The sequence below is a fragment of the Antedon bifida genome, chromosome 7 (genome assembly GCF_963402885.1).
Source record: "Antedon bifida chromosome 7, ecAntBifi1.1, whole genome shotgun sequence".
Taxonomy (NCBI): Eukaryota; Metazoa; Echinodermata; class Crinoidea; order Comatulida; family Antedonidae; genus Antedon; species Antedon bifida.
The window spans coordinates 10,716,390-10,924,710 of record NC_136232.1 but is presented as its reverse complement, the minus strand read 5'-3'; the positions used below and the strand labels follow the sequence as shown (position 1 = coordinate 10,924,710).

Here is a 208,321-nt window from a genome sequence, read left to right as displayed (position 1 = left end):
GACTTCTTTCGTTTTAAACATTTTTGTTGTGGCATTAATACTTAGAAACAAGAAACTTCGCAAGAAACAAAACGTGTTTATAACTTTGTTGGCTTTTTGTGACGCTTGTAGTTCTCTGTTTTATATACTGTTGTTCTTGTTTATTACAATACAAATTCAGAATACGTACTATTGCTTAATTAACGTTCTCGCGCATGCGTTCTTCTTAACATCCCTGTGTTGTATCGCATGTATTGCCATCGATCGTTATATCGCACTCGTTTGGGCGCCGATGAAATACCATCTTATTGTCACCAAGAAAACTTGCACAATTGCTGTTATAGTAACAATAGTTAGTCAGTTTGGACTTTCTATACTTCATGCTAAATACCAACAATGTGTGTTTTGTTTTACGGCAACAGTGATAACATATATAACACTGAATACAGCTGTATATATAGCGATTTACAGAAGTGTTGTCAGGCACAGGAGAAACATTCCCTTGACAAAAATGGAAGAGTCTAAAAGAATGCTTAAAACTTTTTCAATAATTACCGGAGTGTTCATTTTTACATGGGGGTGTGTTTGTTTAAGTATTACTTTGAGTAATTATATATACGATGATATATTACAGGGAGCTGTAATGACAATGTTTATTTCATTTTCTTTTATGGCAATAAACTCATTGGCCAACCCTATCATCTATTGGTTTAGACTGACTGAATTCAGAATAGCGGCTAAGCAAATGTTACCTAGGTTCACTGCGGATACCAGTTACACGTAGGGACTGCGCACGCACCGATTGTGTGAGAATTGTGAAACGATGATTTCAGATTTCTACATTGCGTAATAAAATACGTAGAACTTTAGACAAGACTATGTTGTGAAGGAAGGAAAAAAAGAGGGCTAGATTTCTATTATATTTCCAATTTGTGTCAAGAATTTACGGCAAATTAAGACACACCAGTAGTCACGTGGTCAGACAAGAGTTATGACAGTTTAGTTAAACAGTAATAGATGCGTTTCTTAATTAAGGAATTGTCTACTTATGAAACTGTCGATCATTTTAGTAAAAATAATTCAAAATTATGAATTTGTGTACATTATTTCAAGACAAACAATATATTATGAAGGTTTAATTACATTGGTATCAATAATGTTGTGCAATAAGGGGTCTTCAAACACATTACTGGTATTAGTTTTTGATGTACGATATGGAAGGTTACAGAATGTGTCAATATAACTTAATACTTATAGTAAGGAATTTCGTAGGATATTGCACACTGTCACTGAAGAATCGATCAGTGAAGGATATCAGTAGTTGATCACCAAAGCAGACTCCTCCTCACAATGAATTAGGATATCAGTAGTTGATCACCAAAGCTGCCTCCTCCTCCTCACAATGAATGCCACCGATTTTAACTGGTGCCAAGAGATTGATTTATGGATATATTTAGCTCGTAATTACGTCATAAACGTGGAAGCATTCTATGACTATGCGATCCCAGCCTTCTACGTGTTATGTGTACTATCACTCGTTTTAAACAGTTTTGTTGTGGCATTAATATTCACAAACAAGAAACTTCGCAAGAAACAAAACGTGTTTATAACTGTATTGGCTTTTTGTGACGCTTGTAGTTCTCTGCTTTATATACTGTTGTTCTTGTTTATTACAATACAAATTCAGAATACGTACTATTGCTTAATTAACGTTCTCGCGCATGCGTTCTTCTTGACTTCTGTTTGCAGTATAGCCTGTATCGCTATTGACCGTTATATCGCACTCGTTTGGGCGCCGATGAAATATCATCTTATTGTCACCAAGAAAACTTGCACAATTGCTGTTATAGTAACAATAGTTAGTCAGTTTGGACTTTCGCTACTTATTACTCAAAATCCTCAATGTGTTTTCTGCTTTCCGACAATAGTGTTAACATATATAACACTGAATACAGTTATTTATATAGCGATTTACAGAAGTGTTGTCAGGCACAGGAGAAACATCCCCTTGACAAAAATGGAAGAGTCTAAAAGAATGCTTAAAACTTTTTCAATAATAGTGGGAGTGCTTATTTTTACATGGGGGTGTGTTTGTGTACATATTACGACGAATAGTTATTACTATGGTGATAGTAATTTACAGGGAGCTGTAATGACAATGTATATTACATTTTCTTTGATGGCAATAAACTCATTGGCCAACCCTATCATCTATTGGTTTAGACTATTATTATACCCCTTTTACACCGCCGAGCTTATAACAAACCCGGGTCGTGTCCGGATAAATTTCCATTTCACACCTGATTCATTAACCCGGCGGGAATGACACGGGTTTCGTGTATTTACACTGCAAAATACCAACCCGTGTAAATGTTCTAGATCATTCGAAATATCGCCCTCTCACGCACGAAGAGAGACCCTAGTAACGGTCTGCTCATTATACCTCCTACAATGTTGTTTTATGGCAATACACACAAAAATTGAATCTACTCGTGAAGAATAATATCTTGAAATAAAAATGAATAACAAATAACCATAAGTTTAATTTATTGAATGAGCGAATAAACAAAATCAATGTTATCCTAATTTTATGTAAATTAAATACTATAGTGAGCGAGGATAGTAAACAAACGAGTAAAGATACGCTGAGCGTTTTACACCGCAAACACGGGTTCATCCCGGGTGCGTCCCGGGTTGACTTGACGCTGAATACATTCCGCATCACTTACCCGGGTGATTCAGCGACCCGGGTAACTTTTTACGTCGTTTACACCGGCCTACATTTCCGCATTTTTGCGTCCCGGGTACGACTCGGGTTATACAATTCCGGATCAACTCCGCATTTTTACTGGCGGTGTAAAAGGGGTATTACTGAATTCAGAATAGCGGCTAAGCAAATGTTTGGTCTGTAGGCTTACTAAATCCACACTGCGCACGCGCCGATGTTAACTACAACATTGTAGCTATATAGGCTGCCCACGCACCATCGGTAGCAAATGTGATCTGGAATGATTTTAGAATGTGTACTTAAATAATAATGTAATAAAATATGTTTATTTGTATTTTGTGTTTAATTTGTGTTTTGCCTGTTTAGTTAAAATGAATGTTAAATGTAGGGGCCTACGGTTGCCCTTATGGCAAATAAGGGCAATACATATTGTATAACTTGATTCTATTGACTTATGATCTGACAGATTACTTGGTGTGTTTGTTGTGTAATCGTTAGGTTAATAAATGACCGTCATGTCAGTTCATGATTGGCAAACAGTCAATTAAAAATAATTCACTTTTCATGTGATAAGAGCAATCACGGTAACAACGTCGTAAATCAAAGGTCTATTAATTACATCGTCATAAATAAAAGTCAATATTGTGCATTTTACGTCTCGTTAATTGATATCAGTACTCTAGTTTTAATAAAAATGTAAAATCAAACTTGGGTCATATCTATTGCCTGTTTATTATATGTTAGTGATTGGCGGAGCGGAAACCGCGAGCTGTATCTGACAGTTTATGCCCTTTTGACGTTTCACATGTACCATATGATTACGTCACAAATCCTCTCAAAATAATAAAAACAACATGTGCGTCGTCGTGATGGGGATGGAGTGAGAGTTTTGGAACAATTAACTGGATATGGTAAATATTTACAAACTATTATCTGCTGTATTATATTTTAACGTTATTTTTAATTTATTGGGTTTCTAATTATAAGTTAGTAGGCCTAGCTAGGTATACTAGGCTAGGCCCGCGCTACTGCTGCACTAAGACTTCACGGACGGTAGCGGGACGATTCTGCCCTGAGACGATTCGGCCCGGGTCTATTCATATTCGGTTCGGGACTGTTCTATATTATTAAATGAATACTATATCATTTTTGAATAAAAAATATCTCCATACAGTCTGATTTAATTTAATGTAGGCCTACAACACTACAAACTTTACTTTGCAATATTTATTAGTATAAATAATTTAGTTGATTATTATTTTCCTTTTTTTTCAGAAACATTTTTTTCGATCAACAATGACTGATGAATCATTTTGAAATATTACTATCTACGAATAGAATGGCGTGAGTGTGAGTATGCAACGATTGGCAAGAAAGCATTTCCAACTGACATGGTGTTCTACTGATGTGCAGGCTAACACTAACAGTGCAAAGGCATACATTGTAAAAAAACAATCTTTAAAATATGTTACTTGTAATAAAAAAACTGATAATGCATCTAGAAATTTTCATACAAGTATTAAGTTGATGAAACGCTTTCTCAAGATCCAATCCGTTCAAGATGTGCACGTTCCGACGCCGTCGGAGATGAGAGAACGGTTACACGCACATGGTTGGGATGTTACCAACGGATTCACATGCTTTAAAACGAAATGCCCTTTCTGTGAAGAACCAGAAAAAAGCCTGTTTGTGAATAAGACCTCAGGTATGTATACAAAACATTACTCTTTACTGATCTACTGTTGATTTGAGGTCATAGTTCAAGTTGTTCAAATCATTTCATTAAGAAATCAATACAGCCTTTATCAGCAATGGCTTATTTCTATTCCAGGTTACCATAGCTGCCAATGTCAGAAGTTGTGCGGTTCTTGGAGTCGGTTACAAGATCGGATCAGCCTCCAGAAACGAAGAGAGCGGTTGTTGGATGCGGAAGAAGATGAGGATGCGGAGAAACGTAAAGAAGAATTGGATGAAGGAATCATTAAGTTTACGGAATCCAACAAATTTAGTGATTGTACTGGTAGAAAAAAAGTGACATTAATGAAACTATTTCAGATTGAGGTACATTAATGTGTTTGAACAATGTTCCTTTTAGAAAGGTGAAACTAAAGTTAAAGCTCTGTTCACACCATCAAACTTTATGTGACAAAAAAATGACATGACATGATGATGTCATATCACTACCATATTTGGGAACATCACACTTTTTTTGTCAATGTTTGATAGTGTAGACAGAGCTTTAGAACTGTTTGATGTTTTTTTCAGGGACTGACTGATGCTGCTCTTGATAAATTAAATGTATGTGTTTGTAAAGATGATAAAACTCTTATTTTACCTCTTCACAATCATAATATGGACATCAGTGCTGTAAAACATCTGGCGATGGCCAAAGTTCATCGAAACAAGCACCTTCAGTTAGACACCTTTACCTATCCAAGGCAAGTTTGTACAAGATGATGAAGAATCTTAAGACTTTCTCAATGTCATTGTATATTGGCGTCAACGCATACCAACTTATCACTCCCCAAAATTAGCTAATTTTAATTCTGTTCCCTAAGGTTGAATCCAGAGGGTCTCTTTGGCTACCAACTATTAGCATCAGATTCAGAAGAGGTTATACTGACATTGAACGAGTTTGATGCAGTGGCAGTTCACCAGGAGCTTCAGACACCAGTTCTGTCTCTTCCAAGAGGTCTCATGACTCTGCCACAAGAGGTAAAGTAGCATGCCAGAATATTTAAAAATAGCAAGAGGTATACTTCTATACAATTAACTGCAATAAAGCCACAAAGGCACTGAATGAAGTTGAAAGAAAATTCTTTTTTGTAGATTTTACCAATGCTTGAACATTTTAAAAAGATCACACTTTGGTTTGGAAATGATGTGCGATCTTGGGAAACAGCTAGAAAATTTTCTAAAAAATTGAACTCAAAAAGATGTCATCTCCTCAGGTATGTGATGTTATGATTTAGTCCAAATCCATTGTTCAACTGCCAACAGTGTAAGTGATTGGAATTACCTAGAGGGATATGTACAGTAGTCTTTAATTAGAAGGTCATCATCACTTGATGACCTTCCAGCACCAGTCTGAACACAGGCCCTGAACATGAATATTCTTTTATTATTTAGATCACTTTCAGCACATGTGTAGGCCCTGAACATGAATATTATTTTCTCGATGACCTCCCAGCACCCCTTCAGGCCCTGAACATGAATATTCTTTTATTATTAGACCACTTGATGACCTCCCGGCACCTCTTCAGGCCCTGAACATGAATATGGATTTGATGAAAATTCTCAAGAGGGCTCAACCTGTTGCCCATAGGTCAATTTTATCATTTCAAAACCTACGACAAGAAGTGTTCAGAGAACTCACAGATACTGACCAAGTTGCTGGTGTAAAGGTTAGTAGGCTGTGAACATGGATTTTGATGAACAGCATCTCAATTATTTTCATCTTTGTCATGAGTATCATAACTTACGGCTATGTTCACACTAAACCTGGATTCTGTTTTTGTAGCTGCAGAAAACTCCAAACTGTGCTCTGTTTTTCAGTCACACACACACACACATGTTATACAGAATCTGCAATGCATTGGTGTAAATAAAAGGTTCTATTCTTAAACACTACACCCATTTCTAACGATATTTTATCCGGCCACAGAAGTGGAATCCGTACTGTGTGTGAACAAAGCTTTAATAAGAACACTTACACTTCACAGTGGCAGCGGTTTCCACAGCTGTGTAACATGCTTTAATAAGAACACTTACACTTTACAGTGGCAGCGGTTTCCACAGCTGTGTAACATGCTTTAATAAGAACACTTACACTTCACAGTGGCAGCGGTTTCCACAGCTGTGTAACATGCTTTAATAAGAACACTTACACTTTACAGTGGCAGCGGTTTCCACAGCTGTGTAACATGCTTTAATAAGAACACTTACACTTCACAGTGGCAGCGGTTTCCACAGCTGTGTAACATGCTAAAAGGTCACAGGAAAGGAGAGTTGACCGTGTTCACAGGTCCAACAGGAAGTGGAAAGACAACATTCATCAGTGAGTACTCCCTGGATTTGTGTATGCAGGGGGTAAGTTATCTTGTTCTTCTTTTCTCTCTTCTTTTCTCTCTTTTTCTTTTACTTTCTTCTTCTCTTTTCTCCTCTCTTTTTTAGGCAAGCCAAGATTTGAGCACTGTAATTTCCATTATATTGGATAATAAAAGGAATCTGTATCTGCATACTCTTTTCAAACATTTTGTATAGTCAGCTTTTCCAATAAATAATAATAATAATGGTAGTCTTATATAGCACCTAATGCAATGTTTCTAAGTGCTTTGATCCATAAAATATCTTAAGATAACCAAAAAAAAAAAAAAAGAAAAGCAGAGGAACCATGTACACTGCTGGGCTGCTGTTATATCATGGTATTCTGAATGCAAAACTAATTTGGGATTTTTGGGCCTCAAGAAAAGTCTGCTTTTGGGAGAGTTTCCGGTTGTCGGGTATTTCATGTTTTCAGGTTTTGGGATATAGTGGGTAACCTAATGTTCCAAATATCAATTCCGTGAGATTTTAATGCTCAAGTTGAGTTCTTAGCAGTTTTGGAATCCTTAGGACTAGTAGAATTCATTGCAACTGGGGGCCAATTTTTCCCGACCCTATTTTGGCCGCCATCTTGGATTTTAAAATGGCCCCCATTTTTTACTCAAAACTGATAGTAGCTCCTATTTTAAACCACGTACGAACGTAATTTGTGTGACAAATCTTGCAGTATTATGATAAATCAGTCCAATGGTACAATTTATAATAATAGCATATAGCAGCCATAATTTGATGATTAAATACATAAATGCATACATTATATACGTTTTTAATGGTGGCCATCTTGGAATCCAATATGGTTGCCATATGCTATTATTATAAATTGTACCATTGGACTGATTTATCATAATATTGTAAGATTTGTCACACAAATTACGTTCGCACATGGTTTAAAATTGGAGCTACTGTCAGTTTGAGTAAAAAATGGGGGCCATTTTGAAATCCAAGATGGCGGCCAAAAAGGGTTGGGAAAAATTGGCCCCCAGTTGCAATGAATTCTACTAGTCCTAAGGATTCCAAAACTGCCAATAACTCAACTTGAGCATTAAAATCTCACGGAATTACATTAGGTGCCCCATTAATAGTCAATTGTATTATATTTATTTCATTTTCATCCAACAGTGTAAACACCAATTACATGATATAATACACACCAATATAGTAGTCAAATTCTGTATTTTACAGTAATAAATTGTTCCTTCTTCTTGGCTTACAGAGTACAGTAATACACAATGACATTCAAAAGTATATCATTTCATTTATCTAGGTAAACACACTGTGGGGCAGTTTTGAAATTAAGAATGTACGACTTGCTAAGACTATGATACGCCAGTTTTCCCAGTAAGTAACCGTATCATATATTTCAAGCAAGAATAGTTAATATGATGGATGCTAATACTTTGAACCACCACTATTAGATATTGATATCAGATTTTGTGAATAAAAATACTCTTAAGCTCCGTCTACACTATCAAAATAGTTTGACAAAAAAGTGTGATGTGCTCAAATATGGTAGTGATATGCTTAAATATGGTAGTGATATGACATCATTGTGCCAAAATATTGGCACATCACATTTTTTGTCACATAAAGTTTGATAGTGTAGACAGAGCTTTAAATATTTGTATTAATAATTGATTGTAATTATGATTTAAGGTTAAATATGGAACAGAACATTGGTGTGTTTGATGAATGGGCTGATAAGATGGAACTGTTACCGCTTTACTTTTTAGATTTCCATGGACAACAAAACATGAAAGCTGTCATTGAGGTAAACAGATTGAAGGGGAGAGAGGAGTATGCATAAATGGTGTAACAGCACTGGTGTTACTCCCCTAAAAGCATTCCATCTTAAAGCTCTGTCTACACTATCAAACTAGTTTTTCAAAAAAATGTGATGTGCCCGTATATGGACACGATGTCTATCAGGTCCCTTAGGGTCTGTCTACACTATCAAACTAGTTTGACAAAAAAAAGTGTGATGTGCCTAAATATGGTAGTTATATGCCCAAATATGGTAGTGATATGACATCATCATCTCCATATATGGGTACATCACTTTTTTTTTCACATAAAGTTTGATAGTGTAGACAGAATTTTATACCTTTTAAATACAGATAAACTACTTTACAGATGGTATAGGCAACTGTAGCCTCCCATAGATATCATACAGCAGTGTTTTACATGTCATTACACAATGATTACATATAAAATATTCTAATGTTCTTTTCAATAGGCGATGACACACGCTGTGTACGTACACGATATTGAACACGTCATAATCGACAATTTGCAGTTTATGGTTGGTTCTTCTGACAAGACTGTCAGTGACAGATTTGCTATGTACGATGCGATCATTGCAACATTCCGCACTTTCGCAACACAGAATAATTGTCATGTGACTTTGGTTATTCACCCACGCAAGGTAAAAACTTGAATGATGTTTTATCAACTGAAGATTTTCATCACAAATTATGATACATTCACATTCAGTGCTAATGTTCCCTCACAACATTCCACCTTGATATTGTACTTATGTAAATTATAATATAACCCCAGTGTCTACAAAATACTCATATGATATTGTAACAATCATGAAAAAGTTTCAATTCAATTTTGATAGCGAATGTACATGTAGTGTACCTCGATGTCTCAGATAACCATGCTCAAACTATTTATATTCTGGCCTCATGAGGGCACTCTGTATGATATACAATATCTCAACAGGGACTTTTAGATGAGTGAACATGCACACGACAGTCACGTCCACATGGGTCATAGTCGATTTTTACTCATCGACAGTATGTGAACATTTAGTTTAAGTGGACATTTACATTGACGTGCCAGTGAACGTATGACGTAATGACCTTGGAATCTGACCTTGTAATCTCTAGTAGCGCTCGTCCGTGGTGCTGTTCCTACCATTTCTAGTTAGGCAATACTTAAATTGAAAGACTATATATCACTCCTAAATATCACCTTGGTAGGAGTCATGGAAATTTCTTTTTTATCAATTGCAGGAAAAAGACTCGGATGAGCTGCAAACTGCATCCATATTTGGTAGTGCCAAGGCCAGTCAGGAAGCAGACAATGTTCTAATCCTTCAAGATAGAAGGTTGACGTCTGTGAGAGGCAAGAAGTACATTCAGGTATTACAAGGCATATTCAGTCATTCATTCATCAGTGGAAAATCACTTCCATTTATTGTCATTTGCATATAAAATATACATAGAAATTATGTTTGCTCTGAGATATACAAAAGCAGATAAATAAAAAACTAACAAAAAACAATTACAAAGTGTCACATCACTCTCGTACGGTATACTTTGCATGTTTATAGCTTTCATTTGTGGTCAAGATTTATTACCAAATATTATAGGCCTAGTAGTATCTTTACAAGATTTTAGTTATTATTATTATTAAGCTTTGATATGGTGCCCTACTAAGGACAGAGCCTGTAACAATACTTTTATGTACTGCTGGATAAAAAGAAAAGTTTAAATAGAGGTGCCAATTTGTTTATAAAATTATAAATTTATTTTAGTTAAGATCATGGAACTGCTGACTCTTGTAGTTATTTATTTACTTCCCTGACCAATTTATCTCTGTATATTTTATCTTATGGTTTGTTGGTCAAATAAATAAATGAAATGAAAATGAAAGTTTCTTCAATTAGAATCATAACTGCAAAATATACTCTTGGAAGTGTGTTTTTCATACACATTTACTAACATTCTTTTTTTATTTAGGTTGCAAAAAACAGATTTGACGGAGATCTTGGTGTTGTTCCTCTATACTTTGACAAAGATTCTCTCTGCATGTCAGCCCCGGCTAAAATTAGGAATAAAAAACCACCAAAACTAAAGAAAGATGGAGAGGAGACCGATATTATTGGTGCTAAATCAATTTCGCTTAAAGATATATTTATTGAAAATGAGGAAACAGCTGAGTGAACACTGCCCTCTACCTACTACATGATGGTATACAACAGCTTGCTAATTCACTGATTCTGTATTTTTTTATACAAATTTTAATTTAATAAAAAATGTCTGGAAATTATGGTTATAAAAATAGATAATCTCTACCAGTTTGAAGGTATAAGTGATATTGTGATTTCATTATATTTTTGACTAGATCTCGAGAATGCATTAAAAGTGGTTGACATTAAATGTCGGAGATGTGATCAAAACTGAATTTGAATAGAAGCCATGTACTGTATACAGTACAACATATATTTTCATATATTCATTTTTTTACTGTGTTGAAATAAATGCAGGAAAGAGCTGTCCTCACTTTTCCTAATAAAAATATTATCTTTTGTGTTTCTCTTCATTTTCCTGTTTAATATAAAGTAACTATTACGGTATTAGTTAGAGGTTAGAATGGAAGCCACAAATTATTGTGACACACAAAAGGCGACGAAGGCGTTCCATACTGTAATTTATTACGGTACTTAAAAAAGAAAATAATCTTTTATCTTGTGGGCTTAGAGTTCGTGTGACATTGTTGAATTGCGATGGAAACAGTTGATAAACACGATAAAGAAGTATCAGATATTGTTGTGAGTTTATTCTATCTTATTATCTAAATAAATATTTAATTTATTTTGTATGATTAAGTCTATAAATATCCGGTATATTCTAGGCCTATTGTAGATAGGCTAGAGGTAGCCAAACTAAATTAAGTTGGCGGCGGCAGGCAGGGCAAGATATGTGCGCAGCAGCTAGCTTAGCTGCTAATCATAAAGAAGATGCAGTTAAGATTTATGATGGCTAGCATAGTAGTACCTATCAAATTTTTTTTAATAATTTACAGTATAAAAAGTGTATGAAACAAATAATTTTGGAAAATAAAAATGATTAGTGGTGTACAAATAACAAGACAACATGATATCAGGTCAGGGAGTTATTTTACAACTTCCTGATGATATTGATAGAGTTTTGTCACTTGTGTCAAATTTATTATTTTTATAATAAGTTTAAATATTTATTAAATATTAAATAGCCTAAATAATAATATTGGATAATCATAGGGGCCTAAGCTCTGGCCTGTTTATATTTGAATTTGCAATCATATTCATTAAACTTGTGGATTGACAATATTTTTTGTACCAAACCCAAATATAAGATTGGAAATTTATTCTTTGAATTTTAAGATGCAATTTATTTTGAATCATGTAATACTTTTGAAAAAATATATGAAAGCTCAATATTTATGCTAAAATTGCAATTAATTACCTTTATAAGAAAGTAGGCCTATTAAAAAATTGAATATTAATAATATTTATTGCTTACATTACAGTTAATATTTACGTAAGTACCAAAAAAAAAAAAATCATTATAGGCCTATAGGTTAAAATGTCATCTTATTCTGCGTAGTTTAATTCATATCAAATACTAGAAATAAATTGATTAATTCAAATATCATTATAGCCCCCTCTATATTGACCTTGCCACACACACACACACACAGTATTGCATAATATGTAAATTTCAAGCCATAATTCACAATAGAGTTTCACAATGAACAGACTATAATAATTGGGATGATGTATAAATACTGATCTTCAACCCTGATATTTCGCTAAATTAAAGTGTCCCCTAATATCCGTACAAGTTTCTCCCTTACATTTAAAATTGAAATTAAATGCAGAACCCTGTTATTTATTTTGTGTGTTGCTTAAAATTGGTTCAATTAAAGCTTTATGTGACAAATAAATGTGATGTGCCCATATATGGACATGATGATGTCATATCACTACCATATTCGGGCATGTCACTGCCATATTTGGCACATCACACTTTTTTGTAAAACTAGTTTGATAGTGTAGACAGAGCTTAATAACTGTCTAATATATACCTACCATACACATAGGTATAATAACATGATGATAGCTCATTTAGTAATAACAGTAATTTAGTCAATCCTTGAGTACAGTGCTTTGTTTTTGTTTTAAAGTAGCGGTATGTAAAACATTCATAAGCTTTTAATGATCTGCGTGAAATGGGCAGATTACAGTACATGTCACATATTGTGAATATTAACTAGTTTTACAGCTGGACGCTTAGTTAACATCATTCTCTTGGTTGGAGAAACAATATGCTATTGTACACGCTCTTCAATAAATTGATTGAATTTGGCTCCGTCCATGTCAGTCCGACAATACCTTCATAACAAGGTAGATGGACCTACAAAATAGGACATTATTATTTGGCTATATAATCGTTATTTTACAAAATGAATCAGCTGCCATCATTTCGCTTTCGTAAAGCTCAGACTAAGCTTAAAAAAAGCAAATCATGTTCTCAGTTTTTTAGCAGAAGTAAGTATGTTTGATTAGAATATTATTTAAACATTCATAGCATGCTTATTAGCACTTTTTAAAAATATTATCTGTTTAGAAAATTTCAAAAGCTATTTTTTTGTATTGGTCACTCTCCAATTAAAGACATCTTAACTTCACAAATTAAATTCCTGATAAATTTTTTTCTTTAAAAATTGTTCTGGTGAATATTAGTTTCCATCTTGGAAATTAACATTCGACCAATTGTTGACATTTAAATTAATCTTTAATCCCAACATCTTTAATTTCTGAGTGACTTCTTCTGACCATGAAGGTAACAAAATAATCTATTTTTTAAACATTTTTTTTACCTCCATGTTCTGACATGCTTACTGTACTGTTTTTTCTCAATTTAAAAATTGTTCTAACTTTGTACACTTTTTTCTTTGTTTTGAATTATAAAACATTGTACTGTATTGTACCGTACTTTGTCTGCTTTACATATATTGCTTGACTACTTTTATTGATGGGATCTCTGCTGGTCTGCCTGACTCACAACATTTTTATTTCATCTGCTGCCTGGCCTGCTTCTCCATTGATGGTCCTTACACTTTGCTTTCCTTCCGTTCATTGATGTCTAGAGTGGCCAATATACTTATAAAGTCACCCAAGCACCTAGTGGTAAGTACTGGTAGTAACAAAATATTTTCACACACTGAATTTGTTATATATATATATTATATGTAAGCAATATAATTGTCACCAGCTTATTTGAATATCATATTTTTTTTTTTTGCACTGTTTAATATTTTGTTGCATTTTTGATAGTCTTTGTTGATTCTCATTAAAAAAAATGTATTGTTCAATGTTATGTATGTTAAATGTTGAATGAATTTTGTTTCCAAATAAAATGCTATTACTAATATGCATATTTTTTTGGAATAATTGTTGCAAAACTCCTGCATTGTCAGGAAGGTTGATTAAAAAAGAAAAATGAATGCTTTTGTATCAAAAATATGGCCAGCAGGCAAATTTGTAATTATTGGTTACTACTTTTTAATAATAATTCCTAAATTTTCCTATAAAAATTAACGTACTGAGTAATATTAGAATAGTCTGATTAATGTTTGTATTTTCAAGAAATTCATTCATACTATAGTTTTTTTTATGACTGTATTTTTTAGCTATACCTTTTTCCTTTTGTAAAAAATTGTGAAATGTTCATATAGGGCACTTCCACTGGCGCCCTAGATACTGTACTAGTAACATGCGAGTGTAACACTGTATGTTCATATACCTTCTCCCTCCTCCATAGACAGTATCATGTTACACTTGTATGTTCATAGCCACAAACACTAATTTAATGGACCACTGGTAAACCCTTTTTCCCAATTTATTTTTGCACAAAAACAGAAATCAGTGAACTAAAAAAAAATTGATGAATTGAATGTTGGTTCATTAAAAAACAGAAATTGTATAGAAAGTTTGAGAGCGTCCCTTAACACACAAAAAGGTTGTTTACAATACAGTTAAGAGGTTAAAGTTCTTTTGTATTTAAAAACAAGTGTGGTAGATTTTATTGCTATTCATGCAGGGCAGGGTAGTAGTAATCATTTGGTAGATAGTTACAGCAGGGTGAAGGTCCTGTAGTTGTAACAGCACAAACAGGCTAACTTAAGCCTAGGTTTTGTTGCGTAACTTAATGCCGCAATTGTCACGAGATGATAAGAAGAAGGGTACGACGGAGGTCAGAGGCGCGCAAAGGTGTGCCCATTAATCATGTCAAGGAATGGCAGGAGCGATTGGCACTAATGATAGAGGAGGTTGAGGGTCCCCACGATGACGAGTCAGATTATGAAGGTATGGCAGGGTGTATTTATAGTAATAGTAGGACTACCTCATTTAAGGTACGATAGGGTGTAATTAGTAATAATGGACCTACATCATACCTGTTATTTTGCTTACTTTTTGAGTCATGTAAGATTTAGGAGATAGTTTTCAACCAGTCAGTACTCTGTACTGTGGCTACAGAATAATAATAGTCTGTTCGGGAGTCTGTTAAAAAGAAAATTATTCTGATTTATTCAGTTGTGCTTTTGCTGTATAATTAATTTGGTTGCATAATTGAATTTTAGTTACATAATTGAGCTTTGTGTTTGAATCGGAATAAACAATATTGAATTGAAATAATATTTTGAAAAGGATTCTACCAATTCAATTTATGTTATTTTTATACAGTCATTGTCATGACTGATGTCATCATCACCATCATCATGATTGAATGGACTGAGTCATCAGTCACCAAGGACCAGTTGGTTGACCATTCATCATTGTTTTCTCCATAAAACAATAAATCACCTCACCAACTGTAATTTCCTTCTCCTCGTGGACTTCACATGTTTTGTGCAGTATTCTTGGTTGCCATGGTTGCATAAGTTGATTTCATCTGCACTGTGTTCTTCCTTACTAAACTGATTACACAATTGCTGACAACAGAATTGTATTGTGCTCATTCATGCATAAAATTCAGCCTAAAAAATCAATATAATTTTATTTCATCAATGCTGTGTCATCACTTTCACTACTACTCTAGTTGCTACTAATTTTGCAGGTACCAAATTAGCCTCCGTCTGAAGGTACAAAAGCAGAATTTGTTTATATGCTAAGGAGTCTTAAATCCTGTAGTCGGTTCATCCTGGTATTTTTAAGGGATATCACCACCTTTTTTACTCTAGTTACTACTAATTTAGCAGGTACCAAGTTAGCCTCCGTCTGAAGGTATAAAAGCAGAATTTTAGTATGCTAAGGAGTCTTATGAAATCCTGTAGTCAGCTCTGATACTGTAATTGTAAGAGATCTCATCTGATATTTTGCATTGAGTCGATAGTGAAGAATATCTTTTTTATAAGATGGATAATGTTGTGGAGATCTGACATCATGATCACTGTATTGACAAGGAAATCTCATTCAATTTTGATGATATTTGGAAGACATCCGTTTTAATTTTTATTTAATTTATTGAGTTATTGAGAGTGAGAATAGTTCCTATTGTTGCAAAAAAAGAACTGAAAGTAAAAACAACAAATTGAACTGATTATTAGATTAATATGATTAGATTAATAACATTTTGAGTTTGTTTTTCCTTTCTTATACGTGGATGGTGTACATACAGACTGGTGTAATAATCAAACCAAGGTAACAAGAGGTACAACTGTTGTGCTCCATTGGGTAGCATTGAATCAATGCATTGTACTACAGACTTATATTTGATCTATTATTTTGAGAAAATAGATTTAGGATTAAGGTAGTGAAATATTTAAGTAAGATCCTGTTCATTTGGATTAAAGAGATTTAAAGATTATCCTATAAAGCATTAACATTAACAAACTATTTTAATTTTATTTACAGCAGAACCCCTTCTTTGGACCCCCATTCAGAGGACACTTGTGGATTCCGAAGATATCCCCTGAGACTCATATAAAACACAAACCAAGATAATTAGTTCAGTTTATTGTATTCCAAAAAAGTTCTCTTATTGTATTTTTCAGGTATAAGTGACAGTGGCGGAACACCAAGTCGATCACCACGACTGGCAGCCATGAGACGAGACCACCACGACAGTCTGACAAGCCACCATCACAGTCCAGGAAATGGTAAGGACATTTTACAATATTTTATATTTTTGTGTGTTCAGTACAGTATATTTAAGTGCAATTTAACCAGATGGAGAGATGCGATTATAGCATTTGCTTGGCATATACTGGATGATAACACAACATCCTTCCTCGGATGGGATGTAAAGCTGTTGGTCCTGTGTACAGTGCACATTAAATAACTTGGTACACTATTTGAAAAGAGTAGGGGATTGTTTCCCGGTGTGATCTGGTAGGCGCTGCACTGCTGGCTGCTGTGGGTCTATGGAGTGACTAATCCAAATTTCCTCAGTTTCCAGTTAAGTTTGAGGACTAGAATAAATACATTTAAGAGGATATGTTCAGCTTGTGGAGGCCACGCCCTGCTGTGGGATGATAATGGCTGAAATGATGAATTTAAGTTTAAATGTCCAATTTCTATACAGAATTGGGTAAATCATTGCAGTAGAACAGTTTGTGTATTTTTATGATTTATGCGAGTGATTGTATAGTTTAATTAATTTATATGCACTTGAAAAATTGTTAGATAAAAGGACATAATCAGATCATCTTCTCATAAAGAGAGGCAGTCAAGTGTGACGGTAAATAAAACCAGTTGACATTATCAAGGTTGCGGTTTTTATATTCTATAAATCCAAAGGTTGACAAAATGAAAAGGTTATTTTCAATTTGATTATATTCTACTTTGTAAATTCCTGTCCTTCGTATCAAATTGGAATAAATTATCACAAAATACATTTAGGCCTATGCACAATAATCGCTATCGGAAAGGTAGCTAATGCAAGTAAACTGAAATTCATAATAATAGTTTTCGTAAAACCGAAGGCTATTGGTTTTTATTTTCTGAGTGTGCTGTGGTTGTCTAGGTTTATTTGCTCTGGTTTTAATGTAGTCCATAATAGTTACCTTCTATTTTCATGACATGCCACTGTACTGTACAACTGTTTAGTCGTAAACCCCGGTATGTGTAAACACACAGTTTTGCTAGGTGATGTGAAAGGGTACCATTTTGGTAGATGAGTTCCCCTCTCTTTTACAAATCCTGTGTATATAAAGACACTGAGGAACATAGTAACTGTAAAGCTCTGTGTACACTATCAAACTTTATGTGACAAAAAAATGTGATGTGCCATTATATGGATATGATGATGTCATATCACTACCATATTTGGGAATATCACTACAGTACCATATTTGGGCTCATCACACTTTTTTTGTCAAACTAGTTTGTTTCTAGTTTTAGACAGAGCTTTAGATTGCTTTATGCATCGTTGATTCAAATACAGCTACTGTTATCGATGTATGTATTGATTACCTTACCTTAACTCAGACACCTAAGGAATGTAAGTAGTACAGTAGTACCTCTGGCAATAAGCAAGCATAAAATGTTACGATCGATTAGGATTATGACTAGTATCAGAAGACTAAATCAGATGTAGCTAGGGCAAGGAATTTTGGGAAGAATTACGCCGTTATTTGACAGAACATCTGGGTGTCATTATTTTGAAAAAATGGGTATAGGTAAGAAATATACTGGATATATATATTAGTGCAGTACACATTAGTAGTATACAGTATTATGTGTGGTATGATTCCCTTTAGAATTTTTATTGGCTGATGTTTGGCTCTGTATTTATAATTTGTACAGTATCATAGCCGCATTCTATGATACACTGTAATGTATTGCATGTGAAGTCTGTATCATAGGCCATAAGTTTAACCAGGGAAGAGTACTGTAGTCCACGGTTTAACCTAACACATGTTAAATATAACATACATGTCCTATGTTATAAATAAGTGACACTGTATTATCATAATTTGCCTACAGTATGATACTGCACATACAGTAATGTTTTTTGTGGAGATAGAGTACACAGAATCAGGTAGAAATTTCTGAACTGTTAATCATTCACACAGTGTTTATATATATTATGCATAAACGTGCGTGATACAGGTAAGTTTTATCTGGAGAACAGATCAGTGTTCCGCGGATGGTTTGTTTGATTGCTGAAGATTGTTTGACAGTTTTAAAAATCATGTTTTTTTGTAAGAATACAACTCACTTTGATGTAGCAATAACAAGAGCAATAAGCCGTATTGTAAATGCACAGATAGGATATTAATACCAGGGAAGAATTTTACCTAATTCCCTGATTAAAAATGATACCATAAAAATACTGAATTACCTGTTAAGTTTTATTTATAAACTACTAAATGTCAAATGTAAATGTTTTCATAGCTTTTGTACAGACAGACTTATTAACCGATTGTACTGAAAATGCATATATTCCTAATTCATTATTAAAATTTAGCATATAGTACATCTTTAGCGTTCAAAGTTTATTTTTATCGTAGTCCAATCAATTTCAGGATTTTGGCTTTGTTGAGAATATCCCTTTTTCTATATTTGAACATGGTGAGTCACATACTGTGGTGGTATCTTTAAATAGATTGTACAATTGTCATTTTCATTTGTTGCATATCTTTTGTAGTTCCAAGTCTATTCTTGCAGTCAAATATAAACTATTCCTCCAATAATAGTGATTAAATCTTTATAACATTTTGTAATGAAAGTGTAAAATAAGAGAAAAGTTCCGTTTGTTGACATTAAAAAGAAAAGATAAAGTCCAAGTACTGTTACTCTTTGGTTGTAATGTTTAGAATGTCAATGTTCTTTTGAATGAAAGGAAAAAAAACAGTGAATACTGTATACAATATTCAGACAGTTTTGTCTGTGTCCAAAGGAGAAAAAGCAACTTTTATGAGTTTTTATCGCAAAGGAAATAAATAATGGCAACAGTAATTTCTGGACACCCAGACAAGCAGCAGACAACTCTCATCTTAAGCTCTGTCTACACTATCAAACTAGTTTGACAAAAACGTGTAATGTGCCCAAATATGGTAGTGATAATATTCCCAAATATGGTAGTGATATTACATCATCATATCCATATATTGGCACATCACATTTTGTTGTCACATAAAGTTTTTGAGTGTAGACAGAGCTTTAGAGTCACAATAAATTATAATTATGACATGCACTGTTTACACAACTAATGAGTGATTAAGATTAATGGTGATGATGAATCGTTGCTGCATGTTGGCGGCAATTAGCAGACCCTTACATAACGAAGTAATGTTTATATTAGTAATGATTGAACAGGTTAAAAGGGGATGTTTTTATTCTAGGGCTTCAGATTTTATGTGAGGGCGTGTGGCGCAGTGTGTTGAACGTTGGATTACTGATCGTGCGATCGTGGTTCAAATCCAACTCTCGCCGCATTGCTTGTATCCTTAAGCAAGACACTTTACTTACATTTGCCTCTCTCCACCCAGGTGTATAAAATGGGTGCCAGTTAGATCTTTTATATAGTATTAATTTTATTAATAAAATATACATTTTAGAATTTAATGTTGAAAATATACTCATATTATTTCCATTTTAAATTGGCAAATAAAATTGAATCTTGAATCTTGAATCAAGACACAACTTTGTGCTGATTACTACATTACTCTGCATTATTATGGGAGTATGTTTCCATACAAGTTTGATCCAAAAAATGACCGGGGTAATAATGTGCAGCACATTGAGAGCTTGCTTATATGGGCTATATAAAAAAAATGAACTATTATTATTATAATTTATATTAGTGTCTGGGGATTCTCATATCTAGTTATGTCAGTTACATAGGTTAAGTGTCGTACTTAAATGCTTAGTCATGTGTTTATCATATTTTCCCAATATATTTGGAATGCATAAATTTAATATGTTTTAGCCTAGATGCAGTTTAACTTTAAGCAAGGCAATTTAAACATATTGTTTTCGTCTTTTTTATATGATTTTTTAAAGTTTCTAATCAAAATCTCAGAAAATCTGAAAGGAAAATGGTTCTTCAGAACAAAAAAAAGGTTATTGCGCCCTCTATTAGATGCTTAGATGTTTTATTTAAAGAAGCGTCGAACTTGTCATATTCACAATATGTCCTACTTGCTGCCTCCACCACATTAAAACACAGTGCTTCTTCTAACAACACATTATATCATAATATTAGAATTGTTTTTGTATAATTAATAATGTAATATCTTCAAAAATATATGTAAAAAATTAATATATGATGTATATTTTCTATATTGCAATAATGTTTTATTTATTATTAATGGTTTTAATTTGTATGCATACAAACTAATCATATCAGCGATTTATTTTTATAGACTTTACCTTTAGATCATAGACTCTATTAAAGGTATATTATTACTGTTTTACATAAAATAATATTCATATATTCTTCAACCAATCAAGTTATATGAGGTCAATTTTGATGATTGGTTTTATGACCTCTTCAATCTTCACATTGTTTATTGTACAGCATGTATTAATAATACAATTAAAAGCATAGGTTTGTATCATGATAGTGTCTTGAAATAGAACGACTCAAGTGGCTTTAGCAAGAGGAACCGATACAGTATCTCTAGTGATATCTGCTTTAGTTCATCCATTTGTTTATAACAAGATTTTAGTATTGTATTGATCAGCATATGTGCAGTGATTTACTCTATCAAGTGAGGATTAAGTATCAAAGGATTTGGTTGTTGTACCAGGATATTAGTGAAAATAGTTAATGATTGAAACCAATAGGAATATTAATAAGGAAAAAGATCATCTATTTGGTGTACACTTTGTTTTCAAGGTTTTCGTTAATTCTGTCTTGAGTTAGATTAAACACTGTATTTAAATTGTTTAATATAGTTTATGTAAATTGTTGGCTTGCAGGCAATGCTTTAGCTTTATATCATGCTTTTTTTCATGGTGTATTAACTGGGTACCAGGGAATATTAGTGTTGTATTATTTTGTTCATTGTTTAATTTTAGCCTGCATTTAGGATGCTTAGTTTCTTTTCAGTTGGATTCAGGATATTGGCGATACATGCTGCACCGTTTGAGGGGTGTGTCATGCATTTTATTTAAAACATATTTACATCTTAGATTTCCTTTAATCAAACAATCAATTTTTAAATTCTACATTTTATTTTTGTTTTATTTATGATGTAGTGCCACTTGGCATCTGAAGTTATTTTATTTTTTGTGTTTAATTTTGAAATAATGTGTTTAATTTTTTGTTTCGTTTTCAAGGTACTGTTTGCAGCATTCTCAATGATTAAGATAAAAGACTCTCAAAATAACTTAGTTTTGATTAAAATATATTAAAAAATAATATTTATCTGATAATGTGAACAATTTATGTATAGAATTTGAAATTATCTGTAAAGTTTCCCATTTAGTAATTGGAAACGCCATAATCTATGAGTTTAATTTGATTGGACAGAACAGAATGTTGTTTATAGTTTCAATGCATTTATATCTTCTTCATGTACAGTACAGTACATTGTGTAAAGAATCTCAGTATCTTTGTCCAGTTGTTTAAACCTTTTTGAACCTTTAGAATCTTTTATTTGTTAGCTGTGTTTACTTTTCCAAATGTGTTTGTATATTAGTTTCATCATAAACCAGTACTAGTCACTATATTTTTTGATGCATTATTAATATGATGTACATTATTTGCTAAGAACGTGATATATTTTGATACAAAGGGTGGCTTGTGATTTTGCAATATGTATTTGGCTGTTTGCTTTAGGTAAAGATTGGATCTGCTTATTTCAACTTTTATTATGGAAATTGAACTATATTTCAGAATTTCTTGAATTCATATTTGAGCTACGTTTGAGTGCAGTACTGTGAGTGGCTTCACATTTTAGGCTGTCAAGGAATGGACTATTATTTCTATGTTAGTATACAGTTTTGGGTGGTATTCATGAGTTTTTGCTAGCTGTGATTTAAATTGATGTATACTAAATGAAATGACTACTGTACATTTGAGAGAGAGAGTCTTCACACGGAAAATTATTGCCTAATGTAAACTGCCATATAAGGAATTAATACATACATCATGTAACACTGGATGTGGAAAGCAAATATATGTACAGATTGTGTGTGTAATCCATAAGGATTCATTTGGGGAAAGCCTCAATGTATTATTGTAATTGATACAACTATGTCATCGCTACATGAAATTTTATAAATGAGAAGAGAATAATCGAACTGAATCGGCCTTCATATCTTCATGATTGATTGGTCCAAATCGTCCAATCATATCAGACCTATTAATAATTGGGACGTATAAATTGGTTAGATAATATATCTTTGCTTTTATTTCATTATCGTAAAACTGGATTTGCCATTCTTTATAAACCTTCTGTTTACAGTTAGTGACCGTTTGGACATTTATCGTATACATTGGTCAAATTATCTAGTTGGATGCTGCCGGTGCCCATTAGTCATCATTACACGTTGTACTTAGACCGTACGTCTGCATCTTTTCTTTTCGATCTCGGTAATCATCAGGTTCTATGTGTTTTTAATTCAGTTTCAATGGCTCAACCTTTGCTGATTGATACTTTCTTTTTATTTTAATATGTACTTTTAATTTCAACCAAGACGTCGTATTAATATTCTAATTTGATGACAAGTTGTAGTGCTGTTTTAACAGTTTTTCCAGACTCAGATGTGTGTTCATTTTTGTTTTGGTCTTTGCATTTTTTTGGATGAAACACTATTTTTCTGGTATTGATAATAAATATTTGGAAAACATATAATTATTTTGTTTTACTTTACATTTTTTTAGCCCGGAGTTTTCTTCAGATTCAAATTTGTTTATATTTTTGGTTGCAGGGAAACAAATCGCTGTCAAACTTTAAATTGTTTTCAAAACCGCTTTGTATTTTACTAATAATAATCTGTAATTTGTAATAGAATGTGTGCATCACTGCTGATTCCATAAAATGTTGCTTAAGAAATCACTTTATCCATCTTTATCTTGGTCAATTAATTTATCTTCTGTGTTGTGTGATTTACGGTGAAAGAACATTATAAGTAGCAGACTAAGTTCCTTGCTTATTGTAAAGCACTGATATTAGAGTCACATGTATGATTTAAAACTATGTTTAAGTCAACGCAACTGAAGTTGGAAGGTCGGCCTAGAGGTCGCTCAAAAAGCGTCGCACCGACTCTTTCTACAGGTAAGATGTCTTATTTTTTCAAGTCAACTTATTCTCTTCCGCATAATTTTTTTCTTTTTTACCTGATTCACATACAAAAATCTACAATTTTAGATATTGGGATAAATTGTTTTTTGTTCATGTGTTGATGTAAAATCTTGGAACTTTACACTGTCCTGGATGAAACAACTTTATGTACATTTAGTTAAAAATTTATAATATTTTCCCCCATGAGCGATCCCACATTGATTTCATTAACTTTGAATATATCATTTGTACACTAGTAACAGTAATGTATATATCTTTGCAGCTGTTGTATAGGATTACTAAAATTACTGATTATATAATTAGGAGATATATGTTTATATGTTGGCCCACTGAGTGTTGCGCACCATGCCACTCAATGCTGCCACTTGGTGCATTTATTTTTAGTTTAAAGGTTGAAAGGTGTAGCGGTATAACTCTTTATTTGTTTATCATTTTATGTTGCATGATAAACTGAAAATTGAATTAAGATTTTAGCTTAAGTAATACTGCAAATGTATTTATAGTATTTTATTTTGTTGACACTGTAAATTGATAGTGTTCATTTAAGTTGAAGCAAAATGCTAAAAACTGTCTTGTCTGAGCCAGAAGGTTTATTTCAAACAAGGATGACTGCTTGTCGTCGTCGTTCAATTTCTTTTAATATCATTTATATTCGTTATTTTTATCGCTCTACTTTAATCAGCCTAGGTTTCAAGAGGTAACGTATTGACGTTAAGTTTATGGTCAATATAAAAAATATCTAGTATGAATAAATAGGCTACTAGTACTGTATTTCATTTCAAGTTAGTTTGATGATTAAAGGCGACTGTGTTAGATTTTAATATTTTATTATAATGTTATTAGAAAAGCAGGACTTGACTTGAGCTCTAGTTTGACAAAAAATGTGTGATGTGCTCAAATACTGTATGGTAGTGATATGCCCAAATATGGTAGTGATATTCCCAAATATGGTAGTGATATTCCCAAATATGGTAGTGATATGTCATCATGTCCATATATGGGCACATCACATTTTTTTGTCACATAAAGTTTGATAGTGTAGACACAGCTTTACACTTGTCTGTAAAGTACTAATTAATAATAAGAATGGTTTCACTTGTAATTCTCTTATAAATCCAACTATAAATTCCAAAATCTCTTTAATTATCAAAAATCTTTGGATAGAAGATTTAAAACTACAATTTATGTTCAGTTTTAACTAGTAGTAGTTCACTTAAAAATGTGTATTTATATAAGCAATTTAAATGCAAAATACTGATTTATTTGTGTGTTTATGTTGTATGAATGTTGTGTAAATGGGTTAATCTGTTGATTTATAATATGCTTAGTGATGTTATTGTATAAGCTGTATACAATTACTACTAAGTGTCCTGCTTTGAATTTGAATATTTCTATCAGGATTTCTATTCACTATGTAGCTGATTCTTGATCCTGTGATACAGTGAGTGACGCATGAATTAGGTATGACATCTGTATCATAGGCAAATTCTGTGATACAGTGAGACATGCATGAGACACCTGTATCATAGGCCATAAACCTAACTAACATTAGAGAGGTATCTGCTAACAATGTGATAAATACTGTATATAACCTGCACATTACCTACAGTATAATCATGGATATAATACCATTATATAGAGATACTGTATAAGTTTAAGCAAAATGCCATCATTTGTTTCAACAATGTCAATTCATTGATACAGTACATTAATATGTTTTGTTTGTTTTGTGTTTTATTTTAGTACTTGGTTCAGAAGAACAAAATGAGTTTTTTCAACGTGAAGCTCTTCGTGGTTCAACCAAGTTTAATGGACAACGAAGTAGGGTAAGCAACTTTTTATTTTGTTGTGAGGTGTTTTGCGAATGATCACAAAACTATTTATTAATTTTAGTAAACATTCAACAACAATAAATAAATCTAATGTGCCAATGGGTTCCAAAAGAAGCGGCCAAATGCTTATAATTTAAAAATGGATAGAAGAAAACTTTGATCATTTGATTACGAGTATTTAGTTAGTAACAATACTTTTAAATTCGCTGGACTTGCATTGGTGGTAAACATAGCACACCTAACTGGGATTGGCAGCTACATGTATGTCAGGTTAAACATACAGTAGCACACCTAAATTGAATGGTGAGAGACCGGACAATCAATACTAGTAGAATAGAACTATTCCTGTTCTAACGATTCATTTAAATGTAATTTATCTTTGTTCCTTTTGTTTGTTGAATAAAGCAATACAAACTATATTACTTAATAATAAGTTCTAAGTATTCATGTAATAACAAGTTCTAAGTATTCATGTAATAGTAAGTTCTAAGTATTCATGTAATAATAAGCCGTACCGCTCCCAGATTTAAGACGTGGCTGCAATTAGAGTCTGTCCTTGCATGCATTGTCTCTCTCTTGTTAATGATACTCAATTTTCCATATTGCACTTACATTATTAGTAGATCTGTTTTCACAATTCTGTCCATCCAGTATACTTTCAATAACAAAATGTTTAGTAATTGTAAGCAGTTAGAAATTTGACCTAGAATATATTAAAGTCTGCCATGGTTGTATTAATAGCAAGATTGAACCAAAATAACAAATGATATTGAACAACTATTTATGCAGAAATTGAATTAAAAGCCTCCTGGTATTATCCATTCATAATTTCTTGAAATAACAAAATTAGTTTGATAGTGCTTTTTAATTATAATGTTTATTAAATTAATGTGAATTATGAAAATAGCTGGAAAGAAAAGAGTTTTTAAGTAATTTTGAGAACATCAAACACGATGAAGACATCTCAGTGTCAATACTGTAGAACTTTAACCACATTTTATCTATCAGAGAACCAGTCGTAGTGGTTCCTTCATAGAACCATATTCTATAGAGAACAGGACAGTTTTGTGAGTGCATTGATTGTGGTCCTTTTAACCAAAGTCTATTAGAAGACCTTGTAGTAGCTTAATCATTGTATTGATGATAACAATAGCTACTGTATGCAGAGCTCAATTATGATATTAAGAGAGAAAAACTGACTTTAAAAAATGTAGAATGTAATGTTTTTTCTGACTGTTTTCATGATGGGATTACCATGTTTTGTGTTGTGGGAGGGACATTTTGCATGTTCAACTAGAGTATGTCTTGAAGCGCTTTTGAATTTATAGACGTTATTAGTTATCCGCTTGGTATACCAAGCGGATAACTCCTTGTAATTGTATGAGATCAATATTTTTTTTCTGTATTATTCTTCTTTCCTTCCTTCCTTTTTGTGAGTCGTGTTCCTCTAAAATGTGTAAACATAACATTTCATAACTTTGACAACATATGGGCATTTACGTGAAGTTGTGCACCTCCTATTTTTGAATGACGTCATAGTTGCGCAACGTGACTTATGCGCAATTTTATGAATTTCAATGATTGATCATAGATTAAAAACCAAAAGTCATTTAGTATTGACACTTTGACAAAATTTAAGTCATATCAGGGGCAAACTTTCTACGGATTAAAAATGGCATGTTTGACAAGAAGTTACGCGCGCACGCGCATTTAAAATTTCAAAATGCGCAAAATTAATTTCTAATCAACTTTTTACGCGTTTCTTGTCATTTTGAGCATGTCAAAAATTCCCACGGGCGCGCAATTTTTTATGCGCGCGGTGCGCACATAGCGTTAAAAACATATTTTTTTCTCTTGAATTATATTTTTCAAGCCTTTCCCAGTGATTTTGAAAACAATTTAGACCTTTTCCAGTTTAAATAACGCCATACGAACACGTTGAATTAGACAATTCGTGCGCGTTTTTTATGAAAAAGCTTAAAAAATCGTCAAAATTATGTCTTTTTTTAAACAGTCATAGTTTCTAAAGTAAACCGTTAACCGTTTATTTTTATTACAAAATCTAGAAGTTGATGAGTTGTAGATATCGGATCATGCATCAATAAGGCTAAAAAAACATTGTGACGTCATCGTATGGCCACACGAATGTAAAATATAGGATTTTTGTCTCTTTCGTTATTGCTCATCACATTCAATGGAGCGCATCGCGCTTATCTGTATTCCTTTTTCTCCTACATTTATATATTGTGTAGGTCAATCAACTTTCTTTAGCATGAGATAAAAATATTTTAATTTTTATGACGTCATCATGCCTAAAAATTTTAATTACGTGGGTCATTAATTTCATCTTTACAGTAAATTTTAATCTGTAATAGCTCGTAAGAATAAAATGTGATAATCACGATTAAAACGTTTTCTGGAAGCTATTGGATTGTAGATACGAATTCATGTAAACATTTTGCCAATCGGATGTTGTGACGTCATCATATGGCCAGTTGAATAAAAAAAGTCGTATTTTCATATTTTGCGTAATAGTTCATCACATTTAAAAGGGTGCGCATCTATATTTTACGTATTCAAATTTCTTCTACACGTTAATATGTTGTTCCTGAGATAATTTCCTTCTGAAATTGCTATCTAAGTGTTTCATTTTGATACCGTCGCCATGTTAAAAATTGGAATAAATGGCGGGTCCCGTAATTTCACCTATTCTACACTGTATGTAATATGTATACAGCTTATACTGTTTGCATGTATATACTATATGACACAAAATTCAGCACTAACAGCATGTCATATTCTTCAGTTCTTGTCATAATGCCATAATCTTTATCTGTGTGCAATATTCCAACGTATGACGTGCACGTGGCGTTTGTCGTGGTGCGGATAACTAACTCGTCAAAGTGACGAGTTTCATGTCTAGTTAATTAATAATATCTTCAAGCTGACACAGACTTGTCTGTCTTTGCAGTAATTTGTAATTAAGCATTAAGACTGTCACGTCTTGCGTCGTCCTCATCATTAATAAAGAGTGACTTGCGAAAAGATTCCGTAATTAAAGCAGTCTCAAATTATGTAGTCGTTCCTGTAATTGCATTTTATTTTTGAAAATGAGCTCACAAATCGATAAAGCATGCTATATTTGAATAAGTGTTCTGTTTTTGTCTCAATAATAGGTTGTAACTTTTTTTTTTCATTTATTAATTTGACAACAAGCAGTCAAGAGGTTAGGTCAGCAACAGAACGTCAAATTAGTGTCCCTATAACATACAAAATAATAGTATAATAGAAAATGCCTATAAAATTTAACAAATAAAACAAAAATTGTTTATACAGTACTGTATAAAAATAAATTTAAAAAACATAAATTTCATTGCAATTATTTTGCTTTAACAATTATTCTTTTAGTCTGAAGGAAAGTTGGCGCTTGCCGTTGATGGTCATGCGTCAACTAGCACCCCTACGTCGACGAAAATATCAAAGCGTGAGTCGCTTAAGGTGCAAAAGAAAAACTATAAACGTGAAAAGAAACGCGTCACTAAGGAGTTATTGAGTGCGCTGTCAGATCCGGCCATAGTTGTCATGGCAGATTTTTTGAAGGTATGTATTTTATTTAATAAAAAAAAAACATTTTAAAACTGAAAAGAAAGTAAAAAGACCACCAGGAAGAAAATTGGAAAAACCAAATAAAGAAAGATTTAAAGGAAAAAATGACTTTAGCACAACAACAAACCATCCTGCCCAAAACATAAAAATATGGAAACAAATTGTGGAAAGCGTAATGTTGAAATGACGGAAAACGTTTCAAAACGTTTGAATTTGATTTGATGTAGTTTACTCTCTGTACACTTCTCTCTTGCCTATCATTGACGTCCGCTTCGCGCGACTGGCGACATGTCTATTAATATTAAAAGGACAAAAAGTATATTATTAATTCAGACATTTGTGTCACAGATTCACACAAAATTCATTAATTTAAATTATTCACATTATTACATTAAACACATTAACATATTTTGAAATGTTACGACAAATATTACATTTGAAATGTGTCATATATTGTACAAATGTTTGAGAGTGAATACTGAGAGTTTAATGTTCCAAGACAAAATGTAAATATGCAATAAAAACGTAACATATATTTTACATCTCCACTTATAAAACATATGTTTGTTTATGAAATATGATAACTGTGCAATTTTGTAAAACGGATACAGTAATTTATAATGGGATTTGATGAATACTTGCATATGCAGATCTTGATTTTTCTTCTTCTTCATAATTTTTCAAAAAACCTGGAAATTGGATATTTTTGTTGAATTCTCTTGAGATACATTAGCAGTCTAGCAGTATTTGTTGCCACTCATGTTAGGAATCAATTGGCGGTGTACACAAAAAGAACACATTCAGCTATGAAATCCTATAAAATAAAATACTTTGCAATTTTGAAAGGATATGCATTCATTTTAAAAATAAATGTATGGCTTCAAATTTGTGTCCCAAAAGAAATTCAAAACTAGAAAATGTAATGACATGTTCCCATATAGCCATAAAACTATCCTTTGAAATCTTATAAAAATCGGGCAATAACTTGTAGTAATCCTGCTAACTAACAAAATATAGAAAAAACACATAACCTCTCACCATTCCGGCAGAAGTAAAAATGATTGAATTGCAAGGAGAGTATTTAATATAGGAAGTTTATTTGTAATTCTTTGAGAGTACACAGTATTTAATATTAACATCATTCTGTATCCCTTGAGGTTGAAAAGAACACCCTGTATTTACTCTGGCTTCGTGGAATATTATAGTAAATTAAAAATTGATTTTAAATCGGGGAGTATATCAGTCAGATTAAATTACTAGAGTAAGCATTACCTGAATCACATCACTTGAAACAGTTCCAGTTTACAACATTCTGAGACTATTACCAGTTGCATGAAATTCATTAGCGTTTTCTTCAAATTGTTGTTTGAAACGTGATACGTAAATTGATTTTTTTTGTGTGTTATTAAAAAATTCATTATTTGAAATTGAATGTATGCTTTCACATGAACACTCTTCGTGACTTTAAATCATTACAACAATTTATAAAAGGAGTATACAATAGGAAATGAAATATTAAACGATGGCAAAACTGGGACGCATTCATTGCAGTAGGATTTATTATGTTTGATATAAGTTTGCTGTCAGTGTGAACAGTGAAATCATGTTTGTTCACATAATTGATATTGTCATTACTTTGAAGAAATATTTAATTTTCACATTCACTAATGGTAGAAGTTATATCCAGGATATCCAGTATAAATCAGTTGAGTCAGTCAGTTGACAAACGTTGAAGTTTTATTCAGACAAAGGTACAAGCCCACCTTCGGCTTATTATCAGTGGGATTACCACATATCTGATAGGACAGTGATTAATTTACTATTGGTAATCCTTGGCCACATGTGCCTAAAGACATAAAATAAATAAAATTATTAATTATTATCATTGCACGGCCAACCCTGCCTTCGTGGATAAATAAAGTTGAACTTGAACGTAAAGTAGTGTATAAGATGGCCAAACTATTATATTTGATCCACAAAATTGTATATACAGTGTATTAATAACAATTTTAATAAATTGAATAAAGCCCACTTGATTTCTTCTGAATGACCCATGATACTATTTACATATGGTCTACCTGCAACATTGTGTTAATGAGGTATATATACTCACACTCCCATCCCAAGTATATGATGAGTCATTATCATTTTGAATCCTTGATTTGTTTTCTAGGTTCGAGGTACATTAAAAGGCTGGACCAAGCTGTGGTGTGTGTTGAAGCCAGGATTGTTTATACTATATAAAGGACCAAAGGTAAAATTAAAAGACAAGCTTATAGTAGTTTGTTTATAATATTTATTTCTATCCATAATATCCACAATACAATACATTATAATTTGAAATTAACAAAATCATACAAAAAACTAAATAATTAAACTGTTATGGTATAGCAGAGAATAACCCTTTAAGCTGGGGAGCTTGTAGGATGACCGTTAAATGAAGGATGACTGTTAAACCAGCTAAATACAGTCCCGGCACCAATCAGAATGGGTGTGGACTGGGAATGCACAGATTGAAGATGTATTGAAAACATGAAAAATTAAGATTAATAATCCATTTTTTGGTCAAAGTGAATAACTATTATGTGACATTAAAATGGCATATTCAACAAAAACATTTTTATTTATTTTTTCAGGGGGACAATATATCTTTAAAAATTAATCTTTTGTAAAAATTACTGTCTTTTCCCATCTACTGTCCTGAAATGAAAGCTTACTATAGTATTGAATTAAACTCCTGTAATTTTTGCTAAACTAAACTGTGATGGTTTTATACTACGGCTATTGTTATTGTGATTTAACCTTTAACATTTTTGTATAAAACTCCTGTTTACATTGCTAATAAAACTGTGATGGTTTACACAGGACTAAAGATATAATGATGCTGTTTGTTTTTATTGGACTAAATGTCAGGCCAGGCCAACTGCAACTGAAACGAGACCCATCAACAAATTTTAAAAGCGTTATTTTTTAAAGCTTTATGAATAAAATCAACATAAATGACGTCCGCAGAAATATATGATTGGTTTTATGGTTTTGACGATAACGTGGCTCAAAATAGCAATTACGTTAATGATGATATTTTAGATTCTAGCTGTGCACTAGGCTTACTATTTATGTAATATGATCAATACTATTAGAAGCATTCTACAGTTTACGTGCTAGCTATGAGTGATGCATGGTTGAGAGACTGTGTTGAAACATTGCAAATTTTACCCAAATAACATATCCGAGATAGAGGCCCTGTAAGGAAGTCTCAACAGCCTGCATTTACTTAAAAACTTAATATTTAGTGGCTGATCCGGGAATTTAAATAGCGTGGGGGTGGGGCCTAAAAGTAGTGCAATGAAGTGCTTGACTTGATGTCCTATCTTTTGCATTACAATTTGTGAAATTGGATCCTTGGATCTGCCCCTGATATTGAACTTTGTATACAGTCAAAATGAAATTCAGTTTACACTAGCAAATGGCATAATTAGTATTGGAGAAGATTTAATTGCTTTATTGTACAGTTATTACTATTGTAATTTAATACATGCATACAAATAGTCAAATTAACCTTTATATAAATATTAACTACAGACAGATTTTTAAACTTTTTTTTTAGCATGGTCAGTGGGTAGGAACTATATTATTAAATACATGTGAATTGATAGAGCGTCCGTCGAAAAAAGATGGCTTCTGTTTTAAACTTTATCATCCATTGGACCAATCTGTTTGGGCCACTAAGGTAAGTTTGAAATGCTTTTTATGATTTAGGCCAACTTAAAATTGTTTAAAATGAGCTACCACATGGTTGTCTAGAAAACTCAGATCTAGATAACTCAAATATATTTGAGATCTGAGTTTTCTAGACATCCCTAATGCATTAACTTCAACTTTGCATCTACAGTACCAACATATGAAGCCATGCTCCTATAGTGTGACCTTTAGGAGGTCAACAGTCATGACCCCTAGGAGGTCAGCAGTCTTGACACTGAAGAGTTCACCCAATATAAATAAGAAATAGATAAATAAAAACTAAACTAGACAAGAAGAAAATAGACCACAGATACTCTTATTAACAGACAGCACTGTTTCAAAACTCTGCAATGTCCCAGCTATTTGAATGCAGCAATGTGTTATGTCTGCTTGATGTACTACAGTATTGATCCAACACTATTACGAATGAGAAAACTCCTTGCAATTAAAGATCCACTGTTAAGGCCATCTATATTTATAGATTCCTTGCAATTAAAGATCCACTGTTACGGCCATCTATATTTATAGATTCCTTGCAATTAAAGATCCACTGTTACGGCCATCTATATTTATAGATTCCTTGCAATTAAAGATCCACTGTTACGGCCATCTATATTTATAGATTCCTTGCAATTAAAGATCCACTGTTACGGCCATCTATATTTATAGATTCCTTGCAATTAAAGATCCACTGTTACGGCCATCTATATTTATAGATTCCTTGCAATTAAAGATCCACTGTTACGGCCATCTATATTTATAGATTCCTTGCAATTAAAGATCCACTGTTACGGCCATCTATATTTATAGATTCCTTGCAATTAAAGATCCACTGTTACGGCCATCTATATTTATAGATTCCTTGCAATTAAAGATCCACTGTTACGGCCATCTATATTTATAGATTCCTTGCAATTAAAGATCCACTGTTACGGCCATCTATATTTATAGATTCCTTGCAATTAAAGATCCACTGTTAAGGCCATCTATATTTATAGATTCCTTGCAATTAAAGATCCACTGTTAAAGCCATCTATATTTATAGATTCCTTGCAATTAAAGATCCACTGTTAAGGCCATCTATATTTATAGATTCCTTGCAATTAAAGATCCACTGTTACGGCCATCTATATTTATAGATTCCTTGCAATTAAAGATTCACTGTTAAGGCCATCTATATTTATAGATTCCTTGCAATTAAAGATCCACTGTTAAGGCCATCTATATTTATAGATTCCTTGCAATTAAAGATCCACTGTTAAGGCCATCTATATTTATAGATTCCTTGCAATTAAAGATCCACTGTTAAAGCCATCTATATTTATAGATTCCTTGCAATTAAAGATTCACTGTTAAGGCCATCTATATTTATAGATTCCTTGCAATTAAAGATCCACTGTTACGGCCATCTATATTTATAGATTCCTTGCAATTAAAGATCCACTGTTAAGGCCATCTATATTTATAGATTCCTTGCAATTAAAGATCCACTGTTAAGGCCATCTATATTTATAGATTCCTTGCAATTAAAGATCCACTGTTACGGCCATCTATATTTATAGATTCCTTGCAATTAAAGATCCACTGTTACGGCCATCTATATTTATAGATTCCTTGCAATTAAAGATCCACTGTTACGGCCATCTATATTTATAGATTCCTTGCAATTAAAGATCCACTGTTAAGGCCATCTATATTTATAGATTCCTTGCAATTAAAGATCCACTGTTACGGCCATCTATATTTATAGATTCCTTGCAATTAAAGATCCACTGTTACGGCCATCTATATTTATAGATTCCTTGCAATTAAAGATCCACTGTTACGGCCATCTATATTTATAGATTCCTTGCAATTAAAGATCCACTGTTACGGCCATCTATATTTATAGATTCCTTGCAATTAAAGATCCACTGTTACGGCCATCTATATTTATAGAATCCTTGCAATTAAAGATCCACTGTTACGGCCATCTATATTTATAGATTCCTTGCAATTAAAGATCCACTGTTACGGCCATCTATATTTATAGATTCCTTGCAATTAAAGATCCACTGTTACGGCCATCTATATTTATAGATTCCTTGCAATTAAAGATCCACTGTTACGGCCATCTATATTTATAGATTCCTTGCAATTAAAGATCCACTGTTAAGGCCATCTATATTTATAGATTCCTTGCAATTAAAGATCCACTGTTAAAGCCATCTATATTTATAGATTCCTTGCAATTAAAGATCCACTGTTAAGGCCATCTATATTTATAGATTCCTTGCAATTAAAGATCCACTGTTACGGCCATCTATATTTATAGATTCCTTGCAATTAAAGATTCACTGTTAAGGCCATCTATATTTATAGATTCCTTGCAATTAAAGATCCACTGTTAAGGCCATCTATATTTATAGATTCCTTGCAATTAAAGATCCACTGTTAAGGCCATCTATATTTATAGATTCCTTGCAATTAAAGATCCACTGTTAAAGCCATCTATATTTATAGATTCCTTGCAATTAAAGATTCACTGTTAAGGCCATCTATATTTATAGATTCCTTGCAATTAAAGATCCACTGTTACGGCCATCTATATTTATAGATTCCTTGCAATTAAAGATCCACTGTTAAGGCCATCTATATTTATAGATTCCTTGCAATTAAAGATCCACTGTTAAGGCCATCTATATTTATAGATTCCTTGCAATTAAAGATCCACTGTTAAGGCCATCTATATTTATAGATTCCTTGCAATTAAAGATCCACTGTTACGGCCATCTATATTTATAGATTCCTTGCAATTAAAGATCCACTGTTACGGCCATCTATATTTATAGATTCCTTGCAATTAAAGATTCACTGTTAAGGCCATCTATATTTATAGATTCCTTGCAATTAAAGATCCACTGTTAAGGCCATCTATATTTATAGATTCCTTGCAATTAAAGATCCACTGTTACGGCCATCTATATTTATAGATTCCTTGCAATTAAAGATCCACTGTTACGGCCATCTATATTTATAGATTCCTTGCAATTAAAGATTCACTGTTAAGGCCATCTATATTTATAGATTCCTTGCAATTAAAGATCCACTGTTACGGCCATCTATATTTATAGATTCCTTGCAATTAAAGATCCACTGTTAAGGCCATCTATATTTATAGATTCCTTGCAATTAAAGATCCACTGTTAAAGCCATCTATATTTATAGATTCCTTGCAATTAAAGATCCACTGTTAAAGCCATCTATATTTATAGATTCCTTGCAATTAAAGATCCACTGTTACGGCCATCTATATTTATAGATTCCTTGCAATTAAAGATCCACTGTTAAGGCCATCTATATTTATAGATTCCTTGCAATTAAAGATCCACTGTTAAGGCCATCTATATTTATAGATTCCTTGCAATTAAAGATCCACTGTTAAGGCCATCTATATTTATAGATTCCTTGCAATTAAAGATCCACTGTTAAAGCCATCTATATTTATAGATTCCTTGCAATTAAAGATCCACTGTTACGGCCATCTATATTTATAGATTCCTTGCAATTAAAGATCCACTGTTAAGGCCATCTATATTTATAGATTCCTTGCAATTAAAGATCCACTGTTAAAGCCATCTATATTTATAGATTCCTTGCAATTAAAGATCCACTGTTAAGGCCATCTATATTTATAGATTCCTTGCAATTAAAGATCCACTGTTAAGGCCATCTATATTTATAGATTCCTTGCAATTAAAGATCCACTGTTAAGGCCATCTATATTTATAGATTCCTTGCAATTAAAGATCCACTGTTAAGGCCATCTATATTTATAGATTCCTTGCAATTAAAGATCCACTGTTACGGCCATCTATATTTATAGATTCTTCTCATATCTTATTGTATCATTCATTTTTCTATTTATTGTTTGAGTTGTAATATCAATTTAGAAACAATAAATTAATAATAAGTATTGATTTTTAAGTAATTGCTATTTCCTATTACTTTAATTGTAAATATATTTAAATAATTTTTGTAATCATTTTTTCAAGAATATACTATTTTTCTTGGTACTGTACCAAATATAACAATTCTGAAACAATGATTAATTAAATATGCAATTTTCAAATTCATGATCGTTTTTTTTATTATGAATAATAATGTTTATAGTGTTAAAGCAGCAATTTATATTTGTCTTGTGAACAGAATTGCCACCTTTAAGAAAGATAGTGAATGATTTCGCTTATGGTTATCCTTGGCAATTTTTCTAAATATATAAACAAAACAAGACAATTTTAAAAAACAATTTTTTTTTATTATTCATGTTAGGGGCCTAAAGGTGAATCCATGGGAGCGCTTACAATCCCACTTCCTAATAACTACTTAATATTCCGGGCGCCATCGGAAGCTGACGGCAAATGTTGGATGGATGCTTTGGAGCTGGCGTTACGATGCTCCAGTCTTTTAATGAAGTCGATGAGAGATAGCGGACAGATCGACACTAATCTACTCACACAGTCTTTCCAGCTTGAAACTAATACACTCGATGAATCAGAAATTGAGAAACACTTTGCCAACCAAGGTACAATATCATTTTTAGAAAAATTTAAAATAAAACGAACAGACACTGTTGAGTTTAGTATTAGACTAAGATTGGGCTAAAATGTTTGGTTTTTAGAAGAAGAACTAAGATAAAATTCAACAACAACTACAAAACAACATATCTGGTATCCCAAATGGGTTTTAATAGTAATTTAGGACCTTTTATGACCTTTTCTTTCTCTCAGGCTTGGATGAATCTGATATTGAGAAAGATGAGGAGAAGGATCAAGAAAGTAAGTCTGACTCAGAAATTTCAGAGGAGGAAGACAGTGTAGAACCTTTACCAGTTCCACTAAGAGAAACGACCTATGTATTGAACGAAGCAGAGGAACTTGGTTTGGTATGTTTAGTATAATTATTATTAAGTATTATAAACCGATTAATGATTAAATATCTAGAATTAAAGAAATGCTTGTTGTAGGCCATATGTTATTTTTTAAAAAGAGAAAATCATTCTCTTGAAACACTTAACCATCTTCTAAGGTTTGGTATGTTAGACAATATACTTAATAGAAACATATGTGTTCTAAGCAATTTAACACTAAAATGAACTCTGTACCCCTACCGGTTACTAAGATATGGACCATCATTTTGTTTTGGCAGCCATTTTGAAAATACTCCAAATATGGTCACAAAATACATTTTTTTCTTGGCTACAGTGATTTTTTTAATCTGTATGTCCAAGTGAACATATGTGCAAAAAATGAAAACTTTGTCATCCGTGTAACGTTTTTGATCATTTTTTCCCTTAAGGCACCCCACTAATATATGACTTACAAAGAGATAATATGACAATAAATGACCTATGTTTCAAATACAGCGTAGATGAAAAATGCTGAGCAGGGGCAGCTTACTCTAGCAATGTGTATTCCCACAATTCAAACCATATTACAACGTACTGTATTTAATTACAATTTCAAGGATATTTAAATAAATATTCCATTCATTTATTTAATTCCACAGGAGAATACACAATCAGAAACTCTAGGTGAAGAAAACAAAGGTCTTATATGGGGATTAATAAAACAAGTACGACCTGGAATGGACCTGTCAAAGGTCGTACTACCGACCTTTATACTTGAACCTAGGTCACTTCTAGACAAGCTTACGGATTTCTACTATCATGCTGATATGTTGTCTGAGTATGTTTATTTTTATTTTTAAAGTTCTGTCTGCAATATTAAATAGTATGTAACAAAAAAATGTGATGTGCCCATATATGGACAAAATGATGTCATATTATTACCATATTTGGACACATCACACTTAGTTTGATAGTGTAGACAGTGGTGCTATTTTTAAATTATCCTGTAATTGGCAAGTTATTTTTGGATGAGTATGAAATATTACAAAAATATACCATTTTTTTTGTAGAGCTGCTATTGAAGAGAATCCGTATACAAGAATGAAATCAGTGGTTAAGTGGTATCTATCTGGGTTTTACAAAAAACCAAAAGTAAGTTGAAAACATTTTAGAATCATACCCATTTAGAAATAACAAGAACTACTAATTACTACTACTAATTGAAGTTTAATTAAATGGTAAAACAATGAATGGTAAACTGGACATATATCAAAGAATAAATGCTATGCTTGATTTGTTTCAGGGTTTAAAGAAACCTTACAACCCCATCATAGGAGAGACGTACCGTTGTTTGTGGACGCACACTAAGACGAACAGTAGGACGTTCTACATTGCAGAGCAGGTAAGACTCAATATGTCGTCTCTCAGCCACTTTTAATTATTTGTAGCTTATCCAACAGTTATAGTTCATTACAGGTTACTCTTAGTGCCGTACCCATTTATACACCTTGTTGAATGAATAATGTGTTTTCTAGGTTTCACATCACCCGCCAATCTCAGTCTTTCACATATCAAACCGCAAGGATGGTTTCTGTATAAGTGGTGGTATTCTAGCCAAGTCAAAGTTCTATGGTAATTCTGTATCAGCTCTCATGGATGGCGTTGGCAAGCTCACATTCCTGACCCGTGGAGAAGACTACCTTATAACTATGCCATATGCTAATTGTAAAGGTTAGTTACTTAAGTATTTACTTAAGCCTTTTCGTATATTTTACATTGAAAATCAATCATGGTTTAGTAAGTATGCACCTAGCCATTGGTGTTGGTTCGATGCTATCTCAAATTATTTATGTAAATAAAGAATTATTTTGTAATATCACGAACTTGTATAAAAACAATCAATGAACGAGTTGTACTGCACATCAGTCTCGTTAATACATAATATATTTGTGGTTTTTTGTATAATAATTGTGTATATTTGCTTTTTATCAGGTATTTTGTATGGCACATTGACAATGGAATATGGGGGGAAAGTGTCTATAGAATGTGAGAAGACTGGCTATAGAGCAGAACTTGACTTTAAACTTAAGGTAAGAGAATTTAGAGGAAATACAAAGATTGTATTCAATGTAGTCACATTTAAATATCTATTGTCTCGAAAAGTTATTATTTATTGCATGTACATTTAATATCTATCCAATCATTGTAATGTTTTTTCTATTTTGTAAATGGTGGTCTCTGCTTAAAGTCTATTTCTAAGACTTATTTTGACCACCATCCACATTTATATATACTTAATGATTTATAAATAAATATATGTAGTATTTGTGGAAAATCAACAACAACCATCTTAATTTTTTGCAGCCTTTCCTTGGTGGATCATGGAATCAAATCACTGGCAAACTAAAGTTTGGGAAAGACACCCTGGCAACATTAGAAGGACAATGGGTAAGTCATAATGTGCTTTATTGTTGGCACGACCTAAAGCTCTGTCTACACTATCAAACTTTATGTGACAACAAAATGTGATGTGCCCATATATGGACATGATGATGTCATATCACTATCATATTTAGGAATATCACTACCCTATTTGGGCACATCCCACCTTTTGATAGTGTAGACAGAGGTTTATACAAACATTTTTCAGTTCTTTAAATGTTTTCTGTTGATTGTTCAGCGCCTAATAAAGGTGCCCTGCATTTTGCGCTATACTAATTATATCCTAAATTGGTAACTGTTACATTTGTGTTATTTCAGGATGAAGAAATTTATATGAAAAATAAGAGAACAGGGGTAAATATTTTTGTTTTTACTACAAAGTAAAATTACAACCATGTGATCATTTTTTTGGAAATTATAAGAACGTATTTGTATATTTATATTTCTCATTTCATAATAATTGCTAGTAGTTTTTTCTTTATTTATTTTTCTTCTAATTTTGTAGGAATCTGAACTGTTTTGGGCTGTGACCCCAGAGGTCAGATCTAAGAGGTTACCTAGGTCGACAGTGTCTTTTGATGAACAGGGTAATTTTGAATCGGAAAAGTGAGTTTTATATTTGATTTTTATTCAATTATGTGATGTTTTATGGTTTAGTCTAAGCTGATTTGGTTTGGTGTTAAAAGATAGATTTGTTCTCCATCCTTCTAAAGCTCTGTCTACACTATCAATCTAGTTTGACAAAAAAAAGTATAGTAGTAATATGCCTTGCACTTTTTGAGTTTGATAGTGTAGGCAGAGCATAAGATGATTTGACATGTGCTACAACAAACTTATTCTCCATTTTGTTTTCTGCAGGTTATGGGTTCATGTAGCTGAAGCCATCAAGAAAGGAGACCAGACAGCAGCTACGCATGAGAAGTATCTGCTTGAGGAAGAGCAGAGGAAAGGTCACAAGGAACGCAAAATTAAAAATCAGGAATGGGTGCCGAAGTTGTTTGAATTGGATGAAATCACTGGTGATTGGGTTTATAAACATATGGAGTAAGTTAATGACACATTGCTACTGTAGTAAATCTCACTTCTATCTATCAGATTTTAGTGCTTAATGTATCAATATCTATTGTTTATGGTAAATGCAATAGACTGACTGCAGCCATGTAATGTACTTTCTTATCTCTTTTAGTAACAGACCATGGGATCCGCAGAATGACATTGAAGAATTTGAGTACAATGGTGTCATACAAACGAGAACGCGACACAAAACTGCAATTGTCCGCGCCACTAGTATTGTCAGCTTACCGAAAGGATTACAACAAGGAAATGTTGACAAGAGATTAAAGAAACAAGAATCAATTCTACGGGCGCGAGATAAAGTTAACGAAGGCAGAACTTCGTTGAGTTTACGACCTCTTCATGATGTAGATCGTGAGAGTGAGTGCTCAACACCGGAACCTGATAGACACTCTGTATCAGAGAATGAAAGTAAGTTATTGGTAGTTTCATCTCTTACTACTTATTACAGCCGCCAAGGAGGTTCTATTTTTGTCCTGAGATATTTGTGTGTGTGTTTGTCTTGGGATAACGTAAAAACTACAAGAAGGATCCAGTGATGTAGCCACAAGAAATAGAGTGTCCGGTTTTCGTAAGAAAATAGAACAATCTCTGTTCAAGCCACTGGGTTGTCAAAGGCCTCTGTGAAAAAGTGGTCAGGTTGAAACCTTATCAACTGTATTGGTGGCTACGGCCCTGATATCTTTACCAAATTTAAACCACAGATAGATATGTGGTCACGGATGAGGGTACAAGGGTGGGGATAAATGTAACTACAAAATAGGGAAATACTGTATCATTATGACATTTAGATCAAACCATAACTGTTACTTTGATGCTTAAATCAATACTTATTCTATATGAACTCCAACAATTTAAATGTAGCAAAATTGTACATTTTTTATAGAATCACCATCTTACCAATCCAAGCAAGCTGGCGCTCGTATCCAAGGATCAACGTCCAATCAGCTTATAGCGTCAATCCAGGAAGGCAACAAACGGCAACAAGCTCAGTTAGAACTTGTTAACAGTCGTCTTGAGGCAATTGCACGCCACATGCACGACCAGCGACGTAGAGGTGATATCGGCGGCGGCATCTCAACCAAAGACCTACTTATAATCGCAGTGCTTCTCATTAGTCAAGTTATACTTGGGTATTTGTTGCGATAATTTATAGATTTATTTATTAAATTTTAGGAATATTCCAACCTTGTATAAAAAATAAATAGATAATGTTTGAGATAAATTATAATTGGTATAAATTTGAAGGCTGTGAAAGCGAAGACCACAGCTAGTAGCTTGTTGGTTAACATGCGTACAGGGGCATAATGAGATGAAAGGCTAGGCCTCATGAAGGCTAAATGGAGATGAAATTGTATGACTGCTAAAGCTGTTTGTAAGCTCAGGTAATTCCAGATGGAGTGCTGCATCGGTGTAGGCTAGGAAAGTATTGGTTTGCTGTATGTTCAAAAGATAATTTGACCTGTTTGACCTCCCATAATTATTCTTGAATTGTGTGCTATTTATAGCAGTCAGAAACTAAATGTAAGTTACCATTAGCATTGTATAGGGATCATGTCATTTTACTGCAGTTACTGCAGTAACGAAATGTTTGTACTGCAATAATGTATGGTTGTACCATGTAATTTCACTCTTTCCTTAATGCTACCATGTTTCAAGAATATAAAATACTGTACAATAAACAATGTGTATGATTAAACAAAGGCTTGACATATTGTACAGGTTAAAGAATAAACAAAATGGAGTTACTGCAGTAACTGCAGTAGAATAATGTTAACATGATCGCTAAAGGTTGTAAATTACCTAACCTTAATTACCATACCATTTTGGTAGATACTTTAGAGCATTCATTTCTTGTGGCCTAACCAGTATATGCATTAATAATGTAGACATGATCTGTAAAGGTTGTAAATTACCTAACCTTAATTACCATACCATTTTGGTTGATACTTTAGAGTATTCTTTTTGTGTGGCCTAACCAGTATATGCATTAATTTGAAATTGATATGAAGTATATTAATTTAGTTTTAGTCGAATTAATAACTTTTGTCTATTGTGATCACTCCATAATGTCACTTACCTTTTGTATGAAATTGAATCTGCCCCATAGGGAGCTACAGTAAATCATAAATAGAAGTATAAATAAAAATATAGAACACATTATTGTAATAAATTTGACGTACAGAAACTCCAAAACACTTAGTGAATTAATTAATGTACAATAAACTATCTGTTGTACAGAATATAATGACACTCCTTTGAGACACCATTATTAGTGGGACAGGTGTGAAATGAGTGAGGAGAAATAGATGTGTTCATTAACACTACAGGCAACCCATATTCTATTAAGGGGACATAGTTGGGTTCCAAAAGTGTCCCCTTAATAGGCTCTACTGCAACATGAAAGAAAAGTCTTAAAACCTTAAGAAATCTATAGTTTACAGTATTCATCACCACGATTTAGTTTATCAGAAATCAATAAATTAGGTTTACCTTTTGCCTCTATGCATTGAACAAACTACATTTTAATAATTTATACATATTATATATAAACATATTATTATCTATTAGAGTATATTCTTTTAATTTAAAATGTAGTGTTTTTAAATGGTCCAATTTAGGTAAAAAATATACACTGCACTAAACCAGTGCTAATTAGGGACCAAAATGTAATACTAATAATTGATAAATATGTATGAAATTCAAATTTTAATGTCGGGGTACAACTTGACCTTTGACATTGTGTTTTATCCTAACATTAAAACCTTATTGATGTACAATTTTATATTTTATGTTTGATATATATGAAAGATTTAACAGTAACAATACATAATTGTGCAATTGAACATTTGCAATTTTGACTTGTGTGTTTTATTTTTGTCAACATTTTCTTACAAATCTTTCTTTTGATTTCTTGTGTTCAAATGTTTTCCATTTTATTTCTCACTAATGCATATTCTGCAGTTTTCATTCTGTATACAGTTAGGGACTTTAATATTTATTCAAATGTGGCTATTTGCATATTATGTAAATGCAGTTGGTGGTTAGAACACCTTACATTTAGTTTCTTTTGTTCTGTTCAGTAGTAACTTAGCAATCGGTGAAGACAGGCCATTTGTGCTGTACTTTACTTTATGGATTTATATTCTTTTTTTTGTGCTATTGTATGTCTATGTTGCATCACAAGCATTTGGATTACTTTGTAAGTATTACAGGTTATTTTCCTCCATTTTACATATAGTATATCAATTGTATAAGCTGCCCAAACACTGCAGTAATTTGAATACTTCTACTGCAGTAATACTGATATAAAGTTTGCGGTACACCACATTCCAAAGTATCTTTAAATTGAATTCCAAAATGATAGTATATACAGTAAAACATCTCCCTTAGGACACTTCTGTATTCAAGGGATACTCCTTGACTCCCTAAGGTGCATCCTTTATAGGCTCAAATTTAATATTAAATATAAAAGGAAACATAAGAAATAAACTACAATCATCTGTTAAAAGAAACATTTATTCGTTTACAAAAATATGTTGCAATTTACTTTCATAAACTACTTTTTGTACACCAGTATGATTGACAGTCAAGACAAGCTGATTTTAAAACAAAGGCCTATACCATCACACTTTGGCAAGAAAGCTTATACATTTACTCTTTTGAAACATTAAAATGTATATTTATATGAGTAAAATTTTTTTATAAAACAACTAATATTTGGTATGTAGCAAAGGCTTATTACTTATTTTGGTACAATGATAGTACCTGTACTGTATGAATAATTTAGTATTGTACATTAGGATATCAGATACAAGTACTATATTCATTTCACTTCTTATTGTACATTAGGATATCAGATACCAGTACTAAATTCATTTCACTTCTTAACAAATTATTTACAGTATTTTTCATTCTTTAACAAGCTAAATCTCACTACACTCGGGCTGTATAACAAATCAAAACTTTAACATCATCTAGAACTGGACGGAATTATGGACAACAAGGCTTGAGCTTTGTCTTATATGAACTTAATAAATACATTGACATAAACTAGCGTATAAAACAGTTAAACATCTTCAATCTGGTGTATATTATCCGGCTTATTACTCCTCAAGTTTACTTCAAATAATCTGAAAGCTTTCACTAACATTATCAATGGTGTGAAGATGATCTTTAAAGTATCCCCAACTGGTACCATTACTGTCCGAGTTGCCACGGCAACATTGTAAACAAACGTTGAAATAGGTTGTAGAATGCTGTTGAATAGACCGGTTAATATAGGTTTTAATAGATAATCGCCTAATACAGTAAAGATGCCAACAATTAGCGTTTGTAGGATATTGTAAGCTAAAAACCGAATTGTTTCAAGTACGAGGATTATTATGAAATCAACTAGAATTCTGAAAGCTGCAAAAACCTCTTGAATGCCACGTCTAACTAGTTTTTCTGATCTGAAAAAAAGGAGAGAAAATAGACTTATATTTATGTTTATAATTTGACTATATTGAATTTATACAGGGCGACCTCTTCAGTCAAAGACTGTTCTCCCAGAGGGCCCAGTTATGATCAGTGGCTAGGCTGTGTGTGTACTAGTACACCGGGGTAACTCCCTACTCAAATGATGTACTAGGTTCTTTAAAGTGCATGTGAGCTAGATGTGTACACTGGACCTACGGTTTATAGATAGTTAAATGTGGTTCTGTAAATTCCTCGGTCTTGGCATCATTTGATGTACAATACATTTAATCAAAACAACTTACTTATCAGCGATATTTGCCATGTAGATCTCCTCTCTTCCATTCCTTGTGTCGTAATACTCAAGGCTACCATGCTCATAATGATAAACATATCTATAAAAAGAATGAATACAATTTGTACTAATAATAATACAGATTTCTAGAGTGCACTTTGCCACCAAATGTGCTCAAGGCGCTTTTGAATGTTTATAGTATGCAATCACCTCAGATTAAATACACAATGACATTGCAAATTTAAAATGGAAAGAATTATGACTATGTATTTGCCTAGACAAAGTTTTTAATAATTTTTTAAATGAATCTAAGTTAGTACATTGACGAATTGAGATTGTAATATATTTCTATATTTTTAAATTTAAAGAGTACCCTTCAGTTTACCTTGTTCCAATGTTGCCTGATGGCTGAGTGGGATAACCTTTCTCTGACACTGTCACACTTTGCAACTCCAGCTGTCCAGTATTCTCTAACGATTCTTGTCCTTTATCAGATGCAGGCACTCCTACAGTAAAAAGATCACTTTTCTTGTCTTCCTTCACCTTGGATACCTTTGGCGTACTTTTTGAGGCGGTTGGTTGGCTGTCCGAAACCCTTTGTCTAACATCTCTCCCTAAAATATGACAAAATTTAACTTCATAAGAAAAAACAAATAATAATTTCCTTACAGGTTGTACCAAGGTGGTAGAGGGAAAGGGAGAGAACAAAAATATTCCAAAAAATTCCAATAATTTATGTTTTACCCTTTGGAACATCAAGGTGGCTTTTATTAACTTTCTTCATCTCTGTTCGAATTTCTGCCAACATTTCCCTTTCTTCATCAGAGTCGAAAGCTGAACCATTCTGACTTTTACCTGTTAAAATGGAAATTATAATAAAATGAATAATTACTAAGTTTAGAAACTAAATAATACAAAGTTAACATATTATTGATAGGAATACTTACTCTCTTGTTTAGTAGACACATCATATAATTGTCCTTTTCGATGCTTGCCTGTTGGCTGAGTTGTTTGTTTGCTTGGATCTCGTCCTTCTATAAAAAAATAAATATAACAATTTAGTATTGATTAGTATGAAAATAATGAATGTTTACGAGTGAAATGGTATAAATAAATGCCATGAGGTTAATGAGATTTTTTCATACACGATAAAAAAGTACTATTTAACAATCATTACATAGTGCGTACTATTGCACGACAATCGTCCAATAAAATGACAAAAATTTATTTAGGTGTTATATAATACTGTAGATTTAAATAAACTAAATTTGTAAATATCACAATTGTAGCAGAAATAACACTACCTTTTATTACACCTTTAAAATCATATGGTGGTACTTCCTCTTTTGGCTTTCTTTTAATTGTTGAAGAAACTGGTTCATTCTCGTCAGAATCAAAACCGTTATCAACAAAAACATTCACAGCTTTTTGGTTTCTTTTACTGGCACTGCAAACATAAAATAAAATGCTAGTTGGTATAAGGGCAGCTTTGGACATAAATACATTTATTCATATCAAAAAGGAAAACAACCTTATGCAGTTAAAAAAACAAAAACAAACTCTGCTGGTGGTCATGATCAGTGCTAATGGTTCTGCCAAGATGTACCATACAAAGGTTATTATTTCAAAATGACAGGAAATGTGTTTTAACCTTTTTGTGCTGAGAGCAGGTGAGTTCCTATTTGACTGTCGTTCTTGCTTTACATATGCAGCAGCAACAGGTGGGGTAGAATTCTGAGTTGTACTGTTGTTATAGCCTTAAACATGTAAATAAAAAGTACAAGGACATTAACTGAATGTGATGGAATAACTTAGCATAATACAGTAGATGTTTATATTTTATCATTTTAAAGAGGGCCCCTGGATATTAGCAGGCCTGCTAGTTCAGCTGGAAGTGAATACCCACGACTATAAATACAGTAGAAATAAAAGTAAATAAATGATAATGCTGGCAAAATATAACATCATCAATAGTAAGAATGATGGGATTAAGATACATGTATGAATGACATGATGTAATTAATGTGAGGATGACTCAACGATTTATTTTACATCGATAGTTCAACAAAATAATTTCAAATTTATTTACTTTTATTATTATTTTGCCGTTGTGCTTGTTTTTTTGGGGTGTACTTAAAACTCTCTTCCTCATCTGAGCTTATCTGAGGAACATTATCTTCTGGTTCTGAGCTATCCCAGTTGCTTTCTGTCTCTGGTGACTGGGCTCTGTTCTTGCGCTGCTGTGCAGCTATCTGATGGTCAAAATAAAACAGAAATTGATTTACAGAAATCTATCTTTTGATACAAAGGCATCATAATAATCTAGAAAGAAAAATCATTTTTATAAATTATTTAAAAAAATTTTCAGTTCTAGGGTAGGCCTTAGTTGATGTGTGAATAAATAAATATTGATTATTATTTCATAAATAATATATTTATTTATTATATTTATTAATTAATAGGCCTAATAATATTTAACATTAAATTAATAATATTTTATTAATAATAATATTTAACAAATGTACTGTATATTAGGGCCTAATACAGTAATTTCCAATGAATAATAATATGTATGGTTGGTTACTAAGGACGCCAACACCTAGGCCTATCATTTAGATGAATGTATGTGTGTATGAGGTCTTCTTTCTGGCGTACTCTCGCTTCCTCCTCTCTACCTGTACTCTCTAGCTAGCTAGGCCTAGCTAGCCTATCTAATCTACGTTTGGCGCCTTTGCAAACAAAATTTACCAAAGCAATATCTTAAACCGATAAGAAAATTAATTAATATTATTACCATTTTTGCAGCGTTCATTTTGAAATCGTCCATTATATAAAATATAAAAAAACAAGACGACCAACCGAAAAAGTGATCGAAATAAACATCGAAAAAAAAGCACTGACAATATTGCAAGTGCGCCCTCATTATCGATCGCGTATCGATCATTTATTTTCATTTTCAAGGTCGGTCATTGAATAGTCGTATGTCAGACCGCAAAACGAAGCTAGAAATTTACTATAATTTTGCTTTGTTTACTTCACCAGATCAGTGTATATCAAACCTATTTATCAAGTAGTATTTATTTGCATATTTTTACATCGAATGCGCTATATTGTAAGTAAAATATTGGATGTAAAACACTGGAGTATGGCTGAGTGAAACATCTTTTTATTTTGACGTGCTGCTGGTGGTAGCCTGTGTGAGTAGAAAGGGGCGGGGAGGTTGTCTGCTGCCTGCTGACACTGATGGGTTTTAAATGAAAGAATTGCTGGTAGCTAGCTTAGATAGTGTTGTCTTTATCGTAATATACCAAACATCTTTTGTTTAGTTTAACCCAGATGGTAGTTAGATACTGTGTGTGTGTTAGTGATTTGATACAAAGCAGACATAAAATTAACGAGAAACTCTCTCGGAGTCGGTGTATTTAATAAAATAAGACCATATAAGACGTAGTTGTACTGTTGAACAGTATGTCAATTAGTGAATATCTATTTGTGTGATGATTCTGTATTGCTATTATATAACCAACTAGCACTTGTTTTTATATTATTATAGAGCAGGAGAAAGTACCGAAACGGAACTGTTAAGGACTATACTATAATAACATTTTTTTTAAATTCTCAGAGAGGATGTGTAGTTTGAAGACATCTTAATAATTATAAGCAATAAACAAATCTGTAGTAACTCAAAATTTGAAGTATGATGCTGTTCACCAGTTTATGACAATAAGAGCAATATGTCTAACTGGAAAGGTAGCTACCTTTGTCCAAGACTTTTAGATTACCTTGTAATCGTTGGCGCTAAACATCCAAATCGGAACAACGAAGTTGCGCAGACACCAGAACTCTTGCGACGGTACCCCGCCGAAGATCATCGTGACTTCCGGTTACCACCAGATGTTATATTCTTCTGCCAGCCCGAAGGTTGCTTGACGGTTGGCCAAAAACGAAACAGTTTGCGAGATAATACGTCCTTTGTTTTCACGTTAACTGATAAAGATAGTGGTCGTATGCGTTATGGAATTTGTCTTAATTTCTACCGACCATTCAGGACATCAGATCGTAAATCTGCCGGCGGGAAACGCGAGAAAATGCTTGTAAATAACAGACAGAATTCATCTAGTAGTAATGACACGTTGAGTTTACCTCTTTCCGACGATCAGGAACTGAAAAGGTCTCCTCGCACTAAACGACGCATAAAACAATCAAAGAAAGTGCGGAATAATTCTCTAACATCATTGTGCATCTTGAGTCATCACCCGTTCGTGTCCACGTTCAGAGAATGTCTTTTTATTTTGAAGAGGTTAATTGATGCATGTCACGACAGAAGTACTAGTAGAAAACATGCAGGAAAAAATAATTTAAGGTGGGTGTTTTAAAAAATTTAAAGTTGTGTTCGAATTTTATTTAAATATTAATTTCATTCAATCAAAATCAATCAAAATAACATTTATTTCCTTCATTCGTTCAAACATAAATATAATTTCATTTTGCTTTCTTCTTAAAAAATTAAAGAATAAACAATAATTCTGAAAATGTGATTTGATGTGATGTGAATGATTAATACCCCTCATTTCTCTCATGTGAAAAACGTATTTACAGTACAATAAGCCTGTAAATGTTAAAGCGGATGCATGCATAGCTAATGTACTGTATTGTAATTATGTTAATTTCAAAATTACATTAATGCGACAATGTGTTATTATTACACAAACCCAAGAGATCGTTGTTATCACTTATTATATTAAATCTTTAAACTATCTAAACAACACTGCCTTGCTTGACATGAGTTTATGTATGCATCATCATGCACATGGGGCCCAGCATACTAAACTTTAATTAGCTTTATGCACATTGTAATAAGTCAACAATCAGTGCATACTGCAATTTAGAGAATTGTTCTCATATTAAAGCCCCCTTCCCTGCAATTTTGGACGTTTTTTGGAAAATAATACATATAATATCACTTTAAAAACATTAAACCATGTCATTCCTTGTCTTAAATGTACGTTTTATGGTAAATTATGATAAAAAGTGAGAAACAATGCACTACCTAAGTAGCTCGCGGCGATTGACCTCTCGTGGACGGTCTTAGGCCTAGCCTAGCTAGGCTTAGTTTTGTAGGCCTAGCTGGTAAACATCGGTAACGTACGAACATCGTACGCTAGCTATATACCTAGCCTGACGTTGTATAGTTGTTGCATTAATTGTCTTTCTATTTTTGCCAGACTCCGTTGATACAAATTGGGGAAAACCCGGTATTTTCGCTGAAAAGTTAGGAGTCTTCCATTTGTTTTGGCCTCACGATCGATCGAAAAGTGGGCGAATTACAGGTGAAAAACAAAAATATCAATCCGTGCGCAATGCATTTTGGGATTTATAGCGGGCCGCTATAATTATTAGAATCGACTTATTTTTCACATTTTTAACCGTTTAAAGACGAAAAAAGTTATCGCAATAGGACCATATAGTATTATTTTTACATTAAATATAGTTTGTGATCTTAAATTAGATCTAAAAAACGTAGGGAAGGGGGCTTTAATACTATAGTAATTCTCCAGATTTATTCAGATCCAGGTGGGGATAATTTTTTATAAAATATTTCAAAAGATGGTTGACAACAATTACAGTTGTACTGATTTTAGGCACAATTGTGTACTGTAGTACTGTACCACAATTACTGTACTGTAAATTATTTTTATTTAAATATACACAGATGAAATATAATATATTATTGATATTATTAATTTGCTATAGTATGTGAAATTACAATTACAATACTATTAACAACAACAACAACAATTCTTTGATGAGTTATTATTAATTATTATAATAATTGAGTAAATTAAAGTACATGCTCAATTTTAACATTGAACATTAACATAGATCCTCTGTCATCATGTTTGACCTTTTGACCCTTATTATTGATCGGTAACACAATATTGAACGTTTTGTAACATCACGTAACAGCTGATTCTCATTTTTACAAGTCTGAGATAACTGGAAAAATTCATATTTTATGATTATTAAATTTCATTAGAGAAGATATGGATAATGTATTACTTGAATAAAGTCATGAAATTACCTTATAAATCATATTTATTATTAATATAATTTATGATAGAAATTAAATATTGTACAATTTCTGTCAACTTTAAACAGACTTAATTAATAATGATTGATTCATAATATAGCAATGTTTAAACTTTGACCTTATTGAAATAGAGCAAGTCCTTGGTACAACGACGACGACGTAATTCATCTCTGACATCTACTTTTCATAATTGATGTCTTCGCTATTTACCACGCAAGCACACGGTATTATGCACGTGTATAACTCTAAGAATTATCTCGGGCTTACCTTTTGCTAAAATCAATTATAGTATGACGTAATCAGCGTCATTGTTATATTTTAATTGTTTTGTGCTGTATATGGTCATCGGTCTGTAGAATTGGTTTGACTAGAGGCTGGTAAATAAGATTATTACAGTCTAAATGCATTTGACAGCTCAATTATTGAATTTTATTTGTGTACTATACTGTAGTATTGGTTGCAATATTTGATTAAATAATTTTAATTAAAAGCAAAATAATGTTAGCTTTCAAATTAACATGTAAAGTAAGCAGCAAATGTTTGTACTGTAAGCCAAATTGTTTAAAATAACATTTTTTGGTTAAAATGTACAAATTAATTTTCTTAACATTCTCGGTATCATACTCAATATATAATGAATGATCATTCGTTAAATAATTGGTATATAAAGATCCTTTATATTATGATGGGTGAATGTACTGTAGACTGTTAATACACATTCATTACATTACAATACATACACCCGCACAACAATTTACCTTCAAATATCCAATATTTCGGCATTAAACTAAAAAAGTTATTAAAGCTATTAAAATGCCTGAATATAATTCACTTCAGAAGTCGACTACAATACGAACAATTAATACAATGGCAACCATTGTTCGTTATTTTTTACCACAAAAATATAAAAATAATCTTTTTAGTTATTTTCTAACAATGGCCCTATAGACTCTGTATAGCAGCATCAGCTGAATAAATGCAATACAAAGCGTTGTCTTGTATTTTCTATGGATTTCTCTTCCCTGAATTGTCCGATAAAATCAATGAAATTTACACATGAAGCATCAGGTTCATCACGTTGTCAGTAGTTCACTATTTTCCTCCCACTTACTCATTGCTAAGTAAATAGTACTGACTGACTATCTGCAATTAATAGTCAATAGGAACTTAGCTGCAACTATGTGTAAATATTCTTTTTATCAAACCAATGGTACTAAACTACGAAAATACTGTAGATGGTAAATCTATTTTCAGCTAATTTTACAGTCTATTGCTTTAAAACTAGCTACACTATTAAAAAAAAGCCATTTTCCCAGTAAAATACTATAAGAATTTGGAACATCCTTCCAATAGTACTATACCTACCAATAAATAATGACAATTTACTAAACATGATGGTTTATATGGTTACCCATGGAGATTCTTTACTCCATGGGTTACCTAACTACAGTATCTCTAAATAGTTATTTCAGCATAGATATTAAGCTAAAATAACTATTTTAATGACATACAGTATAGTTTTATAGTTTAACATGTGTCCCTGAATCATACTGTATATTATACTGTATATTGGGGTTCAGAAAGGGATGCGCCGTCAAAAACTATATTTTCACTGTGTAGTAGTAATTTTCTCGGTCATGCTTTCATAAAAAAAATTCATTTTTTAATGACATAGCCTGCAATATTTTGTTGTTTTGTTATGAAATTTTATTAATTGCTAAAAAAAATTCTACTAACCCTGGCACGTTATTTTTTCTTTAAGGGATTCAATTTGGGGCGTTTTAACCGGTATATGCAATGAGATACCAACGATGGTTCGACACGACATCCGTGAAATAGAAACGTGGATTTTGCGCTTATTAAGTGCGCCAGTGCCCGTACCAGGAAAGACAAGAGTTGAGCTAGATGTGTTGCCAAACAATTTGCATTCTCCGTTGACGTTTGCGCTACCCGATCATACTAGATTCTCATTGGTCGACTATCCTTTACATCTGCCGCTAGAGTTACTTGGTGTGGAGACCTGTCTCAAAGTCTTGACGCTTATTATCTTAGAAAATAAGGTTAGTATTCCATTCCATTTTTAAATTTTTAAATAAGCAAAAGAATTAAACCAGTTGTAAAGTTACACTGTTAGTTCTTGTTAATTTTATTGTTGTACTATATAGTCGTCCAAATACCGGATACACTTTGACTGTTTTAGCTTGTGATACCATAGTTTTATCCTGAAAAAAATAAGAGAGAATATAAGATAGAGAATGCTTTCATGTCACTTGCAATGCTTGTTAATATTTGACATTTTGATCTTTTTGTTTTTAAACTTTGTTCTACTTTTCACATCAATTTTCATTCTGTAGATTGTGTTTTTTTCCTATGAAATATAATGCATTGACGTCAACGTCTATTGTCAGCATTTGATATTTCATATTTCATGTTTAATAATTTATAACCAATGTTCACAGTGTGAATTTGAGAAGTGACAGTTTTTCTTCTTGCCCGGTTATACTGTTATTGAATTTAGTTATGAAGTTTCCCATCAAATTAAGTGTATTCAGTAAAAGACTACTTATTTCTGTTATTTATTTTAGTTAATTATATTGGTATATCTTAGTTTTAATGTTGAACTTTAATGAATAAATTTTTAATTTAATTTGGCTTTTCTGGAATAAAGAAAAACAATTATTAAACCTGGATATTCGATAATAGAACTAATTTTGATATAGTTTATTGTACATTACTGTATGTGTTAGCTCAAATGGCCTGCTATAAATAACATGATCTTGTTTAATTTACAATAATAAAATTAGTATTGGTTGGATAGTTTATGCATCTACTGTAAGTGTAATTGTTCATAATATATTATTATGATCTGGTGTTAAAACGATAAAATTCATAGATTGAAACTTAGCACGCAGTATGCAATGATAACGTCACGCTTCACCGAATACACTTCCAATCATCAATGACGCAAGCTACGATTCACACTGTACACCTTTTGCTACAAGAAAACCATTAATGTAACCGACGCAATTGTATGATGACGTACGCTGCAGATGTCAAAAGTCGATCTCATAATAGCATCTTATTGGCATTTTTTTCTCTCGCATCCTGATTCTTGTTCAATATTGCATTCATTCATAAAATTGTTTCTATTTCGATCTTGTGTGATAACACTTAAAATAGTTAATCATCTAGCGTACAAATCAATTGAAATTTACCTTTGAATAGCATTTGTCAAATGTATATTTATACAGTGTAATACAAATTACATTAACTTGAAAATGGTTTTCATTTTTGATTAAATGTGGAATTATGAAACAAGTGAATTTAATCTAATTAATATTATTTCTCCATTCATAAGTATTATTCATCAATTTTTTTTTTACATAAACACATGGTAATTTTCAGTAAGTTAGACTCAAATATCTTAAATTTTACTAAAGACAGTTGATATTGTAAGTAAATTTTACCAAAGATTTTTATGATGATTGCACTTTAGAGTTACAACACGCTTTCTGTTCTTTGTTGATTGCATCTATGGATATACGTCGTTCCTTCATATCGTCACTGTGCTAGTTTTTAAGTGAACAGTCCATAATATTTTTAGACGCAGAGACAGCAAACTACTCTGTTTCCGAATATGATTATTACGATTGTCAAAAGCTGAAACAAACAGTCTAGATATTGCTGTATTTACCAATTCATAGAATAATTTACTCAACTATTTGCACAGAATATATGATTGTTTTTATGACCGTAATCAAGCATAATAAAAACACAATAAATAGACCTTGGCAACAATATTAGCTCAAATAAATTCATAAATTCATGAAACAAATAAGCAAATGAAAAGAATATTATTAATAAACACAATACAACATGTTTATTTGTTAGGCAGCAAATATATTTTGTTTAATTTACAGAATAATACAGTATTATTATATACCATATTCATTGTTAAACTGTCAGATCAGGTGTTTTTTCCAATATTTTTAAAATGAGATTCTATAGTAAAGGTGTAAATTAAATGTTTTTATTTAGAAATACATTCTGAACTACCCAGTGATATCTGTACTACTGTACTACAAAAAGCAAAATATATGATTATATAAAATAATTTATAATAAGCTCAATAAAATCTATCTATCCTTTGGCTGCGGAGCAGGCGATTACAAGATTTTTCCAAGCACTTCTTTCTTGGGCAAGTGAGGCTATTTATTCAGCTTGTATCATGCCTTTATCATACCCTAGAACATGTTGAACATACTGTAGGCTGAATAAGATGTTCGAGGACGTGCAGGCCTCCTTTTGCCATGAGTTGGTATATAGAGAGCGTATGTTCTTGCAGGCTCTTTCTCTTGATACTGTGTTAATAATAATAAGTGTAATGTTTTTTTTGTAGGTTGTTTTACAGTCAAGAGATTATAATGCACTATCAATGAGTGTACTAGCATTTGTTAATATGATATACCCAATGGAGTATATGTTTCCAGTTATACCATTACTACCAACATGTATGGGATCAGCAGAACAGGTACGTACAGTATGGTGTAATATCAAGTCTACAGCGTAATGGGTCTTTCACACCTGATCAGACATTGTCCGGTCCGGCGAATTGAATGTAATGTTTCGTTTTCATGACGCTTCATGCCGGACATTTTATTTGCCGGTGCCGGATAGGAACCATGCCGGAACAGGTGTGAAAGACCCTTAAGGGAGTACAGTGGTTGGGAGAGGTTGATTTTAAGGTGGGTATTGAATGGTGGAGATGACGTAAGTGAGTGTCTTCGAAACAGCATACACCATAGTAACTGAAGTCAGATATATTGCCACTTTGTCCATTTTTTAAAAAATTTCAAACTCAACCTCTGTACTTTTTACGTCCGATTTAATATCAACAAAAGGCTAGGAAACTTTTAACAAGTTTGATTGAAATTGTACCTGTTTCAAAATGCGATATCATTTTGTATAATCCATTATAAAAAAGATAATATAAAAGATGCTTTGAATTCAAATGGCATTACTGTAGGTAAAACAAAATCAATTCAATAACACCGTAAAATAAGTTATGTCTTTAACATTATAAATTTCCAATGTTTTGTCAACTGTAAACGTAACACAATTAGAACAGATTGAGCAAAGATATACGATACGATGCCCACACAACGATTAGAAAACGAAGAAGCTATTTCTAACCAGTCATTACCATCCATTAAACATAAATTATGTAATATAGGTGTTTCATTACAGTTTAATATGCTATTTATTATTACTAATTGCCTCCTGTATCAAACTACATTGCAGTATGTAAAATATGCATTCAATGTGTATGTTAGCGTTCAAATTCTACAATTTTTCTTCTTGGTTTTGAGTACAGTGAGATACTCTTAATATGGCAGAGATATGCTTAAATATAGTAGTGATATGACTAAAGCTTTGTCAACACTATCAACATTTATGTGACAAATACAAATGTGATGTGCCCATTCAGTATATGGACATGATAACATTATCACTGCCATATTTGAGCATATCACTACCATATTGGGCACATCATATTTTTGTGTCAAACTAGTTTGATAGTGTAGACAGAGCTTTTGTGTGTAAGTTCATTCTTCAGTCAAAATGATATCAGTACAAGGAGGTTAGTAGTTTCTCATAGACCAGTGGGATCATAGAGATATTAGTGAACTATAATACTGTATCTGTATGATGGGATGAAGATTCAAGATAACTTTATTAAAATATAATTTAAAATCTTCCTCAAGGCAACAATAGCAGAATTGTGCCAACAGTGATTTTGTTCATTACTGCAAACCTGACATACAGATACAGTTACTACTGTTGAACATGACCTTCTTCTTTGCATACAGTATTCCTGATGATTATTTTGTGTGCCATCCTATAATCCTTAGGTGTGTCAACAGCTTTCAACTCAAGTACTACTGTAGTTCAGAATAGAACAGATTGTGGTGGCAAATTTTAAATTGTTTATTCCAAATTATAAACGTTTTTGTTATAAATTTATTTAAAAATTGAAGGATAATCAAGTTTGCGTCTATATTGTAAATCAATCTGGTTGATATTCATTGGATTAATAATGGATTATTTACACCATTATTGGCTTAATCTCTTAGGACATCCTTAAGATAATCCATTTGTATGCAAATTTAACAGGATTATTTCTAATATCCATACGTAGGTTTCAGTATCTATAGTAGGTACTTGGTCTGCCATCTAAAAGCCAAGATAATTGATTATGAACAAGTTCCTATATTATCTAACCTGCCATCCTTTTGAAATGGTCCAGTACCAAAGGTCTGGTATTAATTAATTAAATGTATCTTAAGATTAATTAATCAGTTGTCCAGACCTAATAGTTGTTTAGTGATTGCCGTCTTCTAGTCTGTACTTAGTACATTGTATCCATGGTATCTCCATAGTTAATCTCAGTGCACTTGCAAAGATTACTGTAGCCTTACATTGAACATGTGACAATAAATTCATGTTTATTTATTAAAAGTACACTACTGTACATTGCTTATTTTCAAATGTGTATTCATTGATAAGGTTTAATGGTAACAATACAGTATATCAAAATGTAATTTTGTCTTTTTAATGTTTAATTGTATTTAATTGATATTAATATTTTGTTTTAGTTGTTACTAGCGCCAACACCATTTGTTATTGGGATTCCTGCAAGTTTTCTTCTTTACAAGAATAACTTTGGTCTGCCTGACGATGTATGGCTGGTGGATCTGGATTCTAATAGAGTAAGTATCATTACAATACATTAATTTCCAACATTATTGATCACAGATTTGTCATCATCTATTCTGTCTTCATCAACGTTACTCAAACTCTCAAAAATAATCAATTACAAAAACTGGAAAGAACAAAATATAGTACTGTACGTTAAGCATAGATTTGAATGTACAGTATTGTAGTTTTCCGGTATTCTATTCTATGGTGATTAAACAGACTAATTTGCATAATAATTTTAGTCTCCTTCTTAAATACTAATAAGTCATTATTCAGTCAGCGACCTTGTATTAAAATGTAATTATTGTTTTATTGATGAAAGCCTGTAGTCAATGGAAATTGATCAGATAAAGGTAAATTAGGATGAGAAATATATTTAAACGACGAATGAGTAATAATAATAATAATTTTTTTGGAAGCTACATTTTCAAACATTGGCACACTTGTTCAGCTCTATGTGTCCAGAGTAATTGAAATAAGTATAACTATAAGTATAGTCTATAGTCATATTTATTGCCAAGGATAACCATAAGCGATTTCATTCACTATCCTTCTAAATCCTGTTCACAAGACAAACATTACACAAGATTCTCTACATAATAAGTCTTTGGGAGTTGTAATTTGTCATTTTTCATTAGAAGCTAAGCATTATAACCACCAAGCCACAACTCCACTGCATATAAAATTTATTGAATTAGATTAGATTTGGATTCAACCAAAGTGTTGTGCCTGCCTTTATGCATTTAGGGAGGTAAAAAATACTAAAGCGTAGGATATACCACAATCATCATAGCAGTTAGGCATAAATACTCTGATAGAAAATAATAGCCTATAGAACATGCACTTGAGATAACTAAAGCAAATATAATTTTAGTTAAATTATAAAACGTAAACATCCTGAAATTCTGTGGGTGGTGGTTAGATAAACATTTCTGTGCCGTACACAAAAGGGTCGGTTAAAGGTTGTTAGTAAATTTGAACATGGAGTACTAATGCTTAACATTCTAAACAACCAATTTAAATTAAATATTTGTTTAGTTTTGATCAAGTTATGTATGCCATGGGTTTAAAAAAGCAAGATTAACAAATATTGTGATAGTAAAGCAGTGACCTACAGCTGTACTACAGTACATGTGATTTGTTTAAAGTACATCGAGTATAGTTCACTCATTTGGAATATTCTTACAGTACAGTATACATACAATGGCATGTTTATACTGTACTGTACAGGTAGTACTGTTATGTTAGTGGTAGTATGGGCCTAATATCTAGATTAGAGAATATAGAATATCATCTTCATTGCAAAACAAGTATTTACTAGATTAATAGCTCTGAACTTTTAAAAGATGAACTGACCAAAAAAAAAAAAAAAAAACATAAATAAATTCTCATCTCCTGGAAATACATTAGTGTCGAACTTCTTTATGCTCTGTGTGTCTTCAGGCATTCTCTAGGTGGCGCTCTGTATTCATAATCTTTCCGACATGCTGTGGGTGGTTCATTGAAAATCAATAATTGCTATAGAAACATTAAGCCCACTCATAGACATTAAATATGGACCATGTACAGTAATATGGATTTATCACAATTTGTAAGAAATGATAGGCAATGATATTCAAATCGCTATTAAACTAACCTATATCAATAAATATAACTTATACTCATGAATTTTAAGAAATAAAATCATTCATTCATAAGAATTATATATTTTGTACATTTTGTTTAGACAATAAACTGTTTTTACAATTTGAATTCAATCAACAGGTCTGTGTAAATTAAAAAGTAAATTGTATATTAAATTACTGTATTTCAATGGTTATAAAAAAGAGACTTCAACTTCTAGTGTGTATGTGATTACACAATACAAATACTGTGTACTGTATGTGATTACACAATACAAATACTGTGTACTGTATGTGATTACACAATACAAATATTGTATACTGTATGTCATTACACAATACAAATACTGTGTACTGTATGTGATTACACAATGCAAATACCGTGTACTGTATGTGATTACACAATACAAATATTGTATACTCTATGTGATTACACAATACAAATACTGTGTACTGTATGTGATTACACAATGCAAATACCGTGTACTGTATGTGATTACACAATGCAAATACTGTGTACTGTATGTGAGTACACCATATAAATACTGTGTACTGTATGTGATTACACAATACAAATGCTGTGTACTGTACATGATTACACAATGCGAATACTGTGTACTGTATGTGATTACACAATACAAATACTGTGTACTGTATGTGATTACACAATACAAATACTGTGTACTGTATGTGATTACACAATACAAATACTGTGTACTGTATGTGATTACACAATACAAATACTCTGTACCGTATGTGATTACACAATACAAATACTGTGTACTGTATGTGATTACACAATACAAATATTGTATACTGTATGTGATTACACAATACAAATATTGTATACTGTATGTTATTACACAATACAAATACTGTGTACTGTATGTGATTACACCATATAAATACTGTGTACTGTATGTGATTACACAATACAAATACTGTGTACTGTACATGATTACACAATGCAAATACTGTGTACTGTATGTGATTACAACATACGAATACTGTGTACTGTATGTGATTACACAATACAAATACTGTGTACTGTATGTGATTACACAATACAAATACTGTGTACTGTATGTGATTACACAATACAAATACTGTGTACTGTACGTAATTACACCATACAAAATACTGTGTACTGTAAATGAGTACACCATACAAAATACTATATTAATGTATTACAACCATGTTAATTTACCTTAGTAGACATAGACATCACTTTATTCATCCATAAATTTGGAAATTACAGTGTTCTTAGATTTCTCTCTCAATAAATATAAAAACATAATTAAATAAAGACAAAAGAATATAACTAACAAACATATCTTCTATTGAAAAGGCCAATACCTCTTGGAATGAAAGAGTTGGGATATCGGTTCGTGTTAGCCGCCGGTACCCTCAGTCTACCGCTGCGTTGTTCTACCGTTCTACTACCCATTTAAAATGTTAAAGTTTTTAAGAAATTACAGTTTGTGACATTATTGAAAGCTTTGTATCACTTTATCAATTGAATGATTTAGACGTTGGAAATGATAGAAAGCAAATTTAAGACGTTTGATATCGTAGAATATTATCGTTTGAAACACAAGCTGAATTTAGGATTATTCATGTCATGTGTGGAGGCGATGATTTACAGTAGACATTTAAAATAATTTAGCTTTATTCGAGGCCTAGTTTAGTAGGAGTATTGAAAGCAAAATGGAGGCGTAAACACTAAAGAAAACCTCAAAATAATAACCTACAAAACATTCAGAAATCTATCGATACTTTTTATTTGTTTGTATTAACCATGTTAAATGGCCAACTGAGACAAGTTTACTTCTAGGTTTGTCCTCATGTTATACTCTGTATTATTTGTATGGAATTTAATGAAATAAATAAATGTTGAATTGAAATTTATAATTTGTTTAATACAATCTAGTTCTGTTTCAAATTCTTTCTGGAATATTCAACATTTAAGTTTTATTAACCAGCAAAATTCTAAACATTCATTTACTGGATCACAAGTTACTTTTATTGTGGGGTTGTAAATCATCTCTGTCATGTCAATGTCATCAAACATTATATAAGTACTGTGTATGTATGTATGTATTATGTTTTTTAGATAGTTTTTCAAAAAAATTGTGGATTTTGCTAATTTTTCTTTTTTTTTATTCATAGATTGTATCACCCACTGATAGTAATTTTCTACCCGAGCTACCTGAACCAGAAGGATCGACTTTGAGGGCGCATTTGAAGCAGGTAAGATTACGAAAAAAGGATTAATGGAACGTCATTCTATCGTCAAGTTTATATTAAAATATCTTTTGGTGAAATTGGAAAGATTATCAACGCTTCATGCAATTATTTTGTTTTGTTTTGTAAAATGTTTTGAAAATACTGTAATCCGAAGGATTAGTCCAAAGTATTAATCCAAATAATCTGGATATAGTAAGATTGCATGCTGTGAATATTGATTAATCCCATTGATTAGCAAGCATGAGTCTTTCTCATTATCTACCATTCTCACCACTTTGTGGCATGGTGTATAGTACATCACCAAACCTGTAGCCAGGGAGATTCGAACCAAACCCCCCTCTTTTCTTGTCCTTTTCAAACTGAGTACAGGTACTAGTAGAAGTCATGGTAAATATTCCTAACTAGCCTACTGTACCTCATGATAGCTTTTTTTCCTTTTGTGGATAAAAGAACATCCTTATTCAAATCCTGGCTATGGGCGTGATAAATAGAAAATGCTATAGGTTAAAAAGCAGTTCAAAATGCTTTGGTTTATCACTAATATAGAAACAAAAAACTTGAACTGTTCCTATGAAGTTTTCTAAGGACATCATTACATCCTATCATTCATCCTATATATCAAATCAGTATTGTGTTTGTTTTACTCCCTCCCTGACTTATGTTCATATTTTGTTTTTGCCCCCACCCGATCAGATCGTTTCTACGGTTCAGACTGAGAATGGGGTAAGCTTTGTAATCATAATCAGGCATTTGCATATTTAACATTTTCATCTTTGACAAACCAATCTTAAATAATCCATCCACAATTATTCTTTGTGGGGAATTTTTCTAAAAGATTGCATGAGGATAATTTACATAGATTTAAAAAAGAGGTGACATAGGAGCTTTTAAACATTCCTCACGCTTAATTGAAATATGTCAGACACGTACATCACAAAACAGATTGTTCATAGCATACTGCATGCTCACTACTGCTGTTGTCATAGCTTGAACTATCTACCAACATTCAGAAATTGGCGGTGTTGCAAAAGCTACCACAACAAACAGTGACATGCATATAATGCAAATGAAAGCTTTTCATATGTTCTCAAAAAAATTTTCATCTGTGGTTTCAAATATATATTAAATAAATCAATGTTAACTTTTTGGTTAAACCAGTTGACAAGTACTTACTTGCTACGTTTCATATGATTAATTGTCACTAATATTGCATTGTACACTGTGCGTCTGTTCAGGCTTCAATTTACCCGGGTATTAAGCCTTGTCTACACTACCAAAAAAATGTGATGTGCCCATGTATATGGATATGATGATGTCATATCACTACCATATTTGGGCATATCATTACTATATTTGAGCACATCACACTAGTTTGATAGTGTAGACAGAGCTTTAAAGTTGACTTCCAGGACCAGGTAATGCTAACTTTGGTGGAAAGAGCACCAACTTACTCGGGTAAATTACTAAGCATGAACTTGCCCTATAGCTTCTTTTCCCCATCATTTTGTGAGAAATGCATAAAATTGTAAAATTAGCGTGTGCTGACATTTTCTTGGTACATCTTATTACAGCATAGCTTTGGTTTAACCATATTTATTTGGTATAACCATATTGTTTCTCCTCAATTAATAGTTTTTGACATGCTTCAGTTTTCTTAGAATGGCATATGTTCTAAATATTTTTATTCAAATTTTATGATTTTTTAGAACGGTGCATGGTATATGTCTATATATATTTTTTTATCATCATATTTTTATTGGGTTTCAAATTTATTTTCTTCTTTTTTTACAATTGTTTTCACATAACAATCAATAAATTAATTATCAGTCTAATAATGTTCACACTTTAATATTAATCAAGTTTAATCACTAATTACAATAATTATAAGTAATCCATGGAGAAATAAACACTTTATTTCTTGATGATAATTCTTGATAATTAGCTTTATTAACAACTGACCTTAGAAAGATTTCACCTTTTCATATCAACTTCATTTTCAATATTAAATTCATAATGAAGACTATCTAAATACTACTCTATAAATTACTTCATACAATTTTTTTGTGAGAGCATTTGATTTGATTTTCTATATAATGATATTAAACATGAATTAAATTCTAAATTGTCGTAACCCCATTCAAATCGCCTAGAGTTTACAGTACACATGGTGTGCACTAGGTGATATGAAATGTGTATTGGTAGGTAGGTGGTAAGTGGTCTATGTTGGGCCTGGGCGCAATATTTCTTTTCGTACATACTGTAAGTTGGGGACCCCTTGTGAAACGTCACAAAATGAACATGAATATTCATTAGTCATATCCATAAGGTCTGACGTAAGAATTGAGCTAACTTCAACTCGCTAATGCAAACGATTTCTGTCGAGCCGTCTGTGTAGTCGAGTGGATACGACTATGGACTTTACATGTTGATGTATGGGGTTCGACTCCCATGAGCTACTTCTTTTACTTTATAGTGAGAGAGAGAGATTATTTAGAGGGTTAGGTTTAGTTATATTTTTGAAGTAGTTCGGCTATCTTTCACATAGTGTCCCCAACTTATGTACGAAAAAAAAATTTGCGCCCTGGGCTCCAATTTCACAAATTGTAATGCAAAAGATAAGTTCAGCACTTCATTTCACTACCTTTAGGCCCTCTTATTTCTAAATCCTGGATCCACCACTGAACAGTTCAATGTAACTGTAGTGTACTAGATGGAAACAATGTGCAATGGTTTAATGCCAAAGGAATGTTTGTTCTTGGTCCACTGATTCCATCTGTCATTACAAGCCCGAACTAAGATTACAGATCTAAAGTGGTATCTAGTATATTACATTAACCAACCAAAAAAAAAAGAGTTTTTAGTTCTGGGCTAGGAACATACATCAAGTAGTAAAATGTGGTTCCTTTTTGGTATCTAAATAGGTGGTGATGGTTTACTATTATTGGTGGAGGATTTTTATATAACCATAATGCTTTTAAAGTTAATTTACCTCATAAGCTTTAAAACATAATGAGCTAAAAGCATTGTTTGTATACATAATAATTGCTATTGCTATTAAGCAACAATAACATGTCAGTTTCCAGACTATATGCAAATTTATATTCACCATCATATGATACAGCTGTTACTGATATTCATTATGTTATTGAACCGTGGTTCGCACTTTGACGTAACTATGGGCTTGTATGTAACTATGGGCTTGTAAATGGGTTGCGTCAAAGTGGGAACCATGCTTTACAACCCTGGAACATTACCAAGCAGAAGAAATTGTGATTTTATGGACGTGACATGATTTTACTCATCATTCACTTTTTAAGGGGTTTCCCCTGAGTAGATATTGGTTGTAGTGTTAAAACATACATTGCCCAAGCTTGCTCATTTCACAAGAAAATGTACCCTTAATAGTAGTGTCGCAAAAGAAGAATTTACTACTGTTATCTTTTCATCATCATCATCATCATCATCATCATCATCATCATCATCATCATCATCATCATCATCATCATCATCATCATCATCATAATAACAATTTTTTATGTCTTTTTTTCTTGCAGGCTTTACAGAGTATGAACATGTCTCCCTCCCCGACAGAAGAACGTACGGAAGAATTCTTTGACAACATCAATAGCAGCGCCCTCATATTCGGTAATGACGTTGCCTCGGTAGATGTTGCAACAAGAGTAGCGATCGTCAAGTTTTTCATGTCGCCAAATGTGATAGCCAATCACAACGAGCATACGCGGACGTTGCGACTTCATCCCAGACCTGTGGTTGCTTTTCAAGTTAAAAACTTTTTGGAATCTAGGCCGAAGAAAACTGAGTATATAAATAGCTTAGCAAAGACACAGGTTAGTGACTACGATTTAAGTGAAATGCTTATGTTTTGAGTTTCAAGTAAGCAAGATAATAGAGAGGTTTCGCAATCTTACGAATACGATAACGAAAACGGATACGTCACGCACACGTATTCGTTTTCGTAAGCCATCAAAAAATCTGTTTCGCATGGCAACGAAATATCGAGGCGCGTCCAAAATATGACTGCGGTAAATTTGAGCGAAGCGCAGGTACGTGTTGCTTGATGCTTGGCTGCCTAGGCCTAGCGTAACTGGGGAGCGAGTGAGGACTTTAAAAACTGCTATTTATCTAAATTGACCTGGCATTTTAGTAAATTACTTTAGTAAATTACTTTCAATAAATCTATAATTATATTATAATCATGAATCATTCCTAATTCAAATGCAAAATGTGCAAAATAGATCAAAAACTATACTCGTTTTGTAGTTACGAATATGACTGGTAATATTCGTCAACACGAATACGCTTTACGAATATGAAATGGGGATCAGCTCAAAAGTTTCACAAATGTATGACGTATCCGTTTTCGTTATCGTATTCGTAAGGTTGCGAAACCTCCCTATTGCTTGTCTTTTGTTATGATTGTCTATGGCATAGTACTTATAGTCCATTATGATACAGTGATGTTCTAGGATCATTTTACTTTCATATCTAGTCTTCCCTCTAGAGAGCACGGGCTATTGTCGGTTTATCCAGGTAAGCTAGCACTCATAGACTACTAACACCACTATTGGTTTGTGTAATCTGGCCTTTATATATATAAAAAAATATGTTTCTAATAGATTTTCTTTTGTTTTGTTTCAGGCGATAGAATATTTTGGGGAGTCGTGTTTAAAACCACTCAACGTCACTTTTCTTAGAATACAGACTGGTGTTTATGACCCGGCTATCATCGGCGATAAAGCAAAATGGTTTGGCCACCAATTAGTAGCAAATACATTTCGTGTTTACTCCGAGAACTCGTCGTTGGCAACGGCGATTCAAGGCATGATGTCTGCTGATTCTGATTCGTCAAACCCGACAGATGAGAGTGGAGAAGACAGCGATGGGGGCAGTACAAGTTCATCATATTCATCGTTGAATGATTTTGTGACAGATATGAAGAATAGTGACATTCGGGGAGATGCACCCGGTATGCTGTGATTTCACCTTTTACTCAATATCTCTATTGATTCATTGATCACTTTATTTCAGAATAAAAATTCCATATATACAACAAACAATACACAATGGAAAATCACACTAAAATAGGATTTGAAGATCGTAACAGTATCTCCATAATTATTTTTCTAATATTCCAAGTGGCTGGGGTTGGGCACAGCAAGGGAAATGTACTAGTATTCGGAATACAAACTCTGTTCGAAGTCTGTTTGAAGCAAAATTCTCTTAAATCTATAATCTACTAAAATCCATGCAAGTTGTAATTGATTTTTCATTCTTCAGAGCACCAAGATATCCTTCACAGTGATGTAAACCAGCTAGAGATCTACCATGCACCAGACACACTTCAAATGCCGTCAGAGAGCCAGGCCAGTGACTCTGCATACTCTGTGCCAGACAGTGACTCATCTAGTAGTCAGGATGTTCCACCATATGATGTAAGTTCAACACAGATCCTAAATCTAACTTTTCTCAACTTGTTGTTATTAAGTAATGGTTTTAAATCTGAAAATGAATCTAGAGAGACAGATTTCACCATTAATTGCAGCTTTATATTCATATAGCTCTTGGATTAAAATAAAGCTCTGTCTACATTCAAATTTTATGTGACAAAAAAATGTGATGTGGCTATATATGGACATGATGATGTCATATCACTACCATATTTGGGCACATCATACTTTTTTTGTCAAACTAGTTTGATAGTGTGGACAGAGCTTTAGAGATATTATGCATTGCTTTTGAATAATGCTAAATTGTTTAATTATGCACTATTGTTATTTATGCTTTTGATATAATATTTGCATTTTGATATTTTTCAATTCACACTATGTATTGCCTTTGTGGAAACCTATTTGTTTTTTTGCATATTATTATCAATTATTTAGATGTGTATAAAATGTTGACATGGAAATAAGAACATTATTAAGTATTTTGATATATAACTTTTTTGGATTGCCAGGGCAGAAGATTAAGTTTGTGTGTGCATAGAGAAATGATAGTTTACTGTAATATCTCTATGGTGTGTGTGGACAAGTGATGACTTTATAAATTCATATGAAATAAATTATATATATTTTCTGTAACTTTAATACCACATCAGTATATAAAGCTCTGTCTACACTATCAAAGTGTGATGTGCCCAAATATGGTAGTGATATGCTTAAATATGATAGTGATATGACACCATCATGTCCATATATGGGCACATCCCAAAGTTTGATAGTGTAGACAGAGCTTTTGTGATAATGCATCATGATTCTATTCTTGTTTACATCTGACCTTTGAACTCTTGCCCATTCTTTCTATCATCTACTTTCTCATTGGCTCAGTCTTCTGACGACGAGGCAGACGGAGAAGATGAGGAGGAGATAAATTGGCGGGTATGCTGTCAAAGTATTAGTAATCCTTGTCGTAGAGTAAGTCTCCCCCTTTATGTTTAATGGAATATTCCAGGTGGTTTGGTGGTGAAGGATGGAACAACGCGTTTATACAGTTGGTTTGTTTATAGTTTTTAATTGTTTGGAAATTATGATAAATAAAACCATAATATTTAGGAATTGAATTAATAATTAATATTTCAATGACATTTAAGCCTATAAATATTAATATAATAATTTATTATTGAATAATATTTTCAAAGTTTAGATACAAATTTTCCATTCTATATGTTATACGTTATAAATAGGAAAATATATGAATATGATAAACTCTATACCAATATTATTCAATCCATGTTGGATCATAAGGAATTTGACTTTGAACTCTGAAATGTTAAATGTTTTTTGAATTTTGTTGAATTTGATGAATATTATTATGTTGAAATAAATTAATGTTGTTTCCTAAAAATAAATATCACATGATGAATATAATCATTTTCTCATTAAAATAAGTGCCTACTTAAAAGATTAAAAGCGATACTTTCATGTTTAAAACAACACCATCATTGCCAATCAATTAAAAGATGATATTGTTCAGAAACGGTAAAAGTACACTCCTTAATATTGATAAAATCTAGTCTAGTCTGATTAGTCTTTTATTAACAATATTAGATATTCATATTCTTGTAAACTATATGATTCTACACATTTCTATTGATGTTGGTTAAAATGATTTAAATGATAATAATGATAAATCCTAAAAAAATGATAAAATTGATAATTAACAATTCAATCATGATAAAATAGTGAAACATAAAAGAAGTTTAAACTACTGAAACATCGGAGTCCGGAATACAACAACGTTTTCTCCTTCATTCTTTCATTTTTCAGTTCTTTTTCTTTCATTTTCTTGCATGTTTCATTTTTCCCAGAGTGCTTTAGATGTAGCATAGTCATGAATATTTATGATTTGATTATGAATATGTATAATGTGTTGGTTGATTGTTTTGCATAGCTTTAGTTATTACAGTATTAATACAGTAGGTCTAGTTGTATTTTATTTCTTTTGTGTTATGTTATATTCAAAGGGAACAGTTTGAGGATGTCAATTCAGATGCATCAAATACATAAATGAAAACTTGTGGAATATTTTCATTTAAAAAAAATAATTAGCAATAACTACTGATCTAAATTTGCAGATTGCAGGAAACATAGTTTTGTAATGAAAATGTTCCAAGCTATCAAAATGTGATAGTTAACAGCCAGAGAAAAATGCCAATATATATACTGGCTTGAAGCATAGAGATATTATTAGTTACACCCTGCTTGTTCACGGAATACTGGAAATATCTACGAATGGAATATGGAACCAAAACATAGATATTTCCCGTATTTCGTAAGAACAAGCAGGGCGCAACAATTTTATCTCTTAGTCCATATTTGATGGTTGAAATCACAACTATGCATGTGCTCAACGATAAAAATACAATACATAACCAACATGCGCGTAGAAACATCAAACAGGTAATATATATACGGGGTATATTACCCTTCTGATCCGCTTTACTGAGTAAATGGCCGTAATTATTATACGGAATTATATCTCATACATATTGACCAATCGGATTACAGAATTCACGTACACTAAGAGTTATATTTCACTGTATCTGGTATGGCATGAGCCAATGAAATTGAATTATTTACTTAATACTTAATTAATAATCTGAGGCAGGGCCATAGCCACCAGCACGGTTGGTAAGGTTTCAACCTGACCCCAGAGGCCTTTGACAACCCAGTGACATGAACAGAGATTGTTGCCTTTTCTTGCAAAAACCGCACAACTTTATTTCTTTTGACTATATCACTGTAAGATCAAAGGTTAAAGCTGTTTCACAATTATATCGAATCTGTAGAATATTGCAGTGCATATTAATGACTACACATCTGTCAAATTAACGTAATCCATATAAATAATGTAATCTCAACTACACTGACACAAACTTGACCTTTTAAATTGTTAATTCAATAAACAATGCAATTGCTAATGCAATAACTGTTTACATAATTACTTACTAATGAGCGGTGTTGTAGTCACGAGAAATAAAATGGTGTTGTAGTCGCAAAATGAGGGCACTTGCAACCTCTGTGCAGGAAACAGGGTTGTCCAAGCCCATGTGAAAAAGTGGCCGGCCTTGATGAGTATGGTTTTACAGAGTATTACATTCCGAATGCTATATTAATCATAAAAGACAACCATAGATTCAGATCTAGTAAAATAGGATATGAAATGTCCATATGAATACAAAATATGAACACACTACTTTTCCTATGATAATATCCATCAGACCAAGGAGGCTGCCCCTGAAAATAACTTATGATGTAGTCTTGTTTTCTTCATTGCATTTTAGTACTAACTAGCAAGGCTTTTTATATTATTATTTGTATACTGTAGTTATATAATGCATGTTGACCATTATTGTAGAATAATATAGACGATAACATTAATAATAGTTATAGTATGGGATAAACAATGTATTTTTTTCTATCGAACATTGAAACATATTTTATTTATTTCAACAGCCAAAAAAACCAGTTGAAATTATCGAACCATCGGGCAATGACACTGATGCAGAGATTGACAGCTTAAAGTATGATTCTGACAACAACACAACAAGCACCATCAAGTCTACCACATCATCTGAGGTCATCAAAGAGCAACCAGGTCAAGTTGACGAAGATAATAACCAGATAAAAGTACCGACAGACGGAAATGTTAAAAAGATAACGCTACGGCAAGAAGGAAAATCTCAGTCAGTGGACGTTGGACGCCATGACCCGGCATCTCCATCAGTTTTAGAAAAAATGACGGCGCTGTTTAGATCTGAATCGAGCGATTCGTCAAATCCGCCGTCACCTGTGAAATCGAAGAAGTCATCTCTGTTACAAGGGATCATGGACTTTGCGATGGATTCGAATGAGCGCCCTAAATCACCAGCATCTTCTAATGGTGCGGAAGTGAACTATAGCCCCAGCGTGACCTCGGATCCGGGGCCTTATCGTAGCAGTAGTGGCGTGTCTAGTATGAGCACAGGCATGGGAATTCCCACTCGCAAGAAAAAAACATCTCCATTTCCTACTAGTAAGAATACTTAACTAATGGCAAATATCATATTTTGAAATGACATGAACTCATTCAAATTAAAAATGTTTCTTGCATTTTTACCATGCATGCTAGGAGTTTTAGGGCCTTCATCAACAAACAATAAAAAACAACTACCTGTATAATTGAAATTTATATTTTGTTCCTTATCAGATACACGGAAATCATTAGTTGAAAGGTCTCCACTAATTAAGCATTCATCGACCAAAAAACCAAATGAAAAAGAAAAGAAGAAGTTAAGTACTAATGATGAAAGACCAAACAGGTAAAGTATTGTACCAAGTAATATCTGGTATTATCCTAGTCAGGACATTGCAGAACGGTATGTGATAGAGTATTAGCTTTAGTTTCAGTGAAAATAAATGTTGGCTGACTCTAGTTGTGGATACTGATGACGGCATGTGGCAGAGAACAGGAAACTTGCAAACTAACTAAAGCTCTGTCTACTAGTTTGACAAGAAAAGTGTGATGTGCCCAAATATGGTAGTGATACACCCAAATATGTTAGTGATATGGCATCATCTTGTCCATATATGGGCACATTTTTCTGTCACACAAAATTTGATAGTGTAGACGGAGCTTTAAAACTTAATTTTGTCTTTTTGCAGTGACAGTCAAATGTTCCTAAAGGATATAACAAGAGGCGTTTTAGAAGGAAACAACGTCGGTTGGTTTAATTTCTCACGTCTTAAGAAATTGATGCAGAACGAAAATCTTCGAGCACAAGTCATCAGTCAGCTTTATCCACAGGAGAACACAGTTACAGAGGACTACATTGAGGATATGGTAAGTACTTTCAGTCTCAGCCTCCTGTATGGGCAATTGTTTGTTCTAAGACTAATGTTTCCTAAACAAAAGAAGAAATATAACTAATATAGATTTGGTCCTGTGTCCAGTTAATGGTTCATTTATTCTATGCTATTATTCACAAACTGTTTCTAAAACGTTAATAGATATAACTCAGCTTTGTTTGTTTCCAATCCATAGAAAGAAGTCAATATATGTCTTTAGGCACATGTGGCCAAGGATTACCAATAGTAAATTAATCAGTGTCCTATTGGTAGGTGGTAATCCTCCTCAGATACAGGGGCTGTTTTGTAATGGGTTTGGAAACTTAGTAGTATTTAAACTTGTTGTTACAGAAAGTGACCAAACCAGTGTATAAAGGAGTGGTTTCAGTCCTTAAGGCCATCATAGCAGGCCTGGAGCATTCGTACGAGGTACATGCAGCCGGTGGAGTGGCGAGTGCTTTCGCTCTCCTAGAGATTGCCCACACTCACTACTTCGGTAAGGAGCCTGTTAAACCCGCCAAGGTGAAGGACACAAAGCATGCTGGGATTGTTGATGGGAGAGACAAGTCATTGTATGGGTACAGTGGTAGTGGTTATCGTAAACGTCTTGGTGGTGGGGCTATAAATACTCATAGTCTAAATGAGGACAACTTTATAGCGGCCATAGGTGAGAGGCTTAATGCTGTTGCTTTTGCTAGCTTCCCTCCCCCTGTTTTTTGTTTACCCTTCTCCCATATGTAAATCATTGGCAATTTTTTTCCACATTTTTCATAACCAATAACCATTTGCACCCATTGTGTGAAACAGGGGATTCACTTTCATTTGTCTGGTTCTATAGATAGTACTTAGTGGTTCACTGTAAATATGTTTGTGGAAGGCAATATTTAGTTATTAAAGTATATCAATCAATGTTTTACTGGTACATCTTACATTATTGCAATGTTAAACCCTTTTTAGGACGAGAATCCATTAAGACCCTCTTTGGTAAGACAAATATAGTACATAGTTTTACCAAAGGGGTTTGTTAAAAGTCCATCAACTATTGCAATACCAGTTAAACAAATAACACAATTTCTATCAGCGTTGATTGATAAAAACTATATGTTGTTTTGCCACAACACTTAAACACTCATGACAATGAGGAATCACTTAATCAACATTTTCTTTACTACAGGGTGAGTGATGTATGTTTAAGGTTTGTATTGCGAATGGCTTGAGAAACCGATAATATTAACAATTAACATGCTTTTGAATAAAGTCATGACACGTCACTTATAAATGTGAAGCATTATTTTTACTTTTAAAATAAAGTTATATAGTCAATATATGATAAGGCCTACACTTATAGCTTGAGCTCTGTCTACACTATCAAACTAGTTTGACAAAAATAGTGTGATGTGCCCAAATATGGTAGTGATATGCTTAAATATGGTAGTTATATGACATCACCATGTCCATATATGTAGTGTAGACAGAGCTTTAGACAGATCAACAGCTAGTTATCATCAAGTTTATGATTAGAAACCAGTCTTGGATTCGAGGCTGGCTGTTTGTGTATAATAATCGTGAAAGAGTGAAATTACACTCTTTTCTGGTATAATTGAGTTGTTCAGTGATATCACTTGAAACTGTCCAGTAAAATTCACTGATCTCTAAAATAGCATTTAATTACTACAGTACAGTATACCAATCATATTTGTCTCATATGTCATGTTGTATTTTCTCTCTGCACGCCCGCTATTTTGGAACAGAGAGTAAGCAAATCATTCATCCAAAATCATATTTCTCGATCCTTTCATTTCTTAGTTTGTCTTTCTACTGTCATACCTCTTGTTGTATATCTGCTGCTATGAAGTATTCTTTATTTAAATAAAAGCATTTTTAGTTTAAAGTATTTTTTTTTTATTTTAGTCCTGACCATGTGACTTGTATATCTTGGTCATGTGATTAAATCTTGCACTTTTGTACACAGAAGCCTAGTGCATGTCGTAAAAGAAGATTTAATTTAATTTTTAGTTTTTAATCTACTAATATAACACTTTTTTCCCCGCACCTCATAAAATTAAATAGTTCACCAAAAGGTCTTATTTGTAACTTGTTTATTTAAAACAGTTTTTTTCCTATTTCTATATGAGAAAATAAATTTTAAGATTTTTTTCATTGACCCCAAATGTAAAAATTTATAAGAAATATATTTTATATAATTTTTAAATATATATTATAATATAAAAGAAACTATTAACCGCCCAGTGATGTCTGGAAATTATTTAATTACATAATATATAATTATATTTAGATAAAATCATAGTTTTAAATTATTTTTTAATGAAAGTATTCTACTAACCAGCATTTGTTGTGTTATGTCTACTCCACCAATATTATCTAACAGAGTGTATAACTATATTATTTTAACATAGTATCTTCTTTAAGTACTTATTTTGTAGTATGAATCACTGTAGTATAGAGTATTTTCAAACTATCTGCAACATTAGCAGCATAATGTAGAAGAACTTAGAAGAACTTATATTAATGTGTCACATTAATATCACACATCTCCATTCAATTTTTGAAGAAACATTGCAACTTTGAATTGTGTCTATATATATAACATTTTGATTATGCAGTATCTGAGATTGTTTTACAATACACTACCCGTTTAAACACAAGAAGGGGATGACTGGAGATTATCCATTCTGACAATAGCGACCTTTAAACTAGGCAGCTTTAAAATTCATTCTGCACACGCTCAAAAACATATCAACATGCTCAGAATGACTTTTAGACTCAATAGTTGTATTGTCTTGTAAAACTATAACTAAAGCTATCATAGTTTTTCAGAGTTCTTTTATATTACTGCTAGTCGTTATAAGGTTATTATAGATTTAGTCATTTTCACTTTTTTTTAGTTTAATATTCTTTGTATGAATTTTTTTGTGCTCATCTTTGATGGTTTGTTGTGTGTACAACATTTTTTAAAAATTTTATTTTCTTGCATGACTCCTTAAAATGACCGTGGTCAGTTAAATGACCATGGTCAGTTTGTTGTGTTTGGCTTGTGGTTCATAACTGCTAAAATATGCTTTCATACAATTGTGGTGGTTGAATGGGGATGAAAGGTGATAGAGATAGAGGGTTTAGAATTTCATATTGATGGGTTATAGATGCTGTAGTAAAAGATTTGAAAGGTTGTAAATGTGTGAAATGTTGTTTCAAAGTGATAAACGAAATGAATGGATTTGGGGCAGAGAGTTGATTAAAAAAATAGTAAAATAGTGGGTTGAAATGTTGTAGTAGATAACTTGACAGTTTATATGGAAAGTAGATGAGGAAAGTATATTAATTATATAACAGGAGATGAGGTGGGGACAGTTGCGAGTAAGTGAGTATGGTCACGTGAATATGATGATATTATTGAGTGTGAATAGATATTTTGAGATGTTTTATAGTGATATTTTCTTATTGTTATATCTACACTTTATATTCTTTTTGAGATATCTTCCTTTGTACATGCAATCTTACATTAATGAATAATGTTCTATATATAGCAAATTCAATCAATTATCAAGTTTAATAACATAGCCGTTGGCATAAAATAGCATTAAATATTAAAATTCAAATTTACCGTAATGTATGTCAACTCTGTAACACATTATCAAAGATAAATTTTTATTTTAACAAACTTTGTTCAATGTTGCAACACTTAATGTATATTATTTTCAACTTTTCCAGTTTTTGTAGCATATGTTTTTATTTACTTTGTTTATTAAACAGGTTGGCAACGTGGGAGAGCTCGCAACCAAAATGAAAGCCCAGTACCTGAAGAAAACGGTAAGAGTCATTGGCATTTTTTTATAAATTTTGCATAATAAATTTGCATAATAAATTTCTAATTTTTTAATTTTAAAAAATCTTTGATTAACATTACATATTTGAAATATTTCATTAATACAGTACATGTAGTTTCATTACATGCATGATTAGGTACCCATTATTATTAATTTATTCATTTACTAATTTGCATATCACATTACTAATTTACATAAAACTTGCGATTAGAAGGTAGCAAAGATGACGGTGGCAATAACAGTTCGTATGAGATGATTGAAGAGAATGAGGCGCCGATTGGTAGTTCAACTGGAGCTGGTGTGTTTGGTGCTGTTGGAATTGCGGCGGGCGTGGCTGTCACCGGTATGTCTTTTGCTCATTTTTTCAACATCCATCACTCACTTTTGCAACATTTATCCAATCATTATTATTATTAATTATCTTTCACCATTTGGTTCCAACTGGTAGCATCATATACTTTATTATTACATTATGCAGCGCTTAAAACAACAATCAAATGATTGGTACAAGAATACTACTCTACTAAAAGTACTAAATAAACACTAATTTTGAATTATATTATAAAATAATTGAATTGAACTTTCATTACATTATGTACCTGGCATTTTTTTTCTGTTCTTCTATAAATATTACTTGCCAACACAGTGAAATTATAACACTAATAACTAACTACTAAATACATACAAAATCAAAAGAAAAAAATCATTTAAACTATGTGCATTCATGATTTATTTTCTTGTATTTTAAAAATCCTCAATACGAACAATAAATATTATATAAAATCATTTTCATGTCACCATTTTTTATTATGTTCATTTTCTAATGACATCTTTTGCGTTCCATAGCCAAATCATATAGCATAATGTATTTGAATATCCTTGTTAAACAACTTTCTCCATGCCCTCTCCCCCAGCTTTTGAAAGTTTAATGAGACTTGGTAAGACAAACTCACATTATACGCTGCTACCACTCAAGTCATGTAATATTGTGGCCATGCTGGTGCTCTAACTCTGTCTATGATTTTTAAATGTAATAATCAAAAAAACATAGTTGACGTTAATAAAAACTTGTTTTTTAATTACTCTTAGAGTTTGATAATATTTTAGAAATGTGAAAACAAATGTAAAACAAAACACTAGAACCTGTAGGAAAATCTTAATGTTTAGATAATGTGCTTTCACTGGAACATTAATTTGGCTCTCATCACAATCGGTCAACACATTAATGTTCGTTTATAACCTATGAAACGATAATTAAAGTAGACTTTTGTCAATATTTTGGTACACATATCACATGTGGAAATATTGAGTAGATTGACTATTTTATGCTTGCTTTATTTTACTAATACTTTGTTTTAATTCAAAAGTGGTGTTCAATTTTTTGTTTAAATTATAGGACCTTAAAAACTAGTCTTTTGTTTTTACATTGACTATGGTAGTTCAGTAACAATTTAAAATTTACCATTTCTCATCATCTTAGTGAAGATTTGTTCTGTATTACCTCTGCCAAGGAGGTTATATTTTTGATACTAATTTTATGTGTCATCATTCTTCATTTCCAACCTCAATTCACCATTTGTCATCAGCATCATTACAACAATACATTTTGATCTTAAATTTTCTATTTGAATACAGTACGTCCAAAATACTTTTATTCTATTTTAAAGAGACAAATCACAATTTTCATTTTCTAACCATATTGTATTTTTTCTTTATATGAAATATGGTTGAAAACTGTGTGATTTCCTAATTCTACTTCTTTCTAAATCATTTACAATTCTCTTTTTTCCCCAGTTGTTTACTAATAATTGTTACTGCTTACTTTGCTGTGAAACATTGTATTCATCTAGCATGTATATGTTATATACTATTTCTTCAGACCTTACATTTCAAATTTGTTAGGGATCATGTCAAACATTATTAAAATCTGTTACTTCTATTGTACCATTTAGCATGTGTGTTTCTTATAAAAAACAAACACAAATATTTTGTATCGATTGATTATTTATTTATTTCCACTGAATATGGTAACAAGTTGTCGTAGAACAATTTCAGTCCAATTTACTTGTGGGCCCAGGTGCCAGAAATGTTCTCGCGGCTATACTAAATTTGCTAACTAAATACAAGCAGGAAAGAGTGAAAGTCCACTCTACCTTCCCTGCTACAGGAGAACATTTTATACAAATGAATAGATGACCTCATTTGCATAATTACTCCATCCTGACCTTAATCAAACCTTTACCATATTCAGTGGAACAGTAAGCTCTATCTATCTCTGTATCTAGCATGCTCTATTTCTAACCATTTGTGTATTTTTTTCTTTGTGCTGCTGTAAAATTGCTGGTGCTACGATGCTGCACGCTTTTTCATCAAAATTTAAAGGAGGTTTGTTCATACTCATGTTTATTATTTTTTACCCAGCTTTATGCAAATGAGCTTTACCCACATGATTGCTTTAATATGCAAATGAGCTTTTCCCATATTTTTGCTTTAATATGCAAATGAGCTTTACCCACATGTTTCCTTTATGCAAATGAGCTTTACCCACATGTTTGAATATGCAAATGAGCTTTACCCACATGCTTGCTTTATTTTTACACCATGTACTGTGTTTACCATAAACACTGCTTAGTGATAATATTCCTAGGATGTGTTTTGGGAGTATAATAATCAGGAAACATTACTTGGTTTATTACATTAATATGAGATTACTATAGCACATTACAGTAATCCCAGCATTAACATTATCACATTCGTGTATTTATATGCACTATGATGTTATTTTAGTAGAATTACTTTTGTTAAAATAAATGCTTTTTAACTGATGAATATTTCTGTTGTAAAATGTGATGAAACTACTGAAATCATCTATTCAGAATTAAAAGCGTATTAAGGCAAAGACTTAATATAGTGTTGTTAATTAACAACTCTCCAGTCTTAGTACTATATATTAGAGTATGTGTGTAGCTTAATGTTTGTCAGAATGTACTGTAATGCTCACAGATATCTATTTTAACATTTCAGTTTTATTTAAACTATTGTCAATACTGTGTTTGTTTTCAATTTGTATTATAATGTATGGGAAATGTATTTCTTTTGGCAAAGTTTTCTGTATGAAGTCATGCTGTTTCGTTTTAAGGGTTACCTTGCAGTTCTTAAATATATTGCTGGGGTGTGAAGCAAGTAGGATTATTATCAAAATGGTTGTAGATGCTTATATTTATATCATCTGACGTTCTTCAACTCCTTTTGGATCTTCTATTGTGTTAAATATTTGAGAGTTTTACATAAAATTGTTCAACATTTATAGGTGCAATGGGAAGTAAAATAGACACTACCCCATTGACAGGAAACTCACCAGTTAAATCAAAAAGTTCCGCAACCGAAGACACAGCTCCGGAACAGCCTGTCAAGAGTCGTAGAAAACGTTCATTAAGCATGGACTCGGAGGGCTCCGAGGGCAGCACGCTCGTTAGCAATACAAGTTCGGAAACAATGGGTAATGATGACAGTGATCTAAGTTATAACGACGGAGATGGAAGGTCACACAACAGGTCAAGGATTAACCATCAGTCTATCAGACCGGTGTCTGACAGTGAGATTGAGTTGAATCGGGATGTAAGCATTTAATTATTTTTTTTGTTTGTTTGTATTTTAACTCAAATTTTGCCCATTCAAAGTTGGTAAATAAGAAATTTCTTCTTGTTAGTGGTTTACTGTATAGTAGATAGGTAGATATAGTAACTTTTTTCTCAAATTGGATTCAAAATTTCTATCAATCTAAAAAAAAGACCTATTTTGTAGGTTATTCCTCATGGTGACCCACTAATGTCTTTCTATTGTTTATTTTTAGGTAAGTTTGACTGTAAGTCCGCCTCACCCCATCAGTACATTAACAGCAAAGAGCTGCTTCAGTGCAGGGTTCAGATATCACAAAAACAAGATGATTTCAACAGACTCTGACAATGCTGATGGTATACTGAGGCACTATGTCTTTGAGGCGTTAATAGGTAAAAATAACGTATTAAAAACAACTGAATAATTTATTATGTAGTACGGTTTTATTGCCAAACTTCAATTTTTAATTTACTGTACTGAAGCGAGTGAGTGGCCGAGTAGTACCGTAACAAATAACCATACTATCAGCAAAGGGCTGAGACGCACTCGCCTCATAGTTCTGGCTGTAAAATGATACAAATCTTCTCAGATAAGGAATATAAACCATAGGTCCATTGTGCACAAAATGCTATTGTGTCCAGAACCCAGTTCTTCTTTTGGAAGAGTAGAGTTCTACTGGTCCATCTCAGCTCCTGTAATCCGAATTTCCTAAAATATATTTCCTGAATATTACATTATACCCACAGCAGTTTTGCAGTAATTTGCCTTTGATTACTTTGATTACAAATACAAATTGTAATAACAATGAATGTTTTTGTATCAGGTAAGGACAGATCTACTTTATGGGACCAGCTGCAGTTCTGGGAGGATGCGTACCTGGATGCGGTTGCCGCGGAGAGAGACGCAGTCGGAATGGATCAAGGACCATCAGAGATGATCCATCGATATGAATCACTTGGACAAACTGATAAGAAACGGCTTGAGGAAGATGAAGACAAGTTGTTATCTGGTGGGTAATATTGGTATTCTGCTATAAATATCATTCATGACTTTTATTTTAAGTTTCCCACTAAGACTCATCGCAAGGACATAAAGCGCAATGTAAATAATTTGAAGAATCACAAACATTTTGTCAATTCGCTTGTGCTGCTCTTAATATGGTAGTGATATATATCATCATGTCCATATATGGGCACATCACATCAAGTTTGATAGTGTAGACAAATATTTCACACGACAAAAAACTAATCCTAGAAAAATATTTAGATTATAACGAATCTATTAATTTGATTTTCCTTTTACAGATACCTTGTATAACATGATAGCCTTTATGGTAATGTTAAAGGTACCAAAACCAGACATTAAGAAGAAGGTTCGCCGTCTCCTTGGTAAATCCCACATAGGATTAAAGCACAGTGCTGCTGTTAATAATCTACTGGATCAGATTAATAATCTTGTAAGTTAATCCTAGTGTTGGTGAGGGTGTTTGTGAGTGAAAGTCTTTGGTGGTATAGTTTAAGGTTGTGATGGCATTGACATTTACCAGTGGAACTGTTAGATATGTTACAGTTCAGAGTTTACATATGTTGTTAGTACAGTAGCTGTGTTGCATAGTGTTGTAATTGTTTGTGTAGTACTGTAATACCAGTCATAATTAATTAAAAATAGTCTCAGATTATATCATATATTTTTTTTAGCATGGCAATGACATTGACCTTCGACCTTCAGGAAGTCGTCAGATGCGCAAACATTCATTTGTTGTTCACGCAGGCAGTGACAACAAAGGAGACGTTCTTTTTATGGAGGTATTGTACTCATTTTTTCTAAAAAGTTGTTTCTTACATCATTGTTTCCTGTTGACCCTTTGACCTCAAATGTCTCATGTATTTTCAGGTTTGCGATGATTGTGTAATTATCCGTAGTGGCAATGGCGCCATCTGTGATCGTTGTTGGTACGAGCAACTGATCAACATGACATTCTGTCCGAAAACTAAAGTGCTGTGTCTTGGAAGACAAGTTCATGGAGAAACTCGTCTTGATAAATTCTACACAAAAAAGGTTTGTTTTATTTGCACAAATACAGGTATATGATGCTATACAGTCAACTCTGCCAATACCCGTCTCTCTGAAAACCAGAAACTCTCCCAATACCAGACTTTTCTTGGGGACCAAGGTGTCCGGTATTGGGAGAGTTGACTGTATTTAAATGATCAGGTAAAATACTGTTTTCTGATTGGCTACTGTGTTTTTCTTCTGCTTCTCTTCAATCAATTTTAGTAAAATGGTTGTTTTTTTTAGTGCAAAGAACTATACAACTGTATAAAGGAAAGTATGGAGAAAGCAGCCAGTAAGCTCAAGAACGGAATGTCTGGAGGTAAAACAAAGCAACCACCAAGTTAGCTCATGTTTCTATATTTTCAACATATAATAATCTAGCATATCTAATATGTATGATGATGTTTAAAGAAAAATAACTGAATGCTATGTTAAAAAACAGCGAGTCCATTTAGGCTGGGTTATTTACCTGGGTGGGTTGACATACTCACCAATGTTAGAAATAATTGGCACAGAAAAGTAACTTACCTACAGTAGTAAATATCTAAACATGAACAGCCCTGACTCAATTATATAGTTTCATGCATATGTACAGCTTTAATGTTTTTTACATACATTTTTTTTTTTTATTTCAAGAACCTGAACTTGGAGGAGAATTTCCAATTCAAGATATGAAAACTGGCGAGGGCGGTCTTCTACATGTAACTATGGAAGGCATTGGACTGAAATTCTCACGTTCAAAGGTCAGTTTAAACAAGCGCAATGAACAAAGAATTAAAATGTCTTATTCTTGTAGTTGAATACTATTCAAATCCCTGTGGCATGAAATAAGTGCATGTTGATACCAAATGCTACATTTATGTGTTGTTCCAGACTCTCTTATCATTCTAAATAAAAGATTTAATTTTTGTAACAAGACTCAAAGTAGAGAAAGGCCACTCATGACCACATCATAGCTATTCCCTACCCTTGCTTGAATCTATACCATTCCTGATGCTACTTGATGAAGCTAAATTATTTTATGAAATTTATGTGCTTTTTTTTATCAGTCACCATATCAGCGGATTTGTAGAATGCAAACGGATGTCTAAACGACATCTTCCATAAGCTGCAGCATGAATGTTAGGATGTCTGTGAAATATGCTTTTGTTTTGTGAAATACATTAGAAATGATCAACAATCTTCAGAATATTTTTGTTCAGTTTCACATGAAGCTGTAGTTTGTAATTACAATTATGGTTTAATCATAATTTCCATAGTGATATAAAAAAAGGGGTATTGACAACTATTTAGTATGTTTTATGCATTTAAATAATGAATAATTATGCTAATTAAGTAAATATGCATGTTAATACAGGTGGATAATGAAATGTGTTCCCATATAAGTTTGAAAAGGAGATGAGTGGCGATAGAGTTGTGTCAACTTTTAAACTTTTTTCACATTTTGTTTTCTTTTTTTTCTCACATTACAATATGCATGGCAGGACAAAGAGGTATATTCTATGTTGAAAACCATTTGTTTTTAAGCTAAGCTTCTGTTACCATAGCGACACTACTCTATTTAACTCAACTTGTGTAAAATATAAAAAAACGTAAAATATAAACAAATTGGACAAAAACTTATTAATTATTATTAACCAACACATTTAAAATAACCAAAGCTTTAATTAATTTCATGAGATAGTACCACCACATCATTCAAAATATGTTATCCTTCACTTTCGGTACCACAATTTGATGCCTAACACTACAAATTGAGAATTTTCTAAATGAAATTGTTAGTAGTATTGCCTACTACAAATTGAAAGGTTTTCTATAAACAAAATTGTTGTTAGTATAGTACACTAGTTGATTTCTGATGGTAGTGTGGTTCTGCAACCCTTTGTTATCCTTGCCTCTCCATATTGTTCTGCCTTATTGTGTTCAAACCTAATAAATCCACCTTGTATGCTGCTTACATATGTAATTATTTTGTGATATTATTTTCTATTTTTTTTTTCTTAAGTTTATTTTTACATGAGTACTTACTGTTTCTTTGGGTCATTTGTTGTGTTTTGTATCAGTGTAACAGGTTTTAGTTAGAATGGTAAGAATCAGGGAAGAGTTGTAATTTAACTCTTCCCTGGTAAGAATTATGTCTTCAAACCATGCATGTAGAGAACAAGATAACTCAGGCTGGGATATTTTAAATTAACCCCGAGTCCATCATCAAAGCAGTTTGTATATTATCCTCTAGTCCACACTTCTTTACTGGACAAACTTGATGCAAACTCTTCTATTTGTGTCAGACTGTACCCATTTTTGGTGATTTAATCTCCGGCCACATGATCTGGTGTTGGTGTAAATGTGTGTTGGCCGAAGTGAGTCGCTTTGTTGGGGTGGGCGTGCTGACTTGGAAAATACATTGGTGTTTAGAAGTAGAATTGGGTATTAGAACGATGTTTAGTGTTAAAATGTGTAGAAGAAGTTAAAAGAATTATTTTAATTTAATTACAGTGCTGTCAATATCTTTTATGAATATAAAATCATTGGATTTAAAATTTGGTTTTATTTTTTTATTTTTACATCAAATTACTCGATCAAAAATGTATATTTTGTCAATTGTCAAAAATATACTCTGGTATAGCTACTAAAGTCAATGGGTGGAGCCATCATTTTTAATTTGTGGTTACCATTATTAATGGTCTTTCACACTTGTTCCGGCACGGTTTTGGTTTTCACAGCGCGGTCACGCGCATATAGGTTGGCGCATAGCCGAGTGAAAACGAAAAACATTGACTTTCGATTTGATTTGCCGGCGTCGGACCGGTGTCGGAAAAGATGTGAAAGACCCTTTATATTAGTGATTACTATAACATGTTTTCTCACTTACTCGATCAAAAATGTATATTTCGTCAATTCCTCCTACACTTGGGAGGTACCTTAGCTTGGGGTTGGTAGTATTTTTAGGATGTATATGTTGGGATATTATGTTAGTAGTGGCATAGGGATATTAGTATCTTTATGTTAGTGGTAATGTAGAACCTGTGTTGGAATAAAGTTAATTGTTGGTAAATGTTTGTGTTCAGGATTCAAATGTAGTGAAATATTATGTGACCAGATTCTTCTGAGTTCATGTCGAAAAGTGTATTACACGAGACATTAAATGTTTATATTGATTTTAATCATAAAATAATATTCCTATTCCATTCAATAATAATTTAATATTCCTGGCATCATTAAAACTATATCATTGAATACTATATTATACACTTTTTAAATAACTATTCACTCTGATATAAATTGAGGGTTTCTTACTTTATATTACAGGGGCGGATCCAGATCGACAAATTGATAAAAATACACACTTTTTCCATCAATAGGGAGGGAGAAATTACCCCATCTTGTTTCACCTTGGATCCTCCCCTGTATTGAATGTGTTTATTACTTCATTTCAGTATTTAAACATTTGTACCATAGAGATATTATTATGTTTTTACTGAATGGCATTTTGGGCATATAGTACATAGATCTTTTATATTTCATACACTAAAATATATGACATGATAATTGTTTTGAATTTATGATTTTTATATATCATTATTTATTTGTTATGGGTATGACATTTCTGTAGTCTGTAGTAATGTTTAAATGCTTGGTATCTGCTCCCTACTTTTATAGAAAAAACTTTTCTTTAAAAAAAAACATTTCATACAATTTGTTGTGATGTCATTGTCATATTCTGATTATGTTATTTAATAAATATTTTATTAATTTTTCAGGCTTTTATTGAGTTGAAAGACATTAAGGAGTACAAGACAAAGAATGACATTTTTATTTTACATGAATACGGTAAGTTGACACAGCTTAAAATGAAAAAAAAACAAAAACAAAACCAACAATGATAGTAACCACTAAACATGTTTAGATAAAAATACAATAATTCATTCAATTCATTTTTAATTTGTAGTTACCATTATTAAGGGTCTTTCACACTTGTTCCGGCACATCGCATATCGGTTGGCACATAGCCGAGTGAAAACGAAACATTGACTTTTGATTTGATTTGCGGGCGTCAGACCGGTGTCGGAAAAGATGTGAAAGACCCTTTATAATAGTGAATACTATAACATGTTTTCTCACAATGCCAGGGCCTTAGTTCATATCCTTGTAAAATCCACTACAAATGATATTTCTAATACTCCATTTATTAACTATTATCATTCATTTGTTTTTGATAGATTCATCCAATAAGAATTTGATAAAGCGTAGATTCCGATCATCGATGGCGAGCGACATTGGTTACGCCATGCTTTGTGTGTTTTCATACGTTGCAGCAGCCAAAAGTGGAGATGCTACCAACCGCAAAGAACATGAGGCTAAAATGGCAAGCACAAGACTGGAGTACATGAAAGCAACCTAGTGGGATTGTCACTAATGGATAGAGCAACCTAATGGGATTGTCACCACTGGAAAAAGCACCCCTATGGGATTGTCACCAATGGAAGGGGAAACCTAATGGGATTGTCAACAATAAAAAAAAGCAACCTAATGGGATTGTCACCAATGAAAAAAAAAGCAACCTATGGGATTGTCACCAATGGAGAAAGCAACCTATAGGATTGTCACCAATGGAGAAAGCAACCTAATGGGATTGTCACCAATGGAGAAAGCAACCTATGGGATTGTCACCAATGGAGAAAGCAACCTATGGGATTGTCACCAATGGAAAAAGCAACCTATGGGATTGTCACTAATGAAAAAAAGCAACATCACCAATAAAAAAAAGCAATGGAGAATGGAGAAAGTAACCTAATTGGATTGTCACCAATAAAAAAAAAAAGCAACCTATGGGATTGTCACTAATGAAAAAAAGCAACGTCACCAATAAAAAAAAAGCAATGGAGAATGGAGAAAGTAACCTAATTGGATTGTCACCAATAAAAAAAAGAGCAACCTATGGGATTGTCACCAATGGAGAAAGCAACCTAATGGGATTGTCACTAATGAAAAAAAGCAACGTCACCAATAAAAAAAAAGCAACCTATGGGATTGTCACCAATGGAGAAAGCAACCTATGGGATTGTCACCAATGGAGAAAGCAACCTAATGGGATTGTCACCAATAAAAAAAAAAGCAACCTATGGAAATTGTCACTATGGAAGAACCTTTCAAAATCTAGTTGTCCTGTTTGGTTTATGCTTTGTATTTACTAGTTGGTCCTTTAAAGACATTACATTGCTACCTACCAACTCTATGCTGTAAAAATAACAACTCAACGAAAAATAAACATATACTAGAAAATATGATCTTATTTATTTAAAATTATTTAAATGTGTTCCTAACTACGATGGATTTAAAATGCATTCTTTATTTATCAACCCTTTTTTCTCTGGATAATGTAATTACTAAATATATTTGAAATATTTATGAGGTGAGGGGGCTGTATGTATTGAGTGTATCTGTAATATTGTGCAATATTTATATTCCCCTTCAAAAGTGATTCTAAATAATGAAAATAAAATTTAAATAGCAATAGTATAATTATGTCTATTGTATAAATTGCATAAATATCTAATTTATATAATAATGCTATAAATAATATTGCTCAAATATTTTGAAAAATAAAATATGTATTATGAATGAAAATAGTAAAACTAAGGCAGTTACATCTCCTTGGTGCGTCGTATATGGGATGGTATGGTAAAAATATATTTGTATTTAAATAATGTATTTCATTTTTTACTTTCTTATTTAGTAGTTGTAAAAGATATTATATCATTTTGTTAGAATAAAGTATACGAATTATAATAGATGTTATATAAATTTTATTTAAATTTAATTATTTTTAGTTATGGCAATTTTTGTTTGCTCTGTGAATTCCGCCAGTATTCGTTTGTAATAAATTTATCCTATGTGTAGAAATTATGAAGGTGTTTGCTTTTTGTTGTTTTATGCCGAATGGTTTTTAATTTAATCTGAAATCACAAATCAAAAGAGCAAAAAAAGAGACACATTAAGATATCTGAAGTATTGTATGAATGGATGAAACAATAAATAAATGAATGGATGAAATAATATTAGTTGTGTTTAGGATACATAGGAACTTATAAACATTATGGAATGGTTGGTATAGCCAAAATAAAAAAGAAATAGTGTCCAAGATAAATATAAAGAAAGAAAATGACCATTGTTGATGAATTCAGACCTCGCCGTTTACATGTCACACTCTTTGTCATAAAAATAAAAATGTGACAGAAGACAGAATTAATCGCAAATAAATGTTTGTTATCTCAAGTACTTTTGTTGAATGGCAGGGTGAGGACAGAGAAAGGAATTTGAGTTGTAATGCTCACGCAAAGGATGAGAAATACGTTTGGCTGATTATCCTGTAAAAAAAAATATGTATCTTTATTTCTATTATTTATGTAATTGTGTATATATTTGTTTTGTTTTTTTTAAGCAAAAAGTATAGTATTGTACGCATGAGTGCGTTTAGCATAAACTACGCCGGTTCCGTTAAATCACATGACACGTGGAGAGCCTCGATTTGACCTTACACATGGCGGCCATAATTGGGCGGTAGCGCGATAGTAAAAATTGTGTAGGGATTCGGTGCCTGACAAGGTGATTTTAGGAAAAGTATTGCATTCAGAGGACATATTTTATCATTTTGTAAGTAAATTAGCTACATTTGTGATATGTGTTGTTGCTACTGTATATTTTAAAGCTCAGATTTTAATGGTTAGTCGTTAGTCAATACAGAAAAAACACCGGAACTACTCGACTTTACTACTTCTGCAGCAGCATCGGATTGTGTCGTGGGAGGAGGCGGCTGTAGATTGTCCGGCGACCATCACGTATTGATTGAACTCTAGGCCTAGCTACAGGACTAGCCTAGGAAGACATTGGTTTGAACCTTCTCCGCCTCATTTGATAGACCTAGTATTTTATAACACTTATACTCTTCTTGTATTGTAGTACAGGAGTAGAAGTAGCATGTTACTTTGAATGCGAATAAATAATTTTAATTTTTTTAATTTTTATGATGATCGGGACCTTTTTTTTTTAATGTTTAAGATTAGAACACACCTACAGAACCCAGTTTTTAGGATTGAGGTCATTTTTTCACGTAGACAAATTTGCTTCACTTTAAAGATGTATTGTCCCTTTGACTAATTCCAAAAAAATAAAAAATAACAGATTTCGAAAAAAGGTGGGTCATTTTGAAGTATCATAATAGTTATTAACTATCACCAAAAATTTTTCGAAAAAAAAATCATTTAACTGAAATACAGACGTTTTTTTGTTAAAAAAATAACTTTGACTTCCAGTCAAAGTTTTCGATCAAAACATATCCCATAATGAAACGCGCTTGTTTGGCTACTCTGTATGCATAATCATAAAACTTCCTCGCGATCTGTGTGAAAACACCTTCTCAATCGTGACGAGTTGTAAACAATCCTAATTAGCATCATGCATAATGCGTACTCGTGGTTTGAAATGTTTGTTTACTTTCGCTCGCGACGATTTTCCAGACAAATGTAATCAAACTAATTTACCTGTTAATTACGTAAACTTGTTGCTTTTGGCTTGAATTTTTGACTTAAAGTGAATAACTTTAATATTACTTTGATATGGCCAATTTAAATTTAGAATATTTTGACCTTCATTTTTTTGTGTTTCAAGGGACAATACATCTTTAATAACAAAATTAGGCCTAGGTTAAAATATGCATGCACAAAACCAACACTTTATTTAAATGCACAAATAAATTATTAATTAAACTTGATAGGCCTGCCGTCTACTTGGAGTCTGTGTGTGAGGCTGGGCACCAACCTAGTAGTAATAGTAAAAGAATATTATGTTACAATCATTCCTGCTGTATAAATACACTCCCATACTCTATGTCTTTATATATTTCGATAAAAATGGTTCTAATACAGTAAATCTACTCCATTGCTCAGTCTACTGTAGGCCTTGTAATTTTTCAAAATTTTCGTCATCATGTTATCTTTGTTTACATCTTTATGAAGTGTCAAAGTGACCTACAGTAATAAAACGAGTAAACAAATCCCATCCCAAACTTACAGTATATATACATACATCATATATCACATACAAAATACAGGTCAATCTCTTACAGTATGTTAAAATACATGAGTCATACTTTTTACAAATTGTGAAACTAGAATAAGCCATTTAACATTTGAATCATTCAATTTAATTTGCAATTTTAAACTTAAATTAACATTTTAGCATTTTTCAACATGTATCATTATTTTCTGTAATTATAAATACTGTATCAAATAAATATAAGTTATTTACTGTTGTAAAATTAATATAATAAATGGGTAGGATCAGTTTTGTTGCAATGCACCAAGGGTTTTCCCCAGGAATATTCTATACCCTACAATAAAGCATACTATTGTTCTCTCAAAGTTTTTCCCAGGATTTCTCGTATACTGTACCCTGCAGCAAACCATTGTCCTACCAATGGGTTTCCCTGGGAATTTGCCTTACCCTGTATCAACCATTATCCCATCAGCCATTGGCTGCCAATTAATGTAATTTAGCGATCCAAGGTTAAGACTGATCAGATAAGTACCTGTACTTAGAACCTTTGATTGCCTTTTCACAGTACAAAACTATGAAAATATTTGAATAACTTTTAGACACTATACAGTAACTTCTTTCCAACCATAAATAAACATTAACTGGTAAAAGCATGATTGTCAAAATGTAATTTTAATCCATTATGAATAACATTTAAATAATTACCTTGGCTTAATTGTAATTGGAGTTTAAAACGTGATGTTAGTATTAAAGTAGGTTATTACATTAAGAAGAACTTTTCACCTTTTACAGTTTATGTGTCAATCCATGTCACTCTTTTATTTTATTAACTGTATTGTATAATAGACTTTCGTATACTGTAACATTTAATATTTGGCCATGTAAAGTGTTATTGTTTTATTATTCACTAATTATCCTTGGTGAATACTACAGTATACTACTGTATTTTACATTTTATACCGAATTAAAACAAGCAAGTATTCGGTAGCCTGGGATTAAACAATTGACCTTACAGTATAACTCTGATGGACAGCCAACTTTAGTAAGAGTACTTTTTAAAAAATAGCAAAAACTTAACAATTAAAAACCATGCGTTCAGCCTTGTTAATGCATGATATTGCTATTAATTACTTTATCTCAAACACTACTGTATTTTTGCATTTTTAAAAATGTGTGTCCTCAAATCTGTCCAGGCCATAACATCTTCTTTATGAACTTCCTGGATTTTTCCCAGAACTTGCTGTGAACTTTGACACAATTGCTAATGTTGCTTTTTACCTGCAGAGACATACTAAGTACACCTCATTAAGTATCATTGTAATATTTATAAGGCTACACATTTCTAAGTATGTTTTTTTTGTCATTCTAATTCCTAGGTTTCATCAATCATAAACCATGCCTGCCGTGAAGGGAGATGGAATGAGGGGTTTGGCTGTCTTTATATCAGACATTAGAAATTGTAAGTTAATAATGGATCTCTTGAGACGCCAAGGCTAATGCTTGACTAACTGTAGTAGAGGTACAGGCCAGCCATTGCATTCTTGTCCACTATAAAGCTCTGTCTACAGTACACTATCAAACTTTATCTGACAAAGAAATGTGATGTGCCCAAATATGGACATGATGATGGGCATCAAACCATATTTGGGTACATCACACTTTTTTTTGTCGAACTACTTTGATAGTGTAGACAGAGCTTAACAATCCACTGACTCAAGGGTTGTAGGATTCAAGAAGGCGTAATCAACACAACATTAGATTACGATAGTATTGTATTAATGGGTGTGTCAGTGCAACTACCGTACATACAGGAGAATCTAGAGGTAGAGGTGGTGATGAATTCCAATAATTTATCTGTACTGTGTTTTAATAATATATCCTTTGTTTTATATAATGTATCAAATACAAAAAAAATTCAATCTTGTATTTTGTTTTCATTTTGTAGGCAAAAGTAAGGAAGCAGAGATCAAAAGGATAAACAAAGAATTAGCAAATATCAGGTCAAAGTTTAAAGGTCAGTATACATTGTGATAACATACAGTAATATCAATAGAAAATCTGTCTGCAAAAAGGTGGTGGGTTGTTGCTATATAATGCTTGTGTAAAATTTGCATTTTTAATAACAATTACGTATTGAATATAAAATATTTAGCATCAATGTTTATATTTGGTTTTTTAAATTAAATACTAAAGTACAGTTCTTTTTAAAAATAAAAACTGTCAAATAAAATTGACATTAATTTAAATTTTTAAAATACCTGGATTAATCCCCCATTTTTTGATTGAAAGATGATTCTGAAATGTGAGTGTATTTAATTTTCCTTTAAATACTATAAATAGAAATAAGCACATTTAAAATAAAAATTCTGATTTTCAATGTGGGCGTATTCTGAAAGTCAATGTCATTTCAAAATAAGTTTGCTTTTGATTTTAATTTGCAAGATACATTTATGAGGTAGTTTTCTGCATTTTATGTTATTTTTATGACAACTCTACAATTTATAGTAGATGCTTTTTTCAATGGTAAATTTCAAATCAATTCCCCAATGGCATTGAGAAAATGAATCCAGCAGCAGATGACCTCTGACCTTACTTGAGCTTCGCCACTTATCTTGGATTAGTAAGCAGGTCTTGTAAAACGGTCTCAGCCAAATGTTAGCTGGCTAGATAAATACACATAGTCTAAATGTTCGTTCGTAATTTAAATGTACTTGCTCTGTAATGTAATGTGAATTCACACGTGACAGTTAAATTAGCTTTCAGATTGAGAATGTTGAATTAATAATTATTTTTGTCAGTTTGCAATCATGATGATATATACAGTGATGTACAGTAGTATGTTCAAAGTGTTGTGAGAAAATCTTTGCATCCAAATCAGGATTTGAACTTAGAACTGTGGTATCTACAGACCAGCACAACTACTAAATTGTTATCAAAAACAGATTAAAAGGTCTTTGAATGAATGACAATTAGATGTTTATATTACTGAGTGTAGTTAAATGATTAAACCTTAATAATTTTATCATTAGTTTAATTCTTTGTAATGCCATCATTTTAAACGATCAAATTAACCTATTAGTGAGATTAATTTTATAAAAAGCAATTGATATGCAACTCATCCTTACGCAGTATTCATGGTACTTGGCATATTATTAAACTTGTTTTCATTTCATATACTTTAAATAGTGTTTGATTGATTTTTTGTTGAATGCTTGCTTTACTAGGCAGATTTTAACCTTTGACCTACAGGATCTACTGCAAGACCTACTGTACAGTACCTACAGTACATTACAATCCAAAACTGTGAGAAATTAAATTAGGAAGCACATCCCATCCCACCTAGGTCCCTAGTTACCGCAAATCATGATCCTATTTATTACTGTAATGCCCCAGCTTTCTATGTGAACAGTATGTACTATATATGTTCCTTTAAAGTTTTATCGTATTTATATCCAGAGCTCATTTATAGTGATACTGTATAGTGTGTACAGTAATTATCTAAGATAAACTGAGATGAGAGAGAAGAAAGATTTTTATGTGTACATAAAAATCAATCTACTGTACAATATGTTCCTTTATATCCAGAGCTCATTGATTGTACTTACGCTCTATCTACACTATAAAACTATGTGAATGTGATGTGCCCTTATATTGACATGATGATATCATATCACTACCATATTTAAGCATATCACTACCATATTTGGGCACACCGCACTTTTTTTGTCAAACTATTGTATTTTGATAGTGTACTTTAGACAGTTGTATGGAGCCAATGTCCAATAAGATAGGCAGAGAAGAGAGAGAGAAAATAAGAATCTACAAAATGTCCTTTGAACAGGTGGATAACATAATTTAAAATGTATTAATTTTTTAAGTATAGCTGAATTTATTTCCGTAGTATTTGAGAATATGTTATAGTTGTCTATACAAATGATGAACGACGTTCTTCTTAAGTGTCGAGCACAATGCTCCCTACTTCCTCCCAGTCCATTTTTACTGTTAACAACTTCCTTTACTTGTTATATATGATCACTGTGATACTTAGTTCTAAGGTCAGCTACTGTACTGTTTGATGCATTTAGTTTAATTGGGTAGTTGGTTTTTATATAGGTTGGTGTACAGTAGTAGATCTGGTTGACACAGCTTAGGCAGTCCCAATGGTCATAGCAGTCTAATCAAGACAATGTATTAGGATTACATGATAATGTTGTACAACATGACAATGTTGTGATGTGCAAAACCTATGTTGCATTAGTATTCACAAGGCGGATTTTTAGCAAGCCTGTCAAAAATTATGAATTCAAATTATGGCTCTATCAAAATCAAATTATGACTATCATCCCAAATTAAAGTTATTTTCTGATGAAAGAACAATTTAACCATTTTTTGTTTTGATTTAATTATTCTATAATAACCCATACAGTAGTATTAATGTAGATAGTTGATATTCAGATATCATGCAATCATGGGATTTGACAAGTACAAATATATTGATTTCATTACAAGATGCTCTAACTTTGACCTTTACGTTGGTAAAATAATTAAAATTTCATGTGGACATCTTATTGCTAAACTTGTATAAAAATATTGCCTGTTTGTGGCTGAATTTAATCCTAGCCTACCCCAACTATAAATCTGATTTTTTACTGTAACATGTCAAAATAAGTTGATCCCCAAATAATGACATGAATAATACCCAAGTTTATGGTACATTAAACCCTCAGAGGCTGAATGTTTAAATTTGTATAAATTTATTGAAATATCTGACATTTTGTAGCTAAATCACAGATGGTATTATTAATGGTACTGTATGGCTCTGTTTGCAAAATGTATTCCTGATTGTATTAACATTTTTATCATATTAAATACAAAGATATTCCTGAATATGAACCAAGCATTTACCTTATCATCAGTAAAGCCTCATAAGTAATGTTCAAATCAAATTTTGTTTTTATGACCAAAATCTTTAATTTCAGTATGCATAGTAATTAGCAATTTGTTCACATTATTTATTGAAATACCTCTACATCAGTATAGTGACATTTTGAATTTACTGACGTATAAAGCCATATCAAAAACGGTTTGAAAAACATAATCTATTTTTTGATAAGCATAATTATCCAAGTGTGACGTATGCCACATAGTTATTCATCAACAGCCAGGCTATTATTATTACTGTCATAGAATATTAATGATTCTAAGTGTTAAATAAATTAAATGTCATTGTCAGTCGTACTTTTACTTTACTTTTTTTTATTTAATGTTTAGTGCAATACAGTATATTTAAAAGCCTTTGGTGGTTGTACTGTAACACTTAGTGTTTTAGTATGAACTATCATTGAGTAAAGTAGCCCTTAATTAAAGCCAACAAAATGCTACAGTAAATAGATATTATATTTTAATGTCTACAGTACTGTACGTCTCCCTCTTTTAATTTTAATCGCTTTCCATCATTCATACATTAAGCTTTCCACGATTTACAGTATTTCCATTTTTTTCTGTTTATAGTATAATTTTGTATGTAGCCATTGAATAGTAGTGTTTTGTTGTATAAAAAAAGATTAAGGATGTTGGTAGCACTTTTTTTAGTGATTAACAATAAAATAAGCAATTATCTTTATAAATTGTAAAGCCAATAAAATATTTTTAAACTCAAGTCATTGTCTAGTCACCACAGTAGAATTGTTAGATTAAGCCATTATTGAATCATCAACATAAACATAATAATATTTATTGTTAACAATTTGTGAATATTATTAACAGACTGCGTCAGCTTTTGACAGTGCTTTTATTGTGCACTGACCTTGCTCCGCTAAATTATTTTATAATTTAGATTTTAGTAGTAAAGTGGCAATTTATTGATTTTTTTTTTTTAACATCATAATAGATTTGTTATTATATTAATAATACATTAATAATCATAATAATATGATCATTACAGTTAGTCTTGTTTAACTGTATACGGTTTTTTATTAGGCCGGTTTTTAATTTTGATTTAATATTTTTAAGAAATATTAGTCAAATCATAATTGCTTGTCCAGATTGCCAAGTGCAGCTATTTATTATATTAATAGTATACATTAATAATAATCATATTATGATCATTACATTACAATAACATAGTCTTGTTTAATTATGGTACTGTACAGTTTTTAATTAGACTGGTTTTAAATTTTTTTAAATAAATATTAGTCAAATCGTCAATTGCTTGTCCAGATTGCTGACTCCAGATTTCATCTTATTAAAATTCACTCAGAGTCAGACCAGCACTTAATGAAATGTAAGACAATATGAATGAAATTAATATCTAGAGATTGATTCTTGCCGGGCATTAAACATTTCAAACTCTTACTTCTTAAGATGCTATCATAAATTTTGAGGGGGCGATAAATGTTCATTTTGGCGTAGAATGTCTTATAATAATTTAATGTGTTTATGGAGTGAATCTTATTCCACATTATCATATTCTATTTCTAATAAAGCAATTTCGGTTTCAATTCTCCGGTTTTGTCTTGCTTCAGTGATTTTATTTATGCTTCAGTGGTTTTATCCATGCTTCAGTGGTTTTATCCACGCTTCAGTGATTTCAGTCATGCTTCAGAACAATCAATTTTGCTTCATTAGTTTAAGAATCGGAATTTCAAATATTTAACTTTTAATTATTTAAATGCTTTTTAATTATTCAAATCTCTACGGAAATATTTTAATTGAGTTGTGATAATTACTAAAACGATCCTGATATGTTTGTGTTTTTCATAATTTTTTTTTCTAGGGGATAAGACGCTAGATGGATATCAAAAAAAGAAATATGTCTGCAAACTACTTTTCATCTTTCTTCTTGGTCATGACATTGACTTTGGACACATGGAAGCTGTTAATCTGCTAAGCTCCAATAAATACACAGAAAAACAAATCGTAAGTTGTGATTGGCTGTTTTCCTCCTTTGTGAGATCATCCAGGCTACTACTTATTTCATTAATGCGTATATAGACATAATTTTTACTTTAGTGGTAAAGCTCTGTCTACACTATCAAGCTTTATATGACAAAAAAAACTAGTTTGATAGTGTAGACAGAGCTGAGGAGATCCACATACCCGAAGCAATAGACACACATAGCAAAGAGTCACAACTACGTACTGTATGTGTTGCAGACTCATCTTAATTTGCCAGAAGGTGGTATAACAACCAAAATATTGAGAAATTCTCAACCTTACATTCTTTTGGAAACAAATTGTGTATGCAAACCTCTCTTTACTAGTGTTTATTCACCAGACAAACCTTTAAATGATATTTATTTATTCTTTTGACTGGATTGCATTTTCAGTAATGTACGTGTAGTACTGCTTTTCGAAATGGTCCAGTTACAAGGTTTAAAAGCAAAGAGAAGTTAATACATACATAAATTATATAATTGTAGCTTAAGCAAAACGAATTTCCATTTTAAAGTGGACCAATAAAATGTCTTGAATCTTAATGTATTGTATGTTTGCATCCATTGTAGGGATACCTATTCATATCAGTTCTTGTGAGTGAGAGTAGTGACCTGATGCGACTGGTGATCCAGAACATTAAGAATGATCTTAACAGTCGTACACCTGCTCACATCAACCTTGCTCTTCACTGCATCGCAAACATTGGCAGCAAAGAAATGGCCGAGGAATTGGGCAAAGAGGTGCCGAAGCTGCTCGTCTCTTCGTAAGTTTTCTATTGTTATTCCTGTTTTTTTCTCCTCAATAGAAATGAAATGAATCGGATGTCTAAAGCTCTGTCTACACTATCATAAAATGTGTGATGTGCCCAAATATGGTAGTGGTATGATCAAATATGGTAGTGATATGACATCATCATTTCCATATATGGGCACATTTATTCTACTTTAGAGTAGCAGTTGTAGCAGTCAATGCCTGCGTCTAAAAAAACATATAATGTTCTTTTTCAGCGATACAATTGATGAAGTTAAACAAAGTGCATCGTTGTGTTTGTTACGGTTGTACCGTACGTCGCCATCATCTGTGCCGGTAGGAGAATGGGCATCGAGGGTCATTCACCTTCTCAACGATCAACACATGGTAAGAGTCGAAACAGTCCATTACAAATAAAGTGAGACTGACGTTAAGGAGAAATCATTATGCTACTGCTATTCTTGTGTATCATTTGAAATGGGACCTTCTTTTCTATTGAATATTGAACAGTTAAGAGAAACCACTTTGTGGGGCTTTATAGTTGGTATTACTATCTACACTATCAAACTTTATGTGACAAAAAAATGTGATGTGCTTAAAAATGAATATCATAGAACATATTTAAGCATATCACTACCATTATTTGGGCACATCACACTTTTCTTGTCAAACTAGTTTGATAGTGTAGACAGAAATGGGGCTTTATAATTGGTATTACTGCTGTTTAAGTTATGTATTAAATACTAATTTTTTGTTCTGTTTTCTTTAGGGTGTTGTTACGGCAGCCACAAGTTTGATCCATGATTTAGTGCAGGCTAACCCAGAGGATTTCAAAGGCTGTATTTCATTGGCCGTATCAAGGCTCAGCAGAGTAAGGCCCATTAACTAGTTTGTTGTGCCCAAATATGGTAGTGATTTGCCCAAATATGGTATGGTAAGAACTTTGTTTTACAAATAAACCTTGTTTTATTTTTAGATTGTTACATCATCATACACAGACTTCCAGGATTACACATATTATTTTGTACCAGCGCCTTGGCTGTCTGTCAAACTTCTACGTCTACTCCAATGTTTTGGTCCGCCGGATGACCCAGCTGTCAGAGGTCGTCTCAACGAGTGTATGGAAACTATTCTCAATAAAGCACAGGTATTGTATATTTATTGATCATTTTTGTTATCATTATCAAAATTCTTAACATTTGTTATTTCCAATCATCATGTATGTGAATTCTTTTTGTTGTATGTATTTTTTCAGGAACCGCCCAAGTCTAAGAAGGTCCAACATTCCAACTCTAAGAACGCAGTTCTCTTTGAAGCTATTAGTTTGATAATTCACCACGATAGGTAAGTATTCTTTTTCCTGGAAACTAGATTTTTAGTCTTGTCTCTTCAGCTCCACTCCCTAAGCCTTAAATGATCAATTATAAAATAGTTTATCCATCCTGTAATTGGTAAGTTACTCGCTATTGGATGTGTATGAAATAAACAGAAAATCAATCTTAAAAATGCATGCGATAGCTATGCATATTTTGATCCTTATTTACTAAAAATATCTATCTATTTTTTATTTCCAGTGAACCTAATTTGTTAGTGAGGGCGTGTAATCAACTTGGGCAGTTCCTACAACATAGAGAGACAAACTTAAGGTACTTCATTGTTTTTATTCTATGTCTAACATGGCATAAGATGTACGTACTAACATCCTACTAGTCTCAAATCAGTTTTATGAAAATATACAAAATGATTTCTTTTTGATAAATAATAAACATTTTGTGACATTTTTGTTTATAGGTACCTTGCACTTGAGAGCATGTGTTTATTAGCGTCATCCGAATTCTCACGAGAGGCTGTTAAAAAACATCAAGAAACAGTTGTAACTGCATTGAAGGTATTCCCTTTCAGTATTATTTTACTATATTTCTCATTAGCTAGGTTAACAAAATCTTCTCTTTTATGTAAGCATACATTTGAAAGTGTCTTCTTTCTTAATTTCCATTTGAAATCTTGTGGAATCAATGTTTTATTTATATTTACATTTTTTCTAAAATAAATAACCCCTTCTCTCTGTATAATTGTTATGTTACATAAAGGTCTCTTAGAATTCAGTGTCTTGTTTATTGTTTTATTTAGACTGGCACAAATATATAACCCCTTTTTTCTTTTGCCTAATAGACTGAACGTGATGTGAGTGTACGACAACGAGCCGTTGACTTACTGTATGCTATGTGCGACAAAACAAATGCTGAAGAAATTGTAGCCGAAATGTTGAATTACTTAGAAAGTGCTGACTATTCCATTCGGGAAGAAATGGTGTGTATACTTTGGAATAAAGTTTTAAACACTTTAAAAAATACTTACATAATCATCAAGCGAACATATCCGAGATGGAGTTCACAATTCACCGCCACAATCCTTTCTTCATCATTTGATTCCATAAGTCATGAATAAATACTGTACAAGTACTATAAGAACTTTCTTCTTTCTTTGTAGGTGTTGAAAGTGGCCATCTTAGCAGAAAAGTTTGCTGTAGACTATACTTGGTACGTAGACACAATACTAAATCTAATTCGAATAGCAGGAGACTATGTCAGCGAGGAGGTGTGGTACCGAGTCATTCAGATAGTCATAAACAGGGATGACGTCCAGGGCTACGCAGCTAAAACTTGTTTTGAGGTACCGTACATTTTTTGTGCACAATTTAAATATAATAATTCAACGTAATTGAAAGCTTTAGGTTGTCTAGGTTCTACGATAAAAAAATAATAATAACTAGAGACTAGAGGTCAGTTTTAGGCAGCTAACCCTAACACCAAACATTCAAATTATTCAACGTAATTGAAAGCTTTAGGTAGTCTAGGTTTTTAGATAAAAATGAATTATAACTAGAGTTTCATGGCCAGTTTTAGGAAATAGCTAACTCTAAAACCACACATTTTTTTGGACTCCCTAAGTTTCTGATTTTTGTTTCTGAAGTCTGGTTTATGAATGATACTGATTGTTGTTGTTGTTTCAGGCTCTTCAGGCACCAGCTTGCCACGAAAACATGGTAAAAGTAGGAGGGTACATCCTTGGTGAATTCGGTAACCTAATTGCAGGTGATCCCAGATCCAGGTTAGTTTATAAAAGTGATAAAAAGTTGATTAAATAAAAACTACTTCAATGAACTAAAATGTTATAGTAGTTTATATTGGCAAGAGATGTATTGTTTGTGTGCGAGATCCTAATTTTAATTTCATAGTGCTTATTCAATAAAGTTCTGTCTACACTATCAAACTTTATGCGACAACAAAATGTGATGTGCTCATATGAACATGATGATGTCATATCACTACCATATTTGGGCAAATCACTACCATGTTTGGAAATATCACTACCATATTTGGGCATATCACTACATATTTGGGCATATCACTACATATTTGGGCATATCACTACCATATTTGACTCTTGCTTTTTATCTTTCAGTCCTTCAGTGCAGTTTGAGCTCCTTCATTCCAAGTTTCATTTATGTAGTGCTCCTACAAGAGGCCTCCTGCTCTCTACATATATCAAGTTTATCAACCTCTTTCCAGAGATAAAGCACATTATTCAAGATGTAAGTTTATATAAGTACAAAATTAATTATTGTGTGTTATGAGTGGTTACCGTAATCCGTAGCCATAACATGGGCAAGGGTTTGAGACTCGCTCGCTCCATGGTTCTGGTGGTAGAACGGGTCTTCATAGATAAGGACTATAAACCATAGATCCAGTGTACACATCTAACTCAGAGAGGTGGCTGCATGTGTATTACTATTATTAGTATTATTTATTTATCATCAGTCATAGAGAATGGCACATTTAGGCTAAATTCGGTCAAGTAACATAAATAATAAATCAAAATTCTTTATTTTTCTTGCAGGTTTTGCAAACTGATAACCAACTAAGAAATGCAGATGCTGAACTACAACAGCGTGCTGTAGAGTATCTACACCTTTCTAACAGAACAAGCACAGAAGTTCTGGTAAAATATTGATTTTCATTTCCAAATAGATTAAAATACATAGCAAATACAAAGTACAACCAATTATAGCATAAAAATAAACACATTGCCCAATATATGACAATTAATATATAAAACTAACATGCAGTAGGAGAGCAGACATACTGACCTGAGGAACAAGTTTCTATTACCAAAAAGGTTTTGACTGCCCTTTGATATGACATATAAATTATAACTTATACCCCTTTCACACCAAACACCCCGGGGTTTATGACCATTCAAAACGTCGAGAAACTCCGGAGATACCCCTTTCACACCAACCTAGCAACACCGGGGTTTATAAAATAAATTGTAAATGTCGCCCTCTATTTTGTTTGTTTACATAGCGACGATCATTAGAATCATTTTAATTGATAATATTTTTAATTTAATAATTATTTTCAAAAGTCTCAGAAGTCATATAATGTTTTATTGATACTTCTTATTATTTTCTAGACCTGCTATGTATTTTTTACAAATATTTTAGTATTTTGAAATAATACTAAAGCAATGAGTGATTGTGTGAGGATGACCTTTTGACTTAAAAACTCCAGAGTTTGATGTTGGTACCTTTCACACCAAAACACCGGGGTGTCCCCGCAGTTCGCTCTCCGGAGAATGTTGAGCTGTTCAACCCTGCAGTTTTAAACTCCGGAGTTGCTTGATTTTACCTTTCACACCAAAACACCGGGGTGTCAACTCCGGAGTGTCTTCGGTGTTTTGCTTTTGGTGTGAAAGGGGTATACAGAAAGAAAATAGAATAGAATATTAATGCAATTTTTTTTCTTAAAAAATCGGCTTGGCATGAATTCTTGTACTTGAGTAAACTCAACATTTCATTTCTTTTCATTCCACACTTCATATCCATAGAAAACAGTACATAACAGTAATCTTAACTCCATATTCTCCATTTAGGCAACCGTTTTGGAGGAAATGCCCCCATTTCCTGAAAGAGAATCATCACTGCTTGCTAAACTAAAGAAGAAGAAACCATTGGGATTTCAAGAAGAAGAGAAAACAAAATCAAAAGCCATGCCAGGTGTGTCAATTAACAACGTCGGAGAGAGCAGCACGGATGACCCCACACCACAGGTATTTTTAGAATTTTTAATACACATTTTAAAAGTTAAGATTGTAGATATAGTGGGAATAAAGAAAAATAATATTTTTACTCTCAGAAGAATTTATGTGTTACCTGTATGTGTACTGTTTCGTGAAAAAGGTCTATACTACCTACCAACTACATTGAGGCAACATTCTGGTATAAATTAATTTATAATATTAAACACATTTACACCATAATAAGATGCATTTGTCTAGGCCTAGGCACTTTGGATTATTAATAATAAGATTGATTGATTATTTATTTTAATTTAGATGCAGCAACCACCATTGCCGACTGCACCCCCAGCGTCAATAGACCTTCTCGGTCTTGATTCCCAGCCAGCGTCACTGAATGCCGCCCCCACCACTAATAACTCATCATTACTCGTTGACATGTTCGGCAGTCCCCCGACCGCGCCTGCTTCAGTTTCAATGGGCGATCCAAATACTTTGTCACCTGGTGCTGAAGAGAATTTTAACAAGTAAGTAAAATATAATTTAAAAAATGTTTTTTTTTATTTCACAGCGGGCACAAACTTGCCAATTACAAGATGGATAAAATATTTCATAATTTATCGTGCTTATAAACTAAATCTAAATTGAGGCTTAGAGAGTGGAGTAGAAAGAGTTGTGAGTTACAACCCTGGCACTATGTCAGGATTGTTGACATCCATTATTATTATGTAATTGCTGATGTTAGTTTAGTGCCACTTGCTTGCTTGTTCTCCTTCAATTCATCATAACCAATTATTTTTCAATTTGATTATTTTTTTTTTAAAGATTTATCTGCAAGAACAATGGGGTACTGTTTGAGAACGAGCTACTTCAGATTGGTGTAAAATCTGAGTACCGAATGAACCTCGGACGAATAGGTTTGTTCTTTGGTAACAAGACTAGCTATCAATTCACGGACTTCTCAACTGTAGTTAGCTGTCCGAACGATTTAATGTCTAAAATCGCTGTTCAGTCTGACGATGTCGGCGGTACCATCGACTGTGGGGCACAAGTGCAACAGATGATAAATGTAGAATGTATTGAGGACTTCTCAGATGCACCTAGAATTAGCATTTCATTCATGTGAGTGATTATCACTTTAAGCTCTGTTCACACTAACTAGTTTGATGTGCCCGAATATGGTAGTAATATGACATCATCATGTCCATGTATGGGCACATCACATTTTAAGATCTGTCTACACTATCAAACTAGTTTGATGTGCCCAAATATGGTAGTAATATGCCATCATCATGTTCATATATGGGCACATCACATTATTTTGTCACATAAAGTTTCATAGTGTAGACAGAGCTTTAAGTTGCAAAATATTGTTTGTAAGTTCAAGAAATATTTGGTAATTTCTTATTCTGTTTTTTGTGTTTGTTTTAGGTATGGTGGTTCAAAGCAATTTGTAAATCTTAAAGCTCCCGTCATGGTATCTAAATTCTTTCAGCCTGCAGAGATGAACTCCGCTGATTTCTTTTCCAGATGGAAGCAGCTTAATAGGTAAGATACAACAAGTACATTTGGGAAGTACTCACTCTTAAGCTTGACTGTGATTCCTTAAAGATGTATTGTCCCCCAAAAACATGAACAAATAAAGATTAATAAAATCAGATTTTGAATAGGCAATTTCACGGTTTTAATAAAGTTATTCACTTCTGTAGAAAAAAAATCATCCAAAATAATTATTTCACTTATGAAAAGACAAAAGAAATGGTTAATTTCAGCCAAAAACCATTGTCTTCCAGACAATTTAGGTATATTTTGCTTTAAATTACATTTTTTTGGTGGAAAATGTTTTTTTTTTGGTTCAAGTTTTTGGTCATAGTGAATAACTATTATGTGATATAAAAATGGCATATTAAAAAAAAAATGAAAAAAATTATTTTTTAGGGGGACAATATATCTTTAATCTAACAGTTTATTTTTATATCTAGATTGTTCTTTTTTTTAATAAGGTTTAGCCATAATAATGAGCCTTATCCTTTTGGTTTTTTCTCACCGTTTTTACTTTAAATAAATTGTATTCTCTTATGACATCGCATGCAAATTGGAAAAGTTGTTTGTTGCCATTCATTTTACAATTGTAATGCTTTTATTTTTAAGCCCATCTCAAGAAGCACAGAATATTTTTAAAGCAGCCCTTCCAATGGACCGACAGGCTAATAATGCTAAGGTAAGTATTGTAGGTAGTTATTAAGTTAGCTTGAGTCCTTACCAAGATATTTTATCTAGGTTTATGTCTCTATCATTGTCCGGACAGTAGTATTTTATTTTGTCTTATTCATGGACAGGATTCCTATTGACAAAGATATACTTATTTTGCAGCTAATCGGCTTTGGTATGGGTTTGTTGGAAAATGTAGATCCGAATCCAGATAACTTTGTATGTTCTGGTATCCTAAAAACAAGAGAGCTGCAGATTGGTTGCCTAATGAGGCTGGAACCTAATGCACAAGCTCAGGTGAGTGGTACTTTTGAAAATAATGCGCCCCCTGAGGGCATACTGCATCGCAGTAGGTGTTTCATGATATTATCTTTCATACACATCACCATTTCTGTTGATAAACCAAAATATTTTGTTATTCACAGAAGCGTTCTAAACCTTTGAGATTTCCATGTAGTTGCGTTTTCAGCTCTAGAAACTCCCAATAAACACTCCTTTTTATATCGAGCTCCTAAATTCCTTTCTTTGCGGCAGTGTCCCCCTCGCCTGTGTTTTTTATGTATGCTATCACTTTGTGAAGCATGTGCAATATTGCCATTAGGCCACAAAGTGACATGTGACTGTTTTTATGAAATAAAAGATTAATATTAAACACTTATTCTTCCCTGAAACAATTCTGAACAATACATCCAGTTATATTCAGTTCTAGGATGAATGTGTACCTCAGTTTGACTTGATGAAGCCCACATTTTCATTTCAGATGTACCGTCTCACATTAAGAACAAGTCGTGAATCTGTATCGAAAGAATTGTGTAGATTGTTAACAACGCAGTTTTGATCAAATAGCGCCCCCTATCCCTTTGTGAAACCAGTGAACAGAATCCGGCACAGCCATTTGCACGTTTGTAGTGATAAGCTTCGTTTCCAATACACAACTCGAAATGATGTATTCAATTTCATTACTTTGGTAAAATTTATCCTGAACTAAACGTTACTGAATTGTATGACGGGGATTGCGACGTAAGAATTGCAAATTAAATGAAATGATAAAAATAGTGATTGAATGAGCGTACATTTTATGTGTATTAATTGTGTAGTATATTTTAAAATCTCAATTGATGTTGTATTTGAGTGTTACAGATAGTATGTAGTGTGTTATGTTGTCGTAAACATGTATTTCTTATAAAAAAATAAAAGAAAGTATATTTTCTCTCTCCAGATTCAGGATTATTCATGAATACAAATCCTTGTTAATCCTCATCATATCACTTTATCTTTTTTGATACAAATCCTTGTTAATCCTCATCATATTGCTTTATCCCTCTTGATACAAATCCTTGTTAATCCTCATCATATCTCTTCATCCCTCTTGATACAAATCCTTGTTAATCCTCATCATATCGCTTTATCCTCTTGATACAAATCCTTGTTAATCCTTGTATTGCTTTATCCCTCTTGATACAAATCCTTGTTAATCCTCATATTTTTATCACTCTTGATAGCCAGAGTATTGTGGTCTTAATCCATATTATGTCTGATTTCAATCTTTTTTTAAATGTAATGTAGTGTATGTCCTCTGACGGTTTTCTTATGTATCGACTTGCGCTAACCGCAGCACTTCCTCTGTTGTGTAATCAAACAAAGGCCCTCGTCGTATTATTATCTAAATAATTAGAATTATCTTAAGGAAAACAACATTCAACAACAAAACAGGCAGCCAACAATTATAAAAGTTCATTAACAGATTTTGAAGGATTCGTTAAAGAAATAACATTGACAAAATCCAACTAAAATGTTAATATAAAATTATTCATAATAAGAACATAGATTAAAATACAATCAATTTAAAAGAGTTTCTTTATGAATGGTATGATTTGTAAAATAAATGATCAATTTTGTAAAAATATAAATATCCGTTTAAAAAGCGTAAAAAAATATAACAACAAAGTTGTGATTGAAATGTGGATTTTCTTTTTTACTTGTTTTAACAACTTCAAAGCAAAACCAAAATACAAAAAAAGAATCTTTCCCAAAAGTGTTTGAGAAACTTATTTTTATATAGTTAATGAATTTGAGTTTTATTAGTGTCATATATTATTTCTATATAATTTCATGTTTGTAAAATCTATAAAAAAAAATATGAATTGAATATACAGGACAAATCCATGTAAAACTAAATAAAAACAAAAATAGTTTGCGGCCATTCCATGACGACATTACAGGTATATACATTTATTTTTGGTCAAAATTATTGATATAAAAAAATTAATATAGATTATTGATATACTGTACTATTATTGCGCTATTCAAATTATTGATATCATTGTGATATTGATATTACAATTATTTATATCATTAAATTTTTGATATTATGCCATTGATATCAATATTGATATCATTTTGGTATTCATATCACTATATTATTGATATCATTATGGTATTGATATGATATCATTATGGTATTGATATTATATCATTATGTTATTGATATTATATTGATATCAATATATTATTGATATAATTATGGCATTGATATGATATTATGTTTTTGATATCAATATATTATTGATATCATTATGGTATTGATATCAATATATTATTGATATCATTATGGTATTGATATGATATTATGGTATTGATATCAACATATTGATATGGTATTGATATCAATATATTATTGATATGGTATTGATATCAATATATTATTGATATCATTATGGTATTTATATATCATTATAGTATTGATATCAGTTTGGTATTGATATCAATATATTATTGATGATATGTTATTTCACATACAACATTAGCACATTTGTTTTTATGTATTAGTAGTAGTAGGAAGACGTGGCTAGAGATATTGTATATAACATTGTACTAAGAAATTTTAAATAAAACTGTATTCGCTGTCATATATTGAATGCTCTATCATATTTTTTTTTATAATATTGGTATAATTACTATATTATCCCAGTTCTTTGTATACTGTACTATTGAAATTATTATTCTTATTATTATTATTATCATTATTAAGATTGTTATAGATATTATCATTCTAGTCGTCTGACATATCCTGGACATTCAATCTTTGCTAATTATAAACAAGGTTAATTAACATAATGATAAATCATTTTTGTTTAGGTAAATTACTGATAAAGACAATATCATTATATTTAACACGGCAGTACTGTACCCAGATAATGTGACAAGAAGCTAGTTTTTTTTGGGTGAATTTCAAATGATATCCTGGCAACGAAATATTAATATGTTGCCAGGATATTGATATAATTTACAAACAAACGAATTGTAAACAAATGCAAAAACATTGTTTGTATGAGAGCGCATGCGTTCGAAAAAGTGTCAATTAAAATATTTTGTGCATATTTCTGAATACGATAAGATAGTGTATTAATTGGATGGGCCAAATAGTTACCTTGCCTCATGATTGGTGATATCAGAATTCATATGTAAAATAAAAATAATACAAGAATATCCCAAAAACTTTGCCGTGTTTCTTTTTTCAAACTGTATACGTTGAAGTCGGCTGGTGCAGCTCTTACTTAAGGGGTTGGTACTTAAATAATGCATGGAGGAAATATACTTTCTCCATGATTAATGGAATAATTATTAATAGCATCTCAATGATGAGAAAATACGTCGTATACGATGTTCCTTTCATACTCAACTTACCCTATATGAATAATGAACTAGTCCAAAAGTAAACATATGTCTTGCGTTTTACAACTTTATATCAGATAAGAGCAACGCGTTTGCGTCAGCATCAGAAAGTTCAGACAATAGTTAGTTTTACGCGCCATGATAAGAAGACGACTAAAACGTCAAATAAAAAAAACTTCATAAAGGTTGGGCGCGCGCATTGACAGCTAAATCAGCAGCCGGTCGGTTTTTGACAGAATCAGACGATAATGTTAATGTAGATTGATGGCGGTGGAGAGAAGAAAGTCATTCGTCTTAAAGCACTCTATTGAATCAATCTTACAAACGGTAGATGCAGACCGTCCAATATGTGCCCCATCTGGTGGCGGTGGTCACTACTACACGCCTACTTATGATGTATCTGGTTCTAGTCGATTGCGATCACAACCAGTTGGAAATTACGTTAAGAATGCCGACACTAAATATCAGCCTACTACGAATGTGATGAGTAGAAAAGAAGCGCCAAACGCTATCGTAGATTATGTGACGCATACCACCACAGGACCAGTAAAGACAGTAGTCCTAGAGGATGTAAATTCGAGGGCGGCTATCAAAGATGACGCACAATCTGAAGAACTCCACTTCGTCTTAAAGGATTCCAATGTTCCCATAGGACCAGTGAGGTGTACCGAAGAGCAAGAAGCGGTCCCCACAAAATCGACCACAAGCCAGGGTGACCAATCCACGTCTTGCAAATTACCCAAAGGGCAAAAGATGGAAGTTGAAACGAATAAGATTGTATTTAAATATTTCTCGCAAACGTCATCAATATCATCGAGAGTAGAGCTACCGTTCGGCGGCACCAAACAAGCTTCAAGTAAAGGTAGGACAGATTGTTTCTTGTATTGATTTCAAATGCGTGACATCATTAGAGACACGCGCGTATAAAGACTGATGACAATTGTAGGCTTTTGTACGCGCGCGTTGAAATGTCGCTCAATAGTTCCCGTATTGCTGTTCATATTTTGTATTCTTCGGAATGAAGTTTTATCATAAACCGAAGTAAAACCTTTTTTTTATGTTCGTTTATTCATTTATCAGTCTTTGCCAAATGAATAGGCAAACATGTAATCATAAATTAATTATATCAGTTTATGGTGGTTAGGCGTCAGTCTTAGCTAGTGCACTAGACTTAATCATAAAATAATGATGGTATTATTAGGTCTACATTATAAATTATCTATTTACTACAATTGTATAATGACAGGTTTTATCAGTTCAAATATTGATGCTATAAAACGTCATAAAATACAAGCAAAAGCAAACTGCGTGAGAAATAAGAATATAGTGTGTAGGTGATGAGAGCTTTGAGTTCATAAAATAAAACGTAATACTGTACATACATAAGCACATTTCCCCGTCGCACTAAAAGAGATGTACAAACGGTGACGCGTGCGTACAAACGACGTTGATATGGTACGGTATTTGTACCCGCTTCTCTGTACGAGCAAAACACTATGCTACTAATTTAATTTAAGGCCTCCCAATTTGATTTCCTTCGTCGTAAACACCTCCATTATCTATAATTGTGATAATATTTTTTACAACTACCAATTCAAGTGTCCTCTCCAGGCAACCAATTGCTCATATAATTCAGTGTAGTTTACTTTAAAATTCCCAGCATTTAAACATTCTATTTTACTATGTGTATTGGCCTGAAATTAGTTTATGATTTGGAAAGGGTCAAATTCTGTTTAGGTTTACAATATAATAAAGTTTGTGAGCTTTAATATTATGTATCATGGTTGTGGTATTAGTAACCAACATTTCTTTGGCAAAGAGAGAAATCAATATTAACGATCCACGGTGAAACACATAATTTGACGCGCGCGTTCAAACATGGATAATTATACGCGCGCGTAATCTCTGTGATCAATCGTGATTTCCATGTGATACCGGTACCTGTCCTTAATTGCGCATTAAGTGTTTTAATTTTGTTTCTCTATTGTAGTTACCCCAGATTACAATTTGCATAACAAACGGGAAGCGACAGAGCACGACTGCAAGAGACAGAGACGCATGCGCACAACATTCACACCTCAACAATTGACAGGCCTGGAAAAAATCTTCGCAGTAACACATTATCCAAACTATGACTTAAGAAAACAATTATCAGAAACAACCGATCTTGATGAAGAACGAATTCAGGTAGCAATGTTTCTTTTGTTTAACTTCTATGGTTTTCCATAAATAAATTTAAATCGTGGAGTAAGATAAAGAAAAATAAGTATGTATTTCTTTTTATTTTTTATTTTTTATGAAATATTGTAATTAATTTTTTTATATGAAACGTTTTTATATATTTTTGTACAATTTTGTGAAAAGCACTCAAAATATTTTCCCATGTGGACGAAATAAAGTTAAAGTTAAAGTTAAAGTTAAAGTTAAAGTTAAAGTTAAAGTTAATATTTGTTATAGAAGTTATAATAACATATCCTTTTTTCAAGATTTGGTTCCAGAACAGACGTGCAAAATGGCGGAAGTATGAGAGACTAGGAAACTTTGGTGGACTTGAGCACATGAAAGAAACAGAAGTAGTGCCTGCCCCAAGGGCTGCAACAGAGCAGTACTCGACAAAGGAGGTGAGATCGGTCTCTAACATTTCGTGATTTATCAAAAGTCCTTAATGCTAGCTCATATTATTTGTATATATTTTAATACAAATTTATTTCCTTTTTTCAGAGCTGTTATCGTTGGTAGGTCTGGTATATCTGGAACCTGGATGTGTAGTTTACCTTTTCCTTACTCTGTCGCGCTGTAATGCAAAGTTAAAGGTGATCCAATCTCGTGAAAAAATTATCTAAAAACGAAAAGCCTTCGGGCAATCTTGCCGAATAAAATGTAGCCACAATAACAGTTATTTGTGATATTAAGGTATTACACAATGTCACGTGATGACAATTCGATAAGTTAAGTTTTGTCACAAATGTGGAACTTAAGTTAAATGTACAAGTGTATCAACGAATTAGAGGTTGAGTGTCACCGTACTTTTCTGGGTTGTTCAATCCGGTTCAGTAGAGAGCCTAGCACAGAAAGCCCCTTCTATAGTTCTCTGTCGTCCTTAACATGAGACCTAGATTGTTCTCCTTCAACTCATTACAATACGAAGTTGAAGATTTCCAATCAATAGACCACTACTTGTACAAACACATGAATATTCTACCAAAGGTCAAATTGTGTCGAGACAAAACAAGTCTGAACATCTTGCTTTGTTGGATACATACTTAAGTAGGTTATTATTATAATAACGTCATTGTCTAAAAGCGTTTAATATAATTATGGTATTATTAACAAAAACTGAAGGCGAGGCTGTTTAATGGTGACTCGTCATTTTAATTAATAATTTGAAATGTTATGTTTAAAATGAAGCAATACTATTAATCAATCAATCAATTTTTCCATTCCCTAAAATAATTACTATCAGTCGCGTACCGCAATCCTGATTCGCGTCTGTACGCGCACGCACGTGAACAATGTGCTTCTTCTTGTTGATGGCATTGGTGTGCGACAAAGTTGAGGATTTTTTATTAGAGGGGTATCTACAAATTAAAGGGACAATGTTTTTTTTTTATAAAACAATCCAAACTGTATGCGATCGTATACACTCATACGAAAGATTATTGATCTTCCGCTTTAACACATGTTCGTTGTATTAACTTGAAATGTATTTAATTTTAATATTCGGAAGATTCCATTATGTGTATATCAACTATACTCAATAAATATGTCTTGTAATACCGTAAATCATCTCATATTTATTTTTTATATCTATCGATAACTCTCTATTAAAACAATACAATTATTATTTCTATAATTAATATTTTTGATTATAATATATTTTTGATTTGGTTTTTCTTGCTTTGTCATTACGCAACCTCTACATAAATGGTACATTCTAAAAACTTTTAGCACTTATATCACGCATGATGCTGTAGTGTTTTAGTCCATAATTGTTCTTGTTTTGCGCGTGTATTAGTCGTGGTAAAAGAGTTGAATATTACAGCAGCATATTTTATCACCTTATCTTTATCAACCAAGAAGGACGAGTCGTATTTTTCTCAAGATGATTCTTAACGAATCTGGTTCGATACAAACACTACAGGATGAGTTATTGGTTCTTCAATCGAATTCCGATTTATTTTTTAAAATCATTATGGCTTGCCTAATATTTTGTAAGTATTTATTTATTGTATTTCTCAATTAATTAAGTAGGATAGAAAACAGTAAACCGACAGAGAATGTTGTAGAGGATGCCAACATTCGTATGTATTTTTGTTTTAATTGTTTGTTGAATATGCCATTGTATTGGGTTTTTTTTTTACAGAAGTGAATAACTTAATTAAAATTGCAAAATGGCCTATTTAAAGTTTGATTTTATTAATCTTTTTTCATGTTTTTGGGTGACAATACATTTTTATATATACAGTATATAACAACTTCTCTACTGATTTTGAGTGAGGTTTGAGTGAAGAGTTTGAGAACAAATCTTTGGATTAAAACGTCTTTCCGAGGAAGGCCAGAGACTAATTAATGTATTTTAATCATTACTAAGTTATATTTTTAAAATAAATTATTACTAATAATTAAATATTAATTCACCATATTATTAAGTATCTTAATTTTCAGTTATGCAATGTGGTTTTGCGTTTTTGGAAGCGGGATCGGTGAGGAGTAAAAACACAACAAACATACTGATCAAGAATTTTTTGGATATCTGTAAGTCATTGTGTTTAAAAAAAACATATATATTATAATACTAGAGAGTAATTTATTTTTATTTTATTAAATACAGAACCAACAGAGATAAAAAAAAAAACCTCCTGTAACAGACCGAGATAGAATAAAACAATAAATAGACCTACAATAAACATTAAACAACTTTAACAATTTTAAATCTAAAACGGATAAACTATTAAGACATACAGTATATCAATCACTAACATTCAAAGTATTATAATTAAGAGCTAAACTTTGAAACACATAGTTCTTTTTAATTTATCTTCTTCATTTATTTAATCATGCAAAATATATATAAAGAATACTTATTGATATTCTCTCTATATAGGTATTGGCAGTGTATTTTACTGGGGCGTTGGTTATGCGTTCGCGTTTGGTCCTGGTGGAAATGCGTTTATTGGATCAGATTGGTACTTCATGTATAACATGCCAAGTGACCAAGTTGACGATTGGTTCTTTCAATTTGTTTTTGCCGCTACGGCCGCTACGATCGTATCAGGTTCGATGGCAGAGAGAACTGAGTTCGTAGCCTACCTGGTGTATAGCGTCATCTTGACAGGTAAAACGCGTTTATTTGTAATCAACATTAGTATTCAACGAGTTGATAATTAGCCCTAATATCAGTAACGCGTTTTTCATCTTAAAATCGTCTCTTTCAGGCTTTATATATCCAGTTGTGACGCATTGGGCGTGGTCTGATGACGGTTGGCTGACAGAAATGCCAAATAATCCACAAATTGCCTTCGACGTAAGTATGCCTATTATTTAATTGTAATAATGATATTGTTATTTTATTATACAATTAATTATTAGATTTAATAAACTTGAGAAGAAAAGTGTTTCGGATGATCCAGTGTTTCTGTGTCTGATACGATAGAACGTCGATTTCAAAATTCGCGCTAAAAGAAACAAGTTTAGCTAATCCAGCCATTGTTGAATTTTTTCAGGATTTTGCTGGCAGTGCGGTAGTTCACATCTTGGGCGGTTCAGTAGCGTTGATTGGTGCTGTTATGCTAGGCCCACGAATCGGTCGATTTGACGCCAATGGTAAACCAATCACTATCCACGGACACACCGTACCAGTACGTTAACTACATTTTACAACTATACTGTACTTACAAAATGCAAAGTAACTTATTTTTGTTTTAATAATAACGTCCACATTTTCCACAAGTTACCTTTCTGAATTTTTTTTATAAATTTGCCTACATACCATACCCAATTTCAAGAAAAATCGATATATAGATGACGAAACAAAAGCCTATTAAAATCTCGAGTTATTTGTATCTTCAACATAGGTTGAAATGTTAAATAGTGCGATTTGTTTTATTTCTAGTTTGCTGCATTGGGCGGATTCATCCTCTTCTTGGGTTTCCTCGGTTTCAATGGCGGTTCGCAGGGCAGTATTTCGAACGATGGTGATGGTGTCGTCATCGCTGAGTCAATCGTCAACACAGTACTGTCTGGAGGTGTTGCCGCTCTTTGTGCGCTCATCATTAAACAGACGTTTTACAAAGGAAATCAATGGAGTTTGTTGACAACCATCAATGGAGGTCTTACTGGAATGGTATAGGTTCTTTTCTCAATTTTGTTGTTCACATTGGTTTAAAGTTGTTACCAGTTTGTACTCTGGTGATAAAATTGTGTACAATAATGTAATGCAATAATTAAATCAAGCAAAAATAATTAAGGACCACCAACCGCAACGAAGGTAACATTGTTCGTTATCCTCCTTTGTGTCGTAATATTTGGTCGGTGTACAATCGACAAACGCACAAGATTACATTTTGTTGTATGATTACAGGTTTCAATTTGTGCTGGATGCGACTCCGTTAGTCGTTGGGGTGCAGCTGTTATCGGCTTTGTAGCCGGATGCTTGTTCATTCTTGTTAGCAAACTGGTCTTGAAGGCACATATTGATGATCCACTGGACGCAGTTGCAGGTAAAGTAAAAATTAGGTAATATACTACATAACTATTGAGTCTAACATTCATTCTGCCCATGCTTATAGTGCATGCCGAGATTGTCCATACTAGATAAAGTGTAGGCATATAAAGTAAAAATCTTATCGGGAGTGGAATTTACTTCTTGACGATTCTAATGAGCATTCACACATTATTTCTAGTTCACTTGAGTGGAGGATTCTGGGGCATCATCGCAGTCACAATTTTCGCAAGAAATACTGGGATTGTTTTTACATGGGATTCTGACTCTTTTCTCGTAAGTATTAAAACTTATAGAATAATATGGAACGCCGTTTTCGCAATAATTCAAGAACAGTCGTATTTTGCATTATCAATTGTTGAATGTTTCTTTGACGTAAATGTGTCTGTAGAAATAGAAATAGAAAGCAAAGTTATACCATGTAACATTACCTTTGTTTATTTTTAAGAGCCTTTTATGGAACTTTACTGGAGCAATCTCAATCTTCACCTGGTCAGTCGCTACGTCTTTGATAATGTTTGGGACGATGAAAGCGTTCAATATTCTGCGAGTTCATCCAACTATTGAAGAAAAAGGTTAGCTTTTGTTTTTCTAAAAATAATGTACTGTAAAAACGAGTAAAACAACCCCAAACATTTGCATTTTATAAAGTTACAGGCTTTTCATTTACATTCGCATTGTAAAAAGTAAATAGTCGTGGTAACTTTTTTATCTATTTTGTTTTGTATAGGTTTGGATATAGCAAAACACGGAGAACCAGCCTATCCATTAACAGCTTATGGACACGGTTGGAACATGGATAACTACGTTGATAAGGACATCGAAACTGGTACGTACACGTATGGCTACGTACACGCATGGCTACGTAACTCAAGAGAACCGTACAGTAGGCTCCTTGGTGATAATGCAACATTTCTTGTTGCGCATCAAAGAGGAGGAAATCTAAAAACTATAAAACACTTCTCAGTAATAATATAAGACGCAGTTAAATTGGCAAAACACCCGTAGATGAATGATTATATTAGACGTTTATGTCGAGTGAAACCTTTATTCATATAACAAACTTTTTTTCTGTTCAGGTATACAATTCTCTTTCAAAAGTATACTTACATTGTGCTCATCACCAGCAAAAGACAATCCAAAAGATGACACGTCGCTGACGCCCTCCGTGCCGACAATTCATTCAGTGGAGGAAGGAGCCACGAACATTAATAACTCCGCTTCCAATTTAAACACAACTTATAAAATGAGCGCATCTACTACATCTATAGATACAATTCCAGAGCATATACGATTGGAGGGATCACAGCAGTTTGCTGAACGTCTACAACTAGGTGTGGTAAATAACGGAATGGTTTCCGATAACGAATCAGATTCGACTCAGGAGGCAGTGGCATATTAGCTTGTTAATTGAAGTATGCCTGTGGCCGTATTCACCAATCGCCCTTAAGTGAGATATTCTCTTAAATATTAAGTATTTCACTTAACTCAATAAATATTTAAGTATTTCCCTAGTATTCATTTAGATCATGGAGGTATCTCCATGCTTAGATAGGAGATTGTTTTTAATTTCGCTTAGCCTAAGTGTGAATGGTGAATCCGGCCACTGGACCTAAATTATCATATGGACCTTATTGGCCTATCCTATCTTTTTCATCGTTTTTTCGAAATGTAATCGATTGGTAGCTGGTTGGCGTCAACACAAGTTGACCGATTACTCTAATCGATTAAGTAGTAACTCGAGTACTTCGCCCTCAATGCTGATATATATGCCGATGGTGTTGATGACGATGATGTTGATGATGATGACGATGATGTTGATGATGATGATGATGATGTTGATTATGTTGATGATGAAGATGACGATGATGACGATGGCAATGATAATGATGAGGATGATGATGATGATGTTGATGATGACGATGATGTTGATGATAATTATGATGATAATGATTATGTTGATGATGATGACGAAGATATTGATGATGATTATGTTGATGATGATGATGATGACGATGATGATGACGATGATGATGATGTTGATGATGATGTTCACTTCACTATCACTTCACTTTAGTTTGTCCCGTTTATTTAGATATTAAAACTACATTGGCCTAATATTTGTTTTACTTTTATACAATATAACCCATATATTTATCTTATGTCTACTAAATACTGATCTCATTACTGAGCTTGGAAAATATTTATTTTTTCATTTAAACGTAGAACAGATTTTTTAGACGCACACTAATGTTTTTTATTTAATTGTTATATTGTATATTATTTGGGCCAAAGGCCATAATAAATGTTTCTTGGATCTTCCAAGGAAAGAAAGATGCAAGTTTTTAAAGTAGGCCTACTACCTTGGCTGACGTTTAATGAGTTGTAAATATAAAAAAGCTATTCTAATGATTTGTGGCGATACACTTCTCATTAACGTGCAACCTAGCTTTCCGACTAACACAGACAGACCGTTCTAAATGTGAACTGTTGAATATGCAAATATGTATTATACAGATGTGTGGGTTTTTATAGTCTATTGCATTTAGTGTACGTAAACATACGTGATTTGCTGCTCTGTCCGTTTAACAGGATATGTATTAGCAGCCAGCCGCTTCCATTGCACAAGTGATTGCCAATTAATCTATAATATATTAATACAGTAGTGCATTGGCCTTACGTTGATTGAATAGCGTTACACCGAGGAGCTAATCTAGTACTGTACGTGACACAATTATTGTTGAGGTAAGTTTAATATAAGCATGGATAAGTAGGCCTACAGACTGGGTTCTCCGTTGTTTTACCATGTTAATCACATACTACGTGTTCTACGTTATGTTATGTATCATGGGTAATGAATCAGATGATCTAGATATTAAGATACAGTTGGCGCGGAAATGTCGACCACGCCCATGCATAGGCTGTGTAGGCCTCAGTGCGTAGGCATACACGTACATGACCACAGAGATAACATTCTGCTGCTGGTATAAACTAAACTTAAAATTACCAATTTTATTTAAAAATGCGATGAAATGTTTAAGGGACTTTTTAGAGAATTATTGCATAGTATCAGTGTGAATTTCAATTAGATTTTGCGTTGAAAATCATTGATTCTGTTCGACCATGTGGAATTAATTCCAGGCTGCACTGTAGGCCTAGTATGGTTCGACTGACCTGAATCAGTGTGACTATGGTGCGCCGAAATGTAATATCTTGGGAATAACGCGAGGGAGGAAACTTTCCTATTATACTTATTTTCTTTGAGATAAGTATGTTATTTATACGCGTCATGTTTTTTGGGCAGTATATTTATTCATCGGTCTGAACATAACAATTGCTTATTTGTAAGACTACTATAACAGTAAAAGCATTGTGTAGGCCGGCTTACTGGGATGTGTGCGGATAATAACAAGTTTTGTCTTGATGCTAATAATAAGCAATATGTCAAGGTCTTGGTACTTACGACACCCACTCCATCCGTCAAAAATTGGGTAAACACTACATCCCATATACAGTCTCATTTCTAGTACATTCCAGTACAGCCTCATTTCAATCAGAAAGGCGTTTTAACGAAAAACATTGAACTCGTGACAACGATTATTTTAGTTTTTAAGTAAGTCATCGATAAACCAATTGTTTACAAAATGAAAGGTTAGTACAGTGGTTTTTGTTTTAATTTTGACGATTTGCTTGCGATGTTAACCTAATGCCAAATAGTTTTTTTATATTTTTTATTTATTTAAGAACATCTTTATACAGGATAACACAATCAGGTAAAAGAAAAATCCGTGACTTTTTACACACTTATTGCTATTACTTCCTCCTGGAGATAATCATCACTGAATTTTAGATTTCAGACAGCTGGATTAAACAATGGAGTTTAAATTTGTGGTAACGCCAAATGGAATACTCAAGATTATCGAAGCCGTGAGTATCATATTGCAACATTAATGTTTGATTTGTGGATCACGTGTCCTCGAATGTTACTTAAAAGACTTTTAACACACAAAATAAAATCTTCTAAAAGGCCTATTTATGTAATCGTAACACTATTTTAAATAGGCAATATGCCCATTCACGCATAAAAATAATGATCCCAATATGTCCTACTATATTAAAGCACTCTATTTTGTACTTGTTTGTATAGCGCCCTCCGTTGTCATTAACTTTAGACTGGTTCGATTGTTTGAAATTCCTAACTATTAAAAAGACCGTGATATTGGATATTGCAGCAGTCGGCTCCGCGGAGACTTTCTCGAGGTCTTAGGTCTAGATTAAAGCCAGGCTTAAGTCTAAGACTAATTTCTTATATTGCAATTCGCCCAAGTAATTTTTACGAACATTAATCGTAATAAATTTATATTAGGCCTATAAAAAAAACCAGGAAATTCAGAATTATTCAAAATATTGATGTGCTTGAATAAGACACTCAACGTTTCATTTCCTTTATATTACAGATTTTATTGATCGTCGGGTTCGCTCTTATTCTTGATCGAATTATCGAATTCGAAAAGTGCGTAGACTTAAAGATATTAAAGGTTTGCGGTGATGCACCATGGGAGTATTACGTATACGCAGTGATTGCAATCCTTGTAGGAGTGTTGATAGTGGTTGCTGTGATTGGTCACCTCATCATGCCTGCCTGGATGAAGCTGATCAGGGCTAAAGTTGCTAAAGCGGTATGGTCACTTTGTGAATTATTTTGTATACTTTCTGGATAGACATCATCATGTCTAGCCTGTTGTCCACTTACAGAATATCGTCAAATCAACGTTATGTTAGAAGATAAGAATTGTATCATTGGATAGTCACAATTTTAAGTATTGTTTTCATTACAGGAGATTGGTTTTTGTGTTGTAGCTGCTATCCTTGTTTTGGTTGGTTCAGCTTGCCTTGCGTCCGACGTAAAAGACAAAAATGACAAAGGATTTCCAGAACTAGACAAACAAATCACCGCCGTTGTGAGTATAATGTTGACTTTTGAGCTTGGTTTCCACTAGAACCATTTAACGCAAGAAGTTAGTAGTTTAAAAAAAAAACTTACTAAGGCTGCTGCTTGGTTAGTCTGCTAGTAATTATACATGATCATCCTGGCTCCACCTTTGGGTACAGGACTACCTATTATTTAAAGATGTATTGTCCCTTGAAACACAAAAAATGAAGGTCAAAGTATTCTAAATTTAAATTGGCCATATCAAAGTAATATTAATGTTATTCACTTTAAGTCGAAAATTCGAGCTAAAAACAACAAGTTTACGTAATTAACAGGTAAATTAATTTGATTACATTTCGTCTGGAAAATCGTCGCTAGCGAAAGTAAACAAAGATTTCAAACCACGAGATGCATTATGCATGATGCTAATTAGGATTGTTTACAACTCGTCACGGTTGAGAAGGTGTTTTCACACAGATCGCGAGGAAGTTTTATGATTATGCATACAGAGTAGCCAAACAAGCGCGTTGCATTATGAGATATGTTTTGAACAAAAAAACGTCTGTATTTCAGTTAAATGATTTTTTTTTCGACTAATTTTTGGTGAAAGTTATTAACTATTATGATACTTCAAAATGACCCACTTTTTTCCGAAATCTTTTTTTTTTATTTATTTGGAATTAATCAAAGGGACAATACATCTTTAATATTAATTAATTTTTCAAAAATAAAAATGAATAAATATATATATTATGCAGTTACTGTCTCTCTCACACTGATTTCAACTTCAATGACGGTACGGCCTGATGTTCTCAATCGAGAACAGCTAACCAACAACAACAACAACAAAAGTTTACCGGTTGAAAAACTTCAACAACTTTTTGAATTGTCGAAGTTTACATTACTAATCTTATTTTATATTTCCATCAGATACTCGGTTTTGTTGCAGTAGTTCTTCTGGTAGTTGAGTGTATTTTTCTGCGTAGAATTGCAAACTCACCTTCTCTGTAGGCCGTACACGGGAGGACATTTTATTACATCAAATATTTAGTCTGTATGAAATTTCGATACTACGGTCTTACTGAAAAAAAAAATCAAAATGCTACACTGTAGTCCGTTGGACACATGGCTTTGAGGATGATGTCTGTGATTTGCTGCTGCAGTAACGTACTTTACTGCAGTCCGTAAAGTTGGACAAATGATTAAGAAACGTATTCATCGCTCTGCTGCAGTAACGTATATTACTGCAGTCGGTAAAGTTGGGAAACCACTCTTACTTATACCGTCATTAAACCAACTTCATTGCTGCTGTAGTCGCGTATGTAGGCCTACGTTATAATATACAGTATAGACAGGGAAGAGTTAAATTGTAATTTAACTCTTCCCTGGTATAGATAATAGATAATTTAGTTTAGTTAAATAATGGAAACTCGCACTGGCATTTTGCTACCACAATATTGATTTTCTATATCATTTGAATTACATTTTTACTTCATGTTTGATTACTTTATATGTAAATACACTTGCTTACCATGTCATTTTAATATGTATAATAACCTTGATATACAGTATTCATCAGTGAATCATGTTGCCATTATAAGTTACTTTTAATTTTGTATCAATTATTAATCATCAAGCCAGTTTTCCGTTAACGAATATATTGGCGCGAATTGAAAATTCTTGAGTTGTGATTGGTTGCGCATTTTGTTTACGTCACAAAAAGTGAATGAACATATTAATACGCATGCGCATTAGCGAACAGTTTCGATTCGCGCGCGACTAGTGGTGGAAAACCGGCTTGCCGTAACTTTGCCGCTGAATACAATGGTTATGGGTGATAAGAGTTCTTATATATAAATACCAAATAGCAATCCAGTGGAAGGTTAGTCTTATTTTGTTTGTGGTATTAAACTACGTACTTTTAAAATAAAGTATAAACGAAGTTTTTTAAATATCAAGGTTTTAACAAACAGTTCCAATTCACAAATGGAGACTCGCGATGTTCCTTTAATTTAGTCTAATAGGGAAGAGTAAAATTGCCCTTCTCTGATTTATTACTTAAAAGTAAGAAATACCAAAGAAGTAAAATTACTCTTTCTGGAAATTATAGTGTATGCGTACTGTACGCATAATATAACATTCAGAAACAGGGTCTATTGCATTTGTATTGAGGTCCGCTCAACTTGCGTTATTGCATGAACCATATAATCTCATTGGCCAATTTGCTCTAAAGCTCAACGGAAGGACGTAGTTGACGCAACTATAAGTGAGTTGACCAATAACAAGCGACAATTCGAATATTCTATCGCTTGTGATTGGTCAAATTAACACTACATCGTAAGGTACGTATACACTTTAAAATGTATCATTTAGTTTTGTTTAACTGTAATAACTTGCCCCGAATAGCTTGTGAAATTAGGCCTATATTCAATATATAATAATACTATTATGTAGGCCTAATATTTGAATCATCAACTTTATGCGGAAGAAACTAAAAAATAATAACGGAAGATACTAAAAACATTTATACGTGAGAGTAGTTTTCCATAATTTGCCTACAAAAAGTATATTTAACAAAATGCGTCAAAATGAGACCAAAAACAATTGTGAAGGTTTCGGTACCGTTTACTTGCAGCTTATATAAGCAACCGTTTTGTTTTATTTTTCAGTTTCCGTTTATTTTCCATTTTGCAACGACTGTCCATCAGTCATTGGTGTTTAAGTTCTTTCTTAAGCTATCTTTAGATTTCAACCGGTTAAGTCATGAAGCTTAAGTACGGATGGTACTGGTACATGATAACGCTAAATGGAATAGCTAAGACTTTTGAAGTGGTAAGTATACTGATTCACTTGGACCACGAAAACCGACTGACGAAATCGAATAACAACCAATTGTCAGTCGGATGAAAAAATCCAGTTTATATTAGTGGGAAGCATTTTTTATTGGTTGTACGTATCGTGGATTTAATTTAAAACTGTTTATTTTTACTATAAATCATGAATAAATACATTTAAACTTGTAGTTAACATTTCCTTGTATTGAAATAATATGGAAATGAAACAAGCTATGAGTTATGAATCTCTCAGAGTGACATACGGGCTTACCATCATCCCACTAGTACGCAACTAACGCAAGGACGTACGCAACTAACGCAAGGACGTACGCAACTAACGCAAGGACGTACGCAATTAAGGCAACCAACGCAAAGACGTACGCAACCAACGCAACTAACGCAAGGACGTACGCAACCAACGCAAGGACGTACGCAACCAACGCAAGGACGTACGCAACCAACGCAAGGACGTACGCAACCAACGCAAGGACGTACGCGGAATTACGCAAGTTATTTGACCAATGACAAACAACAGTTCGCATAGTCGGTTATTGTTTGTTAAATTACCTGCGTTGCGCTAGAGACTAGCCACAAGTCTGTAGTTATTGTCTTTCTTTATTGTTAGTCCACCAGTCGGCTTTTCGATTTTTGTTTGAAAAAAAATACGTATGAAACGCTATATGTGCTAAAATATTTATCTTTTTACTAATATTAAAACTCCGTCTAGAACGTATAGACTAGCGTTGCACTTACGTCCTTGCGTTCCGTACTAGAGTGTATCAAGCTTAAAGTTTCCCAAAACAATATCACAATTGTCTCTTTACAGATTTTCCTGATGAATGGATTCTGTCTTAGTTTCTATAAAATAATCGAGTGCAACGTGAACGCGCCTCCCCAGCTTTGTATCAGTATGTTGTGGGGATATTACTTATTTGCAGTATATGCAATGCTATTGGCAGTCTCGATAATGGTCATTGTGCTTGGTCACCTTATCATGCCAGACGACCTTACTGATGGGTTGCAATCGATGGTATAGTATATACTCTCAGTATTACAACTGTTGGATAAACTTATCCTTTTGAGGCATTTAAAAAACTTCTACACTCTTATGTGTGTCATTTGGGCACACGGAACATGTACATGGAATATGCACACGAAATTAAACAATTAGTTATAGGCCTATAATATTGATTTTGTCTTAAAGCTTGGTTCCTCTAATATCACTCCGCGATGGCTCATCAGAACTGTCGCTTGTAATTGGTCACTAACTTGCGATGTGCCTAGGTTGTTGCGTTGATGTGACGCAACCTTGACGTTAGAAGACACAACGCAAGCGAGTTGACCAATGACAAGCGACTGTTCGAATTATCCATCGCTTGTGATTGGTTGAGTCACTTGCGTTGTGTCCTTCTGTTGCGTCTCTAGTGAGAACCAACCAATAAGAATAGTAGAGCACACTCATATAACTCATGTTATTTCTTTTGTTACAGGAGCTCCGTTTTTGTATTGCGGTTGCTTTTCCTCTTTTAGTCGCTTCAATAGCCTGTGTAGCGTCCAATCGAAAAGAAGTAAATTACTTGTTCAAGCCATACGGCTTTCAAGTCAACGAGAACATTCAAACTGTCACAGGTGTAAGTTTGTGGCTTTAGTGGAGTTGTGGCTATAGTGGAGTTGTGGCTTTAGTGGAGTTGTGGCTTTAGTGGAGTTGTAACTTTAGTGGAGTTGTGGCTTGGTAGTCATAATGCTTGGCTAGGGTCCTGGGTTCAAGTCCTGTCATATGTCAGGATTTTTTCTCATGACAATTTGCAACTTCACTCCCAAAGACTTGTAATAAGACTTTGTTTATGTAGAGCATCTTGTGTATATTTTTGTCTTGTGAACGGGATTGCCACCTTTGAGATCCTTGGCAATTTGCCTAAAATGGGAATTAAAAAAAAATTATAAAAAAGTAGCAGTTTATTAATGACATCACCTCATGATGCATGAATTATGATGTAATGGTGGATCACGTGAACTGTCGCTTGTGATTGGTCAACTCACTTGCGTTGCGCATGTCTTTGTGATCCTCGTCCAAGTGGGAACCAAGTTTCGATTTTATTGGGTAAGAAACCCCCCTTGTTAATTATGGGAGAGCCTGTCCAAATGTAAGCACTTGGTTGGTTGTTGAGTAGTCAAGACAGGATGGAAATTACAGTGGAAATTCCCGCTGTATGGATTCTTCTAGCTAGATTCATCTTCTGGATTCATTAGTTCTGCCAGCTCCTAAAACACCGGACACAGAAATCTTACTGCGCTATCTGTTGAAAAACAGCAACTCAGGTTGGTTAGAACAATTATTTTTGTTGTAATTAATAGTTATTGTACTAACTTAGATCCTGAATGTAGATTGCCTTTCATTTATCATACTATTGTAAACGTCGGCGGACAGGTCTAACTAACGTCGATGACGCCGAATACAGTCTTTCTATCCAAATATTTGATTGAAATTGTCAAAATTGTAGGCCTAAGCATGGATTTATTAAATAACAAATTTGTCAATATCTAAAATCCAAAAAATTATCAATTAATGCATTTCATTTAAAAAACATTTATTTTCACTTTTCTTTTGTACGTACAAAGTTTGTGATAAAATAATTATAAATAAGAGCGGCGAAACCCAAAAAAAGCGAAAATTTGTAAAAGGCTGCCAAAATAAAAAATAAGGTACAATTTTGTTAATTTTTTATCAACAGATTGAAAATATCAATGAAATTTGAATTATTGTTATTTAGGATTCAGTGATTGTATGTGGATAATAGATGCCTGAGAAATGTTTTATTGTTGGCGATTCGGCTATGTACCTAGACGGACGGACGAGTACTGCCGGCCCAGTTACGTTGTCCTCAGTTGTATAATTTAGGCAAATGTATTTATTTCTTTAAAAAGAAGATAAAGTGTGTTATGATTTAAGTCAATTTTCAATTTTTTAAATTAAAATAAGTGAACTATCCTACGAGGGAAAGGAAACAAAAACGATTTATCTTCAACTATGTTTCAGACGACGATCACATAATGGAGTGTAAATGCATCGCAACGCCGAATGGTATACTCAGGATCATTGAAGCCGTAAGTAGCTCACATACATCAGTTGGGTTGGATCCATCATTGGCTCATCAAGCCTAATCTATTTGGAAAAAAATAGAATTCTTAAAGAAAATTCCACTTTTCTATGTATATTCAGTCCTATCATTGGCCGAGTGGATTGGATTATTGTCACTCTACTTCACTATAAAGACAAAATAGTCTTTAGTTTTTTGTTAGAAAAAATACCTTCAAAAATAGTTATTTTCTTTCGTTTTTGCTAAGCTTTACGTTGGTTACGTTGGTTAAGTAGGTAGATTATTATCAATTCAATTAGCATTCGCCAGAAAACAGTTTTAGTATAACCATGGAGAAATACAGTAAGTTATCTAACTTATTTTCCATAGATAACCAAGGCAATTGACATTGAGCTCACTGTTTTCTTTTTGTGGCATGCACCACCTTAATTCAATTTGTTTTGTCTTGTGTGGGGTCGTCCCACTTTTATTATAATTCTCTGTTTTATATGTATATATATTATAAATAAAATTAAAGGTACATTTGTAACAATTAAATATTTGTATGAATATTTCTCTTTCTATTGTATATTGCTACGATTCTTATAGTGTTAAAAGTAGTTTAAATACAGGCATATTTACATAAAAAGATGATTGATTTCAATCTAAAACCATATACTTTCATTTAAAATTTTAAAGAAGATTATAAACTGTCATTAAAATCGTACTTATAAAATCTTGTCCGTGTTCGGGTAGAGAGGCTATTAACTCAGAAGAGGAATATAAAATATCCTCCCGTTTCAAAAGGACAAAAATGGATGAGATGAAAAAAGAGGAATGCAAAAGTTATAAATTTCTCAGGTACATGTATTAACGACAATGTGAAATGTAACTGCGATGCAAATGAATCTAAGCAGAAATTGAGTGATAGTGGTTATCTAGACGATATCGATACTCTACCGATCAAATCAGTTCATCTCGGCGACGTCGCTGGTAAAAAAGAGGTCGGAGGGCTAACACTTGGTAGCTTAGAATGTAAAGTGTAATGGGCCTTGTCAGGTGTGTAACTTGACAAACTGTTTCTAAAAATGTAGTTGAAAGATTACTGTAGTGACATTCATTGGTGCAAAATATCAACACGTTGAGTAATATTGTTAGTGTTATCGTTTGTTAGTTATCTTCATTATTAACGTTTTCCAATTTACTTAATTATGTAGGCCTACTTAAGTTTTGGTTATCATTATCTCGATAACAAAGTATTACTAGTGTATTGTATTTCTTGCTACCGTGCTTGTAAATCGATACTGTATTAAGTCTTACATTAATCATTTATATTTTAAATGTATGGGTTGAAAAATTTGATTGTTTTTCTGAAAATCATTGTATAGTAAACACATTTTTCTTTCTGTCGGTAGGCCTATTTTCATGGTGCTCAATAAACTTTTGGTAGAAAACACAATTTTATCTGACTTCCACTCAAACCGAGTGATCAGTCAGCATTGGATTCTGCTTATTTTTGTTTTCTGCTTCAAGCGCAAGTTAATGAAAGTGACCTTTATAGCAGAACAATTAAATTCCTAGATTTCTAGTATTGTGGTCCCATAAGACCTTTCGTGTACGCAATTTCCGCAGAACGTGCGTAAATAACCCAAGCAAACATATAGTTGAGATATCACCAACCACGCATTTTCCTGGTGATGTTGTCGCAGTGTTCCTACGTTCAATTCACATGGGCTAAAATATATTTCTAAAGGAATTCGATCCACGTAAATTACTGAAAATTGTAGTATATCAAGGCTATATCGTGGTAGAAAAGGAAGACAAATTGTACGCCATCTGCATAAGAACTTGATGACCGTCGAAGACTACTTGACATTTCCGTTTGGGAAGCTATCAGGTTATTAATAGTAGCCTTTTTATAATCTTTTTCATTGTATTATACTGTAATATCATATACTGCAAGTAAACAACTCAATATTTAAAATTTCGCGATTTCGCCCTTTATTTCGCGATCGATAGTCGCGAAAATTAAGGGCGCACGAAATTTGGGTTTTACAATATACCAAATCATCTAGAAATGGCGAAGTGCAAGTAAGTGCTGCGCTCAAATACAAATGTCTTCAAACAATGATCCAGTCTTCTTAGTGATAGCAGGGAGAGGTTGCAATCTCCGCGACAATTATGATGGTGAAAGTCGTTCTTTACCCTTTATTTTATGTTTTCAATCTATTCATGCTTGGTAATACTAATCCAAAGGCAAATTACTGAAAAATAGCAATGCTACAAGTCACCGTGGCTGGGTGTCATTTGATAATTGAAGCAAAAATTAAATCAAAAACTGTTTTTTTTAAAGAATTGCCCAACTTTCGGCGAAACACTATTTCTTCTTCAGGGCTTTCTTCTATGAAAGATTTATTCTTTCCAATCTTTCCAGGTATATCAACGTATAACAACTTTATTAAAAGTTCCCAATATTACGGATACGGATACAAAGTTCAGGCGTATAAATACAATTTAATGTTATTACGAGGCCCTACGTGTAGTTAATTCGGTTGTAACTGGAGAAAATAGTTTGTTCGTTACAATTGACCTCACAAGCTCGACAACATGAACAATCAAACAACCAAATAAAATAAATAATGACAACTAAAATAATTTAATTATTTAATATGAAATATATACTGAATACATATCATCACTTTTAAACTTGTTATTCATTTCGGAAAGACACGGTTTACTATTTTAGTGCAGGAATTACGCAGGTTGGAACGATTTTAAGTAATTCGCCAAAGCTGAACCGATAAAACTGATTATTATTTTTGTTTTCACAAACTCTTGGCCTTACGACTGTTGTTGTTGACGGCCTAGCCCGAGCTCCAGCAACATGTATCTGACGATTTGGATTTATGTGGGGGTGATGGTAGCTTTTGTAGCCGGGGACCTGTCTGCCCTACAAGACAAACTTAGTAGTGTGTTAAACATACAGAACAGAATGCTGACGGAAATGGAAAATGAACTTAAAACTAAAATTGATAGATCGATAGATGGCGGACGAAGTACATCAAGGCAGACGTTAGATAATAGGCAGCAGGCTAGCTACAGATCAATGCAGCCTATACAAGTACAAATCGATGGTAAGATTTTAAAACAAGGCTCTCGTATTTGATTTAAAGAGAGGGGAGTATTTTAAGGAGTCTCACTTAAAAGCTCACATAGGCCTAAGTACAATTATAGACTATAAACTTACTGGAGACCTTTATACCATAAGGATTGCGTTAGACTCGGGCCTCCTTCTTATTGTTCTTACTATCTTTTTCAGAACTATATGAAGCACTTGAACGTATACCAGAGACACCAGCACCCCCTGTTCCTATACCTGATACCCCAGTTTCATAATATTTATGTTCTGATTCCCTGTGTTTAGATAAGGATGCTTTAGACTAGGTCTGCTTAATTTTATTAGCCAATCAAAATCGTATAATTTTGGAGGGAAACTTTGGAGGGAAAATGTTATCCTCCTCTGAAGCCCCTAATTTGCATGTCCAGTATAAGAGTAGAATGTAATAGATATTAGAAGAGAAGAGAGAATAAGATCAAAGTAGATAGACATATAGAATATAGAGAAGAAAGGTCTAGACTGGTAGAAAGATGTATTAATCGAGTACAAGAAATAAAAGTTTTAGTTGAATACAGTTTACTTTTTGCATGAGAAATTATTCAGTGTCAGTGTACGTCGCGTGAATATATATACGCCTGAGAACGCTCGGAACCAACTCCATATATTCACTACATGGTGGCAGCGGTGAAAATTTTTGTTTAAGATACATGATTTAAGTATCAAGAAGAAGAAGAAGAAGTGACAGTGCCTACTCTACGGGCCTGTTAAATCGGTAACCAAAAAGTTAAATGGTTACGAAGATCTGGATTCCTGACAGTTTTTATACCGTTGTTTGGATATTACAACGAAGAAGAAGTACTGTTGAGCTCAAGACTGCTGGATATTCATCGGAGATATATATTCACCGAGATCCGAAAGAAGAAGACTGAAGTAACAGAAGGAAGCCCAGTAAAATTTGAGAAGATTTGCAAAGTTGACTTTGTAAACTATTTTTATTTCGAAAGTAAATTTTTGTACGGAGCGAACTTCTCCTAAGTGAAAAACCGTATGGTTAGAGTCCATACACTGTGAGTCCAAGATGTGAGACGCTTCATACCCGATGTCATCTTATTATAATACTACTTCTGTATACAATTTGTAATTGAGAAATAAACAAAAAATATTGCATTTTAGAAAATATGAAAAAACACTTCATACAAATTATATTTATGCTATCAATTGTAGCAGAGTTTCCTTTTTTGCACCCCATTTACGTTGTGCCTTAATTAATTTTCTTCCAGCATTGGATATTATGTGCACCTTGTATATACAGAATAAAAACAGAGAAATCAATTCATTTACAATATTGTTTTTTGTTCCTGTAACAATTTTAAACCAAGTAATATTATCTTCAGCTGAAAAGCAATTAGCCAGCACATCTTTAAATTTGATCTCCAAAGCTCGACAGCATCCTGTTCCTGTTTGAACTCGGACCGACCGCCCCTGCAACTGTGTTTATTGAAACCTTTACAGTCGAATGAATCTTACACACAAAAATAATGAATTGAAAGCTGAAATACACGGATACAAAATGCATCCTATTTAATTTCTATTTATTCGGTCATTGTAATATTTCGGTTGAATAATGATGAAAAATGTGTATTATTATGACATAATTCATATAGCCAGATAATTCGTGTCAGTTTGATAATGACCTCATGGTTGGATAATTACATATGTTTGTGAAGATTTGATTCATGCTTCCTCAGAATGAAATAGGCCTATAGAGTATCACGGTGCTGACGTCACGACGGTAGGTGGCGCTGCGCTAGCGCAACCAAAAATGCGTTCAGTCTGCCTAGCCTCTGAGTGACTCCAAGATCACCAATGGTTTGGAATAGGCTTATTGAAGTAGTCATTTTAAAACTTAATAATTTTCAATAAAAACAAACTAAAATTTCATAAGATCACTAAATATTTGTTTTTAATAATCTATTTATTCTTCAACTACAGTTTAAGTTAAAAAAAATCAAGCTAAGATACATAATTTGATAGAAATACAGATATTTACTGTTTATCAACATAGTAGCACTGAACGCATTTTTTGGTTGGCTAGCAACCATGTAGCGCCCTCTATCGTTGTGACGTCACAATGTGATACTCTATAGCTTAATCCTACGGAATAAAAACGAAACTGATTGATATTGCTTTTAATTAAAAGGGTTCATTTTTTAAAAATGTTTTAATGTATTTTATATTGTATGATTGCCAAAGAAAAGTAACATTTCCATAGAACAATAGATAATCTTGTATCTTGGAACACTGGACAACAAAAACAAAACTATACCTTAAAGATGTATTGTCCCCCTGAAAATTATTTTTTTTTGCTGAATATTCCATTTTAATGTCACCAAATAGTTATCGACTTTGACCAAAAATTTGATCGAAAAAAAAAGTATTTACCTAAAAAAATGTAATTTAGAGCAAACAAGGCCAACAGCCATTAAGTCGCGTGCTACAATGCATAGTGATACCGGACCGACAGACAGACCGACAGACAGACAGACAGACCGACCAACCGACCGACATAGTGAACTATAGAGTCGCGTCCACGCGACTAAAAATTGTCAAATTAGCTGCCAGCCAATAGGTTTTTGGTTGAATTAAACCATTTATTTTGTAGTTTTATAAGTGAGAACATTAATTTTTTTCTACAAAAATGATTAACTTTATTAAAGCTACAAAATAATCTATTCAAAGTCTGATTTCATTAATCTTTATTTTTCATGTTTTTGGGGGACAATACATCTTTAAATGAAGTTAAATAAATAAATTTTCGACAAACCGACGTGTTGTAGGCCTACAGTCGTTTGGAATGGAGAAAAGTGAAGAAGCGAACCATCTTTTTGCTGAATAATGAACATTGCATTGAAATGCCTTTTCTTTACAGATTTTACTGATCATTGGATTCGGTCTTATGCTTGATACAATTGTTGACTGTGTTGATGCTGCAAACGCCGAGGCTTGCCGAGATAAGTTTTGGGCGTATTATGTATATATGGCGATTGCAATCATAGTAGCGTCACTCATAGCGGTCACTTTGATTGGTCATCTTTTCAAGCCAGAATGGATCAATCCCATCAGAGTGAGCATACTTGACTCATTTCGAAATTAAAGCTTTATTATTATTTTGATTAACTATAGGCCTATTAAGGAGGAACGTCCGAACCAAAAGAATATTAACAACATTAAAAATGCTATAATTAATGAAATAATAATAATTGTTTGTCGTTACAGGAGATTGGTTTTTGTGTCGTGTTTGCTATCCTTGTTTTGATCGGTTCAGCTTGCCTAGCGTACCAAATCAAGGAGATAAATGATTTTTTTAAACCATACAAAGTAGAGCAAAAAGAGCAGGTGACCGCCTGTGTGAGTAGTGTAATTATTTACAAAGCTTTGTGTCGTACTGTTTGTACTTTATCCATTTTATCATATTTTATTAATGTTATACGTGACAAGCAAGACAATTGAAACCTGTTAAAGCGTGGTTTCCACTAGAACGCAATGCAGTATTGCGTAATTACAAGTGGGAACCGACGACGCAACAGTGCTGCAAACATCGTTTGATTTCACGCGCGCGGGGACAAACACAATTATTAGAAGGGCATTTGCTTACGTTGCGTAGATTGCGCTACGTTGCGTCGCTAGTGGGAACCAAGCTTCAGTATAAATCGCCCAAATCCCTTTGGATCACATATTGCAATTGTGCCTGTTTTCTAACTTTTTATAATATTGTTTTTTTTTTCATTAGATTTTCGGTTTTGGTTCAGTCGTTCTTCTAATAGTCGAGTGTATTTTGCTGGGTATGAAAGCCTCTTCCGTTCAGCCTAACTGGTTATTCACTAATTTGGTGGAAGAAAATTAAAACATGAATGATTTTCTTTCGTATTTTACAGCTTAATTTGCCTTTAGTATGACTACGTCATTATCGTCAATGTCGCATCATCGTCGTCGTCATTATTAATTCTGTGTACACGAATTTAATGTTTTATAATTTACCTCCACCAAGGAGTGTAGTCGATCGCGTGTGTCTGTTTGTCTATCTGTTTGTTAGCAGGATTACTCAAAGAAGTTATTCCAAGATCTTGAACAAAATGAAAATACAGATAGATATGGTCAAGGAGCACTCTATTTTGGAGGCAATCCGGACCACGGTCCCAATTCTGGACTACTTTTTAGTATTATTTTCAGAACAATAAGCATGTTACATCTTTTTTATACAATTAAGTATTAAGTATCAAATACAGAAGCGTAAAACATCATCTTACGTTTTTCTATCTTCAGAGAAGATTTTATAATAAATAAATGATGTGTAATATTGAAATATTATTTTGGTCATCTTAGTTCCCACTAGAACGCACGATAATTGATCAATCACTTGTCATTCGCTTGCGTTGCGTCTACGTCCTTGTATTGCGCATGGTGGGAAACAAGCTTTATACTTGTGCACTGTTGGAACACGGTCCGAAACACTTTTAATATGAGTGTGGTAGAAACACAGTCATAAGAAACCCCCCTTGTTAATTATGGGAGAGCCTGTCCAAATGTAAGCACTTGGTTGGTTGTTGACTCAAGACAGGATGCAAACTTAGAGTGGAAATTCCCGCTTTATTAGACTCTTCTAGTCGATTGGATTCATTAGTTCTGCCAGCTCCTAAAATACCAGAAGCAAAATCTTACTGCAGTATCTGTTGAAAAACACCAAACTCAGGTTGGTTTGAACAAATATTTTTGTTGTAATTAATAGTTATTGTACTAATGACTTAGATCCAGTCTGCTTAGATCCTGAATATAGATTGCCTTTATTATCATACTATTGTAGACGTCGGCGGACAATAGGTCTAACGCCGATGACGCCGAATACAGTCTTTACTCTTTCTATCAAATATTTGATTGAAATTTTCAAAATTGTATGCATGGATTTATTAAATAAAAAATATGTCAATATCTAAAATCCAAAAAAGTATCAATGAATTCAAATCAAGCTAGACCGGCGGACGAGTACAGGCGAGGGCCCAGTTACGTTGTCCTCAGTTGTATAATTTAGGCAAATGTATTTATTTCTTTAAAAAGAAGATAAAGTGTGTTATGTTTTAACAGTGTATAATAATATTTTCAATTACAAGATAAATAACTTGTATATCGATGTATATCTTTAACTATGTTTCAGACGACGATCACATAATGGAGTGTAAATACTTTGCAACGCCGAATGATATACTCAGGATCATTGAAGCTCACATACATCAGTTGGGTTGCATCCATCATTGGCTCATCAAGCCCACTCTATTTGGAAATTACAATTTTTGAAGAAAATTCTAATGGAAAAGTTTGTCCAAAAATGGCCGGAAGTATGATTTTTGACCTTTGACCTACATATGATATAACTCCGTAACTAACAGTTGGACAAACTTTAAATAGGGCTCAAATTAATATGGATGTATAAGTTTCTATTCAGTCTAATGAGAACTTTTTCAAGAAAATTACTTAAAATCTTTTTATTGACCTTTGACCTGTATTGGTAGTACACATTCCTATAATCTCAAAAACTATTGGCCGTAAAAGGTTTTTTTTGTGAAATTTTTAGAAAAATTTACATTTATATGTTGTATAATAACAACATTTTATAAAAATGTAAAAAAATTCTATTTATGAAAACTAACTTTGTAATTTATTAACATCACTAGTGTTTGTTATAGTATTAGTAATGTGTTATATTTGCTGATTTTGAGCACTTCAAATGAATTTATCAGAATTATGTGTATTTAATATTAATGTTTTTTTTTATATACATTTTGTTTTCAGTGGGTCAAAATATTCAAATTGAGGTCAGAGGTCAAAGTTGAATTTTAGAAATTTGACAACATGGATTTTTATAACCAGCATGATTCAAACATTCATAAAACACAATGTTTACACTTTCCCCATGATCTGCACACGAAGGCACATTTTTTTACATAGGGAAGACTACATTCTGTTTTGACAACGCGAGAGCGCTAGGCCGGAACATTGAACATCCGGAAAGGCTACGCTAATAAATAAATGTTGATTTGATTTAACAAATGATTTTCGTATGTATTTCCGACTGTTGTGCTCTTTCTCTATTTCAAGTAATAAAAACAATAGTAGTTGGGAGTGAAAATACGGAGATAGGGAGCGCCATCGCTAAGAGAAAAAAGCTAATGCGCACGCGTAAAGCAAGGATTTTTCGTATTAAGACATAATTTGCGGCCCTCTAGAGTTTAATTTTGCGCATGTGCAAAGAAAAATAAACAATTTTTCTGCTGTAATTAATGGTTTAGTATACTAATTTAGATTCTAAATGTAGATTTACTTTCATTTATCATACTATTGTAGACGTCGGACAGTAGGCCTAACACCGATGATGCCTAATAAAGTATTTCATTTTTATATCAAATATTTGATTGAAAACAGTAGTGACGATGTATTTATTTAAAAATCAAGACAAAATATTATTATGATTTAAGACTGTATAATTATATTTTTCAATTCGGAAAGGAAATAGATATCGTGGGCTGCGAAGGAAAAAAGAATAATTGATAATAATATCTTTAAATATCTTATTTCAGACGATCACATAATGGAGTGTAAATATTTTGCAACGCCGAATGGTATATAATACTCAAGATCATTGAAGCCGTGAGTAAATATAATAGCGTAATACATTTGGGTTGCATCCAAGCCTCTATTGTCTGCATATTCTTATTTTCCTATTTACTTGATCCGATTTGATTATTGTTACTCTACTTATATAAAAACTAAACCGGGTTTTTTTTGTTGGGAAAATAGTATAGCTCATTTTTATACCTCCATGCTCAGACCTTGGTTATTTCCATTTCATTTCCAGTCCTGTTTTACGTTGATCAAAAACTTGAATGATTGGTTAAGTAGTCGATTTGTCGATTGATTATTAGTAGCCCATCATCAATTTGTATTCCCCCAAAAAATATTCAACCTTATTTACTGTTTGAAAACTTGGTTACTGCGTTTATTTATGCAAATCATCAGCCAATATGGTTCTTATACAAATAACAATAAATGGAGTGCTGACATTACAGATGCATTATGCATACTTAATTTCTTTTTATTATTTGCATTAATATTTTAGTCGACTGAATATCAAACACATTTTTATAATAACAAATGTATTAAGTAATACGGTATTCAGTATAATCAGCGGGCGTAATTCCTATATAGGCCTACCGGTACATGTTCATATAATAACATATTAAATAATGAATATACCAGATTCTTTCAGTACTTAATAGAGGTATGACCTTCATGGTTTGTAAACATTCATGCTTCATAACTATGAAATATACCTCTCTTTTATAGTATTTTCAATATGGTCTTTTATCGTCATTTACCACGGAGTAAAAACGAAACTAAACTTGTCTTCTGACGCTATTTCTCTCAAGCTTTTGTGTTTTGAAATATTGGGTAGGCCTATATAAAGAAAGAGATTGCTAATGAAGGGAACAGCTACAGTAAAAAAATTATAACGTTACTGCGAACATGATTTTAAACAATAAAATGTAAAAACAATGCATTTACTATAGAGAATCGCTGTACAAACTAAACGCACACGCGTAAAGCGTGCATGGATCACACAGAGCCATATATTGAAAGAGTTTCGAAATTTAATGGATTAAAGGTAACACTATAAAGTTACTGCGAACATGATTTTAAACAACAAATTGATTGTTTTGACATTAAATTCGATAGTTAAAGCAGCCTTTATAGATATATATACATATATAACGTTATACATTTTTAAAACAAAGGACTCAACTCCATACTCTACATAGGAATAGTTGGACACAAAAATGGCTTCTAATCCATTCAAAGTCGTAACTTTTTCAATATATGGCTCTGTTTGCGTGTCGTCATGAGTACTGCCCTCAAACGTCGAAATTAGTTTAGTAAACGTCCTTTGATTGTTCGACTTGTCATTTGATTTACCAAATTGTCCGTTGTTTTTGCTTATTCTTTGTTTTTTAACTTGACTATTATATTATGAGAATATGTTTTAGTTAGTTTTAGTTTTCTATATTTGTTCGTTGATTTTTATTTTCCTTTGTAGTTTTTTAGTTTGTTCGTTGATTTTTGAAAACGTTCGTTGTTTTTGACATTGTTCTTTGTTTTAATTTTTTACTATTATGGCCCTAATGGCCGCCCATACTTGTATACTGGCGCCGTACCGGATTGTGTGTGAAAACATCTTAAAGGCGAAATGCTTCTTTACAGATTTTACTGATCATTGGATTCAGTCTCATTCTTGATAAGATAGTTGAATGTGTTGATTTTTTTATCGCCGAGGCTTGTCGAGAAGAGTATTGGGAGTATTATGTATATATGGTGATTACAATCATAGTAGCAGTGCTGATAGTGCTCACTTTCATTGGTCACCTTATCAAGCCAGACTGGATGAGTCCCACCAGAGTGGGTATATTTTTGACTCATTTAAAATTAAAGTTATTGAATAACCATAGGCCTACTTATTACAGCAAAGTTTAATTAACAAAATGTATATGATATTTGGTGAAATAATAATATTAATAATATAGGCCTAATAACAACAATACGTATCGTTACAGGAGATTGTTTTTTGTGTTGTGATCGCTATCCTTGTTTTGGTCGCTTCAGCTTGCTTAGCGGCCAGAATAAAAGAAAGTATAGATGTTCTAAAGAAATTTGGCATCAAAGCAGAACGAGAACAGCAAATTGCCGCCTGTGTGAGTAAAATTTGACTTTATAATAATATATACAATGTGTTTTCGAGTTTTTTCGAGCGTCTCAATTTACAAACTATAGAAATCGCTCCACATATACCCTTTTAAGTTTTAGATAACCTAGCGTCCGACAACTCTCCCAATACCGACTTTTTATGTTTCTAACATTCTATAACCTTTTTTTTTCATTAGGTACTCGGTTTTATTGCAATGGTTCTTCTAATAGTCGAGTGTATAATTTTGGGTGTAACTGGAAACTTGTTTTCCGCCTAATTGGTTACGTATTTGATGGAATGAACATCAAAAATTATTATTTTTCGTATTTTACCGCCTTTAGTAAGAGGTATGCATCATTTATCGTCATCATTTATGTCGCATATCATCAGAATCATCATCGTTGTCACTTTTAACAATTTTGTTTTATTTAATGTTTTATAATTATTAATTAGTACCTTAAAATTTTCTAACCAATCTTGGTTCTCTCACAAGGACATGATAGGCCTACGTGCAATTAAACCAACAGGCGTTATTGAACATCCGCGCGGCCTGTATGTGTCGTCCTCCTTCATTGAGTTGTGTGGGAGAGTGAGAGTGGGAACCACTGGTGATGGGCCACGATACTTTTTAGCTTTTATAAGAATATACACAGAAAAAGACTTTAATGTAATAAATAATATGAATAATACTTTCTACAGTATGTGTTTTCATTATTTTGACTCGACTGATGAAGATAAGAATGAATTATGAGTAAAAATGTTAATGTATTGCATCCCACAAACAATGTTGTCTTGCGCAATGCGCTGTGGATTTGGGTTACATTTTTTTAAACAACGTAGTCTTCTCTCCTAAGGGACAATTTACTTTGTTTACTTCGACTATTTAGGCCTATAAACCTATATTATGATAAATAGGGATATAGGCCATTCTATCTTTCGTTATATTAATTTCATCGTTATCAGTCGATTTTCATCCAGTTTTCACACAAACGGCTGCTTTTACTTCAACTTTATTGAAGATGGCATGTTTTCATGTGTCTGACCTGTAAAAAAAAATAATGTTGCCTGGAACAACATACTAAAAGTCCCCGAATTTCCTCGGTCTGCTTAAACCCGATTGGGCCATTGGCTGCCATCTTAACAATATTTACCATATGTTGACAACCAATAGGTGTAAGTAGTAAACAATTTTGGTGTCAAAATACTCAGAAGACCCATAGGCCTATTTATATTATTATGGAAAAGTTAAACAAATAATGCCTGCTTTGACATTTAATAATAATATTCGGTATATCTGTATTTAAAAAAAATGACAAAAGCGGCAACTGGCTAAAACAGTAGTCAAACAGTACATCATAAGCCTACATGATAAATAGTAAAATAAAGTATTAAAAAAAACAGACCATCGTACATCAAAACATCACAACTTTTACAAAACAGTCTAGCAATAGTAGGACAGGTAATTTGTTATAAATCAGTTCTGATGATGTTGAAGATTAAGATGTTTTAGTGTTTTTGGTATAAAATGTTTTTTATTTCATTTCTAAAAAGCTGTTTATGTCAACTGCAACAACTAAAGTGTTTGGAATCGAATAATAGGCCTAGTCATAAAAGAGTAGTCACAGAGCGTGAAACATTTTCAGCTAATTATGCGCACGGAATTTTATCATTGTTGGATAATTAATGTTTTGTTACCTTAATTGTTGGTAAAAGGAATGCTGGTGCCAACGAATTGAACGATTTTCACAACCAAAATATTTCTGGGTCAAAAAATTAATTTTAAATGGAACGCTACAAAAATACTCTTCATCACTGCATGGATACCGACTAGACTAGAACGTATCTTTGTTACGTTTTACTATCAATCCATTTTCATATCACGCAATCCATTTTACAACAATATAATAGTTGAATAGTGAGGGAATAGTTACAGTGTTTAACTTGCTGTCATAATAATAGTACAAACAAAATGAATGATTCAATCAAAGAAACGCTCTACTACACATGCGAAATAGATATGTGATGTTGGTCGATAAACCTCTGACGATGAGTACAAAACAACAAATCAGCTAAATTTATTCGTGATCTCTGGCTTGTTACATGACACATTACCGGACTTTCCCCTACTCGCAATGAACGATAGTACAGATCTTTTCTATTTAGGCTCGTTTATGTACGTCATTCACAAATTACCCGCGTATAACAGAGTGTTACTGCGCCATCACATTATTACCTCTAATGGATCAAGCATTCACACATGAACTTTGCGTTAAAAACATTTCTTTTTCTTAGGCATATTGCCAAGGGTAACCACACGTGATTTCTAGATCGCTGTCTTTCTCAAAGGTGGAAGCCTAGACTTTCCCAAAAAATCTCTAGATTGTATTTGTCATGCTGTTCGTTATTCCTTTTCGAGCACTACCAGTGGATCATCAGGTTCATTTTCTCCGAAAATGTTCAAAAGGAAGACAATCATGATGTTCTACCAACGAATATATATCAGAAGAATGAGCAATCCGTGGTTTTTCATACACCAATGTTTCCCTCAGATCATGCCTCTGTTTTTTTTCTAGTGGGAACCAAGCGTTATACTTGTGTACGGTTGGAACTGAGGTGCATCTCCCTTATGTAGTCAGTAAGGTAAAGCAGTAGCGCCATATCTTGAGTGTTTGCATTAACGTTTGTGTGGTAGGACGTTACAAAGAGAGCACGTCCTAAAATGTTTGTGGGGATCTACCGTTACAACAACACGGTTCGAAACATTACACTTTAAATATGAGTGTGGTAGAAACACAGTCATAAGAAACCCCCCTTGTTAATTATGGGAGAGCCTGTCCAAATGTAAGCACTTGGTTGGTTGTAGACTCAAGACAGGATGCAAACGTAGAGTGGAAATTCCCGCTTTATTAGACTCTTCTAGTCGATTGGATTCATTAGTTCAGTCAGCTCCTAAAATACAAGAAGCAAAGTCTTACTGCGGTATCTGTTGAAAAACACCAAACTCAGGTTGGTTAGAACAATTATTTTTGTTGTAATTAATAGTTATTGTAGTAACTTAGATCTTGAATGTAGATTGCCTTTCATTTATCATTGTAAACGTCGGACAGTAGGTCTAACGCCGATAACGCCGAATACAGTCTTTCTATCAAACTTAGATCCTGAATGTAGATTGCCTTTCATATACGTCGGACAGTAGGTCGAACGCCAATGACGCCGAATACAGTCTTTCTATCAAATATTTGGTTGAAATTTTCAAAATTGTATGCATAGATTTATTAAATATATAATATATATTATATATATAAGATATGTCAATATCTAAAATCCAAAAAAAGTATAATGAATTCAAATCAAGCTAGACGGACGGACGAGGACAGGCGATCCGGGTGGCTTAGTTCCGTTGTTCTCAGTTGTATAATAAGTTATAGGTAAATGTATTTATTTCTTTAAAAAGAAGATAAAGTGTGTTATGTTTTAAGAGTATATAATAATATTTTTCAATTACAAGATAAATAACTTGTATATCGATGTATATCTTTAACTATGTTTCAGACGACGATCACATAATGGAATGTAAATACTTTGCAACGCCGAATGGTATACTCAGGATCATTGAAGCCGTAAGTAAATATAATAGCATAATACATTCGAATTGCAGCCATCATTGGCTCATCAAGCCTCTCCTATTTGGAAATTAGAATTTTTAAAGAAAATTACACTTTTCCATGCATATTCAGTCCTATTGAATTGCCCGAGTGGATTGGATTATTGTTACTCTACTTCACTATAAAGACAAAACCTTTTTTAGTTTTTTGTTGGAAAAAAGTACCTTGAAAATTAGTTATTTTCTTTCGTTTTCTGCTAAGCTTTTCGTTGGTTATTATTAGCCCATCTATTATCTTATTTTCTTTTTGTGGCATTTATTCAATTTCATTGAACAATATCACGTATAAAATGCTTAATACAATACTGAGCTCACCTGAGCGCAGCATCCTACTGTTGTTAGTTTGCCTTGAAAGAAACATTGAGAAATTCTCAACCGTACTTCTTTACTTCCTCATGGAAACGATACCAAAACAACTGTGTTTATTGAAACCTTTACATTCGAATGAATCTTACACACTAAATAATGAATTGAATGCTGAAATACACGGATACAAAAAGCATCATATTTAATTTCTATTTATTTGGTCATTGAATTATTTCGGTTGAATGATACAAAATGTATACTATTATGACGTAAGGCATATATCCAGATGTGATCACGCTTTGTGACGCTATTTCTCTCAAGCTTTTGTATTTTTAGATAGAGAGAGAGATTGCTTTTGGTTAAAAGGATTCATTTTTTGTCTTTTTTATTGTATTTTATATTGTATAGTTGTATAAACAATTTTCAGTCTATGGAACAATAAAGAATCTTGTATCTTGAACACTGACAAAAACAAAATCATACCTTAAATAAAGTTAAATAGATCAATTTTCTATGTTCAGTCGTTTGGAATAGAAAGTGTTATTGTATTATGATAATGGACACATAAAGCATTCTTCAGTAGAATAACACTAATAGAAATTCATCTTAAAGCAAATATATTAGTACGATAAAAAACAGATAAATAAATTTAAAATCATGTAACAGAGTACACACACACAATATATTAAAATTAGAAATAAAAATGCATAAAACGCTTAAAAAGTTCATTTAAAGTTATTTAAAAGTTTCATTTACATAGTCTTAATTACAACTATTTTATCGATGATGAAGTGAATTAATAATATGGATGGCATTTGCAACAAAAGTAAATCCTGTCCTGTTAGTCTGTTATTGTTGTCTCAGGTTATACTGATTGTGTGTGTGTGTGTTTGATTTTGAAAAAGTATCTTCAGATTCAGATTCAGATAACATTTATTCAGATAATAATGAATGAACATATACAAAATAGACAAAAGATATTAAAGTGAACATAGATAAAGCAGTAATTGGTAGTCATTAATATCATGGATCCCTTCTAGAAGTTAAAAACTTGTCTCGCAGGAACCCACAAACACATTACTAAAAAAATAAAAATAAACCTAGAGTATATAGTTATATAATTGAGGATAACAATTACAGTATAATAACATAACTAACATCTTCTTTATCAAAATTATTTAAAATTATATTTCTATATTTTCATGATATAAATGAAATAAGTACCGACATCGGTAAATGAAAAAAATATATATCTTGTGAAATGCCTTTTCTTTACAGATTTTACTGATCATTGGATTCGGTCTTATGCTTGATACAATACTCGACTGTGTTGATGCTGCAAGCGCCAAGGCTTGCTGGGATGAGTTTTGGACGTATTATGTATATATGGCGATTGCAATCATAGTAGCATATACGATAGTGGCCACTTTGATTGGTCACCTTTTCAAGCCAGAATGGATCAATCCCATCAGAGTGAGCATACTTGACTCATTTCGAATTTAAGTTATATTATTTGATTAACTATAGGCCTATTAAAGGAGGAACGACAGTAACTGGCTTGTCTGAGTCTCTACATGTCGTGCCTCGACCAAATGATACTTTTTTCGTTGTTGTTTTAATATTTGTTTAGTCTATGTACATTATGTTAAAGATATATTGTCCCCCTGAACAAATAATTCTTTTTTTGATATGCCATCATTTTAATGTCACATAATAGTTGGCTATTTTTACCAACAATTGAATGAAAAAAAATGATTTACCTGAAAAAGCTGTAATTTAAAAAATAGTCAAATTGATTGCCAGCCAATTGAATTTTGATTGAATTTAACCATTTATTTTGTATTTTTATAAGTTAAAACATTATTGTTTGTTGTTTTTTTTCTAGGGAAGTGATTAACTTTATTAAAACTACATAGTGGTCTATTCAATTTCTGATTTTATTAACTTTCATTTTCCATGTTTTGTGGGGACAATACATCTTTAATGTTTGATTTTGGTTTAAATAAATGTTGAATTGAATGGAATTAACAAAGATTATTTTTAATAATAGTATTAAAAATACTAATTGTTGATGAATTAAATAAAAATAAAAATTGTCGTTACAGGAGATTGGTTTTTGTGTTGTGTTTGCTATCCTTGTTTTGATCGGTTCAGCTTGCCTAGCGTACAAAATCAAGGAGATAAATGATTTATTTAAACCATACAAAGTAGAGCAAAAAGAGCAGATGGCCGCCTGTGTGAGTAGTGTATTATTTACAAACATGTTTAGTAACTTTATATCATGCAATTCTTTTTCTAACTTTCTATAACATTGTTTTATTTTTTTCATTAGGTATTCGGTTTTGGTTCAGTGGTTCTTCTAATAGTCGAGTGTATTTTGCTGGGTATAAAAGCCCATTCCGCTTAACCGTGTGATGGAAGAAAAGTAAACAATCCCGGAATGATTCGCTTTCGTATTTTACAGCATAATTCGCCTTAGTATGAAATACATTATCGTTAATGTCGCATCATCGTCGTAATGATTAATATTGTGTACACGAATTTAATGTTTTATAATTATTAATTAGTTTTGTTTTTAGAAGCAATTTTTAAGACATGGTTCTCTAACACCGGGACGTGTACGTAAGTGCAAATCGCGTACATTTGACCACGCGCGCGACGTGTGTGTGATGGTACGCCCTCTCTCTGATCCGCCCTTTTGCGTTAAGTTACGTCCAGAGTGAGTGAGAACCATTTTTGGTGATGGACTCTTATGCTTTTTAGCTTTTATGATAATATACACAGAAAACGACTCAAAAACTTAATAAATAGTGTGAATATTGTTCCACAGATATGACTGTTTATTTCAACAACTTTTTAATAACAATTTTAAACGTAACTGATGATTTGCAATAAGTTTATTGTTAATTTGACTCATGTTTTATGGCGTTTTCTTCCTGTTTTGTAATTTTTTACCTTTTGTATTGTTACATATTTGTATATATTTGAAAACGAGCAATGAATTTCCGAAAAAAATAATAGAAGATAAAATTTGAATTTGTAGTAAATAGGCTTATACATTATGATGAATATGACTATTATGTCATTTTAGTAATTACATTGAGGTGATAGACAACCCATGTGACAATGCTTTAGTATAGGACGTGTTCTTTTTTTATGAGGTAAGGTTATCACAGATATTACACAAATAAATGATACCTTGTATTTTATCTTGTATTTTTAATTTTTTTGTATCGCACACCACCATCGGAGGAGGAAGATCGCACGTTATAAATCCCACGTTGGTGGCAGCATTCAATGACGTCATTGGTGTAATAAGCCTTCGGCTATTTGTTTTATCATGGAACAATATAGTTCCATGGTTTTATCAAAGAATATGTGCCAGCCGCGGTTTTCCCTGTAACAGTACTATTGTCCATGCGGTAGGGCGCCTCCATAAGTCAGGATGTATATTCTTTTTGTGACGGTCACACTAATCTAAGCCTGGAACCACCGGTAGTTTTTTCATTAAAAATGTTATCAACTACATGCTAACATCATGTTAAATGCTGTTTGGATATTTCATTTTTCGTTTTAGCAATTTATTTAGTAAAAAACCTCCGAATAGACAGTTCACGTCAACTACCGTGCGACGGTCGGGCGCGTTGTTGTTGACGTGTTTTCACGAAGAAAAGTTTATTAATACTTCAATATTTAAGCGTGGTTCCCACTAGCGACACAACGTAACGCAACGCAGCGACGTATCGACGCAAAGTGCTGTATTGCGAAATCACAAGTGGGAACCGACCACGCAACAATTGCTGCAAACTCTACGGCATGCTAACGTTGACGCGCAACAAGCAGGATTGATTTCACGCAGGCGGGGGCAAACACAATTATCGGAAGGGCATGTTGTTACGTTGCATATGTTGCGTTACGTTGCGTCGCTAGTGGGAACCAAGCTTTAACTACGGTTTCTGCTAGAACAGTACTTTTTATGTAATTTTATTATTTGGTGATCATTTTTGTTACAATTTTAATCTGTCTGGGGCCAATACAGTTTACTTAATTAGCAAAATCATAATTTTAACTGCCGCCGTGTGGAAAAATAATATACGGAAATGTAACATACTGAAAAGGAATTGTATGATGAGTAATATAGAGTTGTAGTTTTCAATAACTTGCCTACCAAAACAATATAATGTTATGCTTCAAAACCAAACACAATTGTGAAGATTTCAGTACTGTAACCGCAGCTTAAATAAACACAGTTTTTGTTTATTTTTCAGTTTCAGTTTATTTTTTTTATAAATTGTGAATAAGCTCTCAATTTTGCAACGGATGTTCAGGCATTGGTGTTTATAAGTTTGTCAGAGCGGTTAAGCCATGAAACTGACAAATTATTTCTTGAAATTGTTGTTGGATATGCCCGGTTGAAAAAAAATTGAATCGGAAAAAAAATGTTTTTAACTGATAAAAAGTACAGTATTTATCAAATACCAAGTATCGTTGAACATTATCTTCCGTGTTTTATATCTCTAAAGCTTGGTTCCCATTGGAACGTAACGCAAGGACGTAAACGCAACGCAAGCGTTTTAATCAATGACAAGCGAAGTTATAGACAGTTAGCAATCACAAGCGAATAAGCCATCGCTTGTGATTGGTCAATTCACTTGTTGCGTTACGTCCTTGCGTTGCGTCGCTAGTGGGAACCACGCTTAAAGCTTGGTTCCCAACGTAACGCAACGTAAAGCCTGTTTTCCTGTCGACGTTATTCGACGATATCGTCGTTGATCGTTAACAGTTCAACGAGGATCGTTTGAAAACGATCAAGTTGAAATGATAACGATAGCGAGTATCTTTTCCTGTAAATCGTTAACATTTCAATGTTTACGTAGAAGATTGCCGATTATTGTTAACGATAGCATCGAATAACGTCGACAGCAAAACAGGCTTAACGCAACGCAACGACGTATTGACGCAAAGTGCTGTATGGCGTAATAACAAGTGGGAACCGACGACGCAATAGTGCTGCAAACATCGCAGGTTTGATTTCACGCAGGCGGGGGCAAACACTATTAAGCCCCGCCTGCGTGAAATCAAACCTGCGATGTTTGCAGCACTATTGCGTCGTCGGTTCCCACTTGTGATTACGAAATACAGCAATTTGCGTCGATACGTCGCTGGTTGCGTTCTAGTGGGAACCACGCTTTAGAAGGGCATTTTCTTACGTTGCGTAGGTTGCGTTACGACGTTGCGTCGCTAGTGGGAACCAAACTTTATACTTGTGTTCTGTCGAAACTGAAGTGCATCTCCCTCATCATGTAGGCTAAAACAGCGCTAATATCTTTAGTGTTTCCACGCCCTAAAGTGTTTGGGGGATCGACTTCCTCTACAACACGGTAAGAATAATTACGCTTTAATATGAAAAACGGTCATAATGCACCCTTTTTAAATTATGGGACAGCCTTTCCAAATGTAAGCACTTGGTTGGTTGGTGACTCGAAACAGGATTCCAACTTTTATACGAGTGGAAATTATCTCTAGTATATTTATAGATCATTTTAGTCGATTAGGCCTACATTCATATTAGTCAAGCCAGCTCCCAAAATACGACGAAAAATCATATTAGGCCTACTGTTGAAAAAAAACCAAACTCAGGTTAGAAACATGTTGTAAACATTTCTAGGGTAGGCCTACTAATGTTAGGCCATAATAAACATAGTTATAAATAAACTTAATTTATTATATTATTACGTCGGACAGTAACACAGATGACGCCGAATACAGTCTTTCAATCAAATAAAACAATTGACATTTTCAAATCATATCATCATATATAAGATGTATATTGATATATAACATATATATATTAAATAAAAACTATGTCTATATTTAAAAACTATATCAATGAATTCAAATCAACCTAGATAAATAGATGGACAAAGACAGTATTGGCGATTCCCCCAGTCATCCTCTTGCCAATTATGTGTTTCTTTAAAAATCAAGACAAAATATTATTATGATTTAAGACTGTATTTTTCAATTAGGAAAGGAAATAGATATCGTGGGCTGCGAAGGAAAAAAGAAAAATTGATAATAATATCTTTAAATATCTTATTTCAGACGATCACATAATGGAGTATAAATATTTAGCAACGCCGAATGGTATACTGAAGATCATTGAAGCCGTGAGTAAATATAATAGCATAACAGTCTTACAATTTGTTCATATTACATCAAGCCCGGCTATTTGGAAAATGAATTTTGAAAGAAAATGACACTAAAGCTTGGTTCCCACTAGCGACGCAATGTAACGCAATCTACGCAACGTAAATGCCCTTCCAATCATTGTGTTTGGCCTCGCCTGCGTGAAATCAAACCTGCGATATTAAAGCTTGGTTCTCACTAGCGACGCAACGTAACGCAATCTACGCAACGTAAGAAAATTCCCTTCCACTCATTGTGTTTGCCCCCGCTGCGTGAAATCAAACCTGCGATGTTTACAGCACTGTTGCGTCTTCGGTTCCCACTTGTGATTACGCAATACAGTACTTTGCGTCGATACATCGCTGCGTTACGTTCTAGTGGGAACCACGCTTTACAGCCAATATGATTCTTATACAACGAAAAATAAATGGAATGCTGAAATTGCAGATGCATTATGCATACAAGAATTAACATTAAAGCGTGGTTCCCACTAGCGACGCAATGTAACGCAACGCAGCGACGTATTGACGCAAAGTGCTGTATTGCGTAATCACAAGTGGGAACCTACGACGCATCAGTGCTGTAAACATCGCAGATTTGATTTCACGCAGGCGGGGGAAAACAAAATTATCGGAACGGCATTTTCTTACGTTGCGTAGTTTGCGTTACGTTGCGTCTCTAGTGGGAACCACGCTTTATAATAGCGCCCATTTCTATGAAAATCTCATAATCAACGGTCCTTCACTAACATTGGTTAAAATAAAAAGTCTTTAAAACTTAATTTCTTTTTATTATTTGCATTAAAATTTCATTGACTGAATATCAAACGAATTTTTATAATATAATAACAAATTTTAATATTCAGTTTCAATATATGTTTATATAATAACATAATAATAATAAATATATCAGATTGTTTCGGTTTTGATTCGTGACTTTGCAAGATGGTATTATCCCCAAAAAACATGAAAAATGAAGATTAATTAAACAGACTTAGGTTATTTTATAGTTTTAATAAAGCCATTGGCTGGCAGCCATTTTGACTAGGCTATTTTTTGTTTAAATTACAGTTTTTTTCAGGTAATTTTTATTTTTTTTTTTCACGGAAGTGAATTAAACTTGAATAAAACTACAAAATAGTCTGTTATCTGATTAATTAATCTTCATTTTTCATGTTTTTGGGGGACAATAGGCCTACATCTTTAAACAGAATTTCAAATTAATTTAGGCCTACATATTAATACCGGCATCGTGCCGTTTATGCTGTATTATGTGTAGTAAAATATTAATGACGAAATGCCTCTTCTTTACAGATTTTACTGATCATTGGATTCGGTCTTTTGCTTGATATAATAGTCGAATGTGTTGAATATTTCGACGCCTATTATTGCCAATATCATTTTTGGAAGTATTATTGTTATACCGTGACTGCAATCACTGTAGCAGTGCTGATACTGGTTGTTGTGGTTGGTCACCTTATCAAGCCAGACTGGATCAGTCATACCAAAGTATGTAACTTGACGCATTTCAAATTTAAATTATTTGATTAACTATAGACCTATTTTATAAAATTTCACATTTTTTTAAAATAAGAATAATATAATAATAACATTTAATAATAATTGTTTGTCGTTACAGGAGCTTGCTTGTTGTATTGTGTTTGCTGTCCTAGTTTTTATCGGTTCATGTTTTCTTGCATCCAAAATAAAGGAACTAGATGATTTATATAAACTATATGGTTTACGAGTCGAACAAAACGAGCAGATTGCCGCCTGTGTGAGTACAGTGTTACAATGCGTTCTCATTTAAGCGTGGTTCCACTAGAACGCAACGCAACGTAACGCAGCGACGTATCGACGCAAAGTGCTATATTGCGTAATCGCAAGTGGGAACCGAAGACGCAATAGTGCTGCAAACATCGAAGGTTTGATTTCACGCAGGCGGGGGCAAACGCAGTGATTGGAAGGGCATTTTCTTACGTTGCGTAGATTGCGTTACTTTGTGTCGCTAGTGGGAACCAAGCTTTAAGGCCTGTGTTTTCTAACATTCTAGGCTATATAACATTGTTTTATTTTTTCCAGGTACTCGGTTATATTTCAACGGTTCTTTTTATTATTGAGTGTTGTTTGCCAAAAGCCTCTTAATCGGTTACCCATGGGGAACACAATCACGGATATTTGTCTCGTATTTATCGCCAAGGTGTTCCCGCATGATATATATCATCGTTGTGATTAATTGTGTATACACGGATTAGAGTGATATCTTTTAAACATTATACACGGATTTAATATTTTATAATTATTAATTTGTTAGGAGAAATTGTTAAGCTGTTCTCTCATCATAAGAACGTAGGCTACTTGGCAAGATCAATCACACGATGGTCATTGATCATTTGCCGTTGCGTCCAGAGACAGTGGGAATCATTAGTGATGGGCCATGATAATTTTAGTTTTTTAATGAGAATATACACAGAAAACTGTTTTAATGTAATAAAAAATGTGAATATTATACTCTGTGACTTCATTTATTTCGACTACAACTGTTGTGGTTTTGATGGTGAATTGTGACTGTAAGATCATTTGATGCACGGGATGGATTATGATAATCACCTGTAGGCCTATTCTACGTGCATTAATTGTTTCTGATTAAAGTGTATAAATATTGTCATTTTCATCACAGAAGATTAACATTAAAAATCGCTGTTTCGGGTTTACGTCGTTGGGCATGGTATGCCGCTGTAAAAACTTAAAATATTTCTTGCGCCACACGTTGGTGGCAGTATTTAATGACGCCATTTTAATGAACGACGACGCGTGTTGATCGAGAAGAAGAAGTGGGTTGTGCTGCACAAAGGAGAACAGTTTATATTGATTTTTACCCAGTAATAAGTACTTTTTATGCAAGTTTACTTGAAAATATATCCTATGGAATTTTGAGAGTCATACTTTTGAAGTTTTGATCAATTCGTCAAAATGACTCAGTATTTACCGCCGAATTTGTTGGCGTTGTTTGCTCCTCGTGACCCCATTCCGTATATTCAGCCTGTTGTGAAGCTCCGCCATGAAAAGAAGACATCTGGCTACACAGGAATGGCCGACCTCGTTAACGGCCTTTTTGAGGTAAGGGCTAGGCCTAGCCTATTAGTAATAAGTGATATTTTAGAGTTAGCCTTAGACCTGTGAATTAGTTAGTAGGCCTCTATTTATTAATTTAATAATAATAATGGAGTATTATATAGGCCCAGATACGGATTAGGCCAACTTCGGCCACAGACAATTTCGGCCACAGACAATAATACTACCATATCTATGGAACGCCCATAGTGCCATTGATAGGGGAACAAATTACTCAATTATTATTTTTATGTTGGGTCTGATATGTTCGTTTTATTTATGCACCTGTGTTCTTAAGACATGACCTGAGCTCCATGATAAAACATTGAATTACTCCTGTGTTGTATTAAAAACCAATCAAATGAAGACGACAAAGTTTTATTAGTTATCCGCTTGGTAGAGCGGATAACTCCTTGTTACTGTATGGGATCAATATTTTTTTTCTGTATTATTCTTGGATCCTTCCTTCCTTTTTGTGAGTCGCGTTTCTCTAAAATGTGTAAACATAACATTTCATAACTTTGACAACATATGGGCATTTACGTGAAGTTGTGCACCTCCTATTTTTGAATGACGTCATAGTTGCGCAACGTGACTTACGCGCAATTTTATGAATTTCAATGATTGATTATAGATTAAAAACCAAAAGTCATTTAGTATTGACACTTTGACAAAATTTAAGTCATATCAGGGGCAAACTTTCTACGGATTAAAAATGGCATGTTTCACAAGAAGTTACGCGCGCACGCGCATTTAAAATTTCAAAATGCGCAAAATTAATTTCTAATCAACTTTTTATGCGTTTCTTGTCATTTTGAGCATGTCAAAAATTCCCACGGGCGCGCAATTTTTTACGCACGCGGTGCGCACGTAGCGTTAAAAACATATTTTTTTCTCTTGAATTATATTTTTCAAGTCTTTCCTAGTAATTTTGAAAACAATTTAGACCTTTTCCAGTTTAAATAACGCCATACGAACACGTTGAATTAGACAATTCGTGCGCGTTTTTTATGAAAAAGCTTAAAAAATCGTCAAAATTATGTCTTTTTTTAAACAGTCATAGTTTCTAAAGTAAACCGTGAACCGTTTATTTTTATTACAAAATCTAGAAGTTGATGAGTTGTAGATATCGGATCATGCATCGATAAGGCTAAAAAAACATTGTGACGTCATCGTATGGCCACACGAATGTAAAATATAGGATTTTTGTCTCTTTCGTTATTGCTCATCACATTCAATGGAGCGCATCACGCTTATCTGTATTCCTTTTTCGCCTAAATTTATATATTGTGTAGGTCAATCAACTTTCTTTAGCATGAGATAAAAATATTTTAATTTTTATGACGTCATCGTGCCTAAAAATTTTAATTACGTGGGTCATTAATTTCATCTTTACAGTAAATTTTAATCTGTAATAGCTCGTAAGAATAAAATGTGATAATCACGATTAAAACGTTTTCTGGAAGCTATTGGATTGTAGATACGAATTCATGTAAACATTTTGCCAATCGGATGTTGTGACGTCATCATATGGCCAGTTGAATAAAAAAAGTCGTATTTTCATATTTTGCGTAATAGTTCATCACATTTAAAAGGGTGCGCATCTATATTTTACGTATTCAAATTTCTTCTACACGTTAATATGTTGTTCCTGAGATAATTTCCTCCAGAAATTGCTATTTAAGTGTTTCATTTTGATACCGTCGCCATGTTAAAAATTGGAATAAATGGCGGGTCCCGTAATTTCACCTATTCTACACTGTATGTAATATGTATACAGATTATACTCTTTGCATGTATATACTATATGACACAAATTGACAGAATTCAGCACTAACAGCATATCATATTCTTCAGTTCTTGTCATAATGCCATAATCTTTATCTGTGTGCAATATTCCAACGTATGACGTGCACGTGGCGTTTGTCGTGGTGCGGATAACTAACTCGTCAAAGTGACGAGTTTCATGTCTAGTTAAATTTATTTTTTTTATCACTAATTTTCTTCTTGATTCTGCTTGTATTGATGTGTAAGTTCCTGATATTCCTCTTTGTTCCTTAGGTCACCTAAGCAATGGAAGGAAAAACGTTTTAATTAAACTTATTTTTTTTTCTTAGCATTTCTTTTTTCATAGCCAAACTATTAATACGTCTGTACTAAGAGAGTATTTAACTGTGTCACTGACAGTTGAATTTGTTTTTCGCCAAGACTCCATGGGCCTGTTTCTGCTGAGCAGAAATAATCGATTATTAACCGTTTATTTTTTTAATCGATTATTTTTGGGCAGCAGAAACGGCGCAAAATAAAATAACCGATTAAAAATAACCGATTAAAAACACTCAATCCATTGCGTGTTTTAATCGATTATTTCTTGTTTTAACCGATTATTGCGGAGCAGTTTTGAGCACAAATAGCGATTATTGACCCCACTTTGACCTCGAGAGTATGGCAAACTCATTCACGTCACACAAAGCATGCTGTTTATTTGCGCGATATCGACGACGACGATCAGCAAAACAACGATCGCGATGTAGACCGAATAACAATCAAATGTTAAACATTTGATTTTTATTATTTTGTGGGGGAGAATTATACCGAGAGATTCCAGGATTCTGTGTTACAAGTACACCCTTACATCGCACCAGTCCAGGCTAACGATGTTTTACATGTCCTTTTGTAGGCCTGTTGTCTGTTTCGGTAGAAATATATAGCCTATAGTAGGCCTAGCAGGCCGAAGGTAGAACCAACGAACGGCGAAACGAACTTTTCTTGCCGACGTGTCTTTATTAATATAACATCATTATTATGTTGTATGTGGTACGGTAGTGGGCCTAGATGTTTTACAAATAATATAGCTTTACGTATGAGTAATTTTTAATCCTACATGTGAGAGTTTAACGCAGCGATAGGATGTAAACAAACCAACTCTCATCGGCCTTTCATAACTTGAATGCGCTGTGGGGGGAATGATGACGTGATTTTAAAAACCGATTACCTGAATAACCGATTAAAGTCGTAGCAATTTTCAATTGCAACGCGATTATTTTTGTGGTTTGCGGTGACTGGAAAAAATCGATTATTTTGATTTTTTCAGCAGATACAGACCCCATGATACAACTAAACTGGAATGGAAACAACAAATCTAATAAATGCAAATTGTAGTGGAATAACGTTAAGAATGATAACACTGTAATGTGTAGTAATAGTCATAAAAAAATACTATACAACAAAGCATGAGATGCGATAACTAATAGCAAAAACAATAGCACGGTCTAATATATGCGTGAATGGCGCGCCATAGAAATCTGTTGTGGCCGAAACTGTCTGTGGCCGAAACGGTCATATGCCCTAGATACTCACTAATTTGGTATTTTAAAAAAGTTTAACTAATTTTTATTAAAATGAGTGCATTTATCAATAAAAGATAAGTAGCCTAGGCCTTGAGATGCACAATTCCTAAATTGTTTGTATATTTCAGGATCCAGAGGAGACGCCCCCACCAACAAGAGGAGAAACGAGGGAGGAAAAGATTATGCGGAAAGCTAAAGAACGAGAAGACCAAACACTCATGAAAATACAGGGAGAAATTGAAGCATGTACGCATCCTAATTTTAAAATCTCTCAAATAATTTTTTATACATTTTACTTAGCCTCGAACCTTCAAACACACAATCTCCCAGCACATCTCTTGACAGCAGTCTTACACATTATTGCTTGTCATTAGAAATAATTAGATAATAGATATTTATATTTTAATTCCTGGATTTTTCACGTAAATTTCACTTCATCATGTGACTGTACGTAGTAAACACCAGGCACAGCAATTACCTGATTGGTTGTTGATTTTGAGTGAAATGTTATTCAAAATCAAAGTTTGCCATCTCAGGTACACACTCAGCATAATAAAAAGACAACTACGTATACTGTAGGCTAAATAAACTAAACTATTGTTGAAACAGAATCACTTTTGCCTAAATTTGAATATGATTAATAATGTGTATCTTATTTACACAGGGGATCCTCATAACAACATGAGTTCCACAAGTGATGCATTCAAGACCTTATTTGTAGCAAGAATTGTAAGTTTATGTTTTCAACATACAAAATTCCAGTTGGTATATCTAAATTTATTTAAGAATAAGTTGTTTTACAAGATTTTCTTCTTTTTTGTGCAGAACTTTGATACATCAGAATCGAAATTGAGACGAGAGTTTGAAACATATGGCCCGATTAAAATGGTACGTTAATTTTGCTTGTCTGATCTTATTTTGTGCTTAAAAGTTTGCAAACCTACTCTATAGATTCATTTATTCTTGATTTAGTCTAGTCTTATTTAAATTCAAGCATTGTCTTTTAAGGCGTGGCAGTGAGATCACTCACCTAACACATAAAATGTGTGATTTACAACAGTACACCTGAATGTTTTGAGTGCAATTTGTCATTTTCATAAGACCTGTACATTGAAAACGAGACAGAATATGTTCTCTATAAGAACTATAAATTGCTAGAACTCAACTGTGGTTGAATCTCACTAAACCAATTTAAAACAGCACTAAAAAAGCACTGGTCTGACCACCCATTAAAATACAGCCCATATGAATCAAAGAAGAATATGTTCTGGTCAAGAGAGGTACAGAAGCATTAATGCTTTTTTCATGCTATAGTGTTGGTTGGTTTAGTACAATTGTCTTTGTTTTTTGTGTCTAGATTAACTTAGTCCACGATAAGAAGACTGGCAAACCACGAGGGTATGCATTTATTGAGTATGAACATGAACGAGACATGCACAGTGAGTATCAGCACATCAAGTTAACTTTGTATTATCATTTACTATTGTTGATTGCTTTACTTGATAATTACGTGTGTTGCCTGTTAGCTAAAAGTACAACTTTCTTTAATTGGACTGTATTAGGCGGGGTACCTACTACCTGTGTGTTTTAGATGTCAAAATAACTTTCCTAAATTAAACTGGATTAGAGTTTGTGCGTAAATGAATCCCAAAAGGGACAACAGTGGAATACTAGGGCAAAAACATGGGTTTATATTCCTGTACAAATTCCTGTAGTACAGTATGCTATATGTTAAACATACCTGATTTAAAATGTGTAATATTGCCAACATTGTTTCTTCTAAGAAAATGTTCACAACAAAATGTCTATTCGGGACAATCTTAAAATTGTTTAGAATACTTAAAAATCTTTCCGCATCATAGTTTTAATATGACCACAATAAGGAAAGGAGTTCCTTTAAGCAAAGTACAATTTAGAAAATGATTTACACTATGATATCAAGTTACTGTAAAATTATATATTATATGTAAATGCAGGCTTGAAAGAAAATAGTTTAGATTGGTAAGTGTGACAAGAGTATTTGGTTTCAATCTTTTTGGCCTACTGTTATTGACTAAATTTGAATTTTTATTTTAGGAAAGTTATTAGAAAATTAGCGTTAAATTAGGGAGTTTTGTAATTGAGACTGACATGGCACTATTTTTGTTACTTTCATAGCCTAACGTGTGTGCGCCCTGCTTCACGTAACGGCTTTGTTGCGTGTCACACGCTCTTCCCTCGCCCTCATGTGCGATTAAGAACCATGTTTGAGTTAGGTTTGTATTAAGGAAGGTCATTTGGTAAGAACGTGGTAAGGATGTGTCTACGTCAAATATAAATTAATACAGACATAAATAATAAAATAGGATTAATAAATAGCTTTTTTTTAAAATAAATAATAAAATAACAAGATTATCCGTCCAAAAAAATGTTCTAAAGTTTAAATAATTTATAATAAAATATTTTGTAGTAATATAACCACATTGTTTATACTGTTAAGTTGAACATGTAATTTGATTAAATGAAAATTTAGAAATAAAATAAATGTTAATCTTGGAATTTGATTTAAAAAACATTTATAACATTAGTGATTCCTTGCAATGCATGCTAAAAGTCTACAAGCATAAACATTAAATGTTAATATCTAAATTATCTAAATATTACAAAATGAAATTAATATAATTTTAAACTTATTTTAAAAATACATTTAAAATAACCATTAAAAATATCATCACTACATTGTTCTTAGTAACGTTTGTTTTGATATATTTTGTGAAATTTGTTTAATGCAATAAAAATAAAATGCACTTGAAATTTTTGGTAAGTTTAAATCGGGACAATAAAGTGCATTTTGGTAAGTGCGTTTTTTGGGCATTTCAAAATTATCCACGGACTATCAACGTTCTACCAGAACCTGACCAGAGCAAGGGGTAAATGGTGATGTGAATGGGGGAATTTTGTGATAGAAAATGGGTGTAAGTTCAGGTGGTATTATTTTGGGTGTATCTATTATTTGGTAAGGAAATGTGTAGAACAATAAGAATACAATTGAACATAAAGCCCTTGTTTTGTATAACCCTTTTATTTGTACCATAATAGATTCTAGGTGGGGTTATTTTGGACATTCATTCCTAAACTGCCATTTCCCTTCTGTCTTTCATACAAATTAACTGCATTCTTTGTACCATTTTTTTTTCTTTTTTGGGGCCATTAGAAAGTTATTTTGGTTTTTTTTTTCTTAAGAGTTATAGCAGTTAGTTTGTCAATGTTGTTCTAGTTTAGATCAAATAGTTATACTATCTCTATGAATTCTTCTGTAATCAAAAAAAATTCCTATTTCAAATTGATGCGTACTACTGAGTTAAGAAACCATGTCTTAAATAAACGCAGCACTTTTGTTTCAGGATAGTATGTTATACAATATTCAGACGTACGGATGTTAGACTTTTTGCAAACAAAAAATAACTAATAAATGAGCTGTTTTGCTACAGTAGTAACTACAACAAGCAACATTGTCTTTATATAGCATTTACAATATGTATTTCAGTTAATAGTTATTATAATTTTGATATATTTCAAATTTGAGGCCATTTATCAGGTGCTTGTGGCATATTTCTTTCTTTTAATCATTCAGCCATTTTACCTATTGCTCCATTCAAAATGTGATAGTTTCAGTAAATGGTCGCTTCTACATGGAAGTTTTGTAAACTATGTAACTATTTTCCAATTTTTAAAGTAAAACAAAATCCTTTTAGGTTAGTATCTGATTATTATATTTAACAGTAACAGCCGATGACCTTGTTTTGTAAATAGTTTTGATTAAATAATTTGTTTGGGTGAATACAAACATGCAAGTTGAGGGGGTAATACTTTCTACTACAGGTTAATTACAGAGCTGTTAAATCGTCTATTAAAACTTTGTATCCTAACAGGTAAAGACAGGTTGGTATTATCACCCTGCTCATGGTGTTACCCCCAAGTATTGTCCCCTAGTTGATATTCTGTGTTTTTTTGTGATTTAATAATTTCAAACAGCCGCTTACAAGTACGCTGATGGTAAGAAGATCGATGGGCGTCGTGTTCTTGTGGATGTAGAACGATCACGAACGGTAAAGGGTTGGCTTCCGAGACGATTAGGTAATGTGTTTGTCATTATTATTATTGGTATATGTACTGAATTAACATTATTGTATTAATTTAATAATGATTTAGAGTTAAATTGTTCACTTCCATATATATTTAAACCTGTTTCCTGTCTTGTGCCTTTGGAGAAGATTCAATGTATTCAAATGATGCATAATATACAGGTGAACATCATTGATGACTGTTATTGAAGGTTTATTCTTTGTATCTAAATTCAGGTGGTGGTATTGGAGGAACAAGACGAGGAGGGCCAGAGATTAATGTTCGACATTCAGGTCGTGAGGAGATGTCGCAGGCAGCTGCTGCAGCAAGGTCAGTCATGATTATTAAACTTCATAAGGATGTTGATATAAAGTTTGTGGTACACGACGTATAGTTCTGAAAAGTTTCATAGAGATGGGAACCTTGGTACCTTAGGGGTCTTGTTTACTGTATAATGTTTTTTACAAAATAACATACTATAAATTACACACGTTAGATTGTCTTTACTGGATGTTGTCCATGTAAACGGCTTAAATTAAAATTGTGAATATAATTGTGATAAAAAATATTAATTTAAGTTTTTTTTTAATCTTTAGGGACGAAGATAGGGAGAGAGATATGAGAGATACAAGAAGGGATCGTGGAGAACGTGATAGGGGCGAAAGAGATAGGGGCGAAAGAGATCGTGGTGAACGAGATCGCGATCGAGGTGACAGAGAGCGTGGTGAACGAGATCGCGGAGACAGAGAACGTGAACGTCGCAAAAGCCGAAGCAGAAGTAGAGATCGTGGTGACAGAGACCGTGAAAGACGTAGAGACAGAGATCGCGATCGGGATAGACGTAAGGATCGTGATAGGGAACGTGATCGTGGTGATCGTGATAAGGACAGAGAACGACGCAGGGATAAAGATCGTGGTGATCGTGACAGGGACCGGGGTGAACGCAGAGAGCGTGATCGAGACAGAGACCGCGATAGAGAGAGAGACCGAGGAGATCGCGAGGAGCAAGAAGAAACATTTGAAGAAGGTTTTGAACAAACGAACATTAAAAGTGAACCTGTAACGGATGACCAGGATGCGTCGTATGGCGCCGAGGCTTTTAACGATCAAAACGGTAATATGGACGAGGATTAGATCACTAATTACATTTTAGCAATAACTTGTATCACAGAATTTCACAAACTATACACAGTGGATCGTTACAATTATATAATTTTGTATGTTTTAAGGTAATGTATTGCATGTACAAAGTCAGCATAAAAACACTTCCTGCTCTTCACATCTGGTGATATTTTATTTTTTAATGAGTTTACTTAGAATATTGTAAAATGCTGTCAATTTAACCATGTTCTGTGTCATTTGCATATTTTATTTACAATTTTTCTCAATCATAACTGCTAAATTTGATATTTTATACGTGTTCACCAGTTATCCTATACAAATTATCTAAATTTTAATATTGAGAATAAAAATCTTTTATTAGATAAAACACACGATGGTTTTGAAGTTGGTGAATTTTAAGGTGATGTTAAATTTTATTAGGTAAGGTATGATAGTCAAATTGTTCCAAAAAAATAACAGTTCTAACATTATAGATGGCGTGTTATGCACCGAGACAGTAATAGTAAGTGTAAGTATTGATGAATAATGTAGTATTACTGTTAATGTAATAGGAACACTAATGATGTGTAGAGTCCACTTTAAAATGTCATTTGTTATACAGAATAAATGTTATGCTCATTTTTATAAACAGTTGTAGTTTTTTTTAAATATATTTGAGATATTAGAATAAAATTAATAGCTAGATGTCATTTCATCGTCTGTTCAATCATTAAGCGTACGTCAGTGGAAACGAAGTTGGACTGCGATTGGTCAAATTACTTGATTTGCGCTTACGTCATTGCGTCGTGTCTTAGGTAGAAATGATATTGGCTTGTGATTGGTCAAATTAAAACAGAAACTTGACATGTTTTTTTTAAACTTTATTTGTAAACAAATATAATCTAAATGTACAATATGTATATTATGTGTTTAGACACACGCTAAATAGTTGACGACTCGAGCTTTACTCGCATAAACGAACTTGCTTATACCGTGTTTAGCGCAATGTATGGCGTTTTGACGTTGTTGTTGTGTACTGAGAATATTGGTAAGTTAGTTACGATACGATAGACCGACCACAACCGTTTCAAAACATTATTGCAGACTTTTGATAAGCAAAGTGAGCATCGAGCAGAAACAACGGGAATGATAAAAAGGCAATCACCTGATGAGAAAGAAGAAGAAAAAAACAAATTAATTTTTTGCTGAAATTAATATTATAAAGATACAATTGTACTGAATATAATAATTGTGTACAACATACCACGCCTATGAGTTCTCTTCGTACGACTTTGCTGTATTGGACGATTCTAGACGTCAACACGACCACAGCTATGATGACAAACGAAAATTCGAAGAAACAACACACCAACTCCTATAACGAATAAAAACACATATATACTTGTTTTTATTCATATTTTAATGTCTATTTTTTCTTTGGATAAACTAAGGAAGTAGATATACAAACATAAATTATTCGAAACCAGATGAAACGAGAATTTTTGTTGAAAAGTTGAGGCACACGCGTAACATCAGTGTATTCATGAATTCTTTTCCTCCCTTTTCCATAATACTGTCGAACACTGACTTAATTGTCATTATATATGTTATAATTATTTGATCTACAGTAATTTGAAAATTCGATTTTTACCGTTGTCTGGTTTATAAACAAAAATAAGAACAACTTACATATCTAATGGCAATTCGCGTATCTGATAACGTACGAATTACCAATAGCAGCAGTACATTAACAGCTACGATGAATGTGAGTGCCACAAACACCGAGTACTCGTTAGGTACGCATCTATAACCGTAGAAGTCTTTGACGATTTCATTGCAATATGGATTGTTCAATACATCATCTATTACGTTCATTACAAATGCAAAAGCTACCAACATAAACGCCTAGAAAATAATTAAAACAGAGTGAACATGAGGATAAATCGTCATATATCATTTTCGCGTATTTAAATTCCACGTCCTACGTTTTCTCACGTCGTCGCGTTGCTGATACGTTTGTCTCGTCGTTGTCGTGTTGCTGATACGTTTGCCTCTCGTCGTCGCGTTGCTGATGCGTTTGTCTCGTCGTCGCGTTGCTGATACGCTTGTCTCGTCGTCGCGTTGCTGAATGTTTGTCCCGTCGTCGCGTTGCTGATACGTTTGTCTCGTCGTCGCGTTGTTGATACATTTGTCTCGTCGTTGCGTTGCTGATACGTTTGTCTTGTCGCCGCGTCGTTGATACGTTTGTCTGGTCGTCGCGTTGCTGAACATTTGTCTCGTCGTCGTCCCGTTGCTGATACGTTTGTCTCATCGTCGCGTTGCTGATACGTTTGTCTCGTCGTCGCGTTGCTGATTCGTTTTTCCCGTCGTCGCGTTGCTGAACGTTTGTCCTGTCATCGAATTGTTTAGTCTTTTCCGCAGGCCTACTTACAATTTCGAAAAACTTGAGTATTCCGTTCCGACTGCAAGCATATGCACACTCACAACCCATCGTGACATATACAATTTTAAGACGCAAATTCTGAAAAAAAGAAGAACGAAGCACATTTTAATCTTTCTCTTTTAATAAATAATAAATAGAAAACCTAGTTATCATTTTAAAGCTAGGTTCTCCCACTAGGACTTAACGCGATGACGTAAGCACAACGCAACTTGGCCAAAGTGACACTTCAATAACCAATTGCGTGTGATTGGTCAAATTACGTACGTTGCGCTTACATCATTGCGTTGCGTCCAAGTAGAACCAAGCTTTAGACAGTATTGATTGAATATCGATGTACCAATTTATAATATGAATACTTATTGATATGATATTATACAGACATAATGATTTGTATGTTGTTATTGAATTTTATAATTGCAGTATTAAAGTTGACATTTCTAGGTCATTGTGGATGAGTTACATCATCGCGTCATCAGTGCCAGCAATGACAAGCCTAACAAGGGCCGCGAGGACAGCATTTAAACATTTAGAATTGAGTTGTTGATGTAAATAGCACGTGATGACGTTTGATGACGCAAGCGCGCCTTGGACCAATCACTGCCGGATCGGCCAGCTAATATTATGTTGTTATGACAGTGGAATAATTTATTATAAGGTAAGCGACCTAAAAGTTTACTACAGTACTATATTAAAGTGGTGCGATACTGAACAGTGTATGTATCATATCATTTAGTGGTACTTTAGCACGGTACTGCCTTCCAATCTCAGGGGCGTGGGTTGAGGTTTTACTTCATGCGGGTAAGCCAGTATGCCTACCATTGTCTCTTTGTAACTCGCATACTTCTTGTCGTGGTATTTTATCCTTTAACATGCTAATAAAGAAATAAACAAAAGCATGACATTCTTGATATTGAATGTCCAATCAATCGCACCCGAGTTCCCATCCATTTCACTTATAGGCCTACTGTATCAGTTACAACACCGAAATGAGGAATATGCATATTTGTCTATGCTTAAACAAAGAATTACTGCAAATGTACGTTTGTTTATTTCATCACATGTCAATTGCTATTTTTTAGTTTGAAGATAAACACTTTCGACAGTTATTTTCTAAATTTGTTTTTATTCAGTTTCTGCCATATAGCCTACATAGAAAAAACAAATATAAAAGGCAAGGAAAGACCAAACAAGACTAAAAAGACTAAAGCCTATGCTAGTTATCACACTGTTAACGTAATTTTAATGAATTCGGTCTAATTAATTACCATCTAGTCTCATCCTGATATACTTCGCTTAAATGTCAAATTGCCAGAAATCATAACAGTTATTAATAGAAAAACGATAAGCGGCTCATTACTGGTTGACCTATTAAAGTGTTATTAAATTAACGCAACTGTGGCCTATAACACACAATGGATGAGTCGCTTTGTCATTCCTCTTTGATATAATTAGGCCTACCAACAACAATGTTTACTTTAATAATGTAGAATAACATTATATATTAGATTACTACATTTTTACAACAATGTTTTGAACAATGCCACGAAAGCCCCAATGGTCTAATGGTTAGGATATCTGCATACCAAGCAGGAGGTTCCGGGTTCGAATCTCGGTTTGGTTCTCACAGATTTCCTCATCTTAATCGTTTCAAATTAAATAATTAAATTTCAGTATATCACCGGGCGGTTTAGAATTAATGTGCTTGTGATGTGTTTATATCTTGAATAAGTGTGACAAAGCTTTTTTCCCACAGAACGCAACGCAAGGACGTAAGCGCGCACCGCGCACAATTTGACCAATTGTCGCTTGTAATTGGTCACTTCTTGTTTGCGTCCAAGTGGGAAGGAACCAAGCTTTATGCTTAGATTACTTTCTAAACATTTGAATCAATATCATCATACATAATTTCATGCACACTCAGATTAGATGATAATCTAACGTAAAATACATATCCATTATCACGTGTACGTGTCGAAACTATATATACACGCTTTTAATTTTGTACGCGTGCGGCGGACAGGTCTCTGACAGCAACAATAACACGATATTTTGAGTTAGATAATTAAATATGAAATTGAAAGTCATTGGCACCGTAGGCGATTTAATTCATGTACTTAGTTCTCCATCTGTTAATACATTCGCAAAAACGACAGATAAGCCAATAATGCCGTTCGTAATTTATTTAAACACCACAATAACAAATCCTGTTTTCCGCAATTGAAATTATCGTGTTGTTTGCTGTATTACACATCATTGTGTCATAAATACCTATACACTATTATGATGTACTTTACTAAATATTAAAAATTATTATTACCACTTTTGAGGGAGTTAGTCCGGTCAAAGTGGGCTAACCAAACCAGTGATAGAATAGGCCTACAAAATAATATATCTCTGAGCTGGTATGATACAATTGCTAAAATGTGAAGATTATTTTGATTATGGTATGTTAATTGAAAACTTACTAAAACAAGACTCACCGAAAATACAAAATCCTTGAACTCTCATTAAGAATTAGATAATACAGTAAGTCATTAGAACATTGATATCTTATGTTGAAATACAAACATTCAATAGGCCTATACATTTAACATACAACACATTAAAATTGAAAGTTAGGATAAAACACAATAAACTTGCTTACTTACGGGTACTTACCTCCTCAATTTGGGTTGTCAGGCGATAAAAGCAGACCTGTAGCTCCCTTTACTCTCCTCATCTCAACAGTAACTGATAAACACATATATACAGATCATATACCATATGTTTGTAACATATCACTCGGAACAATCCATTCCAGTATGATGTCATTAGCTACGGTCGTTTGAACATGTATCAGCAGACTCAGCGGTATTTAACGAAGTTAAAAGGCCAATTTACACAGACGAGCGGTAACGGTATATGTAGAATCTATGTTATTCCTAAAGCTTGATTCACACTAGGACGCAACGCTGGGAGACGCAACGCAAGCGAGTTGACCAATGACAAGCAATAGTTCGAATAATCCATTGCTTGTGATTCATCGAATCACTTACGTTGCGTTACGTCCTTGCGTTGCGTCTGTAGTGGGAACCATAAGCATTATGACCATCACAACGCGGAGCGGGCGGACGGTTTCCGCTCAAGATAGATACAGATTCTATGTGGGACAAGCTACGCGGTTTTCCGCTTACCGTTACCGCTCGTCTGTGTAAATTGGCATTTATTATCGGAAGCATTTTCTAGGTAACACCACTGTATTATGAATGATTATTATTGTTAGTTTACGTAAGATATTTATCTTGTAAAGCATACAAAATGATCGCATATTATTGTCTTTTCGGCCTTATTTATTATGATACATAATCTTCGTCTCATTTTTCAAGAATCTTTTCATATTATCTTATCATCTTTTCAAACATTTCTAAGCCTAGATGTTCGCCGTGGTCCATTAGTCCTGTTGTACACGTTGTTATCCTTTCTTGCAGTAAATGATCTAACAAATCTCCGTACTCTTCAGCTAGAAAGAGATGAGCGGTAACGGTAATAAAAATATAGAACCTATGTTATTCCTTATGACCATTTAAGCTTGATTCCGACTAGGACGCAACGCAAGGACGTAGACGCAACATACGCGAGTTAACCAATCACACGCGACTGTTCGAATAATCCATCGCTTGAGATTGGTCAAACCACTTTGCGTTGCGTTACGTCCTTGCGTTGCGTTCTAGTGGGAACCAAGCTTTACACACAACGCGAAAAACAAAACTGTGTATACTTGATGCACCCCATACACGCCACTTGCAGGTATTACTACTGGTGCCGATATAAGTATCTAACTTAGTGCCGATGATCTAATGACGAGATATACTGTATTTACAGTATACATGCATGGGCTAAATGAAATATTGACAGTATTTAGCAATATTTTAACTTCAAAATGAATTCGTTTCATTACTTACATTCAAAGAAACTGTCCTGATGGTCGATGTGCATGAACGGATTTGTTGAAATAAGTTCGTTCTGTCGTCCATGTTTAATTTCCTTGTGATCAATCTCATACTACATAGAATAATAAAAGTTGGTTTGTTACTCGAGCTCGAGTCGGTTCAAGTTCAAGTTTTGTTGTATGTGCGCGGTAAGTAGGCCTACACGACCGACTTTATTTCAGAGAACCAGTCTTCCATAATTAATTCTTATAAACAAGAATGTAAACAAAGGTACTTTAAAAGTATTACCTTTCTGTAGTGAATTGAGCTAGGAAGTCCAGACTGTTTCTCTTCTACGATGTGAGACTTTGTTGAAGAACTTCTCATGAAGGAACGCCTCCCATTACTTTCAGATACAACTGAGATCTGATCTTTAAAGGTGACGTCATATTTTGGCTGTTTTTCAAGACGATCACGTTTTAATTTGTCTACATCATTGTAATCTATTGATTTATCATGATCTTGTATTTTGTGTAGATGATGAGGAATGACATCCGGGGACACTCCTTTGGTTAGTTTTTCCCATACTGATTTGTGAATGGATTTGGTGTTGAGACCCATGCCTGTAAGAGGTCGTTTTCGATATGGAATAAAACGTTGTTTGGAAAAGCTGGTTTTGGCACATCGAACCTGATTCGCTTGATGGAGACCTTCTCTATTTGTGACCGTTTCTGTGTTTGAACTACTTGATCGGGTTGGTTTGGTTGTCGTAACGCCTTGGTTGACCAATGCTACTTCTTGGTTTATGTAGTGGTTTGGATTGGTGTCTTCGGTCAGGTTGTGCTCTTCTGGCAGTGTATTCGATTTAGCGTCGATCGGTTTGTTTGGTAAATGCCGGTCATTTTTATGTCCTCTTGTCCAGTTTATGTCTATTAACGATTGTTGTGGATGGTTGGAGTTTGATAATTGGTTTTTGGCTGGGCTGCTAAAGTCATGTGATCGAACTGCTGCCACGGTATATTCATGTGATTTCAATATAGACCGACATTTGTTATTGAATAGTTGACTGGCGTCATCATCGCCTGCATCGCTTGGTTCAATACAAAGAGGTTTAACGTCTGCTGTTCGTCTGGTTGTTGTAACTTGTGCTCCTTGAAGTTTGCTGTCATTATTCTTTTCTATAGATGTATTATTTGAGCAATTACCGTCGAGTTCTGCAAAAGCCCAACTGACGTTCTGCTGCGTGGTGGAGTTACTGTTTTCATTTCTGTTTTCAGAGGAAGATCTTATAGATAGAGACGAGCTAGAGCTTGACTGGGACAGGGCCAGGACAGGTGGTCGCGTTCTGATCTTGGTGCTATCTTCATGAACATTTTCGCAGGATTGACTGGAATCGGTGCTGCTATCATCGGACGAAGAATCGGAGGAGGAGGAGGAGGACGACGACGACGACGACGATGTATCAGTAGAGGTGTCTGAAGAGATATCTGAAGAGGAATATCTAACAAGACGTCGTCTTGGCTGCTCAACAACTGCTGTGGAATTAGGACTCTTGATCTTTCTTCGTGGGTTAAACTGAACAGCCCCACCCTCATCATCCGAAGATGTTGTTTTGTCCAACCATCGAAATGCCTTTTGCCGACGGTGTCTTTGTCGACTGACGTCACTAGCCTGGAAATTATCAATTCGTTGATTGGATCTTGTTTCTGACTCATGATGACCAGTTTGCGGATCTTGAAGAACTGAATTCGATGTTCTGTACCGAAACCTACGATAAACCTTCCGCAACTGACGAAATGGCATCAAAAAGGCATGAATGACGCCCTTGCTGTTCCGATTATCAACATCGTTATTGTTGTTTGAATTACATTCAGTTTTAATTGTATCATCACTTGTTGATTCGCCATTTTGTAATCGCTCCATTTTACATCTGAACTTACGGCTATTGATATTTGCTGTTGTTGATAAGGTCTTGATATTAAGTCTTCTTTTATTTTTGGCATGATTGTATTTAATGAAGTAAAAAGCAATTGTGTACATCATGCACAGGCCTATTATAATAACGAGATTGTCAATGTTTGTGTTCATCATCTGTTTTTCTTTTGTGACGACATCATTTCCTTTAAAAGATAAATAAAACTCAATGTTATATTATATTTCCTTATATCTTCTTCCTAGGCCTAGGCTAGCCTCCTAGGCTATAAAATAAAGAAAGCTAGAAAAAAGAGCATTATAAATATTTTATGCTTACCTAAGTATTTGAAGTTTTGCGCTAACCCCATCTTTTAGTAGGCCCAGCTTTAGTATTAATATTAAACTGTCAGTTCGCCATGGGGCTCATACAATAGGTTATACACTACATCAGTCGTAAAAAGGTGGTGATAAAAGAACGGTGTACGTCGTATGTTTAGATAAAAGTTACCTTAGCTACTCCAAATACGCGCATGCATAACCATGGTTATTGCGCGTGCGCTGAACAGCCACACACGTCCCGACGTAACAAGTTGTCTATGAATATGATGATGCCAGGCCCACAAGTATAATGTATTAGGAAGTATAAATAAAATATAGGATGATAAATTTTCCTTATCATTTTATACAAATAAACAAAGAAACTGGTTGTTTTGTTTGTTTTTATCTGAGGCAGGATTTTCGATGATGTATAACACATTTTTGACTCTGTTGACGTGCCATATACTGGCGTACCATACATAACACCCACCATTCCGAATCCGCGCGAGATCCAACATTTGGGACTTGCGCTGCTGCTAGCTCTGCAGAAATGGGTAGGCCTAGGCCTAGCTACAGGCTGATTAGTTCTTTTTATAAATAAATCTGAAATATCCTTTATATGAATCTGATAATTAAGATTAGTGTAAATTTATCTTTCATATCGTCGATAGCGTGGCTAGGCTAGTCAAAACTTAAAGCTAGGCCTACGAGAGGTTTGAGAGAGGAGGCAGGCACGTGCCCACCTTTCACGTACCTGTCCTTTCTAGCGGCCTAGCTAGTAGTAGGCCTCTAGTAGGGTTCAGGGACGATTCGGCCCTGAGACGATTCGGCCCGGGACTATTCGGCCCACTTTTGGTGGGACGATTCGGCCCACTTTTGGGCCGAAACATCCCACTTTGTGGGCCGAAACGTCTCACTTTAGACCAAATTCATATTCATTTTTTTTTTATTTATCAAGTTTTTAAAGGTGTTTAACAATCCGTATTTTATTGATATTGACAAAGTTGATATAATATATATAATAAATTACTAAAAAAACGTAATTTTATATTCAATTTATTACTTCGAAAACCTTGTTTATTTCGTGCATTCGCCAAGCGGCCAACAGAGGGCGTAACTTGTTTACATCGTTCGCGTGACTAAAAAATGATTATTTTTGACAATGTTTTCAAAATGTTTGCTTTATTACATCTTTATCACTAGTAGTGCTACCCCATAGTCACTCTGAAAATAAAGTTTGGGGAAAAAAGCTTATTTTATGATTATAAATGCATATCAAAGCCGATAAATGTAAGTGTGCCGAATCGTCTCAGGGCCGAATCGTCCCGGGCCGAATAGTCCCGGGCCGAATCGTCCCAGGGCCGAATCGTCCCGGGCCGAATCGTCTCAGGGCCGAATCGTCCCGTTACCCTCTAGTAGTAGGCCTAGCTAGTAGTAGGCTTATCTAGTGGATTGGAGGTTGCAGCAGGAATAAGAATAAGATGTTATCAGCTGCAAAACACTTGCAAAACGCGGCTGCTTATTATAGTTTTTAAGTCATTTTTTCACAACAAAAAATTTAATTATTAAAATTATTTATTTTATTTATCAGATCGAAATCCATCGCCAATCCCAGAGGATCTGATTGATCAAGATGTTTTGCGAGCAGACATAATCGGAAGTACAGTGTTTAGTAAACAATGGGTCTTGTCATGTCTTGTTAATCTTTTAAAGGTAATAATTTACTAAGTAACAAGTTAGGGCTTATCCATTCTTCTCTTTTATAGAAACATATCAAGTAGATTTACACTGGGAGCCGGCAGGAGGAGGAACCAATTAAAACAATGTAATAGCTTTTTCGTCAAGCTGTTTCCATAGTTTTTACAAAAATGCAATCTTTATGTTTGTTGCATTTTAATTTTTTTTGTTTTTTCTAGGGTGTTGAAAAAGAGCCAAGTAAAAGTAAAGATGATAAAGATGAGGATAATGATAATAATTCAGATGGGATTGAAATGGACAAAGAACTGGAGGAGGAGCTATGCAAATTATGGGATATGTCAGCCAATGAGGTAATAAGATACTTTACATATAAGGAATGAAGGTAAATTACACTCTAAACATTTCTCCTTTGAAGTAATATAGCCTGCCTGGATAGCAGAATGGACAAAATTAAAATATTTATTATAATAACTATAGAAATAGTGTAATATGTAACAAAAACCAATAGTTGCGGTGGTTAATTTTTAAATGACATTTCTCCAAATAATGAGAGTCAAGTGATCATAGTTCATTAGAAGCGGTGCTGTAATGGTTATGAGCACTCACTGGCTAAACCCAGGGCCCCAAGCTCAAGAGGCCCCAGAGCATGAGCAATCCAATGCAACTACCCAGCGTTGGAGGGACCCTTAGGAGTGCTAAACCAGGGCCTTTGCCCTGTGTGTTGCGCCACTGCATCTAATTTTTATCCTAGGTAATAACACTTTAATAAATTTAAAAAATCAATATCGGATTCTTTTCAGGAAGTTGTTTCATTTCTCCACGAATGGAAGTCTGCTGAAATGCTGATCAGTGTTGTGGCTAAGACAAACTCTCCAAGAACCACAGTAAGTGCATTTACTTTTGTAATGCTGACTTACGCTTGGTTCCCACTACAGACCCAACCCAAGGACATAACGCAATGTAAGTGATTTGAACAGTGGCTTGTCATTGGTCAACTTGCTTGCGTTGTGCGTACATCCTTGTAGGAACCATGCTTAAGGATAGTTTAGAAGACATTCTATTTCTTTATTTCAGGAAATCTGTATTGGAATCTTAGCTAATATGGCATGTACGGAACAAATGAGAAAAGTTTTTACTGAAGATGATCAACTCCGGTAAGAAACACATGTAATGTATTCACAGACTACCTGATATCCTAACTCTTTTAGTTTAAGTCTAATAGACATTGCATTAACATCTTAAGCTCTGTCTACACTATCAACCTAAGTGTGATGTGCCCAAATATGGTAAGAAAGTCACGTAATTGATGTATATAATATCAAATTAAATATGTAATTTTTATTTATTTTCTTTATTGTTCTATAGGAGTTTGCTAATAGCCCTACTTGAAGGCCGAGATCCACCCACTCTAGTTGAGCTTTCACGATTACTACACGCCTGCATCGCTGACCAGGCCACTTGTAAACCTTGGCTGACTGACATTAAGAAGAATTCAACCAGCCTAGATGCACTTACATTTATTTTACTTAGCTCTACAAACTGTAAGTACTGAATTGTAATAATATTTGAAATCCCATTCAAAATATATACGTCCTATTGGCATTTAACCCAGATGTTTAGCACTTAATGCCAAGGAATGTCCACATTATAACATCATTATATTATAATGAATGACTATTTTTAAATGTTCCAAACTGTAATCCGCTCAGCTATCAAATTGTACCAAATACCAGACTTACTGTAATAAATTGCAAAAAAGTGGGTATACAGTGGATCATTTTTGCTATAATAGCACAAAAATAAAAATCTGAAGTTGAATAAAAACACCAGAAACATAACATTTATATTATTTTTATTTTCCCTAATTGTTTAAAAATGCCTCTTTTTTTTTACATTTGTGTACAAATGAATAGACATTTTACTGTGTAAAACTGGAACTATCCCCCCACTGGTAAGAAAGTGCTTATTCTCAATAAAATCGTGTAGCACAATAAAAGTCCCAACAATTATGAAACATAGGGAAAATTATAGATCGATAATTATTGGAAATAAAATGTTTTGCCTTTAAATTGTTAGCTCCCAAACTTCAACAACACCCTGTGGCAACTGTGTTTATGTTGCAGTACTTTGTTTTTTTCAGCTGATCTTGTATTCAACGTTTCTTGTCTGTTGGATGTTTTACTTGATTCTGATCAGGATATATTGGTGTCACTTAGCAACAGTAACTTTGTACAGGCTGTGGTGGAGGCTAGCAAAGAGGTGAAGAATAAGAAAGAAGAGTGTTATGATGTGTTACTACACTGTCTGCAAGTTCTCTCAACAGAGCAAGAAGGAGTCAAAGTTTTAGGTAAGACTTAAGCTCTGTTTACACTCTTAAACTAGTGTGATGTGCCCAAATATGGTAGTGATATGCCCAAATATGGTAGTGATATGACATCATCATGTCCATATATGGGCACATCACATTTTTTTATCTCATTAAGTTTGATAATGTAGACAGAACTTTAGGAGAAGAGATGTTTTAAAAATTGTCAGTAGTACTGTTCATCAAACTTGTTATCAGTTATTCCTTTATTTTATTAATTTTCATTTTTTCATTTCATTTTATTAATTTTCATTTTTTTATAGTCGAATGTTGCAGTCAAGTTTTCCCAATACTCTATGAATATTTAGAAACAATATGTGAAGATGATGTTGTGACTATTGTCGGAAGAGAGAGGGCGCTTTCTTCTGTTGTGTCGATTCTTCAAGTGTTGCTTGTCAACTCTGACATGGGAGATGATGAACAAGGTATTATGATTCCCTTGATTCATCGTGAGCACCCATTTGAAATTCTGTGTGACTATACTAGATACTGTACTAAACTAGAGAATATGCTGTTTTGTACATCTGGGTGATGATTCTATGTAATGTAAAGCTCTGTCAAACTAGTTTGACAAAAAAGTGTGATGTGCGCAAATATGGTAGTGATATTCCCAAATGTGGTAGTGATATGACACCATCATGTCCATATACGGGTACATCACATTTTTTTGTCGCATAAAGTTTGATAGTGTAAACAAGACTTTAGTTTATGTGGAAGGCATGACTTTTCTTGTAAATACATCTTTAGATTGTGTTATTAAGAAAACCACTGGTAATGTACGTACATAATGGAGTAAACATATGTAAAGTAGCTGCCAATCGCTGAACATTTATTGTACTTTTAATTTCAGTTTCAACATTATTTAGATTTCTCCTCTCCATACTTAAAACATTAATATCAAGCACACAACGTTTGAGGAGATTTTCATCAGAGATTGCAAAGAAATTTGTGAAAACAACCACGAGTGATTCTACCCGCACTACGCAAGAAAAGTCATCTTCTAGTAATGAGGAGGCAGAAACCACAACAAACACTGCAAGTATACAGAAATCAGGCAACAATCACCATGGCGATAAGGAGGAAGAATGTGATGTAGACAACAAACAAACAAACATGCTGTTATCTCTACTGACAGATTTTTTTGTTGAAGTCAATCAAGTAAGATTTTGTTTTTTTTTTATATCATCATCATTACCTTTTTTATAACGCCACTTTGGCTGACGGTTTCTTCATTAAAAATGCACTAAAAATCAATATTATTTGTCAGGGTGAAAAGACGTCGCTACTCAGGCAACTTAAAAGTTGTTCACCGAAACTTTTGAAAACACTTTCATCTCACCTTAAGAATTCTCATCCGGATCTTGCGGCCAAATTACAACATCCGGGTAAAACTTGACGTAACCGTTTTATGTAAAATCCTGGTTCTGTATTACGGTTTAACAATGTTGCCAATGATGCTTTCGCATTCATTCATGTTTCTTCGATTGGTGACGCCCCTTTAAAGATTAGTGCGGAAGGCAGACTTGTCTTGGTTTGAACACATCTTCATCGTTATGAGTTCCCACAATCATCATGATTGATTATCACGGAACTAGTAGGTGTGGTGGCAGTATTCACATAAAGATATTACAAACATTACAAGACGTATTCTATTGAAGCTGAGTTTATTGATCAGTTGTTTGTTTTGTCGTGTCGAACCTTACGCAATAATTACTGAAGCATGTGAGTATTCAATCGATTTTGAATTTGGAGAAGGAACATTTGATATTACACTCAAAATTTGTGAAGGACTATCGTTCACTCAAAAGGATTGGAAAGAACTTTCGGTTAAAAACTTCCTTACACTCTTGCAATAAAAAAACCAGTTTGGTTTATTTTCTAAAACTCTTAAAAATGACATTGAAAAGTGTGTTTTATTAGATGAAATTCCAGTTTTGAGAGAAATAGTGTATTATACATTTTTGATAGCAGGTAAGTTTAAATTGAAGTACTGCAGTATACTCTTTTACCAAAGTGCTTAATCAACTTCAGAATAACCTCCTCTTAAGCTCTGTCTACTCTGTAATGTGCCCCAATATGGACATGATGATGTCATATCACTACCATATTTGGGCATATCACCACCTTATTTGGGCATATCACATTTTTGTTGTCAAACTTGTTTGATAGTGTAGACAGAGCTTTAAATTCACACACTGGTTCCAGGGGCATGACATAGATCACCCAATTTGTAACCCACAGGTGAATTTAATAATTTGAAATTACAGATTTATAAAATTAGTTTATTATAGTGTATATTTCATTTAACAAAATGTGAACAAATTTTGTAAAAAAATAAAAGTAAATAACATTAGCAAAGAAAATATTTATTCAGAAAGAATATATTGTTCTAGACTCGCATTCTGTTGTTATAAACAATACAGTTTTTTTTTTAATATCTATAAAAAAAGAATTGTAAACAAATTTCTACCATGCATGCAATTGTTTCAAATGAATAAAATTGAGTCGTACAAAGACGGTCTTTGTTTAGTTTGGGGGAAAAGCGCAATTAAATTAACCAATATCTAAATTTATTTTTTTAAACGTTTTTTTCTTAAACATATTTTTTTTACATTAATTTACAATAACATATAATAGTTCAAACTATGTACCACGAATTAGTACTATTTGATTCATTTAAATACAAATTTTAATATCTTATTAGTTTGACGTTTATACGAAAGACTATATCAACACAATAAGTTACAAAAAGAAAATAAATAATTTTGATTTCTAAACAAAGAAAACTTGCTATAAGCTTCACCTCAATCAGTAGACATAGTCTATTTACATTCTTCAATAACATTGCAAAAAATGATTGTACAGGTATTTCTACTAAGAGTTTTGCATTTAAATTCGCAATACTGAAACATCTGTTGATATTGTTCATGAAGAAAGAGAAATGTAAATCCCGATATTGGATGCGTCCCTTTTTCTTGTTTCCTTTAATTCATTTCAGAAGTAGCTTGTTGTTACCTGTCATCTCTAGAGTCCAGGCATATCAAGCCACTATGATTTACAGAACCAGTCTTATCTGATATCGGTAACTCAGTGGCGTAACGCAGAGGCCTGAGGCCCCTGTCTTAGGAACCCCAAGTAGCCGTCCAACGCTAGAGGCCTCGGGTATTTTTAGCCTTTTTCGACATATTTGAATGCCTGTTTTTCCTCTGGACGCTGCTCAGGGGGCCCCATAAGATCCTGGGTTTAGCCAGTGAGCGCTCATAGCCATGACGCCACTGTCTGTACTTTTTATGGAATAACCTAAATTACAATTTATATATCTAATATTATAATATATCTAAGTTTGGGTTAGTAACAATAAACCTACCTACAAATGTTCTAAAGGTTTATTTTGTTGTGCAAGATGTTTTTTCACTAATGGTGCTGCCCTTTTCACACAAACGCTAATTGAAAACAACCAGAACAAAAATTTCACCACAACATATGTTCTTTGGAAGTATCAATTTCTGTATTTATCTGATTTTATTCAATTCTACTTATTTTAACAGCAAATACATCGATATTGGTTTCTATGGTTACTGATCATAAATACTACGCTTCGTACATATAAAGAAAAATCGTTCGTTTTCTATACAAGTTGTTAAATAAGGAATTTTAAAGTAGTCGTAACAAAAGTTGTGAAATTGCTTAATTTCTTAATTAAAAGTATATTTTCTTGACTTTTTATTTTGAAATTAAATCCAGGCATGACGGCATGTATTACTTTGATTACATGTTGCTATAGCGATTCTGGTTTTTTGTCTTTAACATATTGCAGACCAAAGGATATGCCACATGGAAATCCATGTGCCATATTATGTAAATGCCACTGTATCTCTACAGTATAATTCTATATATGGCTATAAAACTACCATATTTGGTGTGCATATTGAGAGCTTGGGTTTACTTAAATATCAAGTTCTTCGATTCTTGATTCTCATAATATATTATTAATTTTACAGTATGAAACACAAGTGTCAATAGAGTATGTTTATATCCTACTATGTTACACAATGGAGTTTTTCAAGCAAAGAAATAATCTAATTAAAAAGTTGAACATAAATGAATTGTGTTCCAACTTTATATTTTTATTATTAAACACTGCACCTACCTAAATGACTAACTGATTTAGAGAAGTCTCTCTCTTTCAAGTTCCAGAAAGAATTAAAATTTAAAATCATAAAATGAAGACGATATCTAACATTTTTATAGCCTGGCTAAATATTCTATGCTACAGTACGTTGTTTGTATCCACTGTTATAGTTCATTGGTATCTGTAATGATACATGGCTAATTTCTGAATTAGCCGACTTAGTTGAAGTTTATTGGTGTCAACATTAACCACCGCTTTCTGTCTTGCCATCTCTGTTACCTGGAAAAAATGAAAAATTAAATAAAAACATAGCTTTTAATTGTTTACCAATGTAAAGTTCACTTCCATTACATGGTTGTATTAAAGGTAAAGGTTTTTATTCTGGTCTTCAACCTTAACTGGAAACTGAGTACATTCAGATTAGGCCCTCAACAGACCCACGGCAGCCAGAAGTGCGGCGCCTACCAGATCCAGAGTTTAGCCAACACCCCTTCCACCCTTTCCTTTATTTATGTATTTTTTCTCAATGTAAAATTCACCGAGTATCAGCATTGTATGGTTGTTTAAACATTCATTTTCAGTTGTTATTATTTTACAAGATCCAGAGTAGGCAGCCCTCCTCTCCCCATTGTTACTCAATGTAAAAAAACATAGTATCACTTTTCAGATGTATTGTATGTGCATATAGATCACATCAATTGTACCTATTTAATGTTCATGGTATCTTATAATATTTATAGAGAACTATATGTAAACTTCACCATTAGTTATACAGTAAATCATATTCAGTAATCAGATTTAGAGTAGTTTCACCCAACCCCCACCCCCAAAATGAAAACCCCTCTTACCTTATTGTTTTTACAAAGCTGGCCCAGTATGCTTCAGTGATAGAATACCGCTCCTCATTTGATCATTTTGGGTACTTTCAACTTGAATCTTCTGTTGTTTTTCAACTTTCTTAAGTTGTGGTTTAATGCTGTTAAAAAATAAGTAAAGTACAACTTTAGTCAATGTTTGTCTAACAAATAGTTTAAACTGTAATTTATCTGTTTAGCTGGTGTGCTTTGATGAAGATTGTTCTATACATGTTATTATTCTGTTTGAAGAAGAATGGCTTTTAATATTTGTTTAACTTTCAAATTTAAATCTATAGTACCTGTATGTCCAGTTGCCACAATCAGCAAATTTGTGATATGACTTCATTGTGTCCATATATGGGTACATCACATTTTTTTTGTCACATAAAGTTTGATAGTGAAAGTGTGGACAGAGCTTTGATAGTGTCTCAAACATTTACTTTACTCTACTTTTTAACATTGCCTTTTTCTCAGACTGTATTATTGTCTAGTTATTACATGAAAATGTGGTAAATATTAGGGAAAATATTGATAATTAATCATTATGATACAAGCGAAAACTTACAATTTGCCCTTGGCTTCATTGGCTTGACCTTGTAACTCAGCAATCTTTGGAAGAAAAACATTTTAATTCATCAGAATGTTTGATCTGTCATGCCCATATTTGGAGGTGAGTGAACTAAAGAAAGATCCATGGGGCTCTCACCACAAACATAATAAACTCAATACATTTCCTTCAGAGATGTGGAAATATGCAATGTAATCAGTAGCTTAATGCAGAGGCCTGAGGCCTCTGGTTTAGGAACCCATGCCATTTTTAGCCTTTTTTGACATATTTTATTGGCTTTTTTTAGGGGCCCCTATATGCTCTGGGGCTCGTTGGTTTAGCCAGTGAGCACTCAAAGCCACTGAATGTAATAACATTTTAAGTTTAATAAACAGCTGTACCTCCCAGTCTTGTCTACGGATGAACAGTTCAATATCAAATATATCTCCTTCAACTTTAAGAATGTCATCATAGAGGGAAGCACAGAGGTTGGCCAGTGCGTCATCCCCCATTCCGTTTGTGTTGATTGCCGCCACATGCGCAGAGATAAAGTCCTGTTTCTTTTGTTCTTTTGCTGCAGCTTCTTTTTTCAAACTATCTTTCGCTTTGTCCATCAACAAGGCCTTAACAGAATAATTGTTTCATTAAAAAAAAAATCAGAATAACTTGCAGTCTAAAAGCATGTTTATACTAGGATGATAACAAACTAAGATAAATAAACATACATATTTAGGTTACCTAATGAAATAAGATCGTAATGCTGATGTGCATACCTTTAGTCCACCTTTCTTTTTTCTGTTTATGCTTAATTTTGATAGAATTCCTTTTCCTTTCTTCTTTCCTGAATCTGCTTTTGGCTCATCTGATTTCTGAAATAATTAATGCATATTACATTGTAAAGTACACGTGTAGACATTGCGTTAGCAAGTCGCTATTTATGTTGTCATCATGTTTTACACTATTTGTCTTGTGTCAATCGTTTCAATGACTTTCGATGGTCCAAGTACAAATGCATGTTTATTGGTATTTAATACAAACAATATAAGAATCATTGAATAATATGAGGAAGGTTTCGAATACAATAACAAAAACGTCACACAAGCGTATTTGTTTTCGTAAACCAGTAAAAATCTGTTTGCCATGTTTAATATTGAGGGTGCCGTCCAAAATATGACTGCGGTAAATTGAAACGAAGCACAGGTACATGTTGTTTGGTTGCCCAGCCTAGCGTAACATAGAACGACTGAGGACTTTAAAAACTGCTATATATCAAAATTGACCTGGCATTTTTAGTAAATTACTTTCAATAAATTATCTATAATTATATTATAATCATGAATCATTCTTGATTCAATGCAAAATAATAGATCAAAAACTATACTCGTTTTGTAGTTACGAATATGACTGGTGATATTCGTCAACACGAATACGCTTTACGAATATGAAATGGAAATTGATTTACTTTAGAATCTGCTGCTTTCTTTGCCTCTGCCTCTTTTCGTTTTCGTTCTTCTTCTGCCGCTTTTTGTTTCTAAAGGCATTTAATAAATCAAATTTATTTAAATAATCATCATAATCACCATTATTGGCTTCGTTTTGTAATTTGTACACATAATCAATAATAATCATCACTATCCTATCTCTTCCATGAGACGAGGACGCTATAAAGAACACTACAAGACTTTCTCACTTGTTCTTGCTTTTTTCTTTCAGCCTCTTTTTCTGCTGCTGCAGCTGCTGCTTTCCGCTCTCTCTCCGCTTGCTCAGCAGCCTCACGTTGCCTGGCAGCTTCTTCTTCAGCTTGTCGCTGCCTCTCCTCTGCTTCTTGTCGTTCTTCCTCCTCTCTTTGTTGCCGTTCTTCCTCCTCTCTTTGTTGCCGTTCTTCCTCCTCTTTCTGAGCACTATCATCTTCCTCCTATCAGTGAATACAATCCATTGTATAAACCTTAAATGTACCACTTGCGTTGGTAATGTAATTCTTCTATACTAATTATAGCAAAAATCTCAAGTGAGATCAGTTCCTCTTCAACCTAAGCCAATTTTGAGTTATACTCAAATAGTAACTTACTCTGCCTTGTTCAATATTTTGTAGCATCACAGTTACACATTGATAATCAGTATAAATAAACAGTAAAGCTCCCCCTCATTTGAGACACTCTCCTGTTCAGGGGTAACACTTATAAGGGAACATCTTTTGTGTGAATGAATAAGTATAATATATTATGTTTTAACATTATGTCCAAACCCCTTTTCACGTTATTGGTCTGGAAGATGTCCTTTTAATAGGGGTTCTGCTGTATTAAAAATATTATATCTAATACAATTATTCATTACATTTGTGCATACTTACAGCTGTTCCATTTACTGTAGGTTGCTGTAATCAAGATCAAACCAAACCATTAGTAAAGGTAATAAACAAAATGTGCAATAAAAAAGAAAGTGCATAATTCCAAAATAATGTGATCAAATAATAATTGAGATATCCAGGAATAAAAACCAGAAGTGCAGTCCAGCTTGAGATGCTTTGAATGCTTGAAATAAAACAGAATTGAATTATATACAAATTCAGTAATATAGTAATTACATTATGAATACTTGGTTGAAATATTTTCATACATTTAAAATATTCAAGTAAGATACCTGATTGGATGTCTATAACAATGAAGGATAGGATATTAATGTAAAAGAAAAATATGAAGAGTAAAATGATGATAGATTGATAATGATTAAAATAGGTCTCAAGAACATGGTTGTGTTTTGGAGGTATAATTTAATAATAGGAGTCTTAAATGGAGGCATATAATGTAATTCTGATATGGAAAGGAGTTTAAACACTATACAATAGCAAGGGGCGTGTAGTAGTAAATGTGTAAACACAGGCATTTGATTGGCTAACACTCTATACATTCCAAGGGATAGAAATATGTACATCTACACATTCCAAACCATCTTGAATAGATAGGATTCACTGCACGTCTTATAGGTCAATATTTATACTACAAAATGCTATAGGGCTAACAGTTGTCATTCTAAGGGATCCAAGTTTGCTAGAAGGCTGTATGAGGTTGTGACAAGCTTTGAGAGTTATGTATCTATGAATGGTGTGCAACACCTATCTTTGTATCAGTTTAATTCATCCAATACCATATATCAGAGGCCTACAGTCTAGACATTTCTGGCTATAAAACAGGTTGTACTACTTCAACAAATTTATATTATTTTGTGGGAAATATATTACTATTGATAAATTCTAGTTGGAATCAAATATTTGAAAATTGTTTTATGTCAAAAATAGTTTTTACTCCCCTGTCCCTTATAAACAATCTGAATATGTTTCTAAAAGACATTTAATTTCTATCAATTTTGCAAAAACTAAATGTTAATAGTAAATCATAGATTTTTGTTTAAAAAACTTATATGAAGGTTCGCTAACATACAGCTAAATTCTAATTTATTTTTTTTGTAAACTTTGAAATCACATTTACTTCTTTAAAAAAGATGACATTTGGCAATTAAATGTATGTTTTAAGATAGGAAAGAACAAAGAGATTAAGAAGATTGTAAAAAATTGTAAAATCTATAATGATGTTAGTGATACATTAGAACCCCTTTGTTGGAACATCCCTATTCAAGGGACACTTTGTTGGAAAAGTGTCCCCTTAATAGGAGGTCTACTGTAATAGAAGGTATAGTAACACTAAGAGGAAATATCAAAGGTGAAAAAAGAAGGTTAAAATGTGCGGTATCATGGTGTGCTAAATGACGAAATCAAAATGATGAGAACTTAATTTAACTGGTACCTCCTCCGCATCTTTTTTGTTACCACTGGTGTCCTCTACAGTTGCCATGCCATTCTCCACAATTTCTGGTTCCTGGGGTTTAATTTTATTTACTTCTTCTTGCTTGGGCTTTAGCGTGATGTGAGAAATTAATCAAAGTTGAATCCATTATATAATACAATACATAGAAGAGTTTGTGCAGATTTCACTTGTGTAATGTAACTATATGTCAACTTTCTTACTATGTACATACTATATTTATTATTCTGTTCTTCTATTTTGCACTTTTCTATTTTCTATATCGTGATATGGTAGTTTATGCTTTTTAATGTGCAAACATTATAGTACGTGCCTATGATATTCATAGTGTCTCACTCTTCCTTTAAACCAACTCACCCTTCCCCTTCTTACAACATACATTCTTCCTCTAACCCTTCATCTCTTTCACCCTTCCTTTCTCCCTTTTATCCTCCCTTTCACCCATTACTCCCTCCCTCTTATTCATTGCATTCTCTCTCATCTAATGTTGTTAAAAAAACACCACTTTACAAAGTTTTAGTTACAAAAAGGACATATATAAAGGACGTATATTAAAATTGTGTTAATTACATAATAGTAATTATACCAGAAAGAAAAAGAGTATATAGATAGATTTCAATATTATTAATAGATAGTACATTACACAATATTAACATCAAAGATTTTAGAAAAAGAGATAGAAATTTAGAAAAATAAGATTTAGGCAAGTTATAAATCAACAGTATATAGAACAGTATACATATTACACATGTAGAAATATTAAGCAAACTACATCAAGATATAATGTACACAATTTACATCAATGTACACAATTTACATTAATGTACCCGGTACATTTATATGGTGAAAGTTAATTTGAAACTTGTCTTCTGTATGAATTAAGATGTTGACATTGTCGTTTGCGACAGACGTCCGCCATACTACTACAAGTAGGAGAGGCACTTTAGAGATGTTGTATTTATTTTGCTAAATGGCAAAACAAGGTTTCTTGATTTTTCAAAAATTTAAAGTAAATTATTGTAACATATTGTGCTTTGCTTTTAGCATTGGTCATACTTTTTAATTTTAAATAATTGATTTTTGGTTCATAAAATCATAAATCATGAAAGCTTTACTGAAATTTGTTTGGTTTTTTGAATAATAATTACTATGGTGAAAGAAATACTATAATTTTTACTATAAAAGAAATGTAAGCATGAACCATATTTGTGAAAAAAAAATGTGATGTGCCCATATCACTACCATATTTTAAGCATATCACTAGCATATCTGGGCACATCATACTTTTTTAGTCAAACTAGTTTGATAGTTGTAAACAGAGCTTTAAACAATGATTCTACTACAGTACTGAAATGAAGCCTAAAGAAGATATAGAGAAGAATAGAGTTAAGTGTTAGATAGATAGATAGTTATGACATGACAACGGTAAGCTACTACCGTCGGTGTTAGTGGGCGCTCTTTACCTCTACTTCATTTTCTTTCGCTGCTTCTGCCTCTGCTTCTAATTCCCTTCGGCGGCGACGTGATACGTATGTAGACTGTATGGCAAACACGAAATTGTTGTTAATAAGAAAATAAAAATTAAACCAAAAATTGAAAAATAAATTGAAAGTATAGTTTTAATAATGGGTGCATACACTGCAAATACTGTGTAAAAAAGGTACAAACCTGTCAGTAAATATAAATTTACCTTCAATTGTTTGTGCTTTGGTAGCAGTTTAAGTCCCTAATATTATAACACTATCAAACTTTATGTGACATAAAAATGTGATGTGCCCATATAGACATGATGATGTCATATCACTACCATATCTGGGCATATCACTACAATATTTGAGCACATCACACTTTTGTCAAACTAGTTTGATATTGTAGACAGAGCTTATAATATTCATCTGAAGAATAGTCTCTATTTTAAAGGAGTCGTTAATTTAGGGAACATATGTTCTGTATTTGTCTTTCAACAAACAAAAACTTTACAAACTATTTTCTTTTTAAAGTACTGTATGTTCAAAAGCTTGAGCTAGGTCTAAAGCTGAATACATTACAGAAGTTTCAAAACTGGAAAACCGATTCCATTAAACATGATCAAATGACAAATTATGTTAATGATCTGTAGATGCCCCTGCTAAACAGTTTTAACATATTTGCATTGCCTTGTAGGCTATGGTCTGTTACACTATTCTGGCCTATTGCCACCACTAACTGGTCCTATTATCCCAGCTGTTAGGGCATATCACTCAGGTATATATTGAGCCTATGTATTTATATCAGCCGCACTTAAAGTTAATTCATGTTATTTATTCTTTATAAGAGATGCATTGAAATACATGGTAATGCAAGCTGTATCTGCTACTACATTGCGCTCTAACACCTCATCACTACATCATTATAAAGAAGTAAAAAGAATGCTTGGGTTTTTAATTAGTATGATATACCACTGGGTTATATACCGACTAATTAATTAATCTTTTTTTTTAAGTGGATTTGAAAAAAAAAAAGGGAACCCACCTCTTCTGGTTGTTCTTCTCTTCGTTCTCTAGCCCTCCTTTCTTGTCTCTCCTTCCGTGCTGAATCGACGTCATCGGCAGGCCCATTCCTTTGAGTAAAGCATTCATAATCAATCAGTATAAAATACTAATTAAAAATAAAATATCTTTAAATCTTAAAAACCTTTATGAAAAAGGGAAGTACTTTCAATTCAACTACTTTTTGACTTAATTCAGATGTTTTTTAATGTTTACTGTATATAGTATTATTACTGCTATAAAACCAATATAACACAGTGGCCAAATGTGGTCTTTAATATATGAAACCGACATATTTTAATTTGTAATGGTTTGTTATGGTTTCCATATTTCCATACTGTATAGGCCTACATCTATTATGCTTAAGCTGTGCCTGGTAAAGACCACATGCCAGGCATAGCTGACATTCTTTGAACTAGGTCTACTGATACATGAGTATGGCTTAATAACAGAAAGATACTGAACGTAAGACATGGCGATACCCTTGATTAAAACAATAACAATGAATAGTTCACAAAACAGTTCCAACTGTTTTGTAAGAACCGATCTAGTGAAGGACTGATTTTAAACTGAAGGGGAAAAGGGGAAATATATGTTTGTTTTATTTGGTACTCATTGAGAATAAGAAAAACATTTTTTCCAGTGAGGTCATACTAACAATTAAAATGATTAAAACAAAAAGAAAAACCAAGGAAAAATATCCTCTTCCCACCAACTTAAAGCAAAGTTTTGATCTGCCCAAGTAATCACTCAAGAATCTTTTACATTTTCTTTGTTTTGGTAACATTTGTAACAACCAGGTTTAGATACATATAGAGTATATATTTTTTTCGGCCAAAGAAATTAATTTTTAAATATACATATTCGAAAATTAAAGGAGGAATCAATCTCAAACACATTGTGTTATACACAAAAGAAATGACTTAATGTTAATTTAAAAAAACCTCCAGTAAAATTGTAATATTACGTTATAGATTATGTTAGAACACAAACACTGATAAACCATCAAGCAAGTTTGCGGTGAAACCACCAAGGTACAAAACTTGAAAGCATTTACAAAATTGGAGGAAATAATTTTGTATAAAATTAAAAAGTAAGATTGCATTTACAAAGTTTGTTTCTGTAAAGTGAAAAAATAATTTTGTCTAGAAAAGAATAACAAAATAACTTATTTATTTAAAAAAGCAAATACATTTAATTAATTATGTTTATCTTAAAAATTGTACAGAACATATTTTGCTGGAAGAACAAAACAAGGTCAGCAGAGTGAATGTTTAGGTGGGTTTTTGTCAGTTCTAAGAATTAACTAGAAACAGGTGTAGATAATTGAACCAACCTACAAATGATTTATTAACTACTTTCATTGAATTTCATAGTACACACCAGTTTTTATAGTTTCAATGTGTAAATATCGTTAGTGTATATCATCAAAATAAAAGAAACTAGAAACATGCCTGCATAATTTTTGTAAATTACTGTATTATCCTTTGTGGAAAAGCTAAGCTGAAGTACCACCATCCTAACAATTTTTAATTCCTGGGTAACACAAATTTATTTAAAGTTCGTTAAAATAATATATTACTAAATATTAAGATTCTCAGCATAAAAGAAAATAAAAAAAGTTATAAAACCAAGCACGTACAACTCCCGTTGTCGTCGCCTTTCCTCTCTACGCTTACGCATTGCTTCCAAATCATCATCAATACTGGTTAGTCTAAAACAGATACAGAAAAACAACAAGCATGCAACAAAACAATTATTAATAGATACACAATCAAACCAATATTAAAATGTAGAACCACGCCATGCAATAAAGAGCACAATCTGCAAAAAATAAAAACATTTTAAAGATATTTTGTTTGATAACTGAAAATAACATTTTATTGGATTATTGAACTTAATAATTGTATTTTTCCTTTCAGATTAGAAATTGTATAGTTCAATTTGGTTCAATTTCTTTTGAAAATAAACTATTTGTTATTTATATCAAACAAATTATCTTTTAAAAATATGGTTATTCAAAGAAAACACATTATTGTTGGCATGAAAACAATGTAATTTTAATAATTGTTTAGAAATTAAAACATGGGTTAGAATACATAATAAAGTTGTTAAGTCCTTGTTCACACTTAATATTTGTTCAACAGTGTTTTAGCAGACGACATTGGCAAATTTTGCAACATTGATATAATACAACATTGGAACTTTCCATAACAAGAAGGGCCCTGATGGACGCAAGTTCTATGATAAGTGTTACCCTGTATCTGAATACCTCTTTTGTCTTGTTCACTGCAATTCATAATTTTACCTTGCTATCAGCATTTACGTTTATACACCATTGCTTCATCAGTGTGAACACAGCCTTAAATTGTCAGATCACAATGCTTTCTTAGCAGGTGTTGATAGACATGGTCATTGGAAGGAAATTGGTCAATTGTCCATCACCAGACCTGCCTGCATACCACTGGCATAACTAAGATGCCCTCTAGGTCATCAAAACTGTCATGTTTTAATGTTTATTCCATCCACTCAATACATTGTACTCAGATCTGAGTTTTCTAGACACCCCTAACTTTCCAGAACAGCTTACTTCATAATTTATTTCAAGTACTATATATACTAAGGGGAGAGTTTTCGACATTTTATGAAAAGTTATTTTTGGGCAATGTTTTTCAGATTTTTAAATAAGGTTGACCAGAAGTTTTTAGTTTTTAGACTGCTCCATATTATCAAATAAAATGATCTGTGTTATTGATTATTATCATTAAAACAATTTAAACAGTTGTCCATACTGTTGTTTTTTGGTTTTAAAAACAGAAGTTATTTATTGTTATGCTACTTTGTAAAAACACAAATTGTTCTCTTACTCTGTGTTGTCTTGTTGCTGTCTCTTCTTCCTCCTTTCCTCCCTTCTCTTGGCTCGTTCCTCAGCCTCTGTGTCCCCCATGTTGAATTATAAAAAGTACCTAAACCAACCTAGAATAACAACAAAACTGTTATTACAAATTTTGTAAAAATCACTGTAAATACACATTATTATGGTTACCATTATAATACCAAAAAAATGTACGATTGATTGAATAAAGTTCACATATACATATATACTACCCATGGACTAATTCTTAAACCTCTGTCTACACTATTAGTTTGACAACAAAAATGTGATGTGCCCATATATACACATGATGATGTCATATCACTACCATATTTGAGCATATCACTACCATATTTGGGCACATCACACTTTTTTTGTCAAACTAGTTTGATAGTGTAGAAGCTACTACTACTCTAGCAATGTGCATTCAATCTTCCCAGATGTTTACCTTATTAATTAACGCCAAGGTAGTAAGGTGTAATTGTTGTCTTATTTTTAATTAATGATTATTTCAACACATGTTTCAGTAATTTGTCAGAAAAAGGTTTGGATAATTAACAAACCAAAATAATTGACAACTGGTGATAAGGTATAGCTATTAAGCTAATCAAAGCTTATCACCAACTTAATGTATGTACTTAACATGATTTCTTGAATGAGAAAACAGTAAGCAGGATTAACAAAAATAATCTTAATTTAACAAATAAAACTAAATAGTAGTAGATAAAGCAGTCTCATTAAAATTCTGTTTTTAATTTCAAACTTTGAATGTTGTAGGTTATTTATATATACAGTTCTACCACTGATGAAGGGCTTGTGTTGCCTGAAAGCTCTGCTAACTTTTCTGGCTGTTTTACTTTATCGTTTTAATTTAGCTTTTCGCGCTTTTTTTTGTATCTCCATTGAGATCCAGCCACTGATACCCACAGCATTGTCATTTTTCAGTAATTTGCCTTTGGATTTGCGTATACTTCAACTATACTATAACTTCAACGAAATGGAGGAGAAAATCTACATTTCACAAAATGAATAGACTGTTTACATGGATACCCCACTGTTGTGTCAAATGGTCTGAGCGTGTATTGTGCTACTAACTTAGATAGAACTTAATAACTACAGCGTGTACTAGCACTATCAAATGGCTGTGGGATTCATTTCATTCTTGCTATCCAATATATTCACAAAAAAAGTCAAACAGTAGCAACGAGTAAATGATATTTAAAAGAAATTAATCCAAAGAATATTGACTACAAACTAAACTTTTAAATGATCAATTAACAGAACATAACAATAGTCAGATCATCAGATTAGTTAGAAACAGTTTTTTTTAATCAAGAACCCGTAATATAATAACCTAAAAAACACAACAATGTTCCATATTGGCACCAGAGCTAAAACAAGAAGAAGCCTGTAAATATTCAAGGACCTAAAAGCACAGCTGTAATAGGAGAATTGCACCTTCATTTAAAATGTAATATCATAGCTAAAATAACAATACAGGTTCGTTTGTGAATGTCAACTGTTTAAGTAAATACTTATTGAAATGGAGCATGAAGGCTAGCTTACTTGAGTAAGTACTCAAGTTGGATAGGAGTGTTTACATTGAAAAGTAAGTAGGTATATTGTCAACAAATCCAAACATTGCACCTTAAAATGCAAGCGATTTAAGAAATTAATGAAACAAATATTAATATTTTGATTACGTCAGTATTATAAGTAGAATTGGAAAATTAAATTGATTGATAAGATTAGATCCTTATTGTCATTTGAGTGCTTGACAGAATAAATGGCAGTAAAATAAAATAATTTAGATATTAATAAAGGAATTTAAGCCTTTATAAACAAAAATGGAAAATTAGAGTTCATGTGGTCAAACAAATTCTGGCATAACCACTTAAAATGAGTGAAAAACTAAATAATTTTCACCCACTATACAAGATGCAGTAAATAGATGAAAAGAAACGATAAATAAGGAGAGTAGTTTTACCTTTAAAAATTTTAAAATATATAAACAACATTTATTTTCTTTGAAAAGAAAATAAATTGTGATCCCTGCAACTTAGCTTGTCCCTAATTCTTACCAATTTGTCAATCAAATTATATCAAGTAGTAACTTTACTAGAAATTTCTTGAGACCACGCAACACAAAAAATGTCGTTATCACAAAACCCAATTACTTGCAGAAAAACAAATTAAAACTCTTTAGAAAGTTATTTAATATCTCAGACAAAGAGTGAATAATAAAATAAATGAATCCATTTCGATTGTGGCCCGTGAAATGAATTAATTCATCAATGTATTCCTTGATGTCCATAAAAGGTGAATTACTTGGCTATCTTCATCCCAGATAACACACACAGGACTCTACCATTGTCTAAGAGGTAAGTCCAATCAAATGTCATTATTACAAATTTCAATTGATTAGTATTCACGGTAAATAAAATGGTCGGATACTAAAGTGTCATTGTGTTTTTGCTTACATTAAATGAAGCATATGTAAATTAATTCTGATAAATCGTTCATAAAAAAGAAATTAGTATTTAAAAAAATCTATGAAAACATTATACATTCCTTGGGCTGGAGCGTGCCTCCGCGACAGGAGGCGTTTGACAGCCGAAGTGATTAATTTTCTTCTCAGTGCGCGGCACACTTATCTAAAACACTTGCTCAAATATGGCGACCTTAAATTCGCTTTCAACTGGTAACAACAACCACATAACATCGTAACAATATAAATTACTCCATGAAAATGAATCTTATTTCAACTTCACTTCCTTATCTTATGAATGCGTACCTGGAGCGACTAACCCAGGATGAGCACTATCTATATAAATGGTATGAATGCGGACTTAACGTTAAGTCAAAACTTATCTAAACAGATGAGCAAAAACATGACAATATCCTGAATTGAAATATTGACATTTTAGATGAATTATAAATATTTTCCGATCCGTTTATCATGAATTAAAATCTTACCTAACAGCAAAATGGCAGTAGCCGAAAAGTATGGTGGTAACTTTTTCCAACTTGATATTGATGAAGTCAAGAAGCTGAAAGCGTCTGCCGCGTTTCGGTTGATCAAGTGTTGCATTTATTTAGTGACGTCATTGGAGTTTACGCTGTTGCGATATCCGGTATTACTCCCCCTAGACTTATTTCGATGGCGCTATTTGAAAAAGTAATCCTAACACATTATGTAGCCGGCTTCATCGGTATAGTGCCATCTTCTTTATTTTGTGTGCATTATCATCACCAAGTTAATCATTGTGTCATTGTGGATTTTATCCCCATCATCATCGTCATCATCACCATCATCGTCATCATAATCGTCTTAATCGTCATCATAATCGTCATCATCGTCATCATCATGATCACTGGATCAGCATGATTGTCATCATTGTCATCATCGTCATCATCATCGTCATCATCATCATGATCATCATCATCATTGTCATCCATTTCTTATCATTTACACCAACAAAATCAAAATCATATAGTCGATATTCAATACTATTATTATTTTACTAATCACATTACAGAATTCGTACATAAAAATGTATCCGCATGGTACAAAGTACGTAAATATAATTGTTGCTAAAAAATACAATGTTTAATGCGAAGTACAAAGTAGTGTTATAGTGCAGGCAGGCATTGGTTAGATATCTGAAAAGGTATTTTACTGCTATGCCTCTATTAGACGTAACCTTCTCTACCAGAGAGAAGTGTCTTAATTAACATGTTGTGCGTTACAAATACTATCATAATTCGTCATTGCGAAGAGACACTTGTTGATGGCGCGCGCATACAAAAGACGTTTTTATCAGTATATGAACGCTCGCGTCATCTTTGTGTCTCCTTTTCGCATTTTATTTGGTCGAATTTTTCGTAAATCTATGAATAATTATTACTTTGTCATATATAGCAAATTCTAGGTACTTACAGTTGGAACAGTATCCTAGGCTAATTCCGTGATACAGCGTTACATATGTCTAATTACCTATCGAAGACCAATTTACTCCACCACGTTAAATGTAGTTGGTCGAATTGTGCGTTTTATTTTGGCATAGATAGTTTAACATCTTAAGTTCTAAATCCTAGGCCTACACTCGGACAAACGAGTTTATCAAGAAATAGTTTCGAAAGTTTACTAGTGTAGACCAGTTTACAAACTTCGGCAAACTTTGCAGAAATCTAGTGTAAAAATTCGTTTGTTAGTGTAGGCTTAAAAAAACTAATTTACTCCACCACATTTAGAATGCAGACATTTGGTCTTACGAATTGTCTTATTCTTAGGCCATTGTGAGGCCATTCCAGCCCCCCTTGTACCTGTTATCCCCTCCCACGTTTCCTAACATTGTATGGCTATGCCTTATACAGTATTATTTCTGTCCATTCACCGGGGTCTTCATAATACACTGACTACACGTCAATCTAACATTACGCATTTTCTGTTTGTTCAACCCTGCTTAGAATATCGTTACATTGTGCGTTATTTTACCAATACTATATTCTTGTTTGTAATATTTTCTTTATCTACATACATACAGTTTACAAAATATTATTGAACAATTACAGACAATTATAAAACAGATCATTAAAACTAAAGCTTTCATTTACTACTGATAAATCCTTCGCTCTCGCTTTTTAGACAGATCACTTGGAGCCTACCGTTTGGTTGTTGTGCATTTCAATATACCTTCACTCCACTCGCGTTCTTTATGTTATTTCTGTCAAATAGAGCAAAAAATTGAAGCCGAAATTAATTTGTGATTATAAAAAAAGTAAATAAAAGAAAAAAATATATTATTTTTTGTTTGGAAGTAAACCGTTCTCTTCATAATAAAATATAGCGGAGATTTTAATCTCCGGTTTATTTTTTTCTCTTATATATTTTGTGCAGCAACAACAACCGGTAAAATCCAATTGTTATTAAAATATACAAAAAAACAAGCGTAGACCTATTGATATCCCTGCATAAATTACAACGCGCGCGCGCGCAAATACTGAAGCGTAGAGTTATTTGTGAAGCGCCGCGTAAAGTTCCTGATGTTATCTTAAATACACATTATAGCTTATATAAAGACTGTATTCTTTTATACAAATACTGTATTCTTTTATACATTTTACCAATATAAATTTGAGGATTCAATTATAACAGTTCACAGAGTCTGCTACACTTCACTTGGCTTTTATTCTCGGCGGCGGCGGCACCAGACTTCTCTTCCTCAACGCTAGCGTTCGAATTCTGTGGTTTATCTTCAACTTTTACTGGACTTTTCACGGGACTTTTCACGGGACTTGGTACACCGGTTGCTAGTTTTGACGATGACGTATTCATAGGCTTAACTGGTGACCCGAGTTTGTTAGCGTTCGGTTCTTTGATAATCGGTTTCTCAATCGGTGTCATCTCGGTAGGTTTCGGCTCCTGTCGGTTTTCTATTTTCTTACCGATAGCAATCGGTGCTTTTAATTGATTCTTTAACGGTGAATTCTTTGACATCGTTATATTGTCTTTTACAGGAGATTTCACAATGTTCTTTTTATTGTTCGGAGTGGCGGCAGCAGACTCGTTGACTTTAGGTGTTTTCACAAGTGGTTTTGGTATATTTTGTTTTGCCATCATCGGTTTTTTTTCTATTGGTTTTTTTTCCGAGGTAAATTTAGATTTCCTTGCCATTTGACTAGGCTGGTCGCTCATTCTTACCTTATTTTCAAACTTGACCGGCCTGTACGACTGGTTGACTTCACTGTAAAATTGATATATACATTATTTTAACTAACATTGATTTCTACTAAAGAAGTTCGTGTACCGAATACGTATACTAATGTAAGGAGGTATGGTCGCAGACTATGAGAGGATATTAGGCACACGTATTAACAGTTTGTTTTACGGCTATAAAGAGGTCTTATGCATTATTGTCTGACCTCTGACCTCAGTCCCACCAGCTGAAGGTAGATTTATAACTTACCCCATCTTTCAAAACAGATCAGCGCCGTTGACCTAAATGGATAGGCATATTATATTCATTTAATTGTTAGGAAGATTCCACAGATTTCATTGTTAGATATTATTATACACATTAGTACGCCCTCAAGTGCGGTACAAATACATTTAGCAGTTTCCGTTATTATGGTGACGAGAGGAGTGTCTGAAATGCAGAAATGATTACTAAAGCGTGGTTCCCACTAGATACGCAACGTAACGCAATATACGCAACGTAGGAAAAATCCATTCCAATAATCCCGCCTGCGTGAAATCAAACCTGCGATGTTTACAGCACTGTTGCGTCGTCGGTTCCCACTTGTGATTACGAAATACAGCACTGCGTTGCGTTCTAATGGGAACCACGATTAAGATAAAACAAAACAACTTACACATCCGAGTTGTCGCCGTCGTGATAGCCAAGCTTTCTGAACCCTCTAAAAGGTGGCGCGTCGTCTCGCCGTCCTTTCAACCAATACGTTTTCATAGATCCTTTACCCTAGAGCAAAAGTTTAGAGTTTTCCACAAATTAGTTTATATTGACATATTACGTAAGCGTTCGTAATCCAATGGCTTGGTCTATGCCGTTTATGATATTTATTTAATACGTATGTTTCAAAAGGGATATTAGTAGACCTATCAATAACAAACCATTTATTTTTTGTATTTAAAAAGCATGATTCCCACTTGGGCGCCAACGCAACGACGTACGTAAACCGCAAGTAATTTGACTAATCAGAGGAGGCGATAAGTTCGGATGATCCATCGCGCCGTGATTGGTCAAATTACTTGCGGCGCGCTGACGTCCCTCTGTTACGTCAAAGAGGGATGCAAGCTTTAGTTGTATTAGTGATAATAAGTTTACCTTAACTTCAATTGATCCTCTTTCTTCGATCACATACGGGCAGTTACTCAGTGAGTCTTTGGTAGCTTCACTGATGTGTACACATTGGGCCTCGCTCGTAGACTCCATCCGAGACGCTGTGTTGACAGTGTCACCAAATAAACAGTAACGAGGCATCTTAAGTCCCACAACACCAGCAACTACCACTCCTGAATGCACACCTGTACACAACATCAATATACACATTATTCTCATTTTAGAGTATTGTCAGAAGATTTTATGAAAGAATCCCCTGTGTTTTTTATTATAAATTTTTTTTTCTGAATGTAACTAAATGCACTCAATTGCAAATAATTGTATGTGTATATCATTTTGTTTCTTGTAAAACGCTTTATTCAGGGAAGCAAACACTGTGTTCAAACTGCTGCGCATATTGATGTGAACGTACCCAGAGGAACCACACTGTGTGACGATATAGAGGGCGCACTACCTAAGTGCAGACCGAGAACAAGTTTTACGTTGAACTCCAATTAATTATTGGTAGTTGTTCTTACCGGCACGTATTTTCATGTGGTCATCGGAATCAGGTTCTTTTAAATCTCTCATCGCCTTGACCATTGACATGGCCATTTCGGACACCCTATGTGCATGGTCGTCGGTCGGTATAGGTGCTCCGGACACTATCATATATGCATCACCAATAGTCTCAACCTAATAATAGAGAATTAATAGTTAATTTAACTGCTATATTATATTACTGTATGTGTTGTTTGAACGCCACTCTATTGTTGTTGATATTTTTAGATTTTAATGTTAAATTTGAAAATGACGGCTTTTATCCACCTAGAGTAAAGGCCAATTTACACAGACCAGCGGTAACGGTAATAAAAATATAGAATCTATGTTATTCCTTATGACCATTAGAAACCATCAAACCTGTGTCGAGGTGGGGAGGTAAACAGTCCCAATATCCCCGCATGCGCACAATGAAGGAACATGACGTAGTTTGTTCGTCGATCGTAGCGAATCGAAAGCTCCGTATTATTAGTCGAAATAAGCTTAAGCTATGTCTACAATATAAAAGGGCTCAAATGGTAGTGATATGACGTCATCATGTCCATATATGGGCACATCACATTTTTTTTGTCACATAAAGTTTGATAGTGTAGACAGAGCTTTATAGTAAGTCGTATAAATAATTTCACGAACCCAACTCTCAGATTTAATTTCTCTTAGAGAAAATAATCGAATTTGACTTGATATAATTTTCATTAAGCGTAATCATGATAGCTAGCTGTATAATTAAACATCTTTCTTGTTTTCATCTTTAATTAGATTGTACCCTTACCGCTCTGCTTAGAAACTTTAATCATCTTCCGATTCATCTTTTAATCAAGGAGACATCATGAAACCCAATCATTGTGAATTAATAAGATTATTTATTGACACGCTCAATTTGGTGATTGCAAACTAACGCTTGTGAACATATAATAATAAAAAAAACCTCAATATTTTAGATTAAATATAAAAGAGTAATTGCATGAAATTTCCTTATGTAAACATTAGAGCACTTTTGCGTGTCCTCGACTGTTAATCAACTGGGCGTTGAATATTTGATAATATTAATTCCACTTATAGCAAGTGGTTATTCAATTATTTTATCTTTAATACTTTATATTACCGTCGTCGTGTTGGATTAATCGCAATAAAGTATAAAGTGTTTTTGATAATGTGATATTATTAAGCAACGTTAGAAAAATGGCTAGTTTTAGCGCCGTGTGTTTACATTTAAAACACTATTTTTGCTATTTTCATATAATCCTTAAGCTCTCTCTACAATATCAAACTAGTAATAATGGTAGTGGTATACCCAAATATGGTAGTGGTATGACATCATCATGTCCACATATTGGCACTTCATATTTTTTTGTCACATAAAGTTTGATGTGTAGTATAGTGTAGACAGAGCTTAAATCTTGGTTCTCACAATCACCACGACGCGATGGATCATCCGAAATGTCGCGTCGTGATTGGTCACATTACGTTGCATCTAAGTAAAAACCAAGCTTTGTACTTTTTCCAAGTAAAGCGTGGTTCCCACTAGAGACGCAACGCAATGACGTACGCGCAACGCAAGCGAGTTGACCAACGAATAATCCATCGCTTGTGAATGGTCAAATCACTTACGTTGCGTTACGTCCTTGCGTTGCGTCGCTAGTTGGAACCAAGCTTAAATAAAGTGTAAGCAATTTTTGGTGACGTCATCGCCTTACCTTATATACTTCGTATTCTTCACATAGGTTATCAAACTTTGTGTACATGCTGTTCAACATGGCTACCACCTCCATCGGTGTAATACGTGAACAAATTGTTGTAAAGCCTACAACGTCACTGAATAAAATGGTCACACACGGAAATACCTAAATAAACAAAAATTCAGACGATCAACGTAAAAATGCGCGTTAAATGAGTGTTCATACACGCGCGCGCAAGTGTACCCTGTAATGTTCGTCGTATATCAGTCTCGAGAGAATTTGGGAAAAGACAATCCTTATTTAGTCCTCCTACCTCACACGTACTGGTAGCAGAGTCTCCCTTTCGAAGTTTTTCCGCCACCGGTTTTGGTATCATCTGATACAACAAAGAATCTGTTTTCTTAACTTCGACATCTAGTTTTCTCATACTTTCTTCTAATTGCGCACTCTTACGTTGTTCCTAAATAAACAGTAACATTATTGAAATATACATGTCTATGTTGTTGTATGGAACGCCACAATTCCAGTAATTTGCATTAAAACATACATCGTGTTGTTAGACAATTGAAAATCTAATACAGAATTGAACGGCGCCGTCTTCCGTTCCGTGAAACGGATCAAGTGACGTGAATGTAGCTTTGATTCAATTTGAATATAAATAACAAATACATGACATACCTGGTCGAGTGCCATTTTTAACTCTGTAGATTGCTGGGTTCCAGCTAGAATGAGATCACGACTCGAATCGTGCATACTAAAGTCGTTCACATACAATCCTGCGGCAGCCATTGTATCTATATTTTCCATTCTATAAAAAGATGTTAAAACAAGTTTTTACCTCCAACACAAAGTTGACGCGCGCGTGTAATTAAACTGTACTATATTTATCATCATTTGAACGCATGCGTACTAAAACGTAAATAATGAAATACTATTGTTTTTAACCTTCCCGTTGATTTAAATTGGCTCTATTAATCTTAGTAAAGTATTAACTATCTGTTCAAATAATCTTTAATTTATAATATTGTCAATGCCAACGGCTTATTTCGTCTTAGTTGATTATTTATAGTGTAATGTACAGCAGTTAGTCAAGATTGAAACGATGAGGGGAAAATTAGCATTAAAACAATTTCAAGGACAAGGACAGAATAAAAATTGAATCGTATCTCATATTTTCTTCCATAAAAATGGTAGAATTATTAATGATAATGAGTATTTCCTTACAATTATCATGAACCCTTGCAATTAGACATATGATTCGTAATCTTAAATTATTGTCTTTATTTTGTTCTTAGTTTTCCATTTGGCGTTTCGATTTTTCTGTAAGTACTATACGTATGAAACGCCAGGTGTGTCAAAATGTTTATCTTTAAAAACCAATATTAAGTCGAATCGTCGCCGTCTAGAACATAGGCTTTTCAAAATGAAACTATATTGTAATACTTACACAGGTGTACATAGAAAAATCATGGCATCCCATTCCTCTATAAACTGCATTTGACCCTTGAGGCGAACTCGACGTGGGTTCATTTCCAAAGTGAGGGCGTCTATTGTATTAAAAAAACAAATAAAAATAGTAATAATAATTATTTATTATTAATATATATATTCAATATTGTAATGAATAAATTCTAAAGCTATCTAATGATTGCCTTGATGTTACTGATGATGACATTAATAGTTAATTTGAAACAAAGACAGTCTTTTCGATATTTCGATTATTTAGGATAAATTGATTTGTGACGTAATTACCTGACCATGAGTCGTTAGAGTTTCTGCTCTCCTTGCTGTCCTTTCTTGAGCTTGCTGAAAAATGAATATTGATACATTATTACTTACGGCACTGTATTAGTACAGTTAAGGTTCTTTCACACTTGTTCCGGCACCCTGCAAATCGAACGTCAATGTTTCGTGTTCAAGCGGCTACGCGCATATCGATTTGCGCATAGCCGCGTGGAGCGTCGTGAAAACGAAACATTGGCGTTCGATCTGATTTACCGGCGCCGGATCAGAACCGTGTCGGAACAGGTGTGAAATACCCTTTATTCGGTTAGTATATAAATTGTTCAGTGGGTCAGTATATCAGTCGGTTAATTTATAGAGTAGAGTATGTCAATCCTATTTTTTCAGCAATCGTTTAGTTTTTTTGTTTTAGTGAGCGTGCCATACGATAGTAACTAACTTGTATTACCTGTAGACTTCCGACCTTTTGATTGTTTTTTTCGAATCAAAGTCGTTGCAGCTAGTTCAAATACATTATTTACGTGCATGATTACCTAGAGAAAAAAAATTATATTTTCTATATAAATTTACAAAGTAGAGTAAAAATAGGAAACCGATTCATTCTGGACTAATATTTGATTTAAAAAAAAAAGAAAAAAAAACAGGAAATGAAGATTTCAACCAACAATTTCGAAGACAATTTTTTTTCATACGCATCCAACAGCGAGCACAAACTCGTGATGGATAAACTATTTTATAATTTATCGTTCTTACAAACTAGTCTCATTGCTTAGTGGAGTTGAAAGAGTCGTGAGTTACAACCCTGGCACTAGGTCAGGATTGAACCCCGGACCTTGGGATTGCAAGGCAAGCATGTTAAACAACAAGCTACAGCTCCACTAAATAAAACTTCTTTATGTCAGTGTCAGAAATCCATGTCCGATTCAGAAATTGTTTGAAAAATATAACTTCAAACAAAAATGGAATAGGAGAAAAAACAACTTGTATAAACAGTTTCTTAGGTATCAAGTCCTAACTTTAGCGAACATATAAAACATATAGAAATAAAAACTAACTAGTATTCTTAAAAATGCAAGAAAAACATATTACTGTAAAGTTTTGAAAGAGAAAGACTTGGTAGATATTAAATGCTTTAGCAAATCGAAAGAATTCCTTTAAAAATATAACCTTTACTCCTGAAACTTGTCAACAATGAGTAAAGTGTATTACATGGCCGGGACACCACTATGATATTCATTCATTCATCTTTTATTTCGGAAAAAAAATTCTCCATAGTTCAGTAACAAATAAGTGTACATAATTACAAATATAACGAATACACATATATATATTTATATGTAGATATATAAAAAAAAAAAAAACCTACGTTATATAGTCACGTGGTTAGAACAATACAGTAGCTTCATCCATCTACTACGTAGATTGGATGAAGGAAAAGCAAATTCATGAATACATTTTATGACAATATTGTCTGACCTCCCTAACCTGCACAACATGCCAAACATGTGTTAAGGTCAAAGTTTATTATTGTATTTTTTTCGTCAACAATAAACTTAGATTACTGATCCATTAAAATTAAAATGTCATCCTTCGCTCTCTTTCATCATCCTGTTCCTCACTTATTGATTACAAACGATACTTTTTCATTTATGGTTTTAGTGATTTAATAGTCAGTAAAATTGAAAATCTATTTTTTTTTAAAAAAACAACGAAGAACGTTAAAATTCTAATCAAAGAAATTTGAAAACGTAAGACATAAATAAATCCAAGTATATTAGAAGGAAATAATTAGAGTAATTAAGCCTAAGCATCTATTATTCTCATTATTATCAATGCCAATTATTAGCCTTTTTCATTAAATCTAGCATTGTAAAGTAAATGTATTTTACAAATTGGCTTGTTGTTCAAAATCGTCTTCTACTAATGGAGTCCTTTAGTTTTCAATACGCGCCACGCATCTACTGCATAGCTACAAAATCTTTCTGCGCATGCTCAGAAATATATGGCCGACACGTAGCCTACAGAAGTACTGTTAGACTCAATAGCTGCGTAGTAATCATGATAAAAAAGAACGACATTTGTGTCCGTCAATGTTTATATCACCTTTTAGACCTTGTTAGTGCTATGATATTAACTTGAATTGCATAACACACGGCTGTCAATGTTGACACTACTACGATATTATACACATAATCTTTACTTATTATAGGCCTATCCGACTTGTCTGTTTTGAGGAGATCTTCTAGCTCAATTCAATTCAATTCCTTATTTCATCAAGCACTCTGGCTCGAAAATTGTCCTTCTTGTCACGTATATATATAAACATAATAAAATGTTATAAAATATGGGTAAAATGCATTGAAAAACCTCATTGCATTCATCGCTGTTTAGTCTATACGGTCTGCCATAGTAAAGACAACACATCAACAACAATTGGAATGATTTGTATATATATATATTCGTAATTGCATTTTATACATTTTTTTGGTTTTTTTTTGTCTTGTGTGGGTTCGTCCCACTTTTATTATAGTTCTCTGACAGTTATAAATATAATATTATATATATATGCACATTTATATATTTCTCTTATTTATAAGGTATATTGCTAAAAAAAAAAAATACATCTCTTTTAAACAGTATATACATAGGCTAAGATTATTTTGATGTTAAAAAGAAACCACATTTACATTCATATACATTTTTAAAAATACAATTGCATTTTATACATTACAAAACCTTTTCAATTACATTCTCAAGCGACGTAATTTTATTTTTGGAAAATTACTGATTGAACTAATTGATTTATCTTGTTGTTTGTATCAATTAATTACCATACTTAATCAACATGTATTGTGTAGAAATTTAAAGATAAAGTTAAGAATAAATAGAGCACTATGCAGTAACTTTATATGTTTCGTTTCGTTTCAAACTATAACAAAGAATAGCATACCGAATCCCAGCAGAAATCAAGCAAGGGTCGAATCAGTTCGAATTCTTGATCAAGAGGCTTGCCCACGAGGTATGGGATTGCGGAATGAAGGACGGCGCCTAGTAGAAAATAACATTTATTATTATTTTTTTTATACAAATACATTTATTCGTCACAAGTATTCAAGATTATTATAGATTCTGTTGGATAAAAATTACTTTGATACTGTTTAATCTATAAGTTAAATTATCTATAAGTGTTGTGTTGTTTTTTTTTGCGCCAGATTTTAACTTGAGGTGGTCCTCCAACCTCTATAGCGCGAAACACGAAAACACGTACCCGCAACGCAAGTAATTTGACCAATCACAACAACATATCTTTTATTTTTATTTATTTTATTTTATTTTTTTATTATTATTTATTTTTTATGATTTATTTTTATTTTATATCATCCCCTTTTTAACTTGCCTTTACTTTTAATGGTTAAACTATTATATATTATTGATTCAACATAAAAATAAAAATTAATTGAAAATATAATTATAGTATATACTTACCAACATTCTGTATGGTCATGGAATCGTCAAAGACAATGTGGAATGGGAATATGTTAAACAAATGCGTAGGGTGTAGGTCGGGTGCCCTCTCCATAAACCTCGACACCGTACCAGCATTCTTACGGTAATTTGAATTATCAAAGCTTAATAAGTACGTCACAGACTGCATCCCGCCTTTATATTCAGAGCTTACAATTTGAACATCTATTTCGATGTCGTAGAAATTTCGTCCCACTTCGATAATCTGTCCCGTCACATAGCGAAGAAAGCCCCGTCGCTTTGACCGATAATGAAGAGTTAGCCCGTTTTCGTTCTCGTCAGTACAAAAGAAACTGGGGGGCCTAAGCTTTGGGTAGCTGAACCGGATGTATTCGTGGAGGTTGTCGAGTCCGTTTAAGAAATCACTCATGTTTCGGCCCAGGCACCCGAGCAGACGATCATAGTCATAATTTCCCACAAAATTGACAAAATATCTTCCGCTTTCTGACATAAACTCATCCAGTTCAATGTCCAGTATCGAGCTAGCTGCTCGACAGATTTGTGGAATTATTCTTTCACTATAAATATCATGGGTGACAAATATGTGCTCGTCAATTTCTGCTTTACTCCTAATTTCCAGCCATTTTTCTTCTCCATATCTTCCTTTTATCATATCATGAATACTTTCCAACAGCAGCCCATACATGATTGCAGTCGATCGTCACAGTCAACGTACACTAATGCTTTAACGATTCTCTTGAGCAGATTTGGTTATAAATAGCACATCTGAAAAAATGTAAATTAGAAGCATCAAAAGATAACAATTTATTTAAATATTATCCTTAGTAGATGCTTAACTGTATCATTTTGAATAAATTACACTTTTTTAGTCAAGAATATGGATAGTTCATTTTTGTTTTGTCTTCAGGTGGTGTCATTGTATACATTATCGTATAAATTTCATTGAAGAGGAATTCATTATCTATGACTGATTTCAATGAAGACATTATGCAAACGTTACGTAATTTATTTAAGAACTTCTTGTTGATGTAATGTGATTAAATAAATAAATCATGAGCCAAATAGCAGCATTACAGTGTAAATAGCCAAATAGCAGTATTACAGTGTAAATAGCCAAATAGCAGTATTACAGTGTAAATAGCCAAATAGTAGTATTACAGTGTAAATCTACACATTTCTTTTAAAGACAATTTTAATGATTTCTTCTCCTTCCATTTAGGAGCAAACTTCATTCAGGGAGGTATAACAATCCTCCTGCTTCTTTTTTTAAGGCTACTGCTCCACTGGCTTTCGTGCATACTGTGTGTGGTGCATACATAGTTTACACTAAAAGATATTTAGATCATATTATTTCAAAATATTAAAATATTTATAAAAAAAAAACCAGCATATTGAAACATTGTAAAATATGCACATCATTATTTGTACGCGTGGGTTTTTAAAAAAAATAAATTGTTTTTTAAAAAAAATTGACCGTGGTAAATAAAAAATAAACGAATTTGTTTCCATATCATTAAAAAAAATCAAATTTACGATAATCTCTATCTCTAAAAAAACGTGATACAATTGAGGACACTGTCCGTAATCAGAGCACGTAATTAGTGTCATGTATGTAAAATGGTAATCAGACATAGACAGGAAAGAATAATGATCTGCAACACGAAGTCAATGATTAGTAGATATCACTTGCAAGGACACACACATTCACCTTATAATGTCATTTACGCGCACGCAACGCTCACGACAATAGGTAAATAAATAGAAGTATTTAATTGACTTGTGTAATTTTACTTAAAATATATATATATTTAAAAAAACACCTGTCTGGTGACTTCACACCACGTACGGAATCAGAATGGATTTGATGTGACCGCCTTCATTCTTTAAGCTTGCTTCCCAGGACGTAACGAAAGGACGTAAGCGCAACGCAAATTGAAAAAAAATCACAACGTGATAAATTATCCATTACGAGATTTTGTTTCCTGGTGCCATCATACGCGATTGTTTAATAGCGCCCTGCTGTCCACATTTAGTGGCGTTTTCTAGCTTTAATACTGAACTATCACCTAATGATACTCGTACCAACGTCACGGCATCTCATCCGAAAGACGTGATAATGCCATTTACTTACACGGCAGCTGAAACACAGTCAGCGGTAAATTATTCGAAGAGGAATCTGGGGTTGCACGGCGGTTCAATTCCATGAGTATTGTTTCCTTTACCTAATGTTACTTTACCGGTGATACAACACGCAACGACTGGGAACATTTGAACTTGATTAATTTGTTTTAAAAACGGTGTTTTTTAAATTAATAACAGTCATGGTATAGGTCTGCTTTAGGTGAACTTGAATGTATCATTTTTTTGTAACTAAAAACATAATTTGTCTTGTGATGAGTGATAAGAACATTGTAATGTAAACGAATGCTCTTATCGAAATATACAACATGTGAAGCAGATGGCTGCTAATGATGGGTCTCCGAATCCCCAGGCCGTCGGTTGACAAAATATCATACATACTAGGCGTACTAACGTACAAAATAGTCAAGTGGTCATATTCACCATTTTCGCACTATAAAGTCCAATTTACCAATGTGTGCAAATGGTAATAAGGAACAACATAGAATGTATATTATAGAATATATATGTGTATGTATTAAGTATGTAGAAGTGTGATTATAAGAGAAACACTAACAAACTAAATAATAACTTAGGCCAATTTACACAGACGAGCGGCAAACGCCCGTCCGCTTCGCGTTTTGATAAATGGTATAAAACAGATTATAGAAAACATTATAGATTCTATATTTTTGTTTTCCGTTTACCCTTTACCGCTTACCGTTAACTCTGGTATGTGGAAATGGGAGTATAAGAGAAACACTAACAAATTAAATAAATTCTCCTAAATGAATACGGTACCACTTACGGAAAATCCTTAAATTTGTATATAAGTCAAATAGTTAATATTTAAGAGGCATGTCTTTCTTAATTTTATTCTTTATTGCCCAAAACATCAGATCCACACAAACAAAAGAAAAAACAACAACAACCACAAAGTAATTGGAAGGAAACACAAAAGGGTGTTTCTATATTGATTATTATGCGGCCATATAGAGTCATTCTTGTAAATGTCTTCTGTCCCTTTTTAGCCTAATTCTTCCTGTAAATGGATGTTCATAAATATAACGAATAGACGCCTACGATAATTTACAATTCATCAATTATTATTAAGAAATTAGTAGAGGTAGTGTATTTTAATAGAAATACATTTTATGTTTAGTTAATGTACAACCAATATACAATGGATGAGCTATTCAAGTTTTTATAGAGGCCATAGGTTTGACTTAACGACGTTTAATACGGCTTTTGTTTATTCTCCTCTTAAAGATCAAACGGTCGTGATTCTAAATATAATTTTCTAAGAAGTTTTGATATAACGAGAAAATAAATAAACAAAATAACGCTAAATTTCCATATTTATAACAAAACTTGATTCTTGACCAAACGTTATGACCGTTTTATGTTTTTATAATATTTAAAAAACATTCTTATTCTGATGATCAAGAGAATCAATCAAGGATAAAAACACAGAAAAGTACAAAAAGAAACTTATTTCCACTGTGGTCCCTAATGAAACACCTTAATTAACAACAGAATTGTAGAATAAACATATCAAACATAAAACGAATAAAACAAGAATTGATACTTAATATTATTATAAATCAAGATAATTAATAAATAAAGCATAACACTCCTAGAAAGTAGGAAGCCTTTTGCCATTTTCCCCCTGAATGAATATAGAGAGTCGATAATGTTGATGTCCGATGCTTTAATTATCTTGATTTATAATAATATTAAGTAATAATTCTTGTCATGGATTCCTTTGTACCGATTTATAAAATTGTATATTCACATTTGAAGGATGATTATTCATTGAGTATGACAGAAACATATCGGTATCAATCCCTTCCTTAGAGGCATAAACCGGACGAAACATCCAACCGATTGTACACCGGTCTAAACTATTAGATAGAATACATTGATTGTTAAAATATATATCAGAGCAAGCACTCAAGTAGAATAGAAACATAATGTAAACCTACCATTTTCACAATGCGACCTTTTACACCTGAAAAGCATCCACGCCTGCCGTGACATACAGATGATACTACCGCAGGCTGATTGATGGACTCAAGATCCTCATTTGTCTGTAAAATTTAGATCACTAAATGAAACTTCATTCAGAGAATGTTTAAGTACATAAAGTGCACTGCGCATGCGTTGTTCAACCTACTGACGGTTGGATATAGTTGTTTATGCGTTACCATAGAGATATATTGTACACAAATACTAAGATTTAGATGGTGTAGTGCTGGTAATTGGATTTTGTAATAGTATTAAATTATAGAAGATATCGACCTCAAAAACTTGTTAGAATTTTGAATTAAAAAAAATTAACTTTAAAAAACAGTACAATATAATTAAATTATTTAATTTAAAATTCGCTAAATCTCTACGTTCTAATTTCAATCCATTTTCTTTGTCTTTTTTATTATGACTGTTTTTTTTAAATGTGAAAATAGCATTGCGGCAATGGTAAACCATATTCATTTTGGTTTTGAAAGCGTGGAGTTACAATACCGTATGTACCGTTGCTTAAGATTCCTATAGGACGTAAGCACGTAAGCGCAACGCAAGTAATTTGACAATCACATGGATTATTTGAACTGAATTGCGCTTACGTCCTAATGAGAACCAATCATTATCTTTTGGACTTTTTCTTTTCATTTTAATTTTAGTTGTTCTATCCAGAATAAAAACGATGATTAAGGATGTGTATCTTTACCATAATGGCACGAAATTATTATTTTTCTTTTATTATTTTTGAATAAATTATTTTACCATTTTTATATTGAGTACTTTTTTTTCCTAGATAATCATCAATTAACTTGGCACAGCAATTAGGCCTAATACTTATAATCTAACCTCTTGCTCTTAATTTAGATAGAGTTCTAATTCTAGCTTGTTCATCACAAAACCACTTAGTTTAATGAAAATGTGTTGAGAAGTTTTCAGGGCCTACCCACATGGCAAGCGATTTGATTAGTATACTCTGCTTGTATAATAATATTGTTCTTTTAAACATGAATATTCGTCGATAGATTGTTAGAAAATTGAGTAATGAATTAATGTTGAAATTTGATTTCGAGTATCGTTTTTGTTGATAGGAATATTCGTTTTTAAGAATTAATTGTACGAAGGAAACCGTAACTCCTAATGAAGTTTTAAATTAATGAACTATTGGAAATTGAAGATAGTTAATTAAAACCCGATAGGCAATATTTTCGATCACTTGGAGACCAAAATGACTCAATCACATGACCACGTTCAGAAACCGTATAGTTAATGCGCGCATTTGTATCTACTTTACGCGCGCGTCGTTTTCATGTCGTCACCAACTTTTCCTCATAGCCGAAGCAGCAACAATACCACCGAACAGAACAAACAACCAGTTGTTTGTATCTTCTATCAAGATTGTTTCGTTGTTTCTTTTGCCTGTTACTTTGATATTGCGTGTTTGTACTTTTGTACACTAACTAATTGTTTATATGACAGTTATTATTAATTTGCCCTGCTGCTTCTGCTTCTTCATTGTCTATATGCCATATTATTATTATTATCGAATTCTTGATTTTGAAGAAAAAATAAATGTTGTTTAGAATTAAACCAACACAATTCCTAATACATTTTGACTGAGAGAATACAAAGCTTCGGCACATCTATCAGCAATTTGAATGCTTCGTTGTTGATATTTACATTAATAAATGAAGCTAGTTTG

The 208,321-nt window shown here is 33.1% G+C and overlaps 18 protein-coding genes across 40 annotated transcripts; 13 read left to right on the top strand and 5 right to left on the bottom strand.

Annotated features, from left to right (window-relative positions):
* The first annotated feature begins 3,558 nt into the window (after positions 1-3,558).
* Positions 3,559-11,001, top strand: LOC144847386 (twinkle mtDNA helicase-like). Its single transcript, XM_078703706.1, has 13 exons — positions 3,559-3,618; positions 3,983-4,412; positions 4,539-4,768; positions 4,973-5,145; positions 5,266-5,422; positions 5,537-5,658; positions 5,940-6,111; positions 6,662-6,796; positions 8,076-8,149; positions 8,465-8,579; positions 9,045-9,233; positions 9,829-9,957; positions 10,558-11,001. Exons 2-13 carry the CDS (start codon positions 4,064-4,066, stop codon positions 10,759-10,761), a joined length of 2,049 nt encoding a protein of 682 aa, XP_078559832.1. The 5' UTR covers positions 3,559-3,618; positions 3,983-4,063; the 3' UTR covers positions 10,762-11,001.
* Positions 11,002-11,201: 200 nt separating this feature from the next.
* On the top strand, positions 11,202-44,283 carry LOC144847383 (oxysterol-binding protein-related protein 8-like). 4 transcript variants are annotated; one of them, XM_078703697.1, is made up of 20 exons: positions 11,202-11,369; positions 13,733-13,772; positions 16,640-16,744; positions 25,589-25,671; positions 29,086-29,277; positions 31,457-31,537; positions 32,891-33,013; positions 37,336-37,588; positions 37,794-37,948; positions 38,572-38,750; positions 38,983-39,064; positions 39,216-39,314; positions 39,448-39,643; positions 39,905-40,002; positions 40,277-40,360; positions 40,673-40,708; positions 40,860-40,960; positions 41,213-41,398; positions 41,541-41,839; positions 42,315-44,283. In XM_078703697.1, exons 1-20 carry the CDS (start codon positions 11,325-11,327, stop codon positions 42,575-42,577), a joined length of 2,700 nt encoding a protein of 899 aa, XP_078559823.1. In that variant the 5' UTR covers positions 11,202-11,324; the 3' UTR covers positions 42,578-44,283. The 4 variants fall into 4 exon arrangements, with proteins under 4 accessions (XP_078559823.1, XP_078559825.1, XP_078559822.1 ...); XM_078703699.1 differs by lacking the exon at positions 13,733-13,772 and having other exon boundaries at positions 11,279-11,369; XM_078703696.1 differs by lacking the exons at positions 11,202-11,369; positions 13,733-13,772 and adding an exon at positions 14,631-14,951.
* Positions 44,284-44,929: 646 nt separating this feature from the next.
* Positions 44,930-49,067, bottom strand: LOC144847790 (uncharacterized). 2 transcript variants are annotated; one of them, XM_078704307.1, is made up of 9 exons: positions 48,976-49,067; positions 48,271-48,433; positions 47,833-47,938; positions 47,486-47,628; positions 47,129-47,215; positions 46,926-47,036; positions 46,567-46,795; positions 46,192-46,281; positions 44,930-45,882 (listed from the first exon to the last, which is right to left on the bottom strand). In XM_078704307.1, the coding sequence occupies exons 1-9, from the start codon at positions 49,006-49,008 to the stop codon at positions 45,498-45,500; spliced, it is 1,347 nt and encodes a 448-aa protein (XP_078560433.1). In that variant the 5' UTR covers positions 49,009-49,067; the 3' UTR covers positions 44,930-45,497. The 2 variants fall into 2 exon arrangements, with proteins under 2 accessions (XP_078560433.1, XP_078560432.1); XM_078704306.1 differs by having other exon boundaries at positions 46,926-47,052; positions 47,130-47,215.
* An 88-nt stretch (positions 49,068-49,155) lies between these two features.
* Positions 49,156-88,671, top strand: LOC144847378 (MAP kinase-activating death domain protein-like). 10 transcript variants are annotated; one of them, XM_078703683.1, is made up of 27 exons: positions 49,156-49,293; positions 49,804-50,544; positions 54,035-54,332; positions 56,672-56,803; positions 58,929-59,042; positions 62,823-62,903; positions 63,594-63,623; positions 66,455-66,748; positions 67,560-67,887; positions 68,199-68,353; positions 69,248-69,298; positions 71,876-72,434; positions 72,609-72,720; positions 73,064-73,241; positions 73,598-73,913; positions 77,018-77,074; positions 77,303-77,434; positions 80,402-80,709; positions 80,945-81,101; positions 81,533-81,718; positions 82,014-82,165; positions 82,407-82,514; positions 82,603-82,767; positions 83,008-83,104; positions 83,401-83,507; positions 86,526-86,595; positions 86,985-88,671. In XM_078703683.1, exons 2-27 carry the CDS (start codon positions 49,916-49,918, stop codon positions 87,164-87,166), a joined length of 4,998 nt encoding a protein of 1,665 aa, XP_078559809.1. In that variant the 5' UTR covers positions 49,156-49,293; positions 49,804-49,915; the 3' UTR covers positions 87,167-88,671. The 10 variants fall into 10 exon arrangements, with proteins under 10 accessions (XP_078559809.1, XP_078559813.1, XP_078559812.1 ...); XM_078703687.1 differs by having other exon boundaries at positions 69,248-69,334; positions 73,598-73,742; positions 77,306-77,434; XM_078703686.1 differs by having other exon boundaries at positions 69,248-69,334; positions 73,598-73,742.
* A 641-nt stretch (positions 88,672-89,312) lies between these two features.
* On the top strand, positions 89,313-109,293 carry LOC144847382 (AP-2 complex subunit alpha-2-like). Its single transcript, XM_078703695.1, has 23 exons — positions 89,313-89,418; positions 92,196-92,278; positions 92,765-92,833; positions 97,595-97,737; positions 98,325-98,518; positions 98,763-98,892; positions 99,275-99,376; positions 99,482-99,652; positions 99,761-99,849; positions 100,080-100,151; positions 100,297-100,393; positions 100,678-100,815; positions 100,996-101,178; positions 101,519-101,616; positions 101,971-102,100; positions 102,406-102,507; positions 103,441-103,617; positions 103,903-104,111; positions 104,410-104,706; positions 105,016-105,132; positions 105,736-105,805; positions 105,958-106,092; positions 106,556-109,293. Exons 2-23 carry the CDS (start codon positions 92,215-92,217, stop codon positions 106,631-106,633), a joined length of 2,865 nt encoding a protein of 954 aa, XP_078559821.1. The 5' UTR covers positions 89,313-89,418; positions 92,196-92,214; the 3' UTR covers positions 106,634-109,293.
* Positions 109,294-113,572: 4,279 nt separating this feature from the next.
* LOC144848907 (putative ammonium transporter 1) lies at positions 113,573-118,333 on the top strand. The gene is made up of 11 exons (XM_078705859.1): positions 113,573-113,681; positions 114,136-114,225; positions 114,575-114,805; positions 114,906-114,994; positions 115,194-115,328; positions 115,583-115,813; positions 116,051-116,189; positions 116,373-116,467; positions 116,640-116,766; positions 116,922-117,020; positions 117,271-118,333. The coding sequence occupies exons 1-11, from the start codon at positions 113,573-113,575 to the stop codon at positions 117,591-117,593; spliced, it is 1,668 nt and encodes a 555-aa protein (XP_078561985.1). The 3' UTR covers positions 117,594-118,333.
* A 405-nt stretch (positions 118,334-118,738) lies between these two features.
* On the top strand, positions 118,739-122,999 carry LOC144848007 (uncharacterized). Of its 2 annotated transcripts, none has more exons than XM_078704663.1 (5): positions 118,739-118,936; positions 120,042-120,118; positions 120,649-120,870; positions 121,030-121,152; positions 122,055-122,999. In XM_078704663.1, exons 2-5 carry the CDS (start codon positions 120,065-120,067, stop codon positions 122,133-122,135), a joined length of 480 nt encoding a protein of 159 aa, XP_078560789.1. In that variant the 5' UTR covers positions 118,739-118,936; positions 120,042-120,064; the 3' UTR covers positions 122,136-122,999. The 2 variants fall into 2 exon arrangements, with proteins under 2 accessions (XP_078560789.1, XP_078560790.1); XM_078704664.1 differs by lacking the exon at positions 118,739-118,936 and adding an exon at positions 119,820-119,842.
* Positions 123,000-123,666: 667 nt separating this feature from the next.
* On the top strand, positions 123,667-125,622 carry LOC144848838 (uncharacterized). Its single transcript, XM_078705766.1, has 3 exons — positions 123,667-123,956; positions 124,785-124,988; positions 125,449-125,622. The coding sequence occupies exons 1-3, from the start codon at positions 123,888-123,890 to the stop codon at positions 125,605-125,607; spliced, it is 432 nt and encodes a 143-aa protein (XP_078561892.1). The 5' UTR covers positions 123,667-123,887; the 3' UTR covers positions 125,608-125,622.
* A 569-nt stretch (positions 125,623-126,191) lies between these two features.
* LOC144848002 (uncharacterized) lies at positions 126,192-134,454 on the top strand. The gene is made up of 5 exons (XM_078704654.1): positions 126,192-126,277; positions 126,996-127,063; positions 133,083-133,277; positions 133,430-133,561; positions 133,944-134,454. The coding sequence occupies exons 2-5, from the start codon at positions 127,010-127,012 to the stop codon at positions 134,055-134,057; spliced, it is 495 nt and encodes a 164-aa protein (XP_078560780.1). The 5' UTR covers positions 126,192-126,277; positions 126,996-127,009; the 3' UTR covers positions 134,058-134,454.
* Positions 129,849-130,431, top strand: LOC144848231 (uncharacterized). Its single transcript, XM_078704946.1, has 2 exons — positions 129,849-130,169; positions 130,355-130,431. Exons 1-2 carry the CDS (start codon positions 129,920-129,922, stop codon positions 130,429-130,431), a joined length of 327 nt encoding a protein of 108 aa, XP_078561072.1. The 5' UTR covers positions 129,849-129,919.
* A 122-nt stretch (positions 134,455-134,576) lies between the features above and the next one.
* Positions 134,577-146,152, top strand: LOC144848003 (uncharacterized). 3 transcript variants are annotated; one of them, XM_078704656.1, is made up of 5 exons: positions 134,577-134,903; positions 142,494-142,561; positions 144,190-144,384; positions 145,017-145,148; positions 145,244-146,152. In XM_078704656.1, exons 2-5 carry the CDS (start codon positions 142,508-142,510, stop codon positions 145,316-145,318), a joined length of 456 nt encoding a protein of 151 aa, XP_078560782.1. In that variant the 5' UTR covers positions 134,577-134,903; positions 142,494-142,507; the 3' UTR covers positions 145,319-146,152. The 3 variants fall into 3 exon arrangements, with proteins under 3 accessions (XP_078560782.1, XP_078560781.1, XP_078560784.1); XM_078704655.1 differs by lacking the exon at positions 134,577-134,903 and adding an exon at positions 141,707-141,947; XM_078704658.1 differs by lacking the exons at positions 134,577-134,903; positions 142,494-142,561 and adding an exon at positions 141,725-141,947 and having other exon boundaries at positions 145,244-146,150.
* Positions 135,937-139,596, top strand: LOC144848004 (uncharacterized). The gene is made up of 5 exons (XM_078704659.1): positions 135,937-136,589; positions 136,783-136,852; positions 138,461-138,655; positions 138,811-138,948; positions 139,138-139,596. The coding sequence occupies exons 3-5, from the start codon at positions 138,569-138,571 to the stop codon at positions 139,216-139,218; spliced, it is 306 nt and encodes a 101-aa protein (XP_078560785.1). The 5' UTR covers positions 135,937-136,589; positions 136,783-136,852; positions 138,461-138,568; the 3' UTR covers positions 139,219-139,596.
* A 5,753-nt stretch (positions 146,153-151,905) lies between the features above and the next one.
* LOC144847393 (U1 small nuclear ribonucleoprotein 70 kDa-like) lies at positions 151,906-161,478 on the top strand. Its single transcript, XM_078703723.1, has 8 exons — positions 151,906-152,219; positions 155,692-155,809; positions 156,228-156,292; positions 156,389-156,451; positions 156,921-157,002; positions 159,578-159,679; positions 159,904-159,997; positions 160,264-161,478. The coding sequence occupies exons 1-8, from the start codon at positions 152,073-152,075 to the stop codon at positions 160,799-160,801; spliced, it is 1,209 nt and encodes a 402-aa protein (XP_078559849.1). The 5' UTR covers positions 151,906-152,072; the 3' UTR covers positions 160,802-161,478.
* Positions 161,479-161,647: 169 nt separating this feature from the next.
* Positions 161,648-163,994, bottom strand: LOC144848337 (uncharacterized). Its single transcript, XM_078705056.1, has 5 exons — positions 163,951-163,994; positions 163,200-163,289; positions 162,458-162,673; positions 162,033-162,143; positions 161,648-161,933 (listed from the first exon to the last, which is right to left on the bottom strand). Exons 2-5 carry the CDS (start codon positions 163,257-163,259, stop codon positions 161,856-161,858), a joined length of 465 nt encoding a protein of 154 aa, XP_078561182.1. The 5' UTR covers positions 163,260-163,289; positions 163,951-163,994; the 3' UTR covers positions 161,648-161,855.
* Positions 163,995-166,571: 2,577 nt separating this feature from the next.
* LOC144848443 (uncharacterized) lies at positions 166,572-168,962 on the bottom strand. The gene is made up of 3 exons (XM_078705175.1): positions 167,429-168,962; positions 167,153-167,246; positions 166,572-166,710 (listed from the first exon to the last, which is right to left on the bottom strand). Exons 1-3 carry the CDS (start codon positions 168,920-168,922, stop codon positions 166,589-166,591), a joined length of 1,710 nt encoding a protein of 569 aa, XP_078561301.1. The 5' UTR covers positions 168,923-168,962; the 3' UTR covers positions 166,572-166,588.
* An 887-nt stretch (positions 168,963-169,849) lies between these two features.
* Positions 169,850-175,703, top strand: LOC144847391 (protein saal1-like). The gene is made up of 10 exons (XM_078703716.1): positions 169,850-169,905; positions 170,943-171,064; positions 171,268-171,399; positions 171,850-171,933; positions 172,124-172,203; positions 172,415-172,590; positions 173,190-173,396; positions 173,678-173,839; positions 174,265-174,572; positions 174,682-175,703. Exons 1-10 carry the CDS (start codon positions 169,902-169,904, stop codon positions 174,808-174,810), a joined length of 1,404 nt encoding a protein of 467 aa, XP_078559842.1. The 5' UTR covers positions 169,850-169,901; the 3' UTR covers positions 174,811-175,703.
* A 56-nt stretch (positions 175,704-175,759) lies between these two features.
* Positions 175,760-191,272, bottom strand: LOC144847392 (uncharacterized). 6 transcript variants are annotated; one of them, XM_078703717.1, is made up of 14 exons: positions 191,148-191,272; positions 188,164-188,272; positions 186,939-187,010; positions 185,280-185,367; positions 184,232-184,306; positions 182,751-182,858; positions 181,301-181,324; positions 180,641-180,865; positions 180,413-180,481; positions 179,724-179,819; positions 179,352-179,573; positions 178,969-179,012; positions 178,395-178,522; positions 175,760-177,825 (listed from the first exon to the last, which is right to left on the bottom strand). In XM_078703717.1, the coding sequence occupies exons 2-13, from the start codon at positions 188,241-188,243 to the stop codon at positions 178,405-178,407; spliced, it is 1,221 nt and encodes a 406-aa protein (XP_078559843.1). In that variant the 5' UTR covers positions 188,244-188,272; positions 191,148-191,272; the 3' UTR covers positions 175,760-177,825; positions 178,395-178,404. The 6 variants fall into 6 exon arrangements, with proteins under 6 accessions (XP_078559843.1, XP_078559845.1, XP_078559844.1 ...); XM_078703719.1 differs by lacking the exon at positions 182,751-182,858; XM_078703718.1 differs by lacking the exon at positions 186,939-187,010.
* A 464-nt stretch (positions 191,273-191,736) lies between these two features.
* LOC144847473 (soluble guanylate cyclase 88E-like) lies at positions 191,737-206,713 on the bottom strand. 2 transcript variants are annotated; one of them, XM_078703856.1, is made up of 13 exons: positions 206,586-206,713; positions 202,483-203,247; positions 201,947-202,044; positions 199,445-199,529; positions 199,006-199,059; positions 198,701-198,800; positions 197,932-198,061; positions 197,567-197,713; positions 197,272-197,418; positions 195,553-195,709; positions 195,020-195,219; positions 194,547-194,653; positions 191,737-193,918 (listed from the first exon to the last, which is right to left on the bottom strand). In XM_078703856.1, the coding sequence occupies exons 2-13, from the start codon at positions 203,165-203,167 to the stop codon at positions 193,321-193,323; spliced, it is 2,508 nt and encodes an 835-aa protein (XP_078559982.1). In that variant the 5' UTR covers positions 203,168-203,247; positions 206,586-206,713; the 3' UTR covers positions 191,737-193,320. The 2 variants fall into 2 exon arrangements, with proteins under 2 accessions (XP_078559982.1, XP_078559983.1); XM_078703857.1 differs by lacking the exon at positions 206,586-206,713 and having other exon boundaries at positions 202,483-203,264.
* Between the last annotated feature and the right edge of the window lie 1,608 nt (positions 206,714-208,321).

Coding starts and splice junctions, on each gene's coding strand:
- LOC144848838 (XM_078705766.1), top strand. CDS start 123,888: ATGAAGCTTAAGTACGGATGGTACTGGTACATGATAACGCTAAATGGA. Junction 123,957..124,784: donor TAGCTAAGACTTTTGAAGTG/GTAAGTATACTG, acceptor GTCTCTTTACAG/ATTTTCCTGATGAATGGATT. Junction 124,989..125,448: donor CTGATGGGTTGCAATCGATG/GTATAGTATATA, acceptor CTTTTGTTACAG/GAGCTCCGTTTTTGTATTGC.
- LOC144847391 (XM_078703716.1), top strand. Junction 171,065..171,267: donor GTCTTGTTAATCTTTTAAAG/GTAATAATTTAC, acceptor TGTTTTTTCTAG/GGTGTTGAAAAAGAGCCAAG. Junction 174,573..174,681: donor TTTTTGTTGAAGTCAATCAA/GTAAGATTTTGT, acceptor ATTATTTGTCAG/GGTGAAAAGACGTCGCTACT.
- LOC144848443 (XM_078705175.1), bottom strand. CDS start 168,922: ATGCCATTTCGTCAGTTGCGGAAGGTTTATCGTAGGTTTCGGTACAGA. Junction 167,247..167,428: donor GCTCAATTCACTACAGAAAG/GTAATACTTTTA, acceptor ATGTAGTATGAG/ATTGATCACAAGGAAATTAA. Junction 166,711..167,152: donor TCAGGACAGTTTCTTTGAAT/GTAAGTAATGAA, acceptor ATCTCTTTCTAG/CTGAAGAGTACGGAGATTTG.
- LOC144847382 (XM_078703695.1), top strand. CDS start 92,215: ATGCCTGCCGTGAAGGGAGATGGAATGAGGGGTTTGGCTGTCTTTATA. Junction 99,850..100,079: donor TTGATAATTCACCACGATAG/GTAAGTATTCTT, acceptor TTTTATTTCCAG/TGAACCTAATTTGTTAGTGA. Junction 100,394..100,677: donor CAGTTGTAACTGCATTGAAG/GTATTCCCTTTC, acceptor TTTGCCTAATAG/ACTGAACGTGATGTGAGTGT.
- LOC144848337 (XM_078705056.1), bottom strand. CDS start 163,259: ATGGGTTGTGAGTGTGCATATGCTTGCAGTCGGAACGGAATACTCAAG. Junction 162,144..162,457: donor CGCGAATTGCCATTAGATAT/GTAAGTTGTTCT, acceptor TATTCGTTATAG/GAGTTGGTGTGTTGTTTCTT. Junction 161,934..162,032: donor GAAGAGAACTCATAGGCGTG/GTATGTTGTACA, acceptor CTTTCTCATCAG/GTGATTGCCTTTTTATCATT.
- LOC144847392 (XM_078703717.1), bottom strand. CDS start 188,243: ATGGGGGACACAGAGGCTGAGGAACGAGCCAAGAGAAGGGAGGAAAGG. Junction 184,307..185,279: donor GAGAAGAACAACCAGAAGAG/GTGGGTTCCCTT, acceptor TTTGCCATACAG/TCTACATACGTATCACGTCG. Junction 180,482..180,640: donor AAAGAAAAAAGCAAGAACAA/GTGAGAAAGTCT, acceptor AAATGCCTTTAG/AAACAAAAAGCGGCAGAAGA.
- LOC144847386 (XM_078703706.1), top strand. CDS start 4,064: ATGCAACGATTGGCAAGAAAGCATTTCCAACTGACATGGTGTTCTACT. Junction 5,659..5,939: donor AAAAGATGTCATCTCCTCAG/GTATGTGATGTT, acceptor TTTTATTATTAG/ACCACTTGATGACCTCCCGG. Junction 6,112..6,661: donor ACCAAGTTGCTGGTGTAAAG/GTTAGTAGGCTG, acceptor TACACTTCACAG/TGGCAGCGGTTTCCACAGCT.
- LOC144847383 (XM_078703696.1), top strand. CDS start 14,813: ATGATAAGAAGAAGGGTACGACGGAGGTCAGAGGCGCGCAAAGGTGTG. Junction 39,644..39,904: donor GCCATATGCTAATTGTAAAG/GTTAGTTACTTA, acceptor GCTTTTTATCAG/GTATTTTGTATGGCACATTG. Junction 40,961..41,212: donor GGTAATTTTGAATCGGAAAA/GTGAGTTTTATA, acceptor TGTTTTCTGCAG/GTTATGGGTTCATGTAGCTG.
- LOC144847393 (XM_078703723.1), top strand. CDS start 152,073: ATGACTCAGTATTTACCGCCGAATTTGTTGGCGTTGTTTGCTCCTCGT. Junction 152,220..155,691: donor TCGTTAACGGCCTTTTTGAG/GTAAGGGCTAGG, acceptor TGTATATTTCAG/GATCCAGAGGAGACGCCCCC. Junction 155,810..156,227: donor ACAGGGAGAAATTGAAGCAT/GTACGCATCCTA, acceptor TTATTTACACAG/GGGATCCTCATAACAACATG.
- LOC144847378 (XM_078703679.1), top strand. CDS start 49,916: ATGTCTAACTGGAAAGGTAGCTACCTTTGTCCAAGACTTTTAGATTAC. Junction 68,354..69,247: donor AGGATGTTCCACCATATGAT/GTAAGTTCAACA, acceptor TCATTGGCTCAG/TCTTCTGACGACGAGGCAGA. Junction 77,435..80,401: donor GGCGGGCGTGGCTGTCACCG/GTATGTCTTTTG, acceptor CAACATTTATAG/GTGCAATGGGAAGTAAAATA.
- LOC144848004 (XM_078704659.1), top strand. CDS start 138,569: ATGGTGATTACAATCATAGTAGCAGTGCTGATAGTGCTCACTTTCATT. Junction 138,656..138,810: donor ACTGGATGAGTCCCACCAGA/GTGGGTATATTT, acceptor GTATCGTTACAG/GAGATTGTTTTTTGTGTTGT. Junction 138,949..139,137: donor AACAGCAAATTGCCGCCTGT/GTGAGTAAAATT, acceptor TTTTTTCATTAG/GTACTCGGTTTTATTGCAAT.
- LOC144847473 (XM_078703856.1), bottom strand. CDS start 203,167: ATGTATGGGCTGCTGTTGGAAAGTATTCATGATATGATAAAAGGAAGA. Junction 197,714..197,931: donor TAAAAATGGCACTCGACCAG/GTATGTCATGTA, acceptor CTGTTTATTTAG/GAACAACGTAAGAGTGCGCA. Junction 193,919..194,546: donor GACGGCGACAACTCGGATGT/GTAAGTTGTTTT, acceptor TCAATTTTACAG/TGAAGTCAACCAGTCGTACA.
- LOC144848003 (XM_078704656.1), top strand. CDS start 142,508: ATGGAATGTAAATACTTTGCAACGCCGAATGGTATACTCAGGATCATT. Junction 142,562..144,189: donor TACTCAGGATCATTGAAGCC/GTAAGTAAATAT, acceptor TTTTCTTTACAG/ATTTTACTGATCATTGGATT. Junction 144,385..145,016: donor AATGGATCAATCCCATCAGA/GTGAGCATACTT, acceptor TTGTCGTTACAG/GAGATTGGTTTTTGTGTTGT.
- LOC144848231 (XM_078704946.1), top strand. CDS start 129,920: ATGTATCTGACGATTTGGATTTATGTGGGGGTGATGGTAGCTTTTGTA. Junction 130,170..130,354: donor TATACAAGTACAAATCGATG/GTAAGATTTTAA, acceptor TATCTTTTTCAG/AACTATATGAAGCACTTGAA.
- LOC144848002 (XM_078704654.1), top strand. CDS start 127,010: ATGGAGTGTAAATGCATCGCAACGCCGAATGGTATACTCAGGATCATT. Junction 133,278..133,429: donor AATGGATCAATCCCATCAGA/GTGAGCATACTT, acceptor TTGTCGTTACAG/GAGATTGGTTTTTGTGTCGT. Junction 133,562..133,943: donor AAGAGCAGGTGACCGCCTGT/GTGAGTAGTGTA, acceptor TTTTTTCATTAG/ATTTTCGGTTTTGGTTCAGT.
- LOC144847790 (XM_078704306.1), bottom strand. CDS start 49,008: ATGGACGATTTCAAAATGAACGCTGCAAAAATG. Junction 47,053..47,129: donor ATGTGTCTACTAAACAAGAG/AGTAAGTATTCC, acceptor CATTTTATTATA/ATTTCCATTTTAACAGGTAA. Junction 46,282..46,566: donor TCAGGCAACATTGGAACAAG/GTAAACTGAAGG, acceptor TTCTTTTTATAG/ATATGTTTATCATTATGAGC.
- LOC144848907 (XM_078705859.1), top strand. CDS start 113,573: ATGATTCTTAACGAATCTGGTTCGATACAAACACTACAGGATGAGTTA. Junction 114,226..114,574: donor CAAGAATTTTTTGGATATCT/GTAAGTCATTGT, acceptor CTCTCTATATAG/GTATTGGCAGTGTATTTTAC. Junction 116,468..116,639: donor GGGATTCTGACTCTTTTCTC/GTAAGTATTAAA, acceptor TTTATTTTTAAG/AGCCTTTTATGGAACTTTAC.
- LOC144848007 (XM_078704663.1), top strand. CDS start 120,065: ATGGAGTTTAAATTTGTGGTAACGCCAAATGGAATACTCAAGATTATC. Junction 120,119..120,648: donor TACTCAAGATTATCGAAGCC/GTGAGTATCATA, acceptor TTTATATTACAG/ATTTTATTGATCGTCGGGTT. Junction 121,153..122,054: donor ACAAACAAATCACCGCCGTT/GTGAGTATAATG, acceptor TATTTCCATCAG/ATACTCGGTTTTGTTGCAGT.